Below are 255,694 nucleotides of genomic sequence, written 5' to 3' on the forward strand. Positions count from 1 at the left end.
CTCCAAGCGCCCCCGTGTGTCTCATTGCAAATTCTGCGAAAACACAGTTAGCAAGCTTCTCAATGAAAACAGGGCTGTAACTCGGTGAGCTGAATTCACCTACAGCAAAGCAGTTTCTCAGAAGGCTTCTCTGCAATTTTTATCTGAGGATATTTCCTTTTCCACCCTGGGATTCAACGAGAACCAAGATATCACTTCTGAGATTCCATAAAGTCAGTGCTAGCAAACACCTCCATGAAAGAGTGGTTTCACAATGAAATGAATTCACACATCTCAAACCAGTTTCTCAGAAAGCTTCATTCTAGTTTTTAGCTGAGGATATTTCCTTTGTCCATAGAGTCATCACAGCGATTAAATTATCACTTCTTAGATTCCACAGAAACAGTGCTAACAAACGGCTCTTCAAAACACAGCTGTAACTCTAAGAGAAGCATTGTCACATCATAAAGCAGTTTCTCAGAAAGCTTCTTTCTCGTTTTTATCTGGGGAGATTTCCTTTGTCACTGTAAGCTTCATTGCACTAAGAAATATCCCATTGCAGATTTCAAGAATACAGTGTTAGCAAACTGATCAATGAAACGAAAGGTGTAACTCTCTGAGTTGCAGTCACACATCACAACGCAGTTTCTCAGAATGCTTCTTTCTCATTTTTATTTGAAGATATTCCTTAGTCAGCATAGGCTTCAATGCAATCAAAAATGTCCCTTTCAGATTTCGTGAAGACAATGGTAGGAGACTGCTCCATGAAACGGAAGTGTAACTCTGTGAGATGAATTCAGATATCAGAAAGCAGTTTCTCAGAAAGCATCTTTCTAGTTTTTATCTGAGGATATTTCCTTTTTCACCATAACCCTCAATGTGCTCCCAAAAGTCACTTTGCAGTTTCCATGAAAATTTGTTAGCAAACTGCTTCATTGAGAGAAAGGTGTAACTCTGTGAGATGAATTCACAAGTCGCAAAGAAGTTTCTCAGAAAACCTCTCTCTAGTTTTTATCTGAGGATATTTCCTTTGTCAGCATAGGTTTCAATGTGATCCAAAATATCACTTCACAAATTGCCCAGAAACAGTGGTAACACACTGCTCTATGAAACAATAGCGTAACTCTGTGAGAAGAATTCACACATCAGATAGTAGTTTCTCAGAAGCCTTCTTTCTGGTTTTCATCTGAGCGTATTTCCTTTTTCACCATAGGCCTCAAAGCCCTCCCAAATATCACTTTGCAGAGTCCACGAAAACAGTGTTAATAAACTGCTTCATGAGAGAAATGTGTAACTCTGTGAGATGAATTCACACTTCACAAAGAAGTTTCTCAGAAAGCTTCTTTCTCGTTTCTATTTGAGGATATTTCCTTTGTCATTGTAGGCTTCAATGGGATCCAAAATATCCCTTTCAGATTCCCCAATAAAATGGTAAGAGACTGCTCCATGAAACAAAAGTGTAACTCTGAGAGATGAATTCAGATATCAGAAAGCAGTTTCTCAGAAAGTGTCTTTCTAGTTTTTATCTGAGGATATTTTGTTTTTCACCATAGGCCTCAATACATTCCCAAATATCACTTTACGGATTCCAGGAAAACTGTTTTAGCAAACTGCCTCATTGAGAGAAAGGTGTAACTCTGTGAGATGAAGTCACACATCACAAAGAAGTTTCTCAGAAAGCTTCTTTCTGGTTTTTATGTGAGGACATTTCCTTCGTTCGAGGAGTCTTCATGGCAAACCACAATATCACTTCTCAGACACCACAAAAAGAGTGCTAGCAAACGGATCCACGAAATACATGTGTAATTCTGCGAAATGAATTCACACATCACAAAGCAGTTTCTCAGAAAGTTTCTTTCTCGTTTTTATTGGAGAATATTTCCTTTGTCACCATAAGCTTCATAGTGCTAATAAATATACCATTGCAGATTTCAAGTAAACATTGTTGGCAAACTGATCAATGAAAAGAAAAATGTACCTCTGTGAGTTGCATTCACACATCACAAGGCAGTTTCTTAGAATGCTTCTTTCCAGTTTTCATCCTAGGATATTTCCTTTTTCACCACAGGCCTCAGTGCACTCCCAAATACTACATTGCAGTTTCCACGTAAACAGTGCTAGCAAACTGTTCCATGAGACTAAGGTGTAACTCCCTGAGATGAATTAACACATCACAAAGAAGTTTCTCAGAAAGCTTCTTTCATGTATTTAATTGAGGATATTTCCTCTCTCAGTGGATGCCTCAATGCAATCCAATATATCCCTTCTCACATTCCCCAAAGACAGTGGTAATATACTGCTCCATGATGTGAAAGCATAACTCTCTAAAATGAACTCACACATCATAAAATGCTTTCTCAGAAAGCTTCCTTCTAGTTTTCACCTCAGGATATTTTCTGTTTCACCACAGGCCTCATGTGCTCCCAAATATCACTTTGAATATTCCACGTAAACAGTGTTAGGAAACTTCTTCATGGAAAGAAACGTGTAAACGTGTGAGATAAATTAACACGTCACAAAGAAGTTTCTCAGAAAGCTTCTGTCTAGTTTTTATTGGAAGATATTTCCTGTGTCACCGTAAGATTCATGGTGCTTAGAAATATCCCATTGTAGATTTCAAGAAAACAGTGGTAGCAAACTGATCAATTAATAAAACACTGTAACCCTGTGAGTTGCATTCACACATCACAGTGCAGTTTCTCAGAATGCTTCTTTAAAGTTTTCATCTGAGGATATACCCTTTTTCACCATAGGCCTCAATTCACTCCCAAATATCGCTTTTCAGATTCCATGAAAACAGTGTTAGCAACCTGCTTCATGAAGAGAAAGGTGTAACTCTGTGAGACGAATTCACACATCACAAAGAAGTTCCTCAGAAAGTTTCTTACCACTTTTCATCTGAGGATATTTCCTTGGTCCAAGGAGTAATCATAGTGATAGAAAATATCACTTCTCAGATGCCACAAAAAGAGTGTTAGCAAACGGCTCCACGAAATACATGTGTAACTCTGTGAGATGAATTCATATATCACAAAGCAGATTCTCAGAAAGCTTCTTTCTCGTTTTCATCGGAGGATATTTCCTTTGTCACCGTAAACTTCATAGTGCTAATAAATATCCCATTGCAGATTTCAGGAAAACACTGTTGGAAAACTGATGAAAGCTTCTTTAAAGTTTTCATCTGAGGATATATCCTTTTTCACCGTAGACCTCAATGCACTCCCAAATATCACTTTGCAGATTCCATGAAAACAGTGTTATCAAACTGCTTCATGAAGAGAAAAGTTTAACTCTGTGAGACAAATTCACACATCACAAAGTAGTTTCTCAGAAAGCTTCTTTCTGGTTTTCATCTGAGGATATTTCCTCTGTCTGAGGAGTCATCATAGCGATCCAAAATATCACTTCTGAGACTCCACAAAAAGAGTGTTAGCAAACGTCTCCATGAAATACATGTGTAACTCTGTGAGATGAACTCACACATCACAAGGCAGGTTCGCAGAAAGCTTCTTTCTTTTTTCAGCTGAGGCTCCTTGTGGTCTCAAAGTGCCCCCGTGTGTCTCATTGCACATTCTGCAAAAACACTGTTAGCAAGCTTCTCACTGAAACAATGATGTCACTCTGTGAGCTGAATTTACCCACAACAAAGCAGTTTCTGAGAAGGCCTCTCTGCAATTTTTATATCTGAGGATATGTCATTTTTCACCATGGGATTCAGCGATATTCAAAATATCACTTGTGAGATTCCACAAAAACAGCGCTAGCAAACTCCTCCATCAAAGAGTGGGGTAACTCTGTGAAATGAATTCACATATCACAGAGCAGATTCACAGAAAGCTTCTTTCACGTTTTTAATTGAGGATATTTGAACAAAGGAAATATCATCAAATAAAAACTAGAAAGAAGCTTTCTGAGAAACTTCTTTGTGATGTATTAATTTGCCTCACAGAATTACACCTTTTTCTTCTTGAAGGAGTTTGCCAATACTGTGTTCCTGTAATCTGTAAAGTAATATTTTGGAGTAACTGAGACTTATGGTGAAAAAGGAAATATCCTCAAATGAAAACCAGAAAAAAACGTTGCTGAGAAACGGTTCCCTGATGTGTCAAATCATCTCACAGATTTTCACTTTCTTTCCATGGAGCAGTGTGTTACCGTTATTTTGGGGGAATCTGAAAAGGGATTTTTTTTTATCGCATTGAAGCCTAAGAAGACAAACGAAGTATCCTCAAATGAAAGTTAGAAAAAAGCTTTCTGGGAAACTTCTCTGTAATGTGTGAATTCATCTCAATGAAATATACCTTCCTCTTCATGAAACAGTTTGCTACCATTGTTTTCGTGGAATATGCAAAAGGATATTTGGGAGCACATAGAGTTATAAGTAAAAAAGGAAATATCCTCAGATGAAAATAAGAAAAAAACTTTCTGAGAAACTGATTTCTGATGTGTGAATTCATCTAAAAGAGGTAAACATTCATTTCATGGAGTAGTCTGTTACCAGTGATTTTGGGGAATCTCAGAAATGATATTTTGGATCGCATAGAAGCCTATGCTGACAAAGGAAATATCTTCAAATAAAAACGAGAAAGAAGATGTCTGAGAAACATCTTCATTATGTGTGAATTCACCTCCCAGAATTACACATTTCTCCTCATGAAGGAGTTTCCTAACACTGTGTTCCTGTACTCTGTAAAGGGATACTTGGAAGTGCACTGAGGCATATGGTGAAAAAGGAGATATCTTCAAATGAAAACTAGAAAGAAGGTTTCTGAGAAACTGAACTCTGATGTGTGATTTCGTCTCACAGAGTTACACTTTCTTTTCGTGGGGCAGTCTGTTACCACTGTTTTTGGGGAATCTGAGAAGTGATCATTTTAACGCATTGAAGCCTGATGAACAAAGAAAATATCCTCAAATAGGAGGGGGCGGAGCAAGATGGCCGTATAGGAACAGCTCCAGTCTCCAACTCCCAGCGCGAGCGACACAGAAGACTGGCGATTTCTGCATTTTCAACTGAGGTACTGGGTTCATCTCACTGGGGAGTGCCAGACGATCGGTGCTGGTCAGCTGCTGCAGCCCGACCAGCGAGAGATGAAGCAGGGCGAGGCATTGCCTCACCTGGAAAGCGCAAGGGGGAAGGGAATCCCTTTTCCTAGCCAGGGGAACTGAGACACACAACACCTGGAAAATCGGGTAACTCCCACCCCAATACTGCGCTTTAAGCAGACAGGCACACCAGGAGATCATATCCCACACCTGGCCGGGAGTGTCCCACACCCACGGAGCCTCCCTCATTGCTAGCACAGCAGTCCGTGATCTACCGGCAAGGCAGCAGCGAGGCTGGGGGAGGGGCGCCCGCCATTGCTGAGGCTTAAGTAGGTAAACAAAGCTGCTGGGAAGCTCGAACTGGGTGGAGCTCACAGCAGCTCAAGGAAACCTGCCTGTCTCTGTAGACTCCACCTCTGGGGACAGGGCACAGTAAATAATAACAAAAGCAGCAGCTCTGCAGATGCAAACGACTCTGTCTGACAGCTTTGAAGAGAGCAGTGGATCTCCCAACACAGAGGTTGAGATCTGAGAAGGGACAGACTCCCTGCTCAAGTGGGTCCCTGACCCCTGAGTAGCCTAACTGGGAGACATCCCCCACTAGGGGCAGTCTGACACCCCACACCTCACAGGGTGGAGTACACCCCTGAGAGGAAGATTCCAAAGCAAGAATCAGACAGGTACACTCGCTGTTCAGAAATATTCTATCTTCTGCAGCCTCTGCTGCTGATACCCAGGCAAACAGGGTCTGGAGTGGACCTCAAGCAATCTCCTACAGCTACAACCTACAGCTGAGGATCCTGACTGTTAGAAGGAAAGCTATCAAACAGGAAGGACACCTACACCAAAACCCCATCAGTACATCACCATCATCAAAGACCAGAGGCAGATAAAACCACAAAGATGGGGAAAAAGCAGGGCAGAAAAGCTGGAAATTCAAAAAATAAGAGCGCATCTCCCCTGGCAAAGGAGCGCAGCTCATCGCCAGCAACGGATCAAAGCTGGACGGAGAATGACTTCGACGAGATGAGAGAAGAAGGTTTCAGTCCATCAAATTTCTCAGAGCTAAAGGAGGAATTACGTACCCAGCGCAAAGAAACTAAAAATCTTGAAAAAAAAGTGGAAGAATTGATGGCTAGAGTAATTAATGCAGAGAAGCTCACAAACGAAATGAAAGAGACGAAAACCATGGCACGAGAAATACGTGACAAATGCACAAGCTTCAGTAACCGTCTCGATCAACTGGAAGAAAGAATGTCAGCGATGGAGGATCAAATGAATGAAATGAAGCGAGAAGAGAAACCAAAAGAAAAAAGAAGAAAAAGAAATGAACAAAGCCTGCAAGAAGTATGGGATTATGTAAAAAGACCAAATCTACGTCTGATTGGGGTGCCTGAAAGTGAGGGGGAAAATGGAACCAAGTTGGAAAACACTCTGAAGGATATCATCCAGGAGAACTTCCCCAACCTAGTAGGGCAGGCCAACATTCAAATCCAGGAAATACAGAGAACGCCACAAAGATACTCCTCGAGAAGAGCAACTCCAAGACACATAATTGCCAGATTCACCAAAGTTGAAATGAAGGAAAAAATCTTAAGGGCAGCCAGAGAGAAAGGTCGGGTTACCCACAAAGGGAAGCCCATCAGACTAACAGCAGATCTCTCGGCAGAAACTCTTCAAGCCAGAAGAGAGTGGGGGCCAATATTCAACATTCTTAAAGAAAAGAATTTTAAACCCAGAATTTTATATCCAGCCAAACTAAGTTTCATAAGTGAAGGAGAAAAACAATCTTTTACAGATAAGCAAATGCTTAGAGATTTTGTCACCACTAGGCCTGCCTTCCAAGAGACCCTGAAGGAAGCACTAAACATGGAAAGGAACAACCGGTACCAGCCATTGCAAAAACATGCCAAAATGTAAAGACCATCAAGGCTAGGAAGAAACTGCATCAACTAACGAGCAAAATAACCAGTTAATATCATAATGGCAGGATCAAGTTCACACATAACAATCTTAACCTTAAATGTAAATGGACTAAATGCTCCAATTAAAAGACACAGACTGGCAAACTGGATAAAGAGTCAAGACCCATCAGTCTGCTGTATTCAGGAGACCCATCTCACGTGCAGAGACATACATAGGCTCAAAATAAAGGGATGGAGGAAGATTTACCAAGCAAATGGAGAACACAGAAAAGCGGGGGTTGCAATACTAGTCTCTGATAAAACAGACTTTAAACCATCAAAGATCAAAAGAGACAAAGAAGGCCATTACATAATGGTAAAGGGATCAATTCAACAGGAAGAGCTAACTATCCTAAATATATATGCACCCAATACAGGAGCACCCAGATTCATAAAGCAAGTCCTTAGAGACTTACAAAGAGACTTAGACTCCCATACAATAATAATGGGAGACTTCAACACTCCACTGTCAACATTAGACAGATCAACGAGACAGAAAGTTAACAAGGATATCCAGGAATTGAACTCTTCTCTGCAGCAAGCAGACCTAATAGACATCTATAGAACTCTCCACCCCAAATCAACAGAATATACATTCTTCTCAGCACCACATCGTACTTACTCCAAAATTGACCACGTAATTGGAAGTAAAGCACTCCTCAGCAAATGTACAAGAACAGAAATTATAACAAACTGTCTCTCAGACCACAGTGCAATCAAATTAGAACTCAGGACTAAGAAACTCAATCAAAACCGCTCAACTACATGGAAACTGAACAACCTGCTCCTGAATGACTACTGGGTACATAACGAAATGAAGGCAGAAATAAAGATGTTCTTTGAAACCAATGAGAACAAAGATACAACATACCAGAATCTCTGGGACACATTTAAAGCAGTGTGTAGAGGGAAATTTATAGCACTAAATGCCCACAAGAGAAAGCAGGAAAGATCTAAAATTGACACTCTAACATCGCAATTAAAAGAACTAGAGAAGCAAGAGCAAACACATTCGAAAGCTAGCAGAAGGCAAGAAATAACTAAGATCAGAGCAGAACTGAAGGAGATAGAGACACAAAAAACCCTCCAAAAAATCAATGAATCCAGGAGTTGGTTTTTTGAAAAGATCAACAAAATTGACAGACCACTAGCAAGACTAATAAAGAAGAAAAGAGAGAAGAATCAAATCGACGCAATTAAAAATGATAAAGGGGATATCACCACCGACCCCACAGAAATACAAACTACCATCAGAGAATACTATAAACACCTCTACGCAAATAAACTGGAAAATCTAGAAGAAATGGATAATTTCCTGGACACTTACACTCTTCCAAGACTAAACCAGGAAGAAGTTGAATCCCTGAATAGACCAATAGTAGGCTCTGAAATTGAGGCAATAATTAATAGCCTACCAACCAAAAAAAGTCCAGGACCAGATGGATTCACAGCTGAATTCTACCAGAGGTACAAGGAGGAGCTGGAACCATTCCTTCTGAAACTATTCCAATCAATAGAAAAAGAGGGAATCCTCCCTAACTCATTTTATGAGGCCAACATCATCCTGATACCAAAGCCTGGCAGAGACACAACAAAAAAAGAGAATTTTAGACCAATATCCCTGATGAACATCGATGCAAAAATCCTCAATAAAATACTGGCAAACCGGATTCAGCAGCACATCAAAAAGCTTATCCACCATGATCAAGTGGGCTTCATCCCTGGGATGCAAGGCTGGTTCAACATTCGCAAATCAATAAACATAATCCAGCATATAAACAGAACCAAAGACAAGAACCACATCATTATCTCAATAGATGCAGAAAAGGCTTTTGACAAAATTCAACAGCCCTTCATGCTAAAAACGCTCAATAAATTCGGTATTGATGGAACGTACCTCAAAATCATAAGAGCTATTTATGACAAACCCACAGCCAATATCATACTGAATGGGCAAAAACTGGAAAAATTCCCTTTGAAAACTGGCACAAGACAGGGATGCCCTCTCTCACCACTCCTATTCAACATAGTGTTGGAAGTTCTGGCTAGGGCAATCAGGCAAGAGAAAGAAATCAAGGGTATTCAGTTAGGAAAAGAAGAAGTCAAATTGTCCCTGTTTGCAGACGACATGATTGTATATTTAGAAAACCCCATTGTCTCAGCCCAAAATCTCCTTAAGCTGATCAGCAACTTCAGCAAAGTCTCAGGATACAAAATTAATGTGCAAAAATCACAAGCATTCTTATACACCAGTGACAGTCAAACAGAGAGCCAAATCAGGAATGAACTTCCATTCACAATTGCTTCAAAGAGAATAAAATACCTAGGAATCCAACTTACAAGGGATGTAAAGGACCTCTTCAAGGAGAACTACAAACCACTGCTCAGTGAAATCAAAGAGGACACAAACAAATGGAAGAACATACCATGCTCATGGATAGGAAGAATCAATATCGTGAAAATGGCCATACTCCCCAAGGTAATTTATAGATTCAATGCCATCCCCATCAAGCTACCAATGAGCTTCTTCACAGAATTGGAAAAAACTGCTTTAAAGTTCATATGGAACCAAAAATGAGCCCGCATCTCCAAGACAATCCTAAGTCAAAAGAACAAAGCTGGCGGCATCACGCTACCTGACTTCAAACTATACTACAAGGCTACAGTAACCAAAACAGCATGGTACTGGTACCAAAACAGAGATATAGACCAATGGAACAGAACAGAGTCCTCAGAAATCATACCACACATCTACAGCCATCTGATCTTTGACAAACCTGAGAGAAACAAGAAATGGGGAAAGGATTCCCTATTTAATAAATGGTGCTGGGAAAACTGGCTAGCCATAAGTAGAAAGCTGAAACTGGATCCTTTCCTTACTCCTTATACGAAAATTAATTCAAGATGGATTAGAGACTTAAATGTTAGACCTAATACCATAAAAATCCTAGAGGAAAACCTAGGTAATACCATTCAGGACATAGGCATGGGCAAAGACTTCATGTCTAAAACACCAAAAGCAACGGCAGCAAAAGCCAAAATTGACAAATGGGATCTCATCAAACTAAAGAGCTTCTGCACAGCAAAAGAAACTACCATCAGAGTGAGCAGGCAACCTACAGAATGGGAGAACATTTTTGCAATCTACTCATCTGACAAAGGGCTAATATCCAGAACCTACAAAGAACTCAAACAAATTTACAAGGAAAAAACAAACAACCCCATCCAAAAGTGGGCAAAGGATATGAACAGACATTTCTCAAAAGAAGACATTCATACAGCCAACAGACACATGAAAAAATGCTCATCATCACTGGCCATCAGAGAAATGCAAATCAAAACCACAATGAGATACCATCTCACACCAGTTAGAATGGCGATCATTAAAAAGTCAGGAAACAACAGGTGCTGGAGAGGATGTGGAGAAATAGGAACACTTTTACACTGTTGGTGGGATTGTAAACTAGTTCAACCATTATGGAAAACAGTATGGCGATTCCTCAAGGATCTAGAACTAGATGTACCATATGACCCAGCCATCCCATTACTGGGTATATACCCAAAGGATTATAAATTATGCTGCTATAAGGACACATGCACACGTATGTTTATTGCAGCACTATTCACAATAGCAAAGACTTGGAATCAACCCAAATGTCCATCAGTGACAGATTGGATTAAGAAAATGTGGCACATATACACCATGGAATACTATGCAGCCATAAAAAAGGATGAGTTTGTGTCCTTTGTAGGGACATGGATGCAGCTGGAAACCATCATTCTTAGCAAACTATCACAAGAACAGAAAACCAAACACCGCATGTTCTCACTCGTAGGTGGGAACTGAACAATGAGATCACTTGGACTCGGGAAGGGGAACATCACACACCGGGGCCTATCATGGGGAGGGGGGAGGGGGGAGGGATTGCATTGGGAGTTATACCTGATGTAAATGATGAGTTGATGGGTGCAGCACACCAACATGGCACAAGTATACATATGTAGCAAACCTGCACGTTGTGCACATGTACCCTACAACTTGAAGTTTAATAATAATAAATAAATTTAAAAAAAAAAAAAAAAAAAAGAAAATATCCTCAAATAAAAACTAGAAAGAAGCTTTCTGAGAAACTTCTTTGTGATGTGTGAATTCACCACACAGAAATACACCTTTCTCTTCATAAAAGAGTTTGCTAACACTGTGTTTGTGTAATCTGCAAAGTGATATTTGGGAGTGCACTGAGGCATATGGTGAAAAAGGAAACATCCTCAGACAAAAAGTAGGTTTCTGAGAAACTGTTCTCTGATGAGTGAATTCGTCTCACAGAGTTATGCTTTCTTTTCCTGGAGCAGTCTGTAACCACTGTTTTTGGGGAACCTGAGAAGCGATATTTTTATCACATTGAATCCTATGCGGAAAAAGGACATATCCTCAAATAAAAGCTGAAAAGAAGTTTTCTGAGAAACTTCTTTGTGATATGTGAATTCTCGTCACAGAATTACACTTTTCTCTTCATGAAGGAGTTTGCTAACACTGTGTTCCTGTAAACTGCAACGTGATATTTGGTAGTGCACTGAGGTACATGGTGAAAAAGGAAATATCCTCACATGAAAACGAGAAAGAAGGTTTCTGAAAAACTGTTGTCTGATGTGTGAATTCGTCTCATAGAGTTATACTTTGTTTTCCTGGAACAGTGTGTACCACTCTTTTTTGGGAATCTGAAAAGGGATATTTTTTATCGCATTGAGGCCTAAGAAGAAAAAGGAAGTATCCTCAAATGAAAGTTGGAAAAAAGCTTTCTGGGACACTTCTCTGGGATGTGTGAATTAATCCCAATGAAATACACCTTCCTCTTCATGAAACAGTTTGCTACCACTGTTTTCGTGGAACCTGCAAAAGCATAATAGGGTGCCCAAAGAGGCATAAGGTAGAAAAGGAAACATCCTCAGATGAAAACCAGAAAGAAGCTTTCTGAGAAACTGATTTTGTGATGAGTGAATTCATCTCACAGAGTTAAACATTCGTTTCATGGAGCAGTCAGTTACTAGTGTGTTTGGTTAATCTCAGAAATGATATGTTGGATTGTGTTGAAGCCTATGCTGACAAAGGAAATATCCTCAAATAAAAACTAGAAAGAAACTTTCTGAGAATCTTCTTTGTGATGTGTGAATTCACCTCACAGAATTACACCTTTCTCTTCATGGAGGAGTTTGCTAACACTGTGTTCCTGTAATCGGCAAAGTGATATTTGTGAGTGCTTTGAGGCTTATGGTGGAAAAGGAAATATCCTCAGATGAAAACTATAGAGAAGGTTTCTGTGAAACTGTTCTCTGTCGTGTGAATTCATCTCACAGAGTTACAAATTCTATTTCTGGAGCAGTCTGTTACCACTCTTTTGGGGAATCTGAAAAGGGATATTTTTTATCACATTGAAGCCTAAGAAGACAAAAGAAGTATCCTGAAAAGAAAGTTAGAAAAAGCTTCCTGGGAAACTTCTATGTGATGTGTGAATTCATCCGAATGAAATACACCTTCCTCTTCTTGTATCAGTTTGTTAGCATTGTTTTCGTGGAATCTGGAAAAGGATATTTGGGAGCGAATAGAGGCATAAGGTAAAAAAGGAAATATCCTCAGATGAAAATCAGAAAGAAGCTTTCTGAGAAACTGCTTTCAGATGTGTGAATTCATCTCACAGAGTTAAACAATCATTTTATGGAGCAGTCGGTTACCAGTGTTTTAGGGGAATCTCAGAAATGATATTTCGAATGACATGGGAGTCTATGCTGACAAAGGAAATATCCTCAAATAAAATAAAGAGGGGGCGGAGCAAGATGGCCGAATAGGAACAGCTCCAGTTTCCAACTCCCAGCGCGAGCGACACAGAAGACCGGTGATTTCTGCATTTTCAACTGAGGTACTGGGTTCATCTCACTGGGGAGTGCCAGACGATTGGTGCTGGTCAGCTGCTGCAGCCCGACCAGCGAGAGATGAAGCAGGGCGAGGCATTGCCTCACCTGGAAAGCGCAAGGGGGAAGGGAATCCCTTTTCCTAGCCAGGGGAACTGAGACACACAACACCTGGAAAATCGGGTAACTCCCACCCCAATACTGCACTTTAAGCAAACAGGCACACCAGGAGATCATATCCCACACCTGGCCGGGAGGGTCCCACACCCACGGAGCCTCCCTCATTGCTAGCACAGCAGTCTGTGATCTACCGGCAAGGCAGCAGCGAGGCTGGGGGAGGGGCGCCCGCCATTGCTGAGGCTTAAGTAGGTAAACAAAGCTGCTGGGAAGCTCCAACTGGGTGGAGCTCACAGCAGCTCAAGGAAACCTGCCTGTCTCTGTAGACTCCACCTCTGGGGACAGGGCACAGTAAACAATAACAAACGCAGCAGCTCTGCAGACGCAAACGACTCTGTCTGACAGCTTTGAAGAGAGCAGTGGATCTCCCAACACGGAGGTTGAGATCTGAGAAGGGACAGACTCCCTGCTCAAGTGGGTCCCTGACCCCTGAGTAGCCTAACTGGGAGACATCCCCCACTAGGGGCAGTCTGACACCCCACACCTCACAGGGTGGAGTACACCCCTGAGAGGAAGATTCCAAAGCAAGAATCAGACAGGTACACTCGCTGTTCAGAAATATACTATCTTCTGCAGCCTCTGCTGCTGATACCCAGGCAAACAGGGTCTGGAGTGGACCTCAAGCAATCTCCTACAGCTACAACCTACAGCTGAGGATCCTGACTGTTAGAAGGAAAGCTATCAAACAGGAAGGACACCTACACCAAAACCCCATCAGTACATCACCATCATCAAAGACCAGAGGCAGATAAAACCACAAAGATGGGGAAAAAGCAGGGCAGAAAAACTGGAAATTCAAAAAATAAGAGCACATCTCCCCCGGCAAAGGAGCGCAGCTCATCGCCAGCAACGGATCAAAGCTGGACGGAGAATGACTTCGACGAGATGAGAGAAGAAGGCTTCAGTCCATCAAATTTCTCAGAGCTAAAGGAGGAATTATGTACCCAGCGCAAAGAAACTAAAAATCTTGAAAAAAAAGTGGAAGAATTGATGGCTAGAGTAATTAATGCAGAGAAGCTCACAAACGAAATGAAAGAGACGAAAACCATGGCACGAGAAATACGTGACAAATGCACAAGCTTCAGTAACCGACTCGATCAACTGGAAGAAAGAATGTCAGCGATTGAGGATCAAATGAATGAAATGAAGCAAGAAGAGAAACCAAAAGAAAAAAGAAGAAAAAGAAATGAACAAAGCCTGCAAGAAGTATGGGATTATGTAAAAAGACCAAATCTACGTCTGATTGGGGTACCTGAAAGTGAGGGGGAAAATGGAACCAAGTTGGAAAACACTCTGAAGGATATCATCCAGGAGAACTTCCCCAACCTAGTAGGGCAGGCCAACGTTCAAATCCAGGAAATACAGAGAACGCCACAAAGATACTCCTCGAGAAGAGCAACTCCAAGACACATAATTGCCAGATTCACCAAAGTTGAAATGAAGGAAAAAATCTTAAGGGCAGCCAGAGAGAAAGGTCGGGTTACCCACAAAGGGAAGCCCATCAGACTAACAGCAGATCTCTCGGCAGAAACTCTTCAAGCCAGAAGAGAGTGGGGGCCAATATTCAACATTCTTAAAGAAAAGAATTTTAAACCCAGAATTTTATATCCAGCCAAACTAAGTTTCATAAGTGAAGGAGAAATAAAATCCTTTACAGATAAGCAAATGCTTAGAGATTTTGTCACCACTAGGCCTGCCTTACAAGAGACCCTGAAGAAAGCACTAAACATGGAAAGGAACAACCGGTACCAGCCATTGCAAAAACATGCCAAAATGTAAAGACCATCAAGGCTAGGAAGAAACTGCATCAACTAATGAGCAAAATAACCAGTTAATATCATAATGGCAGGATCAAGTTCACACATAACAATCTTAACCTTAAATGTAAATGGACTAAATGCTCCAATTAAAAGACACAGACTGGCAAACTGGATAAAGAGTCAAGACCCATCAGTCTGCTGTATTCAGGAGACCCATCTCACACGCAGAGACATACATAGGCTCAAAATAAAGGGATGGAGGAAGATTTACCAAGCAAATGGAGAACAAAAAAAAGCGGGGGTTGCAATACTAGTCTCTGATAAAACAGACTTTAAACCATCAAAGATCAAAAGAGACAAAGAAGGTCATTACATAATGGTAAAGGGATCAATTCAACAGGAAGAGCTAACTTTCCTAAATATATATGCACCCAATACAGGAGCACCCAGATTCATAAAGCAAGTCCTTAGAGACTTACAAAGAGACTTAGACTCCCATACAATAATAATGGGAGACTTCAACACTCCACTGTCAACATTAGACAGATCAACGAGACAGAAAGTTAACAAGGATATCCAGGAATTGAACTCTTCTCTGCAGCAAGCAGACCTAATAGACATCTATAGAACTCTCCACCCCAAATCAACAGAATATACATTCTTCTCAGCACCACATCGTACTTACTCCAAAATTGACCACGTAATTGGAAGTAAAGCACTCCTCAGCAAATGTACAAGAACAGAAATTATAACAAACTGTCTCTCAGACCACAGTGCAATCAAACTAGAACTCAGGACTAAGAAACTCAATCAAAACCACTCAACTACATGGAAACTGAACAACCTGCTCCTGAATGACTACTGGGTACATAACGAAATGAAGGCAGAAATAAAGATGTTCTTTGAAACCAATGAGAACAAAGATACAACATACCAGAATCTCTGGGACACATTTAAAGCAGTGTGTAGAGGGAAATTTATAGCACTAAATGCCCACAAGAGAAAGCAGGAAAGATCTAAAATTGACACTCTAACATCGCAATTAAAAGAACTAGAGAAGCAAGAGCAAACACATTCGAAAGCTAGCAGAAGGCAAGAAAGAACTAAGATCAGAGCAGAAATGAAGGAGATAGAGACACAAAAAACCCTCCAAAAAATCAATGAATCCAGGAGTTGGTTTTTTGAAAAGATCAACAAAATTGACAGACCACTAGCAAGACTAATAAAGAAGAAAAGAGAGAAGAATCAAATTGACGCAATTAAAAATGATAAAGGGGATATCACCACCGACCCCACAGAAATACAAACTACCATCAGAGAATACTAAAAACACCTCTATGCAAATAAACTCAAAAATCTAGAAGAAATGGATAATTTCCTGGACACTTACACTCTTCCAAGACTAAACCAGGAAGAAGTTGAATCCCTGAATAGACCAATAGTAGGCTCTGAAATTGAGGCAATAATTAATAGCCTACCAACCAAAAAAAGTCCAGGACCAGATGGATTCACAGCTGAATTCTACCAGAGGTACAAGGAGGAGTTGGTACCATTCCTTCTGAAACTATTCCAATCAATAGAAAAAGAGGGACTCCTCCCCAACTCATTTTATGAGGCCAATATCATCCTGATACCAAAGCCTGGCAGAGACACAACAAAAAAAGAGAATTTTAGACCAATATCCCTGATGAACATCGATGCAAAAATCCTCAATAAAATACTGGCAAACCGGATTCAGCAACACATCAAAAAGCTTATCCACCATGATCAAGTGGGCTTCATCCCTGGGATGCAAGGCTGGTTCAACATTCGCAAATCAATAAACATAATCCAGCATATAAACAGAACCAAAGACAAGAACCACATCATTATCTCAATAGATGCAGAAAAGGCTTTTGACAAAATTCAACAGCCCTTCATGCTAAAAACGCTCAATAAATTCGGTATTGATGGAACGTACCTCAAAATAATAAGAGCTATTTATGACAAACCCACAGCCAATATCATGCTGAATGGGCAAAAACTGGAAAAATTCCCTTTGAAAACTGGCACAAGACAGGGATGCCCTCTCTCACCACTCCTATTCAACATAGTGTTGGAAGTTCTGGCTAGGGCAATCAGGCAAGAGAAAGAAATCAAGGGGATTCAGTTAGGAAAAGAAGAAGTCAAATTGTCCCTGTTTGCAGATGACATGATTGTATATTTAGAAAACCCCATTGTCTCAGCCCAAAATCTCCTTAAGCTGATAAGCAACTTCAGCAAAGTCTCAGGATACAAAATTAATGTGCAAAAATCACAAGCATTCTTATACACCAGTAACAGACAAACAGAGAGCCAAATCAGGAATGAACTTCCATTCACAATTGCTTCAAAGAGAATAAAATACCTAGGAATCCAACTTACAAGGGATGTAAAGGACCTCTTCAAGGAGAACTACAAACCACTGCTCAGTGAAATCAAAGAGGACACAAACAAATGGAAGAACATACCATGCTCATGGATAGGAAGAATCAATATCGTGAAAATGGCCATACTGCCCAAGGTAATTTATAGATTCAATGCCATCCCCATCAAGCTACCAATGAGCTTCTTCACAGAATTGGAAAAAACTGCTTTAAAGTTCATATGGAACCAAAAAAGAGCCCGCATCTCCAAGACAATCCTAAGTCAAAAGAACAAAGCTGGAGGCATCACGCTACCTGACTTCAAACTATACTACAAGGCTACAGTAACCAAAACAGCATGGTACTGGTACCAAAACAGAGATATAGACCAATGGAACAGAACAGAGTCCTCAGAAATCATACCACACATCTACAGCCATCTGATCTTTGACAAACCTGAGAGAAACAAGAAATGGGGAAAGGATTCCCTATTTAATAAATGGTGCTGGGAAAATTGGCTAGCCATAAGTAGAAAGCTGAAACTGGATCCTTTCCTTACTCCTTATACGAAAATTAATTCAAGATGGATTAGAGACTTAAATGTTAGACCTAATACCATAAAAATCCTAGAGGAAAACCTAGGTAGTACCATTCAGGACATAGGCATGGGCAAAGACTTCATGTCTAAAACACCAAAAGCAACGGCAGCAAAAGCCAAAATTGACAAATGGGATCTCATTAAACTAAAGAGCTTCTGCACAGCAAAAGAAACTACCATCAGAGTGAACAGGCAACCTACAGAATGGGAGAACATTTTTGCAATCTACTCATCTGACAAAGGGCTAATATCCAGAACCTACAAAGAACTCAAACAAATTTACAAGAAAGAAACAAACAACCCCATCAAAAAGTGGGCAAAGGATATGAACAGACATTTCTCAAAAGAAGACATTCATACAGCCAACAGACACATGAAAAAATGCTCATCATCACTGGCCATCAGAGAAATGCAAATCAAAACCACAATGAGATACCATCTCACACCAGTTAGAAAGGCGATCATTCAAAAGTCAGGAAACAACAGGTGCTGGAGAGGATGTGGAGAAACAGGAACACTTTTACACTGTTGGTGGGATTGTAAACTAGTTCAACCATTATGGAAAACAGTATGGCGATTCCTCAAGGACCTAGAACTAGATGTACCATATGACCCAGCCATCCCATTACTGGGTATATACCCAAAGGATTATAAATTATGCTGCTATAAAGACACATGCACACGTATGTTTATTGCAGCACTATTCACAATAGCAAAGACTTGGAATCAACCCAAATGTCCATCAGTGACAGATTGGATTAAGAAAATGTGGCACATATACACCATGGAATACTATGCAGCCATAAAAAAGGATGAGTTTGTGTCCTTTGTAGGGACATGGATGCAGCTGGAAACCATCATTCTTAGCAAACTATCACAAGAACAGAAAACCAAACACCGCATGTTCTCACTCATAGGTGGGAACTGAACAATGAGATCACTTGGACTCGGGAAGGGGAACATCACACACCGGGGCCTATCATGGGGAGGGGGGAGGGGGGAGGGATTGCATTGGGAGTTATACCTGATGTAAATGACGAGTTGATGGGTGCAGCACACCAACATGGCACAAGTATACATATGTAACAAACCTGCACGTTGTGCACATGTACCCTACAACTTAAAGTATAATAATAATAAATAAATTTAAAAAAAAAAAAAGAAAAAGAAAGAAAGGAGGAAAGAAAGAAAGAGAGAAAGAAAGAAAAGAAAGAAAAAGAAAGGAGAGAGAGAGAGAAGGAAAGAAAGGAAGGTAGAAAAGAAAGAAGAAAGGAGAGAGAGAGAAGGAAAGAAAGGAAGATAGAAAAGAAAGAAAGACAAGAAAGCAAAAAAGCCTACAGCACCCGGTATTCCCAGGTTGTCTCCCATCCACGGTGGCTTGTCCCGAGCAAGACCCGGCTGGTAGGCAAGAGGGAGTGGGGGGTTGGGGGTTGGAAGATGGCCCTGCTTTTCCCGGAGCTGGCACTAGAGCCAGAATCCTGATCCCCGGCGAGAGGGGATCCACCACCAGGAGCAAATCCACAGCCCCACAAACAGACACACCTGGGCTCTCACGCGCAGGAACCCACACACGCGCATGTGCACACAGAAACACACACACACACACATATGCACACCCACACAAATGGCTTGAAGGAGAGCAAGGAACAGATGGATGGAGAGATTGAAACCAAGGAAGGGAGAGAGACAGCGATCGACAGAGACACGGGTGGGGGAGAGGGAAAGAGACAGACAAAGACGCAGAGAAAGAGAGAGAGACAGAGAGACAGACGGAAGGTGACAGACATAGCGCGAGGTGCAGAGGCAAACCCAGAAGAGAGAGGAGGAGGGAGCTAGAGAGCGACAGCGATAGAACCTTGGAGAGGGGGCATCCTGCTCCGGTAGGCAGGTTCCTTTTGAGCAGGCCGGGATAGGGTGGAGTGGGCTTGGGCTGGGCCAGAACAGGGTGGCCAGGCCATCCATGCGAGAGGAGCAACAGAGCGCTGAGACGGGTTTTGTCTTGGATTAATTGCTTGCCTTGGAGGTGGGTTTCGTAGACTCCTTCCTTTTTTGGATCTCCCTGTGCTCTTGGTGCGGTGGGGTGGTCCCCTTGATTTGCACAGTGCGCCCGCCCGTTTGGCGGGAGCCGTGGCACCAGGTGTGCCCACAGGGCCCGAAACTGGTGGCAATGGGAATCCGGGTGCACAGGGACTGTTTTCCTGGTGAATGGCGTAGCAATGTCCTTCCCCCGATAAAGCAGCCCCTGCGTTCTGGAGCGGAGGTCTTTGTTGGCGTGTGTGGCACTCGCTGCCCCTGCCCGTCCCTTCCCCCGGTTTGGAAGTTTCTGGCGGCGCCTGATGAGTGGATTGAATCGCCTGGGCGTTCCGGAAGTGGGTAGGCACCACGAACGGCAGGAAACCCGCGCCTGCACCTTTGGGGTCCGGCCGGGTGCCCTACCAGGCTGGAGCCGGTCTCCTGGCGGGGCGGCAGCGAAGCGGAAGCGGTGGGATGCTGCTGCCCCGTGGTGCTTTCGTGGCGGAAGCCCTGGAGGAAGTCCCCGGCAGCGGCGGGTGTGTAGGCGGGTGATAAAGTGGGAACAGAGTCAGGGGAGGTTGGGAAGCATGGCGACAATGGGGGCACTAACGAGGCCCGACCCTGCTTAGCTTCGAGACCATCCGGTCCTCCGCCCTGTCTCGGAGGTATTCTTTCGCATCCCTGGCCGCTCAGGAGCTCCTGCGAGGCCACCTCTTGCCCCACCCACCCAGAGCTGTCAAGGCTGGCCAAGGGCCAACAGTCAGACCAGCAGCGCCTGGCCCTTTTCTCAGAACGCCCCCACCACGGTGGCTTGTCCCAAGACCCAGCTGGTGGGCAAGCGGGCGTGGGGTGTTCGGTGTTGGGGGATGACCCTGCTTTGCCCCTGGCTGGCACTAGAGCTGGAAACCTGATCCCCGGCGAGAGGGGCTGAGGCACACACAGAGACACACACACACACACACACACACACACACACATGCACGCACACACAAATGGCTTGAAGGAGAGCAAGGAAGAGATGGATGGAGAGATTGAAATCGAGTGGAGATAGTCACCGATTGAGAGAGACAGGAGAGGGAGAGAGGGAAAGAGACAGGCAGAGAAAGAGAGAGGGACAGAGAAAGAGAGACAGAGAGACAGAGGGAAGGCGACAGAAGTAGCAAGAGGTGCAGGGGCAAACCCAGAAGAGAGAGGGGGAGGAAGCTAGAGAGTGAGAGTGATAGAGCCTTGGAGTGGTAGCGCCCTGCTCTGATAGGCAGGGCCCTTTTGGGCGGGCTGGGATAGGGTGGAAGGGGCTTGGGCTGGGCCAGAACAGGGTGGCCAGGCCTTCCATGGGAGAGGAGCAACGGAGCGCTGACACGGGTGTTGTCTTGGATTAATTGCTTGTTTTGGAGGTGGGTTTAGTAGTCTCCTTCCTTTGTTGGCACCTCCCTGTGCTCTTGGTGCGGTGCAGTGTGCCCCTTGACTTGCAGAGTGTGCCCAACTGTTTTACGGGGGCCGTGGCACCAGGCATGCCCATGTCGCCCCAGGCCTGGGAATCTGGCACATCCTCGGGACTGGAGTTTACACGAAGTTGGTGGCAATGGGAATCCGGGTGCACTGGGACTGTTTTCCTGGTGGCTGGTGAAGCAATATCCTTCACCAGGATAAAGCAGCCCCTGCGCTCTGGAGCGGAGGTCTTGGCTGGCAGTGTGTGGCACCTGCTGCCCCTGCCTGCCCCTTCATCCACTTTGGAAGGTTGCTGTGGCGTCCGATGAGTGGATTGAATGGCCTGGGCGTTCCAGGAGCTGGAAGGCACCATGAAAGGCAGGGAACACACGCCTGCGCCTTTGGGATCCGACCCCCTGCCCTCCCGGGCTGGAGCTCCTGGTGGGGCGTCGGTGAGGTGGAAGCGGTGGGATGCTGCTGCCCAGTGGTGCTTTGGTGGCGGACCCCCAGGAGGAGTTCCCCGACTGCGGTGGGGGAGGTGTAGGCGGGCGATAAAGGGGGAGCAGAGTCAGGGGAGGTTGGGAAGCATGGCGACAATAGGGTGATAGGAGGGAGGATGGAAGCCACGAAAGCCTACAGCAGGCCGGGTGGGGTGGATCACACCTGTAGTCCCAGCACTTTGGGAGGCTGAGGCAGGTAGATCACGAGGTCATGAGATTCAGACCAGCCTGGCTAACACGGTGAAACCTCGGCTCTACTAAAACTACAAAAGCATGAGCCGGGAGTGGTGGCAGGCGGCTGTAGGCCCGGTTGCTGGGGAGGCTGAGGCAGGAGAATGGCATTGAACCCGGGAGGCGGAGCTTACAGTTAGCCAAGAACGTGCCCCTGCACTCCAGCCTGGGTGACAGAGCAAGACTCTGACTGGAAGACGAAGGAAGGAAGGAAGGAAGGAAGGAAGGAAGGAAGGAAGGAAGGAAGGAAGGAAGGAAGGAAGGGAGGGAGGGAGGGAGGGAGGGAGGGAGGGAGGGAGGGAGGGAGGGAGGGAGGGAGGGAAAGGAAAGGAAAGAGAAAGAGAGAGAAGAAAGAAAAAGAAAAGAAAGAAAGAAGGGAAGAAAGAAGAAAAAAAGAATGAAAGGGAGAAAGAAAAGAGAGAGAAAGAAAGGAAAGAAGGAACAAAGAAAGAAAGAGAAAGAGAAAGAAAAGACAGAAAGGAAGAAAGAACGAAAGAAAGAGAAAGAGAGAGAAAGAAAAGAAAGAAAGAAGGAAAGAAGGAAGAAAGAAAGAAAGAGAAAGAAAAGAAAGATGGTAAGAAAGAAAGGAAGGGAGAGAAAGAAAGAAAAGAAAGAAGGGAAGAAAGAAGAAAGAAAGAAAGAAAAAGAGAGAAAGAAAGAAAGAAAGAAAGAAAGAAAGAAAGAAAGAAAGAAAGAAAGAAAGAAAGAAAGAAAGAAAGAGAAAGAAAGAAAGGAGAGAGAGAGAAGGAAAGAAAGGAAGGTAGAAAAGAAAGAAAGCATAAAAACCTACAGCACCCGGTATTCACAGGTGGTCTCCCATCCAAGTACTAACCAGGCCCGATCATGCTTAGTTTCTGAGATCAGACGAGATCGGGCGTGTTCACGGTGGTATGGCTGTAGACCCCGGCAGAGGAGCCTGGCTGCCCCAAGAGCCCGGCCCAGCCATGCCTGCCGGCTTCCAACCGGCACCGCCAGCCCGGGGCCGCCGGGCTCGCATCGGTACCCCGGAGCCGCTCGCCTGCGGCCTTCATCTCCTGAGCTCCCTAGCTTCCACCACATTGGGTCCGCTCGGAACAGGGAGTGCTCCGAGACTTCAGGGCCCAGGGCCTATGATCCTGGCACCCCGTCCAGTACTCTGCCCTGTCGCGGAGATATTCTTTTGGATTCCTTGCCTCTCAGGAGCTTCTGTGAGGCCCCCTCTTGCCCCACCCACCCAGAGCCGTCAGGGCTGGCCAAGGGGGAACAGACGGACGAGACACGCGTGGCGTTTTTCTCACAACGCTCCCACCACAGTAGCTTGTCCCGAGCAAAACCCGGCCACTGGGCAAGAAGGCGTGGGGGGTTGGCGGTTGGGGGATGGCCCTGCTTTGCCCCGGGCCAGCACTAGAGATGGCAGCCTGATCCCCATCCAGAGGGGCTGAGAGAAACCCAGACACACCCCACCACCACCAGGAGCAAATCCACAGCCCCACACACAGACACACCGGGGCGCTCGCGCGCAGGAACACACACACGCACACGCGCACACAGACACACACACACACGTGCACGCACACACAAAAGGTTTGAAGGAGAATAAGGAAGAGATGGATGGAGAGATTGAAACCGAGGGAGGGAGAGAGACAGCGATCGAGAGAAACAGGGGAGGGGGAGAGGGAATGAGACAGACAGAGAGGCAGAGAAAGAGAGAGGGACAGAGGAAGAGAGAGTGACAGAGAGACAGGGAAGGCGGCGGAAGTAGCTCGAGGTGCAGGGGCAAACCCAGAAGAGAGAGGGGGAGGGAGCTAGAGAGCAAGAGTGATAGAGCCTTGGAGAGGTAGCGCCCTGCTCCAGTAGGCAGGGCCCTTTTGGGCAGGCCAGGATAGGGTGGAGGGGGCTTGGGCTGGGCCAGAACAGGGTGGCCAGGCCGTCCATTCGAGAGGAGCAACAGAGCGCTGTGACAGGTTTTGTCCTGGATTAATTGCTTGATTTGGAGGTGGGTTTCGTAGGCTCCTTCCTTTGTTGGCACCTCCTTGTGCTCTTGGTGCGGTGCGGTGGGCCCCGAGATTTTCAGAGTGCGCCCGCCAGTTTAGCGGGATCTGTGGCACCGGGCGTGTCCACGGGGCCCGAGGCCTGGGTCTCTGGCGTGTTCTCCGGACAGGAGTTTACACGAAGTTGGTGGCAATGGGAATCCGGGTGTACTGGGACTGTTTTCCTGGTGGCTGTCGAAACAATGTCCTTCCCCCGATACAGCAGCCCCTGCGTTCTGGATCGGAGGTCTTGGCTGGCGTGTGTGGCACCCGCTGCCCCTGCCTGTCCCTTCCCCCGGTTTGGAAGGTTGAGGCGGCGCCCGACGAGTGGATTGAATCGCCTGGGCGTTCCCGGAGCGGGAAGGCTCCGGGAGCGGGAAGGCACCGCAAACGGTAGGGAAGCGGCGCCTGCGCCTTTGGAGTCCGTCCCCCTGCCCTCCCGGGCATCCCCTCAGTGAGCAGAGGGGATAATTTTGAATGGAATTGGAGGAAGGTTTGCCTTAATCAGTTTCCACTTTGAGTTTTCCTTAGTAATTTTGGGGTCCCAAGATACTTTCTTTTCACATATGTTACTCAAATAGTGCATTTACTGAAAAGGAAAGTGTTGTAATTAATTTATACCTCAGATCCCAACAGGTGATCTTAGATGAATACTGTCTTTCCTGTACCTTAGTTTTCTCCTCTGAGAGATGGAGATATCACAGCTACCTCACAAGCTTATAATACAGATAAAGAGCCCAGGACAGTCCCATAGCAAGTAGCCATAGCTTTATTATCATTCGTTAGATAAATCAGATGTCCCAAAGAGTTTCAGAATGCAAGAGAATAGGCTCCATATAAGTAGAGAGCCATAAGGACATATTCACTACTCTAAAATGTTCTTTTATACCAACTAGCAACACTTGTGTCCTATGTTATCCTCACAGCAATCCTGCCCAAGTGACTATACTGAACTTTCTGAAACCACCGCAATTCTTTTGGTAGTCAGCCTCATAATCAGGAATTCAACAGTAACAAAGAAGCTCCTGCTCTGCTATCTCCGTATCACTGAGACAGGCCTCACTTGCTGGTTGAAGTTTCTGTTCAAAGCCACACTCAGGGCAGTGGTGATCTGGGAGAGCTCTCTGGCTCCTGGCCTTTGCTGTGCTGGATGTTTTCAAGCCTGAAATGGGATTTCCAGGCACTGCAGGTTGTATCCAAGATAATCAAGAGACAGAGGAGAGGTTCTAGCTCTTCAATCTGAAGTCAAACAACAACAACAACAACAAACTATATCTTAAAATGTGATATGGGAGTTTGCAGAAGTATTTGACACCTGCATAAATAAATGAGCAAAGTCAACCAAGCCCACAAACACTAGATAAAGAAAACCAAAACAGTTCCTCAGCTATAATAATAAAAATAATCTCCACATGGCATTATAACTTATTGAGGACCTCCTAGTTTCCAGGAACAGTGCTGCACGCTTTAAAGGCATTATCTTTGATCCTTAGAAACAAGCTGCCAGGTTGTGTTATCAGCCCCATTCTACATGTAGTAACAACAGCTAACTATTCACAAACCTATGTACATTTCTTCTTGTGTACTCAGCTAGAATCTATTCTCCAATTTCCCTTCCAGTTAGGTATGTCATCTAAATTACTTTGGCTGACAGAATGTAAACTGAAATTATATGTACATTTTGAGATCAGGCTCATATAAACCTCCCACATGTAATGTTCTCTCTTCCCTAAATGTTAAATGGATATTGACAGAGTAATCTCAAAATACATGGATAAAAAGAGGCAGAGCCGCCATCTGCCTGTATCGTTGAATGACTATATGAAGCAGAGCAAGGACTCCTACTGTTACAGGAAAGAGGTCTCAATCCAGACCCCAAGAGAGGCTTCTTGGATCTCACACAAGAAAGAATTCAGGGCAAGTCCACAGAGGAAAGTGAAAGCAAGTTGATTAGGAAAGTACAGGAGTAAAAGAATGCCTACTCCATAGACAGAGCAGGCCCAAGGGCTACTGGTTGCACATTTTTATGGTTATTTCTTGATGATATGCTAAACAAGGGGTGGATTATTCATGCCTCCTCTTTTTATACCATATAGGGTAACTTCCTGTCATTGCCATGGCATTTGTAAACTGTCATAGCACTGGTGGGAGTGTAGCAGTGAGGACCACCAGAGGTCACTCTCATGGCCATCTTGGTTTTGGTGGGATTTGGTGGGCTTCTTTACTGCATCCTGTTTTATCAGCAAGGTCTTTATGACCTGTATCTTATGCCATCCTCCAATCTCATCCTGTGACTTAGAATGCCTTAACCATCTGGGAATGCAGCCCAGTAGGTCTCAGCCTCATTTTACCCAGCTCCTGTTCAAGATGGAGTTGTTCTCATTCACACGTCTCTAACACTACCCCTCTAACCACTAAATCACCTTTATGTGAGTAAGAACCAAGTATTGTATTAAATCCATTGAGATTTGGGGGTTATATCAATTTGCTTTACCATAAGTAACACATTGAATATTAGAAACTGGGGAAGAGCCATCTTAGAAAACTGAAGATGTCTCAGCTTATAAAAACATACACATTAACTTTATAGCAAAGTTTGCTTTCCAAAGTGCTGCAAGATTCCAAATCTCTACTCATACATCCACCTATTCATAAAGAGAAGCCACACCATGAAGGAGCAAAAATAAAAACTTGTAGCCCCACTCTGCTTCTGTTTTTATTCCATTCATCCAAATAAGGAAATTTAAATTGTTTAATTAAAAGCATTCTATGAGAAACTTAATATATGCATATGTAATTATATGTTTGTGTGTATATATATATTCATTCATTTGATATTCAATACTTTTATGAGGTAATGACTATTACCTCTTATTTTACAAATGAGGAAACTTGAACTTAATCCAGAAAGATTAGTAACTTGTTTGAAGTCCTTCAGCTAATAAGTGATGGAGCTGAAATGTGAATGCAGGCAGTTTGACTTTGGAACTTGGACATGCAACCTCTATACTGTAGAGGGATGAAAATAAATAGAGTTAAAGAGATAAATCATAAAATGTTTAGCAATAGAATTATGATTCAAATATTCATCCAGTACAACTGTATTGGTTTTTAAGTTCTGGACTACTTTCACACCAGTGGGTAAATATAATAACAATGTGCTGAGCCTGCTGGTGCTGCTTCCCCCTCCTGCCCCAAACCTCATTGACTAAAGAGTTGGTTTCCTCTTCCTCTAGGAAGCTCCAAGACTCTGTTCTAGTTCTATGTCTTATATTTCTTCTGACTACTTGACTCCCATGTGCCATCTAGTTCTCACCTATCTTGAATGTTGTCCCTGAGTATAATGAGATGCAAATTCTGTGACATGCAAGTCTAGATGCAAAAGTAGTTTATCCAATATCCACATATTATATCTGACCCCTACCAGAGTCAGGAATTACTTGATTCAGATATTAAAGTAGTATTATGTGTGACATATGTGACTCAGGACAGAGCACAGAAGAAAATTTCACAGAAACCAGAAAATCTCTACATTTGGAAAGAGATGAAACTAATTTTTTTGAACACTAGTCTAACCTGTGCTTACTGTTCTTCATCAGTACCTGACACTGACACTGTACACATTTAACTAATGTAAGACAGTTGTTAGTACATGACACATCTAACAAATGGGTATGAAAAATTGCCTTCCATTTAACTTGCCTGCTGTCCTCTTCTAGCTGGAGATACGCCTAGCAGAGAACAAGGTTCTTTATGGGACTGATCTACGTGTCTCAGATCATTCTGCATGCAATTTCTCTTTGGTTTGTACTTTCTCCCTCAAAATTTACCCTTTAGAATTGTGGTAAAAGAAGAAATAGGGGCCGGGCACAGTGGCTCACACCTGTAATCCTAGCACTTTGGGAGGCCAAGGTGGGTGGCCAACCTGAGGTCAGGAGTTCGAGACCAGCCTGGCCAACATGGTGAAACCACCTTTCTACTAAAAATATAAAAATTAGCCAGGCATGGTTGCAGGCACCTGTAATCCCAGCTACCCAGGAGGCTAAGGCAGAATCACTGGAACCTGGGAGGCGGAGGCTACAGTGAGCCAAGACCATGCCACTGCACTCCAGCCAGCCTTAGCAACAGAGCGAGACTCTTTCTCAAAACAAAAAAAAAAAAAAAAGAAGAAGAAGAAAAAGAAGGAGAAGGAGAGGAGAGGAGAAGGAGAAGGAGAAGCAGGAGGAGCAGGAGCAGGAGCAGATGGAGAAGCAGAAGCAGAAGCAGCAGAAATAGGCCTGTGGATAAAGTATTAGTCAAAAACTATTAGTTTAATAGAACAGCACTGCCATTAGAACTGTAACACTGAGCACATGAGCCTATAAAGTTCAAAGCCTTTTTACCAGGATAAAGTGGTCAAACACGTTGGTTTCAAACACCTCCTGGAGCCCATCAGCAGTAATTTTGTCATCTTGGGTCAGTGGTTCTTCAGCTATGGAGAATACATGAATCACCTTTCTGAAATAGATGATTTAAAAAAAAAAAGAAAAGAAAAGAAAAGAAAAATAAATTTTACTCAATGTGCTATTTAGTTAAAAATCAAAAAGTTGAACCGGGCATGTTGGTTCATGCCTGTAATCCCAGCACTTTGGGAGGCCGAGGCAGGTGGATCATGAGATCAGGAGATCGAGACCATCCTGGCCAATGTAGTGAAACCCTGTCTCTACTAAAACACAAAGAAAATTAGCCAGGCGTGACTGCATGTGCCTGTAGTCCCAGCTACTGTGGAGACTGAGGCAAGGGGAATCGCTTGAACCCGGGAGGCAGAGGTTGTAGTGAGCCGAGATCGTGCCACTGCACTCCAGTCTGGTGACAGAGTGAGACTCTATCCAAAAAAAAAAAAAAAAAAAAAATCAAAAAGTTGTTCCTTTCTGAGAGAATGGCTGTCTTTGTTTTCTGGTGCTTATAGAATACTTGAAACCGGATAATTTATAAAGAAATGTATTTCTTATGACGATTGAGGCTGAGAAGTCTAATGTCCAAGGAAAGGGCACATCTGTGAGGGGATTCTTGCTGGTGGAGATGTTCAAGAGTCCCAGGTGGTACAGGACATTACACAGTGTGGGGGCTGAGGATGCTAATGTGCTAGATCAGATCTTTCTTCCTCTCACAAAGGCACCAGTCCCACTTTCATAAGAACCCATTAATCCATTAGCCCATTAGTCTGTTCATCCATGACTGGGTTGTCTATTCATCTATTGATAAACTATTAGGTAGCCTCCAATCATTGTACCTGCCTCCTTGTGCACAAGTAGGCATAAGGTAGTTTGCTCTTTCAGGGTCCACAGGAGAGCACTACTGTAGCTGTAGATCTCTCTGACTTAACTTCTGCTCTTTCTCTACAGCTTGTAAGGGCTCATGTGGCCCACCTGAATAATCCAGGATAATCTCCCTATTTTAATAACAACTGTGCCGCATAACAATGCAATCTGACAGTAACCCAGCAAAGGTCATGGGGGACATTTTAAATTCCGCCTACTACAGCAGTGATATAACACTCCGCAACTTTTTTTTTCCCAGTTACTAGCCACTTGTCCCAAAATTATTTTGAATAAATCACTGATACTATCAATTTGTTTGGTTGTTTGACATTTAGATTTCTGGATAATTCAGAAATATTCATGATTTGAGAGGAACTCAGCCCCTACCCTTCTCCCACTCAAACTCCTTCAAAGACAAGAGATCAGTATTTGACAACTCTAACTCTGAAAATGAGAATAGTCTTATTCCAGGGCCAGACCCAAAGGCTCAATGTGAAAGTTCCTGGATTCGGGGGTGTCATGTAAGGAAAGAAAGTGAGTGGAAACTTGGGTGTATGGCTATCCCATGAAGAGTTCACCCTGTGGAAAACAAAAAGGGGTCCCAATCTTGGAGGTTTGATGCTCATCATAATGTGGGAATGACAGCTAGAAAAAAAACTGTGAGCTCCAGGAAGACTTGAAGGCATTGGAGCAAGGCCAGCAGCCTCTGCCTCCCACCATCACTTCCATCAGAACCAAGTAGGAAAGACCTAGTTTCTTGTTATCCCCAGAGACCTGGCACCTTTCACTAAAGAATTTGCTTTCAAGCTGCTGCAAACTTTGAACAATTGTCTGACCTACTAAAAGTAACAGAGAAGGACAGAACTCTAGATGACTGAAGAAATCATGCATTTATTAAAATGTATTATATATAGGACAGTTATCATGATACTATCATTTTGTTGAGGTCTCTTTGTGTACTTTTGATACCAGCCAGGTTCATTCTACCTGCACAGTAACTAAATTACTGGGGCAATGGGTTTTTGCAAAAGAAAAGATTAATTAGACATCCCAGCAAGGAGGTGGAACAACAGCTCTCAAATCCGCCTCCCCAAAGATAGGAAATATTTATGGATTAGAGAATCGGGTGGTCTAAGACATGGGGAAAGGTGAATGGCAGTGGGTAAAAATGAGGTAATCAGTGATCTATGCCAGCATTATCGGGGTCCATGGCATTTCACGGGATATATGTCTCAGATCAGCATTAGCATGATCTGAGAATGGTGTTTTTGCCTCTGACACCAAAAGGCTCCCTCTCAGGTATGTACACATGCCTAGTTGAAGGGTACATAGTCTCAACTGGTTTCAACTGGACAGGAGCTGCCCTAAGTTCCTAAAAAACAACTGAAATGACCACTACCATGTGACTTATGTTATCTGTAAGGTAGCCAGTGAAGGTTAGGTACAGCATTCAGTGGTGCAGCCTTCAGCTACCATGCCTTCAGCTTCAGGGAAAAACAAAAACAAAAGCAAAAGGCAAACAACCAAAAGCAAGCAGGGCAGGATAAGTTTGGTGGACCAATCAAATTAAGCCCTTGGTTTTACTTTCAATAACTCCTATGTTTTCATCTTGATTTTTGTTGTGTTGATGTAGATATTTTAGTTTCTGGACATGGAGAAGCATCACCTGGTCATGATAACCCTACTCCTGGATAACCATTCATCCATTTTCTCGATAAGAATCTGACAGATCTATCTGTGGCTGATTATTTGCTATTTTTTTCATCCACTTCTACCCTGAACTTTAAAATCTAGCTCTAATTCCCATCACGTGCCTGAACTAAGTCCTTGAAGGCCAAGAATAAAATGATTTATTTTTAGCCCCTTATAACAGAGAACTTGTAGTTCTCTGTAGATATCTCTGGAATGAAGTTGCCTCCAGTTTCAAGCAGGGGGAAAGTACTGCCTTGACTCAAACACTCTCCCTTTGTTTCCTTTCCCTCCTATCATTCATCTCTCTTCTTTTCAAATGCCCATTTATCCGGCCTGGCTCACAACTAAAGTGTGGGATAGGATTTTTTACATTGTTATAAATGATAAGTAATCAATTCTTACTCATATGGCACATATAATAAATCATTTTTCCTGGGTGCTTATGAATATATTTCTTTCAAATGTGGAATATAAATGATAGTTATAAATAGAGATCACTTTGCAATCAAAGATACAGAGAATATAGAATCATTTTGACTGTTAAATACAGCAGAGTGGGATAGTGTTACTTCCTAGCCTAAGAAAGAAAATAAATCCATGCATAGCCTATATCTAAAGCATCATCTGTGTCATCTACCCACATTTAAACCTATTTATGAGTCACTAACAAAAAATGTTTCTCGAACATCCAGTCTCTGAGATTTTTCTTTTCCACTATAAACTGCTCTAAAACCTCCTATAATTCCCTTCTTTGAAACAGGAGTCAAATGAGACAGTGAGGAATAACCTCCAGCAATGGTGAGATGAGCTCTCTTTAACCCAGTGGATTACTCTCCATTTTCAACAGTCCTTTATGTATATTGTCATGGTTATTAAACATAATAAGTAAACAAGACTTGCCAGATAATGAAATTTGTTCACATTTTCAGGTGCCAGACAAGAAATATGGATTATTGTGTGGAGTTCCATTAGTAGGAATAAGGCTCATTCTACATTCTTGTTGTTCTTTGTATTTTTTGTTTTTCATGAGAAGGAATTGTATCAGCACAAGGCAATATTCTAACATGACAATGACAGCAGACAGAAACTCAATAAACTCTTGACTTGGTACTGCAAACAGTACTTCAAATTAAGATCGAAATTGTGATAGAGTTTGGTTTTTTTTTTTTTCAATATGGCTATAACAAAAAAAGTTGATTAAGGCTATAAATATCAAGGAGCATGATACCTTTATTAAAATAAACCTTTGTTTAATCAATTGTTCATGTATTTATTTATACAACAAGCAGTAATCGAGTGCCTACTATATGCCTTGCATTAATAGTAGAGAAACAATGTTTTTAAAAGTCCCAATCATCTTGGAGCTTATACTTTGGAAGGTTGTAAGGCAATAGACAAGGTAAGTAAAATACATATGTTAGATACTAATAAGCAGCAAAAAGGAAAAAAAAAAAAAAAAGGTAGATAAGAAAGATGAGAACATATGAGGGGCATGATGAAATTTTAGACTGGGTGACCAGAAGGCTTTGCTGAGAAGTGAAGCAAACAAAATGACGGAAAAAAAAAATGTTTGAGTTGACAACTACAATAACCACCATCCCCCATGCCCAAGAAAACAACTACAAGGGAGAAGAAAATACTAACCCAATGAAACAGAATTAAATATCCTTAAACAAGCATTTGGCGACATTAAAAAATACCATGCATCAAAAATTTTAAAAACAGAAATAGACAAAGAACAGGAAGAAATAAAACAAAAACTGATTATACTCAGGAAAGAAACAGAAGAAAGTAAAATCATACAGAAATAAAGATGGAACTAAAAAGTGCAGAGAAGTCTTGCTTTTAATTATAGCAACGTACCCCACCTACAGACCATCCTTCCTGAAGAACAACTATTAACTGTGGACAAAAGGTAAAAAAAAAAAATTACCTTAGAATTCCAAAGAAGAAACAACAGCAGGCACAGTGTGGAGGAGAGCCCATGAGACATTCACCAAAGCCGGCCATATCCTGGGCCATAAAACAAACCTCAACAAATTTAAGGGTAGAGAAATCAGACAGAATGTGTTCTCCAACTATAATAGAATAAAACTGGAAATCAATAACAAAAATACAGTCAGAACTCAATAACAAGTTTTTTAAATCTCTAAAAATATGTATATTAAACAACATTTCTAAGTAATTCATGAGCAAAGAGAAAGTATCAAAGGAAATTAATAAAAATATGTACAACTTAATAATGTGTCAAAAAATCTGGCATGCGGCTAGAATAGTGCTAAGAATAAGTTAATAATTAAGCTTTTACAGCAAGAAAGTAGAGAAAGAAGAGCAAAATAAATCTAAAGCAAGCAGAAGGAAGGAAATAGAAAAGATCTGAGCTGAAGTCAGTGAAATTGATAATAGGAAAACAATTGGGAAAATTTAGCAAACAAAAGTTGGTTCTTAGGAAAATACCAATAAAATTGAGAAACTCCTAGCAAGACTGACAAAAAAGAAAAGAAAAAAAAGAGAAGATACTGACATCAAGAATGAAATAGAGAACATCATTACAGATCTTGTAGCCATTAAAAAGATACTACTACAAGCAACTTTTATGCTAATAAATTTGAAAACTTAGAAATAATTGACCAATTCCTTAAAAAGCACAAATGACAAAAACACAAGATAAAACAGAAAATCTGAATAGTCTTATAATCATTAACAATTACATGCATAATTTTCAAGATCCATAAACTAAATCTCCAGGCCCAGATGGTTTCACTGGTGAATTCTACCAAATATTTAAAGAAGAATTAACACCAATGTTACATAATATCTTCCAGAATACAGAAGATGAAAGAACACTTCAACTCATTTTCTGAGGTTGCTATCGTCAAATAACCAAACCAGTCAAAACCAAAAAAAAATAAAGGCCAATGTCTTTCATGAACTTAGACACATAAATTCTCCATAAAATATTAGCAAAACAAATCCAACAATGTTAAAAAGAAATGATTTGTTTTTGGTAAAGACAGCATCTCACTATGTTGCCCAGGCTGGTCTCTAACTCCTGACCTTAAGCAATCCTTCCACCTTGGCCTCCCAAAATGCTGGGATTACAGGCATTAGCTAATCCACCCAGTGATTTTTGTCAGTAATCTATTGTCTCCAGTTGTTTTTGCAAGTTAGTTTCTTTGGTTCTCTGCAGTTTCACTACGTCTAGGTTTTTCTTTATCTGTGTCTATCTTGTTTGGAACTTGCCATTTTTCCTGAATCTGATGATCATGGCTTCCATCAATTCTAACAACAAAAAGAAAAAAGAAAAAAAAAAAAACCTCAGTCTTTATCTCCTCAATGTTACCTCTTTCCCATGTTCTCAATTCTTTCTAGAATGCTTATTAGAAGCATTTGAGATGTCTCACTCTATCATTCACATGTTAACTTCTATATCCTCAAAACCCAACAGTGCCTGGCATGTGGTCAGTGCTCATCTGTGGAATGAATGAATTATACTAAACCCATTGGAAATCAAAATAAATGCACCCGATCAAGGCAGAAATCAGGCATCTGCTGAAATCCAACTTCCTAGCAGTTGAATCTTTAACCTACTACTCCAGTCAGATACAAAAAGAGTTAAATCTGGGATTGTTTAATGAAAGGAACCAATTGTACAGGTACACCATTTGGGAGTGTGGGAAGGGAGTGCTCCCTGTTTTGAGGAAATTGGATAAAATGGCTCAGAAAATACGTACAGAACCAACCTAGGGACACATCATCAATGACGTGAAATCAAGATTGGTTCATGTTTAAAGTTTCCTTTTGGGTACTTAATTTGCATTGGCTGTGCACCTACTAGAATATTATCACAATTCTGCAAGGTAGGCACTGGCATCAATATTTTATGTAATTAAACTGAGGTATAAATTGAAGTAACTTGCCCAAAGTTATACAGCTGGTCTCGAACTCCATACAGATAGTTAACTGGCTAAATCCAAATCTGATCCAAGGTCTGCACAGCCCTAAAGCCCATACTCCTCGACCATGCCCTGCCACTTGATCAGATGCTGCCTACCGGGTCAAACTTGGAAAACTGAACCAACTCTATCAGATAGGAAGTCATCACTTAGTGCCTTACATTATAGTGTTTGAACCATGACATTCTGGCTTATGAATCTCTAATAAAAATTATTACAATGTGTTAAAAAGCTCTTTATGCATTCATATATATTATTGCATTAAATGTTCACTCCATACCCATGAGTAGAAGCAGCAAAAAGATAACCACTCCACTTTACATATGAGGAACCTGAGATTCACAATACATAATGTGCTTCTTCCAAATTTACAATGTGAGTGAATGGAAGAGTGAAAAACAGCTCGATTCCAGGTCAGCTTCACCCTTCTCTCCCAAAGACAGTGGACACAGTGGTGTGCAGCTCTCATTTTCACTTATAGAATGTTTATAGAAAACCTTTAACAACAGAATTAGAGAAACTAATCAAAAACTTCATAAACTGTGAAGAAATTATATATCATTTTTTACTTTTGTTAACTCATTCAAAATTTTACTGACTTTAGATTTCAGGCATTACATTGGTTATATTTACAGTAAAAGTATATGGCATTTTATCATTTTTTTTCATATCAAGTGAGGCCTGGGGTGTGGTTCTTTGAAAATTTATAAAGAAAAAGTTTGCATAATTATCTGATACATGTAAACTAAATCCTCACCACTTTCCTCTACTACTATAGTGTACCTTACGCCAGCAGTTACCCAATTAGAAAATTTTATCGAAACTTAATGCGAGTGAATAATTTCTTGTTGCAAGTTTACAACTATTAAGATATATGATCATGAAAATGGGTTGGTCACTAATAAACAAATTTGCAAATAGTGTTCAGGATCAGGCCCAATATTAGCATGAACTCCCTCAGAATCAATAAAAGATACTTTTTAAACAAAAAATAATTCAAGTCACCCAAAAATGTATCTATTTCGTTTTTGTTATTAACCACATGGACACCACATGAGGACTGTTAGGATTCTAACAATTTTAAGATTGTCAGAAGCAGCATATGGAGGAAGAAATAGTGCAAAAGAGCTAAAAACATCGCTCGTAAAGCAACAAAGTTCCGATTGCCACTCAAATAGTGGGCAGTACTTCCTTTTGCTGGGGGCAGGCCAAAGAAAGGAGCAGTGTGTGCCTGTGTCACAATTATTCAAGTCCACCTCTTGTCCCATGGAGCACAGCTTAGGCCCCAGGTGACAGAATAATATAAACAGATATTCTGTTGGGTGACTTGATTTTATTTTTACATAAAATCTTTCAGAAAAGAACTCTAATAATTTTGATGTGATACCATTCTAGAGAATAACTAATACTTTACCAATTTTTAATTTTAGACATGGAGTCTTGCTCTGTCACCCAGGCTGGAGTGCAGTGCCGTGATCCTGGCCCACTGCAACCTCTGCTTCCTGAGTTCAAGCGATTCTCCTGTCTCAGTCTCCCAAGCTAAGATTACAGGTGCGCGCCACCACACGCGGCTAATTTTTGTATTTTTAGTAGAGATGGGTTTTTGCCATGTTGGCCAGGCTGGTCTCAAACTTCTAACCTCGTGATCTGCCCACCTCAGCCTCCCAAAGTGCTGGGATTACCGGCTTGAGCCACTGTGCCCCGCCCAATCTTTTTCTCATATGCATACAAGCATGCACACATACACATTCTCAGAGATAATTCCAAAAGGAAGGAAAATAGACAGTCATAGTTCATAGTTTATTACAAATGCATATTATCCAACATGATAGAAATCCACATGCCCCAGAATGTACAAGAAGGTATGCAATGTTCCAGAGTATCATTGTCAGTTCTGGTTATGTATATATATTTTTATATATATATATATATTTTTATATATATATATTTTAAATATACATATTTTTTGAGACAGGGTCTCGCTGTCACCCAGGCTGGAGTGCAATGGCACAATCTCAGTTCACTGCAACCTCCACCTCCCAGCCTCAAGAGATCCTCCCACCTCATCCTCCTGAGTAGTTGGGACTACAGATGCATGCCACCACACCCAGCTAATTTTTTTATTTCTTTTTGTAGAGACAGGGTCTCACTATGTTTCTCAGGCTGGTCTCGAACTCCTAGTCTCAAGTGATCCTTCCGCCTTGGCCTCCCAAAGTGCTGGAATTATAGGCATGAGCCACTGTGCCCAGCCTGATTATCTGTCTTTTGAATAGTGACCCTAATGTGCTTTTCCAGTTCCAGTAACTTTTGATAAAATTTTTCAGCAGTGTCTTCATCTAGGTCCATCTGGAAAAGAAGCAAAAATAAAGATGTCTAGAAAGGAAAATTAAGATGAATAGTATTTGTATAAAAGAAAGTCATTCAATATATGAAACAAAAAGAAAGGAGGCAGCAGGAAAGGGCCATGGTGGCAGACACGTGGGGACTGTCAGGAAACTGAGAGCCTGAAGACATACTAAATGTCAGTCTCAGTTCCAACACTCACCAAACCCACTGATGCTTCCCTTAAACAGCAAGACTGAAAGATCTGAGTTTGGCTATCTACCCCAACTTCTATATGCCCACGAAACAGAAGACACCAACCGTGATATCAAAGGACAAAACAGAAAAATCAAGAGTTTCGTGAATTTCTAATGGCTACTCATCTGGCTTAGTAAAAAAGCCCTGGTTTGAGCTGGGCTCACGGCCCTCTAGATAAAAGATGATACTTCAGTCCCTGTTGAAACAATGGGTGCCAGAGCCATGAGACTATGTTCCGGCCAGTGAGATGTAAATAATACCTGGAGTCTCTTCAAGATAAATAAAGCATCCCTTTTTTCGTCCCTTCTTCCATACCACTCTCCAGCCGCAGGCCTGAGGGCCACGTCTTAATGGCCAGGTGGTGACTGCAAGGAACTTGGGTTCCTGACAATTTGTGGAGCTGCCATGGCAGCCTGAGACTTCCTCTCTCCTAAATGCTTTTACATGCAAGAAATGTAAGATTCTATCTGGTTCAATCCATAATTATTTTACATTCTTGTGTTTCATGCAGGAAATCTCGACAGTATGTAAAGGCAAACTTTCAGCCCTTTTAAAATAGCGATAACCTTTTTTCAAGCCAACACAGAGCCTAAACTTCAGGAACAGCCTCTTTGTTCACAAAACTGAAAGACTAAAAATTAAATAAACTTTTGAACATTTTGAAAATAACATTTATTTTCAATCATGTCAGTTTTTCCATAATGGAACTGGAAGAAGCATTACAGAACTCTTCTAGTTCAACCCCATCTTTTAACAGAAGAGAAAGCTGACTTACCCAAATAATCAAAGGTTAAAATACTTTCTTCAATGCATTTCCATAAAATGCTAATGAGTATGTCAGTTTGTAGAATTAAACATTTTTTCCCTTGATAAACAAATCATTCCCTCTAAGTTAACAGACAGCAAGTTCAAATACACTCTGCTAGCCTAAAGTAAGTTATTAGTTTATAATAGAATTCCCCAAAGGGATGTTACGGGTTATGTAAAATTTGGTTTAAAAAAAAATTCATGGTGAGGAACTGAAAACAGCAGGATTAAATATTTCACACACATTTCTTAACTGTTTCAACTTCTCACAGCCTTTACTTTGCTGATGTATGCTGTACAAGTCTCTGAAAGAGGGGAATGTAATATGAAGCATGGTTCAATTTTACTTGCTACAGGAACTGCTTCTTGCAAATCTTCTCAAGAAACTAGTATCCCACAGAATGTATTTTGAAAAACCTGGAAGGTTCACTTTTAGTGAACAGATAGCACAGGAAGCCAAGTGCATGGCTCCCCTTTCAGCTCATGCTACTAACAGACACCAAGATCAATGCCAGTTACTTGACTTACCTAACAGTCACCTCAATCTTATTTTATCTTAAGCTAATACCTCCTCACAACACGCTGGATCGTGGAAAATCGAAGGCTGAAATAAACCTTAGTCATGACAAAAGTATAACAAAGTACTTCTCTCAGTTTAAAATAAATGTTCTCATTCCCCAGTATGTAACTCTATGTTTGATTTCATTTTAGATTACACCAAGTCTAAAAAACACAGTACTGATTTGATTTTTTTTCTGCACATTATCCTGTTCCTCTTCAAAACACCAATCTATTAAAACTGATAATTGTCACAAGCAGAATTGAATACTCAAAGGGAAGTTAAGTTCACACAGAAAAACACTTCCTGTTTCATCCAACTTGCAACGTATTTACTGAGCGTCTACCATGTGTAAGGCAGTCCGCTAGGAAATGGGGTATGACCCTCCTCCTCACAGAGCTTACATTCTGACAGAGGAACCCGAAGGTGAACAAGCATGATCTGCAACAGGTACAGGATGTCAAGAAAGCCAACCACAGAGGCACCCAGGCCTGGTCTACAGGGTCACTAAAGGCTATGGGATAAGCTGATCTGAAGGATGAGCAGAAATTAATCATCAAGAGGCTGAGAGCAGCTTAGGTCAGGAGAACAAGATGTGCAAGAAACAGGAGAGAGCAGGATGAAATAAAATCAGGCCAGTGTGATGCTGGTGAACAGTGAGTACCCAGAGAAGGGAAGCTGGGGGGCTGAGGGGCTGGTCAGGAACACGGGCTTAACTCATCAACCCAGCAGCAAACATCAGTGCAACAACGTAAGCACATTACCTTCTGGGTCATAATGTAATTTCTTCCAAAGCCAGTGGTGGCACTCAGATATTTGATCAGAGGATTGAGAGATTCGGGCTTTTGGTGGAAAAGCCATACCTGGAAAGGAAGGATGTGTCAATGATTTGTTTCTTCTGCCCAAGGTGAGTGAGGCTGGTGGAGATTCACAATCAGCACTTTATAGAGCTCCCCAGACAAATTATAAATATCCTCTCAAATATCATCAGTGAACGGTTTAGCAAATGTATTGAGAACTAATTAAAATATAGTTTAAAAGCACTTGCTTCTATAATCAATTTGTGCTCCTACAATAAACACATTTATTTCTGTAACATTTACCAAAACAAGAGCATCAAAGCCAATTCCATTTATGTTTTCCTTAGCTAATTTCAATTAAGTCAAGATTTAATAATCTACTAAGTACTACAGTGCTAGGTCCTTAGGTTTCCAAAGTGAATAGCAAAATTCCTGAAGGAGCTCAATGGAATGAGGGAGACAAACATAAAGAACTGACTCAGATACAATGGGTTTTTAATGTAGGACAATTCTGATCCATTAGTAGAGGCTGCCTCTGGAGCTCTGGGTTGAAGAATATTCAGAGACACCACTTGTGTACAACAGAAAGGAGTATTATAGCCCATTAGTAATGTCTGCCATTGATGAGGAAACACACGCAACCCATTTGCCATGTGTGATTTAAGGAACTCGACTGGCTTCCTAATAAAATAACAACTTGATCCTCTAAGAAAGGGAAGAAAATCTTCATAGAAAGGAATGGTGTTGAACTTTGTTATCTTGGCTCTTGACCCACAAGATGCTCTTTCTCCATGGGAAATCACGGACTGATTGTGCAGTCATCGTCCTGCTTTGCCTGCCCCTCCAGCTTTCCATTGCTCTGTCTCTCCTCCAGCTGCTGGTGTATCCTGCCTCTAAAGAAGTGTTTTCCCTATAGTCATGGTGCCCAGTGCCATGGAAAATGTCAAACTTGCAAACTTCACTCCTAATGTTCTGCGCTTAGCCTTATAGTCCGCTTTAGCTCCAAAGAGGACCTCGATTATTCACAGAGCTTATTCTCTTATTATCTCTTCTGTTGAAATTATTTCTACTACGAGTGAACCTGTAATTCACATCTGCTAAGCCATCATACAAGTTATAAAAACTTCAGTAACATACCAGCGCTTCTGTTCCATTGTATGGTGTCAAAGTGAATGCGTTTGCAAAAAAGCGAAGCTGCAGAAAAGAAAACAACAGTTATTTTTGTGGTAGTTTAGAATACAGTCACAAAATAATTATTCATTTAAATATTAAAAAAGAAAACTTGCCTTTCTGATTATAGAACATTTTTTAAGTAACAAAAAATAGAGGTCAAAAAAGAAACATCACTTAATCTCCATACTCCAAATCAACCACTTTTAACACGAAGGTCTATTTACTTCTGATCTTTTCTTTATGCCTGCCCTAAAGGAGAGATATTTCTTCCTGAGCCCTAAAGGGAGAATCATTTCCTAAAAATAGCATTTTTCAATGTGTGCCAGAGAAACGATGGTCCTACAAGATGTTCAAATCACGAAACAAAAATATGGTTCTATAGTTACATAATGTACAATTATCCCCTTTATGGGAACTTTTAATGCACATGACCACTTTGAAAACTTAGAGAAGTCCAGTTTAACAATGTTTAACATGGGTTTTCTGAAATTATATGATTACAGAACTCTTGGGATCTGTGGTGCATGAGCAATGAAACATTCCTTTAAAGAGAAGTGGACACTCAAATGGTGGTGTGGCAGTAATACTTAGAAATATTAAGCAGAGGTTTCACATTAAGTAAGTTCAAAACCTCAAGTTAAATGGCATTCAGGTTCATTCTTTAAATCATTTCCCAACCCTTAAACACACCTTCTAGGTCCCAAAAAGAGATTTTATGAGCTAAGAAAAGAAGTATTCATCACTTACTAGCAATATTGCTGGCATCAACAGTGTCCATATAAAGGGAGGCAGAATTCCATATGTCAAATTGGTCAGTGCTGTACCTGGACACACCACATTGGAATACAGACCCTAGGAACAGACAGGGGTAGCAATAAGACTTTAACTTAATGTATATTGACTCAGTCCAGCTACATGCTAGTTAATAAAAGAGGTATGTACATGAGCCAGAAGTCAGGTAATAAAGAATTTACGTTTTGAGTTGTCTCTGAAGGTGGGTAAAACATTTAGGTTGAAGAATCATGTATTAAGAGAACCCACTGTGAGAGGCACCCAGGATGTAAAAATTAGTAGGACAAAGTCTCTATTCTCATGAACCTTGCAGTATAAAAAATAACCAATCTTAAAGCTGGGGGAGAAAAGCAGGGCCTGGTTATCTGAGTTTTCCCTATTATTGGCGAAACTGAAGATCAACTTTTCAATAATCATGAGCATTTACGATTAAAAGATGTACGGAGTACAGTCCTTGCCTTCAAGAAGTTTCTGGCCTAATAAATAGACAGTTAAACCTAAAGTATGTGTCTGTTTCCCTGCAGGTACATAAGACCCATACGTCTAGCTTGAGGTGGGTGCTCCCGGCATCAGGCTGTATGTGCTGTCACTTTCTCCAACTGAAGATCTCTAAATCAGGTCCTTACCCTAGAACTCATTTTAGAAAGTTCCACCCTATAAAGAGAGCCCCAATTAACACAGAGCTTATTTAATCTAAAGGGTCCTAAGTGATCTATAGTTAAGCCCTGGAGCCCTGGGACTATCATGAGGATAAGTCTTAGCTCGTGACTTTTTTCTAGAGGATTGCTGGGAAATCAAGGGGACTCTCAGGGATGGTTGATCCATGTCAGGCAATGCCAAGACTCTGCAGCACCAAATAAAGGAGGAAAAGCCTCCAGGTTCTGTTGCTTAGGGTGCTATCTGTTCATTGAACTGTCTGTTACAGACAGAACCTGAGAATCCCCTTGATTTACCAACAATCCTCTAGAAAAAAGTCAAGAGCTAAGACTTATCCTCATGATAGTCCAAAAGTTTTTCCTAAGAAAATAATGTACTCTGCCCCCAAAACAGCTAAGGAAAAGTTCTTATTCTAGGAACTACCTAGGAACACTTGTGGATTATTCTGTCCTAAACGAAGAAATCTTCAAACTAAAATCCAGGGTTTCCAACATATATAATTTTCTGATGTTGAGAGATAAAAAAAGAAAGAAAGAAGAAGACAATCTTAACCAAGACTGTATCCTTCCATTTGTTTAATTATAGGGATTAAATTGTGATGATCCTGAGTATTTCTATATGGCTTGAGTCGGGGAGGATGCATGGATGATTCAAGTCTATCAGGCAGTCTATATAGAACCTGACAACATTTCCAGTAACACAGGGCTTCAAAATGAATACTGCAATGTCATTCTTTCTCAGCTGCTTCTTTCCTCATAAAGGCCAGGGAGAAAAAGTCATTGGCTGAGAATCAATCTCAACAGATTTTACAAGCAATAGCTAAATCTCCCTCTTTCATAAAAGATAGAATCCCAAACCTTACTTGATAACTGAGACTTAAATAGAATCCCAGACCTTTCTATGAAAGGAAAAGCTAATCCCTCTGAAAGGGAGTTCTCAGAGTACCAGGAAGCAGTTGTGACAAGTTTTTAAACGTCTCAAGAAACTTCGGAAGGAGGTGCACAATAGGGCCAACATGCTGAGTCCAACCTGCAATATTAACAGCCTATACAAGAACACGTACAGGCATCTGCAGACCACATGCACCAACACCTACACATGTGCACACACCCAAAAAATACATGCACAAACACATGTGCACACACCCACAAAACCCGTATACGTACATATGAGCCCCCTACACATGGGTAGGCACACAAATACATATCCACGCTCATGCATATCCACATGTATGTATTTGTACAGACACATGCACACACAAACTCACATTCTGAATACAAAGCACTGCTGTGAGTGCTTCATCCAGATCCCCTCAGTCCATCTTCCCAATAAATCTGTGAGGTAGGCACTATTACTATCCCTATTTTTCAGATGAGGAAACTGAGGCATAGGGAGATTAAATAATATGCCTAGGGTTACAAAGAATCAGGATTCAAATTCAGTCCTAGAAAGTATGCTCTTAGCTTCAACTTTATAAGAGGCATGATTCAGGCTGGGTGCAGGCGCTGTAATCCCAGCACTTTGAGAGACTGAGGCAGGCAGATACCTGAGATCAGGAGTTCGAGACCAGCCTGGCCAAAACAGTAAAACCCTGTTTCTACTAAAAATACAAAATGTGGGTGTGGTGGCACATGCCTGTAATCCTAGCTACTCAGGAAGCTGAGGCATGAGAATCACTTGAACTCAGAAGATGGAGGTTGCAGTGAGCTGAGATTGTGCCACTGCACTCCAGCCTAGGCAACAGAACGAGACTCTGTCTCAAAAAAAGGGGGGGCATGATTCTAAGAGCCAGATCACCAAATACCACCTGATAAAGGTAGCCATTCCAGAATAAGCCAGGTCTAAACTATCACATAAGGCTTATATTTCTATGTCTAATTCATGATCCAAGAAGCTCCTTTGAGGGAAGATATAATTCTTAATCATCTTTTTATTTCACTTTTCTCCTCAACCCTAAACCTGGCCCAGTGCCCTAAACATGATAAATCTTTTATAAATGTTAGTGAAATTAAACTTCTCCATAGCCCCACACTCATACAACACTGTTAATCAAGGCAAACAAAAGAAAATGTCCAAGGGGAAGACTGGAGATTTTCAGGTAAGAATTTAGACCTGGGCAACAGAGAGATAAAAGAAGCAGTAAACTGCAGACCATAGTGGCCACAAGGACTCAGTATGACCAACAAGGGTCACCATCCCCTGTAAAACATCCTATAAACTGAGATCCTCATAGAGACAGAGCTCTGGAGTCTTACCTAAAACCACCACTATCCAGAAGGTTTTATAACTACTTCACTGTCCTATAAACATCTGCTATGACAACCACTAGGAGGCAGCATGGTGCAGGGGGAAAAGTCCAAGCCATAAAGTCAGCCAGCCTCGGGCTCAATTTTGAGCTCTACCATTTACAAGTTGTGTGACCATCGGGTAAATGACTTAAGTTCTCCGAGTTTTAGAGTCCTCATCTGAAAATGGTTATACTTAAACCCACCTCCATATAATGAGGCAGGTATTTTATAACACACACAGATGAATACAGAACCTGAAACACAGCAAGTACCAAAACAGTAGTTATTATCACTTTTAGTAGTGTTACTCTGTTAACGTAAGTTAGAATTCCTGAAGAACCACAGAATGATGAATGAACTACCTGTAACTAAAATGTCAGGAGCTAATTATCTCTGCCCTAACATTTTCGTATACACCAACTATCAATCTAAACTACAAGAGTTAGTGGAAAGCCAGCTACCTTACTAGGAAATCAATAGTAGGTAATTAAGAGAACCTGCCCTGCCATTTCCATATCACTGAGACGGGCCTTACCTGCTGGTTGAAGTTCCTGTTCAAAGCTACACTCAGAAGGTCAGTGGCATATTTGGAAGAACTGTAGGGCTCCTTGCCTTTGCTGTGCTGGAAGTCCTCGAGGCTGAAATTAGATTTCCTTGCATTGCGAGACGATGTCCAGATGAGCTGAGATGGACTGTCACTGTGACAAAGGAGAGGCTCCAGTTCCCGAATCTGGGTGAAAGAAAAAAAAAAAAAAGAACAAAAAAGTATTAAAATATACTGGCAGAATACAGATAACAATTTTGAAACCACTGTACATCTATACTGAAATTGAACAATTAGGAGGGAGGATGGTGGGAGTCAGGTTTGTCACTGTTGAAGTGAGACATCACAAATAAGCATGGAGAGGAAGCTAGAATGATCTATATGGTAAGAGATTAGGGTCAGAGACATCAGTATTAACTAGTTATCTAAAAGAGACATGAATTAGTTACATAGAAAAATACTTATAGATATGTATACATACATGAGTTAGTACGCTAGTATGCACACACATATCTCTGTAGTCTATTAGCACAGAGGGTTTAGAAGACACTGATCTCTCAGTAGCAATAAGCACACAGATCTTGGTTTCTAATAACCATTCTCTGATAAAAGAAAACATATGTCTTTAGAAAAGAATCTGATTCTAGGACTGAACAAGGAAACACACAAGATGATTCTGAAGCATCTTGTGGTGCCAGATAGTAAGAAACTGCTCAAAATGAAAGCTAAAACAAAAACAGAAAACCACAATGATGGGGGTGTGCCAAAGAGATACAGGAGCCAACTGAAAGAGCTCCCAGTGGCTAAAACTGAAAACATTTGAGCAAGAAAATAAAATAGTATTTATAATTTCAAAGCAGGAAATACATATTCATGAGTCCATGTGGAAAAAATAAATGACTGAATAAAGACATAAATAAAAGAGAACAGACAAATCTCCCTTGCAGAAAAAATCCAAACAATTTCTGTAGATAACCCACTCCCTTAAGGAGGTAAAGCATTAGCCAGTATGCATTGGCTGCACATAGTAACTTTCTTTTTCTCTTTTTTGAGACGGAGTTTCACTCTTGTTGCCCAGGCTGGAGTGCAGTGGCATGATCTCGGCTCACCGCAACCTCCGCCTCCTGGGTTCAAGCAATTCTTCTGCCTCAGCCTCCCGAGCAGCTGGGATTACATGCATGTGCCACCATGCCTAGCTAATTTTGTTTTTTGATAGAAATGGGGTTTCTCCATGTTGGTCAGGCTGATCTCGAACTCTCGGCCTCAGGTAATTCGCCCGCCTTGGCCTCCCAAAGTGCTGGGATTACAGGCTTAAGCAATCGTGCCCGGCCCAACTTTCTTTCAAAAAGTAGAGTATGAAAGGGGAGAAAGAAAAAGTAACTTCACAATGGAGAAACCTGATAAACATTACTTCAAGCCAGGAGATCAAGGTTAATATCAACACTGAGAAGTCATACTGATAGAATACACCCTTGACATGATGTCATGAGAATGTCACTTTACCTCTGTGACATTCCTCCCAAAAACCACATTCTTCAGTCTCACCATGAGAAAAACAACAGACAAATCCCAATTGACAGTCTACAAAACACTAAGCAGTACTCCTCAAAACAGTCAATGTCATCAAAAACAAGGAAAGTCTGAGAAGCTGTCACAACCAAGAAGAGCCTAAGGAGACATGACTGCTAAATGTAATGGGATCCTACAACTGAAAAAAAAGACATTAGGCAAAAACGAAACTGGCATAAGTGTGTACTTTAGTTAATAATAATGTAGTAAAATTGATTCATCTATTTTGACAAATGCATCATACCAATGCAAAATGTTAATAGGGGAATCTGGGTGTAAGGCACACAGAAACTCTCTATATTATCTCTGCAGTAATTCTGTAAATCAAAAACTATTAGTACACTTATTAAAGAAAAATCTACTAGGAAAGCTTCCAGAAGTATTCCATGCTTACAATAAACAAGCCAAATGCAATCAAGAAAACTCAAACATGAGATTAAGTCAGTTAACTGGTTGCTCAACTATAGCAATGCCCCGTGCCCAGAGCTTTACAGAAACGATCACACCAAATATTAGCTTATTAAGCCCACAGCTTCTTTACCAGGATAAAATGGCCAAAGACATTGGTCTCAAACACCTCCTGAAGTCCATCAGCAGTGATCTTATCACCCTGGGTCAGCAGGCCTTCAGCTGTGGAGAACATATGAATCACTTTTCTGAAATAGCAGAAGATAATTGCATGACTTTTTAAAGCTTCTTTAACTGGAAATGCTGAAAACACTTCCCAACCCATGCCCCGCCCCCCCACCCATAAACTATACCTCCCTTGATTCTGTAATGACAGGAATAAAAATACCTGTTTCTCAGACTGGATTACTGCATTAAATGAAATGCCAAAGTCCCTCCTTCCCCCGACTAATTCACAGAAGTACTTACACACGTATAGCTCACACTACCAGTAGGAACTTGAGTCTCTCAAAAATCTGCTGCTAAAACTCTCTTTACCTCTTCCCCAATCAAGTTACAGGTAAACTGTTCTAAATGAATAATAAGCTATGCCAAAGGGAAAAAAGTCTTCCTGTGTATAAAGTATGTTTAATTGCCAAAAACAAAGTTAAACAGGTTGTTTTTTTAACTGGGAATTCTTCAGACATATTAATATAGTGTTCTTCTGTGAGGTCAATTCAGTAGGTCAAGGCCAACATGGAGACAGACAGAGAGAGAAAGAGAGAGAGAGAGAGAGTGTGTGTCTGTCTGTCTTTTAATGAAAAAGAAGTAAAGCAAAAGTACTGGTATAGTAAGTAGCACATAGTAAGAATGCCTATTTATGAGTAAGGGTACTGGGTCACAAAGTAAGATTTATTCCTATAAATAAGAATTCTCCCGGTTGTGTTTCAACATTTTTGAAATTTTTGAAAGCCACTACACTAATGTGTAATGAGAATTTCCCAGGAAGACATTAGTTCTCTGCATTTCCCCAACCTACTGGTCACAGCACCTGACATACAACTGGGAAATAGTTCAAAGTAGCTTTCCTGGAAGTTGGAGTCTCTCTGAGAACTCTGCCTAATTTCAAAATGTTCTTGCTAATAGGCATATCCAGGTAGACCAAAATATGACCTTCTAAACCATTCAACCATTTAGAATGTACTGGGACTTAGAATACCATACAAAACAGAATTTCAGCACTCCCCACAAAAGAGGATTGCTTTTCTTTCATGATATGGTTGCATCATCTCCTTTTTCTGTCTTCAACCTTTTCAACGACCCCTTACCCTTCATCCCCCCAACTTAACACACCAGAAAAACTAGGCAGAAAAATGAACACATTCCTTCCAATCAGTTCATCCAGAAAATGGAAATTACCTTGAAAAGAGGCCAAAGAAAAGTGCTTTGATATTTAGCTGTGGATTAGGCATGATCCCAGCATTTAGATATATACAGTCTAATCTCTGAAACCTGCAAGTAAACAACCAAACGAGATTGTGAGTTGCAAGTAAAAACATCAGGTCAAGATTGTGTATTCTATCTCTAGAGTGACTAGAATCAAGGAGGCCTAAGAAAGACAAAAAATACTTTTTAAATTAATAAATTAGCCACAGCAAGCTGAGAAGAATTTACAGTACATTAAAGTTACAGCATTTCTTTCTCAACAGTTTTTCTTTAGCCACAGTAAACATCTGAGAATTCTTTCTTTGGTAGTGGCTTCAAACAGAATCTGTGGACTTTAAGTAAAACCTCTGATCAATAATTCCTTCCAGCTCTGTTCTCTCAATAAGGAACTGCAGCAACCCTCTATCTGTTAAACCCACTCCACTCTCCTCATCTTACAAAGTCTTTTGCTTTTAAAAAAAAAATCCACATCTCCTCTGGTTGATAAGTAAAATTTATATAATATTGATATTCACCTGACTTGATCTATTAATGTTGAAATCTGAATGCCAAAATATATAATAAAACAGAAGATCCATGTGGAAACCTTTCAGTGTTCATGGACAAGTCCTATGTATCATAAAATAATGAAAGTTCATAAGAATACAATGAGATTGTAAAAGATGAATCGGGGTAAGATATTCTTGCTGGGCTCCCTCCTGAATACTTGTCATGGAAGGGATATGAAATGATGAGTTGAAAAAGCATTTTCAGTTTTAAACGTATGTAAGCCTTCATCTACATGTACTGGTTTTGAACTAGGTTCAAGGCAGGTAAAGCCTGCTCTCATGATACTCACAGACACCATAAATATTCAGAATATCTCCGAGAGTTCTATGTACCAAACTGTCTCTGACTAACCCAAGACATTAAGAGCCACAGCTTCTAAAGTTAGGACCCTGAACTACATACATGGTCTTCAATACAGATCACATACAAATATTTCTTCATCATCCTATAAATAATTGACAAATGACTCAAATTATTAAACTGACCATTTAAAATGCTGATATTGTTACCAACAGTTCATCACATAAGTGCCACAAAGATAGTGTGAGTTCATCCATTGTTGCTTGTTCTATTACCTTATTTGCCAACTTTTATCTAAGAATATTAACATATTTGGCTAGGAACAGAGAGGAAATTTTAGTAAAGACACCAAATTAAGCTCTGGCTTCAGTAAAACGGCATACCACTCATCAATAAAATAATTGACACATTGCTCTAATATGGATAAAACAGAATCACTGTTTCTTACTAGTTTTCATCTGCATATATCTAATAGAAGACAATGCTACAGAAAGACAGACCAGGTGTCAGGGATGGTGCTACTTGAGCCTTTAGAAGGAATCTCAAGCTGTCTTTAGCTCTAGTTGACTTCAAGCTTAGAACTGAAGAGATCCATTTGAGCCACTGAGTGCAGTTTGTTATCATAAGCAAGAATCTATCTGGACACTTTCATATATTCCATATTTGTGAATATCATTACAACCATCATTTCCTAAACTTGAATAACACCAACCATCTCAAAAAAAAAAAAAGAAAGAAAAAAAAGGCTGTTTTGCGGACTAAAAAAATACCTCAAAACTTCACCACAATGCTGATGACAGGTACCTGGGACAACTCACTGGTACCACAGCCTCACTGCCTTGAATCTGTGCTAAGTTGCTAAATATCTTACAAAATACTAAATTACTAAACTTGTGATAAAGTACCGAATATCTTGAACCTTTGAAGGCATTCGGGAATAGTCAGTACTACAAACGTTAAAACTTTAGGTCTCAAAAGTAAACTGCATCGGAATGGGCTATTATTAACTGGGAAATGAAGGTTCTTTTCTTCCAAATAAGAGAATATAACAAAATCTAAACAAATCAGGTAAGAAGCCAGCTGGCTAAGAAAGTTTGGGAAAAGAATGCCTGTAAACATGATTTAAAAGTCGTAACTTCTCTCAACTTCATAGTTTTTATCTCCATAAGGACATTCAGTATACAGTTTCACAGCCCTGGAGACTCTTAAGTTATGGAGGAGTAGGGGATATGGAATATATCACAATTTATGTGAAAACAGAACCTAGAAAATCTCCTCAGGGTTTTTTTTTTTTTTTTTTTTTTTTTCTTTTTTAAGATGTGGCAGAAAACTCTAAGAGCTCAGCAGTACTGGAGAGAGAAACCACATTTACAAAGGACTAAGGCCACACTGAGAAGAGCCAGAGCGAAGAAAACTAGCTTTCACTTTGTAACCTGTGCATTTGGAAGAGGGAAATGCAAATTATTATCAATTCACATAAAATACAAAGTATTTTTCTTCAGCAAATGTCGTCATTAAGAAGGGCTTCCTTGTTTCTACCCATTTCATTTTACTGTCCAAGGAAACAAGGTAATTATTTGTCTCTTAAGTGCCTCAATACTAAAATATTTGAAAATTAATTATTCAAGATAGTCCTAGGGCGGCATAGACTAGTGCAGGGTTCTTGGCCTCTTTTCATCATACATTCCTCCTAAAATTTAAAAACAAATAAATAAATAAAAAGCCATCTCTGCCCAGAAAAATGCATTGTGCACCTACATGCAATTTTGTGTTCACTTTCAGGGGAGTTATACGTTATACTCTATAAGTTATACTCTATTCCTTCACATACCAACTGTTGATCAAATGTCTATTACATGCCAATTACTGTGAAGGTGTGAACAAATCTTTACTGGCCTAGGGAAAAAAATACCCCTTAGGAAGCAGGGAGAAGCCCTGGGGTCTTGGACTCACTCAACTAATATAAGATTGGATGACCTTCCTAGGGACATTACCCTTATTTCTGTGTCTCAGTTTCTTCACTTGTTAAATGTCACTACTTGCCTTATCTACTTAATGAATTCATTATGTGAAGGAAAGATGTAAAAAATGAATTCAAATGTCAAAAGAGTTACCTTAATGTAAGGCAGTGCAACTGATCACACATCAGGATGTACTTATAAATTAGTCTCCATGAAATAATTATGATCATGATTGAGACTGAAAATGTGGTACCAGGCACAATGGCTCATGCCTGTAATCCCAACACCAACTGATCACACATCAGGATGTACTCATAAATTAGTCTCCATGAAATAATTATGATCATGATTGAGATTAAAAATGTGGTACTGGCCGGGTACAATGGCTCACGCCTGTAATCCCAGCACTTTGGGAGGCCGAGGCAGACGGATCACAAGGTCAGGAGTTCGAGACCAGCCTGACCGACATGGTGAAACCCCATCTCTACTAAAAATACAAAAATTAACCAGGCCACCGTGGTGGTGCGTGCCTGTAATCCCAGCTACTCAGGAGGTGGAGGCAGGAGAATCACTTGAACCCAGGAGGCGGAGGTTGAAGTTAGCCAAGATCACACCATTGCACTCCAGCCTGGGTGACAGAGCAAGACTCCATCTCTTAAAAAAATAAAAAAAAAAAGAAAGAAAATGTGGTACTGAGACACAATGGGTCACCCTATACAGATTTCCTCAACATAACTGCTTACACTGCACCTGTTTCTTTTTAGGTTTTTCTTTCCTCTCTTATTTTATTAAGTGTTATGCTGCACAATCACATAAGAAAAAAAAAATCCATCAGCAAGAGATATACCTTTGCTTAAGTTCCTTGGAGGCCCGGAACACGGACTGCAGGTTGCTGATATCCACCTGGACAATGGTGACCTCAGCAGTGGGGTGAGAGGCCAGCAGAGAAGCACGGACAGCTTCTGCCTTGTTCCTATTCCTGCACGCCAAACACAGATGAAGCTCATCATCTTCCGCCAGCAGCCGCTTGCAGAGGGCCAGGCCAATGCCACTGGGAGGACAATTCAGACACAAGATGTGGGTTATCTGGGATGGCATCAGGTAGAGGCATTTCTCTCTCGTTCAGAAAACTGTGTCAACTTGACCTCCAGTGAGAAGCCCAGAAAAACATAAAAGACTCAACAATTATTTAAGAATGGAGGAATCCTCCACTCCAATAGTCACTTGCTTGAGACACAGTCTAGTTTGTGTTTTTCTCATTTTGAAAAACTTCAATGACACAATAACTGGACTGAAAACAAGAGTTGTTCTTTAGTTTTGCTATTACTGGGCTTTATCCTGCCAGTGGTTTTCATTTTGTACTTATTATGCCACTCATGAGAATGATTTAATATATCACCAGTAAGGGCTGAAAAGAGCATCTTATTAGCTGTTTCCTATGTGCATCTTTACTTTGCTGTCTAGGCTCCTCAGGGGCAAGGGCTTTACCACCTATTGGTATCATAAACCCATAAGGAGCACCAGAAATCTCCGATAAAGGAACAGATGAATCTTTCAGATGAGGCATCAGTAACATGGCAGGATGTACAAATCCCTCTCGACAACTACGATTAAATAATAGAAAAAGAAAGAACTCAACGTGATTACGTAGAAGGTAGGAATACACTAAATATTAGATGAGGACCAAGAAAGGGAAGCAGGGATGAGTACAGCATTTGGAGACAAAGAACTTCAAAACCAGCACTGTAAAACCGCATAGGAGTGGTGACATCAGTCAGACCAGCCTGGCTGATAGCAATGAAAAGTTGGGTAATAATTTCTCTTTCATGACTTAAGCTGATTCCAGGAAAATATATTAATGGTTAAAACCCAAAAAGAGCCTGGAACCATCAGTAATCTGTTAGCACCAACAACAAAGCATCAAAAACAGTTATTTGTCCTCACATGAGAATAGTAGGTATTTAATATACAATTGCACATATCACAATATATGTAAAAGAAACAGACAAAATCAATTCTGACTTATTTCAGTACCTTCCACATAAGAAGCACCAATCAACTGTTGAAGTCACTTGAGAGGGTATGCTAAAAAGTTGCCAACTGCAGACACCTACCAAGCTGGCTTAGTTAATATGCATGTGGTTGAATAATTGAAAGTGGATCAATCTTAAATGTTTAACATGTCCTCTATCTTAATCATTTAAAAATGCCAAATGCAACTAGTAGAAAAAATGGTTTGATTGGCTTCATCCTCTACACATTTTTCATGGAAGTGCAAATGACAGGTAAGAGGCTGAGAGACTAAGTGAGCAACCCTGGAATTATTATGAGCTAGTTATTCTGCACCCCAACCATGCCATGCCTTCATATGAAAAGGTTAACTTTCTCTGGGTTTCTGAAGAGTGTGTTAGCTCTCTAGCACTGAGCTAAATGGAAGGGGATTGTTTTTTCTCCACCATCCTAATGCTCATGGGTGTTCAAATTTGTAGGCAAAAGGATTGTACAGACAAAACACCTGTAGTATAAGACATGATCACGTGGTCAGGAGCAAACTGCTGGGCACTGACAATCAATACGAATAGCAGGCAAAGATGGAAAAGGGGCGGAACCCGCGTGAGTACCCTATTCCCTTGATAACCTCAGGATCATCACTGCCACACTCATCACTTACTGATGTTCTAGTTTTCCTTTTTACTGTCATGTTTAATACCAAGTACCAGTTACTGAGCACCTCAAGACGCCGGCACGCTCCACACCTGCTGCAGAGACTCCGAGAAACCTAGGCAAAGCCAGGGGCGGGAGCTTCCGGGGTCCGTTCGTGGAAGGTCGCAGATCCCTGCTCTCTCGGACCCCTCATCCGCTGCCACCTCTGCCAACCCAAAGGAGGCCTCACCTGCTCGCGCCGGTGATCAAAACCACCTTTCGCATCTTCGCGCATTCACACTTCCAAGCAGTGAAGCAAACGCCGCCGCTGCTTTCGGAAGTCCTAAGATTTCGGGCCGCAGCCGGGCCCACCTCACCCATCACCAATCAGAGTACGGCCACGCCCCGCCTCCCGTTGCGTCATCGAGTCTGCGCTGATCCCTCCAATCTCAGTCCGCCAACCGCTCCCTGCCCTCGGAGTCGGCGTCGGGTGAGATAGGCCGAGGGGAGGAGCTGCGTGACGCAAATCCCGGAGCCATGCCAGGCTCTTCTCGCTCCGCCTCAGCGCAGGTGTCCGTCACTGCCGCCTAGGGCTCTTTGGAAGGCGGATGTTTAATCCTGGTGGGCGTGTCACCCGGCCTAGCTCTTAGGAGAGGAGTAACACGCACTGGGTCTGTGCCCTGGCGTCTGAGATTGGCACTTCATTGCAGGAAGGCCTCACGGTATTTGCACCAGTGCCCATTTTAGAGAAAAGGTTTGGGTCTAGGAGCCAGAGTTGGGCGATTATTATTTAATTTTCCACTCCTTTTTGGATGTATAGATCCAGGCATTGTGCCACTTCACAGCCCAACCTCTGATCCCAGACCTCCTCCTCTAAAGAAACTTATTTGAGAAAATAAGCACTAATTTTGTTAATTTTATGTAGAATCATGCGTAAATTACCAGTATTCAAAAGTTGGAATGTGGCGTGGAATCAGAATCTCAGAACTTCATTAGCGAAGTACTGAGAATGTGTTGTAACCTCCTATATCAGTGCATCTCAAACTGTGCTGAAGGACCTGTTTGTGTTTCCAAGCCATCCCAGATGGGTGCTTTTAGAAAATACAGAAAAAAAAAAAAAAAAAGAAGTGCTAGAAAAAGAAAAGCAAAAGGCATACAAAACACAAGCCCCGATTTTTTATTATTAGATTCAAGATTTATAAAAATACTTGTCTGCCAAAATGAGGCAGAATAGGGTTTGGAGGCAGGGTACTTAAGGCCAATTCGTGTTGACTTCCTAGAGCTCAATCAAGGAAAAACAGCAAGGGCTGGGAGTAGGGAATCTGAGACCAATTGGTGCTGGCTTCCCAAAGCTGGATCAAAAGGAAAACACCTGGTTCTGGGGGCCGGAAAACTAGGGCCAATTAACACCAACTTCCTAAAGCTAAAGAAGGAAAAACCCCATCTCCCCACCTCCCAGTAGCAAAGGATCAAAGGCTACTCTCCCTACAACCTTCTGGTCCCAGACCAAACTGAGGGTTGGGCTGCTGTTTTTCAAGGTCCAATAACAAGATGCAGATGAACTGGGGAAGAGGAGAGTTTTTATTTCTGTAACCGGTTACAGGGAGAAGGCCTGGAAATTATCACCAGACCAACTCAAAATTACAGTTTTTCAGAGCTTATATACTTTCTAAGTGATCTGTCTACCTGTAAGTGTGCGTTTATCTAAAGACATAAGTGATTAACTTCTTTTAATCTGTAACTAAGGTCTGAGTCCTGAAAACCTTCCTCTGGAGCCTCAGCAAATTTACTTAACCTAAATGGGTCCAGGTGCTGGGGTGATTACCCTTGTATTTTCTCCTGCTAAGTCATGGAGGTTTGAGGAGTTCCCTTAGACCCCCCAATGAACTTGTTTGTGGAGGCCTGGGGAGTTTCTTCAGACCCACAATAAAACTTGTTTAATCGTAAATGGGGTCCTGTTAAGAATTCCTTCGTTATTTTGTCATGCTTTAAGAGGCCCAGGAAAGGCCTAGGCAAAATTCTTGATGGGCTTTAGTTACATCCCAGCCTTTGTATAAGGGCACTGGCTTTTAATATTTAACCACTTAGTCAGTACTGAAACAGTTGTTAGTGAGACCTGGCCTGCCACACTTCCACCATGTCTCAGATGGAAAGGGAAAGTGCCTTGGATTGGCTGTGGGCCAAGCACTAAGCATGGGCCATGCCATAATCTGCATAGGGCACACATTCACCTCAGCCTTTACTTAGCCATAAACCAAATCCTTCATCCAGGTAAGGGGTAGCCCATGGGGACCTCAAAAGAACTACTTAAAACCCAGAAAACTTTGTAACTTGGCCCTTGAGCCACTTGCTCAGGCCCACTCCCACCCTGTGGAGTGCTGTCTCAGTTTAATAAATCGCTGCTTTTGCCTTCACGGGTTCGTTCCTTTGTTACTTTGTGCATTTTTGTCCAACTTTTTGTTCCAAATGCCAAAAACCTGGATGACTCACACTCAAGACCCTGCTTCCAGTGACAAAACTGCTATCAAGGTTTCTAATGCTTACTCTAGGTTTCCATATTTGTAGTAGACTGGTAATGGGACCATCACTAGCCCCAGCTCACACAGAATAAAACTGTGTATCATACATCAAACTCTACTGAGCATACTTTAATCTATTTAATGGCCTCTTTCAGTGTTTTAATTATTTATGAACAGCAATGATCCCTAAAACACTGTGATAATTTATATTGGCTTTTGGTCCTAGAGGTTTTGATCAATGATACCAACTTACTTAGTAATCATTTATCCTATATCAAGAAAATTAGATTGAAAGAACAAATCTGGTTATGAGAACATTAGATTCCTAAATAAAACTTTTTTTTCTTTTTTAGACAGAGTCTCGCTCCGTCAGCAGGCTGGAGTGTAGTGGTGCGATCTCGGCTCACTGTAACCTCTGCCTCCCAGGTTCAAGTGATTCTCCTGCCTCAGCCTCCCAAGTAACTGGGACTACAGGCACACGCCACCACACTCGGCTAATTTTTGTTTTTTTTTTTTTTTTTTTTTTTTTTCAGTAGAGACAGGGTTTCACCATGTTGGCCAGGCTGGTCTTGAACTCCTGACCTCAAGTGATCTGCCTGCCTCAGCCTCCCAAAGTATTGGGATTACAGGTGTGAGCCACCGTGCCCAGCCAATAAAACTTCTTTATCATAGGGGTGGAAATCAGCTCCTATGCTTATCCCACTTTCAACTGTTCTAAAGAGACCACAATTTAACAATATTTTCTGAAAGTCATAGAGTAAAATTAAGCCTAATTGTGAGAGTCTAGACCCAAAGGCTCATTTTTAAATGTCCTAGAGCTCAGAGGTGATGAGGAATAAGAAGAAGGAGACCAGGTTGTGTGGCTGTCTCATACAAAACTCATTTCTATAAAGAAGGGGGAGGACCTGGGCTGTGGAGGCTCAGCATTACCGCAGTCTCCGGATGCCTGCCAGCCTAAGACAGATTGAATTAAGTGAAGTCCAGACAACTTCAGAGCAAGACCATCTGTCTCTCCTTTCCTCAAGATTTTCATTCAAGCCAAGTGATGAAACGACTCTCTTCTACCCTTTTTTCCACTAAAGGTGCTGTTTTCAAGGTGTTGTGACTTTTGACAGATGGGCTGAACTGCTGGAGGTGCTCAGAGAGACTAGAATAGAGTTCTATTCACAATAGATGCCGTTTAATTCTATATTTTACAAATATTTTATCACTCATAGGACACAGCTTGATAACCATTATAATATGTTTTTATTGATGAGTGAATGGATAGGTATGTTTTTTTTTTATCATCATAAGTTTATGTTTTGCATGGGCTCATTCTGTTCTCCTGGAATTCAGAAGAACAATATGGTACACAATGATCCCATCCATCCCTGCCAAACCTTGGCCCTGTGATTTATCTACCATGCCCAGTGCTGAGAAACGTGCTCAGAAAACTCAAATATTCTGAGAAACATTCTCAGAAAACTAAAAGTATAAACTTATTCTCAGAGACCAGGTAAGAAATTGGTTGTTTGGGGTCGTTTCATTCTAATCTCTAATATAATGACTGAGTCTAAATTCTGGTTTTCATAGTCTTTTTTTTTTTTTTCTGGGGGGGTGGTTTGTGCATGTGCGGACAGTCTGAAACAGACTATATTGGGATTTAAAAAGGATTTCTGTGTATCAAACAAGATAACTCTGTAACCATAACAATAAGGGATTGCCAGTTAATTCTGGACTGGATTCCCCAGAACTGGACTAATTAATGTGAGGACATAAAATCCCAGTGTTTCATATGTTTAGATATGTCAGAGACCAAGGTGCTTTCCTCCCAATAAACAGTCAACTCATATGTTAGAGGCCTATTTAAATAATCCTTTGTTGGACAGCCCCACAAACAGGTGTCCACACTACATACACCCCAGCTCTGACCCGTGCCCCATCACTTCCCCGGGAATGATGTAAGACTGTAAAGAGCAAAGGTTACAAAGCCCAGAACTGGCACGGTTTATACAGAAAGGGAGATCCATCAGTAGCATGACTCTTTAATCATTGTTATTTACAATTTATCATCTGACAGACTTACAGAGAATAAATAAAGAAAAGAAAATATACAATTGGTATCACGTTTCTTTTTCTAATACAGAGAAATTTTATGTATTCTATTTGGAACGTCTATGATAGTTTTAAGCAGAAATTAAATCCATTTTATCTTTACCCCTTGACAAGACACATCACCTTCCAAAGCCTGCAGAAGGGGGCCCAGATGTTTCCTCATCACAGGAAGAGTGCACCACATTGCTGCAGAAACTCAGTCCTCAGAAAAAGTTACCAGGCAACAGGGTAGAAGAATAGGATATCATGAATAATAAAGGATATATAATGGATAGGCTAGATTACAGACTCTTGGTGTGTTTGCAGGAAGCCTCTTTTCAAGAAAACAGTTTTTCACTGAAAGTGATTACCTTACCCCATTGTGCTTCCTTTGAGTCTCTGCAAATTCTTCCTTGATATGTTCATTGTAATTGTCGATGAGCACAGGCTAGCTTGGGACTCAGATTATTTTCCTGCAAGGCACCTGACATTGTTGCATGTTGTTGACAAGGTGTCTGCAGGAGAAACTAGATAGCTTGTTTCAAATAGACTGGGTATAAGGCCAGAGTCTGATCTCTCCTTTTGAATTGGTGTCCTGTGGAGAACTACCTTTCATTGCTGTCTAAATGCCTCAAAAAATTAAGCAGCTCTATAGATCAATTTCTCCATCAAAAAGTATACAAACAGAGAATGCACTTCACCAGGTACGAGTCTGAATATTTTTTTCTCTTTCCTCATTTTGAAGATAAACTCTCCATGTTACAGCAAAAAAATTCTCCCTACATTCACTCTAGTTAACTGGATGACAAGTTTTTGTTTCCATCTTAAATTCATTCAAAAAAACAACATTCAGCAAATATTTATCAAGTGCTCACAATGACCTAGGAACTTAATAAGACACACATTGTTATAAAATTGTGACCCCTTAAATAGGGGACTTAAAAATGTCAATCATAAAACTCAAAACTGTAATCCACAAAACTGGAGTTTCAACTTCTCCACAGGTTGCTGCTGTGTTTGCAATTAATTTGGTTTAATGTGGTTGTTATTCCATTTAATGGCAGCTATTTAGGCAAATAAAACCTCTCTACCACTCTGAAAATAGTATTTTATCAAACATTAGGAGGCTATACCATTGCATTCTCTTCTCTCCACAAGCTATTCCCAGTGCCATTAACTAAGTGCCAACTAACTCTTGACTGAAATACTGGTTTACTCTAAACTCTTCATTTTGTCCCCAGTACTAATCCTACTCACTGTAGAAGCTTCAGGAAATATCTAGAATATTCTGCTATACCTGGTTTTCTAGGCAACAAGCTATGAGCAGTTCTGTCTTTTGTGTTGCCTAATATTTCTGAGTGTGTCTTGGATTGTTTCAGATGCCAAACAGCCTAACTAATCAGAAAATTTAGAAGCAGTATAGGCAGGGTATTGCTCATGATAAAGGAACACATTAATGTGTTATAGTCTCTCTAATACCGTAGAATTTTATCCAGATAGTGTCTTTCCTGTTGTATCCAAGCAAGGCCAGATTACAAATCAGCAAGAATTAAAAGTATCCAGCAACTAAATGAATATGTGTGGAAAAACTGGTGAAATTGAAAAAAGGTCTGTGGTTTAGTTAATAGCATTATGCCAATGTTAATTTTCTGGTTCTGAAAATGGACTAAGTGAAATGTTATAAATGGGGAAAACTGGATCTAGGGTAAGGCCACTCTACTATTTTTGTAACATCTTGTGAGCTTTAAGTTCTTTCAAAATAACAAGTTTTTTTAAAGGATACACCAACTCAACAATTCTTCACTGCTCTTTGGCACAAGTAGTGCAGCTAATTGTAGCAGAAAACTCAAAATGCCAGAAATTAAATCACCATTAACCACTCCAGTCTCTTTCCCTCTAAGTTCAGTTCTTGACAACTTATTACCAAGTGAAAAAAAATTAATCTGTTTTTATTAAAATGTTACATTTCTATTAAGAAGAATTTCCCAGCAAAAATAAGGATCTGCATCTTCCTGGAGATGCAGAAACATTAGGGACCTACCATATGCACTGCCAGAGGACAGAAGTCTTACTGAAAGGGAAAGATTAGGATAGCAAATTCCAGGTCTGTAAATTCAACTTACAATCAAAGACTTAGTAGCCATATATTGCAATTTTCTTTTCTTTCTTTTCTTTTCTTTTCTTTTCTTTGCTTTCTCTCTTTCTTTCTCTCTCTCTCTTTCTTTCTTTCTTTCTTTCTTTCTTTCTTTCTTTCTTTCTTTCTTTCTTTCTTTCTTTCTTTCTTTCTTTCTTTCTTTCTTTCTTTCTTTCTGCAGTTTTGGGCAAAACATTCACTGTTCTGTTTTAGTATACTTCCTTGGAACATCTTCATCTCTTTCTGTCTTGCAGACACTCCTTTTCTTCTATTCTCCTTTACTCAAAACATATGGTTTAGACCCACATCATGGCTTTGTTGTGGGAAGCCTGGATGGGACTAGAAAAACACATGTTTCCAACATGGTGCATATCTGTTTGTGCAGATGTCAGATAAGATTCAATCTTGTCTAACTTATGCGTATTGTTTTGATGTTTGCCTGTGGTTATTCTGGGCACAGCAATGGTGGGCATTATTGAAAATGAACTTTTTTGACAGAGGAAAGATAATAGAACATGAAAATTTATGAACTACCATAAGCTCCCCATCTCTGGGTCTTCATTTCCAAAGCAGCACTTGGGAAACCAAGCCCAGTTCAGGCAAATAGTTGATTACTTCTCACCAGCACTTGAAATGGTCCAGAATACACCAGATGCTCAAACTACCTTCCTCACACACTTCTGAAATGAAAAGGTCATTCCCTGATGATTGCTATATCTTTTCCAAAAGGAACTTCCCCTTTCTTAAAATTCTGAAAAATTCCTTTCCATTTCATACATTGAACCTGACTTCATTTCTTAATAAATATTTTTATCATCTCTATCATCCAGAATTTCTTCTTTCTCCATTCATATTTATCTTTTACTTCAAGATACCTACTTTCCTATTCCCTTTCAAAACTCCTTCTTGTTTCAAAATGGATTCCCAATGGCTCCAGCTACTCCTGTTTCTACTTGCTCAACTTGATCTTTCCCTGTGTCTTTCCTGTGCACTCTCCGTTGCCCCTTTTTTGTAGCCTCCTTTCTAGCCCTGACCTTCCCCCCATTCAGTCATATGCACATTCGTGTATCCTTTTTTTTCACCCCACTTGCATACAATCCTCTTCTTTATACAGTCTTAATATACTTGCAAGTGATCTTTCCACAACATTAAAATCACATTTTGCTCCTCAGGCACCACTTTGCACTTTAGATCTTGTCTGGTCACATATGTGTCTGGAAAGCACATCAAGTTTTAGATAGACCTAACTATCAGCACATTAGCCAGCAAGAATATAAATTTAGATCTGGCAATCCCAAAACACAATCTGCACACAAAATAATTCACATATATCATGAAGAAGATAACTTACTGCAAACGTAATAAGGCCCCACAGTCTCTGATCATTTTTTTCGATCTCCTTTTCCAAATAAGTCCTAGCTTTGTTCCTCTAATTCAAATTTGAACTACTTACTATGTAGTTCAAATATAAACTACTTAGTATGAATTCTACACACTAGGCCCTCACCATGTAGTCTGTTGGGTTGCTTGGATTTGTGCTACTAAACTCTAAAGGCATGACTAAGCTAGAAACTAAACCTGTGTCTGTAATACAAAGGTCTCAGTGCCAGAAGTTGAAGCCTTCCTCATCCCAGAAAAGGATACAGATAAGTATTACATGATAATATATATTGAGCAGCCATCTGAAACAGATTACTTCTATGACTCAAGGCTGGGAAAACTCAGACACTGTAAGTTCATTTTAAATATGATTTTAAAAAAATATGGAAACATAGAATAACCCAGTGAACTGGGGCAGAATCATAAAAAAGAATAAGTGAAGAGATTTTAGGCAAAGGAAGATAAAATAATATTATTTTCTCTTGCTCCATAAGAAGTCATGGCATGGTCTGGATGTAGCCCTACCAGAGGCATGTGGATAAAGAAGAATAGGCTGCAGGTCCTGAGTTCAAGTCCCTTTAATTCTAATGAAGCTTAGAATACTTATTTTGAAAGCGGAGTGTGGCAGGTCCCAAGGTATCTAGCCCTGCACATATCAAATATGCTAATGTATTTGGAAACACCTGGTAAACCTAAGGCACAATACAAATGGCATGTGTTACTATTACTACCATTACAGTGATTTCTTCCATGATCTCTTTTGCTGGTTACAATTTTCAGAGCAAGAAATGACCAGATTACTAAATCCATCAGTTATAGATTCAATTATCCAGTTAGTACTGGATGTATCAGAACCAGCAGGGACCTCAAAACTATTTAATCTAATTTCCTCATCCTATAAATAAGAAAACAAAATGCAGAAAGACCAAGTGATTTAGCCAAGATGACGCACTTAGTGTGAAGCATAAAGAGGGTTAAAGCTCCCAAATCAATGTTCTCTTGACTCTCAAACCAATGATTTCTCCAAAGTTAGTCCTGGGATAGACTAAAGCCCAAAGGCATAGGACAATTACGGGGAAAGGACATTTGCTAGGATCAGAATATGACCTGAAAAATGGATCCTGTGGACTTGGGATTTATGCTTATGCTGTGGCCTGGAGCAATGCTGAAGGCTGAATGGGGAAATATACATGTTCCTGAGAAACTTATGTAGAAGGTAAACTGGTGAGGGCAACAGAGGCAGACCCAAGGGGTCAAGGCCATTCCTTCTCAGCTTGGGAAGCTGATTTGTAATGTCTTCTTGTTTCTCCTCAATGGAAATTAAGAGTTCCTTTTTCTAGCTTCCCACTAAATCTGAAGATCTGTGGAGTGTGAAAGCTCAGAATCTGCTCTGAGCAGATTCCTTCTTGACAGTGGCTCTGTTTCCATGAATTCTGAAGCCACAGCTTTGAGATTTCTTTTCTGCGGGTCACACCATCTCAGAGGCAAGAGCATGTATACTCAGCAGTAGCAATAGATGCTCATCCTGTGCCTCTCTAGAATCAAGGACTCTCGGAGTTAGAAAGACATTAAACATTGTCTTACACCATCATCTACTTTGTGTTTCAAAACCTCCATTTTCTTTGACAAGAGACTCCCCACCTCTGGTAGCAGCCCATTTATCCTTGTATGTTCTGAGTGCTTTGTTTTCCCCAATAAGGAATGGAAATCAGTCTCCCTGTAACTTCTCCACATTAGTCCTAGGACAACTTTTTTTGGGGACACTCAGAACAGACCTATTCCCTCTTGGACAAGGCCATTAGGTATTTATGCCTGAGAAATTCAGCCCCAAGCCCAAAGATCCTACAGAGGCTTCATCCTTGAAAACGCTAGAAGATTTGGACAAGATGAACTCAAGAGTCTACCATCAAGATATCAAAACATCAGCCTTTACTGATTAAAAACTCAGATTCTCACTAAAACACACACATGAAAATATCTGAACAAGACAAAGAAAACAACCCTCTTACAAAATCACAAATAAATGGTGGATACCATGTCTGTTATGTGTCCTCCATTGACCTCCTTTCCTATGTCCATTATCTATTCATGAATCCTTCCATCCATGAGGTACTTTTTTTCTGTAAATGACAATCCCCCTTCATACACTCTTGCAGCAAACATTCTTTCCTATCTATATCCCCAGTTGTTTCATATATGAACTTCAACCCTGACCCCTGTCTATGAATGAGCAGAACACCCATTTCAAGAGATTGGGGGGTTTCAAGAATATATCATTCACTTTGACAGGAGAGAGAAATACAAACAGTGAGACATGTCCAGAGGCCAAATTAGAAAACCACCTGTGATTAGTTGCTGAATTCTGAGTCCTCAGATTCTCCACATCTATCAAGTGTTTTCCCTAAATTTAATCTCATGTTTTCCAAGACATTAGTATTCTTCAAGTTTTTCTTTCTGAAGATTCTTTTAGAGTGACATGGAAAAGTATTGTAGAATCTGCACATTTATAAGCACAAGCATAGTTAACTTTTATAAATTATCTGAATTTTCTAGCCTTTGTTATCCAACATTTTGGTATATCAAGTAAGATTTTCTTTTACTAGATTGTATCTGCCCTAGGCTTTTTTTTTTTAAGTTCTTTAATGTAAAAAAAAAAAAAAAAGAAAAAAAGTATATATGAGTCAGGAGTAGGGAGTGGGGGTGACCAGGAACAGACAGCAAAGCAAACAAGCCTCTGTCTCTCAGGTTCATTAAATGTCCAGCTGGAGTGGCATAGGCGTGGGTGAGTGGTAGGTCTTGTAGAGAGGACCTGAGCCGTAGGAATGTGGCCAGGCACTGACAGCATCACTCGTCGCCTTGTTGAAGGAGCAGAAGGTGGATTTCTTGGAATGAGGGACGGTTCTTCGTATCTCTTCTCCAGCAGCTAAGCATCAGCTTATACACAGAGTCAGGGCAAATGGCTGGTTGAGGGAGGTAAGTCTTTGGGAAAAAAATAAAGGAAAACAAAAGTGAAAGAGACAGAGAATATTACAAAGAAAGGGGAAAGGGAAGTATATTTGCATCATGGTTTGATTTGCCCCCTGCCCACTTTCTTGAACTTGATAACTGAAATGGGTGTGGTGTCCATTTTTCCTACTCATGAAAGTTTTGAATCATATCAGCCCTTTTCTAAGCTATTCCCTTTGTCTTCTGGAGTTCTCTGGAGCAGAAATTTTTGATGGGCCATTATGTGGTCCCTCCTTTCATGCAAAAGATGAAACAACCAAAAAGAGACCAAATCTTCCATTTATGACCAACCCATATTGAAGTCCATCTTGGCTGAACCAATCATGGCAGAGGCAGAAAACAACATTTTTCTTTGGCCCACTCACTTATCTCACGTACTTGGGAGTAAATTTGCCCTTTACTGTGGTAAGAAGGCAAATTGCCTCATAACCAAGATAGCTAATTTAGACTCCCTGCTGCCAAAATATTTACAGAGTATAAAGAGACAATTAAAATCTGAGACCCCTGTCTTATTTTTAATATGCATAATGTATTATCTCTTGTCAATCCCTTATCTATCTTTGACTTACTTGGATCTATTCAAGCCACAGAAGATCCACTTTTTATTGTCTGCAAGATCCTTCCCCAGCTATTATCCTTTTCCTGGTAAAGATGCCATAATCCAAGGGTATGCTGTTGCCAGGCCCCTTTGGGGAGGTGCAGTGCTATAGTGACTGGCAAGCTTTAAATTCCATACATCACAGGAATTTTTAATCTAAGTCACCCAAAAAAAAGTTTGGAGTATCTTGGCTAGGAATTGAGACTCCTGGGGAGCTTGGGAAACTATCTTTCCCTGAGTCTTGAGATGTCACAGTACTCTTGGATTGTCCAAGAGATGCCTTCCAAGAGCAACAAGTTCAGGATATATCTGCCCATTTTCGGACATCCAAGTCTAGAAGCATTGCTAGATAGTCAAAACCAACCCCAATTCTTACACTAAGCTATATTTTAATGAATGCTAATACATCCCTTTTACACTTATATTTATTGACCCAGAAGAAAACCACATGATCTAGATCAAGAAATAGATAAAACATGAGAGACAGGACTGTATTTCCTGCTACCTTTGAGTTGGGGAGAAACCTGACATGACCCTTTATGACTCCAAGAGTCAATGAGTTGACACATAGATAAAGCAGAGTGTATGGATGCCTGGGGAGGATACTGGTCTTTCACATCATTTGGATAGTTAGTGACAAAGACTATCATCCACATAGTCTGTCTTCCATCTCAGCCCACTCCTGCTAAGTCAGGACTTTCCATTCTCCATCCTTCAAGGTACACAGGTCCACATCCATTCATCCCCAACAGTTCTTACCTGCCTCCCTTGGTCTCGGAAGAACTCTCCAGTATTCTCAATAACCTGTTCATCTGACAGCTGGGAATAGGGCTGTTCCTGGCAAAAGGTGAAAGTCTCCCACAAAGTAACCCCAAAGGCCCACACATCACTTGCCGTAGTGAACTTGCCCTATTTAAGTAAAGAAAAGAACGAGAAATCAGAATAACCTGTGCACAACAATACCTGGTTAAATTTCATAATCTGGAGCTATACCCCTTCCCCTACCACAGACAAGGAATTCTGAAAATGCCAAGATGTGCATGGAGTATTTAGAAACAGCCCATTCTCTCATTCTCATGATCTCACCTTGGTTTTGTTTCTTTGTGATCCAAGAGCTGAAAAAAAATGCAGCCATAAGCTATCTGACTCTGCAACTGAGTGTTAGGTCAACCTTTCAACTCTAGGGTAGCCTTGGGAAAATGCTCCTGAGAAAGGCAAAATCTGAATGGGAAGTCAATGGTTTTTATGTTAGAGATAGAGGACTCTAGTTTAAGTGCCTGCAGTGAATCCAGGACTCTCATTTACCAGTTCAGTTATCATCACAGTGTTGAAAGATAGACTTTAACAAGTGACAGCAATGAGATTCAGGTGTAAATAGCATGCATTGACTACTCACATTTTCTACTCAATACAGACAACAACATTGTGAAGTTGATGATATTATTTATTATTTTTTTTTTTTTCTTTGAGAAATGGGGTCTTATTATGTTGCCTAGCCTGGAGTGCAATGGCCAGTCACATGTTTGATCTCACTACTGATGAATACGGGAGTTTTGACCTCCTCTGTTTCTGATCTGGGTTGGCTCATCCCTCTTTAGGCAACCTGGCCGTCCACTGCTCCTAGGGGTGACCATATTAATGCCAAACTCAGTGAGGACACCCAATAGGTATAGCGCAGCACAGCCCAGATTTTCATCCTCCTGTCTCAGCCTCCTGAGTAGCTGGGACTACAGTACACACCACCATGCCAGTTATCCTTATTTTTTAGATCAGAAAAATGAAACAGGAGTGGTTTCCCAGATTCTCCTGGTTAATAAGGCCATTAGTAGTGGAAAAACCGTATTTGAACCAAGGTCCTCTGAATGTCAGTCTAATATATTGTTTTCAACACCACATAATACCTTTAGGGAGAGTAATGCCTAACTATCCCATTAGAAATGGGTAAAATATAGCAATTCACATACATAGGTGAAAAAGATCTTTATAAGGATTTATGTAAACTGGTGTACATCACAGTATCATTCATAATAGCAGGAAATTGGAAAGTACTTAAATATCAAATTATAGAGGCATTATTAAGTTATAGGATATATCTACACAATGGAATATTATGCAGATAATAAAATGTTAAGTTAAAAATAGAGAGAGAGAATTTTATGGCATAGTGTCATCCCAATTATGTAATATAAATTACATGTACGTACATATGTATATAAATGCATGCATAGAAAAAAATTGCATGCATAGAAACAACATATGTATAGAAAAAAGTCCTCAAAGAAAATATACCAAAGCATTGATAGTGGTTATCTTGGTGAGTGGAAGGGAATAACTATACATTTTTTATTTCAAAATTAATTTATAAATCCTATAAGAATATCAGCAGGAAATAAGCAGATTAATCACAAATGAACAAAACCAAATTGGTCTCAGACTTTTTTGTACAATGTTATACAAGAAAAAAGGTAAAATAACATGTACATGGCATTGTAGGAAGTAAAAGTCTAATGAGTCTATAAATCAGCTGAGTGGTTGTAAAATCAACAATAAAAAGTCTCAGGTATGCATGGACAGAAAATATACCTCTAAGAGAGATATTACTCACTTATGGTATGGAATATCAAGAATCGAATAAAAATTAAACAGCAAAGAATGATAAACTTAAAAAGAACATCTTGAAAAGTACTGAAATACAATTATAGGAATTAGTCTATATAATTATGAGAACCATGCTTATGAAACTAATGGAGAAGAAAATATTTTGTATAGGTAACATTTCTTTAAATGATAAGGTTTTTTATACTTTAAGTTAAGAACAATCACTAGGTAGAAATAATAAAGAGAAACAAAGATAATAAATCTCTTATACTTTTTAACTTGTCTCCCTAAATTTTTATAAGTGTGTTAATTTTTTAGCAGAAATAGGCAAGCATTAAATAATAAGAGTTAGTACACAAAGAAAATAATTTCAAATCAGAGAAAATATTAGTCTATTGAGTTTGCCTTCTGCTGTCTCAGGTTTGTCTCCACGTGTCATGCGTGCCAGCCCACAAGCCAGTTGTTAGACAGGGCTTTAAAATGCTGAGAACTCACCAGCAAGATACTTTCCCAAGACATCCAGCGGATAGGGAGCACTGCCCGGCCCTGGATCCGGTAATAGTCACCACTGTACAGGTTCCTGCTCATTCCAAAGTCAGCTATCTTGATTGTGTAGTTCTTACCCACTAAGCAATTTCGTGTGGCCAGATCTCGGTGAACGAAATTAAGAGAGGAAAGGTACTTCATGCCAGAGGCAATTTGGGTAGCCATAAACTTCAGATTGGTGTAACTGAGGAAATAGACAAGAAGACAGAAGGTAGCCTATGGAAACAGGAAGATGTGAAAGGTACACATTCTAAAATTTGTATCAACAAACTAGGGTTGAAAGCTCAACATTCTTTTTCTACTCTTGATGAATCCCTTGCATTCCCCCATAGGGCAGCTGCTCCATTATTCCCTGCACACTAACTTCCCTCACCATCCCAGAACAGTGATACACTTTAAGTCTCACTGCTCCCTACTTTCACATCCCAGGTTGCTCTCATCACCACAGGGAGAAGATGGAAGACCTGGCTTGTTTACCTGACAGTGGGTACATTGCTGGAGGAAGAATTAGGGGGCTCATGGCGAGAAAGAAACTGATTGAGATCTCCATTCTCCATGTATTCAGTGATCATGCAGAGAGGGTCATCAGTGATACACACAGCTAATAGATGGATGATGTTTGGGTCCTTGAGCCGAGACATGATCTTTATCTCCTTAAGAAAATCATTCCTTGGGAGGATACAGACATAGATAAACTCAGAAGTTGCCAGAGTCAGAATCAAGAGGGAGAAGAATGCACACCAAGGTCTATTCCTAGACATTATACCAAATCTTGTTTCACTTTGGATAACTTTTGAGAGGACAGAGAAATTGACACCTGGATCTGTCTCATTCTATTCCTCCTGAAATATCATGAACCCTTATTCAATTGTAATGTTTTTGAGAATGAGATCCATGATCTATTCACATTTCTATCCCTCACATCTAACAAAATCCCTGCCACACAGAAAGTGATTAATATTTGCTGAATCAAAAATAGGCTGCTAAAAACCACTCTACAAAGTAAAATGTTTCACTGAAAATCGCATCTTAAGTGCACGAGGATATTTACCTGTTTTTTTTTTTTTTTTTTTTTAAGCCATGGAGTCACTATATTACTAAAGTGAAGAAACTTTGTATGATGTGAACAACCATACTTTGGCTTACCTGATTACTCTTTATTTTCTCATACTGACTTTTCTTAATGCAGTATGAACCATCAGTCAGTTGCAACATGTATTTAGTAGCCTGTCCAAAACAGAGCTCTTTAAAGGCTGTGGTAGTCATGTCAAAAGAAGTATTCATTTGACCAAGACTAATAATTGTTTGAGTACATGGCGGCAGACATCCTTGGGTCATAAAGTAGCAAGATTTTGTTAGTGAGGCCTCTAGCCCACATTCCCAAAACTATTGGAGCAGATGAGTTATAAGCCCTCCAAGGGTTTTCTAGGAATCCTAGACTGGAAGTCGTACTATGTCAATATAAACCACTGGAATCAATGCAGTCCTGATGCAACACCTCCCCTCTTTCATTCCCCCTTCCGTCTCAAACCAGGGGTTTTCATGGCTTGGGAGGGTTCACAGGCCGTCCATTACCGCTAAGGACACAGGTGGAGGAATGGCAAACTTCACCAATCGGAACAATGGAGAAAGGCTTTGTCATATCCTATGTCCTGTGGTTTTGTTTTGTTTTGTTTCCCCTCATGCCACTTTCTCCAGTCATGTGCTAAGATTGATATAAGAAATACTTAATCTCTCTATGAGACCCAGAGAATGTCACCTTTTATTCTTAACAGTATCTTAAAGTTTGAAATTATCAGTTAAATTTCTAAAGCCTCCAGTTTCATTTCCTCACCTTTCTCTCTTCTTTATCTTACATCCTGTCCATTGCAAGACCTTTAATGAAGTCTATCACTATTCTTGGAATTTATGATAATTTGGAAAATAAGAATAATAAACTTTTTTTTCACTTATGAATATCAGTGAGACAAATCAAGACAACATGAATAGGAAAAATGTATAGGTTATCCAGGTATGGAGATTTCTCTGGCACACATACAACCAGCTTTCAACCAGCTTGTCTCTCTGGGTGAGGATAAACTCACCATTATTGTAATGGGAAGGCTGTCAGACAATGGAGTGTGGCTGGAAACTGCAATTTATGTAGAAAAAGATCCAAGAGATTATTAGCCAGTTTGGAAAACTGCTAGAGAACCGTGGATCCTTTTGCTTTGAGGTTCATAGATAATTTTCCAAATAGAGGTAGCTTCTCATTTTGAGGGTTGCTGGAGATAGAAGAAAAGGAGCATAAAAGAGAAAAAAGGGATGAGAAAATAAATAGAAATGTGAAAAAAGGAGACTGGAAGAGGCTTAGCAAGAAAGTCATGTGTGATTGTGAAGACTTTGCAAGAGGAGGTAATGACATGCAGGAGTATGTCTGCATGTAAAGACCAAAGAAGTACACATCTAGACAGTTGTATATGTTGGGAAGTACAGTGCTTGTGCACAGAGGGTTAGGAAGTAAATATGTGGCAAGTACAGTGGAAAATGTACCTTTGTGTTTGAAAGAGGTGGAGAAAGAGATGAGGACTGCTGACCCCATCAAAGTAAGAAAAAGGATAACAGTGGAAATGGGAGGCAGCTCACTGACCTCCCCATCTCAAAAGAAAAAATTGCTCAGAAGTATCCAGGAGTATTCCTGGTCCTAAAGATGAAATACATAAAGGAAAATTCAAAATGTAGACCACAGACCTGGCATTCTTGTTGGCATCTGCTCGGAGCATTTTCACAGCCACCAGGACAGGCTGGTTGGCACTGACATCTAGGGCAAAATCTTTGTCTTTGAATTTTTCCATTCCCTCCACTTCACAGAGATGAACCTAGACAAAAGTCATCTAGTCTCAGCATCATCATTTCTCCTGAAGATGTCTCAGTACTCTTGCTGGGCATTTCCTGGAGATAAACTAACTCTTACAACTCAGGCAAAATGATCAAAAGACCAATAAGAAGATATGTGTAACATATCTATGATTCAAAAAACTGATAAGATTAAAAACAATGGTAAAGTACCCAGCTAATATGCTACTTTCCTGCCTTAGAAATACACATTGATTGGAACATTAAGTGAATGAATGAATCAGTAACAATATTATATTACAGCATAGCCCAATATAAAATGTCTTTTATTACAAATGCTTGAACTTTGATTCATGAGTCACTGGATCATGTAAAACATAAGGCAGTTTCCTTAGCATAGGGTTTAGCATTATAAGCAACTTCTGTGTATTAGCAACAGTATAACAGATACGGGTTTTCAACCCAGGGGACATGATGAGTACATGTCACACCATGAACAGATAACATGGGCCCCTCCACCTCTTGCAACACCAGACCTATCTAAGGAGAGAACATGAGATCCACACTGAAAACCAATAACACATCTTAGGAAACCAAGTGTTTTATTTGGAGTTTAGACGGCAGTGGTGAAGAGTTCCTATTACAATTCAAAACATTGCTTTGAGCTCCCAGAAGGTTCATGTGACTGATGCAAGAGTGAAAAGTTTAATAATGCATGCATCACTCTGAGGGCAAATGAAAAGAGTACTCCTCCTTATCTTGGTTGGTGATTCACTCCCTAGTGGCTGATTCTGGGACCAAAGGCAGGGGCGAGGTTGTTTTTGACCATTTTACATATAACTCTCATTAAAGGGGAAAAAAACAAAGTGGCTATTGAGAAGCAGAATGTTCCTGGACAGTTCATAAAAGATGATCACATCTTGTGGATCCCACCCTGCATAATCTATTGTAAACATTTTTGAAAATATTGAATGTGTTTCAAGATATCTGAAGTCTAGTGACTTGCCTGCCTTAAAAACTCCTGTATAGAAATCAGAAGTCCTAGGAACTCCACAGCTATTTGACAAAGATGAGGTTGATCCAATACTAGAATCCAGAGGACAACGCAAGGACAGACAAGTGGAAGAGACACTCTGTTGTGAATCCACCTCTGGAAGGGACTGTTTGTTCTACTGACCATTTTTATCCAACCACCTCCTTCGAGCTCTAAGGGACTGGAGGCCCCACTCAAAGAATCAACTCACCTCCCCAAACTGTCCTTCTCCCAGCTTCTCTTTGAAAGTTAAGAGTTTCCTGGGGAACTCCTCCACAGCCACATCTTTTCCTGAGAGCAGGTCCATGGTGATGGCAGGCACTGAGTATGTGTTGCCTCCTGTCACTCCCTGGAGGTTCACTATGTCAGCCTCTGCATAGTGGGGCACCCCCTCAGGGCCACTGGGCTGGACTGGCTTCACAACACCGCTGCAGCCTGGGAAAACAAGGGCAACGAGCCTCATTCCATGGAGCGTCTTTGGAGATCTCTTCAGGAAGGAACTCTGAGAGGAAGGCTAAAACATGCCCCTGTGAAAGCCTAACCTGCTTCATTACATTCTTACTTGGAAAATGGTTTTGCTTCCTCTAAAGATTTTCTTGTGGCCTTCAGAATGTAGAACACAATTTTATTTCTCATTCTTTTCCTCATAATACATGACCATTTACAAATTCTGTGGCTAAACTTGTGGAATTGTGTGGTGAAGCTATAGGAAGGCTCATGGTATATCAGGGTGGGAATGTTAAAGGTTGAAGGTTTAATAATGTATTTCCTTAATTTTAAGACACTGTTATTGACTTAAAAACTGATTTTAGATATAAAAAACTTTTAGATTAAAGACATATGATCTAGTTTAAGACATATTCTAACTTAAAAAAAAAATTAAAATACGAGGTGGGGAATGTTTTAAACTTAGGAAATAGGTAAATTACTTCCATTCACCCTAAGAAATAAATCAGTTTATATCCTTAGTTGTTGCTGTCTCTGTGAAATTACTTGAATTTAGCATGCTCTTTCATGTCTTCTGTCCATTGAATAATAAAATAGATGCAAGTTTCCTTTTATCCTTTGAAAAGACCCCTTCAGGCTCCTTCCTGTAAAATCTTATGCTCTTGAATTTAGTCCTGTCTGCTTCTACATTCAGCTCAGGCCTAGCTCCTCTCTCCTCAACACTACAAAGTATTTTCTACTGGCTTGAGTCCCTCAGGTAGACGACCTTATAGAAAAGTTGCTCTGAGCTAAAGAAGTGACTCCAGCTTCCCTTCTGATATGACTCTGCATCATTTTTTAAAAGACATTGAAATTTGAATGAACTGACACTACTTACTATTTTACCTGTTTTATTTCAATGCTTTTATTGAGAAAAGGGGAGAAATATTTTACTCTCATAATAAAATCTCATATTACTCTAACAAATGTTTACCAAAGAGAAATTACCAAAAAATAGATAACTCAAGTAGTTACTTATTTTAGTTATTTAAATGGCTATACCACCGGGAATTTTGGAATGTCTTTAGCTTCGTTTATTTATTTATTTCTCCAGGTGAAAATCTAGTCTTGCCTTTACCCACTCATGAAATTTGGTGTTGGATGAGTACTCTATCTGGGCTTTTTCACTTTCCCGACATGTGAAATGAGGTTAGACTGGTTGGACTGTTTAGGTTCTTGTGGTGTTAACACCTAATTCACATGTTTTATTTTTTTTTTCTTTATTTTCTGGTATGTGGGTCCCTCCACACATCTTATATGCAGTATCAAGGGAGAGGTGCTCAAATTGGGCCAGGAGCAGCTGCAGACCAAATCTAGAAAGAGAATGTGGACTTCTCAGGAGGTTAGTAGAGACTAAAAATAGATACAGTTAACTGGGAGCAGGTGCGTCATTCCTACCTGAGGCTTGTCGAAGTTTCTCCCTCGATTCCCTGCCCACCACATCATCCTCACCTGACTCCTCCTCCCCTGGAGCAAATTCTGGGAGTTTTCGTATCAGCCTGGATGGCTCCTGGTAGTCAGGGCGAAGGGGAAAGATGCGATCGTAAGTCGAGTTGGACTCTTGTTCACTAGGTGATGAGGAGCGGTTATTGTTGAACATGCTAGAATCACTTGGCAGGGAAAGGCTGACTGTCATTTCATCATCCAGCATCCTCCGAGAAGCCTGGAAGAGAATAACAAGGAGAAAGACATGCTGGCACAAAAAAGATGGTCAATTCCTCCCCTTCTTAAACTCAGCTCTTCCACACAAATGAAATAACTCTTTACTACTGTTTAACCCCAGTGACACTGGACGTGCTAGAGATGCAGTCTGGGTCCACAAATGCCTATGTTGTAGAAACTTAGAATAATCCTTCATTTCTTCAAGGTAGAATTTGATCTTCTAATTTCTATGATGTGCTTTCTGAAACACTTAAAAAAAAAAAAAAAGGATTATCTCCTTGATGCTATAAGAACCTATCGGTAGCCAAATATCTCAATCTTATAGAGTTTTCTATGTTTTATTAAATGATGGGTTTTGCTGGCTTACCTTTTAACTGCTTGGTTTTGGAATAAACATAAATTTTTTATTAACTTAATAAATGCGCTATAACATGATGAATCAATAGTTCTAATTGATCATTCTGACACCCTATATTAGGATAATACCCACCACTGACCCATATTTTCACTAACCAAAAATAAAATGGCTACAATATGGGACAGGAAAGCTCTAGGTGTCCAGAGATAACAATGTGACTTACACCTAATAAGGGAGGGAGAACAACAAAGCAACCACTTCTGTGGTATCTTATCTAATATAACCTGCCTGCTCCATCAAAAGGAAAATGCCAACATTTGCATGTATGTGACTATTTGAGTTTAAGCATGTAAAATGCTCCACTCCAACAAACACAGCTTGGGTGCTCAATGGCGAAACTTAGATGTGCACTTTTCCACTAGACTGAAAGGTCTTTTGTTGCAGTAATATCCCCAGTACAAGCATGAAGCTCAGAACAAAGTAGTTACTCAATATATGTGGGTTGAATCTCTCAAAGACGGAATGTTGAGGACACCATCAAAAGTATCCTACAAACAATGCTACAGTCTACAGCTATGTTAAGTAATGTTCTTAGAATATATGTGTGTACTCAATGATTTTCCACATAAAATTTTGTTCCCAGGAAGAAATCCTGGGTGTCATTCCAGAGCACCTTGAGTCATCTTACTCAGGGTATACAGGGGTAGAATTTCTCAGAGGACCAAGTTAAATATTCAAGGGAAAAATGTTTGCTCTACCTTTTACCTGGAGATTCCAACATTTCTCTCTTAGCCCATGAAGATATTCCAACAGGCCTCAGAATAAAGACTCAGAGAAGTGTGGTAAATTGTGGCTCACATAAAGAGAAAAAGAGCTCATAGAGTAGAGAACACAGACCCTCCTCCCTTGGCTAAAATGTGGTCCTAACAGACTATTTAAGAAGGTTACATATTCTCTTCAAGCAGTTCAATGAATCTTCAGTTCACCACCACCCTCACTCTGGAATACCTCATTAAACACTAGTGTGTTCCAGCATTCTAAAGGAGGAAAAGTTTTGATATTTGCCTCATTCATGCCTTGAGACACCTCATGACAGTGAGTGAGTCTCTGTGGATTCTGTCTTTCAGTCTTCTGTGGCTATTTGTGAATTGAAAGCTTTAAGTGTTTTCAGACTGGTAGACATACTTGTGGGAAGCAAGGAGACCTCTTACATGAAATATTCCTGCCTAAAAACCTTAAAACAAACATCAACCATCTCAGGAACCTGAGGGTGGCACAGGTCAGAAGGAATTGCAGGCTACTCATCAGGATTGCTCCTCCTTACCCTTGATTTGAGCCATTTTTCTCCCATCCTACATCTAGAATGCTCTGGAGACTCAAGCCCATTCTCATGGTGCCCTTTCCTCTCGTCTGGAATAGAGATCCCACACAGGCATTGTTCTCCTCTGAGACCCCACCCCCAAACACTGAAATCAATCAGGATTTCTCCTTCTTCCTGTTCCCTGCCCTCAGGAGGCAGTTCAAAGCCCCACAGCTCAGAATTTCTGTGGCCTCTCCTAGTACATGTCTAATGAGAGGAACTCATTGACCAGGAGAGGTGACCATGGCCAAACATAGAAATACTTAATCATCAGCAGACCCCAAAAGAATAGACACTAAGCAGCAGTGAGTTGCTATTTGGTCCAAGAAAGCAAGACAAGTCATAGATATTCCATCTTTGATGAAATGAATGTAGAAAGAAATAAATGCATTTCAATATTAACAATTGGAAAAAGCATGGAAGACTGGACACCAGTTGTATGACCTTAAGCACATCACATTTTCTCATCAGAAAAATAGTTAAATATAACAATACCTATGAGTTATTACTCAATGAGGTGTATATAAAATTACGCATGAGGAAAAAGTCTGCTTCTTGTAAAGTGTTAGACAATGTAAAAAGTTATTCAGATCAGTTGGCATAGACAGAGTCTGAAAAGGGACTCAGAGGGATACATAATCATAACCTTCAAGTGAACAAAAGTAGAAATAGAGTAGTGAGAAACTTGACTTGGACATTGATGAAGCTGGATGTTTTTCTGCACACACACACACACACACCCCAAAACAGACAAGCAAAGTGAAAAAGATGAGAAGGAACTTCAACAGCATTATCAGAAATTTCAGCTTGGCATTAGGAGAGAGTAATTCTTAAATTTGAATGTGCATCAGAAGCACTTGTTAATTTTTTTTTTAAGTATGGATGCCTGGCCTCCACCCAAAATCCAGTGAATCAGAATCTTCAAGGAAAATGCCTGAGTTGAGATTCAATGTATTAAGAGTTTTCTGCATTTTCGAGGAAGGTTAGGGAGGTTCCAACATCTCCACTCTAAAAATGAGAAAATAGACTTAGCTAATTCTTTTCTGGCTTCATTCCTATGTTTCTTGGTAGCCTCAATTAACTCCAACCATTAATAAATGTTTGCAATGTGCCTTTTACTCCTGGGGCAACAGTTGCTTAAGAAAGAAAGGAGCAGTTTCTTGTATCATGGCCGTTCTGCACCTCCTCACCTTCTCCAGCATTTTCTGCCAGAACTGCCTCCAGAGGATGATGACAATGATGGCCAGGAGGATAAAGATGATGGCCACCAAGCAGCCAATCAGGATCCGAGTGTTGCTGTCATCAATTTTAAGCATTGGATCTGTGACCAGGGAGAGAAGGCAGAGGATACAATTATCTCACAGGTCAAGTAAAAGTATGAGGGACTGGACTGGAAACATGGAGGTAGACCCTGTTCCTTGAAGATAATTATGGAAGATGCCACCTTAATACTTCTGTTTATTCTTGTTCTTGCTACAGGTTTGTTTTTTTTTTTTCTTGCTACTGTTTTATTACTTTTTTTTTTTTTTTCCTGAGACAGAGTCTTGTTCTGTCCCTCAGGATAGAGTGCAATGGCATGATGTCGGCTCACTGCAACCTCTCCCTCCGAGGTTCAAGCAATTCTCCTACCTCAGCCTCCTGAGTAGCTGGGATTACAGGCATGCGCCACCATGCCCGGCTAATTTTTGTATCTTTAGTAGAGATGGGGTTCTCCATGTTGGCCAGGCTAGTCTCGAACTCCTGATCTTGTGATCTGCCTACCTCTGCCTCCCAAAGTGCTGGGATTACAGGTGTGAGTCACCATGCCCATCCTGTTTTATTACTTTGTTCACAAATCCTACTTCCCTCTTCCATAAGACAGTATTCTCCCTCTCCCCGTGTGTCAGACAGAATAATGGTGAGTTTTTCTATTCTTCCCAAAATTTTGTCTCTGTATTATTATGGCCTGAGTCTATGGTCCCTTAATCACACTTCATGAAAAACAGTTGAAGAATCAGTTTCACTCTCTGCATTCTTTGAGACATGCCAAGGGAGCTGAAAGTCCTCTTTGGACACATGCAATCACACACGTTTCCCATATAGCTGGCTAGTGTCACCAATGACTGCCTAAAGCAAGGCATACATGGCATATTTATCTCCAATTAGAGAGATCAACATTTTGTTTCTTAGATTTTCACCCCTTCTTAGAAATACCCACTATGGGTCTGACCTAGGAATGTCCCTTTCCCTGTTTCTGACCTCAAATTTCCAAACTTTCATGGAGAAATTGGGACAACTCCAGACTCTGCCTCAGCTGAAGAAGCACATGAATCAGTAGTGAAGAGAGTATGTTTGGATCTATAACTTGGAGGTAGACAGTCCTACCTTTCCAGGGCTACTCTTCATCCAAAGCCAACTGGTGTAAAGCCTCCCACACAGCCAGGGCTTTGCAACTCTCTACCCTTCATCCTCCAGGAAGTCCCTTCAACTTAATTTGTATAATTAGGAATCACACATACCATAGGTTGTGGGTGTCATAGGAGAAGTGGGCAGGGCTCCAGAGTTGTTGTACATTGCGGCATCTGTTATAAAACAAGGGTGAGTCAGAGCCAGGGAGAAGACAGATAGCTGTGTTTTCTCTGAAGTCATATTGTGACCTAGCACATTATGAAATCAATTTAGTGAGTTGCCATCAGTCTTTTAAAAAGATAAAATCATAAATACATCAAATAAAAGTATCACCATTTATCTAAATAGTAAGAGCAAGTTTTCCTTTGTAAAATTTTCGTTTCACATATTACATACTAGATGCTATGGTACAAGAAAGTTTAAGAAACAGCGATTCAACAGGCTGTGACCATGCATTATTATAAAGCATAAGAAGCAGTACCCAAATTCAGTGAAAATATAGACAGAATATAGCGGGTAAATGGGCAAGGGATAGACATAGTGTTAAGATGCTTTTTCCTTCAAGGAAATTAGATTGTTTATAAAAGAGTCTCCACTATGCCTCATTGGTCTAGGCCTTCAATTTATGAATTAAGGCTTCATCTTTATAGATATTTACTGACATTGGAGGGTCCTCTACTGTGATTTTGCAGCTTCTGAGACTAAACCACAAAAGTGTATTTGCCAGATTGATGTTGGCAGCTTTGCCTGAATTTTTCCCACTGATTTGTCTAATCAAGGGGGTCAAGAATTAGAATCCGTATTTCCTTTCTAAGAGATATTTCTTCCAACTATCCTAATTTTTCTTCTTCTTAACATTATTATATAAATAAGGAGGTATCTGGCCTCTGCATGTGCTTTATGAGTTCAGTTATCAGGCTCCAGTGAAAACTAATATTATTATGCATTGGATTTAAAGCTCAAGAGACCCCAGGAGTCAAAAACCATGCTTCATAGCTATAATTAGCTGTAATAAGTGTACTGATTACTATGCCAGGAGAATCCCTGAGGATGGGTAGTAATCTATTTGTCCCCCAGTTAACACTTACAGTATAAGTGGCATTGACTTTGAGTGTCTTGATTTCTACTCTCAGTATTCAGATAAAACAATCAATCAACTTAAAACAATCAATCAACTTACTGTTAGATTAAATCATTAGCACAGAAGGCATTTAAACATCAAACCTGTTTTCCTAAAAATATGCTCTATTTTCTTATCAGTACATCTTAATAAGCAAACCATCTTGAATTATTTTTTTCCCCTTAAAAATCAAATCTGAAAGGATGGGTTCTTCTGGTTTATCTTTTTGTTTTTTGTTTTTTTGTTTTTGTTTTTGTTTTTTTTTTAACAGGGTCTCACTCTGTCACCCAGGCTGGAGTGCAGTGGTGCGATCTCGACCCACTGCAAGCTCTGCCTCTGGGACTCAGGTGATCCTCTCACCTCAGCCTCCCAAGTAGCTGGGACTACAGGCATGTGCCACCACACCCAGCTAATTTTTGTGTTTTTTAAAGAGATAGGGTTTCGCCATGTTACCCAGGCTAGTCTCAAACTCTTGATAACAAGCAATCCTCCTGCCTTGGCCTCCCAAAGTGTGGTTTATCTTTAAATTAGTCTCTTCCTCTCTCTTGTGTTATTTTACACCTGGACTTTTCTTCCAGGCCCAATACAAATCTTATTTCTTTGATGCTGTCTATGACAAACACAGTCTAGTGCCTCTCTCCTTCTGACCATTTACTGTTCATATTGCTTTGGACATTTCTTTCTTTTTTTTTTTTTCCTTTTTTTAGTATTGTGTGTCTTTCGTCTCCCCATCTAAAATTTAATAGTGTGAACAATATTCTAAACACCTTTTAACTTTTCAAGATTTGGCACAGTTTCTGGCACCAGTAAGTTAAATCACTATTTGCTGCTGTTACTGTCCAATCAAAAGTAGTGTTTACAGTTTAAAACGAATCCCTAAAAGTTGAAACAAATGGAATACAATGAACCTAACTGTATATCACATTGGTGACATAACTACATACAGAAAAAAATTATCCCACTGTTACCCTAACTGTATACCACATTGGTGATATAACTATATACAGAAAAGAATTATACCACTGTTATCCAACTGACCTTAGAACACAGTGCTTTGACTGTACATTCTTAGTAGGATATATTCTCAGGACAAAGAAAAGAGAATTGCTACGAAATCTTAATGCTCAATAGTTATGTTGCTAGTAATAATATTGGTATTGCTTTTTGAATAATAGGATGAAGAAAATGCTGTTAACATTGTTAGGAAACATGATATTTAGCATAAATAATAGAGATGAAAGTATAAAATCAAGTTTAAATAAAAACCTTATCTTTAATTTCAATTGGAAATAACAATGTAAACTCATAATCTTTTTCTTTTTAAATATACATATTGAATTGCTTTCTTCCAGCAAAAAATTCAAGAAACAATGACAACCTATTAGCAATGAACATCCCTACTGCCCAGTTTGTGTTCTCTAAATACCATTTTCTACTAAAAGGAATCAAGATTTCTTAAAGAAATGGTTGATTACATGTTGGGCACAGTGCATGTTCAAAATGAGCTTGAAATACCTTGTTCTTTCAGAAAACAAGAAAGATATCAAAGGCTTCTAGGGTCAGATCCAAAGAGCAAAGAGCTCCCTTAAAAATGCAAACTCTAGGCTGGGTGCAGTGGCTCACACCTGTAATCCCAGCACTTTGGGAGGCTTAGGCGGGCGGATCGTCTGAGGTCAGGAGTTTGAGACCAGCCTGGACAGCATGGTGAAACCCTGTCTTTACTAAAAATACAAAAAAAGAAAAAAAAAAAGAAAGAAAGAAAAAAAAAAAAAAAAAAGCCAGTCATGGTGGCAGGTGCCTGTAAGCCCAGCTATTCGGGAAGCCGAGGCGGGAGAATCGCTTAAACCTGGGAGGCAGAGGTTGCAATGAGCCAAGATCGTGCCATTGTACTCCATCCTGGACAACAGAGCAAGATTCTGTCTCAGAAAAAAAAAAAAAAAAAAAAGCAAACTCTAGTCAAAGACAGCACAACTTGAGTATTAAAAAGAATAATGGCTGGGCACGGTGGCTCACACCTGTAATCCCAGCACTTTGGGAGGCCAAGGCAGGCATATCACTTGAGTTCAGGAGTTCAAGGCCAGCCTGGCCAACATGGCGAAACCCTATCTCTACTAAAAATAGAAAAACTAGCCAGGCACAGTGGCAGGCACCTGTAAGCCCAGCTACTTGGGAGGTTGAGGCAGAAGAATCACTCAAACCCAGGAGGCAGGGGTTGCAGTGAGCCGAGATCACACCACCTGCATTCCAGCCTGGGTGACAGGGAGGGACACTGTCTAAAAAAAAAACAAAAACAAAAACAAACAAACAAAAAAAACTCTGCAATCGATTAAACATTAAATTGATAAAAAGCAATTAGTTTATAATTATACCAAAAACTAAGAGTAAAAAACAAACTTCATTAGACATTATTGAGGGTTGCTAGGGTATCAAGTCATTACTCTGAAAATTAATAATTAAAAGGGAAAATAAGTCACATATCCTGGTCTTTCAATGTGATTTCTGAGTAAACTGGTGCATGAAGAATAATTATTCTATTTGGAAGAAATTCAGCTAAGAAATGCAGAAAACAAGTAAAGAATTAGAAAATCATCATTTAGCAACCCCTAGTGAAATAAGTAATTCAGACAGTGGTTATTAATGGAGGATAAAACTTAAGGAAAAAGTTCATGAGGAACCAGAAATCAATCTTAGTATCATAAAAAGTGAGAGGATCTAGCATTATATCCCCATGATGAAGTTCAGCATAAAATATACAACACTATCCATAAAGAATTCTTGACAACCATCAGTGGCAGACTGGATTAAGAAAATGTGGCACATATACACCATGGAATACTATGCAGCCATAAAAAAGGATGAGTTTGTGTCCTTTGTAGGGACATGGATGCAGCTGGAAACCATCATTCTTAGCAAACTATCACAAGAACAGAAAACCAAACACCACATGTTCTCACTCATAGGTGGGAACTGAACAATGAGATCACTTGGACTTGGGAAGGGGAACATCACACACCGGGGCCTATCATGGGGAGGGGGGAGGGGAGAGGGATTGCATTGGGAGTTATACCTGATGTAAATGACGAGTTGATGGGTGCTGACGAGTTGATGAGTGCAGCACACCAACATGGCACAAGTATACATATGTAACAAACCTGCACATTATGCACATGTACCCTAGAACTTAAAGTATAATAATAAAAAGAAAATTTAAAAAAACAACTTTCTGATAATAAAGAAATAGGATGGAAAGTAAAAAAAAAAGAAAGAATTCTTGACAAAAATAGATATTGAACTTGAATCAAATTGACCTGTAGATGTAAGCACCCAGTCATTAAGAATGACAGAGAACAGAAGCTCAAGTAAAATGACACCACAGAAAGCCATCAGCCAAGCCAGAATCCTTAAAAAAAAAAAAAAAAAAAAAAAAAAGGAAGGAATTGTTTTAGATTAAAAGAGATACAGGGCAAATAGAATAAAGAAGCACACCAAGAGATCCTTATTTTGATCCTTATTTGGTAACGCCAACTGAATTAAGACATTGTTGGACAGTTAGTCATACCTGAATATGGACAGGACATTGGGTTGTATTTAGAAATTATTTAATAATAAGGGTTGTTAGATGTTATCATGGCATTATAGCTACGAAAATGACACTATTTTCTTAGATGCAGTCAAATTATTTGCTAGTGAAATCAAATAGTATCTCACATTTGCTTTAAAATGCTACAGCCAAAAGGAAGGAATAGGTGAAACAAATATGGCAAAATATCAATGATTAGTAAAGCTGAGTGACGGGTGGTTTATTGTTCTCTTTACTTTTGTGTATATTTAGAGATTTTCATTTAAATATCTCAGTAGTGCTTAGGTGTGCTTTTTCTTAACAGCACACTTATTAACTGCCTTAAATTATATAAAATTTTTAACACACTATACTCTCATTTAAAAAAATTCTTTCTAAGAAGAGTTACATGAATATTTTGTTCATTTCCATTCTCATCCTGTCCCCTCCGCAATTAAAACTAGTCACACAAAGGATTCACTGCATCCAGCAATGAGAAGCTGCCTGTACCATCCCACTCCTCTCAGAGACCTGCTAATGAGACCTTCTGGCCATGTGCATTCCTCCTTCATCACCTTGCTCCCACTTCCCAAAGAGGACCTGAGCTCCCTACCTGATTGGAAGGTGATCTCACTGAACATCATCCAGGTATCAGCAAAATGGTATTGACACTTGATGGCACTGGCCATTCGGTGGTGAAGAGGCACTGTGACAAACCGAGCACTGGGGTTGACGTCATCCAGGACAAGGGGGAAGGAAATGGCATTAGGTTCCCACTCACTGGCTTCAGAGCGGAAGTAGCACTGTACCTCCTTAAAGATCTTCACACCTTTAGCAAACATGTTGTTGCAGTGGACCTAGTAGAGAAAGAGGCATGTGAGTGACAGGTTGGCCCTGCTAAGGTGCATGGAGGCAGTGCCAGCCAACTCCATAAGTCAAGACCTGCTGTTTCTGCGAGCACCACCCTTGGTAAATAGTTGGTGTTCTGCACTCTTCTGGATTTTTCCTTGTAGGAACCTCACAGCAGCAGTGATAGTTGGTCAGGCATTATAAAACCTGGGCTGCAACCCTGGTCACCTGTATGCACTGTCTGTCCTTGACCACCTCACTTCATATTGCTGGACTGCAGTTTTCTCATCTGTTAAATGATGACTGCACCGGCATCTTCTCAGGCCCTTCCTTGCCTTGAATTCTCTCGAGTCTATAATCCTCTCAACCAGTTGCCATCTACCCTGATTCGAGCTATTCTGAACTGAGGTAAGAGGATGACTGCCATCCTACTTCCTCCTAGGTATGTTTCAGAGCCACTCTACTTTTCAACAGGGCTAGGTGAGAAACCTGAAATAATATACAATCCAAAACAATTTCATCCTTTTTTTTTTTTTTAGAAATCTCATTTCTAAATGAGAATACACATATTCACACATATGTGTGTATGTATATATAGATATATGTGTGTGTGTGTATACATATATATATATATAGCAACTGTGCTGGTAAAAAGATAATCTTTGACCCTAAAAATTTGGGTTTTTTTCATCTGATATTAAAAGAAATTAAAACATTTTTACGGGTCTTAAAAATCTGTGGGCCCTGGACACTGTGTTATTGTGTTTTACGGATGTGTCACCTTTAGTGTTAAAACAAAAAAAAAGAGAGAGAGAGAGAGAGCTCACTGACCTATTCTAACTCCCTTACACACAAATGGAGAACCACACCCTTAGAGGTGAAGTGACTGGTGAAATGCATTTAGCTAGTTAGTAACAGAATATGTCATTGAACCATCATCAGCCTAGACTTCTTTCTAGCATGCCTTTTCTCTACCACACTATGATTTGTGCCTCCTTAAAGAAATTCCACCACATCCAACTCCACTGACCTTCATGGTAGTGAAATTCCTGATGCGGTCAAATTCAAACATGATCTCAATGTAGCCATTGGTGGCACTCTCGTTCCGCCAGCCCACATAGTCATAGCCGGGCCACACGTGGTATTCATGGGTCTGGGTGAAATCGTCCAGGCCAGACACACCATCAGTCAATTGGCCTAGCCCTTCTGTCATGCTGCTCAGGCCAAGAGAAGAGGAGGAAAAGGAGAGAGAAATCTGAGTTAATCACATATTCATGGAAGAGCTTTTACCCAGCATCTTTACTCCAGATTTTGTATGAGCTTATTATCTTGAAATTGAAGGACTGTAAATAATCACATTTGTATTACAGTATTGACTCATTTGTCTTGCATCAATGGAGAATTAAGAATTTCATATTAGTAATTTTTATAAAATATTTGATGCTTACCCCTTTAGTAGTAAAACCTTTAAACAATATCTTATTTAATATGAAAAGCTTTCTATAATTTATTGTACCTTGCCTATTCTTATATAATGAATATGTCTTCACATAATGACTCAATATTATCAAATGCATTTGATGAATTAATTCACTAAGTAAATGATGAAATGCATAAATGCATAGAATAAATACTAGCATACATAGTAGCACTTGCCCCATTATCAAATAAATGTTTCCAGAGCTTGGTGCTGACTCTCCTTTAACTACATGCTGTCATTGTTCAGTGAATCAATTTCAGAGAATCCAGTCACACTCTCTTCTATCCCACATATCCAACAACCCAATGTGATATTAAATGAAAGGGAGAAAATATAAGCTCCAAATTTAAACAATAATTTCTATTTAATTTTAATTAAATTTATAGGATACTAGACCCAGGAAGTAAGATGCATGGATGTCATGAGAATCCCAGGTATTGGATTTAGTTTTGTGTTCTAGCTTAGCAGTCTTCTTTGACTTCTGAGTAAGAGGCTCTGTTTTAAAGGCTGAGTTTGCCAGAAGCCTGACTGCTGGATGGAATGTAACTGCATATATACTTATTTGACTACTTGGAGAACACAAAGAGGCTCCTTTCTTCTTTTTATGGAGGCATAGAGCAAGAACCCATCATGTGGAACTTGTCTTTCCTCAAGCTGTGCATCTCAAGCTCTGGCAGATATGACACAAATCTCCCAAATGATGAGATTGGGATACTCACCCTCAAGCAATAATGGGTGTGACCCTTGAGGTTTATAGCCAGACCAATAATTTGTAAAATTTGTGAATCGCAAAAAATAAAAAATACTAAGGGTGATTATGCCAGCCTTTTAAAATATATTTAATCATTGAAAATGTATGGTAAATTATAAAATTTGACTGGCCTTATCCACAGTGACCAGAGCCTGGATCTCCCTTCCAAGGTTTTGCCATCTTTTTCTTCTCTCTACAGATCAGAAAGCTAGGAGAACATAAGTTTACTTGCAATAAATATATTCCCCATTATCCCCAGAAAAATAAATCCCATGGAAGTCTTATGAAAAGCAACAGAAATTAAAAGGAATACCTGTTCAGTTCCCCTTTGGTCAAAATTAAATCAAGTGAAGAAGGGATAGGAAAATAAGTTTTCAATGTTTATATACTTTAGAGTTATTAAAATCACTAGTAAGCATATATTACTCTTGAAATTGTTTTAAATTTAAAAAGTAACTTTTGCTAATATGACTATTTCCTGAGACTCTGATGTCATCTCTCTTCACTCAGCCACCTCCACCAGATATTTTATTACCTCAATTATTAAATGAAGCCAATGATGTCTACATTTTTGTAATTTTTTTAATCTTTCCCTTGGAGTTCAGAGCCGTAATTCTGGCTACCTTCCTTATTTCTCTACTGAATGTCTTGTCAATCTCATAGACTTAAACCCCAAACTAAATCCATCATCGTACCCTACCGAACTAAATCTTTCTCCTTGGTTTCCCTTTTCCATAAATTACACTTCTCTTTCATAGTATTGGAAAGTGCTTGGTGCATGGTAAGCACTCAAAATATATTTGTTGAATAAATACATGTCATCTCCATTGTTTCAGTCACTTAGACTGTCAAGCTTCATGTGACCCTTTTTCTCACCCTGCTGTCTTGCCCCATACATCCAGTCAGATTGCAAATGTCCCCTAAATGAATATATTTTCCTCATTCCCCAGAGTCACGGTTATGGCCTTGGTCATTAATTCTTTTTACTTGGCAGAACTCAGAGTTTTAAAATGTTCCTCATCACCTCCTCATTCCATTCCAATCTAATCTTTGCATGCTGCTTGATTAATCTGTCTAAACCACAGCTCCAATCATGTCCTTCCTCAGCTTTAAAAATCTTCAATGACTCATTACATTAATGATAATGTTTATGAAGAACAAGAACAGCAACTTCTCCTCTTCCTCCTCCTCCACTTCTTGCTCCTTTTGGCTTTGACTTCAGGTTCCTTCAAGACATGGCATAATCTGCTTTGTTTTGCTTCTCCTGTACTACTTTGCCACATAAATATGGCCCATCATTAAATAAACTGTTGATTTTCCCAGACAGTCCCCTAAACTTTATAACCATAATTCTTTTTTCCTCATGCTATTCCCTCTGCCTAAAATTCCATTTCAAGAATCTGTACCTGTGAAAGTAGTTCCCATTCTTTGGGACCCAATTCAGATTTCATCGATTCTACCATATCTTTGCAGTCCTTCAGTCAGAAAAATGATAATCAGATAACAACTTATATGTGTACAGCAATTTATCTTATGAAATGCTTTTCACACACATTTTAATCCCTTAAGCCTTGTAGCAAAGAGAAGTAACTTTTATTATATAAAATCCAGATGTTTTCATCCCCATTTTTGTGCTTTCCTACTATAGTTTACTTTTTCCTTTGAACCCCAGAGCAATCATAGGCTATCTCTTGCTCATATACTCGAATCATAATAACTTATATTCTGTTTTAGCCCCTACTCCAAATTGTGAGCTCTTTAAAGGTAGGGTCAATGACTTCATTACCTTTGAATACCTAACATGCCTGGCCAAATTCCTTGTATATAGTAACAGTTGACTAACAAAGGCTTATTAAATTAAACTGAATTCGGTTGATCTCTGATTTCCTCTATGCCTTGAATACATGCCTGTTGGGGTGTGACTGAGCAAAATTATGCCAAGACAGTTTAAGCAAAAAGGAAAGAACAGTGACTAAGACGATGGAAAGGAAGTGACTAGGAGTAGAAGAGTGGATGAATCAGGCCTTCACCCAGGGGATGGCAGCTAGAGGGCAATAGTTCATTCTCCACACCTAAGCCAATGGAAGGCTGTAATTCCACACTCCCTTCCTGAGATTCACTAGTATCTCCTTCTCTCAAGCCCTGTCAACCTCCATCATCTGATCTGGTCTTCACTATGAACTGACTTCTCTCCCAGGCTCACTTTGCAGATACAGACCAAGCTTAGAGAGAAAAGTGTTAGTGTGGGCTAGAAGAATGGCAAGGCTTGAAGGCTTGAAGTGGAATGGGATAGGTGGGAGCATCCCATACCCAGCCCTAAGTTCCTACTGTATCTGGTCACACTTCTTTGCCATGGCACTCCATCCATGCACTTCAGGCTTATCCATTGTTCCATTCTGTTCTTCTGAGCTCCAGCTTCTACTATAGCCAGGCCAGTCTTGCCTTCAGCCCTGCTTCCTTTCTTCTGCTACCTTCTACCTACCTTCCTTTGCTATAATTCTCATCTTACCCTAGAACTTTCCTTGTCTATTGTAAGCCTTACTAGTCCACTTTTTACAATTTTCAAAGCATTTATATGTATAAGGTCTATTCTTTCTGACTTCTTGACTTACCCAGAGTATTATACTTAGTACTTCAATTCTCTGACCCTTTGTTTCCATAAGTAGGCCAATATTTGTGTCAGACTATACGTCCTGTTTTGAGGGTCAAAAATATGGCTATTACACTTACAGCCATCACAAACTCTAGCCCTTGCTTTGTGTAATTGATTGTTTTCCGGGTAATTAACTTGTCTTCCCAAACTGGGCTTTTAGTTCCCTAGAAATAAAGGTCATATATATTCCTTAATCTAAATTATCTCCAAATGCCTTGTACAAGAACTAAATAAATACTGATTGGTTGATTGATTATTGATTCCAAGACATGATAAAATATTATTCTTTCCTAGTGGCTAATTTCCCATTTTAATAATCAAAGTTTCCCAGGATTTACCTGTATCCAACAGCTCCATCATAGACAGAATCATTCAGATAAATGATGGAACCTCCAGGGAGTACAAACTGCTGCCCAGCTGGAGCATTGTAAGACACCAAGCCATCTGCAAAGGAAACACAGCCAAGTGAGTGCCTACTGCTGAGGCCCATTACCCCAGGGAACTATGTGAGTTTCAAGGGTATAAGCTTGCACAGAGTGTCCAGGAGGACTCCATCTGGGCACCCAGGGAGGACTTTGGAGGAGCGCCCCTCAGTGGCAGTCAACATAATGACTCTGAATGCATGACTCGGTGTGGGGCACCAAGCCCTGGGTTAATGAGCAATGCTTCTGTCTCTATTCTTCCCAAGAAGGAATCACCATTCCAGGAGTTACTGATCCCATCCCTTTCTGATTTGATTTTCCCAGAAGTTGGAGTTTTTAATAAAGTCTATAGGCTTCCTGGGCTAGTGACCTACCTAGCCAGACACAGCCGTAAAGCTCCACCCTCATGCACACATTCATGGAGTGGTCGGTGACTGGAATGAACCGGACAAATCTGGCCACAATGGGCGGCTCCAAGTCCTTTAGGAAAATGTCATAGGGGTTACTATTTCCATCCAGCACCTGAGGAGAGAGAAGAGAACGAATGAAGAGGTGATATTAAATCATGCCCACTTTTCTTCACCCTGCCACATTTTCAATGGGCTCTCTCTTCTTAATTCGAGGAGCAGGATGCATCTACTCCACTTTCCCTACAGCCTTGATATTCCTTCCCTGCCTCCTTCACCCTGGGTCACACATTTACAAGGGCATGCCTAATCCCTGGACAGACATACCCACACAGACAACCTGTACCCTTCTTCTCCTAGCCTAAGCCTAAATACAGTCTTGGACATCCCAAGGTCTGGATGTCTCTTCTTCCTACCTGTTTCCCATGACGGTTCCGCCAAGAGATCCAGCGAGTGCCATCCCGACTGTAATTGATCTTGTACATGGGGGCAAACTCGATGCCGTGACCCCCTGCATGGCGCCCCTGGGTCCCCACAAGAGTGATAAAATGGAGGGTGTGCAAGTCAATCTGCAGGAACTCCTTCAGGTCATCAGGTTCCACTGGAATCTCAGGGCACCAGGCTCCATCTCCTTCTTCTGAGTCCAGCCTTGAGAGATGAGGGTTGGAGAGAGAGGGAGCAACCAAGAAACCACAGAGCTGTTTACTGGTTCACAGGCAAGCAGCTGCCCTGTATTGAGGGGAGAGAGCAGGCTGCCCAGTCCTTATAAACATTTTGGGTTCTTGCCACAGTTTTCACTGCCACCACAATACCTATTTGTGGTCAGATCCCTTTCCCTGGAGTACCATGAGACCCTGAGAGACAGTCCCCACCAGTGACCTGAGGCCTTCAGATCACACATAGCCTTCATTCCCCATCCTGATTTAGAGGTCTAAAGAGAAATAAAACTCTTCCTACCCTCTGTTCCCCCATGAGTCATTTCATCTCTCCCTTCCCTCTTTCAAACTCAGCCTAACAAAGCTAGCCACCCTTTGCTTGGACATCAAATTATGTCAATAAGGAGGAGGGATAGTAGGGTCTCCAGTGTGGGTTATGCAATGCTGCAGGATGGGCACTGCAGACCAGCAAGGAGCCATAGACACACATGGGGAGGATGAGGGGGAAGAGCATGTCAAGGAAGTAGTAAATAATCTGGTTTCATTTCATTACCTCCAGGCTGAGCTACCATGGAGCAAAATTGTGAAATTATTATAAAGTTTACTTTAAGAACCTCCTACCACTTTCCCTTTCCCCTGGAATGCTCCCTTTTCCCACAGATATTACCCATTCATTTGTTGCTCCCTTCCAGTTCCACCAACCATCACTCTAGTCTTTCATACACTAAGAAATTATGGGGAAGTTTCATCAGGATTGCTTTTCTTATGGGTAATTCCATTTTAATAAAATCAATACTTCACACCAAAAGAATTAGATGCCAGGAAGAGTATTGGGTCCAACCAGTAGAGCAGTAGGGAGTTTATTGATGTACAAGACCCCTGAAATCAATCACCCCAGGAAACTGCCACACTCTGTCTGTGGGCAAGGGTGACCCTTCTATGTGAGAGATCCTTGAGAGAGGGGGAGAACTTGTTGGAGGCCTCAGTGTCTTGATGCTTTGCAGTAAGTGATGCTTTGCAGTGAGTGATGTTTCATAGACCCACTGAGAAGAGGAGTGGACGCTAACTCCCAGTGTCCTACACAATCTGCACCTTCCATAGCTGCCACTGTTGCCTGCTTCCTGCAGCAGCTCAAAATGAGAAAGTCAGGGAAAGCAAATCCACTTCCTATCAATTAACACATTCACTGTGGATAATGTGGCCCTGGGGCCTCTGTGGTTGAGATGGGGCTGCCAGACCAGTACATGTGGCTAAGCCCTGAATTCTCTCCCTGAAAACATACAGAGCAGGACAGGCCCACTTGCTGTCTGCCCTTCATTCTCAACAGTCCCTGCCAATAATGTCACCTTTCCCATCCCCTAGGGTCAGGAATCTGTCCCCAGGAAACCTGCCCAACCCCAGAACATGGGCTTTCTTGATGTAACCATCCTTACCTTCCATATTTGGCAGCTGTGGACTCTGACCACTGACTGGAAGCTGTGATGTCCTCATCTGGAATCTGGCCTCCTGACATGCCCAGAGGATAGCGGCATATAGCTAGACCAAGAGAAACCAAAGAGAAGAGACAGGACATGCTTTTATTTTTATTTCCAGAACTCCCTAGGAAGAACATCACTGAATATTGAACAAGGAATACGATAATTTACATCTTCCTCAATTCCTCTATGGCCCCAATTTGACCACCCTGACTCTATCAGATTTGTCTTTCTGGCCCTGACTCCAAATACAATTTGGGCCTCCAAGATTTGACCCCCAGCCAAATCTGTGTTTTGGTTCAAACTCTGACAATCAATGTAATATAATGTAATGTGCCAATTTATGTTTTGTACTTGGTAATAACCCCAGTGGTCCATCCCATTCTCTTGTTAGCAGATGTTCACTTCTAATCAATTTCCTAACAGTAGTGAGGAACACTCATAATCACCAGGCACCCTTATGATACAGAGAATTATTTTTTTTCAGTAGTTAATTGCATGAAAACTATAAAGCAAACTACACACTTGCCTACGAAGGGATCGAACATACATTTTTGGCCCTGGTTAGAACCATGTTCTGAATCCTGGCTATAAACAATAAGCTCTGGATATAGACTTCCACTTTCAACCAAAGACAGGGTAACAGAGACCATATTTGCTCTCCAGTGTGAAACAACCAAAAAGGACAAAATATATGAAAAATTATGTTTTAAGATAATGAGCATCTGACAACAAAGGACAACAATCTGAGAGTCACGAAACAAAAATTTGAGCCCTGTAGTGGCATCAGTTTACTGGCATAAGAGTGTGTCCAGGATACATCACAATGAGTGGGAACTCAGGCAGAGCCTGGAGAATCTCGTGAGTTGAGGAGACAAAAATAGGAGTCCAGAGAAGTAAAGGAAGCGAGAGTTCTCAGGACACTGGGCTGCCAGATAAAATTTAGTTAAATTTGAATTTCAGATAAGCAACAACAATTTTTTTTTTCTTTTCTCTTTTTCTTTTTTATTATACTTTAAGTTCTAGGGTACATGTGCACAATGTGCAGGTTTGTCACATATGTATACATGTGCCATGTTGGTGTGCTGCACCCATTAACTCGTCATTTACAATAGGTATTTCTCTTAATGCCATCCTTCCCCCTTCCTCCCACCCCGTGACAGGCCCCAGTGTGTCATGTTCTCCGCCCTGTGGCCAAGTGTTCTCACTGTTCACTTCCCAACCATGAGTGAGAACACGCAGTGCTTGGCCTTCTGTCTTGCAATAGTTTGCTCAGAATTATGGTTTCCAGCTTCATCCATGTCCCTACAAAGGACATGAACTCATCCTTTTTAATGGCTGCATAGTATTCCATGGTGTATATGTGCCACATTTTCTTAATCCAGTCTATCATTGATGGACATTTGGGTTGATTACAAGTCTTTGCTATTGTGAATAGTGCCACAATAAACATACATGTGCATGTGTCTTTATAGTAGTATGATTTATAATCCTTTGGGTATATAACCAGTAATGGGATCACAGGGCCACATGGTATTTCTAGTTCTAGATCCTTGAGGAATCGCCACAATGTCTTCCACAATGGTTGAACTAGTTTACACTTCCACCAACAGTGTAAAAGCGTTCCTATTTCTCCACATCCTCTCCGGCACCTATTGTTTCCTAACTTTTTACTGATGACCAGTGGTGATGAGCATTTTTTCATGTGTCTGTTGGCTGCATAAATCTCTTCTTTTTAGAAGTGTCTGTTCATATCCTTTGCCCACTTTTTGATGGGGTTGATTTTTTTTCTTATAAATTTGTTTAAGTATTTGTAGATTCTGGATATTAGTCCTTTGTCAGATGGGTAGATTGCAAAAATTTTCTCCCATTCTGTAGGTTGCCTGTTCACTCTGATGGTAGTTTCTTTTGCTGTGCAAAAGCTCTTTAGTTTAATTAGATCCCACTTGTCAATTTTGACTTTTGTTGCCATTGCTTTTGGTGTTTTAGTCATGAAGTCCTTGCCCATGCTTATGTCCTGAATGCTAGTGCTTACATTTTCTTCTAGGGTTTTTATGGTTTCAGGTCTAACATTTAAGTCTTTAATCCATCTTGAATTAATTTTTGTATAAGGTGTAAGGAGGGGATCCAGTTTCAGCTTTCCACATATGGCTAGCCAGTTTTCCCAGCACCATTTATTAGATAGGGAATTCTTTCCCCATTTCTTGTTTTTGTCAGGTTTGTCAAAGAACAGATGGTTGTAGATGTGTGGTATTATTTCTGAGGGCTCTGTTCTGTTCCATTGGTCTGTATCTCTGTTTTGGTACCAGTACCATGCTATTTTGGTTACTGTAGCCTTGTAGCATAGTTTGAAGTCAGGTAGCGTGATGCCTCCAGCTTTGTTCTTTTGGCTTAGGATTGTCTTGGCAATGCAGGCTCTTTTTTGGTTCCATATGAACTTTAAAGCAGTTTTTTCCAATTCTGTGAAGAAAGTCATTGGTAGCTTGATGGGGATGGCATTCAATCTTTAAATTGCCTTGGGCAGTATGGCCATTTTCACGATATTGATTCTTCCTATCCATGAGCATAGAATGTTATTCCATTTGTTTGTGTCCTCTTTTATTTCATTGAGCAGTGGTTTGTAGTTCTCCTTGAAGAGGTCCTTCACATCCCTTGTAAGTTAGATTCTTAGGCATTTTATTCTCTTTGAAGCAATTGTGAATGGGAGTTCACTCATGATTTGGCTCTCTGTTTGTCTCTTAGTGGTGTATAGGAATGCTTGTGATTTTTGCACATTGATTTTGTATCTTGAGACTTTGCTGAAGTTGTTTATCACTTAAGGAGATTTTGGGCTTAGACGATGGGGTTTTCTAAATATAAAATCACGTCATTTGCAAACGGGGACAATTTGACTTCCTCTTTTCCTACTTAAATACCCTTTATCTCTTTCTCCCGCCCTGGCCAGAATTTCCAACACTACGTTAAATAGGAGTGGTGAGAGAGGGCATTCCTCTCTTGTGCCAGTTTTCAAAGGGAATGCTTCCAGTTTTTGCCCATTCAGCATGATATTGGCTGCGGGTTTGTCATAAATATTTGTCATAAATATTTTGAGATATGTCCCATCAATACCTAGTTTATTGAGAGTTTTTATCATATAAAGAGCTGTTGAATTTTGTTGAAGGCCTTTTCTGCATCTATTGAGATAATCATGTCATTTTTGTCTTTGGTTCTGTTTATACAATGGATGATGTTTATTGATTTGTGTATGTTGAACCAGCCTTGCATCCCAGGGATGAAGCCAACTTGATCGTGGTGGATAAGCTTTTTGATGTGCCACTGGATTTGGTTTGCCAGTATTTTATTGAGGATTTTGGCCTCAATGTTCATCAGGGATATTGGTCTCAAATTCCCTTTTTTTGTAGTGTCTCTGCCAGGCTTTGGTATCAGAATGATGCTAGCCGCATAAAATGAGTTGGGGAGGATTCCCTCTTTTTCTGTTCATTGGAATAGTTTCAGAAGGAATGGTACCAGCTCCTCTTTGTACCTCTGGTAGAATCTGGCCGTGAATCCATCTGGTCCTGGACTTTTTTTGGTTGGTAGGCTATTAATTATTGCCTCAATTTCAGAGCCTGTTATTGGGCTATTCAGGGATTCAACTTCTTCCTGGTTTAGTCTTGGGAGGGTGTATGTGTCCAGGAATTTATCCATTTCTTGTAGATTTTCTCGTTTATTTGCGTAGAGGTGTTTATAGTATTCTCTGATGATAGTTTGTATTTCTGTGGGATTGGTGGTATCCCCTTTATCATTTTTTATTGTATCTATTTGATTCTTCTCTCTTTTCCTCTTTATTAGTCTTGCTAGTGGTGTATCAATTTTGTTGATCTTTTCAAAATCCAGCTCCTGGATTCACTGATTTTTTTGAAGTGTTTTTTGTGTCTCTATTTCCTTCAGTTCTGCTCTGATCTTAGTTATTTCTTGCCTTCTGCTAGCTTTTGAATGTGTTTGCTTTTGCTTCTGTGGTTCTTTTAATTGTGATGTTACGGTGTTAATTTTAGATCTTTCCTGCTTTCTCTTGTGGGCATTTAGTGCTATAAATTTCCCTCTACACACTGCTTTAAATGTGTCCCAGAGATTCTGGTATGTTGTATCTTTGTTCTCATTGGTTTCAAAGAACATCTTTATTTTTGCCTTCATTTCGTTATTTACCCAATAGTCACTCAGGAGCAGGTTGTTCTGTTTCCATGTAGTTGTGTGGTTTTGAGTGAATTTCTTAATCCTGAGTTCTAATGTGATTGCACTGTGGTCTGAGAGACAGTTTGTTATAGTTTCTGTTCTTTTACATTTGCTGAAGAGTGTTTTACTTCCAACTATGTGGTCAATTTCGTAATAAGTGTAATGTGGTGCTGAGAAGAATGTATATTCTGTTGATTTGGGGTGGAGAGTTCTGTAGATATCCATTAGGTCCCCTTGGTGCAGTGCTGAGTTCAAGTCCTGGACATCCTTGTTAACTTTCTGTCTCATTGATCTGTCTAATGTTGACAGTGGGGTGTTAAAGTCTCCCATTATTATTGTGTGGGAGTCTAAGTCTCTTTGTAGTTCTCTAAGGACTGACTTTATGAATCTGGGTGCTCCTGTATTGGGTTCATATATATTTAGGATAGTTAGCTCTTCTTGTTGAATTGATCCCTTTACCATTATGTAATGGCCTTCTTTGTCTCTTTTGATCTTTGTTAGTTTAAAGTCTGTTTTATCAGAGACTAGGATTGCAACCCCTGCTTTTTGTTGTTGTTGCTTTCCATTTGCTTTGTAGATCTTCCTCCATCCCTTTATTTTGAGCCTTTGTGTATCTCTGCATGTGAGATGGGTCTCCTGAATACAGCACACTGATGGGTCTTGACTCTTTATCTAATTTGCCAGTCTGCATCTTTAAATTGGGGCATTTAGCCCATTTACATTTAAGGTTAATATTGTTATGTGTGAATTTGATCCTGTCATTATGATGTTGGCTGGTTATTTTGCTCATCAGTTGATGCAGTTTCTTCCTAGCATCGATAGTCTTTACAATTTCGCATGTTTTTGCAGTGGCTGGTACTGGTTTTTCCTTTCCATGTTTAGTGCTTCCTTCAGGAGCTCTTGTAAGGCAGGCCTGGTGGTGACAAAATCTCTCAGCATTTGCTTGTCTGTAAAGGATTTTATTTCTCCTTCACTTATGAAGCTTAGTTTGGCTGGATATGAAATTCTGGATTGAAAATTCTTTTCTTTAAGAATGTTGAATATTGGCCCCACTCTCTTCTGGCTTGTAGAGTTTCTGCTGAGAGATCCACTGTTAGTCTGATGGGCTTCCCTTTGTGGGTAACCTGACCTTTCTCTCTGGCTGCCCTTAACACTTTTTCCTTTATTTCAACCTTGGTGAATCTGACAATTATGTGTCTTGGAGTTGCTCTTCTCAAGGAGTGTCTTTGTGGCATTCTCTGTATTTCCTGAATTTGAATGCTGGCCTGCCTTGCTAGGTTGGGGAAGTTCTCCTGGAGAATATCCTGAAGAGTGTTTTCCAACTTGGTGCTATTCTCCCCGTCACTTTCAGTTACACCAATCAGACGCAGATTTGGTCTTTTCACATAGTCCCATATTTCTTGGAGGTTTTGTTTGTTTCTTTTTACTCTTTTTTTCTCTAAACTTCTCTTCTCACTTCATTTCATTCACTTGATCTTTCACTTGATGGAATTGGCTACTGAAGCTTGTGCATGTGTCACGTTGTTCTCGTGCCATGGTGTTCAGCTCCATCAGGTCATTTAAGGTCTTCTCTGTGCTGTTTATTCTAGTTAGCCATTCGTCTAATCTTTTTTCAAGTTTTTTAGTTTCTTTGTGATGGGTTTGAACATCCTCCTTTAGCTGGGAGAAGTTTGTTATTACCAATCTTTTGAAGTCTACTTCTGCCAACTCATCAAAGTAATTCTCCATCCAGCTTTGTTCCATTGCTGGTGAGGAGCTGCACTCCTTTGGAGGAGAAGAGGCAGTCTGACTTTTAGAATTTTCAGCTTTTCTGCTCCAGTTTCTCCCCATCTTTGTGGTTTTATATACCTTTGGTCTTTGATGATGGTAACCTACAGATGGAGCTTTGGTGTGGATGTCCTTTTTATTGATGTTGATGTTATTCCTTTCTGTTTGTTAGTTTTCTTTCTACCAGTCAGGACCCTCAGCTTCACATCTGTTGGAGTTTGCTGGAGGTCCACTCTAGACCCTGTTTGCCTGGGTATCACCAGTGGAGGCTACAGAACATGTTGCTCCCTGATCCGTCCTCTGGAAGCTTCGTCTCAGAGGGGCACTCTGCTGTATGAGGTGTCAGTCGGCCCCTACTGGGAGGTGTCTCCCAGTTAGGCTACTCAAGGGTCAGGGACCCACTTGAGAAGGCAGTCTGTACGTTCTCAGATCTCAAACTCCATGCTGGGAGAACCACTACTCTCTTCAAAGCTGTCAGACAGGGACATTTAAGTCTGTAGAAGTTTCTGCTGCATTTTGTTCAGCTATGCCCTGCTCCCAGAGGTGGAGTCTACAGAGGCAGGGAGGCTTCATTGAGCTGTGGTGGGCTCCACCCAGTTCCAGCTTCCTGCCACTTTGTTTACTTACTCAAGCCTCAGCAATGGCGGGCGCCCTTCCCCCAGCCTCGCTGCTGCCTCGCAGTTCAATCTCAACTGCTGTGCTAGCAGTGAGCAAGGCTCCTTGGGCGTAGGACCCTCTGAGCCAGGCACGCGATATAATCTCCTGGTGTGCCATTTGCTAAGACCATTGGAAAAGTGCAGTATTAGGGTGGGAGTGTCCCGATTTTCTGGGAGCCATCTGTCATGGCTTCCCTTGTCTAGGAAAGAGAATTATCTGATCCCTTGCGCTTCTTGGGTGAGGTGATGCCCTGCCCTGCTTCGACTCACACTCTGTGGGCTGCATCCACTTTCCAACAAGTCCCAGTGAGATGAACCCGGTACCTCAGTTTGAAATACAGAAATCACTTGTCTTCTGCATCACTCACACTGGGAGCTGTAGACTGGAGCTGTTCCTATTAGGCCGTCTAACAAAAAGTTTTAAGGTGTAAGTGTGTCCCATCCTATAAAAAATTATCAGGCATGTGAAAAAGCAGAAAAATAGAACCCAAGGTAAGAAGAAAAAGAACAAATGAAACAGATTCACAACTGATTGCATTTCAAAATCCCAATGACATTTGTTACAGAAATTATTTTAAAATAATTTTAAATCCTAAACTGTATATGGAACCACAAAAAGTTTCAAAATAGCCAAAGCGATCTTGAAAAAGAAGAAATCAATCAGATTTCTTCACATGTCCTAATTTCAAAATATCACACGTCCTAATTTCACATGTCCTAATTTCAAAATATTTTAGAAAGTTACTTAAAACAGTATGGTACCTGAAAAAACAGACATATAGACCAATAGAACAGAATAGTGAGCCTGGAAGTCACCCACACAGGTCAACTGAGCTTCAACAAGAGTGTTAAAAATATACAATGAGCAAAAAAAATTATCTCATCAATAAATGGTGTTGGGAAAACTGGATATCCACATGCAAGATAATGAAATTAAACTACTATCATACATTGTACCCAGAAATCAACTTAAAATGGATTAAAGATTTAAACATGATATCTAAAAGTATAAAACTTCTGGAGGAAGATATAAGAAAAAAAGCTTGATGACATTGGTCTAAGCAATGATTTCTTGGATATGATACCAAACACATAAGCAACAAAAGCAAAAACAGGAGGAACTACAATTGAACAACAACAACAAATACTTCTGCACAGCAAAGGAAACAATTTACCAAGTGAAAAGACCTTTGGAATGAGAGAAAATATTTGCAAATTATTTATTTGAAGGTTAATATCCAAGATATATGGAGAACTCATACAACTTGATAGGAAACAGAAAATACGATTTTAAAATGGTCAAAGAAATTGAATAGACATTTCTTCAAAGAATATATACAAATGTCCAAGTTATATGAAAAGATGTTCAACATCACTAATCATTAGGGAAATGCAAATTAAAACTGTGATGAGATATCACCTTATACATGTCAGGATGACTATCATCAACAAAAGCAAGATAACAAATGTTGGCAAGGATGTAGACAAATTGGAACCCTTATAAACTGTTAGCGGGAATGTAAAATGATGTAGTCACTATAGAAAACAGTATGAGGGCTCCTCAAAAAATTAAAAATAGAACTACCATATGCTCCAGCAGTCCCAGTTCTGGTATACACCCAAGAGGACCTAAATCAGCATCTTGAAGAGATATCTGCCTTTCCATGTTCATTGCAGCACTATTCACAAAAGCCAAGACATAGAAACAACACAAATGACTATCAGCAGATAAGCAGATACAGAAAACTTGGGATACACATACAGTGGAATCTTATTCAGCTTTTAAAAAGAAAGAAATTGTGTGGGGGGCTAGGAGAGGGATAGCATTGGGAGAAATACCTAATGTACATGATGGTTTGATGGGTGCAGCAAACCACCATGGCATGTGTATACCTATGTAACAAACCTGCACATTCTGCACATATACTCCAGAACTTAAAGTATAACAATAATAAAAATAATAATTAAAAGAAGGAAAAAGAAGAAAGAAAGAAATCCTAACATTTGTGACTACATGGTTGAACCCAGTAGACATAATTCTAAATGAAATAAACCAACCATAGAAGGACAAATATTGCATGGTTCCACACATGTAAGGTATCAAAAATAGCCTAAATCATAGAAACAGAGTAGAATGATGGTTTCCAGGAGTTGGGAGGAAGGGGAAATGGGGAATTCCTATTCAAGGGATATAAATTTCAGTTATACAAGATTAATATGTTCTAGAGATCTACTGCACAACATTGTGCCTATACTTAACAATACTGTATGTTACACTTAAAAACTTGTTAAGAGAGCAGGTCTCATTAAATGTTTTTACAATCATCATCATTATGATTATCATCATAAAGAACTGACGGCATTTTAACCCTAGGCACTTCACTTGTCCCACCCCAGATCATGCCTTGCTATTCAGCAATAAAATGAACTATTAATGCATGCTACAACAACATGGATAAATTTCAAAACAACTATGCTTAGTAAAAAAAGTCAGACCAAAAAAGTACATACTGTTTGCTTCCATTTATATGTAACTTTAGAAAACAAAAACAAGTTAATCTATAGTGACAGAAAGAGATCAGTGGTTTCCTGGGGGAAGGAGGAGTGGCCAGAGGAATCATAAAGGGACACAAGCAACTTTTGGCAGTGATGGATGTGGTCATTATCTTGACTATGGTGATGATTTCACGGGTTTACATGTAAGTCAAAAACTGCACAACCTGTGCATTTTTAATGTGTGCATCTATTGTATGTCGAGTGTACTTCAATAAAACTGTTTTTGAAATAATCTCTGGAGCAAGATAATTTTGAAGATTTTTATTTGTGTATTTTCACTTCCATTTTCAATGCCTGTAGCCAGGCCTTTATGTTCATTTGCCCTAGGGGACATTTATGTTTACAGGGAAGAAAAAAGAAAGTGCATGAAGACAAAGGACTCCCTAGAAAGCCTGCCCTCAGTAAGGGACTGCAGGGTGGAGCAGAGGTAGCAGGGAGAAAGGCGAGACTTCCCTCAGCTTGGAGGGGTCAGAGATAGGCAAATTATAGTACTAACAGGTACCAAGCCCCATTCCCTGGAAGTGCCCTGGAGAAGTAGCAAAAATCAAGGGAAAAAGGTTTCACATGAGCATAATGTCCAGGCTTGGCACAGAAACAGCAGAACTGCTTTCCCTAAGGAACATCATGGGCTTGGAGAATGAGGATATCCACTGCAACCATGATGAACTGAAGGCAAGAGGGCCCTTCTCTCTGTATCATACCAAAAAGAGCTCCTGGAGTCTTATCTCACCCTAAGAAAGGGAAAGATGGCTTTAGGCCAAGGATTAGCTGATACTTCCAGAAACTGCAATTAACCAAAATCATATGCAGGAAGTTTTGGCAAGAAACATGGCCGTATACCCACAGGAACACTTCTATGTTCACCATCTGATATACTTTGGCTGTGTCCCCACCAAGTTTCAACTTGAATTGTATCTCCCAGAATTCCCACATGCTGTGGGAGGACCTAGGGGGAGGTAATTGAATCATGCGGGCCCGCCTGTCTTTCCTGTGTTATTCTTGTGATAGTGAATAAGTCTCACAAGATCTGATGGGTTTATCAGGGATTTCTGCTTTTGCTTCTTCCACATTTTCTCTTGCTGCTGCCATGTAAGAAGTGCCTTTTGCCTCCTGCCATGATTCTGAGGCCTCCCCAGCTATGTGGAACTGTAAATCCAATCAAACCTCTTTTTCTTCCCAGTCTTGGGTATGTCTTTATCAGCAGCATGAAAACGGATTAATACGCCATGTGGTATAGTTTGGATATTTGCCCCACCCAAATCTCACACTGAAAAGTAATCCCCAATGCTGGAGATGGGGCCTGGTGGATGAGGCAGGGGTATTTGGATCATGGAAGAGGATCTCTTATAAATGGCTTGGGCCATCCCCTTGGTGGTAAGTGAGCTGTTGCTCTAAGTTCACAAGGGATCTGGTCATTTAAGAGTGTGAAGTCCCTTCCCCACCACCCCACTCTCTCCTCTCTCTCTCTTGCTCCTGCTTTCACCATGTGATATGCCTGTCCCCACTTCACCATCTGTGATGATTATAAGCTCCCTGAGGCCTCCTCAGAAGCCAAGCAGATGCCAATGCCATGCTTGTGTAGCCTGCAGAACTATGAACCAATTAAGCCTATTTTCTTATAAATTGACCAGTCTTGGGTATGTATTTATAGCAATGCAAGAACAGTCTAATACACCATCCACTATGATTTCCAAGTCAGTTTTGAATCAAGAGATGAACATAGGAGTGTAATATTATTTTGTCTATTCTTATCAAAAGCATAATTTCTCCAGTAGAGGTAATATATGCCACAGATAATCATTATGCTTGAATCTTAAGGGCAAATCTGAACTGTTTGGGGATGAAGCAACAAATTCTCAAATTCCACTTTCTGAGAAGTGAAATTGAAGGGAAGAGTAAGGATGAGGAAATACTAATGCAGGATGCTAATAAGGCCAACATTTCCAATGGATGAGATCAATGTACTTTTTGAAAATCACACACAGAAAATGGCCTCTCAGGGGCCTGCTCTAACCCCTCCTCAACACTGATCTTACATGTTGTTGAGTGTGCTAAGTGTTTTAGTCCTTGGCACCAGAGACTTAATGAACAAAGAGATGCTTCTGGAGGCCTTTAACCTGGGCTACATGCCCAGGTCAGTTTATCAGAACACTCACATTGGCATTTAGGACCCAAGCCCAGCTACTAATAATGTAGAACATCACTTACCCTTTGTCACTGTCACCTGTGTGTATATCTCCCTCAGGCACCTCCTGGGGAGAAGATCTAGCTGTCCAAGGCAGGCATTCCTGGATCTTTTAGCTTTAGTCCATATCAGAGTGTCCCTGATTGCCATCTTGACCCTGATAATAGAATTCTTAACAAGTTGCAAGGTGCTGTCCCATGGCTTACCTTTGCTTCACCCTTGCAATAACCCTATGTAGTAGGCAGAGTACACACTATTACTCTCAAAATATATACAGGTTGAGTATCTCAAATCCAAAATTCGATACTTTTTGAACACCAGCACGATATTCAAAGGAAATGCTCATTAGAGAATTTTGGATTTGGGATTTGTGGATTTGGGATGCTCACCTGAAGTGTGTATGTGTGTATATATATATATATGTATACACACACACACACACACTCCAAAGTCCCAAAATTCTAAAATCCAAAACACTTCTGGTCCCAAGCAGTTTAGATATGAGGAAACCGGCAGAAGGTCCACAGCTATTAAGTAGCAGGGATTGACTTAGATTACATTCTGTATCTCTATCCAAAGTTTGTACCAATACACCAGACCTTGGCTTTAACCAAAAGAGTGGCCTGATGCAAGTTTTGTCTCCCAAGGGTCCAGGCTGCCATATAGGCATGTAACTTAGTCAGAGAGCTGTTCTCTAGCATCTTCTCTCTCTTCTGAAACCAACGCTGTGTTCAGAGTCCAGTCCTATCTCCAACCCCACTTGCTTTTTGCTTTCCAAACCCATGGTTTATTTTAGTTCCTATATGTATTAAATAATTCGTTAAGCAATTCATTGGCCCTGAGGGAATACAGTGGTAAACAAAACAAAGTGCCTTTTGTCATTGAGTTTACATTCTCATGTGGGGAAACAGACAATAAAGCAAACAAATATATAATGTGAGAGAAGATGGCAAGTGCTGTGAAGAAATACAAAGTATGCAAAAGGAATAGGCATTCTTTTATATAAAGAAATGAAGGAAGGCTTCTCAGATAAGGTGACTTGGAGCAGAGACCAGAGTGAAGGGAGACAGGAACCAGGTGCCTCTTGCAGGGATGATGGTTTATGCAAAGGAAACAGCAAGTGCAAAGATAAACTTGAGGAAAGAGCATGCTTGTTGTGGAGGTGGTTTGAGTTACAGCAAGGAGGCAGTTTACCCAAAGTGAAAAAACTAGTTAAAGTTCTTATGCTAGCATTCTCCTTTTGCAATGTAATGAACTTGTACTCAACTAAAGCAAGCATTTTGTGGGGAGGATAGGGCCAATTACAATGAATGTCTCCTTTCTCTGATTTCTCACATTTTAAATTATGTTTCCTATACTATTAGATACATATTGCTTTGTAAGGTACCATGTGTGAGAGTTCTATCTCTCCTGCAGGTGGCAAAATTTTGAGGGGAATAAAACACTGTATCTTATTCATTTTTATTTCTCAGTGCATTCTGGGGAGAAAATAGGTATTCAAAAATATTTATTGAAAAAAAGAGGTAAATTTTAGAGATAGATGTAAATAAGGAGTAAAGATAACATTGAGTAAAATACAGACTGCCTCTGAAGCTCATCCTCCAGTCTTTTTTTTTTTTTTTTTTTTTTTCAGACTCATTCTTTCAATGACTTAAGCCAAAAATCTTGAGGCCATTCTTGACTCCTTCAATACCCTGTATCCAGTCCATCCACTGAGAGAAGATTCTACTGGCTACCCTAAAAATATTCACATATCCCACCTACTTCTTCTCACATATTTTACTACCATAATAAGCTAATTCACTGTCTTCCATTGCCAGGAATAGTACAATAATTTCCTAACTGGTCTCCCTTAGTCCACCTTTTTCCATGTATCTTTTAGAATGTAAGTCAGATCAATAAACTCTTCTGCTCACACTACTCACAATAACAAAGATATTAAATCAGCCTAGGTGCCCATCAATAGTGGATTGGATAAAGAAAATGTGGGCTGGGCACGATGGCTCACGCCTGTAATCCCAGCACTTTGGGCAGCCCAGGTGGGCAGATCACTTGAGTTCACGAGTTTGAGACCAGCTTGGCCAACATGGTGAAACCCTGTCTCCATTAAAAATACAAAAATTAGCCAGGCATGGTGGTGTGCCCCTGTAATCCCAGCTACTCGGGAGGCTGAAGCAAGAAAACTGCTTGAATCTGGGAGGCAGAGGTTGCAGTGAGCCTAGATCGCGCCACTGCACTCCAGCCTGGGCGACAGAGAGAGACTCCATCTCAAACGAACAAAACAAAACAAAACAAAAAAAGAAAAGCAAAGGGGAAAAGAAAAGAAAAGAAGAGAAAAGAAAATGTGGTACATATACAGCATGGAATACTACGTAGTCATAAAAAAATGTAAGTCAGATCATGAAACTCTTCTGCTGACACTATTCACTATAGTGAAGACATGGAATCAGACACCCCCTGGCTGTCTTGGACCTTGTCCTTACCATGAGCCACACTGGCCTCCTTGTTGTTCCTCAAACACACTAAGTATACTTCTCCTTCAGGAATTTTAATGTGCTATTAAGTATCTAATTCAGTAAAGTAAAATAGAGTTGAGAAAAGAAAAGTGAAATACCACACTGCCCATTCTTTTGTATATTAACATCTCTGAAATCTGGATGCACTTCACAAGCAAATAGTGTCATAGTTTAACTGGCAGTAGCTTTTTTTTCTTTCTTTCTTAGAGGCACATAAAGTAATGATGCATCTTAGGGTCGTGAGTTGCTTAAATTCAGTAAAATTCAGTAATGATGATATCCATTTAGAAGCATGTATCAAGTGTCAGGCAATATGATAAGCATTTTCCACCCAATATTTCACGTTTCCCACTAACAGGTAAGTTTTAACTGCAAAGGCCATTCATCGAGTAAATACTAACTCATCTTAGAACTTGGCTCTAAAGCCTGTAATTCCACTGAGCACACAACCCTTGAAAATCAAGACTTCACATCCACTTCCGGTTCTACCACTTATACCATGTGCGATCTGAGCAAGCTCCTGGCTCTCTTTGGGTCTGTTTCTTCATTTGGAAAGCAAGGGAGTTCTATTAGGCTTTCTGTAAGGCAGTGGTTCCCAAAGCCAGTCCATGGACCAATAGCATTAGAAAAGCCTAGAGAGGTTTTAGAATGTATGTTTGTGAGCCTCCTCTTAGAGATTTTGCTTTGGTATATCTGAAGCTGAGCCCAGTAGCCTGCATATGTTTACAGTCCCCCAGTGACTGTGCTGCATAGCCAGGCTCTGGCCCAGGTCCCTTCAGCCTGGATGTGTAATGGTTGTCTGGGACTATGCTGGTCACCAGAGAAAGTCACACTGACAGTCCCACTGGGCTTTCATCCCTGGCTATCATGCATCTCTAGACACTAGGCCATGAATGCAATGAGAGCCTCTGCTTCTTGGAACATCTAAAGTAAACCAAAAATAGGGAATGAGGGTTGTGTGAGGTGAATCATGATATTGTTGCAAATAACTTCCCTTCTAACGTACTGCTCATTCTGAGAATAGCAACTAAGGAGTTTTATCAGAGCTGCTGCTGCTGCAGCTGCCTTTATGACACACTTCAGTTAAATTATATTTCTTAGGCATTGAAACCCTTTACATTTTGTGCCCTAACTGAACCCATTCAGGAATTTCCCCATTTACCAGATGAGAAAAATGGAGCAAAAGAGAGGTGAAGTGTGTGGGATGGAAGGGTGGGGGTAGATCCACATAGGATATTCTGCTATGTGGTTTCAAAGGAGTGCCAGTTTCCTTCCCAAAGGCTCTTTGATCTACGTACTGTGATTGCATTTCAGTTACCATTTAGAGCTGTGATCCTCCAAATATGCTTCCAGGACCAGCAGCATCAGCATCACCTGGGAACTCATTAGCAATGCTAATTATTAGTCTCCATTTGATCTATTGAATCAGAAACTCTGGTGGGGTTGCTGGGAGTGGGCAGCGAACAGTGTTTTAACCACTCCTCTAGGTGACCCTAATGCAAACTCAAGCTTGAGAACTAGAGGAAGTAGGGGAGGACATGAGGCTTCACTTCATGTAAATAACTTGCGCTCCCCTCCTCCTCAACTCCTCTAGCCCTTCCAGCTTACAGAGGGTTTAGGTCAACAGTATGGTGGAGAGCAGCGTGGCAAGGACATTGATGAAAAATGGAAAGGCTCTCCCTGAGTCAACCTCTGCCTGGAGACCAACATAGAATTCTTGGAGAGGAAGAGTTCAGGAATGATAGGTAACATGTTACTCTCAACAGGAGGCAGTCAAGGAATGAGAAGCAAGCTTGGCCTTTGAGAATCATCCAGTCCATCAGCAAGTTCTACAAATCCTATCTCCTGCGGTTGAATCCAGCTGTTTCTCTCCTCTATTCTTCCCATGCAGTGCACAACCTCCACGACCTCCCATCTGAGCCACTATAATGCCTTCTAGCTCTTCTTCGTCATTCCTCTATCATCCCTTCTCAACACAACAGCCCAAATTAGCTTCCTAAAACTTTATTCTGTCATGAACTTTCTAACAGGTTTCCATTCTTGTTAAGAAAATGTGACCCATGAGGTCCACATGATCGGGTCTCAGCCTACACTCTGGCCTCATCTCTGGCTACTCCCTGTTCTTTGCTCTCTACCAAGCATGCTGACCTTATTTCAGTTCCTGAATGCACAAAGCATCTTCCAGCCTCAAGGTCTCTGCGCATGATGCTCCCTTTACCTGGGATGTGCATCCTCCCTCCTTCACTCACTAGCTCCTGCTCATCCTCCAGCTGTCAGCCAGTCACTCCCCCAAGGAATTCCTCCAAGCCCCCAGCTAAGTTAGGAATTTCTATTATATGCTCTTATAACACACTGGTTTTCATTCATAACACTTTTTACACTTGTCATGTAAATAATTGCTTAAGTTTTATCTGCCCACTCAACAGTATGTGTTATGAGGTCAAGGATCATGTCTATCTTCCTCTGTTGTATCTCCAGTTTCTAGTAGGATGTCTGGCATTAATCAAGTGCTCAATAAATGTCTGTCGAAAAGTGATAAAGGAAGTGTTTTCTGTTGTTCATCATTACAAGTCTTAAAAACAAAGTCCCGGGAGTTTGGTCAAGGGTAGCCTTGGCTAATAGTGTTTTAGCAGACAGCAGATACAGGAAACTTCCTTGTAAATCTGAGTCATGATATATTTCTTTGCAATCTATCTTTACCTGCATATATTTAGTTAACAAATGTATTTCTTTTATGAATATGTATGTATTTATTTAATAAATAAGTTTTTGCTGTGTATCAGGTGTTCTTCTGAAGATACAGTAGTAAGCAAGACAAATAAAATAATTTATCTCATGAATCTTACATTCTGGTAGGGGAGACAGAAAAAAGACAATAGATTTTTCATAATCAAATAGACACAATTTGATTATGTATTTGACAGTAGCTATTACTCGCTCTTCCTATTCAGTGTGATGAAGCTATGGAAAATACTAAAACATGATATGGGATAGAAGTGCTGATGGTGTGTAGGGGGGCTCTTTTAAGTAACAAACTTCAATGAAGATTTTCTGTTTCTCTTGTGCTTGTTTACCTCCTTGTTGAAATTGTGAGCAATTTTGAGAATAGCAATCATGTCAGATTCTTCCTTTTCTCCCTCAGTACCTGCCAACACACAGCATCCATGAGCTGTTCAACACACATCTGGCAAATAAATAAGTAGATGAAAAAGCAGAGAGGGCTACAAGTATTGCACACAATCTCCAGACAACGAAAGTTAGGATGGAGGTCTAGAAATTGGGACAAAGTAATATAAGGATGAGGATAGACAATTCAGAGATAAGAACTTAGTAAATCAGCAATAGCCACATTAAGAAAATACGCAACATTTCTCAGTGATTCAGTATGTCCAAGGGCCTTAGAGAAAGGGCACAGGAAAATGGACAAGATGATCTTGGATGACCTTTCTCATCCTACTGAATCTTTGGAACCAGGAGAAGCCCAGGGCAACCAACGTGGCACTTCTCAGCTGTACCAGTGTGGTTTTCCCATTGAATGTGCCTATTTTAGGTAAACTCCTTCTGTGGAAGGGATTTCAGCCAATAGTCAAGACTCAGAACTGGCAAGTTGGACCAAGCCCTAAATGTCAGGTCTCCTTGCTTTCCCCCAAGTCCACTTCCTCGTTCATCAAATCCCGCCAGTTTGTCTTTGTTCTATTATGAACTGTAAAGAAGCATGGAAAAGTGGGGAATGGCAAGGGAAACAAGAGACCCTGCAGCAAAGAAGTGTCTCCTGGTTTTTCCTGCTGAGTTGTCTTAGTGGTTTTGATGCTTCCACTACCCACCAATCTCCTGGACAGAGAAGCCAATTCACTCTTCCAGCTTCCCAGAGTGGAAAACTACCAGCACAGGCCGTGGCAGGCCCAGCAGGGAGCTCCAACCCTCCAAGCTCTAGTAGGGCCTGGCAGGCAGGCTGAGGAGAAGCAGCTGCCACCAGTCCCCAGCTTCCCAAGAATTATTTTTCATACTATCCTGCCAAGGCTGACAGCCTGAAAGGGCTGCTTGTTCCATGATGTTTACCATCTCACCACTAGCTCCAGACCACGGGCTCCCCGTCAATGAGTGTCCTATATGCAGCTTCCAGGAAAACACACACATGGCCCACATGAGGCCTGAGGTGCAGAGACCTGACACCTGGGCCTCTCTGGGCCCAGACAAGACTGACTGGGGGGCATTATTGGGGTCAGGGGTCCCAAGTCAGTCTACAATCTAAAGGGATATCTGCAATCATAAAACTTTGGAGTCCAGAAGCAAATTTAAGAAGCCAATCCCTCCAATGTCTCCATGTTAAATATCAGAACCTCTGAGGCCCAGAAAGGTGAACTGACTTACTCAAGTTCACACAGAGAGCTAGGGTAACCAGGACTGAAATTCAGGTCTCCTGATCCCTGATTCTTCCTTCTCCAACCCTAGGCTACCATGGTATAGTTCTTCCAGTTTCTGAAAGGACAAGGTAGTCCAATTAAAGAAGCTGTCACAGAGGCCCCACTTCCCACAAGTTTCACAGAGCCGGCTATTTCAGACTGGTCCTTTGTGCACATAAATATTGACACAATGGGATTCCACAGTGGGGCCAAGAAAGATTATTTGGGTTTCTTTCTTCAGCCTACAGGGCTATTCTTTGGGTACAATGGTCACCCAGATCTCTTGTGCAAGTTGAAATTCCCCTTAGGAATGGACCTTTAGGATTGCAGTTTTCCTGGAAGCCCAAAATACTTTCCAGAAACAATTCTCGCAGAGCCCCAGAAGGGCAGTCCCCAAGCTGTAGTGGGTTTCAGGGTACTAAGATAGGGATCAGATAATGAATTCTTCTTCCTGGTTAACAAAGTCAGTGAAGCTTTCATAGTAAATAGTATGTCCTTTCCCCAACAAGAAAGTAAGTTTAAGAGAAAACTGGGTAGCTATGAAGATCAGGAGTGAAAAAGAAAACTGAGGCCATGGTGTGGAATTATGGAAAGTTTATATTTAAGACTTGGCTCGGCCACTTCTGAATTATGGGACCCCACTACCAGTTAGTTACCAAACCTCTATGAACTTCGGTTTCTTCATCTTTAATAATCCTGCCAAGCCAAGGTTGTTGTAGAGATTTAACATAATGTATACAAAGAAGTTAGCATACTTCATAGGATGTAATGGGGCTCAATAAATGATATCTAGGAGGAGAAGAGAGAATCATTTGTTTTCAATATTACATTCAATCTTTCTTAAATAATTCAAAGGTTTTATGACCTTAGAAAGGTTACTTAAGCTTTCAGTCTCTCAATTTCATGGTAGTAATGGCACTTGTTTATAGGCATGCCATAAGGTATATATGAGTTAATTCTGTCAAGCACATAGAGCACTAACGTTCAATAAAGTTAGATATTATTTGCTTTTTAATTATTTTTACTTTGACTCATTCAGTAAATTTTGGAGTCGGCTTTCAAAGTTGCATAAGATAAAAGGAAAGAAAGAAAAGAAAGAAAGAAAGAAAGAAAGAAAAAGAAAGAAAGAAAGAAAGAAAGAGAGAGAAAGAAAGAAAGAAAGAAGAAAGAAAGAAAGAGAGAGAGAGAGAGAGAAAGAAAGAAAGAAAGAAAGAAAGAAAGAAAGAAAGAAAGAAAGAAAGAAAGAAAGAAAGAGAAAGAAAGAAAGAAAGAAAGAAAGAAAGAAAGAAAGAAAGAAAGAAAGAAAGAAAGAAAGAAAGAAAGAAAGAAAGAAAGAAAGAAAGAAATTTGGATAAAGGAAAAAGAAAATAGGAACAAGATAAGCTACAGCTTAAGTTAATATAGAAGGTGTACTGCATTTGGTTCTATACCACTGGCTGATGATGAGTTTCAACTTTGGCTCTGAGCTTCCTAGAAATCAAGTCAAAAAGTAAAACACAATAAGTTAACATGAATCGCAGTGGCAACAAAGTATAAATCCACTTTTTATTAATGTCTCTGTTTCTAGGTGGGATGGAGTAGTGTACAGTAAGTAATCAGTGCTCCCTCTAAAAGTAACTGGAAGAGCTAAATAAAATTCATAAATCATCTACTTGAAGGAATCTGATTGTTTCTAAGGCAATGAGAATGCAGAGACCAAGACTTCAGAGAAGGGAGAATCTCAGAGAGGTGAGGGAACTTCTATAGCCACTTTCAGCCATTTGCCCATTTGGAGCAGGGGCAGGAGGCTGACTCCGGGTTTGGCACTAGCAGAGGGTTGCAACGGGACAAAATCAGCAGAGTTTTTGAGGGAGACCTGGTATCCCTCGAGCATGCAGCATATCTCACTCAGCACATGTGCCAAATGCTGGGGCTACGTGGAGGAGGAATGTAAGGAGAAGCCCTCTGATGAGGTGAGCTGAGTTTTTGAGAGTTGGACGAGACACAGATTAGAGTTCAGGACCTGGCGGGGAGAGAGAACATGGAGTTTTTAAGCAGCACTGGAAGACCAAGAATCCAGGCTTATATCCTACCAGCTACCCAGAATGAAGACACTCTGCTCTGCTTTCGAGGTGGATTTGCCCCATGCCCAAACCCAGGACTCCTCCCATGCCAATACATTTCTCAAGTTAGCAATGCCTGTATATAGACAGTACACATCATTGCATACTTCCTATCTTTAATATAGGTTACAGGAGCCAAAAGATTGAATCTGACTTCCTCCCTTGAAATGCCAATCATAGGATATTTACATATATTTGAGTCAAATTTAACCACACTTTCCTTTAAGTATAACAATCAAAATGCTCCACTTGTGGCCTTTAGGAACAAACATGAAGGCCTCCCCCTCCCCCGCAGCCCCGGGCTGCTCTACCTCTTCAAGGAGATGGGCTCTCCCAGTTCTCTAACACTAGAAGGTTGGATCCCTGCTGCTGCACTTTAGTAGCTTCAGCTAAAGCGGCCTCGGTTCATTATCTTCCCTCTAATTTACTCACTCCATACTCAGCATCTCATCATTTAAAAGGATGATATTCCTAAGGGTTCCTTCTCAGCTTCACAACATCTTTCTGAGATCAAGTCTCACATGGCATCATTTAGATCTTTTTTGTTTTGTTCTTTGGGAAAAAAACAAACAAACAAACAAAAGGCCAGGCGCGGTGGCTTACACCTAAAATCCCAGCACTTTGGAAGGCCAAGGTGGGCAGATCACCTGAGGTCAGGAGTTCAAGACCAGCCTGACCAACATGGAGAAACTTCATCTCTACTAAAAATACAAAATTAGCCAGGTGTGGTGGTGCATGCCTGTAATCCCAGCTACCTGAGAGGCTGAGGCAGGAGAATCTCTTGAACCTGGGAGGCGGAGGTTGCAGTGAGCCGCGATCACGCCATTGCACTCCAGCCTGGGCAATAAGAGTGAAACTCCATCTCAAAAAAATAAATAAATAAATACAAAGAAGCCTGGGAGTTTCCTTGACTTCCTTTTTCCCCCTACCCCTTCTTATTCATCAAACATTTGTTGATTGCCTATATAAGCCAAGCACTGTCATAGGTGCTAGTCATGAAGACACAAAAGATTATCATTACACCAAAGACAAAGACCAAAATCATAAAAATCTCTGAAGCAGGAAAAAAAAAAAAGTTGCATAAATTTTTTTAACAACTCATCACCTCCCACTTAAGCTCATAAAAAAACCTCACTGATTTTAGTGTCTTAACTTCTACTTTACTGTGCATGTGTCCAAACCACTGAAAAATTCTGTGAGGGCTATCTTGCCACATCCATGCTCTTCAGAGACCCACAGGCCAAGACCAAGAGCTAAGTCAACAATCACACTATTCTCCCCAGGAAAAAAAAAAAAAAATTAAAAATTAAAAAAAAAAACTATATATATATATATATATATAGTAACGGATACGCTTGACCTGAGCACAGGGCCCTACATCCCTTTAGAGTTAGGGTGGCCACAGTTCAGGACCGTTAGAAGCTCCATTCCCCAAAAGCAACTTAAGTCTGTCTTGGGGACCACAAAGGACCTTAATGGTCACGAAAGGAGTTTTTTTCTCTTTCTTCCTCCGGCATCATCTGCTTGATAGAAACTATTGTTTCATAGTGTTTATTTTCATTTTCTTCTCTTTCAAAAGTAATAAGTCACAGTCTTTGATATTTGCATGTAACTTTTCAAAGCCCATTTATTTCCATTTTCTCATTCAATCCCCTGCAGTAACCCTATGAAGTTCAGAGAGCAAAGTTTATGGAATCCCATGTTATAAATGAGCAAAGTGAGGTGCAGAGATTTACCTAAAGTCACAAAGCTAGATAGTGGCAGAGCTGGAACTAGAATCTGGATCTCTTGATCCTCATTGTCATTGTCTAGTAACCGTATCACATGGTCATCACACCCTGCTACCAGCACACACACACCCTGTTTATAGTGTGATCCCTAGGGTCAAGAACCACCAAGCTGGGGAAGAATCTGGACAGAGAGCCCAGGGAGGATTATTGCTTGTCTAATTTTTAGAACGCGCTGGTCCCAGGATTTGTTGAAATGTGATAGCAAAAGGAACGTGCACCCTGGGAAAGACAGCAAGGCATAGCATTACGTTAACACCAGGTGAAGCAAGGCCTTTGATCATAAGGCATTTGCCATATACTGAGTATCCCAAGACTATACGGTTCCTACTTTTGGTCCCATCCTACCCCCACCTTTTCCCTCATGACCCCTCAATAATCACTATCCTGACTCTTGTTTTTCTATTTGTGCCTCTGCAGCTTTTCTTTGGCTCAAAAGCTTTCCCTTCCTCTTTTCACCTAGCCTGGCAAATTCTTTCAGCTCCAGCTAACTCTCATACCTTCAGTATCTCAACTAGCATGACACCAAAGATTTGACCTGATTGGGTCAAATGTGAACATATTTACATATATATTTATGGAATATGTATGTACATATATAAAAATATATATCTAAATATAGATATTTATATAGATATATATATTCACGTGTAACATGTAACACGTGAACATATAGATAGACATATCTACATATACATACATATATACATAAATATACACACATATATATTAAATATTTATTATAATATTTATATTGCTTTTTATCCTGTATATATATTTGTTTCATATCTTTTTCCTATTTTTTATCTGTATCAATGTTTCTTACATACTTATATCACTATACTGTATGTTCTGATCTTATAGACTTGAAGCTCCTAGAGTTCTTGTCAGCTTTCAGAAAAAAACATTAATAAGCAAATATGTGAAGCACCAGTGGTGCACGGCCCTAATGGCCCCAGTGCCTGACTTCCATAGTAAGCAGGGTCTGCTCCTGCCAACACTGTTGTTCTTCTGTAGACTCTTAGTCTTTCCACATGAGACCTCTGAGCAAACCTGAGCTCTGAAGGTGGTTGTGAAAACTGAGAGGTCCAGAGAAGGGACTTTGTGTGAAGCTCTTCCTGCAGTCCCATGATCATGTTCCTGGCCCCAAAGTTTAGACTCAAGGAGACTAGGTCTCCATGGGCCTCTATCCCTACTGACCACAGAAAAAAGGTGGAGCCTTATTTTTTCTTGCATTACTTTTAGCTCCTGTGACTGCCTTTTACAAGTTAGGAATCCAGGCCTCAGAATGCAAAGCAACAGGGTAAAGGCAAAGTTTTAGGGTATGAACCAGGAATTCACCTGGCTACTTTGGATGGAAAGCTGATGATGCAGTAGATGCATTTGGAATCCTTTTATCCCAAGATACAAAGCCCAGGAATTAGCAGAATTCCGCCCTCAGAGAAAATGAAATACTTTTACAGTTAAGTTAAAATATAGAGAACAGTATAGAATAATGGAAAGACTAATGAAGCCTGCCATTATCACAGCACAATATACAAAATTAAGGAAGAGGACAGAAGTTCTAGCATTTATTAATCACATTCTGTGTGTTTGATGCTATGCTAGGTACTTATATATTCTCTTACTCTTTGTAACAGCCCTTAAGGCAGCGATCAGTGATAGTGTCAAGACTGCGGTTAGAGAAGTCAAAACTCTGACCATGCTCTCCCAGCAAGTAGGCAAAGACTGGTTAGGTCTGGTAATAGTGTTTTCAAACATGTTTCTTCCCATCACTTTATGTCCCTAAACCTCAGTTTCCTCATTCGTACAAGATTAGATTAAATCAGTCATTCTTAGCCTTTTCTGGAACTGGTCACAGAGTCTTTTGAGCATCTGATAATAGAAAATTTTTTCCTTCTGCAAATGTACTTTTGTTTTCACACATTAAGTTTGGAATGCAATTTCAGGGGATTCACAGGTCTCTGTAGCCCATTCATGGCTGGTCCATGAACCTGGGGTTCCTCTGCCTTGACATTCCTTGAGTCTCACACTCCACAGGCAGTAGAGCACAGAGGTCAAGAGCATGCTTGTGGCCAAGTGTGGTAGCTCATACCTGTAATCCCAGCACTTTAGGAGGGTGAGGCCAGGGGTTCAAGACCAGTCTGGCCAACATGGCAAAACCTCTTCTCTACAAAAAACACTCAAACTAGTTGGGTGTGGTGGTGCATGCCTGTAGTCCCAGCTACTTGGGGAGCTGAGGCAGGAGGATCGCTTGAGCCCGGGAGGTCGAGGCTGCAGTGAGTCATGTTTATGCCACTGCACTCCAGCCTGGGTGACAGAGCAAGATGCCCTCTCCAAAAACAAACAAACAAAAAACTATTAACTGATACATTGTTGGAAATTTGAAAAAAGGGGATAAAGAAAAAAGAAGAAGTAGAAGAAAAGAGCATGCTTGCTGGAGCTGGGTCGAATCCCAGTTCTGCCACTTAACTTTCTCTATAACCTGGTATGAGTTACCGAATGTTTCTTGGCCTCACTTTCTCCTCTGTAAAACTGGAATAATAATACTATTATTATGTAATAATACTAATACTAACAAGATTATTGTGAGGATTAAATTTGTTGACACCACTTAAAATGGTACCCAGAATATATTAAGTGTTCATTGAATATTCTTTGAATTTTGAATTCTCTTTTTCCCTATTCGGCACAACCAAGGGGGCTCAAGGGGCAGATGAGTTTCTGTTTTACCCACAGAAAAACTCTTTTACTGGCAGGAAGGATGCCAAAGGCAACTCTCAGGCGTCAGCCTAGACTTAACAAACACACAAGCAAGAAAGAGCCAATCTGGGCAGCTTCTAGCATTGCTCACTTAAGATAAATTCAACCAAAGAGGTCTTTTGCCAGCCTTTTATGTCTTTGTCTCAGGGCCCTGTTCAGGCCATCTAACACACAGTCCCCCCTACCACCCACCCCCACCCACACACACATACACACAGATCACAAGACTAGTACCTCAGGCCTGGTTTCACAAACCTGAAACTAGCATCACCTTCTCATTAACAGACAAGGCCACATAAACCTTCTCAGCACATCTCTGGGAACACGAATGATGAGAACCCAGGGAAACAAAAGTGAGTTTCCAATTTGGAAACATGTGTAGGTGAATTAACACATAGCAGCCTTGGTGGAAGACAAGGGAGAGGTGATAAAGGGACAATCTGGTGCAGAAGGGAACTAAAGCATCCCTGGTGCTTCAGTTTCTGGGTAGGGGTATGTTGGCCCTGCAGGGCTTCTAGCTCCAGCCTTCCTCATTTAGCATAATGAGACTAGGTGTGGGCACTGTATATCCTATTCATCTGACTCCATTCTTTGGCCTCAGGCTGTCCCTCAAACCTCAATTACATCTCACCCCCATAAAGGTACATTGGAAGTTGGTTGCAGAAAGGAAGCCATGGGGCTGCGCAGATACACATGATTTTTAGATAAAGGTCACTTCAGCACATCGCTCCCTGAGGACCCAGGTGGAAATCACCTGGGGTTGGGAGACAGGTAGCACTGCATCCTTGTCTTAGCTTTACTATTAGCTAAATGTAGAGCAAGGGCAAATCACTCACCTGTTTTGACTCCATTTCCTCACCTGTAAAATGAGGAAGAGTGACTTAGATATTTCTAAGGTCCATTCCAAAATGAATAGTCTAGAAATTCTAGTTGTCTGACCCTAAGAAATCAAAGACATGTGGGATTGATGCTGGAAAGAACAAAAACCACAGTGGTGCACCTAAAATAAATTTGGGGCCAGCAGGAGAAAAGCTCTTCCTCTCCTAAACCCAAACCCTGAATGGCTTTGCCACTCTTTTTCAAAGTGGAAGCATTCTGAATACCAAAAGGGGACTCCCACCCCAGGACTCTGAACTGGTAGTAAGTTGCCTGCTTCCTATGAGGGGAAAGTGTGAGATGAAAATGGGAAGTCCCAGCACTGCCCTGCCCCAACTTTGTACCATGGATCCTAAAGGCCTGGTTTGCCTGTTGAGAAGAAGAGATGTTTCTCCCTTTCCTAACCACAAATAATTGTCACAGGCCAAGTTAGGGGAGTGAGAATAAGCACCCCTGTACTTTTTATACACAACAGTCCTCTAGTTGGCTGAGTGGGTCCCAGGGCTTCAGACTGCTGGGCTAGAATTTCAGGATTATCAGGATACTTCTGTTCATCCTCCTATCTGGAAAAAAATAAGGTGCCAGTTCCCCACCAACCATTGCAACAGTGGTTTTATGACCCCTAGGGGAGCCTGACACTGGTGTACACTCAGACAACTACTGCAGCCCAGTATTTTAGCACAAGATTGTGGAGTCTAAAGAGGCCCCTTTCCCAAGGAGATACCCTTAGTTCTCCTATCAAGTTTGGCAGTCCCAGCCCAAGTTGGAAATAAGGGAAAACTTGACTCAAGGATCCCACAGAGGAATGGATCCCCTACATAGCCCTGCTGGCTCTCTCACTCATTACCCTCCACTAGGAGCCCCACATGTTCCTCTCCCTCCTCTCAGCCATTGCATATGCTGTATCTTCAGCCTGAAATGCTACTTCTTGGCCCCACCTCTAGAGCAAAAGATGCTCTGGAGCAGGGTGGCTTGTAGCACTATGATGCTCCTGCAGGTTAGGCTAGCGCAGGGTTTCTGCACTCACCTGCCACTAAGCAGAGTTTTAGGGTTTAAAATTTTTAAGTATTTATCAGTCACTTCCTGTGTGCTTTACCCAAAAGGCAAGATTCTCCTGAAATTCAGACTTCACATCCCTGAGCCTGGGAAGTGGTAGGGAGTTGGAAACAAGTAGTCTTTCTTGCAAAAAACAGCCATGCAACTTCAGGGGCTATACCTCCAAGCCCAAAGCCCAACAAATCTTCCAGTATGTGCTATAAAGTTCTCACACCATAAAAATCACAGCAATTTTGTAGCAGGAAGGGTACCATAGATTATCTAATCCAACTTAATCTTACTACAGGCGAAAATATTAAGGAAGTACAAAGAGACACATAACAACGTCCTCACTGTCACACAATTAATTTATGACCAAGTCAGGATTATAATTAGGGTTGTTACTCAAAAGTAAGCTACTTTTTTCTAAGTTAACTTCAAATCATTCATCAGAATTAATAACATTGCAACCATCTGTTGATTTGTAGAAATGATTTTCAGAAATTATTGGGATGATTATTTGTTTGATTTGGATGTCACTAGCTAAATGGTATTTCTGATCCATGATTTGGATATAAGAAACTGCCTCAAATTCTTCCAGTAACTTCCCCCACTGGATGAATGATGATTAGGTTCCAGTTCCTGGTGCACCGTTGCAGCTGGAAGATAGGTGAGAACACTGCCCACAATTCAGGACTATGTATATACAATTTCATGTCAGCATTTCCCACAAAGTCTTGCATAGCCTACGCTGCAGGCCCCATTGACAATGCTGCCTTTAACACTGCCATTACTGGAAATGCCACTAACACCACGTGCCTCACTGCCTACTTTGCCAAAACTCAGATGCTTTAGAACAGTGAGCCAAGAGCTCTGCTGCCTTCGTGCCTCGGCCAACTATCTCTGTCATACCACCAATACTCTGCAGCCTCCCTGGATGACACCAGTGAGACATTTATGATTTAAAATAGTAGAGAATTTTTAAAATATAAACAAGATTATTTATCCTCTCTTGGTATCTGCTGAGATCCCAAGATGGATATTTCATATCATATCATATTCAGTGTTTCTGCTATCAACTAAATCATGCTAATACTGAAGGCTTATTGACCAATAGTCACTGTAAAATCTTCAACAATGAGCTTCCACTAATTATTATTTTATTTTTATTTTATTGAGTTTAATGCTTAGCTCAGTAACTATTAACCAACCAATATTTTATATGCAATAACCAACTAAAATGTTTTGATAATTTAATAATTGGTTGCATATTGGATTTGCTTATAACCCAGGTCTCCTGGCTTAAGTTCTATTTGTTATATCATGTGACCGCCCTATGGGAAAAACCTAACTGGCCAAGAATTTACTCAGTCTTTCAGTGCCTTCAGTTACCTTTCAATACTTTCGGTTATAGTCAGTCTTTCAGTTGACACCAGTAAGGACTCCTGAAGAGTCATCCTTAAATCAACATGCATTTATTATATGTTGACTTTATGCTCAGCAGTGTGCAAGCTATAACATTCCATGAGCCTCAGGATTCATGACAGACTCTTCATCACTGATAATGAATGAAAATTTCTCATCTGCGTCAAACACTCGTCTCTGGTTTGACTTGGTAAAATAGAAAGAAATGGCAGAGGGAAGGATTAGTCCTTCAACATGTCCTGTTTTCCTATAAAGGTCTTTGCAAATAGAGATGTCTGTTTCTTTTTCCCTGTCAGAAAGAGCCAACAGAAATACCTGACACCAGAAATAGAAAAAAAAAAAAAAGTAAGATGACTATTTGCTGTCTTCAAACAGTCCATTTCCTGTTCCAGGACCACAGTGTGGACTCTAATACAGAGGATTAGCTCTCCTGGTTAGTCATTTAAATGTCCTCATGGTATGCCAGTCTCCGTGAGTATGCTTACCATCAAAACATCCCACCACTCCATGCACTCACAGCACTCTTCCTTGGAACTCAGAGCATGAAGAATGTAGTAGGAGGCAACGAAACATCAACAATTGATTGAGAGGAATACAGAGCAGAAAAAGGAAAAAATGGTACCCAAGTTAGGATCCGAGATGCAACAGCTGAGCTAATTATGAGAAAGTAACAAGGCACTGGGCTTCTTCAACCAGTAATTCTTTGATTTTGAGGAGTTTTGATCATATTTCCTATTGAAGGTATAAAGAAAAACCCATGTACATGGAACTTTTGTGGAAGGAGGAGAGCAAACATTTCACAAATGAACCCTTATGCTATGAAGAGGACAAAATTAAAGCACCCTCCAGAATCAAAATATAGCATGGAACAACTGGAACTCACATATACTGCTATGGGATGGTAAAATGGTAAAGCCCTTCAAACAATTTTTGGTATTATGCAGAATAGTACATCATATGCTACACATATGAAAGTTCCACTTCTAAGTGTATACTCAAAGGAACTGAGTACTTATCTCTACCAAAAGTTTTATACAATAATAATTATAGGAGCTTTGTTCATAATGGGCCCAAACTAGAAATTATCCAAATTCCCATCTACAGTAGATTGGCTAAATAAAATATTCAAACAAAGTAATATACAACAATGAAAATGAATAGTTGACAACTGCATGCAACAGTAGGATGAATCTCATAAACAAAATGTTGAGTGAAAGAAGCCAGACACAAAGAGTATTTATGCATCATCTAATTCCGTGTATATAAGTACAAAAATGGGCAAAACTCATCTATGTTGCTGGAAAGCAGGATATGGCTACCTTTGGGGGGTGGTGAGAAAAGTTACTGGAAGGGAGCATGAAGAGAGCTTCTGAAATGCTGGTATAGTTCTGTTTCTTAATTTGGGTACTGTTTAGATGTGTTCAGTTTATAAAATTCATAAAATTCAACACTTAAGCTGTGTATACTTTTCCATGTTCATATTTGTGGCAAAATGAAAAAAAAAAAAAAATGACTCCAATTCGTCTCCAATACCTGCCTCCCAAATCTTTACCATCTAATTTTTTGTGCTCTCCCACTCTGACTCTGGGCTTGGCCACATGAATTGCTTTGGCCAATGAGACATAAACATGATTTCAGCAGTGACTTGAAAAATGTTTGAATATTCTGGCTTCTGGTCTTGTTCCTGTGCAATTTCCAGGAAAACATACCCAGGCTAGTCTGCAGGAGGATGAAACAGAGCACAGCAAAGTTGCCCCATTCATCTGTGCCATGGCCATCCTAGATGAGCCAATAGCCAGTTGACTCTCGGTTATGCTTGAGTGAATCAACACAGAACAGAGAACAGTCCAAACAGGTCCAGCTAGGAGCCAAATAAATGTTCATTTAAAGACATTGAGCTTTGGATAGGTTGTTAAGCAGCATTATTGTGTAACAAATAATACAATTATTTACTTCCATTTAAACTTTAAAAGTGCATGCAATACAACATAATCCCACAAAATTAGGCTCAAAAGATTCTCCTAACCTATTTATTTTGAGCATGGCCACACCCTAGAGGAAAGAGAATCTGCAGGGGCCTTTGAAAACAGTATGCTGAGAATAGATAGGGCTCAAGGACAGTATCTCCAACTGAACTTTTAATGAACTCCCGTAGGCGCCAAGAAGGCGGGTAGATAAGAAAGAATATAGAAACAAGGTACTGAGTAGAAGGTTACATGTGGGAAAAGAAAGTTTGTTTTGCATTGCATTCTTTCTGCTGACCTGAGGTTTATGGAGTATAAATAAAGTGAGGCAGAGGCTCTGAGTGCGGCCGCCATGTTCTCTGTGTGTCTTTGTCTTTGTGTGTGTTCTTTCATTCTCCACCACCCCCGGTGCGGTCCCCAACAAGAATCTGCCTGAGATCCCACAGGACCAGGATCCCAAAAGCATAACAGGACATCCAAGTAAAATCAAAGCCTAAGACAGCCAGAAACAACTCATAAACCAACCTGAAGAAGTTCTCTAAGACATCTAAAAATTCTGTCCTGTTTTTCTCAGAAGATGCAGAAGCAAATGGTTGCTTCTGCCACCTCCCATTTTTTAAATGCCCTCTTACTGCACCCTACTCTATATAAGAAAATCTTTTACAATATTCAACAGGTTGTATTAAAATACATATATATATATGTGTGTACATATATACGTGTGTGTGTGTAAATATATATATAAAATATTAGTTTTTGTTCCTATTTCACCATGGAGAAAGAACTTTGTCGACCCTCTTGGCAACTTTTAGACCCACCATTGAACATTGATGGGTTTTAACATTCTGCCGGTCTTCTAGCATATAACTGAGTAATAGCCATGTTACCTGGATTAACCTGAGCTTTTGCAGAACTCAAGATAGGCAGCAGCAGGAACAGCACCAAGAGCATTCTGGGAGTCAGGATCATCTCAGAAGACGGTGTTGGAACTGGAGTCTGCCGCCAACCAATAATGCAAGAAAACAGAAAGGGAAGCAGAGGAAATGAGTGAGGCAGATACTTCCAACATGAATGAATACACTTCTCACAGTTAATTTTGTATTTCTGCAGTGTTTATTTTTATATATGGGACTTCAAATCATAGACTTTGGGAGTTGAATGGCACATCCAATAATCACCTAATACAATAATTTTCAAACTCTATCAGATTGCACACTCATGAAATTTAAGTTAGCAAAACTAGTCAGACAACAAAGTTTTCCTAAGATAAATACTTACCCAAATGGTGAATAATGGCAAAGTAAAACTTATATTTATCATGTAAACTGATGTTTTCAAAATCTTAATACTGATTCCAATATTCAACCAAGAGAAACATTCAATACTTTTAATGTTTGCCTTTCAAAACATATACGTTCGATATTTATCCCGATTCATTATCTCTGGAGTGATACCTGGGATTCTGTATTTTCAGGTTTCCCCAGAATGATTCATATGATAATAGATTAGATTTGGAGACATCAGTATGAAGTCACATTTAGCTTAATAAGGATACAAATAGTTACATATGGAAATATTTGTAGACATGTGTATATGCCTGGGTTAGTATACACACATATGTTCCATCTGCTGAGAGGGCCTAGAGGCAATGACATCCCAGTAGCAATGAGAAAACCTAGTGCTCAGATCTTGATTTCTAATAACCATTCTTCAATAAAAGGAGACAGGATTCCTCAGGAAAATGGCTGATTCTGGGAATGGAGCAGATAATACACAAGATAGACTTGGAGTATCTTTTAGTGCCAGAAATTGAGAAAACGTACATGCAAAAAGATTATGGGGGATGTCAAAGGGACACAGTAGCCCACTTAATGAGTTCCCCCTCCAAAAAAAGTAGTATTGAATTATAAACCAAAGAATAAAATAAATATCCATGAGTCCATGCTGCTATAAATTAATGATTGAATAAACAAATGGGGAGAATAGGCATATTTCCAATGCAAAAGAATTCCAAATAATTTATGTAGATAATCTACTCTTAAGGAAATGAAGCATTACTATCTCCCTTCCCCAGCTCCTTAAGAGTTAGTTGCATGTAGTTACTTTGTCCCAAGAAGTACAGTGTAAAAATGGAGAAAGAAAAAGTGTCACTTTTCGGTGGAGAAATCTGACAAACACTTCCTCAAGACAGGGTGATCAAGGTTAACACCAACACTGATAAGTCATATTGATGGTATATGTACTTGATATTATGTGATGAAAATGACACTTTACCTCTGTGGTCTTCCACCCAAAAACCTATTACCTCAGTCTACTTATGAAAAAATCACCAGACAAATCTCAATTGAGGGAAATGCTATAAAGTTTCTGTTGAGTAATGCTCAAAACTGTCAAGGTAACTAAAAACAAGGAAGTCTGAGAAACTGTCACAGGTAAGGGAGCCTAAGAAGACATGATGACTAAGTGCAATGTTATATCCAGACAGAGGACATTAGGGGAAACTGAGGAAATCAGAATAAAGAATGGACTTTAGCTAATAATAATGTGTCCATATCAGTTCATTCATTTTGACAAATGTACTATGTTAACATAAGATGATAATAATAGGGGAAACTGGATGTGGGATATACAAGGATTTCCTGTACTAGCTTCACAATGATTATGTAATGTAATCACATTGATTATGTAAATATAAAACTGTTCTAGAAGGCCAGGCACATTGGCTCACGCCTGTAATCCCAGAACTTTGGAAGGCCGAGGCGGGCGGATCACCGGAGGTCAGGAGTTCGAGACCAGCCTGGCCATCATGGTGAAACCCCGTCTCTGTTAAAAATACCTTGTACTCGGGAAGGGGAACATCACACACCGGGGCCTATCATGGGGAGGGGGACGGGGGAGGGATTGCATTGGGAGATATACCTGATGTAAATGACGAGTTGATGGGTGCTGACGAGTTGATGGGTGCAGCACAGCAACATGGCACAAGTATACATATGTAACAAACCTGCACGTTATGCACATGTACCCTAGAACTTAAAGTATAATAATAATAATAATAATAAAAATACAAAAAATAGCCAGGCATGGTGGTGAGTGCCTGTAATCCCAGTTACTTGGGAGGTTAAGGCATGAGAACCACTTGAACCCAGGAGGTGGAGGTTGCAGTGAGCCGAGATTGTGCCACTGCACTCCAGCCTGGGTGACAGAGCAAGACAAAAAACAAAAAACAAAAAACAAAAACAAACAAAAAAAACTGTTCTAGAATACAAAGTTGATTTTGATTTTTAAAAAAATTCCCTCTGAGTAACACTAATAATCAAGCAAGCATTGGATGCAATGTTAGAAATAGTATGTGACACAATATTATAAAGAAAGAAAAAATTCTCTTAAGCTGGAGTGATTAGGGAAGGCTTCATGGAGAAAAAAATATCTGATCAGGTTCTTGAAGGATGGATAAGACTTTAATAGGCAATAACAGGGGTGGAGTAAATAAGAGGATGACATGAGTAAGGCACTTTCTTTTTCAGGAAACAGAAGCTTTCTAAGACAATTTCTAAGCAGTATAATACTGACATACCCAGAGGGACTAAAAAAAAAAAAGCAATATAGTCAGATGGTTTTGACTGAAGAGGATGGATCCAAACAAATAAAACACAGAAGATTTAAATGACCCCATAGTGAGGGGCTGAGGGGTGTGTGATCCACAACTACAAAGGGTGATGAGCATAGTTTCATAGGATTGATTTGGTTAAGATAAAATACATGTCTCAGTGTTCCTAGCTACTTCCAGCAGCAAGAACACTATTTCCATAAATAAGTCCCTAAAGAAACATGTCCAGAGAAAGAAACACACAGGTGAATCCTGGAGACATTGGTCTTGGCTATAGTTGAGCACTAACTCATGACCATAATCCAGGATGTCCTTCCAGAGCGACCTGAGCTCTTTGTGAGCAGCCATTCAGTAAGCACTGAGGCCCAGGACTGCCCTGGCTCACCTCCCTCTCCTAGCAGCCTTTTGCAGAAGAGTCCTAGAATTCTCTCTCTCCTGTGGCACCTCTCTCATGGGTTACTGGCCATAACTTCCTCCCCTCCCCAATAATTCCCTCTGCAAAGAATATCTCCCACACCTCATTTCCTTTCTTGCCTTCACCAAAACACATACTTAATTTAACTCTATTGGATCCTACACAACATTGTTATAAAATTATCCATTTTATCATTAACTTCAAAATGGCTCATTCTTGTATTGCCAAAGTATTACTTTATATCATGCACAAAGTATGTGCTCAAAAATGGTTTTTAACTGAACTAAGTCAAACTTACTAAGTGTTCAAAAAATGGTAACTAATTTACTTTTTGAAACTGTTGCTGGGCTTCACACTACGAATCTCCAAAAGCAGTAATTATTTTTCTGTTTTGCTTAAAATTAGATGACTGTCAGCTAACAAACAGAGCACTGTACAGCACCTAGAAGTATTATACCTATACCATGTGTATCTACTGCGAATCAGAGATGTCTCTTACAATATTCACAGTAACTCAATGAGTTTTGTTTTCAACAACAGGGGAGCTAAGGAGAAAGAGGTTAAAGCTGATCAGGTTACACACCTGATAGGCGACCAAACTCATATGTGAACCCAAGGCTGGTGTTACTTCAAAATCCACATGAGTTTTTGTTGTTGTTGTTGCTCCTTCTTTTGTTTTTGCTCATCATCGCACTATATCATCCTTCGATCTGGGCTCCACCTACTTCACCAGAGCTGCCCTTCTCCTCATCCTTTCCACCTCAGTCACACTGGGGCTTCTTTTCTTTTTTCTTCCATTTTCTTTTGCCTAAGGACCTCTGCCAAGAACTTTCTCTCCTCTCTTTGCCTAGTTCAGATCTCCACTAAATGGTCACTTTCTCAGTGAAATATTCTCTGATCCCCTTGATTGTTACATGCTCTAAAAACATGTTTCTATATAGAAATGATCATAGTTTCTCACTATATATTCATTGCTGTGATTGTTTAATTTGTATTACCCCCAACACATACAAGCTCCATGTTCATTTTATTCACTATTGTAGTCTCAACACTACCAGAGTGCCTGGTAACTATTTGCAGAATGAATCAATGATTGTCTCGAGCCATATATTCAGTGACTACATCTGGTCATTTTAAATTCCATGCCCTAAAAGGAAGTATCTCCAAAGCTTATTGTGAGCAGAAAAACCCTTTTCTGCACCTTTGAAGGAGTCTTTCCAAGGGTTCAATATTTAAACAATGTGACATGTGAACAGAACTCAAAAGAAGCATGTCAAGGACTTCTGAAAAAGCCCTTCTCTACCCACTTCTTTAGTTAGTAGTAGAAATCCCTTTGGCAATTTATTTAAACCTTAAGAAATAAAACTCAAAATGCAAACACCACTGGTCAAGCCACTGGCCTTCATTCATTCATTCAGCAACTATTTTGTAAATAGCTATTAGGTGCTATTACAGGTGATAAGCACATCAGTAAAAAAGGCAAAGAAGGTTCCTGCCAACATGGAACTTATAGTACATAAGCAAACAAGTAAATGAAGAAGAATTTTAAAGAAACATATCTACATGGAAGAAAATAAAATACAGTAATGTAATACAAGGGGAATGAGAGCTATTCTAGGTAAGGTGGCCAGCAAAGGCCTCCCTGAGTATGTAATTGGTATATAAATAGATAAGCAGAACATTGAAGAGAATGAACAACCCAGAAAAGACTCATGAATAAATGGAAATGTACCACCTGAGAAAGGGAGCATTTAAACGTGGTGAAGAAGTTTCAGATGCTTTAGTAGTCGACATAGGCATGGGCAAGGACTTCATGTCCAAAAGCAACGGCAACAAAAGCCAAAATTGACAAATGGGATCTAATTAAACTAAAGTGCTTCTGCACAGCAAAAGAAACTACTATCAGAGTGAACAGGCAACCTACAGAATGGGAGAACATTTTTGCAATCTACTCATCTGACAAAGGGCTAATATCCAGAACCTACAAAGAACTCAATCAAATTTACAAGAAAAAAACAAACAACCCCATCAAAAAGTGGGCAAAGGATATGAACAGACACTTCTCAAAAGAAGACATTCATACAGCCAACAGACACATGAAAAAATGCTCATCATCACTCGCCATCAGAGAAATGCAAATCAAAACCACAATGAGATACCATCTCACACCAGTTAGAATGGCAATCATTAAGAAGTCAGGAAACAACAGGTGCTGGAGAGGATGGGAGAAATAGGAACACTTTTACACTGTTGGTGGAACTGTAAACTAGTTCAGCCATTGTGGAAAACAGTGTGGCAATTCTTCAAGGATCTAGAACTAGAAGTACCATATGACCCAGCCATCCCATTACTGGGGATATACCCAAAGGATTATAAGTCATGCTGCTATAAAGGCACATGCACACATATGTTTATTGCAGCACTATTCACAATAGCAAAGACTTGGAATCAACCCAAATGTCCATCAGTGACAGACTGGATTAAGAAAATGTGGCACATATACACTATGGAATACTTTGCGGCCATAAAAAAGTATGAGTTCGTGTCCTTTGTAGGGACATGGATGCAGCTGGAAACCATCATTCTCAGCAAACTATTGCAAGAACAGAAAACCAAATACCGCGTGTTCTCACTCATAGGTGGGAACTGAACAATGAGATTACTTGGACACAGGAAGGGGAGCATCACACACCGGGTCCTATTATGGGGAGGGGAGAGCGGGAAGGGATAGCATTAGGAGGTATACTTAATGTAAATGACGAGTTAATGGGTGCAGCACACCAACATGGCACAAGTATACATATGTAACAAACCTGCACGTTATGCATATGTACCCTAGAACTTAAAATATTTTTTAAAAAAAGCAAATGAAGGTGTATCTACACCTCACAAAAATGAAGAGCCCAAAATGTAAAGATGCAACCATAAGAATATTTCAAGGAAAATCTAGAACAATTTGCTATGACCTAAAGATAAGGAAGGCCTGCACAAATAAGACATGGAAAGCAAAATCCAGAAATGAAAAGAATAATAAATGTTTCCATCAAAATTCAAAACTTCTTTAAGATCAAAAGACATCATAAACATAACATGTAAACAACTGGCAAAGATAAATATTTGAAATTGTATAATGAAATAACTTCTAGTATAAATAATCTCTATAAATCATTTTTAAAAAGCCACTAGAAAAATGGGCCAAGTAAATAAAAAGCATTTAACAGGGGAGACAATATAATGCTGTAAACATCTAGAAGTATTCAACCTTGCTAGTAGTCACAAAGACAAACATTAAAGCAGTAGTTGAAGGCTAATTTTTATCTATCAGATTGGCAAAATTTTAAAGTGTGATAATATAAAACTTGGCAATAAGATAGGCAAATGCATACTCTCATACTCTGCTGCTGGATATATAAATTAGAAGATAATTTCAATAAAAATACACATACCATGATGTATATATCCCATTTATTATTCACCCTAAGGAAAGACTTGTGTGCGTACACAAAAAGGCATGCACAAAAAAGTGCTTTGCAATATATTTTTCATAACAAAAACTTAGAAAAATGTCTACCAGTAGGATAACGTCATTAACTATAGTATATTACCACTGTGAAATGCTATGCAATCGTAACAATGAATATATTAGAGCTACTCACAGTTACAAGGTTTGAAGGTGATGACATGTTTTTAGGTGAACAAGGTTGCAAAGTTTATGTAAAGCACACTATATATTTTTATGGATAGATACACACCCATGTACATTTATATATACATAAGATCTGGAAGACTAAACACCATGCTGACAGTACTGGTTCCCTCAGAGATGGAGTTAGGAGATGGACTGCTGCATTAGGAGATTGTGAATGGTGATCAAAGGGAGACTTTAGCCTTAGTTGTAATGTTTTGATTTTCAACAAGGAAAATGTGTTCCTTGTTAATGTCATTTATATTAGCTTTTCTGATGAAACCAAACAAAACATTTTTCCTGGAAACAGACTATCAGAAACTCAAGGATGCTTTCTGTGCATTCCCAGAGTTGGAGGTGTGGCGGAAACATGTCCTATACTTCAAGAATCACTTGTTGTATTGGGAGATATTATTGGTTAGCACACCTTGCATGTGAATAGAGTGGAAAAAGAAAACAGTTGCGAATCACTGCCTGTTTCTATTTTAGAATTCCTGAACTTCATCAGTTACTTATAGATGCATTATATCATTAAGCGTCACCACAATCCTGTGGAGAGAAATTATCATCTCCTTTTGACAAAGTAGAAAAGTACAGCCCTCAGTCCCTTCACCCTCAATTGAGGCTGTTTTACCTGGTCTGACTGCTGCTTCCCATTCATTGTGCTGAATTAGAGTTTGCTTCTTTACCTGTCTTTCTCTCAAGCCAGACCATGAGTCATTGAAGGTCAAGGATCTTGCATATCTCTACATCGAAATGAGATTAATTTTGACTTACTTGGGTCACTAAGTTAGAAGACCACAGAGTTAGAACTGGATCCCAGTTTCCCTGACTCCAAGGTCAGTGTTTCTAGGCCCACAGCCCAAAATTTACCAAAGAACATCAAGGAACACGTGACTCAGAGAGAATATGTCCTTTGTAGTAAAGAACCCACTTCCCTCTTCACAGTCAAAATCCTCTTCCTTAGCCAAGCTGGATGGACATTCCAAATTGATTTCAAAGGAAGTCATGGTTCAGGACCTCCCAGATCTGACAAAACACCGCCAACGCTCCATCTCAGGACTGCCTCCACTGGGATCTGGACAGGCCATGTGTCAAAGCCACCGGTAAACCAGGAAGTAAAATGGAAGATCAGGCAGACGGGAGTGTGGCAGCCACAACTAGAAATTAGCAGCTCTCCAGGAAAGAAAAAAGCAAGAGTCTGAGAGGTTAAATGTCTCACAAATTATCTCTGCACTTGGATGAGCTTCCAAAAGCCTTTTTCTGAGACACATTCAGGGCCAAATCATGGTGAAAGGGTAAGTTTTCTGCACATTCTGCCTGAAACACTGCCAGTCCATTGCCAGTCCATGTACGGTTCTTATAAGCAGGGTTTGCTCCTACCTATAAGAATCTCAATGAATATGTGGCTCATGGATCAGCCAGGAATATGTGGGCATCCTAGGTCAGCTCTTGGCTGTACACACATGACACCATATTTTTTTTCCAACTGTCTTAGCAATCAGATCATTTCCCAAAACAAGCTTCACACTAGTGCTCAGATAGGATGGTGTGGGGACACAGCTAGGAACCTTGGGAGACGAGTACTGAAATGATTTTTGACCTGTGAAGTGAGAAAGAGTGAGCAGGAAATTAAAGTCTCCCTCCTGCCTGGTTTATACTCCTGGTGATCTCAGAGCAAGCCCCAGCACTCTGTACTGGTGGAAACAGCAGCCCTTCAGTGGTTCAAAACACAAGCCCTACTGCAATGCAACGTCTGTTTCTTGCTTTAGATCTAAATATACATGATAGATTATATATGTATATACATACATATGTGCATATGTGTGTGTGTATATATGTGTTTGTGTATATACATGTATGTGTGTGTATATATGTATATTTATATATATATATTTAAATGATATAGATATGAAGAGAAACACCTTTGAAATGTAGCTATAATAGTGAACTACATTTCTCTGGGAAAATAATCTCCATAATTTCCACCCCAGTGATAATACAGAAAGAAAGAAGAGCAGGCAACTCCTGGATCTTTTGCTCTAACAAAATGGAAAGTTTGAGTACCTCCGTTCTTCCCAAGCCCCTCAGGAGTGACCATAACTCACATATGGTAGAGCTCTTTTTTCTCCAAGTCTGATCATTAGCAAAAAACGACTTTTTCTCTGAAGCAGAACTAGGGGTATATCCCACTTTAAGAAATGCCTAAAGTTACCAAACTCATACATCATGAAATGTTTATCTACACTACAGAATAGTTCTTCGCAAAAGGATTCAATGCCGGGTAACTTTGAAAAACAAATCCCACACAGTACATTTAAAATAACGTTCAGTATACAAAAATGTTCCATCTACTTAACAAACTCATAAATCATTAGATGAGTAGCCATTACAAAGTAATTCTTCCCTTGACAAAAGAATCCAGTGCTAGGTTCCTTTGAATAGCAAATTTCAGTACACTCAAACTTGATGCAACATCCCAAGATCCAGTTTATACCCAACTTTTCAGGAATACAGCTTGTGTACAAAGCAAGACATGTCTGATTTGGTAGACGGCCATTCTGTCCATGGAGTCCATTTTTCCAGATCCAAAAGCTAGGGACAATCTGAGGTGGCCTCGACTTTGCTGAAGAACGAAAATTCAGATTTCCCGCAGGGATCTTGACACCGAGCCTGTGATCTGGACTGGAGAGGAGGTGGTGGCCCTCCTGGAAAATCATCTGTGGCCTATAGCTCAGGCCAGGCCCCTCCACCTAAGCTCAAATATGTCTCCCCTTGCAGGAAAGGCAGGACCCTGGAAAGGCTGGAGTACGAAGGGGAAAAGAGATAAAGGGACTGAGGTCAAGTTGTGGCAGGCAAACACAATGTGTGTGTGTGTGTGTGTGTATGCATGACTGTGTGTGGCACTTGCATTTGTGTGTGTTGAAGATTAAGGTTTGGTGGGGAGAAGAACACCCCCATGATTTGGGGCTACATATTTTAATTAAGGGGCCATTCAGGGTATTTAAATCTTGTTTTTCTTCTCTGCTGAGTCATTTTCATTTCAGATTAAACAAATACGAAGAGCAGTTTTGGAGTATTTCATATTAAGCAAACAAATATGCAGAAATGAGCTTGGTTTTGGCAAGAGATGGGCCCCCAAACACACACACAGAAACTAACAGCAGAGCTGTCCCGAACATCCTCATCTCATGTTCTGTTTCGATTCCTGAGGATTTGTTGAAGTTTTCCTGACTCTCAACTTTCCTCTGGGAGTCCCAACCTCATGCTTCTCAAAATGCAGCCCCTCGGTGCAGAGCCAAAGGCCCAGAATGACCCCATCCGTAAGTATCTGGGCACATAGGATGTGCCCCAGGTGACCTGAGGTGACCCACACTGGATGAAACAGCAAGCTCCACTTCTGCCTTTGTTCTGCCTTTGCTCCCTTCCACCTCAGTCTTTTCTTCTGTAAAATGAGATGCTAGAGTTTGTAGAAAAGGTGAGGGGGGAAAGTGCTAGATGGCTATCTCATTCTCTCACTCCCTTTCTAGGAAGAGAAGAGGATGTTAAGTCACATCACTATTATAGAAAACATCCCTCTTCCAGGGGCAGAATGGAGTCACAGAACATTGACTGCATTACAGCATTCACCTAGTTTCCTGTCTGTACTATACACACTGGAAAGAAACGTCAAATCTAACATCTTCATTTGATTACCGAGAAGAAGAAGGAGAGAAAATACAAACTGAACGCAGAGCATTTTCCAAATACAAAACAATGTATTAGAAATGTTATAATCCAATATCCCTTGGCCTGCTAAGACCTTGGACAAGTTATTCCACCTTGGTAAGCCCTAGCAATCTCTGGATTTTCATTTGGATCTTTTACTCTCACCTCTGACTTGCTGGAAACTTTTCTGTACGTAAGTATCTTTTCCAACCAGCTCCTCTCATTTTCTTTCCAACCCTACCTTCTGTCCCAGGCTCCACAGCCCTCGGAAGCACGTGCTGGTGAGCAGAGGCCCATCTTTCCATATTACTGGGCACAAGAGGGTCAGCCTGAGGGACTGTGGTCAGAGGGTTTTGGAAGCAACCAGGAAAACATGCCAGCCCTCAAAAATCACAGAACCATAAGGTAAAAACTTGAAGGGACCTGAAAGCTCATCTTTCCCAATTTTCTCCAATTGGAGGTGAGAAAAATAAGGCAGCCAAAAAAGCAGAGTGACCTCCCCCGAGGGAGCAGCTGCTCACAGCCACAGCCAGCCCCCCTGGTCTTCTAGCCTAGCACTTGTTCTCTTATCATGCTATCCCTATTGGCCCAACTTCCTGTTTTTCTTTCCTAAAACTCTGAGCCACCCATACCTTCTTTAGGCCCTGTCTGTCTCTGATAACTGGTTTCTTTAAACCAGATTGAAGTTACTTCCTTTCACCCTCTGAACCCCTGTACTGAATGTTCTGCTGCCTGCCTCCTTTCCTGCTCCTTATGAGTCACCTCGTCTGAGACCAGGCTTGCTGGGTTTGAGTCCTGTCTCCCCCTCTCACTGGCGGCATGCACCTGGGCGCACACTTGAACTTTGGCACCTCTGTCTTCTTACCTGTAAAAATGGGAGTAATAATGGCACCTGCCCATAGGAATGTTGTAAGGATGAAATGAGTTAACACATAAGAAGTGCCTAGAACCTAGTGCCTGTCTCATAAATGTTACCATTTATTTGTATTTATCTTTTGTTTTTACTGTGCCTGGCATCATGTTCTCAACAAATTTGCAAGTTAGGGGCAAAAAGCATGCCACCCCTAGCCACACCCTTATTTTTGTATCCCTTAACACCTACATAGTAAGTACTCAGAGAATATCTGTAGGTTAGTTGGCGGGTATTTACATGATAGTAAAATAGGTAAGGACAATAATACAAACTTCTTGCCTTTGACCAGGACATTTCGCTTGGTCCATCCTGTGAGTGATGCATGCCGCCCCTGGAGAAAGTGCCTCAGGCTTCAGCAGTCATGAAACACCCAAGTGGTTTCCTATGAACCAGCAGAGCAGAAATCAGCCTGGGCTAAGGAGAACTGAGTGGCTGCCACTTCTGTGGGGGCAGTGATGTGATTATGCTGCTTGATCAACACTGCGAGTGAGAGTGCTCACACCCCAAGAACCTTCCAGTTCAGCCACTCAAGGCCAAAAGGCCCAGGAGCTTGTTTGATTGTGCCATTTCCACCAGGACCATCCTACTCGTGCAGTTATGGCTGTGCTGTCTCTTAAGAACACATGGCTCTGAAGGGCGGCTTGCCTTTAGCGCAGGTCCAATCAACATGGCCTGAAGCATCACTTAGACATCAATCAATTCTATCTCATATAGCTATAGGAAACCCTCCTGAACCTAGAAGAGGTCCTGTGTGATGCCAATAGACCCTCCTTCCTGATCCCTGCAGGAGACCCTCCTTGGAGAGAAACTTGGGCTCAACTTCCCAGACACCAGGCAGGGTCTGCCCTTCTGGCAAAGCAGTCTTAGTGTCTTTCCCTTAACATACTCAAGACTCAGGAGATCAAGGCCTACCCTGGTATTTTTACCACAAAGAGACAGGAGACCTCTTACCTTCCCTGAAACCATCAGAGACAGAAAGGATTTCTCCTCCCAGGCCTTTGCAACCATATCCTGTAGCAATAACTTCAGAAATGTTATGGGTCAGGAACTTCTAAAACAGCCAGGTACTAATAAGTCTCTGGGTTTAGGGACACTTTTCTATCAGTGTAGAAAGGATGAGATAGTTAAAAGTAGAAAATGGTATCACTATTAAAATTAAATGGGATAATGCATATAAAGAACATATAGTACAATTCCTGGGATATAGTAAGTGCTTCTAAATCAATTTTTGAATAGTGGTGTGAATAGAATGGTGTATAGGAAGAAAAAGATCAGCAGTCGAGGTGGCAATGGTATGCTGAGCATCTATTGTGAGCCCAGGACAGGTTGAATCACCTGGGGATAACACAACAACAAAAAGTCAGTCTCTTTTCTTGCCAGGAGGAGATTTACATGACTAGTGCCTGTGAGCATTTGGAAAAACCAGCGAGACAATGAGCAGGCAACTTCACGCCAGGCCGTGGCTGCAGGGTTCATGCAATAGATTAGAAGATGTATAAGTGGACCTGGATGAATAACAGACTTTAGGAAAGACCATGAAGAAAAAATACAAAACAAGCAATCATGAAAAATTGCAGTCTCAACATCCAGGCTGATGAAAGAGGCAAAGGCTCAGGAAGACCTTCAGTTGTTAAAAGGAGAAAGAGAGAGTTGAATTCAGAACAGACCAGCTTGTTCTCCGACCTCACCAACCCCTGATAACTGTAGACCTCACAGGGACTTACAAGGCCTTCCAAGGCTCAATTGCCTTAGGAAAAACAAGCAGGATGAAGATACAGAGCAGTGGCTCTAAACTTAATCTACCCTTTTTTTTCTGATATTAGGCATGGTAGAACAAAGCAGATTGGCCCAGGGACATACAGACACTAAGAATGAAGGCTCTCTAGCCCTATACCTAGGAAGAATGTGGCCCAGGAGTTCCTGACTGAATCCCAGAGCCTGAAAGCCTCATTCAGCAGTTGGGTTGGCACCAAGTGTCTGGGATTCCTTTCCTGGTCCCTACCCCTTCCTCCAAACAAGTCACTCCCTCAGCACCTGCAGTTTCCGCAATCCTTGCCAAGATAATGAAGTCATTGATCAAGAGAAGTTCAGTTTCTAACCCTTTCCATTTCATGCTTCCTTCACCTTGCTGGCTGGACATTCTCTTCTGTGTTACTTTAACCTGCAGCCTCTGAACCAAGCAGTGCAGAAAATGTGTTTGTTTTAGGCAATTAAACATCTACAGGCTCCATATCCATTCAGGAAGTTTCCCCTTGAGTCACCAGCATCTGGTACCTACTCTTGATAAGTAAAGAGCCTCCCTCTCCATTCTACCAGGCCCGCTCCTCTCCAGTTCCTGGGCCAGCTCAAAAATACCACACTGCCAGGGCCGAACGTGACACCAAAGTCTTGCCCCATGCTGGCCTCAGAGACTTCTCAATCTCATTCTCAGAATGCCCTTGATTGGGTCTAACGTCCCAGCAACTCCACCTCTCCTGCAGAGGACCCACAATTACCAGCCCCTTTGCACAAGAGCTTATGGCTTGTGAGTTGCCCCTTTTTACCAGGTAAATGTATGCTTTCCTTCAAACTCTTGATCCTATCTGACTTGCCTACCCACCTGTGGGCTCAGATGATGCCTTGAGGATATAAATAGATATGAATGTAGAACTTTTCAGTGGTCATATCTTTATGCATGCCTGTCTCCCTGGCTAGGCTTGAGGAAAGGATCTTGTCATGGTCTTCTTTACATTCTCATGCAGAGCACAGAGCTGGGTGATAATTAGTGAATGTGCTGGGTAGATAAGTGGATGGCCTGAGGGCTCTGCAGTGTCCAGGAATGGCTGCTGACCTGTTCATCTCACTGCCAGGAGTTGAAAAGCTGTCATACACAGATGTCATACACATTATGCTCTTATCTTCACCATGGCACTTCTTCTAGGCCATAATAATCTGTCTCCTCTCTTGCGTGATCCACTGCACCTATTCCCCAAAACTTAGCAGATAACAATTTAGTGACTTAAATTGCTCCTTAAGTGTGTTAGTGTGTAAGTGTGAAAATTTTGTCTCCTTCTCAAGACTGTAAGTCCCTGAAGGGCAAGAATATTTTGCATATCTCAGGGCTTATGAGAGTACTGATAAACATTTATGGAGCACTTATTACGTATCAGGCAGTGTGCTAAGATTTACATGAATTTTCCTCATTTGGTTCAGGGCCTCAGAAGGATCTTGAACAAGTGAGAACAGAAGCAGAAACTTAGCCAGATGACAGCAAGCTGGTCTCTGGGCCTGAGTTCTAGTCCCAGATCTGCCACTCATCACCCCAGGGCCTGAACAGTCTCCCCATACCCAGAATGGGCTCAACTCCCTCTTCATTCAAACAAGGGGCTGGGATGTGTGAAAATGCGGGAGTTCCAAGGCCCCTGTCAGTCCTGGCACTGTAAATTCTACCAGCCATGGTTCTAAACACTCCGGCGGGTGCACCACAACAGAATAGAGCTGCCCCCTCATCCAGAAGGAATGCTGCTACCCCTTCAGCCCAGGCACATACTGTATTACAGTAATGAGAGCTTTGGCTGCTTTAAATATCACAAAACAAAAACAACAGGCAGCCCGAGTTCATCATCCCCATCCAGACCACAGAGGAGCACACCACCAGGCTGAGGCCAGAGTGAGATGGTGAGAGAAGCCCACACAGTCCCTTTCAGGGATCCATTGGCTCATAGTTGGAACGAAAATCACCAATGGCAGGGGCTGTTAAGAGGCAGGCAGAGGGACAGCCCGCAAGGTCACACTGGGACAAAGAGGCCCTGGCTGTAGTGAGATTGGATATCTGGAATCCTGGATCCACCAGAGATGAGTTGGTGCCAAGCCTGAGGCTACAGGAACCACAGTCTCTCACCTCTGGGAGAGCCAGGAGAGTCCAGCCAAAGGTCTCCACAGAAATGAGGCTACAGTGTCCCTCTGGGTCCTGGGAGGCATCTGCAAAGCAGAACAGCAAACATTAATCAGAAGGGCCAGAGTGGGTGAGCATGCGGAAAGCACGGGAGCCAGGTCCTTTTTCTCTCAATGATTCCCCCAAAAGCAAAAGGGCAAATCTTTAGGTGATTCTGACAGGTCCTCCATGGAAAACCCCCTTGAAGCAAGAGCTATGCTATTGAGAGTCCTTAGTAAATCCCCATTACGTAAAATGGACCAGGACTATTCAGAAGCCTTATCAGATAGTGCTACAGACTGGATGTGTGTTCCCTCAAAATTCCTATATTGAAATTCTAACCCCTAGTGTGATAGTATTAGGAAGTAGGGCCTTTGAGAAGTGATTAGGTTATGAGGGTGGCACCCTCTTTCAGAGTGCTTTTAAAAGAGATCCTATAGAGATCCCTCATCCCTTCCACCATGTGAGGACACAGCGAGAACATGCCATCCATAAACCAGGCAGTGGGCCCTAACCAGACCCTGAATCTGCCAGCACCTTGATCTTGGACGTCCTGGCCTCCAGGACAATGAGAAATAAATTTCTGCTGTTTATGAGGTACCTGGACTATCTTTTTTTATTATAGTATCCAAATGGGGTAAAGCAGATAGTTATTTGATGTTAGTATGTGTCAAATCAGGGTGAAAAGCATGTACACGAATCAGCTTCCCATATGGATGATGAATAAGGCTCATGCACACTCTCCTCCTGCAGAAGTGGCTTTGCTGCCCCTTTACAACTCTCAGGCTATTAGACTCCATTGCTCCAAGGCATTTCCTGGTGATTGGGGAGTGGAACAGGCATTTATCTCAGGAAGGTAGGGGTTAGAAGCAGAGAGATGCTCTATCTATATCCCATCTGCCCCATAATAAATGGTACCTCTGCCAGAATAGAAAATTGATAAAAGATTTGCCAGTATTTTTTGTTTGATAGTGAAAACATGTGGGCAACTCTTTCCTAAGCTGTAGGTTCTTTGCAGGATAAGGCTTCTCAATAACTGTGTGAGCCAGGGCTTTAAAAGGGAGGTTGAAGGTCTAAAGTCAAATGAAGGATGCCACCACCTCTGCCAAGATTCTGCTCAGCATTAACTGCAGGAATGTGCAGATCTGTCTCCTCTCTTGCGTGCAATAGGAGCCAATGTCATATGATGTCACCAATCCCATGGGGATCCCGGCATGCGCACAAAGTATCAAACTCATTTTGGAAAGACAGATACACTCTGGAAAGGCTGGGGTTTGGTGGATGGGGAGAAGCTATGGTAAAAAAAAAAAAAAAAAAAAAACCATTAGATATGAAAACCAGAAACTGGAATAACTACATAAAGGGAGCTTATGTGACTTCAGCACCTCCTTCCTGAGATCAGTTTTGTGAGGTTCCTAGCACACTACCTGGCCTGCCCTTGAGGGTGAAGATAGTATCTCTCTTTATCACCACTGAATCTCTAACACCTAACACAGTGCCTTCTACAGACAGGTGATCAAGAAATATTTGTGAATTCACATATAGTAGGTGCTCAATAAATTTTGTTCCCTTTTTTACATTCTTAATCTCTTCTACCTCAAGAACTTAAGCCAATTGGAGGTTCGTGCCTATTTGCCACACAACGCTGGTACTAAATGGACAACGTGTCTCTGGAAAACATCCTCTTCTCATCTTCCATCTGTCCTCTCTTCCTCCCTCACACTCACCCCTCTTCCGATGAGAACAATAGCATAATAGCAGGCTCTTTATTACCTTCCCTTCTCTGAACACCTCGTTGATGTTGATAACATTCTCTTGAACTGGAAACTAATCTTTTCCCATATGATTCAGTCTTGTCTATTTTTATCTCATTTTCACAATGCCAAATATAATATGTTTATCTCATTATAAACTCACTGATATCAGGAACTAGACTATACATTCTGTATAGGCATTGTGGCACATAGCACAATGATTTATATACTTCTGAACAAACTGCATTACTCTTCATCCCAAACTATGACCTTTCCTAGTTATACTTTATACTTTATTGCTCAATCTAGTCTTTTTCCATTACATATGATCCCAACTTCCAAAAGGAAAAGATGGCTTGAAATATTCATTAACCAGCATTTATTGAGAACTTATTACATATCAGAAAATATGCTAGGTGATAAAGAAGAAAAAATGTATACACACACACGCACACAGAGTATAAAAGATCAGAAATGCCACAGTTTAAGTCACTTTCTCTATTGAAGCCAAGGGAGTTAGCTAACTGAGTGGCTTATCGGAAACAGCATCTGACCAGCTGCTGAGCTAATGGTGTAATCTTGAATGAGCCAAATATTCTCCCTGAGCCTCTGTTTCTTAATCCTTCATAATGCGAGGAAGACATATCCTCTCTCACATTAAGTTCCTTCTGGATAATGAGAAGTACCAAAGCTTATTTAATTAGATCCTATGGTAGAGAATAAATATACTGTAGCTATTGGCATAAGAATGAGAACCATGAGGTTGAAATAGGGTAACATTTAAACTGCATGTGACACCAACTACATTTAAGTTCACATCAACTGACTACATACTCAGAGACTCTAGCAGTAATAGACATTCAATGAATGACCTATACTCAGAGTCTCACACATGAATCTAGTTGGGTAGGGAATATCTATTCAAAATCAAGAGCCAACAATAGGAGATGATACATTGTTCATGTTCTTGGTTTTTCTGAACTCACTGCTTGCATGGGACCTAAGTATAAGCTGCTTGCATAGTCAGTATAAGCTGGAGGAGAAGGTAAAGGATGTAAAGAGGGTCTCTTTTTTCCAACTGATGGGAGAATTCAAAAATTTTCTAAGGAGAATGAAAGAAATAATCCAAGAGGGAAGACAGAGTGACAAAAATTACAACGAACAAAGATGAAGAATATGATTTAGAACTTTATGCACAATAATGCCAAGTGATGAGGAAGCTGGGAAGAAAAATAAGACAAAGGGGAGAAAAAGGAGAATCCCAAACTGTACAACTAAAACTAATAAAAAGAACTAGACTCTTTTCAGAGAAGATAAAGGGCTTTGTGACAAGAAAGCTGTATCTCCAGGATGCAAAGGTTCAAGGAGCTTAATACGTCTGCAGTGGGAAGAGAAAAGTGATGATGGGTGACTCCCTGCCAAGAAAACAAGGGGATTTACTGAAAGACCTTGGAATGCTTTGTGCAGAAAAAAGAAAGCTACACTGGGACTCGATGATGGTTTTCAAATATGTGATGCCCTATTCTGAAATCGAAGGTTTCAGATCATACAACAGAACTCCAGTCATGACTGAGGAAGTTACAGGGAGGCAGATTTTTATCAAAAATAAGAGGGAACACCCTAAAAATTAGAGCCATCCAAAAATGGGCTGTGCTTCTTTGTGAGGTTGTGAGCTCCCCACTACTGGAAATATTCAAGTAGAGGTTGACTAATCATCTTATTTGTGAGGCTGTAAGGAAGATCCTTCTTCACATAGGATGTTGGTTTAGACAAATTTTTAGATCCCTTTCAGTTTTAATAATCTATGTGTCTGTTCACCAGAGTATGAAAGCAGGGTAACTTGACATCAGCCTGACACAGAAAGCAAATGGATACTCATGAGCTGAAAGAGCTACCTTATTCATACTGATACAGAGTCAAAGCCTTACGTGGCAATAGTTTATGGCCAAGAGCCATATGACTTGCAAGCATATGAACACTCCCACAAGACCATACCACCTACACATGTAAATACCAGAGCTGATCATTGTTACCTTCCATTTACTGCAAATGCCATCTGGCCCAGATTCTGTGGCAAAACTTGTGTATCAGGCTATCCTCTACTACAACTGAATTGTTTAAACCAACTTTGAGCTTCAGAAGTAAGGTCTGGAGGACAAAATTAATCACTTTTCCAAGGGAATCAGGTCAACCTATTTAGTACCACTTAATAGTTGTAAAGAATGATTCTATCTACTACGGTCAGCTATAAAAAGTGTTTTAACCTACAAACATACATTAGTAAATTACCTCTGGGGTTTTTTTTTCCAGTTCTTCTTCCTATGCCCAGATCTCCCCAAGTCCTAAATTATTTATCAGGGTCTTGAATGCCATTGAAATATATACCAACACTGCTCAATGTTTCTCCTGAGCACCTGCTGAACGTGGTAAAGTTTCATTTCACCACAACACATGTAGAAGACAGAATGCAAAAAGGAAAACACTGGTTTAATCACACAGCATATAGTTTCCTTTTCTTTCTCAACCAGTAGCTATAAATGGTTTTAAGACATGAACTATGCCATTCTCATAGTGCCCTGTAAGTGATTAATGACTCTGAGTAACAGCTCATAGAGGCATCTTCTCAATAATACCTCCTCCAAAGTCTTGCTGTGACCCCATATCCCAATAGTAGAGTAAGAGATTCTCATTGCTTCCAAAATTTTGGTTACAATGTATGCTTTAACATGTGCGGCAAAAGGATGACCCAGCCCCAGCATGCTCATGTTTCTATGCAAATACCTCCTCTTGTGTAGAGGTCTGCAAGTACATCAGATTTCCAAACCTGAAATCATGTGCTCAAAATGCTGAAGGCTCAGCACTCTTCATACTATGCTGGAGTTTCAAAGTCTTGGCTGCCTGAGAATAAAGTATTCCCCCGAGTGTGAATCTTCAATATGGCATGCAAATGAGTTGCATGATGTCCTTGACCTAGCTCCCTGAAAAAGGATGTGGCATACAAAACTGAGTGTCTGGGTCATAGTCATGGGGTCCACAACAGCCCAATAGACATTGCACTCACAAGGTCCTGAGCCTGGCTAGGATCCAGGGCTGATAAGGAGCACATTTACCCCAAATAGCATAAGATGGTATTGCCAGTAGAAGCCATCAGGTGAGGGGTGGGAAAGTCATATGGTTAGAATCCTGCAATATTGAAAAGAAGAAACAGTGAAAGATAGGGTCAGGGCAAAGTCATAGTCACGGCAAATGTGCTAGACATCCACCTCTGTGTGGTCCATTGCAGTTTAAAGAAGCTCTCTCATGAGTAACCACCTGTTTGAAAATAGAATTGCAGATGCTTTGTTTGAAAACAGAGTTGCAGATGCTTATGATTATAGTTAGGGCACGTGTGGGAAATCCCTTTCCTAACAAATTGAGCTACATATCAACTTAGGATGAGGTGACAATAGAAGCTAATTAGCAGGAAAAGATCTTTCTGTTATCTAAACTATTTATTTGTGAATCCAAAAATCTCAATGTTTATGTCCAAGAATTTTACTGTAGAACTTTGCATCTTATTGTTATATCTGTGTGTTTTAAAACTAAAACTGGGTTTTCACTCACATAAAATTGATGGCATATTCAGAAATAATGACTGAGTCTTATAGAAAGGAGATAAAAGTGACCTTAAGAGAAGTTGAATTCATTGAAGATATTCTACATTTTGCTTTTATTTTTTCATGCTTTGAATGGAACAAACCAAGAAGCAGAGCATGGCATAACTGTATCCAACCACCTGCTGGACAGTGTGTAGGAACCATATTGCACAACCACGTTTAGCCTCAAGCTGTCTTCCAGCAACACTCCATACTCTTCAAAACCAATGTTCATGACACTCAGCAATCTCAAGTGGGAACAATGTCCAGAGATCGTTTTTCACAGAAATTTGGATTCACAGTGCAAGACAAGGTAAGTGCTATTCCTTAAACAGGTGATATTTGGAAGTAGAAGTGTCCAGAGACAATGCAGAATTAGAAAAAGGAAATATAAATCGATGCAAGTAGAGTGAACATAGATTCTTTAAAGGATATTATTAAGCCATTGCGGCCTAGCAAGGAAAGTGTTTAGATTTATAACGCTAACAAGGTAAGTTTCAATTCATCTCTGCACATGGTTTTTCAGAAGGCATGGAGAAATTCAAATGTCTCTTATCTGTTCTCAAACTCTCCTCGCCCTTTCCCCATATTCACAGGCATCAGGGAGCACTGGTATAAGTTAGAAGCCTATGCCAGCCTTCTTCTGAATTCCCCGTCATGGGAGCTCCCCATTGCAGACAATCTTGGTTAAATAGGCATAAGTCCCAGAGAATATCCTTATAGTACAGATAATCCCAAAAGGATTACAGATTATAAAGCTCCTCACTATATGAGTCAAACAGTGTAATTTCGGGCTAGGGAAGGCATGTTGATCTTCATTCTTTTTCTTCAAAAACCCCCAGGACAGGGCTTTAGGAATAAAGCACATTAGTATGAGGCTATGAACTATGCGAGAAGGCCCCCAAAACTAGCAATGGGAATGACTGGGGAGAATCCTCCGAACAGCCCCTCAGACTGCTGCATAGTTCTAGAGGAGAATGGTAAATTACAAAGTGCCTACAAGCCTCCCACTGGCCAGCTTCTGCTGGTAGGAATATTCCTAATGCAGCCTTCTCCCAGCCCCGAGGATGCTTGAGTCGTGCCCACCTATACACAGCAGGAGTTAGGGGAGAGGCAGGCAGAGGATAGCACAACCCTAATCATAGTGCTAGGTTTCAACCCAGCTTGAGAAGGAAACTATTCCCCCCATTCCCCTGAAAAATATTCACCATGGCACATCCAGAAGTAAAAATAAAGGAGAAGGGAAAGTGTAGAAAATATATCGTCTGTAACGGGCAGGCCTGGAAGTGGCAGCGAGATAAGACGCCTGAAATGAACACAGATCATGCCTCCCTGGTGCTTTGGATGCCTGGAATGAGCACAGACCATGCCTCCCTCATGCTTTGAACAGCCTCAAATGTGCGTACAGCAAGGGGTTAACCGACTCTGTAAGGAGGGTGTCTACCTGAACAGCTTCTGAGAACTGAATCCCTTGACTGTTCTGCTTGGACACAGTATCCCACAGAGCATTGCCATTTGTCTGATCTTACTCCCTTCTCAACTATCCCACCTTCTCTGTTTTCCCTTCAGTCAGCTTTCTATGTTCAATTTCATTCAGCAAAGTGTTCTAAGACAGTTCTACTGCAGATAGACAAGCAGATAAACTGCAGATATTAGTGACCAACAGATTAGCAGATTCTCTTCTCGGTCTCATCGAGGATTTATTTAATTGGCAGTTGCTGTCTTCAGTGTTAATAGCTATAGATTTTTAGGGTTAGAAATGGAGAACTAGCCTGTCTACTTCTACTATCACTCCACCAACAACACTAACAAGCAGTATAGCTCAGCGGTTGAGCCACAGGCTCTAGAATGAGGGTGCCTGGCTTTAAATCTAAGTGCTGACCTTTACTAAATGTGTGAGTTTAAGCAAGTTCCTTAACACTCAAGCTTCAGTTTTCTCGTAGAAAAATAGGATCCTTTCCAAGAGGACCATCGTGAGGAGTAATCATGAGGAGTCAATGAGTTAATACCTAGAAACAGTGCTTGGCATCACGTCTTAGCTTTTATTATTACAACTGGAGCTGTTTAAACAACTGGAGCTGATCTCATTTCATAGTAAATGTATTTTGACTCTCCCTAGTACACAACTAGGCCTCATACATATTAAATAATCATGACATTACAACACTTTGGCAGCAAAAACAAATACACCCAAAGCAAACAAAAAGCCCATCTCCTTTGCTGTAATAAGAAACAGTCCAGGTTAACATGCAAAATTGTCAGGTTTGATCTCATATTGGAACGTGTTTCTCTAAGGAGGTCTAACCCCACATTTGCTGGGATACTTCAGTTTTCAGCAAATGACTATGTGAGACTTTGCAGTTTCAAGTTTTCTTTGCCATGAGGTTCTTATGACTCAGATTTTATGACCCACCCAAGAGACCACTTGGACTCCAATAGTTGAGGTGCTCTGTACACTCCTGCGGTGACAATCCTTATTTTTTTAAGAGTCTCTTAAAATGGAGTCATATTAAAATCTTAAGATGGAGTTACATCTCTTCTAAGAAACATGCACTCTAACCAATAGTCTTTATCCATTAATTCTATGAAGTTCAATAAAAAGACTAACAGAGAAAAAGTTGTTTAAATGAGTATGTTATTACTTTCCTACTGAGCTCTCCCCAATAAGATCATGATTAGACTCGAGGTACATGTACCCCCACCAACTCCCACCCCTACCCAGAATGAGAATGCGGAATTCAGCAAAAAGAGGCACGGAGGCCCACGGAGAGGGTTCTGGTTGAATCTCTTGTATAATGGAAATCTCAGCAGAGAAGTGGAGATTCTGGGCAGCTAAGTACAGGAACCCAGGCCCAACAATTGGGAAGTACATTCTGGAACCTCAAACAGAGGATTAGCACAGTCAGACAAGTGGGGGCTTTCCAGCCCAGGGGAAGCTTGTGTCTGGGCAGACAGCGGGGGCAGGGAAGAAGGCTGGGAGGCACAAGCTGCCTCTGATTTCAGCAGGAAGAGTTGGGCAAACAGCAAGGGTATGGGGTGGAGAGAAGGGAGGAAAGGGGCCTCTCTTACTAAAGCAGTGGTTTGGGCTCCAACCAGGAGGGTGTAGCTGTCAGTTGCATTTGGAGCTGGGGATTGGTGAGGTGCTGGTCCAGCAATCGCCTCCATCAAATGTGCATCCAATCAGTGTCATTTTTCAAGCCCTCACTCAGCTTAGGCCAAGGAGGCAGCAATGAAAGCCAGAGGCTCAAGTTGAAACAGGCAGGAGCCTGGAGCTCATGAAATATGACACCCAGAGAGGGAAACCAAAGGGAAAGAGTCACAGCCAAACAAACACACCCTCAGCCAGAGCTGGAGCCCAGAGGCCCAAGAGGGGGGCCCTGGCCTTTCAGGGGGAGATGGCCAGCTGTTACTGCTCTCCTCCTTTCCAGGGTCACAATTCCCACAGAAAGGGAAGGCTCTTTTTGCTCAGAGCATGCATACTCGCCACATCCACCATTTAGAGAGGATCTATGAACCCTTGTTTGGTGAAACTTTTAGTGTTATTTGGTTTAAAAGGAAAAGAAACATTTAAAATATTTCAACGTCTTCTGTCAGTCAGAAGCTATGCTGAACCCATGAAATTTACTATCACTTCTCTCCTACCTTTTAACCAATACTGGAATATAGTGGATGGGTTATGTCATGGATAATCCACAGCAATAGATAACATTTAGCTCTAGAATGAGTTCGTTGATTTGCTTTTCAATACATGAGCCAGTAGAACCCAGTCATTAGTAGCCTTGCACATTTTGAGTTGGAGGAACTGAGTTCATAGTTCAGCACTACCTCTGACCCGCTATATGACCTAGGGCAAATCACTCAACCTCTCTGAGCCTTAATTTTTCTCATCCATTAAATGGGAATGATGGTAACAATCCCATACAACTGTTATTACAATTAAATAAGATTGCCTATTTAAAGCAGTTATTATAGTGCCTGGCATATAGCAAGTACTCAGTAAATGGTGGCTATGAGTGTATCTGAGGCTCAAACATTTATAATTCTCCAAATAATCTGTTAAAAGAATTTTTAAAAGCCCATTTGAGAGACATTGACACAGTGCTCCACATCCCCATTTCAAGTCCCTGCTCAGCTTTCTTCTAATGCTCATGCCCAGCAGGGATCAATAGCATCACTCCTCACACCGATGGTACAAAGCATCACCTTAAAAATTGCAGCTTTCTGCCTGGGCACAATGGCTCACACCTGTAATCCCAGCACTTTGGGAAGCCGAGGCAGGTGGATCACTTGAGCTCAGGAATTTGAGACCAGCCTGGCCAACATGGTGAAACCCCGTCTCTACTAAAAATACAAAAATTAGCCGGTGTGGTGGCACATGCCTGTAATCCCAGCCACTTGGGTGACTGAGGCACAAGAATTGCTTGAACCTGGGAGGTGGAGGCTACAATGAGCCAAGATTGCACCACTGCACTCTAGCCTGGGCAACAGAGCTAGACTCCACCTCAACAAAAAAAAAAGAAAAAAGAGCTGCTTTCTTTTCTGGCTTGTCTCACCAGCTTTCCCATCATGTTAAAAGCTTTCGTGTCTATATGAAGGGACTGTAATAAATTGGAAAGAATGTCCACCTAGCATGTCAAAAACTTGACAAAATTAATAAAGTTGAATTCAAAATGGTTTTTTTAGCAATTAAGTCCAAATTCTAGAATTAAGTCACAATAATGATATCGCTCCATAGCCAAAGCGAGATATTTGGATTTCGACATTTGAGTATTTTTCACAGATACATTCAAAATTCTCTGAACAAAAATTTTACATGTGATTGAGTCAAATAAGGTGGTATTAAAATTTGAAAGATAATGTTTATGTGTTTGAAAAATTGGCCAGGCGCGGTGGCTCAAGCCTGTAATCCCAGCACTTTGGGAGGCCGAGACGGGTGGATCACAAGGTCAGGAGATCGAGACCATCCTGGCTAACACGGTGAAACCCCGTCTCTACTAAAAAAATACAGAAAACTAGCCGGGCGCCGTGGCGGGCGCCTGTAGTCCCAGCTACTCGGGAGGCTGAGGCAGGAGAATAGCGTAAACCCGGGAGGCGGAGCTTGCAGTGAGCTGAGATCCGGCCACAGCACTCCAACCTGGGCGACAGAGCGAGACTCCGTCACAAAAAAAAATAAATAAATAAATAAATAAATAATAAATAATAAACAAAAAAAAATAAAAATTATGGAACACAAAATCACCAGGAAAAAAAAAAACTCAAACACAAAGCTAGGCTGCTTTTTTATGAATTGATGAATAATGTTTTGACTGAAAGATATTTCTATCAGTTATTAATAAAAATACTTCTAGATTTTTGACATATCACAGAAATGTAGCTCAACATGCATTCTTTTTTAATATTTATTGAGAAATTTCTAAACATGAGGAACTTTGCTAAGCCCTACAAATAAGTAACACAGTTACTTCTCACGTGTATCTTAGAGTTTCAGGGGAGGCTTGAAAAAAGAAAACTCAATGACAGAATGATATGACAGGGCAATGATAGGAGAATACAGGGACCTGGCCAAGGTTTAAGGGGCAGGAATATCTTCCCAGACTAAACAACATCTAAGCTGAGACCTAAGGGATGTACAAAACATAAAATGAGGAGGTGGGGGAAAGAACTCCACAGGTAGAGGCACCCTCATGAAGAAAAACCCAGAGACTAAAGGGTCTTTCCTCAGAGGGAATGTGGGAAATGTGGAATTGCCTTGGTGTGGCTCAAGCACGGAGTGTGCGGCAAATCAGAAAGATATGAGACCAGTGAGGAAAGCCAAAACCTTGTAGGGCATTTACTCTGAGTCACTGGAGGGCTTTTAGGCAGAGAAGTGGCATATCCAGTGAGTGACTTAAAACCAGAAGAGAAAAAAATGGAAACAAGAAGGCAGAGTCAAAAAACTATTGCCCAAATAGGCAACAATGGAGGGGATGGAGACAAACCAGGAGTTCGAGGACATCCTGGCCAACATGGTGAAACTCCATCTCTACTAAAAATACAAAAATTAGCTGGGCGTGGTGGCACGTGCCTGTAATCCCAGCTACTCGGGAGGCTGAGGCAGGAGAAGCGCTTGAGCCTGGGAGGCAGAGGTTGCAAACTATGAGAGATTTAGCTATGAAATCAAATGGATCATGACTTGATTCAAATATGAGGGTGAAGAAGAGAGAGAGAAGTCAAGAATGATGCTGAGTTTCTTGCTTTGGAGGCCAAGGATCCCAATGCAGGGCCTTTGTGCTTACTGCCCTCTCTGCCTGGAATGTTCTTCACATACCTCTCAGGCTCCCTTACTCACTTCATCCAGGCTCTGGCTCCAAGGTTGCCTGGTCAGAGGTCCTCTTCAACCACCCCATATAAAACCATACCTAGTCAGTGCCCAAACCGTCAGCCCAGCTCCATTATTCTTTATCCTCTTATCCCCTAATACCACTTTAGGGTATTTCTTATCCCCTAACTTGTTACTTATTTTTCTGTTCAATGACCTTGCTGTCCCCTTGAGAATGTAAGCTCCATGAAAAGGGCAATTGTTTCTATTTTGTTTCACTCTCAGTACCTAAAATAGATCCCAGCACATTGTCACTCTCAATATGTCTTTGTTTGATGAATAAACTCATAAAGATAGAAAACGTCAAAAGAAAAAACACAAAGGCGGTCCAGAAACACTCCCTCATTTTCCAATACTAGTTCTAACACTTTCATTCAGAAGCAAAAAAGTACACAAGTCACACATGTAAAGCTCAATGACAAAGTGAACATACCTGTGTGATCACCACTCAGGGCCAGAAATATAACATCCTCAGCAACTCAGAAGCCTCCAACACAGCCCTCCCAGTCACTAACCTCTTGCTCTTCCCCAAAGGTATCAGGTAAACTGATGTCTAACCTCATAGAGTTTTGTCTGTTTTTGAACTTTATATAAATATAATAACTCCATTTTGTCTTCTTTTGTGTTTGGCCCCTTTCACTCAAAATTAGGTTTGTGAGGTTCATCCATGTAGTTCTATGGAGCAATATGTCATGCTTTTTCATAGTTTAACAAGATTCCACTTTACAAATAGCCTATAATTTATTTTTTACTGTTGATGAACATCTGGGTATTTCCAATTTGGAGCCATAACTAATGATGCTGTATAAACATTCCAGTACATACTTTTAGGTAAACATATAGATAAACATTTTCATTGGATTATTGCTAGGATATTAATTCTGGGTTATAGAGTATGCAAATGTTCCATTTTAATAAAAATTGCCAAAATGTTTTTCAAATAGGTTATACCACATTTGATTCTTACCAGCAGTATACGTTATTTCCCACTGTTTCAAGTCTTCGACAATGCTTGGTAATACAAGTCTATTTGGTTTCAGCCACTTTGGTGGGTATGTAGTGGCATCACATTTCCCTAGTGACTGAGGTAAAGGTGGAGTGAAGGCAAACTTCTTTTCATGTCATTTGGATATCCATTCTTGTGAAGTTCCTGTTCTGCTCTCCTGCCCCTTCTCCTGTCTTTTTCTTATTGATTTATGAGAGGTCCTTACATGTCTTGAATGCAAATCCTCGATTGGTCATAAGTGCTCCAAATAGTTCCTCTGACTCCATTGTTTGCCTTTTCCTTTCTTAACAGTGACTGTTGATAAACATAAATTCTTCACTTTAATGGAATCCATGTGATCAATCTTTCCCTTTCTGTTAGTGTTTTCTGTGGCTTGGAGCTGTTGTAGGAAGCATTCATAAAGAAGGATGAGTACAGCAGGGAAACGGAGGTGGAGGGAAGGCACTTTCCAAAGAGGGGTGTGGTGGGATGGTGTAACCCAAGGCAGGGATGTGCTCTCAAGATTGAAAACACTGGACTGCACTCACTAGAGCAGAAGGTTTGTGTTAGTAAATGTGGGAGAAAGCTTAACCAGGTAAGGTGAGGCTAGACTGCACGGGACCTTAAGGTAGGCCAAGGCATTTTCCCATGACCTGAAGGCACTGAAGATGCTCTGAAGGTCCCTGTCTCCACCTACCTATAGGCCTTGTCTGTCTTTTTTTGCAGGCTACCATGTGGATATGCCCACCATGGAATTGAACCAGTGTCCCTTGTGATACCTTTCTACCTTCTACATACTTCTATTTCTGTCTTTATCAGACTGCATGGCAATTTATGTATGTTCCAATCTAAACTGACAACTTCAAAAGTAGATATTAGCAGCAGAATGCAAGATCAATTTGTACAGGCTCATAAGAGCTGATTATTAAATTTTCAGGGCTTCTGTAAGCCAATTGACATGATGTTGGTAGCTTGAAATCAAACATGGCAAGAGTATTTACTCGATGGAAATCAGCAAAAGCTACAAATCAGGGCATCGCCTCCCACAGAGCCAGTTGTACTTGCCAGGACATCACTAGACACTGGTCTTATTCAACTCTATATTCCTGTCACCAAGCACAGCGCTTGCCTCACTGTTTGTTGAATTAAATTTCATTTTTTTCACAACACTTATTACTCCTTTTAGGACTCCACATAAATAAATTCTTTGAACAATCATTATGAGAATCCTGCTCTCTGCTCCTTCAGTACACCCAGCCAGTAGGTCGCATTCCTTTGTTATGCACAGCGAGGCCATCCTTTAGAGTTTTCAAGAGCATTTGTGAGGCAATTAGAGAACACTAGGCAATGCACAATTAAGGGCAAGGTAGGGTGTTGGAGTGCCCAATCCTTCCAGAGCCCAGTCTTAAAGAGATCTTTACAACCTGGCTGGTGCTCCTAAGAGGTCTGTGAAGCATCCTTTCTCATGGGAATCTCAGAGTAATAGCAGTCCAGGCACTTCCTAGAGCCAAAAGCTCATCGAACTCACAAGGCCACTAAAGGAGCAGCCTGTGGGCCTGCTGGGTTAGGCACAAGGCATGTCCCTTGTTGTTCCCTCCGAAAACAGGATGGGGAAATGTCAGTTGGTGAGAGAGCTCGTGACTCACGACCATACCCTTGGGGGGAAAGAGGTTTTCAGTAAAAGGAATGAATAAAGTTTTATCTGCCACACAAACCCAAGAGCCAAAACTTGGTGAAAGAATGAATATAAATTAAATAGACACAACTCTGGCATTTCAAAGCAATTAAAAAACATAACTGTAGATCTGTTTTTAGAGCAAGAATACTGTTCCACTGATTCTTAACCGAAAGAATGCCCAGGGTTCAGGGGGCCAGCGCAGGAGAATCTCCTCAGGAACAGGCATGAGGGTTTGTGTGATTCAAACAAAAATCACTCACTATTATAATTGCTTTAATTTATTTTTAGTCATGGTTATTTACTCACTTAGAAATTTCAAATAATTTTAGGGAAGGCAAAACTTTTTATGTTTATAAAAATATGTGTGGGTTTTCTAAAGGATGAGAAACATTCATGTATTTTAATTCTCATCTTTTACACATAAGGAAACTGAAAATCCATCTGTAAACTCTACAAAGGCATCGAGGAAATCTGTCTTATCACCCGTTATGTGTCTAGTACTAACAATGTCTAGCACACAGTAGGTATGCTGGAAAGAGCTGCTGAATGAATCAGTAAATAAACAAATGAGAACCCGAGAGGAGATATGACTTGGCCAGTGTCACACATGTTGACATTTTGGCAGAGCTGGCATGAGTATCCTGTAACCCCCAAACCAGTGAGCTTTCCACCCTAGAGGAATAGTTAATTAAGAACATGCACTCTGGAGCCAGACTGCCTGGGTTTCTATGCCAGCCCCACCACCTGCTAGCTTTGTGACTATGAGCAGATTATGTAACATTCATGAACCTCATTTCCTTCTTCCATAAAATGGGAATAATCACAGTCCTGCTTCCAGAAAGCAATTACAACATAAAGTGAGGAAACACATGTAAAGTATTTAGAAAGTGCCCAGCTGTCAGGATGTGCTCAGTACACAAAGGTCACAAATGATAGGACAAGACTAAATGAAGTAGTTCCTAATGGCTCAGCATTCTGCTTTTTTTTTTTTTCTTATTTTTTTGACAGAGTCTTGTTCTGTCACCCAGGCTATAACGCAGTGTCATGATCTCAGCTTACTGCAATCTCTGCCTCCTGGGTTCAAGAGATCCTCCCAACTCAGCCTCCCAAGTAGCTAGGATTACAGGCATGCGCCACCATGCCAGGCTAATTTGTTTTTGTTTTTGTTTTTGTTTGTATTTTTAGTAGAGATGGGGTTTCACTATGTTGGCCAGCCTGGTCTCAAACTCCTGGCCTCAAGTGATCTGCCTGCCTCGGCCTCCCAAAGTGCTGGGATTACAGACGTGAGCCACGGCACCCAACCAGCGTTCTGTCTTCCATGTTCTTGGTAAGCTCTTTGAAAAATTAACCTAAGACAAAACCTTGATGCCTTCTTTTTAAATGACAATTTACATTTTTTCCAGCAGCCCATCAATTTAAAGTAAACCCAAAGACTAACAAAAAAAATAAGTGAGACCAACAAGACAGTCTTTGAGGAAAGTTCTACTTTACTCTCCACTTTATCCCCTAAAAAGCCTGGCAGGGGACAGGTAAGGTAGCCTGGTGGTCATGAGCACGGACTTTAGGCCTTAACTGCCGAGGTTTAAATCTTAATTTCTCTACTGGTTTTCATGTATGACCTTGGGCAAATTATCTTCTCTGTTGGTGTTAATGCTTCTTCAGTTATAAAATGAGCTTAATAACTGCCCTTACCATGTGTAGGGGTGTGGTGAGGACTAGCCAATGCCTGGCACTTTCTTGGAGACACAGGTATGAACCATCACCTCACACAATAGACATTCATGTGACATCACGTGTTTCCAAAATTTCAGTTGCATGACAGAGAGTGCTGTTGTCTCACCATTGGCTATCCTTGAAGACTATGTTGCACCTGGCACCCGAACCACAGTCCAGATCCACAGTGCAGCATGACACTAGGCTGCAGAGATGCGCAAATCATATCTAAAGCCAGCACTGATCACTGGAACCAAGCTCCATATCAACCAGCCTGAGTTAAAGAACCTAAGTCACACAACAAAAGTGTGCACAATTTTCCCGCAGAACATCATGAGGGGACCAAGGGCCCTGAGGCTTCATCATCAGTGAAAATGGAGCACCAGGGTACAAGCTCCCTGACAAGGGTCTCAGGAAGGCCAGCCCCACAGCCAGAACCGACCAAGCTGTGACTGGCAGGTGCCAAGGGGCACACTGGGAGCTGAGCACTCTCAAGTACTTCTCTACTTCTTAGGACTTTCCTGGACCTTCTCCAGCCCGTTTCCTGGCAGAAGCATAGCTAAGTTCAACCCAGGCCAGCTTGTGGATTATCACGTCTCCTGAAGCTCCACAGACACCCCTCCTCCATGCATTATGGCAGTCTTCTTTATGGGTGAATTCATAACCCACACACAGTTGAATTTTTAATAGAGACATGTATAAATGTTCTTCAATTAGTAGAGCTTAAAACCAATAAACGTGTAGATTTTATAGAGTCAGTGTAGTGCTGTGGTTAAGAGCTTAGCCTTAAGTGAGGTGCTGCTCAAGTTCAAATCCTGACTGAACCACTTATTTACTTGAGGTGAAACACTTAACATCTCTGTGCCTCAGTTGTCATATTGGTAAAATACAACCATTATATCGACCACATAGTTTCCATGACAGGAAGTAGAGTTAACCTGTGTAAAACATGTGGGAATTACCCAGAAAATAGCAGGCACGCAGCACAGGCTAGCTACGATTAGTATACCACTTATACTGGGTGGTACAGATATCGGTGCAAATGAAGAGAAAGGAGCCATAGAGAAGTCTCACATTGAACCAAATACGAGGTTGTGTCCTTGTATGTGCTGTGCTTGTACTGGAGACATATCAGTCTCATTTGATTCATTCTTAATGCATGCTCACATATTCCCATTGGTAGAAGTCACTTAGAACATGTCCAGAGCAGTGGCCCTTTCAACTGCCCTCATCCTTTTACTTGCATAACACTGAAGTTGCTGAACCAATCTCATTCAAAGTTTCCAAAACAGTCACCTTTGGACTGAGTCAGCCTGGAAACTTTTACTACACTGGGTTGCAGCTTCAAAAAGCTGTGAAAACACCAGATGCTCACCTACATGGTATCCTGCTTCTCTGCAGAGGCATTTAAAAGGACACTCAAAAGAATGATCCACCTCGTGACCCCATTAATGCTTGGTGTATGTGCCCTAAATACTCATTATTCATTGCAGGACCAGGTATGCAACTGCACTAGGGCCAGTATTGATGACGTCAGTGTCTTGGAATTCAGCCTCTTCTCTCCATCCCCAACCTGGCTCAGGCAGCATCCCCCTGGTTCTGTGCATCAGACACCTGCTCCATCCCCACCGGAAATCTCAGTCATAAAAGAACACAGGTCAGACTGTCATTACAGTATTACAGTCAGTTATAATTGAAACTGGGATGAGAACACTCAGGGGTACTGGCTTCAACATTAGAGCTCTTTTCCTAAGACAGCTGGGAAAGCAGCCCTTGATGTTATGTTCATCCAACAACGTGTAAAATTAAAAAAGAAAAAAACCCACCTCAAAATAAACGTTTGTTCCTAATCTGCCATGATCACTTCTGGAAATAATAAGCCATCTTGCAACATTGCTATGGGGAGTCCATATAATGAGCATGAAACTCACAGAGGCCAGGGAAAGCAAGCCCAGCAGTGGGGCCATTTTATGGCCATGGTGACCACATTTATTCCTAGGCTTAAGACCAGGCCACTGGGCATACAAGAAAGAGCAAACCATTCATCAGTATTCCAGGGGCAGGTAATGCCTTGCCTCCTCTTCCTTCTACCACATCCAGGCCACCTTTAGGGGAAATCAGAGAGCTACAACTCCACCTTTATAGAAACACAGTGAGGCTGGACATGAAGAGAGTGGCAGGCAGCCGAGAGGCGAGAGCAGCCCAAAGCCTGGCAACGTCATTGTCTTCTCCTTGCTCTGGATCTTCTCACTTTCTCCCCAGTCAGGAGCCCTCCTGAGCCCCAACCAAAACCTTCACCTTGTGTGAGTAACATCAACAAAAGAAAATGAAACTTAACGCAGCCAACTCTGCAACACTTAGCAACCCAGAGGACTGAAAGCAATTTAATCCAATAACTTTTTGTCATAAACAAAAACGAGAATGATAGGCCAGGCATGGTGGCTTACACCTGTAATCCCAGTACTTTGGGAGGCTGAGGCAGGCAGATAACCTGAGGTTAGGAGTTCAAGACCAGCCTGGTCAATATGGCAAAACCCCATTTCTGCTAAAAATACAAAAAATTCCTTGTAACAAACCTGCACGTTATCCACATGTACCCTAGAATTTAAAGTATAATAATAATAAAAAAATACAAAAAATTCCCATTACTGGGTATATACTGAAAGGATTATAAATCATTCTACTATAAAGACACATGCACATGTGTGTTTATTGCAGCACTATTTACAATAGCAAAGATTTGGAACCAACCCAAATGCCCATCAATGAAGGAATCAATAAAGAAAATGTGGCACATATACGCCATGGAATACTATGCAGCCATAAAAAACAATGAGTTCATATCCTTTGCAGGTACATGGATGAAGCTGGAAGGCATCATTCTCAGCAAACTAACGCAGGAACAGAAAACCAAACACCGCATATTCTCACTCATAAGTGGGAGTTGAACAATGAGAACACATGGACACGGCGAGGGGGATATCACACACCGGGGCCTATCAGGGGGTGGGGGGCGAGGGAAGGGAGAACATTAGGACAAATACCTAATGCATGCAGGGCTTAAAACCTAGATGGTGGGTTGGTAGGTGCAGCAAACCACTATGGCACATGTATGCCTATGCAACATACTGTATCTGCACATGTATCCTAGAACTTTAAGTAAAATTAAAAAAAAAAAAAAATTAGCTGGGCATGGTGCTGAGCACCTGTAATCCCAGCTCCTCCAGAGGATGAAGTAGGAGAACTGCTTGGACTCAAGAGGTGGAGCTTGCAGTGAGCCGAGAATGGGCCACTGCACTCCAGCCTGGGCAACACAGTGAGACTCCATCTCAAACAAACAAACAAAAACAAGAATAATAAATACCTATTCAGAACCTACATAAAGCTCCAGGCACTCTTACAGATCTGTAGGGAAAACAAAGTGAATAGGACACAGTCCCTCTTCTTCTGTTATTCTTTGCCTAGCACTGTCTGGTGCTGAATAGAATGCCTGGTGTGCATACCCCACCTTACTGGATTATGAATCTCAGCCTTTGGGTAAATCACTTAGCTTCTGACTGCTTCAGTTTCTTTATCTGTAAAATGGGGATAACGATAAATCCTTCTTCATAGGATTGCTGCAAAAGTTAAGGGCTTAGAAAAGTGGCTGCTACAGAAAAACTACTTAATAAAGACTTGCATTAGTAAGCTTCCACAGTATGTACGTCAATAAACCAGTTTCCTCCCCTAGGGAGCATCCAGTCTCTTAGGATATTACAGCCAGAAAGGACCTCCGAGATCACCCAGTTTAGCCTCCTCAGTGTACAGATAAGAATGAGGTTCAGGGACACCAGTTGACTTGTCCACAATTATATACCTTGTTAAAAAAGTAGAGCCCTGAGGTTAGACCCAGGCCCCCAACCTAGAGCTCCTGTGTGCCTCCCAATCTAAAAAGCTAGTTTGTAAATCGCTCTGCTGACTCTGCTCAGAACATGTTTGTATTTAAGTGACTCAAATAAAGAAAGAAATAATGTTAGGAGTATTGTTGCAATAGCACAATGACAAGATATATGGGGATAGTATTTTAAGGCAGTGACCACCCACTGTCCCATTTCATTCATACATTCTATGAAAGAACACAGATACTTCTGCTTCACTCTGTTCTAAATATATTTCATGCATAAAAGCTTAGTGTAAATGATTTCTTCAAATCCTCACAGCAACACTGTGAGATAGATACTGTATATTTTATATATAATTATTCCAATCGTACTGAAGAGCAAACCAAGGCACCCAATAGTGAAAAAACATGCCCAAAATCACAGTTAATGAAAGGTAAAATTGTGATTTAAACCCAGAAAATTTATCTCCAGAATTCATCCTTCTAGCCAGTATGCCATACTATCTCACTAGCCTGAGAAGGAAAAGTTCTTGTGTCCCAATTCAAGTTTGAGTGTTATCCACATCTGTAGATTTCAAATTTGCTTGCTTTTTTAAGTGTGGGTTTTTATAGTAGGAATCACATAAGGTAGCAATGGTGCTAAGGGTGCTGTTCATGTGTGTGTGTGTGTGTGTGTGCACGCGCGTGTGTGTGTGTGTGCATGTGTGTGTGTTGGTGTATGTGTATATGTGTTTCTGTGTTCCGGGTATGTGGTTTTCAAAGCTCCCAGCACCTATACAATATGAATTTACATATAATCCTTTTTGGGTGGTTGGCTGTTGATTGGTTTGAATCATTTTAAGAATTTTCTGCCCATACAAGCAGAAGTATTCTACTGGGAGACAGAGAATCTACCTTTGAACCACTGTTTAATTGCTGTAAAATCTCTTGTTCACAGACTTCTCAGAAGTTCACATGGTCAAACTCTGAGCTTTGAGCAGTAGCAAACTCTAAGAACAGTTCTGCAAGAATGAGTTCCATTCTTTGTGTTCCTTAAGAAGTCCAAATAAAGAATTAGTGGTGTTAGTTGGGAAGAAAAAACCAAATTCATAAATTTCATGAAAGTTCTTGGCATTTGACTTCAGGTTTGTGGAGCCAGGGCCTCCTGGTGTTGAGATGTGTTATTCACATCAATCAATGTAATAATTCTTTTGGTCTGTAGAATTCCTTGTGTTTAAAAAAGAAAGATATTTTGTCATCCTTGTCAAATAGAGGCTTGGAAGGAAGAAGGAAGGATGTTCCCTTAAACAGAAAAGAAAACTGAGACAGAAAAGTTTAAGTGCTTTAGACCCAGAAAATCAGTTTTATAACTAGAAGAACTCACTTGTGCAAGGCCAAGGACCTAAACCTGGGCTTCCTGACCCTGAGTCTACAGCTTTTCTGAAACATAAGGCAACACAGAGGTGTATTTGCCTGGGTCTATTTCTGGATTCTTTATTGCATTCCTTTGATCTATGTCTGTACTTCTGTCAATACCACACAGTCTTGATTACTATAGCTATATAATAAGTCTTCAAATAGGGTAGAATGATTCCTCCCACTTAATTTGCTTTAAAATTGTTCTAGCTTTTATGGTTCCTCAGTCTTTCATCAAAATTTTAGAATAATCCTCTTTATATCTATTTTTAAAAAACAACATTGCTAAGATTTGGGTAGGTATTATATTAAATGTATATATTGATTTGGGGAGAATTGGCATCTTTACTATATTGTGTCTTTGCTATGTCAAGTACTTCCATGAATATAGTATATCTCTCCATTTATTTAGTTCTTTCTATTTCTTTCATCAGGCTTCGCAGCCTTCAACATACAAGTCCTATGCATGTTTTATTATATTTACACTTACATGATATATATTACAAATATAATATATTTAAATGTACTTACACTTATTATTTTTGAGTGATTAAAATTAGCATTGTATTTCTTATTCTGGTGTCAGCATATTCATTAGAAATATATAGACGTACAATTGATTTTTGTATCCTGTGAGCTTGTTGAGCCTGTATCCTGTGGTCTCACTGAACCCACTTATTAGTTCTAGGAGAGTTTTTTGTGAATGTGTTGGTATTTTTTTATGTAGGCAATCATGTCATCTTCAAATATAGCTTTATTTCCTCCTTTCCAATCTTTATGCCTTTAATTTCTTTTCTGTAATGGCTAGAATTTCCAGTGCTGTGCTGAATAAGAGTGGCAGGAGCAGATATTCTTGCCTTGATCCCTGTCTTAGGGAGAAAACATTAAGTCTTTCTTCACAAAGTATGATGTTAGTTGTAAACTTTTTGATTGAGGTAATTCTTCTATTCCTAACTTGCTGAGAGGTTTTTTTAAGTCACGAATGAGTGTTGAATTTTATCAAATAATTTTCTTCATCAATTAATATAATCACATGATGTAAAAATATTGAACCAGTCATGCATACTTAGAATAAATCTAATTTGATACGATGTGTAATTCTTTTTGTACATGGTTGTATTCAATTTGCTAATATTTTGCAGAGGATTTTCACATGTATTAATATGGCTACTCCTGCTTTCATTCGATTAATGTTTACATAATATAGCTTTTTTCATCCTTTTTCTTTCAACACAGCTATATCATTACATTAGAAGGGGCTTCTTATAGACAGCATATAGTTGGGTCATGTTTTTAAAGCACTCTGCTAAACTTTGTCATTTAATTACATGTGTTAAACATAAGTAGTTACATTGTTTTAATCCTCAAAATGATATCCTCAAAATCCTTAAAATATGAAAATTCCACAAGTGAAGAAACTGAGACATAGAGAAATAAAAGTACTTGCCTAAGTTAGTATATCTAGGAAGCAACAGAATTGGAATTTGAACCCAGTCTGACTCTGGTATTCCTGCTTGCACCCATTATTCTTTGCCAGCCTGGGCTAGCCAGCAAGCAGAGCTGCCTCATCCTCACCCCTAGAGTTAACTTTAGCACAGGCTATACATATTTTAACAGGGCCACCTACTCAGTGAACTCTAAGTCCACTTGAGAGAGAAGTAAAGTTCCAGTTCACTGGTCAGGCCCCTGGCCTGACAGTACTTGCAGCCATGAATGCTGGTCATGACTAGCTGCTGTTGCTACTAGGTTTGGGCAGGAAGTGGGTAATAGTGCTCTCCTAATCATCCTAGAAGGTTTAGGCAGAAGAGGCCAAAATCAATGGCAGGCCAAGTGACTGGGGGAAAGTCCCTGGCCAGTTAAAAAAGGAGATGCATACTTAAGCCTGGGCAAACAGAGCAGCAGTGTCCAGCTCTAGTGAGGCCCACCGAGATAAACATGGACCCCCACCCTCAACCCTCCCTGTGGGTTTCTCCGGGAAAGAGGTGGGAGGAGCCCAAGACACAGGTCAGGCCCTTGGGTCTGGTCCAAAGAAAACACACAGACATGACCAGGGACTTCATGAGGTTATAGCTCGAAGCTATCCTATATTTGGTAGGAGTCACCTAAATGTTCCAAGAGAGACCCAAAATTTACCTTCTTCCTTTGAATGAAGCAGATTATACAATGAATCAGAGCAGAAATATGAAAGTCTCTACACAATTAATGGGTCCCTTCTGCTGTGAACCTTCCTGTGCTGTGAACATACACTCTCTGCTATAAACTGAATGTTTGTGTCCCCTTAAAATTCCTATGCTTAAATCTGACCCCCAAAGTCATGGAATTTGGAGTTGAGGCCTTTGTGGGACGATTAGATCATGAGGACAGAGCCCTTGTGGATGAGACTAGTACCCTTATACAAAGGACCCCAGAGAGTTCTCTTCCCCCTTCTACCATGTGACAACACAGCAAGAAGACAGTTATCTGTGAACCAGCAAGCGGGCCTAACCAGACACCAAATCTGCTGGCACTTTGATTTAGGACTTCCCAGTCTCCAGAATTGTGAAAAATAAATTTCTCTTATTTATAAGTCACCCTGCATATGGTAGTTTGTGACAGCAGGTCCAACATACTACAACCCTATCTTACCACCTTCATCATCTGTGAATGGTCTCTTGGGATTCAAGTAGGCTTGAGTGGCCTAATTAATGAAAAGAGAAGGACACAATGCCCTGGTAAATTACCACTGTCACCAGAGAGGAGAGGACCTGGGTAACTACCATAAAGAAAAACATATTGCAAAAGACTCTCAATCAATCTACAATTTTAGGTTGTGTAACCCAACCAACCAAACTGCAGTCAAAGGTCATATAGATGAAATCTTCACCCTGCCCCTGAAAACCTTTCTCCCATGTGTCAAGGCTGAGCACAGTGCATGTTAACAAGCTGATATGCCAGTGATCTATTTTATAAATGCTAGAAAACAGATCCAGGAAGGTTAAGACACTTCCTTAAGGTCATTCAGCAAAAGGGGAAGCAGAGTCCAGGCTTAAAGTCTGGTTTCAATCTGGATCTTTTGACTTCAGACAGCATTCTCTTCATTATACCATGCTTCCTCACAAAAACAAGCAGACGTCGATGTTCACATCTCTAAAGACACAACACTCCTCCCAGAAAAGAAGCCGGATTGACTTACCCAAAGATAATCAATAAGTCCCTAACATAAATTAAGTTTTCTTAGAAATATCTTAGCTCCATAATTTCAAATTTATAAAAAATTGTGTTTCTATAGAAGAAGACTGGAATGTGTTCAGCTGATAGGATTATGAGTAAAGTCCTTTCCCTCTCCCCCCAAAAAAATAGTCTTTAAGGTTGGGTGATATTATTTTCTTTTTCACCTTTTTTGTAAAGGAGTCCATTTTCCTAAATGCCATTCTAAAGACGTCTAAGGTCATTGAACTTAAGTCTTCAACAAGAAAGAAATGAGCTGAACAAAGCAGGAGGTATCATGTTACTCGACTTAACTTCAAAGTATTCTACAGGGCTGCAGTAACCAAAACAGCATGGTACCGGTACAAAAACAGACACATAGACCAATGTAACAGAATACAGAGCCCAGAAATAATGTTGCATATTTACAACCATCTGATCTTCAACAGAATCAACAAAAACAAGCACTAAGAAAAGGACTCCCCATTCAATAAATGATGTTGAGATAGCCGGCTAGGCATATGCAGAAGATTGAAACTGGACCCCTATCTTATATACCACATACAAAAATCAACTCAAGATGGATTAAAGACTTAAACGTAAAACCTAAAACCACAGAAACTTTGGAAGATAACCTAGAAAATACCATTCTGGACATAGGACTTGGCAAAGATTTCATGATGAAGACACCAAAAGCAATTGCAACAAAAACAGAAATTTACCAATGAGAACTAATTAAAAACCTTCTGCACGGCAAAAGATACTACTCACAGAGTAAATAAACAACCTACAGAATGGCAGAAAATATTTACAAACTAGGAGGGGAACAACAGACAAAGGCTTAATGTCCAGAATCTATAAGGAACTTGAACAAATTTACAAGCAAAAACCAAACCACCCCATTAAAAAGTGGGCAAAGAACATGAATAGACACTTTTCAAAAAAAGACATACATGCGGCCAACAGGCATACAAAAAAAAAATACTTGACATCACTAATCATTAGAGAAATGCAAATCAAAACCATAATAAGATACCATCTCATACTCATCAGAATAGCTATTATTAAAAAGTAAAAAAAAAAAAAAAAAAAAAAAAAAAAAAAAAAACCAGATGTTGGCGAGGTTAAAAAAAACACACACGTACTCTGCTGGTGGGAGTGCAAATTAGTTCAGCCATTCTGGAAGGCAGTGTGGTGATTGATTCCTCAAAGAGCTAAAAGGAGAATTACCATTTGACCCAGCAATCTTCTTATTGGTTGTATACCCAAAGGGCTATAAATTGTTCTACCATAAAGACACATGTTCATTGCAGCACTATCCACAATAGCAAAGACATGGAATCAAACTAAATGCCCATTAATGGTAGACTGAATAAAGAAAACATAGTACATACATAGGGAAAAGAAAGAAAGATCAGACTGTTGCTGTGTCTATGTAGAAAGGCAAGACATAAGAAATTCCATTTTGACCTGTACCTTGAAAAATTGCTTTGCTGAGATGCTGTTAATTTGTAACTTTGCCCCAGCCACTTTGCCCCAACCTTGTGCTCACAGATGTGTTGCATGGAATCAAGGTTTAAGGGATCTAGGGCTTTGCAGGATGTACCTTGTTAACAACATGTTTACAAGCAGTATGCTTGGTAAAAGTCATCGCCATTCTCTAGTCTCAATAAACCAGGGGCATAATGCACTGTGAAAAGCTGCAGGGACCTCTGCCTTGGAAAGCCAGGTATTGTCCAAGGTTTCTCCCCATGTGATAGTCTGAAATATGGCCTTGTGGGTTGAGAAAGACCTGACAGTCCCCCAACCCGACACCAGTAAAGAGTCTGTGCTGAGGTGGATTAGTAAAAGAGGAAGGCCTCTTGCAGTTGAGATAGAGGAAAGCCACCGTCTCCTGCCTACCCCTGGGAACTGAATGTCTCGGTATAAAACCCGATTGTACGTTTGTTCAATTCTGAGATAAGAGAAAAACTGCCCTATGAGGGGGAGGCGAGACATGTTGGCAGCAATGCTGCTTTGTTATTCTTTACTCCACTGAGATATTTAGGCGGAGAGAAACATAAATCTGGCCTATGTGCACATTCAGGCATAGTACCCTCCCCTTGAACTTAATTATGACATAGATACTTTTGCTCACATGTTTTCTTGCTGACCTTCTCCCTATTATCACCCTGCTCTCCTACTGCATTCCTCTTGCTGAGATAGTGAAAATAATAATCAATAAAAACTGAGGGAACTCAGAGACCGGTGCTGGTGCAGGTCCTTGATATGCTGAGTGCTGGTCTCCTGGACCCACTGTTGTTTCTCTATATTTTTGCCTCTGTGTCTTATTTCTTTTCTCAGTCTCTCGTCCCACCTGACGAGATATACCCACAGGTGTGGAGGGGCTGGTCACCCTTCATACATACACACCGTGGAATACTATGCAGTCATAAAAAAGAATGAGATCACGTCCTTTGCAGCAACATGGATGGAGCTGGAGGCTCCATTCATGCCTTAGTATTGTAGGCACCCTACTGTCAAAAATACAACTGAGTTCTTGACTTAAAAATATGATATTCATCTGTGACTCTGAAAATTTTTAAGTTTCTCTTTCCACATCAAAGGACATGATCTCATTATCCTAAGCAAATTAACACAGGAACAGAAAACCAATATCGAATGTTCTCACTTACAAGTAGGAGCTAAACAAGGAAAACACACAGATACTAGGAGGGGAACAACAGACTCTAGGGCCTACTTGAGGATGGTGGGTGGGAGGAGGGGAGAGAATCAGAAAAAATAACTATTGGATACTATGTTTATTACCAGGTGACAAAATTACCTGTACACCAAATCCCCATTACCTATATGACAAACCTGTACAGATACCACTGGAACTAAAATGAAAGTTAAGAAAGAAAGAAAGAAAGAAAAGAAAGAAAGAAAGAAAGAAAGAAAGAAAGAAAGAAAGAAAGAAAGAAAGAAGAGAGAGGAGAGAGAGAGAGAGAGAGAGAGAGAGAGAGAGAGAAAGAAAGAAAGAAAGAAAGAAAGAAAGAAAGAAAGAAAGAAAGAAAGAAAGAAGGAAAGAAAGAAAGAAAGAAAGAAAGAAAGAAAGAAAGAAAGAAAGAAAGAAAAGAAAGAAAGAAAGAAAGAAAGAAAGGAAGGAAGGAAGGAAGGAAGGAAGGAAGGAAGGAAGGAAGGAAGGAAGGAAGGAAGGAAGGAAGGAAGGAGTGAGTTAGTGAGTGTCACTCTGGTAAGAACATGCCTTAGTACTGTAGACACCACAGTGTCAAAAATGTAACTGAGCTCTTGACTTAAAAATATGATGCTCATCTGTGTCTCTGAAATCTTGTATGTTTCTTTTTCCATGTCAAATTATTTCAAGATCTCTTCAGGGCCCTCTCCCTGATGCACAGGTCTCCAGGACTCTGACTCTACTGAGTGCCAGTCGCCAAGTCTGGCCTGGAGTTCAGTGGCTAGGCAGTTTCTCCACCTCACTGGTCCCTGAACACAACCTACTTTGTTGCCTGAGGGATCCTTAGAAATTGTGCCACTTTGTGAGGAGAGATGGTTTTACAGGAAGATATGTGGTTACCTGGGGAGGGCTAGTCTATCTGCCCTCCAGGACAAGCATGGCCAGATTTGTGGGAAGGAATGCATTCCGGGCAACAGACCAGAGGGATTACTCAGTGACTTCCTCCGTGACCTTGGGCCAGTGATTCCTCATTTACAAAAGATGGTTTTGGATTAGACATTCTTGAGGGTTCCTCCCTGCTCTAACTTTCGGCAAGACTAAGTTTCTAATGCTAAATCCCAGAGGATTTATTTGAAAGAGATAGACACATCAGGTAGGACAGACCTTTAGCAACCAAATATTAATAACAGCTCATTTTAACGTGTTTACTCTGCGTCATGCACTGTTTTAACACTCCACATACACTGCCTCACTTAATCTTCACAGTAACTTTATGAGATAGGAATTATTATTATCACTAACTTACATATCAGTAAACTAAGTTCAGAGAAGTTACTTAACCTGCCCAAAGTCACATTAGTAGGTAACAGAGGTAGGTAACTAGTAGATAACTAGTAGGTAACTACCAATAGGTAACTAGCAGGTAAAAAAGTCAACTCTTTATCTCAGCCAGTTTGACTCCAGAGCCATGTTCTTTGCTGCTGCTTCACATTGAAAGATCTGTCTGCAGTGCTCAGTGTCTCCCATGTGACATTTACTGACTGTTGGTTTCTCCACATTCACTCTGCCTCTTCCCTACAAGTTGCCCAAATTATTTATGGCTTCCCTTGTACAAAGTTTAAAACTAAAAACAAAAAACAAACAACAACAAAAAAACACCTTTGCTCAAGTCCCAGCACATAGGTATAAATAATATAGAGGCAGTGTAGAATTATATAAAGTAGATGTGAAAGCTGAAAGCTGAAAGCTGAGGGAGTTATATTCATATCCAACAGGTAGGGAAGTGGTTTAGAAAGTAGAATAACTTCCTGGATCCCTGAAATCACTGACTGCACAAAAATTCATAACCACCTCCTCCACATTTTCACTTGTTTCTGCCTAGTTCCCAGGTGAAGGTTGCTTGGGAGGTGCTGTTCAGTTCCAAGATGCTCAATTAAAAGATGGGGATGAGTCACTGAACTTGGGGAATGTAGAAAAGTCAGAAGAAGAAAAGCTAGAAGTCCTCCCTTGCGTCCCCCCCACCTATTCATGTAGGAGAGGTTCCTCTGTGCCTCCTCTTTCTCCTGGGGTTATCCATGACAATGAAAAACCCACTGGGAAAAGGCATAAGGAGTCTGAGAAGATCAACTGTGATTTATCCATGAGTAGAGCATTGCAAACTGTAATCAGCTATTAGAATCCATATAATAAAATATTAGTCAAATGCCAGTATGTGCAAGGCAATCTGGAGATATAGGGTACTTGCCCTCTTGACTAAGTCTTCCACAGTAAAACCTCAATAAATTTGAAGTTTTCCACCAAGTGACAGAGCAGCATTTGGAAGTGGTCCCCTGGGGTAGGAAGCATCTTGCCCGGACCCTTAGGGAGGAAAAGAAAAATGCAATAGTTTGAGGAAAGCAAAACCTCTATCCTCGACCCACCATGGGCTTGGATCTTAAGTATGCTATTATCGTTTTTCCTCGTGTGCTCCTGGGATCCAGCTCACAGCATCCAAAGCTGGAATCAACCCAAACTGGCCACATCTCACATAATATTGTTTTTGGTTCACTCTCTGTGATTAGCCAAAACCCCCTGAGCACAGAGGAAACACTGTTTCCTTTTGACTACTTTAAACCCTTTTATTTCTCATAGGAAGGGCACTGACTTTTCCACTATAAAGAAAATAGAAAACTGGGCATGGGGCATCATAGGGAAGGGAAGTCTGCAGGGTATGCTTGTTTGGAGCCCAGGCTTTGAGTTCCTGTTTCAGCTCTCTACTTTCTAGCTGTGCGACTTGGCACATTACTTATCCTTAGTAAGCCTCACTCCTGTCGTCTGTGGAAGGGGTGGATAATATTTACCTCCCAGGACTTTTTTAACTCCAGAGACTTTAAAAAACACTGCACATAAAATCACTGGCTCCCCCAAAGTACTTGGCATTGTGCCTTGCACATAGTAGGTTCTTAAGAAATGGTAACTATTATTGCTGTTGCTTCCAAAATGTGCAAGAGGCAATGATGAGATTTTGCTTTGGAGTCTATGTTTGCGCTTAATAAGCTATAAAAGTGTGCCTATTCTCTTAGTTCATTCAACAGACACTAGTTGAGAACTTAGCATGTACCTGAATGAGCTAGACTCTAGAGACAAATGATACTTAACACATTTTCTCCTCCTTCAGGATTTCACAGCCTAGCAGGGGGGAAAGTATTATATAAACTAATAACAACAGTGGTGTGACAAGTGTTGTAGAGGAAAGTGCTGTGTGGGATAAGAAGGGAGCAATTAATTCACTTGGTTGGAAACAGCTTAGTGTGACTCAGGCTGGAATTACAAGGCCGAGCTGTTCTGCCCATTTCTGCTTGTGACTTGGAGCATGTGACTAGGAGTAAGGCAGAAGTCTTATGAGTCTTTAGACCAAATAGGTAAGTGTTAGACACTATTCTTGACTGTTCACTTGCACTCATGCAAACACACACACATTCCAATGCACTACCACACCCTGTGTCCCCCCCACACACACACACACATACTTCAAATCACCTATATACATGCACATGTACATTCCAACTTAAGCACACATACAGTTTTCAACCCACTTGCCTATAAACACACACACATTTCAGCTTGCACATGCATGCACACACACATTTCAATCAGTTACTAGAATGTGACATTCCACTTCTTGTCTGTTTCTGGCTGTCTACACTGCTTGGCCAGGCCCAGGACTTCTCTCTGAACTCCAACAATTTCTGAACACCCTTCCTGTCTACACTTTCAGCTCTCTCAAAATGTTCGGTTACCCTTCCTGTCTGTGCTCACAACTTCCGGCTCATTCCCACCAAATCATCCTCTTTTCTACAGCCACAGGGACTTTTCTAAAACTCAACTCAATAGGGTCTCTTTTCTGCTTAAATAAAACTTCACTGACCACTTCTCTACTTCCTATTACTGATCCCAGCATGATGCACAAGGCCTTCCATGATCTCACCTGTCCCAACAACTCAGCCGTCTTTCTGTCACTTATATTCACTTATCCATTTATTAAACAGATATTAGCTAAGTGCCTACTATGTACAGGTCTTTGACCTGGGTACATTCTCTTTGAAACACAAGCTTTAGCAGGTCTAATGAAGTGTGGTTCCTTGAAAGCCCCAAGCCGCCTCCAGGCTACAGGCCTTTGCTCACTTGTTCCTTTTGACTGGTAGACTTGCCATCAACAATGACATGATCAGGACCCTTCCATTTCCCACCATTGTCCCCTCAGAGAATTGAGCACATGTGCATTTGCAGTCGCTTTCACCCTGTGGTTGCTGCTGTGCCAGCACCAGAACCCCTTTCTTCTACTCATTGGCTTATATGTGCATCCCTGTCCCCGCTACCCTTTAATCTCTACATTATTCCACATCTCCACCATCCAGCATCATCCCTGGACCATGAGAATCTCTTTGGAAGCACTTTCTGAGTGAAGCAATATTTCTCCTCTTTTTTTTTTTTTTTTTTTTTTTTGTGAGATGGAGTTTTGCTCTTGTTGGCCAGGCTGGAGTGCAACAGCGCAATCTCAGCTCACTGCAACCTCCACCTCCTGAGTCCAAGCGATTCTCCTGCCTCAGCCTCCCAAGTAGCTGAAATTACAGGTGCCCGCCGCCATGCCCGTCTAATTTTTTTTTTGTTTTTTGTATTTTTAGTAGAGACAGGGTTTCACTATGTTGGCCAGGCTGGTCTCAAATTCCTGACCTCAGGTGATCCACCCGCCTCAGCCTACCAAAGTGCTGAAATTACAGGCGTGAGTCACCACACCCGGTCAATGTTTCTCTTCTTATCCAAATCATGAAATTTAGTTGTGCCGTTTTTATCCCTCCCAGTTAAAGATGTCCTAGAGAGGAAACTGTATACGCGGTTTTCCAACATTGTAGCAAACAATAAATAACCACTGTATAGTGCTCCACACCAGTTGATCTTTATACTAGTAGGTGGCAGAAGTAAGACTCAGGTGCAAATTTCTGACTAAATGCTGTGTCCAAAAGAACAGGCAAAAATAAAACAGAGATAATTGGTGAAACAGTAAAGCAAAAGGGGTGAGCTGCTCTCACCAAAAGATAAATGTCACACTTCACCAGGTTCACTGATTACCTATGAAAGCAGGTTAATCCTGCTCTGTATTATTAAGTTCTAGGAGGAAGAGTTTCTGTTATTCATTCATTAATTCATTCACTCACTCATTCATTCTTCAGCGTATATTACTGAGTACCAAATATATCTGGGTCTGTGTTAAGTGCTAGGTAATCCATCCGTGAATTAAGAGCACGTGAATTAAGAGCACACGAACTGCTATTGGTGAGAGCAGACCACCCCTTTTGCTTTACAGAACACTCTGTATTGGGATGGCAGCCTGAATGGAGGGAGAGGGAAACAGACAGATTGAAGATAGGTTCTGGAGGGTGAAACAAGCCTTGCTGATGGCTCATATGTCGAAAGAATAATCAAGGATGACTCGGCTTGAATACCTGAATTTTGCCATTTATTGAGTTTGGGAAGAACAGAAAAGCAATACATTTGGAGGAAAAGTAAACCCAGTTTTGGACACAGCAAGCTTAAATTATCTATAAATCATCCAAGTAGAAATAAGCATTCTGATTGTTATCTAATCTGGAGCTCAGAGATGAGGCCTGAGCTAGAGATATAAATGGAGGGACAAAAGAGTATAAACGGCCTTTAAAGGATGAGACTAGAGAGATTACCTAGAGAGAGAGTATGTGTAAAAAGGGAAGAAAAAGGGGCCAAGACCCTTACTGAGGCTCTTTCTACTCTACCACACTGCCATTTTTTGCTTGGATTTGTAAGTGGAGAAAATAGATACATATGTAAAATGTATCGGCTGAAATGGACATAGCATGGTACATGGGGGGAAATGCTGGAACTCGTCTGTTTTTTTGTTTTGTTTTGTTTGTTTTAACTAAAGTGCTATAGGTGAAGGAAAAAATGGAGATCTGAATCATTGAAGTTCTTAAAAAACAGATTCTAGCTCTCTCTCTCTCTCTCTCTCTCACACACACACACACACACACACACACAGACACACAATGACAGATGATAATCAGCTACCCATACACAAATGAAAAATACAAACCCCATGAACCAAAAATGCTTCATCTTCTCATCTTTTAATAGGACACAAGAGAAATAAAAAACCAGAGTTGCCCTAACATTAGTTCATTCCTCTCCCATGACTCATTAAGCATTGATGTCACCTTAAAATTTTACAATTAAGAGAAATTGGTCCTATGTGCATTAATGGAGCTCTTCCCTGCCCTGGACCCTGCAGGGTCTATCTGACATGAAGCAACAGAGTTTATGGGGAATATAAGAGGGTGATGTTCCCATACCCTTCCTGAACCGGGGCCCCACCTTTGAGAACACCAACTGGCTCCCAAAAGCTGCCCTTTAAGAGGCTCTTTCTGTGCACAAACTTTTTAATGATGTATTAATTTTTCTTGAAAGGTAGGGTAGGGGAAAGAATTTGGAAGTACATTTGAGCTAATTGTTGTATTTACAAAATTAATGTCTTTATGTCTAATTACAGAACTAAAATGGGCAATTAGAGCCCATAATTAAAGAATATACATAATGATGAAATTACAGTGTGCAATGATTCAGGAAAAATCTTAATTATACTCTGTGAACCTGAAGTTCCTGGCACTATCTCACATTGCTATTTTCATCCCAGAAATCATTTGTATGAGCTCACAGGTTTTCCATGTCTCGGAGTGGGGATGCTTCATGGGGACAGAGAGGCCCTGAGAACGTGCCCACTGGTAACTTTCACTAAGACCAGTCAGCACAGTCCATCCTCATGAGAATGGCTGCCAGAACATTGAAAAAACTAAAACTGTAATGACTAGTGTGATAGAAAGCTGTTCTCTGGGCAGTTTTCAAAAATTAATCTTTTACCACAACATTATGGGTGGAGATTTGCCTAAGTACTACTTATTTAGAAGCACCATCAAGACATTTGGTCAGTTAATTAAGAAACAATAAAGTGTATATGAATCTATATGCATATATGTATATACATATATATTTAGTTTAGTATAAATACGCATATGTGGGTACACATATAATACATAGTTTTTAAAAGAATATGAAGAAAGACAAGAACATCACATGTGATGTAGTTTGTGTAGATACAGGCACTAATTTGTGCACTACTGTGCAAAAAACTATTCAGAACTATAACAGACAAAAGTTAGAAAAGCAAAAAGTCAAGGTACAAGAGGGAAAATGTAGAGGACCAGGAGCCAGAGGATCTACCTGAATGGAATGCCAAAATTATGTCAGACTTTTTTTAATAAGCACTACTTATATGTTGACTCATTTAATCCCCATCACAACTCTATGAGATAGACACAATTGTTTTATAGATGAAATAATAGAAGCACAGAATGGTTAATAATTTGCCAGTTACCCAGCTGGTAAGTGATGAAACCAGGTTTAGAACACAAGCACCTGGCTGCAGAGCCCAGCAGTGGTTCACTGAAGGCTTTTGAGCAACAGAGTGACACAAGAAGATGTATCAAGAGTATGTGCTCTGGTAGCTCTAAAGAGGATGAACTAAAGTTGAGAGGAAACTGTAAGCATGAAACTATAGCGATTGCCCAGAAAAGTGACCAAGACAGTCTGACCATTGAGAGTGACAAACAAATGGAGGGAGAGATGAGAGACATCGTGGGAATAGACAGGGTAGGACTGTGTGGTAGGTATGATAGGGAAGGTAGGTCAAAGATGACTATGTTTTTTACCTAAATGACAAAACGAATTGTGATAACATTATCAGAGACAGGAAAGGGAAGGAATAATACAGTGGAAGAGTTGAGTTCTTCACAGATATATCTTTGAGATGTCTGAGGGCTTCCACAAGGAGGTGTCCATCAGGCAGCTAGAGATTCCAGAAAAGAGCTTGGTTGATCAGGCAAGAAAGGCTAATTAGAAAGGAGACTAGGAAGAGAGAACGGAAGCCAGGGGCAGCCTGACAAGGCCAAGGGAGAGAACACAGAGGAGAAGGAAAGGGGAGTCACAGAAAGGACATGACTCCAAAGTAAAAAAGGCAGTAGTTATTAGTCACCACCTCCCAGAAGCTTCTCAGCCTTCACCTAGAATAACCCCATCTTCCTCTATCATAGCTCACACATTTGGGACATGGTAACCCTTGGGAAATGCTAATGATATGATCATTGCTATTTATTAACATTGCTCAACAGTCAGCTCCAAAAGGACATCTGTCTTGTTCACTGCTGAATCCTGGAAGCCTTGTGCTTAGCCTGGCATTAAATATATGTCCTGGGCAATAAAGGAGTGAGTACAGGATTGGAAGAACTGAGCTGATGACAAGTTGGCAGTAGGAACTCATTCCCAGTCCAGTGCCATTTCTACTGTGCCCCCATGACCTTCTCCTCTCCCGACCACTGCCCCCAGCTTCTCAGGGGCAGCCCTCACAGCTCAGTAATGAGTACCCACGTGATAGGTTCACATGTTACAGACCATGCGTGTATGTGTGCTGACAGGGTACAAAGAGGCCAAGCCACAGCCACTTTTCCCCTCACAGACCACACCCCTCATTTACTGTGAACCTCCTGGCACATGAAGAAAAGGTTAAATACAGCATTTCAACCACCATAACAAGCATAAAATGTTTATCAGGGCCAAAGGAAAAAGCAGCACCCCACCCTCGGGCCTCCCATCACTTGTACCAGAGTCTAATCACTGAAATTAGTGTTCTGGCTCCTCAGCTAACTTAACCACTTGCTCCTGGCAAATCAGAGAGAAGCCACTTACCCTTCCAGATCACATAAGCCTCTGGGTATCAACAGACAACGGAAGCACTAGGGGTTTGCCCTTGGTTAAAGCAACTGAAATCAGAGGCATCAGCAAAGCTGAATTCAGTCAATCTTATCCAAAGTATTTGGGTTTATCTTAGCTAAATTATTAATGCCCAAGAGGAAACTAGAGGGCAACAGTTTATTTTATCATTGTTGTCACAGCTCTTCTGATCTTTCAACTTGGCTAGGCTATAGACCCCAGTTACTCAAACACTGATCTAGGTGTTGCTGTGAAGGTGTTCTGTAGATTGATTAAAATCCATCATGGGTTGACTTTACATGAGGAAGATTATCCCAGGTAACCTGAACAAGCCTGATTCAATCAATTGCAAAGCCTTAAAAAGCAGAGCTGTGGCGGGCACAATGGCTCACGTCTGTAATCCCAGTACTTTGGGAGGCCAAGACGGGCAGATCACGAGATCAGGAGTTCCAGATCAACCTGGCCAACATGGTGAAGCCCCATCACGACTAAAAATACAAAAATTAGCCAGGCATGGTGGCACATGCCTGTAATCCCAGCTACTGGCGAGGCTGAGGAGGGAGAATCACTGGAACCCAAGAGGCAGGGGTTGCAGTGAGCCAAGATCGCGCCACTGCACTCCAGCCTGGGCGACAGAGCCAGACTCTGTCTCAAAAACAAACAAAAAAAAAAACCAAATGTTTACAAAGCAAATCATCTATATAAACAAAATTGCAGGGAGAACTTAAACCTTTTTAACCTTTAGAAAGCAAACTATTTTCAGGAATTTTAAAAACGCATTATTAGTTGATAATGTATGTAGCAGCAATGATAAAGTTCCCAGTTTCTCTGTTCATCACAGCAGGGCCCGTCACATTGTGCTAGCAACGCTTGCTGGCCATGCTTCTCTGTTAACATTAATGCACCCATGGAGAAAGTAGCCCAGTTACAGAAAGATACAGCTGTCTCTCTTTAAATGGGCTGGTGACCCCTGACCAAAAGCAGGAAAAATAATATGTAGTACATTTCAAGCCCAAATAAACAGAATATCAATTATAAGGAAGAATTACTGTATTCATAAATTAAATAATTCACATAAAGGGATCAATTCTTCTGTCTAGCACATAAGCACTTCATAAATATTAGCCATTATTATTGAATTATTAATTAATGAGTATACATTTATTGATTAGTAATTAGGATTGGCGATACAATAATTAAAATAACTAATGTTATTATTGCTGATACAATTGGCGATACAATAATTAAAATAACTAATGTTATTATTGCTGATACAATTAAGTATACCTACACATGCATGTCTATAACAAAAGTGTTCACCAAAAAGCTATGTAACATTCAAGTTTTTGGACTTGACTGTGATGTGTTTGGAAAATGGGAGAAAATAGATTTGATTCCCATTTACATCTCAACTTACTTAAAATTCTAATGGTATTCGATCATCTCCATTGTTTCACAGCCCTTGAACAGGCTTCAGAAGCATTATAGCCATATTTCATAAATTAAAAATCAGAATACCGCATTTTACAAACAACATTTTTCCCCAGTTGGTGAATTTTTGTGAAAAATATCTAAAGTTGTCATATTCAGTTATAGTAATAATTTAGTAAGCGGCTTATATTGAGAAGAATAAAATAATAACAAAAGGAATATAAAATTTAGTAAAAATATTTCTAGTCACTATTGTTTGCATGTTTGAAATCAGAACTACCCTTAAAAATCCTACACGTATTTGTCACCATGTGACATTAGCAAAGGTTATAATATTTGCACCCCAAAAGAACTAAAGTACAGTTCCTTAAATATTTTCTTAGGTATTTAAATCATGTCAGGAGTCTGCCCCTGACTCCGCTGCCAGATTCCTGTGAATGGATAATGTTTCTGCTGCACCTAAGTCAAATCTCTCCCCATCCCCACCTACTTAATAGTGTGGTGTGTTGAATTGTGTCCAAGAAAGACTCTATTTACAAATAAGGAACCAAAGAGTTAAGGTTATATTCATAGGTAACCTTAGGAATGTAACCTTATTTGAAAATAGGGTCTTTGCAGATGTTATCAAGTTAAAATGAAGTTATCTGTACTGGGATGTCACCCAATGACTAGGATCTAAGGGAAAGGAGAAAAAGATGTGGACACAGAGACAGAGAGACATACACAAGAACGAGTATGCAAACATCAAGGCAGAGATTGGACTGATTGCAAGAGCCATCAAAAATTAGATGTTGAAGAAAGATGCTTCTCTAGAATCTTCAGAGGGAGTATGGCCCTGCTGACACCTTAATCTTGGACTTCCAGCCTCCAGAACTGTGAGACAATCAATTTCTGTTGTTCTAAGCCACCTAGTTTGTGATCACTTGTTACAATAGCCCCAGGAAACCCATAAAAGCAGTCAGGTCCATTATTCCTTTTCTTCAGAAGTATTTTTCCCACCAATCACAAGCTAAGGTCTAATGTGTCTAACATTCACAAGCTGAACCAGGGTTTTCACATCAACGAATTAGCCTGGATCTCCCCTGCCACGGTACCTTTACTTCCAGTGGCTTTCCAATAAAATTGTATTTACAAACAGGCTGCTGGCCCACAGGCTGTCATTTGTCAACTTGATTTTTCAATATTGAATTAAAATTTTATTTATCTTGATAGCTGAGTTTTTGGTATCCCCTTAAAGTTTGTACTCCAGGGGAGTGCTTCACTGCCTCACCCTACTACTAGCCTTATCCCTCTAAGTTCTTCCGCCACTCCCCCAACCTTGCTTTATCCATTAGTTTGCATTTTTCCAGGCTGAATTGTTCTCTTTCCTGCCAGCCTCTCTCCAATGCTCTGAGTAATAATTCTTGGTCTCCAGTGACTCTGACAATTGACTGCATCTGCAAATTTTAATAACAGCTAATATTTCCTTCAGATAATTGAGGAAGGTGTCAATTAAGGCCAATCCTAACCAGATGCCGACAGACCTTCCCTAGACACTTCCCTTCAGGGAGAGGAGTAGTGTCATTGTTGGGGTGGCAGGGATGTCCTTTGTCATTCTCCTGCCACATTTATGCAATCTAAGCCATCCTAATCATTTGAATATCATATTGAGAACACTGCATAAAAGATGGTAACTAGTTAAAGGACAGCTCATCTTATGCTGGTCCCTCACTCACCACCAGTGTATTTCTTCCAAATAATATCTTTTAGATGTGTTTGGCCTTGAGTTTCTTGTTTGTTTGTATCTTTTAGATGTGTTTGGCCTTGAGTTTCTTGTTTGTTTGTGTGTGTTTGTTCTTTTCTACAATGTAACGTGACTGCCTGTTCCCTGACCCACGCTTCTCTGCCTGGTTGTAAAGGTTCCCTGTTGACTTGTGCTTTATTGCAGTGTGACAAAAAGAGCTCTGGACAAGAATTCAAGCCACTGGGAAACACAGGCTCTGCCATAGTCTATCTGTGTGGGTCTCTGGCCAAGCCACTTGTCTCCTTGAGCCCTCCCTTTTCTTCATCTGTAACACAGAATAACAATTTCTGTCCTTTTTTCTTGTGGTGGTTATGAGTAAAGAGAACAACAAGTGTTCAAGTGCCTTATTACTAAAGTAAGTACTGTACAAAAGCTTACAGATATAGATGTACAAGGAAGACCCTTGCATTATTATGTGTAATCACAAAACACTGGAACTGGGGGACTGGCAGCAAAATATGGTATATTCAAACAACAAATGCTTCTGCCATCATTCGAAAACAATTGACTTAGAGATAGATAGACATGAATAGTTCCATTTTGAAAATGACGAATAGTTACATTTTGGAGATATGTGATATACACACACATATCTCCAAAGTTGCATGGATATATACGTACGTGTATATATTTATGAGTTTACATGTATCTTAAATAATTATAAATATATGTGTGTATATATATCCATGAAACTTTGGAAAAATATCAAGAAAGATAAACATCAAACCTAAATGTAAAGAAAAGTAGTTATCTCTGGGGAATTAGAAAAGTTGGCTGGGAAGAGAAATTTTATTTCTTATTTTATATAATTCTTAAGTGGTGAGATTTGAGGTTAGTATAACTTAATGATTTTCAGGTTTTACATTTTTTAAAAATGCAGGAAAAATAAAGTGCTACATAAATGCCAGCTCTTTAGCTGCAACCATATGTCAGATAATTTTACATACATGCTCCTTATGGTACACATTTTTAATCACTAACTCTCCCCCTTTCCCCTACACGCATTTTTTCAACAGCTGGGGAAATTAGTCCCACAGTGATAAAGGGGTTTGCTCAAGATTACATAACTAGTAAGTCAGAGCAATGATCCATCATCCACTTTGACTATAACTCTGCATACTCTTTCTGGAGTTCACACTGACCCATTACCATCAAAGTTACGCCTGTCCTTCATTTATTTATTCATTAATTCCACAAATACTTACTGAATGTCTACCCTGTGTTTAGCACCATACTTGGTCCCAGCAAGAGCTGCAAAGAGGAACAAGGCAAGCTTTCTGCCCTTAAGCACTTCAAAATCTTTTGTGCTGCTAATAAAAAGCAGAAGCAAAAAGAATGCGAGAGAGAGAATGAGGAGAGAGAGGAGAGTAAACAGTTGGGAACTGTCCATCTGTCCTGGCTCCTCTTGTGAGGCTGAGTCAGAAGATGACCCTGATCACCTCCTTCTAACAGTGTCCTTTGTGCTGAAACATGGCAAAGATGCTCTTGGCATTTTGGTACAGTTTCTCAACCTCCTTCATGGTTTTTGTCCAACATGGACATATGGGTAGTGAAAAGAAAAAAGGGGAGCAATGCATTTGTAGAAATTTGAAGGAAGGAAAGGGCTCTGTCATGTTAGGAGTCATTCAAGAGATGAAGTTTAAACCAATTTACACTGGCTAAAAATGAAAAAAAAAAAAAATCCTCTAACTCAAAATAAAGAACATAGACTTACTGTGGGCCTGTGTGTGATTTTTCTTAGGCTTTTCAGAAATAACATAAATAATCTATATATCCTTCTCCTCTTATGTATCTGGGGATCACAGATTGGACTTTATTGATTAATAGACCATAAACAAAGGATTTAGAGAACTGTGCACCTTTATCTCTAAAGCTTACTTAAGTAGGTTTTTTCTCCCCATCGAGTTGACTTCTTATTCAAATGACATTATCTGTTATATCTTTGGCATGTGCCATAGTTTTGATAAAAGGCAGCATGTATGAGTGGCAAAAAAAAAAATCATACATGCAAGTCCCTGTTAATCAGAATCACTGAGGACAGCATTATAAAGGAAATGGGACATGAGCTAGGAAGGGTTGAATTTGACAGTGGGGTAGGCAGGGGCCACTTAAGATGCAGTGGGAACCTGAGACAAGGTGCAGGCAGATGAATGAGCACACCTAGGGCCATGAGGGAACAAGGTTCACTCAGCTATAGTGCTGCAAGGAACATTGGCAACCATCTACTATATAACCCTTTGTTTTACAGGTGTTCCATCTGAGATCTAGAGGGTGAACTAACTGCCTTGTCAAAATCACACAGCACAGCAGTATCAGACTGCTTATGTTAAAAGAGGCTCCCAGTCCACTTTATGATGTTTAATGCATGCTCTGTGAACATTCTGCCCCCAGGAACAAGTAGAGTTTCAGAAAGGGGAGGTTATGGACACGAACAAGAAATAAGAAGTCTGAATTTTTGATTTGTGTAGAAAATATATGTAGGAAACTAAGGGAAGTGAAATTGGGAAGATCAATTGGGATTTTACTCTGAAAGACCTTGAATATCAAACCAAGGAGTTAAGACCTTGTTTTCTGTATATGTAACAGAGAATTACTCCACATGTTCGAGCAGAGCTAAAATAGCAAACTTACCATTTTATCCCCAGGAACAAGACTAACATATGAAAATAATTTAACTAGGAGCAAGGAAAGATATTCCCAAGCGTAAAAAAATTCTCAGAATCCCAGGGAAATAAGGAAATTACCCAGATTTTTTATGCATCCTCTCAACAAATATTCCTTTACAATATCTTCCCTTTAAAAATGATGTAACTCATTTCTTTTTCTGATGAAAAAGTAATGCATGCCCATTTATGACTTTTCAATTGCATAAGGAAACAAAATGGTCCCCTAATCCCCTTATCTAAAAGCAATCATAGTTAACATTTTGGCATATTTTCATTAGAGTTTTTTTCCATGCACTTTTACATCCTTGATTGTATATCTTTATATTACATTGTGACTTTTATCTTGATTTAATATAATATCATAAACACCTTCTTGTGTTACCTAAAACTCTCAAAACTCATTATTTCAAAGGCTTATAACTTACATATTTAACCATACACTCAAGGCTGGTCATTTAGGGTTTTTTATATGTAATTCTATAATAAATTTGTGTATAATCTTTGTGTATAGATTTTGTCCTTTTCAGGGTATTCCTTAGAGTACATTCATAAAACTAAAGTTCCTAAGTCAAATATTATGGAAAATTTTTAAGGATATTCACATATCTTGTCTAATTGGTTTCTATTTCTGATTATTTAATAGGTAAAAAATATACACACAATTCTGGAGTTAGGAAGAATTACTAGAGTTTTTATTGAATGAAAGTAGTTTTTCCTGTTTTAATATCTTTTCTTTAATTAGTAAATATTTAATATTTGGGCAAAAAAGTCTTCATAAAATTAGTTTGTAGCAAAATAAGTCTAGATTAAATTGAATGTCTACTAAGCCCTTCTCCACATTTTACACTGTTGCTTTCTCCTGTCTTCTGATCAGTACTCCAGCCCCCTTCCTTTTCTCACTCCTGTCCTCCCCCAGCCTCTCAGACTCTTGGTATTTTCAGTTCTGTGATTTATTAGGGGGTTTCCATTTTGCATTTCCAAGTACAGGGCTCAAGTTCACGTGCTGAGGCTTCCGCACCCTTCCCCAGAACTTTGAAAAGTAAAGTTTTGCAACAAAAAGATTAATGGTGCTTTCCTGATTTTCATGGCCTGTGTGTTTCTCATTATCTTCCCTTGGATGCAATCACCGGCTTTTGTTCTGAAGCCACATAAGGCTAGACATTGGTCTTCTCAGAGCAGGGAGACTTTTCTAGGACTAATACTAGGGAGAAAGCTGAGTCCCCAGCCTCTTGGGTAGTCAAGTCCCCTCCACTCTAATCTGCTTGGCATGGTGCTGCCACAGCCTCCTTCACTGCCCACCTGCTCTTATCTTGGCCCTCCTAACAAGCCTCTCCACCCCCAATTTCTTTCCCTTCTAGTCTTTTTCATACATTACAGCAAGATCAAGTTTTCTCACAGCAAAATTCATATCATTGTACAACTCTGCTGAAACATCTGCAGCAGTTCTTTGTTACTTACATGGGAAAGAAATTCCAATATTTTGCAAAGAATCCATAAATATTTATTTATTGAGTTGACACGAGATAGGGGACCCCCTCCAGCAAGCTCTATAAGTTTTTTAATGGGTAGCCAGAGCATTAAGCACTATGGAATCTGTACAATGATCTCCATGTCTAGTTTGTGAGCTAAAACAGACACATGAAAAGTGAAATGACTCAGCGCTGAGTATTTGACTGCCAGATGTCACACTCAATATTTTTCAAACTCAACTCACTCTCTTCTCCCCAATCTATGTTTTCGATCTAACAGTTCCATTATTCAGGTTCTCAAGACAAGACACATACAGGCCAGGGATACTGGGAGATTTGCGGGAGCAGGAGACTTTGGCCTTGCAATGCCCATTGAAATCCAATTATGACATATTCACTTTCTTAGTTGTGCTTAGGGTGAATAAAGGGGCAAATAAATTAATAAAACCTATCCCCACTGTTATGAGTATATAATCTAGTGGCAGAGACATAGAGCTTGCTGGAAAGGGTCCTCTGTCCCGTGTCAACCCCACACACCAAAACTCAGAAGCTGAAGTCTCCAGATCCCCCTTGTTCAGTAATTTAGTTTAGAAAAAGTGGACTAGGACATCTCCACATACTTTCTTGATTCTCTTCTACTTGCTTTCTACTGAATCCCAATCAATCCAGATATTAGAACAACTATTACTATTTGCAAGCACTTCATATTTATAAAACACTAATTCAAACATTATCTGATATACTCTTCACAAAAAACTCACAAGGCACGTTTTTATCACCTTCATTTTACCGATAAGAGACACATGCTTTAGGGAAATTAAGCCATACAACTAGGTTCTTTTCAGTGCAATAAACATATGTCTAATTTCTAATATATGTCAGGCACTAAGGGTAAAAAGTATGTGAAATGAAGCTCTTTTCTATCAATGACTTTACAATCTGGAGAGAGAGACAGACTCCAAATGGATAATTTCCACATAATGTGGTATGAGAACAGACAATGTAGAAGTTGCTACGAAAAGCTGGAAACCATCATTCTCAGCAAACTATCGCAAGAACAGAAAAACAAACACCGCATGTTCTCACTCATACGTGGGAACTGAACAATGAGAACACTTGGACACAGGAAGGGGAACATCACACACCGGGGCCTGTTGTGGGATGGGGAGAGAGGGGAGGGATAGCATTAGGAGATATACCTAATGTAAATGATAAGTTAATGGGTGCAGCACACCAACATGGCACATGTATACATGTGTAACAAACCTGCATGTTGTGCACATGTACCCTAAAACTTAAAGTATAATAAAAATAAAATAAAATAAAAATGAAGATAAAAAAAAAAGAAGTTGCTGCAAAAGCAAAGAAGTAAATGTCCAACCTAACCTGCAGAATCAAGGAAGGAAGTTGGGGTGGTTATGTCACCTGGATGGAAACTTGAATGAGGTGTTAGTTAGCTCACAGATCAAGAAACTAGAATTTGAACTCAGATGGGTCTGACTCTCCAGTTCATGTTTTTCTTCACATCCTGTTACACAATAGGTTTTCAATGGATATTCACTGAGTGAATGAATGAATGAATGAATGAATGAATGAATACATTATGCTTCTTCCAACGAAGAGAAAGTCTAAAATATCAGCCCAAATAGTAACTTTGGCTTTAAAACCTTCACATTCTGACCGGGTGAGCTAATCAGCTCTGCATCTTAGGGAATTTCAGGAGGGCTTGCCAGAAACAGGGTTTAACATAAGGAGATCTAATTCACTCCTACAATCTCTAATTGGTTGAAGTCAAGGTAGACTCTAGAATTAAGGAGAAGACTCTCCACTTATGTCTACCCAGCCTCTTCACAAACCCTTTTAGTGTCCTGGACTATTCAGACAAAGGGAAAAGGAACTACAGTCCAGACAAAGGGAAAAGGAACTAAGTAAGAATAAAGCTCTGGAGCTACAGCAAAGATTCCCACAGAATCTCACCCTAAACCTCTCTGGCCCCAGATAACTCTGGATGAGGAAAAAGAATCTCAATTCTCCTACACCCACCTCCTCTGAAATTTGGTTCTGGAAAGAAAACCAAGATCTCCAAGACTTGCAGAGCAGAGTGCTCACATCCTCCAGTGATTACATGGGTCCCACCTCCCTCCTCCTACAACCTCCGGCTTCACTGTATTTGTGGAGCAGATGCCTCCATGCCAGCTTCTCTTCTGTATTTCCTGATCCTTGGCCTAAGTCTCTGCCTTCTGTCTCTGTATGCTTGGCATACACACACAGCTATTCTTGGAGCTTGTGTGTGCCATCATTTCACAATTCAAAAACCCAAATAAGAGACAGGTGGTGGGATTCTCTAAGAGAATTAGAAGAATGACTCCAAGCCCACACAGCCTGCCCAGTGAATAGCCCAGAGTGAGGCCGAAACCAACGCTACCTTTTTAGGAGTAAAATGTGTATTATAACCAACTTGTACAAGTCTTTTTATTTCCTTGGTCCCAAATATATTTTTACTCAGAATTTCCTTCTGATTCCAATTCTCGGGAAAAGTCAAACTTGTGTTGAACAATTAATGAAATCAATTTGTGGAGGAGGGAGTCAGCTCAATAAAATTACAAAAATTACAACCATTTCTTTGAGGAGGGACATATTAAATGGATTTTGGAAAGGCACAGGTGCTGTGGTACCATTATCCAGACCAGTTTTAGGTTCAAGACCCTTTGTGGGTCGCTTGGGAATCACGGTTTATGGTTCAGCTTCTCCATGAATAGCCATGGATTCAGATGGGCTTGGAAAGTTTGCCAATGGGGCAAGAGAGTATAGCTATTTGATTTCTTTAAGGAAATATTTAGGGTCACTCACATAAGCTAGGGTCAGCAAACTGTTTTTTATAAAGTCCCAGACAGTAAATACTTTTGGCTTTGTGGGTCATATGGTCTCTTTTACAACTATTCAACTCAGTCAATACAGCACAAAAGAGGCCATAGACAATATGTAAATACATGAGTGTCACTGTGATCTAATAAAACTTTATTTGCAAAAAGAGGTGGCAGGCTGGATATCACCAGCAGGCCACAGTTTTTCAACTCCTGTCATAAACCATCTGTTCTGTACAGGAGTGTCACTCTCAGGAGGGAAGGTGTCCAGTGACATCTCTAGAAAGGAAGTTGCTTTGAGGCGAGAAAACTTCAAGGCCTGGTTGTTGTATCATTACCAAAGCAACTGAGTGCCAGAACCTGCATTTAACGTGATCCCTAGGTGATGTGTATACATTACATCTGGAGACCAGCAAGTCTCAAAGGACAGTCAAATTACACAGATTCTGATTTAGTCTGAGGTCTTAGATCCTGCATTTTTTTTTTTTTTTTTTTTTTTTTTTTTGAGACGGAGTCTCACTCTGTTGCCCAGGCTGGAGGGCAATGGCGCGATCTCGGCTTACTGCAACCTCCACCTCCCGGGTTCATGCCATTCTCTTGCCTCAGCCTCCTGAGTAGCTGGGACTACAGGTGCCCGCCACCGTGCCCGGCTAATTTTTTTTTATATATGTTTAGTAGAAACAGGGTTTCACTGTGTTAGCCAGGATGGTCTCGATCTCCTGACCTCGTGATCCACCCGCCTCGGCCTCCCAAAGTGCTGGGATTACAGGCGTGAGCCACCGCGCCCACCTTAGATCCTGCATTTTTAACAAGCTCTTTGATGATGCCAATGCTCTCACTAGATAATATTTCAGATAGCACAGATCTATTTTAGACCATTCTCTACAAGACTTAATACTGGACCAGAACATAAGCACGGGGTGGGGGGGTCCCAACTGCCCACCGCCACCTACCTCCTCTACCCTCAAATAAAGTAATGCCTGATAAATACTATGCTAAATGTTACACAAAAGTGAAAATGTTTGACAGAGACTCAGACCTTACCTAGAAGGGATCATGGTTTTTTGAGTCCGGAAAAAAGGTAATGTCTCTTATAAGACAATTAGATATCAGTGAGAAATCCTGAAACATGCTATGAAAGTCTAGAAAAGAGACTCCAAACTCCTCTCATCCATCATAAATGGAGAAACCAGGAGTTCTGTACTCTAAAAAACAGGAAGTTTGAGCAAGTTCAGGTTTAGGAAGCAATTTAGTGAACACTGCCAGCCAAAAATACTTAACAACATTGTTCCTGCAGCCCACAGTTTGGGGCTAAAATATGTAGTATAATACAAAAACTTACAAAGAAATGAGAATCAAAACAATGAAAATAAGATTCTACCTAGCAGCCCAAATCTGCTCTGACAGCAATAGAGTTTGTGGCTAACCCTGAAATCTACTCTTACAAGCTATAATGATCAAAGCAAAAACAAGAAATTGAGACCTTAGAAAATGCTTGTTTCAAGTGTTTCATGCATACATTTTTTTTTACATTTTCCAAATGGTTTATTGTCATGACACCTTTAATCTGATTCAGGACTGCACTCACACTCAGCGAGAGGGACACCAGAAATGAGCTTCTCTAACAGTAAAGTCATCCTTCCCCGCTAGAGCACGTAAAATGCACATGCTGAATCCCTAACATGGTGTCCAGTCTGTCCAGATGTCTTAGCCCAGCCAACAGTCAGGGCTCTCCACAGTCTGGCAATTGTCCTCCTTTCCAGTGTTATCTTCCACCGCTCCTCAACCCAATCCTCTGCCCCAAGTAGACAGCCATTTCCTCCCTCACCTCCACTCCACATGCCCAGCACAGTACTTGTTCACCAGATCACAGCTGCCTAGGTCAGCTCCAACGATAATGACCCACATCTTCCCTTCTGCATATCAAATTCCTTCCTAGCCCCCAAGGCTTGGCTCAAGCTCCACACCCTCTATATTCAAAGCACGTGTTCCTTAAACATCCCAGCTACAAGTGTTCTTTTCTTCCCTCAACCATTTGTCATGGTCCTGACTCATGCTCACCTCCCTTGAGTGTAATTCTCTTTTTTGTTCCTTTCCTTTCCTATTAGCCCATGCCCATGAGAAATCGAGGCTGGAATTCTCTCTTATTTATATTTGTATCCCTTCAGACTACTTCCAGAGTCCCTTACACATTACAGGTACTCAATAAACTTTGTTATCTTTTTGGTAAATAAAAATATTGTCCACAATTTATGAATCCCATGAACAAATAAGAGCATGTTATTCTCTAGACTGCTCCCCTCCTCCCTAGTTCTTTCTTCATGTTACTGAAGTCTGCTCTCAGCTTATGCTTTTCAGAAGGTTTCTGGAGCCCTGTTTGCCTAGAATTGTCCATGTTCAGCCCTTGGTTCCTCCCCTCCATTCCTCTTCAAAGAACTTTTACTTACTTATTTATTTATTTGTTTGTTTGTTTGTTTGTTTGTTATTGAGACAAGGTCTCATTCTATCACCCGGGCTGGAGTGCAGCGATGTGAACAGGGCTTACCATGCCTCAACCTCCCAGGCTCAAAAAATTCTTCAGCCTCAGCCTCCCCAGTAGCTGGAACCACAGGCAGGCACCATCACACCTGGTTTTTGTTTTTGTTTTTGTTTTGTTTTTGTTTTTGTTTTGTACAGACAAGGTCTTGCAACATTGCCCAGGCTGCTCTCCAACCTGGCTCAAGTGATCCTCCCTCCTCGGCATCCCAAAGTGCTGGGACTACAGACGTGAGCCATTGAGTGGCCTGAAGAGCTTCTCTCCTCAGTTTCTGCTATGCTGTCTCCCTCTCTGGTGGAGGGACATCCACAGCAGCTATAGATTCTCTGGTTAGTTGAACACTGATCCTGAGTTTGTCTTTCTAAAATAATCCTGGCACAGTCATCGTCCCAAATTTCAGATGTTGGGGTTTATGCAGCAACATGATCACAGAGTTTTGTTTACTTCAGTTGTAATCCATTCTGTGACAAGCAGACATTTCCAGGTGTGTCCTATCACAGCCAGACCACCATCCTCACTGCCACTCCCACCTGCAATGCCCCAGGCTGCCCTGTCTTCATGCCCTGGAAAGTGTGCATAGCAGAATACATAAAACCAGAACCTCCAACCAGAGACTTGCGAGAAACACACCATTCCTAGGCCACTTGCTGTGGGAAAAAGACAGTTTCTAACTAATGAAGGAAGACTAAGTCATAATTGGAAATGCAGGCTTTTCCCTTTCAAGGAGAAATTAATGTTGGCAGAGTTGCTCTTTTGAGCTGCCCTCCAGTGATTTTGGAAGAGCCATTTTAGAAGACAGAAGGAAAGGAAGACAGTGTGAATGGCAAATTGAGAGAAGAAAATAGAGAAAGAGAAGGCGATGGAAAGAGAACACAGAAAAGGAGGGAGACAGAGGGAGGAGGGGGTGGAAGGGAGAGGGAGAGAATAAGGATCCGAAAGAGAAGGGAGCAGACTGGGGAGTGGGGAGGGCAAGGGAAGAAGGGGAGGAAAAGGGAAAAGCAGAAGGAGAGGGTGGAGGAAGACTGACTGGGGGTACCACCACTGGATCTCATAAGCGCGGGGCCATCGGTGCTGCAGTGGTCTTGACTTCTCCCTCTGGGAACTCTAACATCCACTAGGAGACAGGCCGCCCACAGCTTGTTAGAAATACTCAGTGCTACAAAATCTGTGTCAGAGTTCCCTAGCCCCAGACAACTGAACAGAATTCAGGAGTTCAATCTCCAAAGGCTGTTGTTACCCTTCTGCTCTCAGTACCTATTAAAGAGGTAATATCTTTGAAAAGTAGGTGGCCACACCCATCCAGAGTATGCCTTATGTTCCAGATTACCTATTAATAACTTCTCCTGTCCTCACTAGTTCTCCAGATTGGATGCTGAATTATTTGGTCTCCCTATCAATAAGAAACACAAGAAACTAAAACTTAGTAAATCTCTAAACAGATTGAAATACTCAGTCTGATCATTCCCAGAAAGAGAATGAGCCTGAATTGATGACCAGAAGGACTCTTCCTGGAGGAGCCAAGGTATGTGAGATAGTTCCAGGGATAATATGACAGTGGGGTTGGAGGAGGGCACCGAAATCAGGCTTCATAGGACAAGGCTATATATAGCACATGCCTTGAATATTGAAATAATCATTTATGGAAATCACTATTTAAGATTGGTGGTCAGGCATGGTGGCTCATGCCTGTAATCCGAGCACTTTAGGAGGCCATGGTGGTAGGATTGCTTGAGCTTAGGAGTTCAAGACCAGCCTGGACAACATAGTGAGACCCCCATCTCCACAAAAAATACAAAGTGGTGGCATACACCTGTATTTCCAGATACTTGGGAGGCTGAGGTGGGAAGATCACTTGAGCCTGGAGGCAGAGGTTGCAGTGAGCCAAGATTGCACAAGATCGCACTGCTACACTCCAGCCTGGGTGACAGACAGCGCAAGACCCTGTCAAAAAAAAAAAAAAAAAAATCCAATGGCAGGGGAAGAAAAGACCACAGTGATAGTTTCTGAAAGGTAAAGCAGAACAAATAATAGATAAATAATGTTTGAAAAATCTTATGTAATAGAGAAACACTATAATAATTTCTGGTTGGTGGTGAAGCATAGCAATGAATTATTCATTCTAAAATATACACTGTGAAGGCTCAAGTTAAGACCTCTTAACTCTCCCATACCAAGAGTCTATCATAAGGAAGGAAAAAAGGGAGGAAAAGAGAGAGGAAGGAAGAAAGTGAGGGAGGAAGAAAAGGCAAATTTCAAGACAATCTGTGGGAAGAAGGAAATCTAAGATGTTAAACTATGAAGTGAATTATTACCACCAGGAAACTAAAGAGCAATGAGACATTCCCTAGATAATAAACAGAGAGGAGGGGATAATCCAATAAGCATCTTGACAGGGAGAAGAAATCTTCTGGGGAATGTAAGAAAATACTGCTTTAGCCCCACCCTTATCCCAATAATCATTCACATTATTTACTCAATCATTCATTCATTCAGCACACATTCCAGAAGCTGTGCAGAGTACAGTAAAGCCCAAGTTGAATCTGAGGGCTGTGGCTGAGCATCCTCCATGTGTCAGACCCTGTGCTAGATGCTAGAGGCACAGGCATGAAGGAGATATGGAGCTCCAGGCTGGGAAGGTCTCAGACACAATCTAGAAATTGCTACAGTTCTAGATCCTCGGTGGGATTTGAGCCTGCCAAAGGATGAACCGAGAAGTCCCATTCAGACCAAAATTCACCTGTAGCAGACCACCTTGATATGTGGAAATGGTTTCCTAATAAAAGTTCTGCAATACAGCATGCTTCTCTTTTTGCCTTGAGTCACAGCTAAGCGTGGTACAAATCTGCAATCAGTATCCCTGGGCTAGGTTTTCTTACATTTAACTCCCCCAAAACATAATTATAGGACTCTTGTACTATTATCCTGGTTGTAGTGCTTCTATTAAGTGTTGCTTTACTCTAAATCACCTCAAATTATTCCTAGAAGAAAACAACTTATAAAACAATTGTTAAAAATAAAAAATAAAAACAAATTTTAATATTAGAAAACATGAATTGACGCAGGAACCCTAGAGATTTCCAGTGGGTCCTGTAAGGACAGAGAAGTCCCAGAAAGAGGCCAGATACCCTGGCTCACTCAAAACTGAGGAAGACACTCTAGGCCAGGACACTCCAGAACTGCCCTCTAATCTAGGGCTGGTCACGACCAAATCAATGGAAGTGAAAATGAGTTAATTGACAGTCCATATCAGATTTCCTATATAGTCAAATACATTGTCTCCTCATCTGATAGCAGCCCTAGGCACAGAAACCAAGTGTTCAACTTTCCCTGTGACACCAGGCAGGATAAGTGGGGGGATTCAATGTGAGGCACACCACTCCCAATCTCATGTGGTAACAGAGCCTCGGTGACTGGATCTACTTACATCAACAGGGGCAGAGCATTCTCTGTGGAGCAGGATCCTCAAAAACAGCCGGCCTCTACTTCTCTTCAATTATTTCAGCTTCTTTAGAACAATTCAAGCCACAAACCTTGGAACTTTCTATAGCATTGAACCCCAGGCAACTTGTAGATCTCCCTTGATGGAGGCTGGGAAAAAGAGAAAGCAATATTTTATTACAGACTTCGGTTCCATTCACATTTCTTTCCTCCTTGGCACTCCTGTCCAGCACTGTGCAAAAGAAGCTTTCCAAGCACACCAGGCACTGAAGGAATTGGATGTATCCCAGAGGATCTCAGAGGGATGTTATTTATACCTACTGATATTTGCCCAGTTAGAAATTAAAACTGAGAATTTAAAATTTGTGTATTAACTCATTAAATAATAGTAATTTTGTTGAATAATACTTGTTATAAAAATAACTTTATCTTCAAAATTGTTATAAAAATAACTTCATCTTCAAAATGAGAAGAATTATATCATTTTACATTCTTTAAAATCTCTTAAATATTTGGCTTGACCAGACACAGTTGGATTATCATATCTGCTTCTGGATTCAATTTGTTGCAATGGCACATGTCACTGAGCCTCTGGAAAACTCCACTGTACACTCATGAGAGAATGAGAATAAAAGCAACTTGGTATTATTATTAAAATAATTTTGATCTATGGATCTCCTGAAAGGGTCTCAAGGACTCCCAGGAATCCCAGAACACGCTGGGAATCACTGCTCTGGACAATGAAAAGTGAGTCTCATTTCCATCGCACCATCCCCACCTTCAGAGGTAACTAGTTATCAGTTACTTGAGTAATTTTCTAGAAATACTTTACACATATATAAAAACTATGGATTTGTAGTGTTTTGGGTTTTTTTGTTTGTTTGTTTTGCTGTAGTATTCTTTAGACAGGGTCTTGCTTTGTTGCCCAGGCTGGAGTGGAGTGGAATGATCATAGCTCACGGCAGCCTTGAACTCCTGGGCTCAAGTGATCCTTTTGCCTCAGCCTCCTGAGTAGCTAGGACTACAGGCACACACCACCATGCCCAGCTAATTTTTGTATTTTTTTATAGAGACCAGGTCTTGCTATGTTGCCCAAGCTGGTCTCAAACTCCTGGCTTCAGGCAATCAAGCGATCCTCCCACCTCAGCCTCATAAGGTGCTGGGATTACAAATGTGAGCCACCATACCTTGAGAGGCACAGATTTTTAATTTAAAAAGTTGGATATTAGTATGCTATATATTTCACCTTGGCTTGTCTGTTATACATGTTGGGGACAGTTCCACGTCTGCATACATAGTTACCTCTTTCCTTTCCTCTGATCTGGTGTGTCCCTCTGAATGGATATAACTCCCTATAACTATATACAGTGCCACAGTGTTCAGGCGGGCTGCTGAATGGCTGCTGTAAGTTGCCCATTTCTTTAGTGGAGTACTTATTGGGAATAAAATGGCCACACAAAGCAAGAACAAATGCTACACATCTTAGCACAACTTTCCTCCAGCTTCTAGTTTCCTAACAAGGTATCCAGCTGAAGTCTTGCAAAGTTGACAAAACAACCAAACTTTTACTGTACTTCTGCCCTTTACTACTTGAGGCTTACCTCACACTGCTCCAGAAAATTAACATTAACAATCTCTGAGCTAACGTTTATAGGGATGTTTACAACCACCAGCCTCTCCTAGTTCTTGAAACACTCACTATCATCAGCATCACATCAGCGTCAGGGAAGAAAACAGGACCCAAGTGTCCCCAGTTTTTCATGTGTTTGTTTGTTTGTTTTTTGTTTTTTGAGACAGAGTCTCACTCTATCACCCAGGCTGGAGTGCAGTAGACACGATCCACGATCTCAACCACTGCAACCTCCGCCTCTAGGGTTCAAGCGATTCTCATGCCTCAGCTTCCCAAGTATCTAGGATTACAGGCATGCGCCACCATGCCTGGCTAGTTTTTGTATTTTTACAGAGACAGGGTTTGGACATGTTGCTCAGGCTAGTCTCGAACTCCTGACCTCAGGTGATCCACTCGCCTTGGCGTCCCAAAGTGCTGGGATTACAGGCATGAGCCACCGTGCCCAGCCCTCAAACAATATTTCTGAAAGCTAGTTTCCCGCAGTACTAAGGTGGAAAAAGGTTAATCCTGTTGGTTCACAATTTCGCTGACATAGAAGCTAAAGGAAACCCCACCTCATAAAGCTAATTTGCTTTGATCACATTGAAGATCTCAAATGCTAAAAGTTTCTTTCTTTCTTTGTTTGCTTGTTTGTTTGTTAAGACAGGGCCTTGCTCTGTCACACAGGTTGAAGTGCAGTAGTGTGATCATGGCTCACTGCAACCTCCACCTCCTGGGTTCAAGCGATCCTCCTACCTCAGCCTCCCAAGTAGCCGGGACTGCAGGTGCATGCCACCACACCCAGCTAATTTTTGTATTTTTTGTACAGACAAGGTTTTGCCATGTAGCCCAGGCTGATCGCTAACTCCTGAGTTTAAGCAATCCTCCTACCTCGTCCTCCCAATGTGCTGGGATTAGAGGCATAAGCCACTATGCCTGGCCACAAATGCTAAAAGTTTTATAGACTATCTGAGTTCATTTCTTCACTCAGATTTACTAGCTGTACAATCTTGGGAGGTTGCTTAGCATCTACTTGTAAAATAGAGATGATACTTATGTGATAAAGTTATGAGGAAGTATAATTATAATTATGTACAAAATGTTCCTACCACATAGTGGGTACTCAGCACTCAGTAATTGTTAAGTCCCCTTTCCTTATTGTCTATGAACCAAAATGAGCGGTGGGGCTGATCTTATGTCCTGGACTTAGCTGGTTTCTCAGGGAACCCCAGTGGTGTAGTCTTTTAGGAAGTCTGGGAATGTAGGAAACTGAGGTAAGAGAAGATGGTAGAGCATTTTTTTCCCAAACAAAAGGAATTTCCTGGAGTGTCTGTCATCTGTCTGATTCAAGATGAGAAGCACAAGTCTGCTTTCCTACATCCCTCCCCACCAAGCCAGGAAGATGGGCACCAACAGTCCCTGCACTTCTGTTTCAGCTTTCCAATCTGTCTCTGAAATTACATAGTCCAGTGTGGTTTGCATTTGTAGGTCCATAGAGCATACAGAAAACCCCGCCCAGGCTTGGAGGAGCCCCTCAGCTAAGTATGACAATTTTTGAATCCTTCCAAGAGTAGAACCAGTACCTACAATTACAGGATGTATTATTCCCTCCATTTACAAATGAGGAAACCAATATTTAGAGATGCTAACTAAATTCCCCAAGCAGCCCTAACAAGGCCAGAGTCGGAATTCCAAACCAAGTCTGTCTTATGCCAAAGTGCATGTTTTCAACCACATCATCAGATGACGCTCCAACTAGGAAAGATAACACCTTTCCCATGATGTAGTGAAGCCAGTCAGTTTCTTGGAGATAGTGAGATTTCACAGGACAGACAAATATCCTTAACTATAGGCTGATGGTCTTACTAAAGCAAAAGTATAACTAAAATCAAAATCAAAATTCTTCAGAAAATTATTTCTAAACTGGACACGAAAGTAGAATGGTAAAACACCAAAGAGTAAACCAAGATTCAATTCATTTTTGGATTATTGTAGATTATTTATTTTACTTAAATTTAATTAGTATTTTGTTAGGAGATTAAGATTATTACATTATTTCAATAGATTATTGTTTTAATAGCTTAATAATTTAATAATTTAATAGGAATTTATTCAACCATGTTTTTGAGTTCCTAATATGTAATATGCACTATAGTCGATAGAAAGATGAAGGAAACATATTCCTTGGCCTCAAAAAAGATATAAAGGATATTACAAGATATAGTAGATATATAGTTTGGGTTGGTAAGGTAGTAAGAAAGAAAAGAACAAGGCACTAAAAGAAGGAGAAATCAAGCCAGTTGAGAGTTCCCTAAAGATTTGTTGGAGTGAGGAGGCATTATTTGAGCTGACTCTTGAAATATCAGTAGGATTTTGTCAGGTAGAAAGAATGCAGACAAAAGTCTAAGAAAAGGGAACGATTTGAATAGGCAAGTTATGAGATAAGAAGATTAATAAATAGTTGGCGGGAGGACAGGAACACACAGGTAATTGAAGACAAAGCTGGAAGCTGGAAGATGACTGAGGTGGGAAAACGCAGGGCTCCAAATGCCACCAAGGGGTGAGCACAAGAGAGCCAGGAAGGGCTTTGGAGAGGTGGGATGGCAGGCTCAGAGAAGCTCTGTGAGGCTGAACCTGGCATGTGGAGTGCTTTGGAGGAGAGACCTGGGACAGGATGACCAATGAAAGCCTTATATACAATAATGACATCAGGAAAGGGAAATAAATAATGTGGACATATAATAATGTAGAGAGGGGCTGGGCACGATGGCTCATGCCTGTAATCCCAGCACTTTGGGAGGCCAACGCAGGTGGATCATTTGAGGCCAGAAGATCAAGACCACCCTGGCCAACAAGGTGAAAACACGTCTTTACTAAAAATACAAAAATTAGCTGGGCATGGTGGTGCACACCCACTGTAATCTCAGCTGCTTCGGAGGCTGGGACATGAGAATCACTTGAACCTGGAAGGCTGAGGTTGCAGTGAGCTGAGATCGAGCCACTGCACTCCAGCCAGGGTAACAGAGCAAGACTGTCTCAAAAAATAATAATAATAATGTGGAGAGAATTCAGAATTGACCAGTGACTACCACAGGAGGGAAGAAGGAAGGAGTCAAAAAGCCTAGGTGTCTGGGCTGCATGTGACCAGGAGCACATAGTTATTTATTTATTTATGAATTTATTTTTGATATGGAGTCTCACTCTGTTGCCTAGGCTGGAGTGCAGTGGTGCCATCTTTGTTCATTGCAACCTTCACCTCCCAGGTTCAAGTGATTCTCCTGCTTCAGCCTCCTGTGTAGCTGAGATTACAGGTGTGCGCCACTCCACCCTGCTAATTTTTGTATTTTTAGTAGAGATGGGGTTTCACCATGTTGGCCAGGCTGTTCTCGAATTCCTGACCTCAAGTGATCTGCCTTCCTTGACCTCTCAAAATGTTTGGATTACAGGAATGAGCCACTGCACCTGGCCAGTTATTTATTTATTTATTTTTAACCTGGAAGAGGAATTGGTTTGTAAGGGGTGACTGTGAGTTTGGTTTGAAACATAAGTAATTTGATTTCCTTAGAATGAAAACAGGTAGACACACCTTGACTTTGGCATTCAAGAGAGGAGTTGGTCTTAGAGATCCACATTTGAACTTCAACTACATAAATGCAATAATTAAAGTCTGAGACAGATTAAGTGATCCAGGAGGAAGGAAGAGAAGAAAAGTGAAGACAGAATGTTGGGGCCCACCTGCATGGGGTGGGTGAGAGGAGAACAGCTGTGTTTCCTTTACCTTCTTCCAGGTAAGACTTGGGTCAACTTAAAAATGGTTCCAGGCCTAACCCAACCTCCTTATTTTACAGATGAAGGAAACCCAAACCCAGAGGGTTAATTGATTTATCCAAGGCCTCACAGCTTCTTAATAGCAGAACTGAGACTAGACGGATTAAGTGACCATTGGGAATTAGTGTTGCTTAGCAACTGAACTAGTTGCTGTATATCACATGATGTGGCTGGATTCAGAGAAGCCTGAGAACACACTGCAAACTTCATCTATCTTTGTTACATCAGCCCAGCACTGTAACTGGGCCCAACAGTCGAATCAGCTCAGGGGTTCAGACCGTATCTTATTCATCTTCTTGTCACTGTCCCCTCTACCCTCTCTTTTCCTACCACTGCCTCCACCACCAGAGTTATTGCAGAGTAGAGAAAGTGCAGATTATTTTCCTTTTTGAGTATGAAGACAGGCTTTTGAAAGGAGTTGAAGAGTTCATTTACAATGAACATAACCCCTGGGAAAACTGAACCTCAGAGACATTCAATGACTTACCCCAGATCACCAGTTAGTAGTAAAGCCTGGACCCAAATCCCAACTCTTGTTTTTTTGCATGACACTACCAACCTCTAGTGCAAGAGACAAACTTTCTAGTCCCTAATTTCTTTACATATATGCTGTGTTATCCTCTTCTTTCAAGGTGTTCTTTTAAAAAGAGCTCCATGATCCAAAAAGTTTGTGGAGTGCTCCAAGCTCGCCCTCTCTTGGATAGTCAAAATGTCGATTACCATATTAAAGACTGTGGGACATCTTGCAGTAAAGAAACTTGCTTAATTCTCTAACAATACTTTTTGAACTAATTTGACCATGGAACTGTGACCCTGTAATCTACTTACAAACCCACAGATTTCCAAGAATGGCACTTTGGGAAACAGTGCCTAAGTCTCATTAGCAAGACTTCCTTTGTAGGTCTAAAGCAGAAATGTCACTAGTGAGTGGTCCTCACTGTGGGATGAGGTCGGGGAGTGATGAGAGACAGAAGAAGCAACAAATTGTCCTAGTCTCTTCCAGAGCCATCTGCTCTGCCAGCAACAAAGGGTGAAACAGCTCCTGAGCAATTTCAATTTGGAATCCTCACTGTAAGCTTAAGGTACTGTCTCCTACTAAGGGTTCTGGTGAGAAAATAAGTGTTTTTGTTCTCATACGTTCCACATCAGCTGATGTGCTCGTTCCACACTGCTTCTGCCACCATTTATGGTCATGCCATCTTGTCCTTCCACATCCCTCTGGCTTTTCTTTCTGCACTCCACCACCCTGGTCTAAACCCTGTCCCTTCACATCTGGACTACCAAAAGCAACCTTCTTTTTTTGTTTATTTGTTTTTAATTTTTTCCTCAGTGCTCCTTGTTCTGAGAAAGCAGCCTTCTAGTAGGTCTCCCTGACTTGATTTGTTCTCCCTTGCAATTCACCGGCTTTCATATAAAGGAAATGTTCAAAATTCCACAACATCCAAAGCTCTACTTAATGTCAGAAAACACATCTATGCAATGCTATTTCTCTATGCTCCCCAGGGCAAATATCGCACCACCCTAGGCTCCTGTCCTTACTGTTAACTGAACCAGCCAGCCATAAGCAATCTGACTGCCAAGCATCTGTTCCACTGCTCTTTGCTTCCTGGCTATCCAATTTATTCCAATTCTGATTCAATTTGCAGCATCCAGCACCAGTCCCCTGACTATACAAACCCTTCCATGCACTCTTACATTTGCAGATTCTGAACAAGTATCCCCCCATTTACTTGCATTGCTTTTTTACTGCTCCCTGAATTTTCTAACTGAAAATAAACTCAGAAAGGGCAAGGACTATGTCTTATTAAATACAAGCTTCTTAGTAAGTACTCTTAAAAAAAAAAAAAAAAAAAAAAAAAAAAAAAACACTCTTGCTAAATACAGGAATGAATCTGTCAGAGGCATTTGAACCAGAGTGACTCCATCTTGAATAGGGGCTGGGTAAAATGAGACTGAGACCTGCTGGGCTGCATTCCCAGGAGGTTAAGGCATTCGTAGTCACAGGATGAGACAGGAGGTTGGCACAAGATACATACAGGTCACAAAGACCCTACTGATAAAACAGGATGCAGTAAAGAAGCCTACCAAGTCCCACCAAAACCAAGATGGTGATGAAAGTGACCTCTGGTCATCCTCACTGGTCATTAGATACAAATTATAATGCATTAAGATGCTAAAAGACACTCCCACCAGCGCTATCACAGTTTACAAATGCCATGTCAACATCTGGAAGTTACTTCATATAGTCTAAAAAGGGGAGGGCTCCTCAGTTCCGAGGGAAATCCCTGCCCCTTTTCCAGAAAAGGGAAATCCATGAATAATCCATGATTATCCATGGATTTCATGAATCCATGAATAATCCACCCCTTATTTAGCATATAATCAAGAAATAACTATAAGTATACCCAACTGAGCAGCACATGCCACTGCTCTGCCTATGGAGTAGCCGTTCTTTTGTTTCTTTCATTCTCTAATAAACTTGCTTTCACTTTACTCTATAGACTTGCCCAGAACTCTTTCTCGTGTGAGGTCTAAGAACCCTCTCTTGGGGTGTGGATTGGGACCCTTTTCTGGTAACGAATCCATATTGACCTTAGAGCTATGAGTTAAGTAAAAAATGTCAGGTCCATAAAACTTTAAGGGAACAAATCTCTTTCTGGGCCTCAAGTGCATTTAAACATTTCTAGTTCAACTGACTTTAGTTTTATAAAAGCAAGAGAAAATTTATTCTATCTCATCCTGGATGGTCCAGAGCATTTTCATTTTTATATATATTTATATAGATGGATTTGTACTTTCTACCACCCTCTCATTGGCTCTTTGCCATCCTTGGCCTCCAGGAAGGAGAGTCTAGACCGAGTATATTATAAGTGATATTTAAACATGCATCTCTAAATTTTCCAAGGGTCTGGCCAAAAGCATATTCTTCCCAAGAACACATCTTTCTTGACAATTGCCCCTTCATTCATTCTTTTACTTATCTGACAAGCATTTAGTGAGTGAGTCCTTGAGATACAAGGATGGATTTTTTTTAAAGCCATGGTTCTTGAGGCATCCACAGTCTAATGCTGTTTTACACAAAATGTGATCAGACAGACACCTGCAACCGAATCACCTGAGGGGGGCTGTTTTAAAAGATGCAGGCCTCCTAGACATTTGCACAGAAAATTTCTTATTTAGTAAGTATGGAGCAGCGTCTGGGACCTGCATTTTTTAAAAAGCACTCCAGGTGATTCTGATGCATATTAACGATTGAGAGCCACTGGCCCAGTGGAAAAGACAGGAATGTATGAGGATAATTGTAGAGCAGTTGTGCCTAGTTGCAGTAAAACAGATATTCACAATGTGAAATGGAGACATAAGAAGGGGCTTTAGTGGGTAAGGCTTGGATGTTGCAATGAGAAAGATACAGTTTCAAATTCTGCTGCTGCCACTTACTTGTCATGTGATTGACCTTTTCTTGGTGTCTAACGTCCTCACATGTAAAATAGCCAAAGCTCTCACTTCACACCAATTACCAGGTTTTCATGAGACTACATATGTAAAGTGCTTAACTTAAATTTTGGAGCATAATAAACATTCATTACTCAGAAGTCATCACAACTGTCATTTTTAATTATTAATGGAACTTAAAGGAAAGACCGCAGATGAGAAAAGTTTTCCTGAGAACCATGGAGCCTAAACTTAATTTTAAAGCAGTACGTCTCAAAGGATAAATATCTTGCAGTCCACAAGAGTTCTAGGATTTTTAAAATTTTGTGTCTTTGATTATAATTTAACATTTTATACAAGAAGTAACCATCATGCAATTTCACTGCCTGACTTTTCATTTGTGTTTACACTTGCACAAATGCCAAATGAAAGCCAGATGAAGTCAAGGATCAACCTGGAAATAGAGGAAATGTTGGGAAAACTAAGTCGTTGCATGGCATGAGGCAGTTTAATCTACTAAGCCATAGGATTCAACGCCATCTTCACGCTGTGAGCAGATGTGCCATGGGGACTCTGGCTTTTTACATACCAACACATACCAGCTTAAAAGCAGAAACTTGAGGCATAAATACACAAAGAAGAATGGTTCTGTCCCTGATTCTGTTAGTAAATGCATTAGATATCCACTGAGTACCAATTTTAATATCAACACAATGCTAACCCCATCTTCAAGTGAGTAGACAATTTAACAAATTATCAAATGATACGTCATTGAAACTGACATTCGATGATTGTTTACTACAGAGTTTTGGTTGAGATCTTATTTTCCTGAACTTATGAACCCTCAAAGCTATTAACAACAATTTGTTCAACGTACTTACGCTAACAGGCATGTTTTGCATGAGTATTAATACATCTAAATAACACATTTAAACACAGACCAGACCCTGAGGATACATGGTTCTACTGTGTCTATTTTTAAGTTCCACACTAGTGATTAGTTTCACCAAAACCATATTCTCTCTCACGTTAAAATAATTTACATCTTATTGGGTTTCATAGTTATATTTGATTTATTTTTCTCTCTCAAATCCCAAGGTCTGCTCAGATATAGTTGATTTCATTTATAAATTTGTTTTGGCTCTAGAGTCGCATAAGAACTATAAGCATAAGTAGTGTATACCTAGTTTTAAAATTATACATATTTCAATAAGAGCCTAATAATAGATCACCCAAAGAGCTGAAAAAAAATTCCCTATAAAACATGCCCATGTATTATTCAAGTTTGAGTAATACCAAAAGGGACAATCCTCAGGAAAAGTTGGTTCAGAGTTGTCTACTCTCCTATTATCACCTGTCTCTCTTGAAGAAGGCAGTCCCCACCTGTTCACCAGGGATGAGTGACAGAGAATCTGCTTCATCAGCAACTTATGACCAAGCCACCCCTGCAGCATGCCTGTTCAATAAGGCCCTCGGCCATTGCTTCACAAACTTCCCTTCCTGACCCACCCTCCGTCGCCAATAGCAAAGTCATTATTTGCGGTTGGGGAAAGGAGAGGACCAAGAGATCCTCTTCTTTGCAAGTGAAACACCATTTGCTCTACACTTAAAGCTATTTATTTATCTAGCCTTAAGAAGTGTGGTTGGCTGGGCACTCATGCCTGTAATCCCAGCACTTTGGGAGGCCCAGATCACCTGAGGTCAGGAGTTCTAGAGCAGCCAGGCCAATATAGTGAAACCTCATCTCTACTAAAAATACAAAACTTAGCCAGGTGTGGTGGTGGGTGCCTGTAATCCCAGCTACTTGGGAGGCTGAGGCTGGAGAATCACTTGAATCCAGGAGGCGGAGATTTCAGTGAGCAGAGATCATGCCATTGCACTCCATCCTGGGTAACAAGAGTGAAACTCCGTCTCAAAAAAAAAAAAAAAAAAAAAAAAAAAGAAGTGTGGTTAATGGTGCAGGTGGAAATTGAATTCCTTTTGTTTTTTAGTTTTGTTTTATCTCATTTTACTTTTTAAATTCTAATATTTACATACAGATACTGATTGAGTAGGCCTCGTGTGAGGCCTAGACTGTACATTTCTTTTATATAATTTTAAAAAATATTTTTAAATTGACAAGTAAAAGCTGTATATATTTACAGCACACAACATGATGCTTTGATATATGTCTACATTGTGAAATGGCTAAATCACACTATTTAACATATGCATTACCTCACATACTTATTCTGTTGTAATGAGAACACTTAAAATTTACTCTCTCAGAAATTTTCAAGGATACAGTTTATTGCTATTAACTGTAGTCACCATGATGTACAATAAATATCTTAAATTTGTTCCTACGGTCTAACTGAAATTTTGCATCCTATGACTAACATCTCTCTAACCTTCCCACCCTACCTCGCCCAGCCTCTAGGAACCACCATTTTCCTCTCAGTTTCTATGAGTTCTACTCCCTTATACCCCACATACAGATGATATTATGTGGTATTTGTCTTTCTATGCCGACTTATTTCACTTAACATAATGTCCTCCAAGTTCATTCATGTTGTCACAAATGACAGGATTTCCTTCTTTTTTAAAGCTGAATAGTATTGCATTGTGTGTATGCACTCACTTTCTTTATCCATTCATCCATTGACAGACACTTAAGTTGATTCCATATCTCAACTATTGTGAATAATGCTGCAATAAATCTGGGAGTGCACGTATCTCTTTGACATACTGATTTCATTTCCTTTGGCCACCCAGTAGTGAGACTGCTTATAAAAGTAAACAATGGCAAAGCACCGTGTCTCACACCTGCAATCCCAACACTTTTGGAGGCCGAGGCGGGCGGATTACCTGAGGTCAGGAGTTTAAGACCAGCCTGGCCAACATAGTGAAACCCCCTCTCTACTAAAAATACAAAAACAGCCAGGCGTGGTGGTACATGCTTGAAATCCCAGCTGTACAGGAGGCCGAGGCAGGAGAATCACTTGAACCTGGGAAGTAGAGATTGCTGTGAGCCAAGTGTGCCATTGCACTCCAGCCTGGGTGACAGAGTGAGACTCTGTCTCAAAAAAAAAAAAAAAAAGTAAATGATGTGGATCTAGATATCTCAATCCTTTGTCACCACTTTCATCTAACCCGCATGTATTCAGAAGAAAGTGTCATACACCATGATCATCAGGCTGTCTGGTGGATATGTTTTCCTAATGCCTATTGCTGAATCATGCATTTGTAACTATAATAACTTCATCATCATACAGATGGATTTGAAAATATTTTTAAATTAGCATCGTAGTACTTCTCTCAACAGCTCTGAGAAACTGTGAGTAAATTTAGGAACAAGTTGTGGATGACAATTATTGCTTATGTTCCTATGGAGGGCTGGATTAAGACCTTACAGAGGCTTCAGATACAGAAATATTATAGTCTCTTCTCCACTCCCACCCCAACATGTACTTCACTATTTTTAAAAATGCTAAAAAGTAGCATTAGGTGCAAGAACATTCAATAACATTTCTATTTTCTATTTTTCTCATGAAGACTACTTCAATACATTTTTGGAAACCAAATATTAGCTTATTTCCAAAAGGAACTGGAGGTGTCCCTACTAGAGTCCTAAACACTTTTGGGTAAAGCCAGTCGCAAGTGTATCCTGGGTTTTCACAGGCATCATATCTCTTAAAAGCCAGGTCTCATTTCTTATGTACCGTCTGCGGGTAACAAATATGGAACCATTCTGAATGTGCCAGACTCTCTTTTTCCAGTTTAACTACCCAAGGACTCCTTCCCAGACTTCTCCTTGCCCTAATCCTACCCAACCCAAATGAGGGTTTCGTTCTAAAAGTATGAAATTCCTTCCAATATTCAAGTATGTTGTAAGTTAGAAAATTAGATATTCTGGCCGGGTGCATTGGCTCACACCTGTAATCCCAGCACTTTGGGAGGCCGAGGCAGGTGGATCACCTGAGGTCAGGAGTTCGAGACCAGACTAGCCAACACAGCAAAGCCTCATCTCTACTGAAAATACAAAAATTAGCTGGGCATGGTGGTGGGTGCCTGTAATCCCAGCTACTCGGAAGGCTGAGACAGGAGAATCACCTGAGCCCAGGAGGCGGAGGTTACAGTGAGTCACGACCAAGCCTCTGCACTCCAGCCTGGGTGACAGAGCGAGACAACATCTCCAGAAAGAAAAAGAAAATTAGATCTTCTGCCCTATTTAAATGCTCTTCTTCTTTCCTATATTACTTCTGCAAAAGGCATGAGGCCAGCAGTGAAAGGGAAATGCAGAGTCATTAAAGTTTACCTGTGTAGATAGGTCAATATCAGACATTCTGAGCATCTTTGTTAGAATATATTTTGTAGATGTTGGCAACTCAATCAATTGAAAAATGATGATGAGAAGCACCTGGGAACCTAGAGGTGGAACTTTCTACAGCTCAGGGAAAGGCACAGTGAAGCTCCATTTTTCTGGAGCATGGGGGGCGCTGGTGGATCTATGAAAGGGGCAGAAGAATCTAGTATCTTAAGCCATGAAAGTGAAACAGGCAAGTGAACTTCAGAAAGTTGTGAAGGAGGAGGAGAGACAATAGGAAGACTATCAATCCTCTTTAAACTGTGAAAACAAAGCTTGCCGCTAAAATACAGCAAAAGGATTAGAAAGCAACTTTTCAGATGCCCTTGAAGGAATTGTATAGGTCTAGAATTTACATCCTAGATTGACATCCAAGCTTGATACCCCTTTGGTAATAAATGGCTGAGCAAAAGGCTTAGAAAATTTTTCACCTCCAAACATGGTATTAAGCAGCAGTTAATTTGTTTTTTTACATAACACTGAATGTTCAAATAAGGATTTTTTAAAAGCTTTAACAAATGAAAGGTATTTTAGAAAAGAGAGAACACTCAGTGAGAGAGGGAAAGGTTAAAGGTAAGCACTTCTATTATCAGAGGACTGAACACACCCATGAGGAAAGGAGTATGATCAAGAGAAAGACACCAGCACTGCCTGTAGTCAAACCAGGAGAAACCAAATCTGGGGTAGTATTCTGAAACCCTCCTGGAATAACCACCTTCTATTTGTTGTTAAAATAAAATAAAACAGGCTGGGCATGGTAGCTCACGCCTGTAATCCCAACACTTTGGGAGGCCAAGGCGGGCAGATCACCTGAGGTTGGGAGTTCAAGACCAGCCTAATCAACATGGAGAAACCCCGTATCTACTAAAAAAAAACCCCAGAAAATTAGCTGGGCATGGTGGCCCATGCCTGTAATCCCAGCTACTTGGGAAGCTGACGCAGGAGAATGGCTTGAACCTGGGAGGCAGAGGTTGCGGTGAGCCAAGATGGCGCCATTGCACTCCAGCCTGGGAAACAAGAGCGAAACTCCACCTCAAAAAATATATAAATATATAAATAAAGAAAGAAAATAGGCCGGGCATGGTAGCTCATGACTGTAATCCCAACATTTTGAGAGGCCAAGGTGGGTGGATCACCTGAGGTCAGGAGTTCAAGACCAGCCTGGCCAACATGGCGAAACCCTGTCTCTACTAAAAATACAAAAATTAGCTGGATGTGCTGGTGGGTGGCTGTAATCCCAGCTATTCGGGAGGCTGAGGCAGGAGGATGGAGAATGGCTTGAACCCAGGAGGCAGAGGTTGCAGTGAGCCGAGATCACGCCACTGCACTCTAGCCTGGGTGACAGGGTGAGACTCTGTCTCAGAAATAAATAAATAAATATAAATAAAACAAAAAATAAAATAAAATAGCCCTGTATATAATATAGGCCCAATACAAACCGAGTTTTCACATGAGCTTATCTGTTCCTCCTTATCTGTACTCACAAGACATTAGTATATTTCTACAATGTTCACAAATCATAAGAATCAAGATTTAAGTCCAGTACTTCTGATAGTAAGTCCAGTATTTAAGCCATTTTTTTCCATGACCTAGCTCTCTTTAGATGCTGATCTTAACGGCATAACCAATTAACAGAAACTTACTGAACTCTTTTCCATCCTCAAAGACTATAGTGTATGACATTTCAATTACTGCCCTCTAAAATTTTTTCCAACAACAAATAAGCACTGTGCCAGGCATATAAAGTAAGTCCTTAATCTAATACACAGTGAGAGTTCGGTAAGTACTCGCTTATGGGTTAATGCTATAAGGTGAGTTAGAGCGATCACCTAAGATATAGTCTTTGCTAAACTAAGTGATACTGACCAAAAGAACTAGGGATTCCAAGAAGTAAGATCTGGGATGGATGGAGGATCTGAAACTTAAGCTGGCCTTCAAGAAGAGTGGTATTTGGCTAAAATGAGAGGAGAGAGGAGCATATTCAGAGTATGGGGACAGGATGATAACTAGGGTGAAGATCATAGGGACTCAAGTCTTATCTGTGAAAGTGAATAGGGGGGTGTGGGTGCTGACAGGACAGCTATTAGCATAATTGAACCAGAAAATGTAGAAATTGTATATTGTCCTTTACAGATGAGAAAAATTTAAATGCGGAAAGATTTAAAACATTGTTGCACAAAGTCCCACTCCTCATAGGTGGCAAAGTTAAAATTAGAATCTCACCCTATTAACCCTTGGCCCATCACTCTTTCTACCATACCAAGTTGTAGTTAAGACAACACAATGAGGGTGGGTCCAGTGGCTCGTGTTTGTAATCCTAGCATTTTGAGAAGCAAAGGTGGGAGGATCGCTTGAGCCCAGGAGTTTGAGACCAGCCTGAGCAACATAGTGAAATCACATCTCTACAAAAAAAACAAAACAGTTAGGCAGCTGTGGTAGTGCGCACATATAGTCCCAGCTAGTTGAGGGGCTGAGGTGGAAGGATCACTTGAGCCCAGGAGGTACAGGCTGTAGTGAGCCATGATTGCACCCTGCACTCCAGCCTGGGCAACAGAGTGAGATACTGTCTGTAAAAACCAACAAACAAAACAAATGACTATTCTTTAAGTGATAGTTATTATAATTTGAAGGGTATAACACAAAAATACCTATATATCTGCTATTAACCTATTGAATTAGTCTTTCTCAAGAATTTGAAACATTTCTGCCTCAGGTCGCTTTAATAAATAAAATAATATCATTTAAGTTTAGGGTACTTATCTGAAAAACAAAATTAATCATTTTAAAATACAGATGCTCATGATTATAACTATATTACAATGACTGCCTTCAAATAAGAAAGAAGTAGCCAAGATGGAATCAAAGTGCTAGAATTTGGAGATTGGGCAGATTTTTTAAATTAAACTCTAATTCTTTTAGAGCAGTTCTAGGTTCCCAGCAAAATTAAGTAGAAAGTACAGATTGTTCCCATATACACCCTTGTCCTCTGCTATAAAACCTCCCTCACTATTGACATCCCTCACAACACTGGCACATTTATTACAATCAATAAGCCTATCAATAAACCTAATCGTGTGTGATATCAACACATCATTTTCGGCCAGGCGCAGTGGCTCACACCTGTAATCCCAGCACTTTGGGAGGCCTAGAGAGGCAGATCACGAGATCAGGAGTTCGAAATCAGTCTGACCAACATGGTGAAACCCCGTCTCTACTAAAAATACAAAAATTAGCTGGGTGTGATGGCACGCGCCTGTAGTCCCAGCTACTCAGGAAGCTGAGGCAGGAGAATCGCTTGAACCCGGGAGGCAGAGGTTGCAGTGAGTCAAGATCATGCCACTGCACTCCAGCCTGGGTGACAGAGCAAGACTCCATCTCAAATTTAAAAAAAAAATCATTTTCACCCAAAGTACATTGTTTACATTAGGGTTCACTCTCAGTGTTGTACATTTTATACATTCTATGGGTTTTGACAAAGGTATAATGACATATATCCCCCACTGTAGTAACCACAGAACAGTTTCACTACACTAAAAATCCCCTCTGTTCCATTTATCCCTCCCTCACTCCTAATCCCTGGCAACCTCGAATAGTTTTTACTGTTTCCATAGTTTTGTCTAGTGAAATTCAAAATTCGAAGTACTATTTCTACTGAATGAGTATCGCTTTTGCACTGTCGTAAAGTTGAAAAATCATAAGTTGAACCGTTTTAAATCAGGACCATCTGTATTTTCTCTCAACCGATGGTTTGTATTGTCATTCTCTTGACATTGTCTTTCACAAAGCAGAAGTTTACAGTTTCAATGAAGTCCAGCTGATCAGTGATTTCTTTCACAGATAGTGCCTTTGGTGCTGTATCTAAAAGTCATCACAATACCCAAGATTACTGAGATTTTTTCCTATGTTATTTTCTATGAGTTTCATTGTTTTGCATTTACATTTTGGTCTATGATCCACTTTGAGTTGCTTTTGTGAAGGATGTAAGGTTTGTACCTAAGATTCATTATTTTTGCATGTGGACGTCCAGTTGTTCCAGCACCATTTGTTGAAAATACTACCTTTTCTCCATCAGATTGCCTCTGCTTCTTTGTCAAAGAACAGTTGGCTACATTATATGGGTCTATTTGGGCTCTCTATTCTGTTTTGTTGATCTATTTGTTTATTTTTTCACCAATACCATGATGTATTGATTACCAGAGCTTTACAGTAAGTCTTGAAGTCAAGTACTATCAGTCCTTTGACTTTGTTCTCATTTAGTATTGCAGCGGCTAATCTGATCTTTTAACCTCTCTATATAAATTTTAGAATCAGTTTGTTGAGGCCAGTCATGGTAGTGCACGTCTGTAATCCCAGCTACTCAAGAGGCTGAGACAGGATAATCACTTGAACCCGGGAGGTGGAGGTTGCAGTGAGCAGAGATTGCGCCACTGCACTCCACTCTGGGCGACAGAGCAAGACTCCATCTCAAAAATAGAAAAAGAAAAAAAAAAAAGAATCAGTTTGTTGATATCCACAAAACAACTTGCTAGAATTTTGGTTGGGATTAGGACTTATTTTTAATTTCCATTGATACTATTTTAGCATTATTATGTCCATTTTAAACTCTCTGTTATGTACACATTCTAAAATTACAACTGCATCTGTCTGAGGAGCAGATTGCTATTCTTGAGTGAATTTAGCTCTCCCTACTCTCTTATTGAGGTCAATTTGTTCCCCTGCATCTCAAGAGGGTTCATCCTGAAGGACAAGTGCCAGTAGCCTTTGAAAACTTCACCAATCCTCTAACTTTTACATGCCTCTGAGAAGTTACAGTACTGCAAGGCATTTTGGTATGGCTCCCATGAGGACTTCCGAAGTGCGATTTTCTTTTACAAAGCCCAAGTAGTCACTCATTTTACTTCCAGCAAGAAACAGAAGTGGCATATATTGGTGTGACTGTACTTTAAAATTGCCAAAAACACACATAGATGCACTTGCACCCACTTCTCCAACCTTACCATGGGGATATGGGAGTTTGTTCTTTAATGCTTGGATTTAGACATAGAACGATAGCCATAATTATGATAATAATGAAGACTATGGCAACAAAGACAATGGTGATAAGAAGTACAGTCCCAGGCCAAGCGCAGTGGCTCCTGCCTGTAATCCCAACACTTTGGAAGGCCGAGGCAGGTGGATCACCTGAGGTCAGGAGTTCAAGACCAGCCTGGCCAACATGGTGAAACCCCGTCTCGACTAAAAATACAAACATTTGCTGGGCGTGGTGGCGGGCGCCTGTAATCCCAGCTACTCGGGAGGCTGAGGCAGGAGAATCACTTGAACCCAGGAGGCAGAGGTTGCGGTGAGCCAAGATTACACCATTGCACTCCAGCCTGGGTGACAGAGCGAGACTCCATCTCAAAAAAAAAAAAAAAAAAAAAAAGTACAGTCCCAAAAACAAGGAAAACGAGGATGGGACTCTTAGTAATGGCTTTATGCCTCATTTGCCTATACCAGTGTCTCCTTTATCAGAGATTTAATCATATTTTATGTGTTTCTGAAATTTTCTCTAGTCACTGCTGTATGTGTCTGTTGTTTCCTAAGTTCTTAAGGACAAGAATTATGTCTTTTACTTCTGGATCCTTCATTTCACTTGTTTATATATTCAGTAGATGTTTTATTAAATATCTACTATGTCCAGATATTGTGTTAAGCCCTAGCACTGAATAAGGCATGCACTAAGTGCACGGAAAAATCTTTTTCTAATAAATGAGAAACCTCAAACTCTAGCTACATAACATTATAAACAGCTTGAGAGGCAGCAATATGACTTATTATTTTCATAATAACAAATAGGGCATAAATAATAAATTTATTTATTATTTTGTTATATTTAATAAATACATATTGAGTAATTAATAGCAAATAAAACATAATACTAATACAAGGTTGTAGTAGTAGGGAAACTGTGCAAAGGGTAGAAGGAATTCATGAGAACTCTGCATTTTGTTCTCAGTTTTTCTATAAAGCTAAAGTTGCTCTATAACTTTTAAAAATTATAAAACATATAAAATTTAGGATCCTATTTATTATGGCATAACACCTGGCTCCACTGACAATCACCATCTAATAACTATTTCTGTATTGTTTTTGAATTATAGTTCAGCAAACTTTAAAAGCTAAATTTTATTAATCCAGGTTGGATACCAATTTTCTAAATCAAGTTTTGTACAGTCAAATTCATAATATACTCCCTAGAACCTAAAGCAATGAATGCTTATAAATGCTCATAACTTCGTGGGGTTTGTTCATCACAAAATATAGAACAGTGTCCAACAGAGAATAGGCATGCAATAACTATTTACTGAGGAGTAAATAAATCAATACAGCAAAAACAAAATTATGACAGAGTTTACCAGTATGCTATGACATTTTTAATAGATAAAAAATATACCTGTGATTTTTTTTTTAAATCACCGCTATTTAAGAGAAAAATAAACTCAGTGAAAACTATCTTAGACATGAGAGTTCACTGAGATTTGTACTGTTTCATGTTTTTGGATTCATAAGAGCATTCAAATTTTAAAAGGGAAAAATGCAAAAATGCTAGATTGTTTGCCCTCATTTTTAATCCATCTCCCATCTCAATTTATTTTGGCTACCTAAGCCATTAAGGCCCTAAGGATTATCTTGCATTACAGCAAACTTTGCGGGTTTAGCTACCTATGAAATATGTCCCAAAGGGCATCCACACCTATTATCCTCACAGGTACAGGGCTTTCCAGTTTCCTATACATTACCTTATCTAAACTCAAATGAAGAGGATAAAATTCATGAGGAAATTGAAGACCAGTGAAGTTAAAAAAACTCCTCTGAGATCGAAACCCTAGAAAATGATGGGGGTGGGACCATAGCCGCACTACCTGTTCTTTTCACTACATGACGCATCTGAAGTTCTATTTATTACATGCCCTCTCCCTCTCACTCATACTACAGAGCACCAGCCAGCACTAACCTCGGAGCTATAGATCCAAAGGGCCCCTCACAGATTTTTTGGGGGTTCCTTTAGGCACAAAATATAAGTCACAGATGAGTTAATGAGTGGATCCATTACAGACAATATCCAGTTTCCAAGAGAAGCCCAGCTAAACTCAGGAGCTCTGTAGTAAGTCCGAACCCATGTTTAGAACTCCTCTACCTTTGCATTGCCCTTCCAGGCCTTAGCGACTCTTGGGCTGGCTCAAAACTGACCTTGTTCAGCATTTCAAAGCCAAAGTAAGATTCCAGCTAGTAAGAAATACATAATTTGCCAAATGCTGGGGTTTATAGCATTAGGAAACATCAAATATTTCTATGCAAAACAATTAGAAAAGAAGAGAATTATTTTAGCCAAATCATATGTGAATAATGCAGGATTAATAATAACATATTTAAATGTATACAAATATAATTAAAAGATAGAAAAAGTTTACAGACACCATCACTTTAGCCACTAGGTGATTGATGTTCCAATAAACATCCTTGACAGGTATCTGGACATCTCAGCTCCTTTACTAAACTATGTTATTAGCACAGTGTTAATAAATCTTTGACGAATAGAATTAAATCAAATGGAATAAAATTGAATTGCCAAAGACAACACAGTTAGAGATTTATCTGCAGAGGTACTTAACTCTGTTTCACATCAGAATCACCTGGGGAGCAGTTCACAGTACTGATTCCCAATCTCCAACCTCAGATATTCTGATTTGATTGGTCTGAAAATCTTTTAAAGTCTACCAGAGGTTTCTAATTTCCTGGTGAGCAGTCCTCACTATGGATGGTTGCTGCATTCAGAGAAGCTCTGGGATGCCTGGGGATGCTGGACACATTTCTGGACTGAGTAGTCATTGTTGGGACAGAGTTGATCAATTCATATGTTACACAGTTTCAAACGGGGCAAGAAGTATAAAGAGTCCAGTGTGTCTGTGTTGCGGACAGGTCACCATTTATGTGAGCTGGCACGAGAATGTTAGCATGTCTGTGGAGGTCCGGTTTTAGACGTGTGTTTGCTTTCTGGATGCCTGCGAGATGTGTGTTTGGATTGTGTGTTTGAGGTGAGGGTGATGTGAAGTGCCTGAAAGCAGATCTTTTAAAGGAGCTTAGGAAGGATATCTGAGCGCTCATGCGAATTGAAAATGGTGTGACACGAATGTATGGAGGGTGGCCACTCTAATTTTTTCATGTGTCTATTAAAAATGAAAATACATGGAAAGGTTTGAAGTAAATTCACTGTGTGTGATCGAGAATTCATATGACTTCAAGACTGGGGAGCGATTATACAGGAAGGGAAGAAAAGAGGGAGTTCACAGAGTGGCTAGGGGAGAATAAGCAGGTGATAAGGTTCTGTGCTTGGACATGGAGAGTGTTGAGGAATCTAAGTGAAAGGCATTCCGGAAACACCTTCCCCACTTCCCTTACATTTAAAGTTTCTAAAGCAAATGGATCTTACCCTGAAACGGAGGCTGGGGCCTCCCCACTGCAGACTGGCTCTCCACCCCTACCCCAGGAGCAGTGGCCTCCCTTCTGACTGCAGGCACAGAATAGCAAATGCCAGAGAAAAGATGAAGGGAGATGTGCCTGCCAGTGACAAGAAGGTCCTGGGTCAAGGATCTGCCCTCAGCTAGATACGAAGCTCCTCAAATGTGAGTCTCGTCTGAGGAGCAATCAGGGGACTGGTCCTGAGTAAACCCTTCCTTTTCAGAGACAGGGGGTGCTTCACCAAGCACAGTGTCCTTCAGCCTGCGCTGCTTTGGGTGAGGAATCACAGCAAACCAGGCCAGCAGAAGAGAAGTTAAGACAGAGCCCTCAGGAGTATTCCCCTGGGAGGGAGGAGGGCCTGCTTCCATTCAAAGGAGATGGGCACTAAGGCTGAGGCCACCCATTTCAGAGTTTCACACACATCCAAATCCATCTGCCCTCCCGCCAGCGTCAGCACCGACTGCCAGACCCAGCACCACAGGGTCTGCCTCACAAGACGTTCTGGTGTTTACTGATCCTAATTACAAGAGCTGATACCGGTAAGCCCTTGATAGCCTTCAGCATGCACGCACATCAAATACCTCTTACAGCAATAACACTGAAAGGTACTGCCATTGTTCCCGTATAATAAATACAGAAGTCAAGGTGCGGAAAGGCAAAGCAACTTTGCTAAGTAGTAACAGGTACAGCCAGAACTTATCCTGAATCTTCTGACTCTAAGTCCCAGACTCTTTGCATAATGAAGGTAAGTATATACCAAAGACCCAGAAATCAACTCACATCTGATATCCCGACAAATGTTCAGCCAAGTGCAGGAGTGGCCTCTGAGAGAGAATCCATACTGCTCCCGTAGCTTGACACCTTCACCTCCTGATCACCCGGTGAAATATGGAATTTGACCTCAAAAGGAACCAAATGCAAGGGAGATGAGGAGAGTATCATTGAATGGTGATTCCAAGCACAGATTTTAGAGTTGGATAGACATGAGTTTCAAATGTATTAGCTACATTTCCTTGAGCAACTCATTTCACTTCTCTAAGCATTAATGTCCTTACATGTAAGATAGAAATAATGCCTTACATAGCTGTGAGAACTCAAATTATGTATGAAAAGCACTGAGCATGAATTATGTATTATTTTGAGTCTGCTGCATAGAAAATACTAAGAAGTTAGCTTCTTTTTATTTTACACACACACACACAAATATAACCATAGACATCATTAGCTGATGAGCCGCCATTGGCATCCTCTCTATTACTGATAATTAATGTCCTCGTGGTGACTTGCTCATCATACTGCCTCTATTGTCTCAGGCAGAATAAGCCTTAAAAAGTAAATGAAAGCAGAGGTATGGAGTGGAAAGAACACTGGACTAGCAGTGGAGAGAATCTCAATTTCATTTTCAGCTCCGCTACAGATGTACTGTGGGACTCCAACAGGTTGGTCCCCTTCCTATCATTTTTTACATCTGTGGAGTGAGAGGGTCAGATGAGAGTCCTGAGGCCCTTTTCAGGACTCTTAACTCTGGGTTGTAGGAAGCCAACAATCGGCAAAATGGTGCTGAACCCCCTACTGGCTTGAACAGTACGAACTCTTGCCTCAAATGGCTGGTCTGAGAGTTTCAGCCACTGGAAACAGTTCTCTTTCCCTTTGGATCGGACTCTTGAACCTAGGCCAGGACTCAGAGGTCCCAAATGAAAACAGCCCCAAGTCATTCCATAACAAAGGGAAAGACACCAAGAGCCAGCGAGGAGATGAGTCTGGGAAGCTGTATTTCATCGTCACAACTGAAAAATCCTCCATGCACCCAACCTCCCCCTAGCCACCCCAAATCTCAGGGGGAAGCCACCCCTCATCCAAAGTTACCCTTCTCACAAGTAAATCAGCAACTCCTCTGAAAAACAAAAAGTGCTTGGTCTACATTATCTCCAAAACTCAGGACCTTCTAACACCACTACTAAATGTCTAAAAACTTAGCTCTCTTGCTCTGCCTTCTTCATCCTGAAACTAACTCTGCAATCGGCCTGTCTTGCCTGCCAACAATTTCAGCTCTGCTAATGCTGTTTATTGTATCCTGCAGCTGCTATGGATTCATTTATTTTGCTTCGGCCTTCTTTGGTTATTAGTGATCTTTATTCTTCCCTTCATAGCATAAATCCAGACCCCCAAAAACATGGGATCTGATTTCTCAAGTCTGTGGTGCCTCATTCCGTTCCCTTCCTTGTCTGACTGAAAAACGCCCTTCTGTTTCCTTTTTAAAACTTTTTCTGAAACACCAAAAGAAGTATATGCGGAGCTTTCATTTTCAAACAAGAAAAAATAATAAAGAAAAAAGACCCACATAACTTACTTTCATCCAGGGGTGCACAGTTTTGGAAAGAAGAAAACAGAGCTATAATCCACTGCGTTTCCCCAACCCAGAAAGAAGAATTTGTTGTGAAACGCTTCTTTTTCCACTTTGCTGGTGAAGGAGCCTGGTGGTAGGCATACATCCACAGGCTGATGCAAGATGCCTTTGAGAGAAACCTCACATTCTGAGGATTCCTGGGAAAGCGCCAGGGATCCCAGCATCCAATATATTGCACATTTGGTTTCAATTAGGAAGGGGGTTGGGGAGGGAAGAAGGAAAGTCACCAATCAGAGCTGTTTTCTGTTTAGAGACTATTTCTTTTGACCCAAGGGACTATGGGCAAAGCTATAATTTACAGCAAAACCCATTCATAGAAGAAAAAACACGTATAACCATAGGACAGACTTAAAGACACAGCTCCCTTCTGCCTTATTCCCACCCATATCCATCTCCTCTTCCTTCCCCTCCATTTAAGACTTGATCCCCATCCTGTGATCCCCCCCGCCACCTACCCCACAACTCATTTTTCTTACTTAAGCTGAAGCTATAAGCACAACTTCAAGTTTGGGGTTTCTTCGAGTTGAAACTTCTGGGACAGTTGGGACACACACGCGGAGCTGACCTTTAGTATTTTGACCATGAAAGCCTAGAGCTGAGCTCTCCCCTGAAAGATTTGATTTAATCGCTTCCCACCACTGCTTCCCCCACCAAAAAAAAAAAAAAAAAAAAAAAAAAAAAAAAAAAAAAAAAAAAAAAAAAACTGGAAAGTGCCTGAATCCAGGATTCCTATTTTTTTCCACTCAATTCCCAGTTGGCTGCTGCCTCTGAGGTTCTGTTGCTGTCCTGGATTCATGCTGCTAAATGAAAACACAAGCATTTATAAGGACTTTCTAAATTATTTTGTGAACTTTCTTTTCCCCCCTTTATCTTCCGCCCGCTTCCACAGCCATGGTCAGAGATCATGTGAAAGGGGCGGGTAGGCAACAGGGGAGGAGCCTTCACTCCACTCTCCAAACGATAACTAATAACCCTCTCCATCCATCCAGGCTCCAGCCTTAACCCTTCAGAGCCTGGATCATTCCTGACCAAGCCCACGCTGGGCTGTTCTGGAGGTCCTGATTCTCTGTGAGTATGGAGAATGCAGGGCAAGCAGGGACCCAGGAGCAGGAGATCCAAAGAGGGAGGTAGATGGCAAAAGGTAGGTTAAGAAGAGCGAGCTTACCTTTGAGAGCCAGCCCTCTTGTAAAGAGACCTCCTTTCTCTGGGCTCTGGAGCTATCACCAGCTCTTCTCTGTTTGTAGTTAATCTGGGATTGCACGGTCTCAAGATGAGCAAGAAAAGAAGTGAGCAAACAGGAAAGGGAGGATGGAAAGAGATCATGGAGGAACATTCCCATAGTAAGTTAGGGGCAGGAGATATTTCACAAGGGGAATGGAAAGGCACACACACACACAAACAATGAGGGTGGCCATGAAACTGAGAGCCGGTGTTGAGTCAGTGTTAAGTTCCTAAAAGTCTCATAAGCTCAGCACCAGTCTGAGGGTCAGAAAGCAGCAGCTGTTAATATCTGTGCCCCACAGCTGTTACAGAAAAGGACACAGAGAACATGGGATTGGTTCAGAGGGCAGCCATGGAAATGATTAAAGGTAACAAGCAAGACCTTAGAGAAAAAATAGAACTAGGGTGATTTTATGAAGAGAAAAGACACTGCAGATATCAACTTATTAAGAAGACTCTTCAAATAACTTACAGCATCTGAAGTCAGGTCTGAGGGTGACTCAGGCCAGGACATGCAGCTCAACTCAATAAATATGTGTTGGTCTCTCATCAGGCACTTTACTGGGTGCTTGCCAGAGACAACTAGAAATCCTCCTCAAATGTCTACGCCTATAGTAGTTCACCTCTTTGGCATTACTATAAAGAATGTACCAAAAATACAATCTGTGATTTCACAGATTTGGTGAACTATAGGTCAAATGTGGAAAACAGTAACAACTTCATAAAACCAGACAGAGCCTGATAAAGGACAGGGCCTGTAGATATAGGTATGTGTTTTCCTTTTTCATTTTAAGGTGGTTCTACTCCATAGGTGAGATTGTTTTTTACTGTGTAGGTATAATTAGGACTCAAGTTATAGTCTTAATTGAGCCAGGACTGAGCCAGTGATGTAGACTGCAAAACCCAGATACACCAGGGTTTGTCTGAGGCAGACTAGGAAGTCAAGAGTCTACTTGTATATAGACCAGGACACTTCTGGGGAAGAAGTCACTGAACATAGGACCAAGGGATAAAAGTCCAAGGACAACTGAGCTATGTCAATAGTAAGGAGTAGCTCAAAGGAAAATATCATGTCTATCAATCACTCAAAACACCATCTCCATCACTCAGGCTACTCTCAGTCAAATCTGGGGTCTAATCTCGAATTCTAGGAAGAAGGTTCTACAAAGAAAAGAGCAAGGAGAAGCTGAAAGTGATATTTTACTAAAATATTTGAGGGATACTTAAAGCATGAGGAGGATTCATTAGACTGAAGCCTCAGTTTTTGGAGACAACTCTGGTTGAGTGACAACCAGTGTTCAGCCTTGACACAGCCATTGCTATGGGAAGCCAGAGCTTTAAAGTAAGAAAACGGCAAATGCTAACTTCAAAGCTGAAGGGACTAACCCATGGAACACACAAAGAAATTTCCTGGGAACTCCCAGAACTATTTGGTAGGGTTTTGAGTAAGACTGGAATTCCTAATATTGTGGGAACAGATGTGGAGAAATACCATTTTATTCATTTTATTACTCTTCTGTGAACAGATTTTACCCCTTGGTTGGTCTGGCTTGGGAAATGTGAGTCATTGTATTCAGAATTATTTATGTTCCATAGGAAGTAATGTATTCTCATTATGAGGACTGTTTTACACTGAAAACAAATGACTGAAAAACAATATAGAATTCCATTACTGGGATTTTACTAAAAATAGGACAGATCTATCAGGAATGGTCAAGATGCAGTGTTAATTAAAAGTAAGATGTGCAAGATGACTTTTCAAGACCTTTTCTAGTCTACAAACCAAGGTTCAAGTAAATACAAAAGTTGAGCATTGCAATAACTATAATATTTCTGTCTCTAAATAGCTATGAGCTGGATGCTTTTGTGATGTCTCAGGACATAAAATGAAGGATGAAAGTAAAATGAATTAACCTAACTTAGTTTGAGAAACACACACATACCTTAAAAGGATACGTGGATATTCGCAGAAACCAAACCCACATGGTACATTTAACTTCACAAGGAATTTAAGCCACAAATTAACCACCACCAGTAACTTAGTCAACAGGTTTTTCTTCTCTCCTGTCCTGTCTTCTCTTCTCCTTTCCCCCTCTCTTCTCTTCTTTCCTCTCCTCTTTTCTTCTCCTCTCCTCGTTCTCTTATTTCTTCTCTCTCTCATTCATTTCTTGTCTCTCTCTCTCTCTCCTCTGCTTACTGCTGCTCATTCTGCTTTAGCCCATTCTTTTTCAGCAAACCAGCCTTTTCTGCTTCTTTTCACATAATATTATAGGCGGTTATAGTAGGCACCTGTAACGGTGCCTTAGCTCTCAAATTTCTCTCTCCTTACTTGAAGTGATCATGAGAGAATGACCGATATTATCGGAGTCCAGTTCTCAAATACTGGAATGGAGAATTTTACTGGTCAAATATGTTTCCTATGTGCATCCTCTATCTCTAAACTGTAGAGGGCAATGGATCATATAATACTGAATATAACTCCAAGGGCTCATATGCATACATGAGTCAATGCTCAGAAAAGGGATGTCATACATTAGAAGATACCCCAAAATTGTCTGTTACACCAATAATTAGCCAAGCATGACAATCCCTGGATTTTAAAGAAATTAAGCCTTACTAACATAAAACCAGAGAATATTGTGTACGTCGGAGTTATATTCTGCACACATTTAACTTAAGCACCAATTTTAGAACGTAATTCTTTTTCTTTTTCTTTTTTTTTTGAGACAGAGTTTCGCTCTTGTCACCCAGGCTGGAGTGCAAGGGCATGTACTTGGCTCACAGCAATCTCTGCCTCCCAGGTTCAAGCAATTCTCCTACTTCAGCCTCCCAAGTAGCCGGGATTACAGGCGCACACCACCATGCCCAGCAAATTTTTATATTTTTAGTAGAGACGGGGTTTCACCATGTTGGCCAGGCTGGTCTCAAATCACTGACTTCAAGTGATCCACCCACCTCGGCTGCCCACAGTGCTAGGATTACAGGCATGAGCCACGGTGCCTGGCCTCCAATATTAGAACCTAACTCTTAAGACTCCCTGTTACTAGTTAATCTATCCATAATAGACAAATCCATTGACATATATTAAGGCAAAAAGGATTAATAGTCTTTAAAAATCAGTATGGAGGGACTCTTGTAGACAACAGAAACACCTTGGTTTTCTAAAAAGCAAAATAGTCTGAATGTTCAGACAGCTGCATATAGACTTGCTTTTAGTTTCTTCCTGAATTTACCACATGATTCTCGAATCTTAGTGTCCTTAAGAATTATCCTATGAAGTCATCCACAGAAGTATGTATACTATCTTATGAGTGATTTAAAGATCTTTCAAAGATAATTTTAACTCTATGAGATTGTTCACTTTATCATCTGGGTCCTAACCCTGCACACTACTAGGTGGTGTTCTCCTGTCAGAGACTTTCATGGAAAATGATCCAATTACAAACCCCTAGGGGGCAGAGTCACCTTGAACAAGTCATTCACTTTTCTAACTGTAAAATGGGGGACAATATGAACTGACAAGTCACAGGGTTGTGAAGATCAAATAAGATCCAGAAAGAATAATTTATTGAGTACAAATGGTAGGAGGGGAGATTTAGGATATATAAAGCAGAACTTTTGACATATAAAGCTTCTGACACTGTATACCAGACACTGTGATAAGAACTCTATATTTATTATTTCATTTAACACTCACAAGAATTTTATAGGATGGGTACTACTATTTTCCCAAAGGCCATATGAGAAAACCAATGCACAGAGAAGTTAACTTGCCCAAGATCATACCTGCCAGACTAGAATACGTGTGTGTATGTGTGACAACAAAATGTGTGTCTATGTGACAATGCTGTGTGTTTGCGTAGTGAATAGGAAAAATTTCAGAGCAGTTGGGAAATAGTTAATTCTTAGGTTTTCAGGGCTTGAAGTCTTGTTATCCATATGGAAAATCATCTATGTCCTTTTCTTTCCCATCCTTTGCTCTCCTGAAGCCCATCAATGACTATGTTCCTACCCCCTTAGCATGTCCACCAGAGAAAGAGATGAGAAATCAAAAAAGGAAAATTCATATCAGTCCATCTAGTGACTCTCCCATGGATGAACTGAAAAGTTAAGAGAAAGTTAAGGTTAATGGCCAAAATAAGATTCTTATTTGTCTGCTTCTAACAATGCCACATACAATATTTCACAGTTCAAGGAGTGCTTTCACAGACATGACTTCATCTGATCCTCAGACAGTCCCAATATGTACTCAGTGCAGATATTAATATCCTCACTTCACAGAAAGGAAAATGAAGCTCAGAGACTTGGTAACTTAGTTGAGGTTTTTTGCTGTTAAGTAACAGAATCTGAGTTTGAATCCAGTTCTCGTGATTCTCAGTGCTCCTCCTGCCCATTTGGCATCAATAACAAACCTCGGAGCCGCTAGACTATTAATTTACACTCAATTCTGGAGCATGAGGTTATCTGGTCTCCCTGCCTGCTTTGCTGTTCTTTCATTTTCTTTTTCATTGTAGAGAAAGAATAGCAATTCCTTGCCTCGACAGAAATTCTAAGATGAGAGGTGAAGAAACAGACAGAAATCTCAGAATTGTAATTCAGTTTTAGCTTCCTTGAAGAGAGTGGGGCTACAAAAAGTTTTTTAAATGACTTATTTTATATAATGGTCAAGGATATAAACCCTTCTCCAGGCTATAGTCTGGCACCCTAAACCATCCCTGTCAGATAAGACAACAACCTTCTTTTAAGCATCTCCAGAAAACAGGATCTCTTAACAGTTCTCAGTGTTTATCAACGCTCAGTGTCAAAATTTCTGCTTTATGTATCCTGAATCTCCCCACTGCCATTTGTACCCTATCCTTGTCTGTATTGTGTGGAAACAACTCTCAGCTGGTTGAACCATCGCCCAGCTCCTCATGCACCCCTGTGTCCGAGCAGAGTGAACTTGGAGCAGCAGTGTTATTTTTCCATGCTCAGGCCCAGTTTTCAGGAATCATCCTATACATAATAATAACCCTCCTTATGAAACTTAAAAGACTCTCAGTTGCCTCGCTTCCAGGCTGGAGTTTTTCCAGCATCTATGAGAGAATCAACATAGTCCCCACTGACTGTACTGATCCAAGAAGTTTGGAAGATAAAGGACGTTTAGTTATTGAGCTTTATTTTTAGTGATTCATTCTACTTTTCCCATCGATCTCTGGAGGACACTGGAAGTCTGGGAGGTTAATATCTGTGAGTACTTATTGGGAAAGAGCATCTAAGTAATTATTAAAAATTATTTTACCCACTAAAACATCTGTCTTTAGGGACTCTGTTTGCATCATGTCCTATCGTCTCACTCTTAATGCATAACTCTATCTCAGTGTTCTGAATTACACCATAAACACTACCTCTCTGTTTCTAACACACAACATATTTCAAAGCAGAAAGGAATTTATAGCACCAATGTTATTTTTCCATGTACAATTCCAGTTTGGAATGTCCAGCAGCACTCAAATTGCCTTTCAGGATAAAGACCAGATTCTGATTCTGTGTAATCCTTGTTTGTTTCTGGGAAGGCTCAGATGTTTATCTTATGGACGGAGACTGTGTTCTTCAAGGCCCTTCATGCCCCACAGAAGAACCCAGGTGCATAAAATGTTTTCATATTAAACATTTAACAGATTTGAGGTGAACAAAATAAATAGAAAAAATAAATAGGCAAAGCACCCCAAAACCAATCAGGGGTCAGGGGAGTGGTTTGAGGGGGATGGAATCTAGAGAAGATCACCCTATGGGATGTCAGTAATCTCTGAGAACACAGATCGAGCCCTGCAATCTCTCATTCTTTGCTTAGCCCATGGGGAGACCCAGTCTCTTCAACAGAATGAAGATTAGAGGTAGAATAATTTTTTTTTTTCAAGAGAAATCTGGAATACACTTGAGAGACCTGGCAGAGGTGAATGGAGAGATGAGTCCTCAGTCTGCATCTCTCCCACTTCCTGCAACTGAGACCCCTGGACCCTCATCTGCAGACTCAGTCTCATCCCTCCCCACCTCCTTAGAATCAATCTGAGCCTGAGGTAGGGGAATCTGTTCAGTAGCAGTTAGTCCATCTGGGATTAAAGACCTACATCTCATCTGGGCCCCAATTCCAAGTGGCATTGGCATTACTGAGGTCCAGGAGAGTAGGCATTTGTAGGTCTTCTCAGTCTACAGTGACCTTGGTACTGCTCCCTCTCCTATAGATCTGGCCAGCAGGGAAAAAAGAATGAAGTCAATGTGCAGAAAAATGCAAAGGCTAGTGAGACTCCTGGCAGTTTTCTAGTTCTCAGTCAAAAACTCTTCCCAAGGTCAAGATGCTCCTCCTGCTCTTGGATTCCATAGGACACTAGTATCCATAAACTGTGTTCCCATTTGCTGCTTAAACTGCATCAAACAAGTTTCTGTGACTTGAAGTCATACCCTTTTCAGGTCTCTCTGTACAGGTGCCTTTTCTAGTAAATTAGCTAACACTGCTACCAGAATAGAAGATGGGTATTGTTATTCCAATTATGACAGACAAGGAAACCAATCAGAGACTCATGTTGGCATTCCCAGTAACTCTTTGATGTAGGAGTAGAGCTCAGACCATGGAACCCACAGGGAGGTATTACTCAGAAATCCAGGCAAATAAGTACTTGGTCAACGGGTAGGCGAAGAGTCAAGATCCAGTCAGGAAAGTAGACACCATATTAGGTCTTTCAACAGCATGGATTTGATAAGGAATTGATTGATCACACAGGTGTTGGAGAGCTCACTGAGCAGAAATTGAATAACTGCAGAAAGCAGTTACCATCCCAAGGCTGAGGGAGGAAAAGGTGAGGGTTGGGGCTATCAGAACTTAGGAACTAGAAGAAGTGGGCACCATGAAACTAGGGCTCTGACCTTTGAGGTAGTTCATAACGTTGAACGGTGCTGGTACCATTAAGGAGGCAAGTTGAGGCTGGTTCTGGGAATGTGGAAAGGAGCTGGAAGCCATAATAAACTGCCACAGTGATATGAAATGCCACTGCTGGGGCAAAGTGCCATTTCTGGAGCAATGACATTGATATCAAGAAATAGAAGGCCGGGTGCGGTGCCTCATGCCTGTAACCCCAGCACTTTGGGAGGCCGAGGTGGGTAGATCATGAGGTCAGGAGGTCGAGACCATCCTGGCTAACACCGTGAAACCCCGTCTCTACCAAAAATACAAAAAATTAGCCGGGCGTGGTGGCAGGCGCCTGTAATCCCAGCTGCTTGGGAGGCTGAGGCAGGAGAAAGGTGTGAACCCAGGAGGCAGAGCTTGCAGCGAGCTGAGATTGCGCCACTGCACTCCAGCCTGGGCGACAGAATGAGACTCCGTCTCAAAAAAAAGAAAAGAAAGAAAGAAAGAAATAGAAAATTACTCTCTTCTCTCCTCCTTCTGACTTTCAGTCTCCATCTTCTGCCTCCTCTTGACAGAACCTAAGAGGAAGCCTACTGGTAAAGGAATCTCTGACTGCAGTTTGCAGAGCCTCAGATCTGACAACACAGAGCAGAGCACAGAATGTTTAGAGCCGCCGGGCGCGGTGGCTCAAGCCTGTAATCCCAGCACTTTGGGAGGCCGAGATGGGCGGATCACGAGGTCAGGAGATTGAGACCATCCTGGTTAACATGGTGAAACCCCGTCTCTACTAAAAAATACAAAAAAAAACCTAGCCGGGTGAGGTGGCGGGCGCCTGTAGTCCCAGCTACTCGGGAGGCTGAGGCAGGAGAATGGCGTAAGCCCAGGAGGCGGAGCTTGCAGTGAGCTAAGATCCGGCCACTGCACTCCAGCCTGGGCTACAGAGAGAGACTCCATCTCAAAAAAAAAAAAAAAAAAAAAAAAAAAAAGAATGTTTAGAGCCTACAATAGGCAAATTCCCACCACTCTTGCTTTCTACTCATTAAATACATTCTCTCCACCCATTACTAATCTCTGGCCCAGATTGCCACCTATGTGTGTCCTCTCTCCTTAGATTTCAGGTTTTGCGATGCCAACTAAATCTTCTTTCAGTTGCCATACCTGGTACAGTATACCAGGCACCACTTCCTCTCTACAGGATATTCCCTAACTATGGCCCTATTCAGGCAGCTCCAAACTGCACCTACTAATCAGATTATGCCAATACACTTCCTCAGATCAGACAACCAACCCCAGGGCCTTTGCATTTGCTACCCCCTCTGCATGGGCTACTCTTCCCCATGTAGCCACCCACATTGTTCCCTTCCTTCCTAAAGGACCTTACCACTGAAATCTGGCATCCCTTTCTAATATTTTATGTCCATTACCACTTTCTATCCCCCTTTCTCATCTTTTGTTTCATTTTAGAGTTTATTAACATACTGCAGGCCAGGCATGGTGGCTCACGCCTATAACCCCAACACTTTTGGAAGGCTGAAGTGGGAGGATACCTTGAGGCCAGGAGTTTGAGACCAGCCTAGGCAACACAGACTTTGTTTCTACTAAAAAAAAAAAAAAAAAAAAAAAAAAGGGCCATGTGGTGGAACATGCTTATAGTCCTAGCTATTCAGGAGGCAAAGGCAGGAGGATCACTTTAGCCCAGAAGTTTGAGGCTGCAATGAGCTATGATCACACCACTGCACTCCAGCCTAGGCAACAGAGCAAGATCCTATCTCAAAGAAAAAAAAACAAAAAACTATATCGTTTATTTATTTATACCCCCTAGAATGTAAGAACTGTTATATTGTTTACTAGCATATCTCCAAGTGTCTATAACCATTCATAGCACATACTAGGGATTTATAAAATATTTGTTAAATGTGGAATGAATGAATGAATACCTGAGATAAAACCTACCTGAGAAAGTTGGAAATGTCTGCGTCCTAAACAAAGAAGACAGAAGGAGACTAGAGAGAATATCCCTTTCCTGTCCTGGAAGTCACCTTTAGGAGTCAGTTGGGGAGATATGAACACAAAAGCTCCTTGAGCTTTCAGGGCCATTGTGGAAGGAAGAATAAAAAGAACCAAGTGGGAAAATGCAGTGGACCATGGGTGCCCAGCTCTTTCAGCAGTTCTTACTCCAATAAGCTCCAATAAGTTGAAGGAACTATAGCTAATGCAGCAGCAGATATCTAAATCTCATAGTAGAGAAAGATAAATTGCTAAAGGATGAAGTAGAGGCATGCAGGTAGCATGATGGAAACAGTGGGACATCAGGATGTGGAGGGGTGGGAACTTTGGGTCTTGACAGGCAACACTGTATCCGTCCTTTAAAAAAATCTCATCCCAGACTAAGGCTAGCAATGAGCTTTGATCCTTGTCCTTCAAACAAGTTATTCCTCCATGGGTGGAGAGAATATGATTTTTACATTGAGGAATGGAGAGTTTCAGACACCATTCACCCTGATCTACCTCTGCCACTGAAGGGTGAGGCATGATGGCTAGAGGAGAAACATGGTACTCGTGTGGCCTAAAATTCCAGCAGTGATCAGGGAGGGCCAACCTTATGCCAGTAACTGAGACTCCCAGGGATGGAAGAACCCAAACTAAGGGTCAGCTTGGTCCTAATACTTTCCTGACGGGGCTCAGGGTATCCTCTATCTCTGGATCCTACTTTTCTTTCCCTTCTCTGCCTCCCAAAACTCCACCCAGCTCTTCTACCTGCCAATGCATCCTGACCAGGGAGGAAAAAAAGCTGGTGGCTGTGTTACACTGGGAAGTTTCCTTACTTCACCATCAGCAAGAAGAACTCACGAATCAGGGAAGTGAACAGTATGACAGTAGGATAAGAAGTCAGAATTACAGGCCTGGAACAGTGACTCACGCCGTAATCCCAGCATTTGGGAGGCCGAGGTGGGTGATCACCTGAGATTGGGAGTTCGAGACCAGCCTGGCCAACATGGTGAAACCCCGTCTCTACTAAAAATACAAAAATTAGCTGGGTCTGGGACCGAGCACCTGTAATTCCAGCTACTCGGGAGGCTGAGGCAGGAGAATCGCTTGAACCCAGGAGGCAGAGGTTGCAGTGAGCCAAGATTGTGCCACTGCACTCCAGCCTGGGCGACAGAGCGAGACTCCATCTCAAAAAAAAAAAAAAAAGTCACAATTACAGAACTTTAATCCATGTTCTGCCACTTACTGACCACGAGAATCTTGGCAAGATTTCTCCAATATTCTCACAACCAGCAAAATAAGTTTTCTTTCTAGGATCCCATACAACATAACTAAAAACGAAGCCCTTCCATCCATGGCCTAAATTTTCTGTATTTCAGTTTTCTCATCTGTAAAATAGGGATATTAATAGTATTTAATCTGTGGAAATGTTGAAAGGTATAAGTGAGTTCATATACTTGGAGAGTTTAGAATAGTGCTAAAGATAGTAAATCTTCAATTAATATTGGCCTTATTACCATTATAATTAGAATTATTTTTCTTAAATGTATGCTTAGCTAACCTAACTAACTAACCTAACCTTAGTGGTCTCCTGCTTACTCCAGGCTCCCATCTACAATTTCCTTCAACCCTACCCAGATCTACTTTCATCAGAGTATCTGAATACCCTCTCAATCGTTATCTGCTCTCACCCAGAAACTACTAACAGTTACTCTCCTAAATGATTACAGCAGGCCTCAAGTGCCTCTGCCAGAAATTTCCCCAGAGAAAGAAAAGAAAGATCTTCTGTGCAGTTGCAGAGGATAATAATTCCCCAGAACCCATCAGTCTCTCCAGCAAAGCCCCTGAAGAGTCACATTTGCAGTACACTGTCAGTTGCAGGACCCCTAATTGGCATGTCCCTTTCACCCCTTCTTCTTCGTCTTCATGTTGAATATTTAAATAAATATATCTTCCACCTGCCTCAAAACTTCTTGAAAGTTGGAATTATGTCTTCACTTTGTATCCCCAGAATCTACAGCCCATAGTAGTAGTTCAACCCATGCTAGAATAACTATAATACATGGTTAAATAAATAAATAAATAAAACTTTTTTAAAAAATGGATATCATCAGTGAGATCTAGATCAAGTGTTACAGGATTTTAGAGGAAGATGAGAGGACTTCTTGTTGGATGGATCACAAAGTGAGATCCATCCATCCATAGAGAAAATCACATTTTGCCAGGTCTTGAAGAACAAATACAACTTGGAATTCCTGGTAAAGAGAACCAAGTCAGCAAAGATGTCAAGGCCAGAAAGTGCAGACCATGTTGTACAAACAAAACAAATGGTGACAAGCTCCCAAACACTGGTACCTGTGTGCAGCTGAAGAAAAGAAGAAAGGCATTTAGTGTTGATAAGTAGAGCAAAAAGGAGAATCAAATATCTACTTGTAGTCAGAGACTATAACAAAGGATGCGGAAGAGAAAGATGCTGAACTAGGTGCTACGATCCTTGATAATGAGGAGGAGGAGCCAGTTTGTAAAGTGTTGAGAAATTAGCATGTGCAGGAATGGAGAAACAGTGAGTGAGAAATAATAGTTTATACAATTTTACAGTGAAAGGCAAAGAATAAAAAGATAGCAGCTTGAAGCTACATTAAGATAGAACATAGGATTCTTACACAGAAGTATAAGGTATAGTGCAATGATTAAGAACACGATTCTGGTTCTTGGCTACTTGAGTTTTAATCATAGTTCAACTACTTGCTATCAGGGTGATCTTGAGCAAGTTATTTAACCTCTCTGTGCCTCTTTTTCCTGATACATATCCTGGGTGATTATTGTGAGGATTACATGAGTTTATAAATGTAAAGCTGTTACCATAGTATCTGCCTCATATTAACCACTCAATAGCTAGAACATAGAAGACAGAATATGTATACATACACATATGTGTGTATACATATATATTAAACAGAAATATACATGTGGAAATATATAGAAAGATGATGACTATCAGGAAATCAGGAAAAGTCAAAAGCACTAGATAAATTAAGGCTTCTACTGGATAACCAGAAATATTTCTGCTTTGAGCCACAGAAAAATATAAATTAAGAGCCTAAAGAAGTCTTGAAGCTCATTGAGCCCAACGTCTTCCCCCTTCCAACACATACACACTCTCTGCTCCATTCTACAGAGAAAGAAACAGCCTCAAAAATAAATGACTGGCCTCAAGTTACTCTAGTTAATAACTAGGTTGGATGAAAACTCAGGTACCTTGTTTCTCAATCCAGTGTAGAGCAACCATCTCATAGAAAATGCTGTAAAGAGAACCCAACAAGTTGCTCGAAATCTGAAGTGATTTATCAAAGGGTTAATAGAATAAAAGAGAGACCCGTCCAAGGTAAGGGATGAAGACTGCCCAGGAGCAACTGCATTGAACTGGGCTCCTATCTCAAAATCCCAAATCTCCAGCATTTTTATTTCTACTTTGGAATTAGTTTAAAAGACAGTGTCTATAGAAAGAACCCACAAAGTATTCAATTCTGAAACACAATATTATATAATCATGAGCATATCCAAAATGTACATTTGGCAATAATGAAGAATTCTGAGCTTCCAAAAAAAAAGGGGGGGGGGGAGTAGAAAAGGGTACCATTTCTTCTGTGGAATGATAAAAACAAAAGTCAAATATTGGTTAAACTTCTAATTTTCCACTTTCTTTTATTTATTTATTTATTTATTTATTTATTATTATTAAACTTCAAGTTGTAGGGTACATGTGCACAACGTGCAGGTTTGCTACATATGTATACTTGTGCCATGTTGGTGTGCTGCACCCATCAACTCGTCATTTACATAAGGTATAACTCCCAATGCAATCCCTCCCCCCTCCCCCCTCCCCATGATAGGCCCCGGTGTGTGATGTTCCCCTTCCCGAGTCCAAGTGATCTCATTGTTCAGTTCCCGCCTATGAGTGAGAATAATTTTCCACTTTCATATGTTATCAAATGATATAATTTTGGTGCATCCGATTTTATACTAAAAATCCTCCATTGTGTATGGAAAGCTAAATGAGAATGTATTATTCTCAGATATATTAAACAAAATTTGGTTACCCAATAGGTCAGATTAAGTTTCTGATTAAACAATTTGCTGGTTAAATATAGGACTTAAACCAGTAACAGATTACCAGTGGTTTGCTATTGTTTGGTTCTTTACAAAGGAGCAATTATTTGAGAAACCAGGGATGGAGGAATGAAAGGAAGCTGGGTTTTGGAATAAAATAAAAGGACTTAATTTGCAGTTTTCATGAAAAAAAGAGGAATCAGATGAAAATAAAATTGGTATTCTGGGTTTGGGGACCTAAACAGATCCAATATAAAAAAAGAAAGAAATGGATTATGGAAATGTGAAACTATCATCACAATTTTAGTTGCATATTTGAAAAACATAAGGAAAAGTGTCGAAAATAGAACTTTTATTTGATCTGCCAACTGAAAATTGATATTTTTATTATGCTTTCAGTCAAGGGCTAATCTGTAAATACTATGTAGAGTTTTTCTTCAGAAGTTAAACAGATTTTTTCTGTAGAGAATATTCTGAAGAGCATGAGGAATAAGAAAATACAGAATATGTTAGGAGATTTTTAAAAGACAGCAAAGACTGGGGCCTCTGGGCCTCATCTCTTGTATTCCTACAAGGGTATAGTAAAGTGCTGGGTCCAACTTCATCACTTATTAAATCCTTTTTGGTTCATTCACCTAAATCAAGTAGGATAAACAAAGGTTAAAAGAATCACAGTTCTCAGATAACCACTGGTTATAATTAATCTGAACAATAAAATTTTGATGCTTGGTTTTGTCCACCAATAAAAATAAAACTCTATAATGATAATTCCTGTTTGTGATCAAAAAAATTGTCAAGAGAGAAAAATATTTGTATCTTCTAAATGGCATCCTTTGATAAAAGGGCATATGAGTGTATGACCATCTACTAACTTTTGTTTTTTTCAGAATACATCATGAGATGTGTTCTTTTTTAAGCTAATACCCCATGTTTGCAAACCTTGAACCATAATTATAAAATAATTTGCCTGTGTAAGATGTGTTGTAGCCAGTATCTCACAGGAAGAAAAGAAACATGAAAATTCAGTTTTTAAAAATTAGTCATTTCAGGATATCATATTTACATGCATTTTTACCTCCCTCCACCTGAGATTGCATTTAAATGTCACCAAAAGGAGAAGCACCTCCAGGATGCTGGAGTAAACACCTCTGAAAATCTATTCCTCCACAAAACAAAAAGAACACTGAAGAAATTATCAAAATAAACTTATTTAGAATTCTGAATGTTAACTAAAGGCTTACAACAATCTGAGGAGAATTTATTAAAGAAAAACAGCTGAAACTAGGTAAAAACAATGAGTTTTATTAAGTTTTAACTTGCTCTATTTTCATCCCCTTCTACCCAGCTCTACAGCAGCCTCAAAAACAAGATAGCTTGGAAAACAACAACAACAACAACAACAACAAAACAACCAGCCACTTATCAGTCATGAGAGGCAGAAGAAGGTTTGGAGCTCCCCTAAAATACTATCCCCAGAAAATTATTACTATTTTACCTGTCTCCCCTCAGGACTTGTCTCTATTTAACCTGATTCAGATCTCACTTAGTAAAAAGCCTTATCCCCAAGATGTTTGTCAAAAACAATCAGTGGCAATGGTTTAAAACTGCAGTGGCCTAGAGCAGCAATATCAGTTGGGGCAAGCAAGAAGTTGGCCAAAAAACTGAAAAGAAAAAGCTGGATATTTATACATCCATAGAGGACTTTGAAAAGTTCCAACATATTCTTGATAATCTAGAGGGCCTTAAACACATACAAGTCCATGAGTCTGTCCAGAAAAGACCTGAAAAGGACCTATGTTCTCACCTCTGTCTGACCTTTAGGTTCTGTGGAAGCAGAAAGTGAAGACTAAAAGACAGTTGTAAATTTCTGGCCAATGCATTGAAGGTGCACCCCAAAACACACAGAGAACCCCTCAGCAAAGAGTGGAGAATTTTTGGTTCAAAATATTTAAGAAAATCTGTCCAATCATTGGCTGACCACTAAGTTACCATAGCTGAAATTTCAGTGGCTGCACATGCAAAGAGTTCAGACTGCAAAATTAATCAAGAAAAGTCACTAAATATACAAACAGCAACAACAAGCTCTGAGGAGAGGGAAAACCTGATTTTCAGGATTGCCACAATGTATCATTCAAATTGTCCAGTTTAAAAAAAAGAAAAGAAACATGCTTACAAGAAGGAAAGTATGGCTCCCACAAGAGAAACAAACAGGTAACAAAAACTGTCCTTGAGAAACCCCAGATATCAAACTTAGAAGTCAAAGACCTAAAATAAGCTATTATAAATGGTGGCCTATGGGATACCATCAAGCATACCAGCATATGTATAATGGGAGTCCTGAAAGAAGAGAGAAAATAGAGCAGGAAGAATACATAAGAAAATAATGCCCAAGAAAATTTGATATTTAATTAAAAATATTATTCTTCACATCAAAGAAGCTCAGTGAACTCCAAGTAGAATAAATTTAAAAGATCTAAACCTAGACTCATTATAGTCAAATTATTTATTTTTTTTAATTTTTTTAAATTTATTTTTTATTATTATTATACTTTAAGTTCTAGGGTACATGTGCATAACGTGCAGGTTTGTTACATATGTATACTTGCGCCATGTTGGTGTGCTGCACCCATCAACTCGTCAGCACCCATCAACTCGTCATTTACATCAGGTATAACTCCCAATGCAATCCCTCCCCCCTCCCCCCTCCCCATGATAGGCCCCGGTGTGTGATGTCCCCCTTCCCGAGTCCAAGTGATCTCATTGTTCAGTTCCCACCTATGAGTGAGAACATGCGGTGTTTGGTTTTCTGTTCTTGCGATAGTTTGCTAAGAATGATGGTCTCCAGCCGCATCCATGTCCCTACAAAGGACACAAACTCATCCTTTTTTATGGCTGCATAGTATTCCATGGTGTATATGTGCCACATTTTCTTAATCCAGTCTGTCACTGATGGACATTTGGGTTGATTCCAAGTCTTTGTTATTGTGAATAGTGCCGCAATAAACATACGTGTGCATGTGTCTTTATAGCAGCATGATTTATAATCCTTTGGGTATATACCCAGTAATGGGATGGCTGGATCATATGGTATTTCTAGTTCTAGATCCTTGAGGAATTGCCATACTGTTTTCCATAATGGTTGAACTAGTTTACAATCCCACCAACAGTGTAAAAGTGTTCCTATTTCTCCACATCCTCTCCAGCACCTGTTGTTTCCTGACTTTTTAAATTTTTGCAATCTACTCATCTGACAAAGGGCTAATATCCAGAACCTACAAAGAACTCAAAAAAATTTACAAGAAAAAAACAAACAACCCCATCAAAAAGTGGTCAAAGGATATGAACAGACATTTCTCAAAAGAAGACATTCATACAGCCAACAGATACATGAAAAAATGCTCATCATCACTGGCCATCAGAGAAATGCAAACCAAAACCACAATAAGATACCATCTCACACCATTTAGCATAGTCAAATTATTAAATGATAATTTTATATGACAATCTTGAAAGCATCATGAAAAAAATGATTTCAGCTGCTTAGAAGGCTGAGGCAGGAGAATTGCTTGAACCAGGGAGATGGAGATTGTGGAGAGCCAAGATTGCCCCATTCCACTCCAGCTTGGGCAACAAGAGCGAAACTCCTTAAGAAGGAAAAAAAAAAAAAAAAAAGCATGCATGATAAAAGAGACCCTTAATAAAATTAAATACTGACTTCTCATCAGATACTATGGAGGTCAGAAGGCAATGGTATAACATATTCAAGGTGCTGAAAGAAAAAGAACGTCAATCGAGAATTCCATGTCAGCAAAACTATCCTTCATAATGAAGAAGTTAAGATATTACCAGAGTTCTTAAAACTGAAATAATTAATTGCTAATCCCAGCTACTCAGTAGGCTGAGGCAGGAGAATCGCTTGAATCCGGGAGGCAGAGGTTGCAGTGAGCCAAGATCAAACCACTGCACTCCAGCCTGGGTGACAGAGTGAGACCCCATCTCAAAAAAAAAAAAAAGGTACTGGGTTGGTAAGGACAGCAAATGGTTGAGATGAAACAAGACTGACAATAAATTGACCATGATAGAGGTTGGGTGAGTGATACATACTATATGTAGGTTTATTACACTATTTTATCATCTTTTGTATGTGCTCTAAATTTTCCATAATAAAAAGATTTACATTAATTAGTTAATATCAGAAGAACCTATCAGAAAAAGAAGGGGGGCTATCAGAGTACATACTCTCTGTTAGGAATATCATTGTGAAATTTTATGTGTCCCAAGATACAGAAAAGATTCTTAAGCCTTCCAGAGAAGGAAAAAATAGTTAACCTACAAATAGGAATCAGACTAGCATCAGGCTTTTCATGAACAATAATGGATGTTTGAAGCCAATGAAGCGAGACCATTAAACTCCTAAAGAAAAATTCTCCTAAACTTAAAAGTATCTACCCTGTCAAAATATCTATCAAATACGAGAATAAAGTTTCTAAGAACTCGGGAAATTTGGTTCTCGTTCTCCCTTTGTGGGACATTGCTTGAGGATGATTGAAGCAAATGAAGAATAAACAAAAAAGAGGCAAATGTGATTTCAAGAAGAAAAAATGTATTAAAGTCCAAGCAATAAGTAGAACTGGCAGGGAAATGACAGAAAAGATATGTTTCTCCTGCCAACAAGAAAGACATATAAACAAAAGTAACTGTAAAGTACAAAAAATAATCTTCAGAACTAAACAAAAATACATGTTTAAATAAGATACTTTTTATCTATCAAACTATTACACAAGTGTTTATAATATCTGGTGAGGTTAAGATTTGGTGAAATAAAAAACTGTGTATTGTTGGTGGGGTAGGAAGAATAATGGCCCCCAGAGTTATCCATGCCCTAATCCCAGAACCTGAGAATATGTTACCTTGCATGGCAACAGGGACTCTGCTGATAGGATTAAGCATAAGGACCCTGACAGAGGAAGATTATTGCTGGTTATCTGAGTGGTCCTGTCTAATCCCATGAGCCCTTAAAAATATAGAACCTTTCCGGCTGGGTCAGAGAGATACAACAACCAAACGCAACAGAATGAGTCTGAAAATGGCAGCATGAGAAGGATTCCACTCTCAGTCTGGTTCTGAGATGTAGGCGCCATCTGTAAGGACCAGAGAGAGGCGTGGGGGAGCTAAGGACAGCCCCAGCTAACAGCCAACAAGGAAACAGGAGCCTCAGTCCCACAACCCCATAGAACTCCATGCTGCCATCTGAATGAGAAAAAAAAAAATGGATTCTTCCCTAGAGCCTATGCGAAGAAACTCAGCCCTGACAACGACCTGATTTTAGCCTGATGGGACCTGTAACAGACTTCTGATCTGCAGAAATATAAGATAATAAGTTTGTGTAGTTTAAACCACTAAGTTTGTCGTAATTTGTTATGGCAGCAATAAAAAAGCTAAGACACAAGTATAAATTAGCAAAATTCCCTAGCAATGCAAAAAAAAAAAAAAAATAGTAATCAGAGCTTTAAGAATATTTATATCCTATGACCAAATAATTTTATGTCTGGGAACCCATACTCAGGAAACATAAATATAGAAAGCCTCTTATTAAAAAATATTTGTCATAGCATTATTTATATTATCAAAAAGCTGGAAGAAAAAAATTAATGTTCAACACTAAGTAAAAGGTTAACAAATCCACCCTAAGAAATATGATTTGGCAAATAAAAAGTAGACTTATAAATATTAATTACACAATATAAGGAAATGTTTTTGCTATAGTGTTAATTATTTAAACACTTTTTTTTTTTTTTTTTTTTTTTTTTTGAGACGGAGTTTCACTCTTGTTGCCCAGGCTAGAGTGCAATGGCACGATCTCCACTCACCGCAACCTCCGCCTCCCGGGTTCACGCGATTCTCCTGCCTCAGCCTCCCGAGTAGCTGGGATTACAGGCATGAACCACCACCCCAGCTAATTTTGTATTTTTAATAAAGACGGGATTTCTCCATGTTGGTCAGGCTGGTCTTGAACTGCTGACCTCAGGTGATCTGCCCGCCTCGGCCTCCCAAAGTGCTGGGATTACAGGCGTGAGCCACCGCGCCCGGCTATTTAAACACTCTTTAAGGTACATAGAAAAGAAATACCTAAGAGAAAAATACACAGAAACATTAATAGCAGCTGTATTCGAAAAGAGGTCACTTTAAATTTGCTATTTCTCTGCATTTCCAAGTTTCTATTAATGAACCTGGGTGCCCTTCATCTGCTGGTAGGACACAGAGGAGGATCGGGGTATGGATGATGTTAGCATCTCTCAGATGGTCAAGCAGGTGGGCTTTTACTCAACCCTGTGTAACTTGGATCTGGGTTAAACATTCTCCTAAGGCTGAGGCGCTAATACCTGAGCATTTGAAAATACTGCCCTCTACTGCACAGAAATAGCCCTGCGGGAAAATCAAAAAACAGTAACCATGCCCAGCTGGGACAAGGCCCCCAGGAAGGCAGCTGACTCACAGGAACTAGCCTATAATACACTTAAAAAATAAGTGAAAAATCAAGCCAAAAAACCCGGCTTAAGCAAATACATTCTGCTCCAGGGCTTCAGATATTAGCTCATCATTACCCTCAAGTTATGCCACCCCTGATAGCAGGGCAGATTAGGGTAGGACAGGCAGTGGGGCTGAGGGCTGCTGCTGCATTCCATTCCAGAGGACTCCAGACAGTTCCAGAAACAAGACTTTGGAGTGTCATTTTTGGAAGGCCAACCAAATTTGGATACGAGGATAGAAGAATGAGACAAAAATAGCTTTTGACTAATAAATGTTAACCAAAGAGTACTGTGGGCCTTTAATTTGATCACTATTTGGATACGCTTGTCTCTGATTGAGAATAGGCCAATAAGCAAAGCAGTTAGTCTTACAACTTTGTTCTGCAGGGGTAGAGCTCTCAACTTCCACCTGCAACCCAACACAGGAACTGTAAGTTTTGGTATTTTGCTTCTCACCCCCTGGAAGCAAGTTATCAAGAGCACCATTCCATTGCCCAACAGCTCAGTAAATGAGATTGGATAGAATTTAGTGTCCTCAGGCCCTTTGCTGAGGCTATCTGAGCAGTGCCAAATTCAGCCTGCCAAATCACTGCCCTTCAATGTGTTCTGATAATACACTAAAGGGAAGGGAAAGAGTGTGAGAAAAACTTTTCCACTGAAACAATGACACTCACCTAAGTATAGCCCAACTCTGCTCTCAAATGTTGATTCATTATTCCCAGAACTGCTCTTTGCCATCCCCTGCAAACACAACCCCCCATATACAAACACACACATACAAAGATACACTTTCCTATAAATAAAGAGGAAACATACCCTAAGTCCAAGAACAATAATTGGCTTTGGGCCGGTGTTGCATAAGCTTATTGTATAAGATTCTTCTTAATTCTCACTAGCTTGAGCATGACCCTGGCGACAGCCATCTGGCCACGATCACCATCTGGCACTCTCTCTTTGTGCTTTTGACCCTTCCTCCTCGGATACCACAGGCTGAATCATCTCATACCCATAGGCCTTTTTCTCAAACTGCTAATTGTGAAATTCACTAAAAATATTTGCTCTCTCTTCATTCTTAGCTTTTTTCCACTGCTCCTCAATTCTGACAGCTTAAAAATTAGAAACCCAACTATTTTATTCGTTTACTCTTTCAAAAGTCATGGTTAGTATGTACAGCATTTTTCAGAATGTTGTTGGGATTAGAAGGTGTGGTGGGAAGCAGTATAGCATAGTATTAACTGCAACAACGGTAGTATTTCGCCATTACTTTCAATGGCAAAAACCACAATTACTTTTGCACCAACCTAATAATTCAAAGCAGGGATCTCAGAGCCAGACAGACCTGGATTTTAATCCTCACTCACTATCTACTAGTTATGAAGTCTTGAATAAGTTATTTAAACTCCCTCTTAAATCAATGAATTATTTTAAAATATATTTTCAAACTTCAAAATGCATAGGAGATTAAGATACTTTTTTCTTTTTAATTGAGGTATAACACTAAAGAGTAAATCAAATTTTAAGTGTTCAGCCTAATTTTTAAAAATGTATCTGTAGCCACAACTGATAAAAATATAGATAAATCCAGCACTCAGGAGGCTCCCTTGTGGTCCTCCCTTAATAGATACATACCCCTTCCATAGAACTTGACTATTCTGACCTTTTCCATCACAGATTAGTTTTGCTGATTCTTAATCATCATATATATGGAATAATGAAGTGGATACTCTTTTGTGCCCGGCTTCTTTCTCCCAATATTATTGCTAGGCAATATGCAAAAACAATTTTTTTTTTCAAGGAGTCTCACTCTCACCCAGGCTGGAGTGCAGTGCCGCAATCTATGCTCACTGCAACCTCCACTTTGCAGATTCAAGCAATTCTCCTGCCTCAGCCTCTCAAGTAGCTGGAATTACAGGCATGCACCACTATGCCTAGCTAATTTTGTTGTATTTTTAGTAGAGATGGGGTTTCGCCATGTTGGCCAGACTGGTCTCGAACTCCTGACCTCAGGTGATCCACCAGCCTCAGCCTCCCAAAGTGCTGGGATTACAGGCATGAGCCACCACGCCCGGCTGCCAAATTTATATTTAACTTTTAAGGAACTGCCAAACTTCTTTTCAACATGGCTATGCCATTTTATCTTGGCACCAACAATCTGTGAGAGTTCTGTATCCTGGTCAACGCCTTGCATGATGAGTCCTTTTAATTCTACACATTTTAATAGATGTGTCAGGGTACCTCATTATCATGGTTTGCATTTCCATTTCCCTAATGATGTTTAGCATCTTTTTGTATGCTCATTTGCTATCAGCTTACCTTCTTTATTGAAGTACCTATTCAAATCTTCTATTTATTTTTTTTTAAATTTATTTATTTGAGACAGAGTCTCAGTCTGTAGCTCAGGCTGGAGTGCAGTGGCATGATCTTGGTTCACTGCAACCTCCCCCTCCCAGGTTCAGGCAATTATCCTGCCTCAGCCTCTCGAGTAGCTGGGACTACAGGTGCATGCCACCACGTCAGGCTAAGTTTTGTACTTTTTTAGTAGAGACGGGGTTTAACCATGTTAGCCAGGATGGTCTTGATCTCCTGACTTCATGATCCGCCCTCCTCGGCCTCCCAAAGTGCTGGGATTACAGGCGTGAGCCACCATGCCCAGCCTATTCTAGAAGTTTTATATGGTTTTACGTTTTATATTTAGGTCTATGATTTCAAATTAATTTTTATATTTGGTGCAAAGTATGTATAAAAGTTTACTTTCTTGAAGGTGGATATCTAATTGTTTCAGCACCATTTGTTGAAAATCCTGTTTTTCTCCATTGAAATGCCTCTGCACCTTAGATGAAAATGAATTGACAATTTCCTCCCTCCCTCCCTCCCTCCCTCCCTCCCTCCCTGCCTGCCTCCCTCCCTCCCTCCCTCCCTCCCTCCCTCCCTCCCTTCCTTCCTTCCTTCCTTCCTTCCTTCCTTCCTTCTTTCCCTCCCTCCCTCCCTCCCTCCCTCCTTCCTTCCAAGATCGGGTCTCATTATGTTGACCAAGCAGATCTCAAAGTCCTGGCTTCAAATGATCCTCCCACCTCTGCCTCCCAAAATGTTGAGATTACAGGCATGAGTCACCATGCCCAGCCTCAAATTGACAATATATGTATTGTCTATTTCTAGATTAGTTTATTTCTAGATTATCTATTCTGTGTCATTGATATATTTGTCTACCTTGTCATCTATAGATCATTTTGAGGAGAACTGACATCTTAACACAAATCTTCTGATCTGCCTCTGTAATTTTACTCAACGAAGTTTTGTACTTTTCAATGTATAGGTCCTTCACATATTAGCCAGATTTACCCATAAGCATTTCATGTTTTAACATTACTATAAATGATGTTGATTTTCTAAATTTTAATGTCTAATTCTTTGTTGCTAGAATATAGAAATACAAATGATTTTTGTATGTTGATCTTGTGTCCTACAACCTTGTTAAACTTATTAGCTGATAACTTTTATGCAGATCCCACAGGATTTTCTAGGTAGATAATCATGTCATCTTCAAATAGACAGGTTTATTTCTTCCTTTGCAATGTGGACACCTATATGTTTTTCTTGCCTTATTGCACTGGGTAGAACTTCTACACAACATTGAATAGAGGTAGTAAAAAAGAACATATTGCCTTGTTCCTGACTTTTTGGGGGAAATAGACAGTCCTTCACCATTAAGTGTGATAGTAAAATGTAGCTTTTGCAAACATGACCTTTGTTTATCACATCTATTCCTTCTATTCCTAGTGTCATGAGACTAAAATTTTATGAGGAAAGGATGTTGGATTTTGTGAAATGTATTTTCTAAATCTATAATTTGTCTTTTTGTCTGTTAATATATTGAATTTTGCTTATTAATTTTCAAATATTAAGACAACCATGCATTACTGGGCTACACCCCTTTGTTATATTATCCATTTAATATATCGTTGAATTCTATTTGCTAAAATTGTGTTAAGAATTTTACACCTAAGTTTGTGGAAGCCAGCCTTTAAGATGGGTCCCCATAATCTCTGCTTTCTAGTATTTATACCCTTGAGTAGTCACTTATTGTACAATAGTTGACCAATACGGTATTATAGACATGATGCTATGTCACTTCTGAGGTTCGTTATAAAAGACACTGGCTTCTATCTTGCTGCTATCTCTCTTGCTTGGGTCATCTGTGCTGAGGAAAGCCAGCTTCCATGTCATGAGGCCCTATGGAGAGGTCCATATGGCACAGGACTGAGGCCTTTTACCAAAGGCCACATGAGTGAGCTTGGCATCACGGTCTTCAGCCCCAGTGTAGTCCAGATGACTGGGCCTTAGCTGATGGCTTGACTCCAACCTCATGAGAGAACCAGAGACAGAACTATCCAGCTAAGCCACTCCTGGATTACTAATCTTCAGAAACTAAAAAATAAGTATGTGGTATTATACAGCAATAAAATAAAATAGAGACCATTAAGGTACCTGAATGGGAGAGAACGTACTACTCATTGAGAAAACAGAATGGCAAAGATACACAGATAAAAGAGAAACTAGGAGAACAGTTAAGTACAAGTTTATAGTTCCTAGCATCACGTGATAGAAAGCCAGGCCCCTTAGTGATACTGCCCATCTTGTCAAGGATAGGACAAGTGGAAGAAAAGAAGCCATTTAAGTTTCTTTCATTAAAATGAAGAGAATGCAGCCAACTATTACATTTCACAATAAAGTCTGACTTGACCTAAATACAGCTAATTCTACTAAGGCCATATTAAATAGTTTGATCAAGGGCCACTATTTCCTCTTTAAATTAGGATTTCTTTGTTCCATAGTGACACTAGGTGATTTTAATATTTTATTAATCTATTTTCAGAAGACTAATTTAAAAATGTCTTTATAAGAACACAGAGATACTCTTTATCTTGTTGGGCTGAACAAGAACTAAATTGATGTGCCTCTAATGAGATTAACATGAAGTATGCACACTATCTATGAAGCTTTTTGGGTTTTTGTTTTGTTTTGTTTTGATTAGACAGAGGCTTGCTCTGTTGCCCAGGCTGGAGTGCAGTGGTGTGATTTCGGCTCACTGCAACCTCTGCCTACTGGGTTCAAGTGATTCTCCTGCTTCAGCCTCCCAAGTAGCTGGGACTACAGGCCTACGCTACCACACCTGGCTAACTTGTATTTTTAGTAGAGACAGGATTTTACCATGTTGGCCAGGCTGGTCTCAAACTTCTGACCTCAAGTGATCTGCCCCCCTCGGCCTCCCAAAGTGCTGGAATTACTGTGAGCCACCGTGCCAAGCCTATGAAATATTTTTAACTTTACAAAATTGATTACAGTGGCTCTCAACTGTAATCCCAGCACTTTGGGAGGCCAAGGCGGGCAGATCACAAGGTTAGGAGATCGAGACCACTCTGGCTCACACAGTGAAACCCGGTATCTACTAAAAAATTAGCTGGGCAGAGTGGTGGGCACCTGTAGTCCCAGCTACTGGGGAGGCTGAGGCAGGAGAATGGCGTGAACCTGGGAGGCGGAGCTTGCAGTGAGCCAAGATCACGCCACTGCACCCTAGCCTGGGCGACAGTGAGATGCCATCTCAAAAAAAAAAAAAAATTGACCTTGAATTTAATCAAGGTTCAGCTGTAACTACAATTTTCAGGAAATATGGAGGCTAGAGGAGTATGTTACAGGACGTCATGGAAACAAAACTCAAAATCTGCAAATCTATGTTGAAAAAGTAACCAGTTTTTTCTAACAAATATCAAACAAAAAAAAAGAAGAGGAAGGAGGACCTGCATATATTTTTAAATATTTAAGGGAACATTTAAGAGACATATTAGTCAAAGGCAATAAATAGACTATAGAACCTGATTCAAATAACTCAACATAAAAAATATATATTTATGAGACACTGGGGACTGGGCACAGAGGCTTACACTTGTAATCCTAGCACCTTGGGAGGCCAAGGAGGGTGGATAGTTTGAACTTAGGAGTTCAAGACCAGCCTGGGCTACATGGTGAAGCTCTCTCTCTACAAAAAATACATAAATTTAGCTGGCATGGTGGTGCGCATCTGTAGTCTCAGCAACTTGAGGGGCTGAAGCAGAATCACTTGAGCCCAGGAGGTTGAGGCTGCAGTGAGCCAAGATCTTGCCACTGCACTCCAGCCTGGGTGACAAAGTGAGACCCTGTCTCAGAAAAAAAAAAAAAAGATATTTATGAGACACTTGGGGAAGTTCAAACACTGGCTGGATATTACATGTTATTAAGGTGTGATTGTTAATTATTAAGGCTTTAAAAATATTATGGGGTAGGCATGGTGGCTCACGCCTGTAATCCCAACACTTTGAGAGGCTGAGGTGGGAGGATCACTTGCGCCCAGGAGTTTGGGACCAGCCTGGGCAACATGGCAAGACCTCTCTACAAAATAAAAAAATTACCTGGACCAGTGGCACATGCCTGTAGTCCCAGCTACTTGGGAAACTGAGGTTGGGGGATCACTTGAGCCCAGGAGGTTGGAATTGCAGTGAGCCATGTTCACGCCACTGTACTCCAGCCTGGGTAACAGACTGAAACCTTGTCTAAATATAAATATATATATATATATACATATATATATATATATATATATATATATATATTCATACACACACACACACACACACACACACTGGTTATTTTATCACTCCGATATACACTGATGCACTGAAGTATTACAACCAAGATGTTGAACTGATTTTAAAGTAATTCAGTGGGTAGGTGGGGTGTAGGGGGAAAGTGAGAAATAAATGAACCAAGACTAACCACAATTAATTGTTAGAAACTAAGGAATAGAGGCTTATTACTCTGTTCTATTGTGTATGTTTGAATTTTTTTTAAGTAGACAAAAAGTGTGGGCCTCTGGATTTAGACTCTGGGTTCAATTCTCAGCTTTGCTTCTTATGAGGTATATAATCTTAAACGATTAACCTCAATGCCTCAGTTTCCCTGTGGACTGGACAATAAGAGTTCCCACTTCATAGGAAAGTAACAAGGATTAAATGAGACAAGTGCTTAGTGCAATGCCTGACATAGGGTTAAGACAAGTGCTTAGTGCAATGCCTGACACATGACACATTGCTTAGTGCAATGCCTGACACTAACACAAGTGCTTAGTGCAATGCCTGACACACTATGGTGTTGGCCATAGTTATCATCCTCACTGAATATTTACTTTATATATGACAGTTAATCTCTCCTCTATCACATTTCAGACCTTTTAGAAGTCTACAAAATGAGCCAGATGTAGTCGCTCCCGCCTGTATTCCCAGCACTTTGGGAGGTCAAGGTGGAAGGATTTCTTGAGCCCTGGAGTTCTAGACCAGCCCGGGCAACATAGTGAGACTATCTTTACAAAAAATTAAAATAAAAAAGTAGCCGGGGAGGCCAAGGCAGGCAGATCACCTGAGGCAGGGAGTTCAAGGCCAGCCTGACCAACATGGAGAAACCCTGTCTCTACTAAAAACACAAAATTAGTCAGGTGTGGTGGTGCATGTCTGTAATCCCAGCTATTCAGGAGGCTGAGGCAGGAGAATCGCTTGAACCCGGGAGGCAGAAGTTTCGGTGAGCTGAGATCACGCCATTGCACTCCAGCCTGGGTAACAAGAGCAAAACTCCATCTCAAAAAAAAAAAAAAAAAAAAAAATTAGCTGGACATGGTGCCGCATGCCTATAGTCCTTGGCTACTTGGAAAACTGAAGTAGGAGGATCCCCTGAACCCACAATTTTGAGACTACAGTGAGTTATGACTGAACTACTGCACTCCAGCCTGGGCAACAGGGTGAGATCCTGTCTCTAGTTAAAAAAAAAAAAAAAAAAAAAAAAAAAAAGTGAGGAATTTATTTTTAAAGAAATAATAAAATAAAATGTATATTTTCAGGCAGTTCCAAGATGGCTGAATAGGAACAGCTCCAGGCTACAGCTCCCAGCGTGAACAACACAGAAGATGGGTGATTTCTGCATTTCCAACTGAGGTACTGGGTGCATCTCACAGTGGGTGCAGGACAGTGGGTGCAACCCACCGAGCGAGAGCTGAAGCAGGGCAAGGCATCCCCTCACCCAGGAAGCACAAGGGGTAAGGGAATTCCCTTTCCTAGCCAAGGGAAATCGTGACACACAGCACCTGGAAAATCCGGTCACTGCCACCCTAATACTGTGCTTTACCAAGGGTCTTAGCAAATGGCACACCAGGAGATTATATCCTGCGCCTGGCTCGGAGGGTCCCATGCCCAGGGGGCCTCCCTCATTGCTAGCACAGCAGTCCAAGATCTAACTGCAAGGCAGCAGTGAGGCTGGGGGAGGGGCACCCGCCATTGCTGAGGCTTGAGTAGGTAAACAAAGCAGGTGGGAAGCTCGAACTGGGTGGAGCCCACTGTACCTCAAAGAGGCCTGCCTGCCTCTGTAGACTTCACCTCTGGGGACAGGGCATAGCCAAACAAAAGGCAGCAGAAACCTCTGCAGATTGAAATGTCCCTGTCTGATAGCTTTGAAGAGAGTAGTGGTTCTCCCAGCAGGGAAGTTGAGATCTGAGAATGGACAGACTGCCTCCTCAAGTGGGTCCCTGACCCCCGAGTAGCCTAACCAGGAGGCACCCCCCAGTAGGGGCAGACTGACACTTCACATGGCCGGGTACCCCTCTAAGACAAAGCTTCCAGAGGAACGATCAGGCAGCAACATTCGCTGTTCAGCAATATTCACTCTTCTGCAGCCTCCGCTGCTTATACCCAGGCAAACAGGGTCTGGAGTGTACCTCAAGCAAACTCCAACAGACCTGCAGCTGAGGGTCCTGGCTGTTAGAAGGAAAACTAACAAACAGAAAGGACATCCACACCAAAACCCCATCTGTACGTCACCATCATCAAAGAACAAAGGTAGATAAAACCACAAAGATGGGGAAAAAACAGAGCAGAAAAGCTGAAAATTCTAAAAATCAGAGTGCCTCTCCCCCCTCCAAAGGAACACAGCTCCTCAACAGCAATGGAACAAAGCATGAGGGAGAATGACAAGTTGACAGAAGAAGGCTTCAGATGATCAAACTTCTCCCAGCTAAAGGAGGAAGTTTGATCCCATCTCAAAGAAGCTAAAAACCTTGAAAAAAGATTAGACAAATGGCTAACTAGAATAACCAATGTAGAGAAGTCCTTAAATGACCTGATAGAGCCGAAAACCATAGCAGGAGAACTATATGATAAATGCACAAGCTTCAGTAACCGATTTGATCAACTGGAAGAAAGGGTATCAGTGATTGAAAATAAAATGAATGAAATGAAGCAAGAAGAGAAGTGTGGAGAAAAAAGAGTAAAAAGAAATGAACAAAGCCTCCAAGAAATATGGGACGATGTGAAAAGACCAAATCTGCGTCTGATTGGTGTACCTGAAAGTGACAGGGAGAATAGAACCAAGTTGGAAAACACTCTTCAGGCTATTTATCCAGGAGAAATTCCCCAACCTAGCAAGGCAGGCCAACATTCAAATTCAGGAAATACAGAGAACGCCACAAAGATACTCCTCAAGAAGAGCAACTCCAAGACATAATTGTCAGATTCGCCAAAGTTGAAATGAAGAAAAAAATGTTAAGGGCAGCCAGAGAGAAAGGTCTGGTTACCCACAAAGGAAAGCTGATCAGACTAACAGCAGATCTCTCACAGAAACTCTACAAGCCAGAAGAGAGTGGGGGCCAATATTCAACAGTCTTAAAGAAAAGAATTTTCACCCTAGAATTTCATATCCAGCCAAACAAGTTTCATAAGTGAAGGAGAAATAAAATCCTTTACACACAAGCAAATGCTGAGAGATTTTGTCACCACCAGGCCTGCCCTACAAGAGCTCCTGAAGGAAGAACTAAACACAGAAAGGAACAACCAGTACCAGCCACTGCAAAAACATGCCAAAATGTAAAGACCATCGATGCTAGGAAGAAACTGCATCAACTAACAAAAAAAATAACCAGCTAACATCATAATGACAGGATCAAATTCACACACAACAATATTAACCTTAAATGTAAATGGGCTAAATGCTCCAATTAAAAGACACAGACTGGCAAATTGGATAAAGAGTCAAGACCCATCAGTGTGCTGTATGCAGGAGATCCATCTCATGAGCAGAGACACACATAGGCTCAAAATAAAGGGATGGAGGAAGATCTACCAAGCAAATGGAAAACAAAACCAAAAAACAGGCAGGGGTTGCAATCCTAGTCTTTGATAAAACAGACTTTAAACCAACAAAGATCAAAAGAGACAAAGAAGGCCATTACATAATGGTAAAGGGATCAATTCAACAAGAAGAGCTAACTATCCTAAATATATATGAACCCAATATAGGAGCACCCAGATTCATAAAGCAAGTCCTTAGAGGCTTACAATGAGACTTAGACTCCCACGCAATAACAATGGGAGACTTCAACACCCCACTGTCAACATTAGACAGATCAATGAGACAGAAAATTAACAAGGATATCCAGGAATTGAACTCAGCTCTGCACCAAACGGACCTAATGGACATATACAGAACTCTCCACCCCAATTCAACAGAATACACATTCTTCTCAGCACCACATCACACTTACTCCAAAATTGACCACACAGTTGGAAGTAAAGCACTTCTCAGCAAATGTACAAGAACAGAAATTATAACAAACTGTCTCTCAGACCACAATGCAATCAAACCAGAACTCAGGATTAAGAAACTCACTCAAAACTGCTCAGCTACATGGAAACAGAATAACCTGCTCCTGAATGACTACTGGGTACATAATGAAATGAAGGCAGAAATAAACATGTTCTTTGAAACCACTGAGAATAAAGATACAACATACCAGAATCTCTAGGACACATTTAAAGCAGTGTGTAGAGGGAAATTTATAGCCCACAAGAGAAATCAGGAAAGATCTAAAATCGACACCCTAACGTCACAATTAAAAAACTGGAGAAGCAAGAGCAAATACATTCAAAAGGTAGCAGAAGACAAGAAATTACTAAGATCACAGCAGAACTGAAGGAGATAGAGACACAAAAAAAAACCTTCAAAACATCAATGAATCCAGGAGCTGGTTTTTTCAAAAGATCAACAAAATTGATAGACCACTAGCAACACTAATAAAGAAGAAAAGAGAGAAGAATCAAATAGATACAATACAAAATGATAAAGGGGATATCACCACCGATCCCACAGAAATACAAACTATCATCAGAGAATACTATAAACACCTCTACGCAAATAAACTAGAAAACCTAGAAGAAATGGATAAATTCCTGGACACATACACCCTCCCAAGACTAAACCAGGAAGAAGTTGAATCCCTGAATAGCCCAATAACAGGCTCTGAAATTGAGGCAATAATTAATAGCCTACCAACCAAAAAAAGTCCAGGACCAGACAGATTCACAGCCAAATTCTACCAGAGGTACAAGGAGGATCTGGTACCATTCCTTCTGAAACTATTCCAATCAATAGAAAAAGAAGGAATCCTCCCTACTCATTTTATAAGGCCAACATCATCCTGATACCAAAGCCTGGCAGAGACACACACACAAAAAAGAGAATTTTAGACCAGTATCCCTGATGAACATTGAGGCAAAAATCCTCAACAAAATACTGGCAAACCAAATCCAGCAGCACATCAAAAACCTTATCCACCATGATCAAGTGGGCTTCATCCCTGGGATGCAAGGCTGGTTCAACTTATGCAAATCAATAAACATAATCCAGCATATAAACAGAACCAAAGACAAAAACCACATGATTATCTCAACAGATGCAGAAAAGGCCTTTGACAAAATTCAACAGCCCATCATGCTAAAAACTCTCAATAAATTCGGTATTGATGGAACATATCTCAACATAATAAGAGCTATTTATGACAAACCCACAGCCAATATTATACTGAATGGGCAAAAACTGGAAGCATTCCCTTTGAAAACTGGCACAAGACAGGGATGCCCTCTCTCACCACTCCTCTTCAACATAGTGTTGGAAGTTCTGGCTAGGGCAATCAGGCTGGAGAAAGAAATAAAGGGTATTCAATCAGGAAAAGAGGAAGTCAAACTGTCCCTGTTTGCGGATGACATGATTGTATACTTAGAAAACCCCATCGTCTCAGCCCAAAATCTCCTTAAGCTTATAAGCAACTTCAGCAAAGTCTCAGGATACAAATCAATGTGCAAAAATCACAAGCATTCTTATACACCAGTAACAGATAAACAGAGAGCCAAATCATGAGTGAACTCCCATTCACAATTGCTTCAAAGAGAATAAAATACCTAGGAATCCAACTTACAAGGGATGTGAAGGACTTCTTCAAGGAGAACTACAAACCACTGCTCAATGAAATAAAAGAGGACATAAACAAATGGAAAAACATTCCATGCTCATGGATAGGAAGAATCAGTATCATGAAAATGGCCATACTGCCCAAGGTTATTTATACATTCAATGCCATCCCCATTAAGCTACCAATGACTTTCTTCACAGAATTGGAAAAAACTACTTTAAAGTTCATATGGAACCAAAAAAGAGCCCACATTGCTAAGACAATCCTAAGTCAAAAGAACAAAGCTGGAGGCATCACGCTACCTGACTTCAAACTATACTACAAGGCTACAGTAACCAAAACAGCATGGTACTGGTGCCAAAACAGAGATATAGACCAATGGAACAGAACAGAGCCCTCAGAAATAATACCACACATCTACAACCATCTGATCTTTGACAAACCTGACAAAAACAAGAAATGGGGAAAGGATTCCCTATTTAATAAATGGTGCTGGGAAAACTGGCTATCCATATGTAGAAAGCTGAAACTGGATCCCTTCCTTACACCTTATATGAAAATTAATTCAAGATGGATTAGAGACTTAAATGTTAGACCTAAAACCTTAAAAACCCTAGAAGAAAACCTAGGCAATACCACTCAGGACATAGGCATGGGCAAGGACTTCATGTCTAAAACACCAAAAGCAATGGCAACAAAAGCCAAAATTGACAAATGGGATCTAATTAAACTAAAGAACTTCTGTGCAGCAAAAGAAACTACCATCAGGGTGAACAGGCAACCTACAGAACGGGGGAAAATTTTTGCAATCTACTCATCTGACAAAGGGCTAATATCCAGAACCTACAAAGAACTCAAATTTACAAGAAAAAAACAAACAACCCCATCAAAAAGTGGGCAAAGGATATGAACAGACACTTCTCAAAAGAAGACATTTATGCAGCCAACAGACACATGAAAAAATGCTCATAATCACTCACCATCAGAGAAATGCAAATCAGAACCACAATGAGATACCATCTTACACCAGTTTAGAATGACAATCATTAAAATGTCAGGAAACAACAGGTGCTGGAGAGGATGTAGAGAAATAGGAACACTTTTACACCGTTGGTGGGACTGTAAACCAGTTCAACCATTGTGGAAGACACTGCGGCGATTCCTCGAGGATCTAGAACTAGAAATACTATTTGACCCAGCCATCCCATTACTGGGTATATACCCAAAGGAGTATAAATCATGCTGCTATAAAAACACATGTACACATATGTTTACTGTGGCACTATTCACAATAGCAAAGACGTGGAACTAACCCAAATGTCCATCAATGACAGACTGGATTAAGAAAATGTGGCACATATACACCATGGAATACTACACCGCCATAAAAAAGGATGAGTTCCTGTCCTTTGTAGGGACATGGATGCAGCTGGAAACCATCATTCTCAGCAAACTATTGCAAGAACAGAAAACCAAACACCACATGTTCTCACTCATAGGTGGGAATTGAACAATGAGAACACTTGGACCCAGGAAGGGTAACATCACACACCAGCGCCTGTCGTGGGGTGGGGGGAGGGCAGAGGGATAGCATTAGGAGATATACCTAATGTAAATGACGAGTTGATGGGTGCAGCACACCAACATGGCACATGTATACATATGTAACAAACCTGCACGTTGTGCACATGTACCCTAAAACTTAAAAGTATAATAAATAAATTTTAAAAAAAAAACAGAAAAAAATAAAATGCATATTTTAAACTTTAAAAGGAAATATATTGTCTCATTTCAATCTTATCCATACTACCTATGTTATATATTTTACTCTATAAAATACATACAGTATGAGTTGTACACATCGTTTTGTAAGAAGGAAAAAAAAAAACTTTGCCTACCAGAATAAAATCTGAGATCTGTGGGAAGGATCATTTCTGGGAAGTGGAATCACTGAGAGAGAAACTGAAGAACTGATATGGAAATGATGAGTCATGAAGCTATCAGGATAGACTTTTTGTTCTTATGGTATCCTAATTTTGTTGAGAATTTGTTCATATAAACATATTTGGTGTCAGCACTGACTCACTACACTTTTTGGCAAGCCTTTTAGACCTTTCAACTTTAAAGACATAATACTGAATGTATACATTCCATCAGAGGACTCATATTAAACCTCTTGCAGAAAGGCTTTATCTCAAACTGCATTACCTTAAATTTCTATATATTTCCTTCATATATTCCTCTGAATCATAAGGCATTATCATATTTGACAAATGAAGACACTCTATGAAATGCCCAATGCCGAAGACAATAGCATAATGAAGACTACGCTTTCTAATACTGCAACAATGGACATTCTGCTATCTGAAAGTACATTTACATCCCCCACCTCAATTGCACCACAGCCAATTTGACCTCAGAGTTCCTTCACAGCTGTACCAAAGTGGCTAATGTGAACAACTTTGGTTAATTTTTCCTTTGAGCCTTTATAAAAGATAAAGCTTTTTATCATAAAATTAAGAATGCATTGTCCAAAAATTCATAGAGAGAAAAAAACCTACCTTAACACATTTTTTTTTTTTTTTTTTTTTTTGAGACAGAGCCTCACTCTGTGGCTCAGACAGGAGTGCAGTGGTGCAATCTCAGCTCACTGTACCCTCTGCCTCCCAGGTTCAAATGATTCTCCTGCCTCAGCCTCCTGAGGAGCTGGGATTAAAAGTGTGTGCCACCACACCCAGCTAATATTTGTATTGTTAGTAGACATTGGATTTCTCTGTGTTACCTAGGCTGGTCTTGAACTCCTGACCTCAGGTGACCCACCCGCCTCGTTCTCCCAAAGTGCTGGGATTACAGGTGTGAGCCATCGTGCCCAGACTTAACACATTATACTTTCTACATCTCATGCAGCCTGAAAAAAGTGCCAGTAATATTTTTAATCCAAATTGTTCACTAACTTTCCCCTTTCTCTTCCCTGCCTACCACCCCACCCTTGTTTCAGAAAATGTTGAGTCAGAGAGGGATAAAATTTAGAAAGACCCCTATTTAGGCTGGTTCTTTCTAGCAGTCTGAGGAATTATCCCCAGAATGCCTATTTCCTGGCCCCATCTATTCATCTTTTGCTTGTACTGTTCTCAAGTGAAATGTTCTTCACTCTTCTCTTCCCCTCGTCTAAGCTTTCAAAGCCAGAACACATCCAGTCTCTTCCCTCTCATCCCTGGTTGCTGATTTCTAAGCTAAGTCTATGCCTCCAAGTCAGTAATTTTCACTCCTAGCTGCCTTTTGGAATCATCTAATGCTTTTTACAAATTAGATGCTCTGGCCTTCTACCAGACTGAGAATCATAATCCCTAGGACTGAAGTCAAAACCTTGCAAGATTTTTCAAAAATCTCTCCAAGTAATTCAGAAGATCCTAAGGGTTGGAAGCCATTGTTCTAGTAATTACAATTCTCCTAGTCATGTCTTGCTAGTTTTTTCTTTTCTTTTTTTTTTTTTTTTGGGACCGAGTCACCCAGACTGAAGTGCAGCGGCATGATCTCTGCTCACTGCAACCTCTGCCTCCCGGGATCGAGCGATCCTTCTGCCTCAGCCTCCTGAGTAGCTGGGATTACAGGCACACGCCACCACACCCGGCTAATTTTTGTTTTTAGTGGAGACAGGGTTTTACCATGTTGGTCAGGTTGGTCTCAAACTCCTGACATCATGATCTGCCCACCTCAGCCTCCCAAAGTGCTGAGATTACAAGCCTGAGTCACCGCACCCAGCTCATCTTTTCTTTCATTCTTTTACCGCCCCCTCAGGTGTTTGAAAGAATAAAGCTCACATAAGATTTATCTATTTGGTTTCTTGCTTAATTTATTATTGCTCTGGAAACACTGGCCTCTCTCAGTCTCTCTGCCTAATTTATGTTTCCTTTTTAGTATCATCCCTGAACATTTTTTAATAATTTCAACTTTTATTCTTGATTCAGGCAGTACCTATGCAGGTTTGTTACATGGATATATTGTGTGATGCTGAGGCTTGGGGTACAATTGATTCTGTCACCCAGGTAGTAAGCATAGTTTTTCAACTATTGGTGGAAAACTATTGGTTTTTCAACCCTTTCCCCACTCTTTCCCTCCCCTCTCAAGCAGTCCCCAGTGTCTGTTGCTGCTATCTTTATGTTCATGAGTATCCAATGTTTAGCTCCCACTTACAAGTGAAAACATGTGGCATTTGGTCCAGCAATCCCATTACTGTGTATAATTCTAAAAAATATATAAATTGTTCACCCAAAAAGACACATGTACTTGTATGTTCATCACAGCACTATTCACAATTGCAAAACATGGAATCAAGCTAGGTGTCCATCAAAGATGGACTGCATAAAGAAAATGTGGTACATATACACCATGGAACACTATACAGCCATAAAAAAAAAAATGAAATCATGTCCTTTGCAGTAACATGGATGCAGCTGGAGGCCATTACCTTAAACAAATCAACACAGGAACATCTCTGAACTTTCGGTCAGCCTCCCCAAATCCTCTTACAGTGATCATTCTCAAGTCTTAATGTACACCAAAATCACCCAGATGGCTTGTTAAAACACACATTTCTAGGCTGTACCCCCAAATGCATAATGTAGTAATTCTGAGAATCTGTATTTCTAACAAGTTTCCAGGTGATGCTGATGTACCTGGTCAGGTGACCACACTTAGAAATATCAGTTATAGATTTCCTAATGAACCCCATATTTTGGGCATCAATAACCTGGCAACTTGATGCAGTTAAGGGACCCCTTTCCTCCCCAAAATAATTATAAATCTTCCTTCATGATCCACTTCTAAATCACAATACACATTTGCACTTAGAGGTAATTAAATCTGGCCGGGCACCGTGGCTCACGCCTGTAATCTCAGCACTTTGGGAAGCCAAGGTGGGTGGATCACCTGAGGTCAGGAGTTCAAAACCAGCCTGGCCAACATGGTGAAATCCCGTCTCTACTAAAAAATTAGCTGGGCATGGTGGCAGGTGCCTGTAATCCAGCTACTAGGGAGGCTGAGACAGTAGAACCGTTTGAACCCGAGAAGCAGAGGTTTCAGGGAGCCAAGATCATGCCATCGTACTCCAGCCTGGACAAGAATGAAACACCATCTCAAAAAAAAGAAAAAAGAAAAAAGGTAATTAAACCCAATAAACCCTAATTAAAATGTTTGAGTGCCTATTATGAGAAAAACATGGTCTGATTACTAAAAACCACACTGATTTTTCGTAATACATGTTAGAATTATTGAGGTACATTTTCTTGTTAGTATATATAAACATATAACCCCAATTTGGGAAGGGAATAGCTCTACTCTCAAAATGATGGATGTGATAGTTAATTTTATGTGTCAGCTTGACTAGGTTAAGGGATGCCCAGACAGTTGGTAAAACATTATTCCTAGGTGTGTCTTTGAGGGTGTTTCTAGAAGATATTAACATTTGAGTCAGGAGACTGAGTAAAGAAGACTGCCCTCATCAGTGTGGGTGGGCAGCATCCAATACATTGAGGGCCTGAATAAAACAAAAGGGCAGAGGAAGAGTGAACTGGCTCTGCTTGAGCTGGGACATCCATCTTCTCCTGCCCTTGGACATCTGCACTCCTGGTTCTCCAGCCTTCAGACTCAGACTAAGACTTACGCCATTGGCTCCCCTGGTTCTCAGGCCTTTGGGTTTGGACTGGAACCACACCACCAGCTTGCAGAGGGCAGACCATGGGTCTTAGCCTCCATAATCACAAGCCAGTTCCTCGTAATTAAATCTTTCGTATAACTATATATTTCAGCTGGTGCAAAAGTAACTGCAGTTTTTCCCATTACTTTTAATATCCTATCAGTTCTGTTTTTCTAGAGAACCCTAATACAATGAGATCCTTTGATGAGGACATGCTAAACTCCAATTTATGATTGCCTTTGTTTAATTCTTACTGAGCTTAATTCCTTACATTTTAGTAATAAATTATATTTTCATTTTATGTGGGTTAATTTTGTCTCTTTAACCAGAATGTAAGTTTTTTAAGGACAAGCCTCTGTGTTATACTTTTTATACCCCATCTAATACTGCTGACCACATGACAAGCAAGCACTCAGTCCTTATTGGCTAACTCATTCATTCATCACTTCCCAGTATGTATTTCCTAAACCAGGGTTCAAAATAGGACCATGAATTGCAAAAACGTCCACGTTGGCCAACAGAAAAACAGATTTTCAAACTAACTGAATGATTTGTGTTTTAGTCACTCTTCTAGAGTACGCATGCTTTTTCCTTCCCTCTTTTTACCCGGATAACTGAAATCTGACTGTACTATGATGAATAAAGAGGAAAAGTTAGCAACAGTAAGCTGGAATTAGAAATAAAATCAAAATTACCAATAAATGCCAAAACTTCCAGGAATAGAAGAGGTAGAAGTTGAAAACTGTAATTTTTCTTTGTCTTCCAATAGATGTCACTAATAATTCCTTTGGGGACATCAAAACTGGATTAAATTTGAGAGGTAAGAGGGAAATTGAACAAAAATCAAATATTCAAGTAACATACCCATTGGGCTTATATGTTCACTTGTGACTATCAAAAAGGTTATTAAATCACAGCCAATCAATCAAGTCAGACTCAAAATGACTATCAGCTGTCACATAAATTCTATACTGTTACTGCCAAATTATTCTAACTTTTATTTTCATAAACATTTTACCCAATTCTATATTTTCTGAATTGTGACAATTATTTAACAAGAACTTATAAAGATACATAATGCTATCACCTCATCATTCCATGGTTCAGAGGCTCTCAGAGTTTGTTCTTAACTACCCAATGTTCCCCAGCCATCGCTCCTCTCCAACAAAACCACTACACAATCCCAGGCTTCCATTCTTCCCTTTTCATGGTGTCACTAGTATGTTCTTACAACAAGGGGAGAAGAAATAGCAGGTGGAAATAGCAGTGGAAATAGCAAGGTTCAAGAAAAAAAGAAATGGATCACACCATTAGTACCAGTTTTTGGCATTCAGGAGCTAAAAATTCTGCAATTCCATTCTTACAACCCGTTTGGAGCTCATTTCAAAAAGAAGTCAAACTTCACTAATCTTTCTGAAAACTAGAATAGAAAACAATAGCAAAATTGAGCTGTTATTGAAATAAAATAGAAAATATGCTAAATGAACAATTTAGGCCTTAGTTAAAAAAAAATTTAGATAAGACTGATGGATATCAACATCACATGCTCTTCAAAAAAAAAAAAAGTGATCCTTAAATAAAAGACCTACCCCATGAATGGCATCCTATCTTGTGACAACTTGTTAGTGGAAAATAAAATTTATTCATCTCTTTTCTAGATATAATTTTCATAATCATTTATCCAGATGTTCATTTTTATACTTTTTGTC

General features: G+C 40.6%; 2 protein-coding genes and 1 pseudogene across 4 annotated transcripts; all 3 read right to left on the reverse strand.

The window, feature by feature from the left end:
• Positions 1 to 22,770: 22,770 nt before the first annotated feature.
• On the reverse strand, positions 22,771 to 22,889 carry LOC119624504 (5S ribosomal RNA; annotated as a pseudogene).
• Positions 22,890 to 37,083: 14,194 nt separating this feature from the next.
• On the reverse strand, positions 37,084 to 54,410 carry HSD17B7 (hydroxysteroid 17-beta dehydrogenase 7). 2 transcript variants are annotated; one of them, XM_007976345.3, is made up of 9 exons: positions 54,250 to 54,406; positions 52,204 to 52,407; positions 48,520 to 48,612; positions 47,255 to 47,369; positions 45,136 to 45,330; positions 41,611 to 41,715; positions 40,828 to 40,884; positions 39,655 to 39,753; positions 37,084 to 37,290 (listed from the first exon to the last, which is right to left on the reverse strand). In XM_007976345.3, exons 1-9 carry the CDS (start codon positions 54,378 to 54,380, stop codon positions 37,168 to 37,170), a joined length of 1,122 nt encoding a protein of 373 aa, XP_007974536.1. In that variant the 5' UTR covers positions 54,381 to 54,406; the 3' UTR covers positions 37,084 to 37,167. The 2 variants fall into 2 exon arrangements, 1 of the variants encoding a protein (XP_007974536.1); XR_005240261.2 differs by lacking the exons at positions 37,084 to 37,290; positions 39,655 to 39,753; positions 40,828 to 40,884; positions 41,611 to 41,715 and having other exon boundaries at positions 45,316 to 45,330; positions 47,255 to 47,343; positions 54,250 to 54,410.
• Positions 54,411 to 64,014: 9,604 nt separating this feature from the next.
• Positions 64,015 to 215,293, reverse strand: DDR2 (discoidin domain receptor tyrosine kinase 2). Of its 2 annotated transcripts, XM_007976350.3 has the most exons (18): positions 215,185 to 215,293; positions 191,108 to 191,271; positions 123,485 to 123,593; positions 92,309 to 92,411; positions 90,636 to 90,867; positions 90,187 to 90,334; positions 89,729 to 89,834; positions 85,537 to 85,720; positions 84,271 to 84,514; positions 79,089 to 79,151; positions 77,781 to 77,911; positions 74,663 to 74,873; positions 72,936 to 73,159; positions 71,587 to 71,714; positions 69,334 to 69,525; positions 68,806 to 69,040; positions 66,472 to 66,621; positions 64,015 to 65,087 (listed from the first exon to the last, which is right to left on the reverse strand). In XM_007976350.3, the coding sequence occupies exons 3-18, from the start codon at positions 123,564 to 123,566 to the stop codon at positions 64,953 to 64,955; spliced, it is 2,568 nt and encodes an 855-aa protein (XP_007974541.3). In that variant the 5' UTR covers positions 123,567 to 123,593; positions 191,108 to 191,271; positions 215,185 to 215,293; the 3' UTR covers positions 64,015 to 64,952. The 2 variants fall into 2 exon arrangements, with proteins under 2 accessions (XP_007974541.3, XP_072864291.1); XM_073008190.1 differs by lacking the exons at positions 191,108 to 191,271; positions 215,185 to 215,293 and adding an exon at positions 168,348 to 168,457 and having other exon boundaries at positions 64,757 to 65,087.
• Positions 215,294 to 255,694: the final 40,401 nt, after the last annotated feature.

Source organism: Chlorocebus sabaeus, chromosome 20 (assembly GCF_047675955.1).
Source record: "Chlorocebus sabaeus isolate Y175 chromosome 20, mChlSab1.0.hap1, whole genome shotgun sequence".
Taxonomy (NCBI): Eukaryota; Metazoa; Chordata; class Mammalia; order Primates; family Cercopithecidae; genus Chlorocebus; species Chlorocebus sabaeus.

Excerpts from the sequence above, each read along its gene's own strand:
- HSD17B7 (XM_007976345.3), bottom strand. The coding sequence starts at position 54,380 with ATGGGTGAGGTGGGCCCGGCTGCGGCCCGAAATCTTAGGACTTCCGAA. Across the intron at positions 45,331-47,254 it reads TCTTTGGCCATTTTATCCTG|ATTCGGGAACTGGAGCCTCT; the intron begins GTAAAGAAGCTG and ends TCTTTCACCCAG. Across the intron at positions 41,716-45,135 it reads ACAGGAACTTCAACCAGCAG|GGTCTGTATTCCAATGTGGT; the intron begins GTAAGGCCCGTC and ends GTCTGTTCCTAG.
- DDR2 (XM_007976350.3), bottom strand. The coding sequence starts at position 123,566 with ATGATCCTGACTCCCAGAATGCTCTTGGTGCTGTTCCTGCTGCTGCCT. Across the intron at positions 69,526-71,586 it reads GATGCCAACAAGAATGCCAG|GAATGATTTTCTTAAGGAGA; the intron begins GTCTGTGGTCTA and ends TATCCTCCCAAG. Across the intron at positions 69,041-69,333 it reads AGCAATGTACCCACTGTCAG|TTACACCAATCTGAAGTTTA; the intron begins GTAAACAAGCCA and ends CTATTTCCTCAG.